Source organism: Fistularia commersonii, chromosome 7 (genome assembly GCF_037954325.1).
Source record: "Fistularia commersonii isolate RoL2024-O1a breed Wild chromosome 7, RoL_Fcom_v1.0, whole genome shotgun sequence".
Taxonomy (NCBI): domain Eukaryota; kingdom Metazoa; phylum Chordata; class Actinopteri; order Syngnathiformes; family Fistulariidae; genus Fistularia; species Fistularia commersonii.
Genome location: NC_141290.1, coordinates 10232501 through 10490583, shown reverse-complemented (window position 1 = coordinate 10490583; position 258083 = coordinate 10232501). Strand labels below are relative to the sequence as shown.

General features: G+C 45.2%; 5 protein-coding genes across 11 annotated transcripts; 3 read left to right on the top strand and 2 right to left on the bottom strand.

Moving 5' to 3' along the window:
* Positions 1 to 38221: 38221 nt before the first annotated feature.
* On the top strand, positions 38222 to 55818 carry LOC147232737 (suppressor of tumorigenicity 7 protein-like). Of its 3 annotated transcripts, none has more exons than XM_086149766.1 (15): positions 38222 to 38400; positions 38818 to 38900; positions 40290 to 40449; positions 40523 to 40577; positions 40663 to 40778; positions 40877 to 40955; positions 42281 to 42369; positions 42482 to 42579; positions 42661 to 42775; positions 43266 to 43338; positions 43439 to 43541; positions 50970 to 51120; positions 51819 to 51911; positions 52036 to 52175; positions 54191 to 55818. In XM_086149766.1, exons 1-15 carry the CDS (start codon positions 38232 to 38234, stop codon positions 54284 to 54286), a joined length of 1620 nt encoding a protein of 539 aa, XP_086005892.1. In that variant the 5' UTR covers positions 38222 to 38231; the 3' UTR covers positions 54287 to 55818. The 3 variants fall into 3 exon arrangements, with proteins under 3 accessions (XP_086005892.1, XP_086005891.1, XP_086005893.1); XM_086149765.1 differs by having other exon boundaries at positions 42479 to 42579; XM_086149767.1 differs by lacking the exons at positions 50970 to 51120; positions 51819 to 51911; positions 52036 to 52175; positions 54191 to 55818 and adding an exon at positions 43637 to 43952 and having other exon boundaries at positions 42479 to 42579.
* Positions 55819 to 65706: 9888 nt separating this feature from the next.
* On the bottom strand, positions 65707 to 75856 carry LOC147232736 (protein Wnt-2b-A-like). Its single transcript, XM_086149764.1, has 5 exons — positions 75374 to 75856; positions 72613 to 72833; positions 71246 to 71523; positions 69615 to 69879; positions 65707 to 66381 (listed from the first exon to the last, which is right to left on the bottom strand). The coding sequence occupies exons 1-5, from the start codon at positions 75463 to 75465 to the stop codon at positions 66152 to 66154; spliced, it is 1086 nt and encodes a 361-aa protein (XP_086005890.1). The 5' UTR covers positions 75466 to 75856; the 3' UTR covers positions 65707 to 66151.
* A 2751-nt stretch (positions 75857 to 78607) lies between these two features.
* Positions 78608 to 92126, bottom strand: LOC147232735 (CTTNBP2 N-terminal-like protein). 2 transcript variants are annotated; one of them, XM_086149762.1, is made up of 7 exons: positions 91854 to 92126; positions 88727 to 88834; positions 82419 to 82652; positions 80671 to 80778; positions 80401 to 80589; positions 80158 to 80328; positions 78608 to 80078 (listed from the first exon to the last, which is right to left on the bottom strand). In XM_086149762.1, the coding sequence occupies exons 1-7, from the start codon at positions 91890 to 91892 to the stop codon at positions 79212 to 79214; spliced, it is 1716 nt and encodes a 571-aa protein (XP_086005888.1). In that variant the 5' UTR covers positions 91893 to 92126; the 3' UTR covers positions 78608 to 79211. The 2 variants fall into 2 exon arrangements, with proteins under 2 accessions (XP_086005888.1, XP_086005887.1); XM_086149761.1 differs by lacking the exon at positions 91854 to 92126 and having other exon boundaries at positions 88727 to 88937.
* A 32025-nt stretch (positions 92127 to 124151) lies between these two features.
* LOC147232734 (A-type voltage-gated potassium channel KCND3-like) lies at positions 124152 to 224654 on the top strand. 3 transcript variants are annotated; one of them, XM_086149759.1, is made up of 7 exons: positions 124152 to 124546; positions 125294 to 126466; positions 203237 to 203399; positions 212710 to 212811; positions 217976 to 218068; positions 219751 to 219986; positions 223248 to 224654. In XM_086149759.1, the coding sequence occupies exons 2-7, from the start codon at positions 125364 to 125366 to the stop codon at positions 223486 to 223488; spliced, it is 1938 nt and encodes a 645-aa protein (XP_086005885.1). In that variant the 5' UTR covers positions 124152 to 124546; positions 125294 to 125363; the 3' UTR covers positions 223489 to 224654. The 3 variants fall into 3 exon arrangements, with proteins under 3 accessions (XP_086005885.1, XP_086005884.1, XP_086005886.1); XM_086149758.1 differs by having other exon boundaries at positions 219727 to 219986; positions 223248 to 224653; XM_086149760.1 differs by having other exon boundaries at positions 219727 to 219956; positions 223248 to 223969.
* A 6571-nt stretch (positions 224655 to 231225) lies between these two features.
* inka2 (inka box actin regulator 2) lies at positions 231226 to 246763 on the top strand. Of its 2 annotated transcripts, none has more exons than XM_086149756.1 (2): positions 231226 to 231651; positions 244275 to 246763. In XM_086149756.1, the coding sequence occupies exons 1-2, from the start codon at positions 231583 to 231585 to the stop codon at positions 245355 to 245357; spliced, it is 1152 nt and encodes a 383-aa protein (XP_086005882.1). In that variant the 5' UTR covers positions 231226 to 231582; the 3' UTR covers positions 245358 to 246763. The 2 variants fall into 2 exon arrangements, with proteins under 2 accessions (XP_086005882.1, XP_086005883.1); XM_086149757.1 differs by lacking the exon at positions 231226 to 231651 and adding an exon at positions 243407 to 243536.
* Positions 246764 to 258083: the final 11320 nt, after the last annotated feature.

The window sequence follows — 258083 nt, the reverse complement described above, 5'->3', positions numbered from 1 at the left end:
TGCCTCGCAGCAAGAAGGTTCCTGGTTCGATCCCGAAAGGAGTCTCCATATCCATCCCATGTCTGCTTGGGTTTCCTCCTAACATGCAGGATGTTCGCTGAGACATGTGAGGGTGAATGGTTTTATATTTCTGCGTGATGTGTGAATATGAGTGAATTTTTGCACAACCGACCTCAATCGCCCTAATCTCCCTTTTTAATTTTTCACTTATTTAATGCCTGTTACATGTTGTCTGTTTAGCATCGTCAACCAAAGCAAATTCCTCGTGATTGCAAAATTACTTGGCAAAAAAAAGCAATTCTGATTCTGAATAGTTGTGTCTTTAAATAACCTATAAGTGAGTGATTGTGTATAAGATAATATAAGCCCACGGTGGGGAAATTCACTAAAAATATATTATGAATACGATATTTAGAGACAAAGTAATAGAAAGTGTCTTTAATCGTCCCACAATTGGAAAATTTCAATTCGCAGTTGTAGTTATAAATTAAAAACAGCAGCATGGAAGTATCTGAAAATATAGAAAATAAAAAGATAAGAATATAAACACCAGAAAAAACTAGCAGCAGCTGCTGACAGCAGCAACACAAGTAATTGTAGATGGACGAATGAATGAATGAATGAATGAATGAATGAATGCAGAGCTTGGTGTGAAACAGCCCAACAGCTGCTGGAAAGGCCAGCGATTACGCAGAAAACGAAAAGTATGAACGAATCAATCCGAAAAAACAGAGTTTTCGACCGACGTTTGAATCGACCTGCGATCACAAAAGCAAATAAATTCACAGGTTTACCGCATTTTGGCGTTGTAGCACAGCAGTTTTCGTGCGTGCTACTCCGCGTTGTTTACATCATTCATTGTTAGTGTTCTACTGTTTTTGGCTAAGTTAGGCCTCATTTTGGCTCCAAATAAAGTTAAAAGTGCGAGTGCAGGTGGTGTTAAGAAGAAGTTTTGAATGACAGTCGATCTGAAGAAGGTAAAAATAGCTAAAGTTGGGAGCGGCGTTGGTGTTACCGATCTCGCCGAGCACTATGACATGGGTAAGTCCACCGTTTGTACCATCCTGAAGAACAAAGATGTGCTAAAGACAGCTGATGTGGCTAAAGGAACGACTACATTAAGGAGGCAAAAGTCTCTATTTCTTAGAAAAAATTGAAAAGTGATTGTTGCATTCATCCATGAATGAAGGATGGCTAGCTGGAGATAGCGTTAGCATGGTTTTCCTATGCAAGAAGGCTTCACTTTTGCTGATTTAGTGAAGGAAACACCAAGTACAATTGCTGGCAAGTAGGAAAGAACACCAGAAACACAGAAATAATTTAGGTTTTCTTTAAATCCTTTCAACATTTTTGCCTCAAATAAACCCATAAAAATAGTACAGTATGTTTTTGGGGCTGGAGAACGCATCAGTGGGATTTACTTTAATTTCAATGGGAAAAATGGATTTGCTTTGCAAACATTTTGCTTCACAAATGGAGTCAAAGAAAGATGAAAATTCATGAGCAGAGGTTCTACAATAGCATTTTGTCTATATAATTTCTGAATGGTTGTCTGTCTCCATATGTGGCCCTGTGATTGACAGGTGACCATTTTTGGGTGAACCCCGATCCTCGTCCAATGACAGCGAGGATTGCCGGTCCGTCTGTGACCCTTAATGCAGGACAAGAGGTGTAGAAAATAAATGAACGAATAAATGTTTTCCCACCGTGCGTCACTGCACCAATCAAATGTAAAGCTCACATTTCTATTTCTTTTTAAATCTCATTTCCTTGGCAAGGCATCGCCTTGACGACGGCAAACAATAAAATCAGGGTAAACAGGAAACAGTTCAGCGGGTCAAAGCGAAGAGATGACTCATTAATGACCATCATTTACAAGGGAAACATGGTGTTCTCGTTGTGTAACAGACAAGAAAAGCACATTTGTGGCAAGGGAGGCGGGAGGGGGGAAGAACAAATAACAAAACCAGAGGCTGATTATGTTGAAAAGCCTTGCGTGCGCTTTGATTTGTTTTATATTCCAGCTCTGCGAATCACTTTGTACTAAAGCAGCTTGTGGAAATGCTTTGTAAATGCCCTTCTAAATGACTTTCGCTTTGACTTTGAATCTCCCGCAATGAACCCCCTCCCGCCCCCCTTTTGTGTCAATTTAAGTTCAATCACGCCGGTATTCAGGTGCTTCATTTTTTTCACTTCCGCTTTTCCGCTCCGCTCTGGCTGCCTGAATTTGCTATATGAAAAAAAAAAGACATTTAACTGTTTTTTTATTTGGTTTATCCCTAACCTTGAAAACAATTTTCCATTATTTCGCTCATAGTATTGCGATCGCAAACAGAGGAGGGATTAAAAATGGGACTGTCACAGGTAACATCCGCGTGTTCAAGAAAAAAACAAAACAAATATTTGTTGGGCAAGAGTCTCTTCTCGCGCTCCAGATGGTGACCAGCGACCGACCGGGGTCATAGCATGGACGTGTCCGTGCCAAATCCCCCCAAAAAAAGTGTGAATAAATAAAGCCAAAGGTTTTTTGACGTTTCCAGAATAGCAACAATTCCTGGCTCCCAAATGACGCTTTGCAGAAGTTGCACTTCTCTTTTGAAGCGTGGCGGCGGGTGGAGTTCTGTATCAAAAGCACACGTGGATAAATTCTGCTCACAAAAGGGGACCCCTGGTTCAATGGTGAACCTTTGCTAACCTTTTCTCGCCGCTGACCTTCAATAATGAGGCCGTGTTGTCTCTTGTTCCATCGGACAATCGGCTATTGAAACAAACTCACGGCGCGCGCTTCCATCCCGTGCACAATGACCCCCGGTGCAATATTTTGTGACGCTATTAACTGCTCGGCGAATTCCAAATTCATAATTACGCCATAGTTTTCGGATGCAAATCGGTGAAAAAAAAAAAAAAAAAAAAAAAAAATCAGTGGAAATGAAGAACGGAGCAGTTGTATTCACTGAAAAAAAATTGACTTTTTCAATCTTTAGCTACATTCTAGGAAATTATTTCCACCCGCGTCTCACCATTTCCCCCTCATTCCCCTTCACTCCGCTGCTGAATAAACCCTCCTCTTCATCATCCTCTCACCCCCCTCCCCACCTCCAACCCCCGACCTTCTACTTATGTTGCACATGAGAAATGAGAAGGGGGATGGGAGGCAAGATGAATGAAACACAGAGGGGGAAATGAAAGGGAGGGGAAGGGGGGGGGAGAAGAGAGCAAGATTGGGAAAAATGCCCTTTGACTGGATTTAAAAGTCTGTGGCATTTCATTTTCAGAGAGAGGGGAGCTTCATCTCCTTCAGATCCTTTAAGGGCCAACCTAATTGATTAATGTTTCCATCTCATTGGGAGGGAGGAGTGCAGGAGGGGTGGCGGGGGGGGGGAGGGTTTTGCAGCTCAACTGGAGCCTTTTTTTATCTCCAAGTCTTAAAACAGAACCACCACAAGAGATGATGACAGAGTGGAAGACAGCGTGATGAAATGTAAAATCTAAAAAACTCCGCTAGATGAGTTAAATATGTTGAAGGTCAATATCGTTCCTGGCGAATTCACTGCAGAGGAGGAGAGAGGGTAGCAATGAAATAGCCGAGGAGGTGCGGTTTTCCTTGTCTTATTCTCAATAAGGTAGTTATTTCTCAAAGAGGCTGTAGGAAAGGAGGGGAAGGAAGAAAGAATAAATGAAAGAACTGGAGAAATTCCTGCTAAACATCGCATTTATAGTAAAAAGGTCAAATGTTTATTTCGTGGGAATGACCAACGAATGTGGTGCACACATATGTATATACACAGATATAAATACATATGTATATATTTATACACACAATACATATGTGTGTATATGTGTACTCATATACATATATACATGTATATATTTTTCAATGTATTTATTCATTTTTACATATTTATTCTTAAATTGGCCCAGATGTGTGATGAAAGAGTGATTGGTTACATATCCAATATGTGAACTGAGAATAAGAGTGAATTTTTTTATGTCTCTATGATGCGTGAATGTATGTCTCGACATCGAGGATAGTGAATGAGACTCGATATGAGGCCGTCAACTGGCAACCGTTGAGATCTGTGTTCGAGGCCCAGAACGCCTTTTCCAAACTCGAGAATATTCGGACGGGCAAAGAATATTCAAATCGGAGCCGGGGTGAAGATCCACAATAGCAATGTCGGGACATTGTGGGTCTGATTATTGAGGGGCATTCAGAGAGTTGCCTCATTTCTCGATCCCGAGAAGGATCGGTCCAAAAGACCAAATGTAACTGCATCATCCCGAACATTGAGTGAAGAAGACGACTGCTACTTTGCACCGTCACGGAGAAAACAAACATGCGTATTTGTTCCTTAAACCATTATGGCATTACTCACTGACCTTTTGCACTAAACCGTACAAAATATAGACTGTTTATATTCAAATTACACTTATTTATGCACTTCAGTCTTCATGCCGTTAAATATCTGGGATCTTTTCACCTTACCAGCAGTTTGTATCTGCGTGCACGTTATACTTCATTGTTTTATGTTTAGTGTTTAATGTAATAGTGCACTTTACTGTTTAATTTGCATTCTTTTACTGTTATTTTGTTAATTTCATGTCACCGTGGGATTGTGAGAAAGGGTTCTGACCTATTCCGAGTTTTGATTGTCTTGTATATCGTGTCTAATGCAGAGGTAAGCGGTTGCAGTGATGTGGTTTAAACAAATGCAAGGAGATTCCTATAATATCACGGCCCCTACATATTCTCAGGCGGCAGCCGATCAGGACCGACAGGCGCTCTGGGAAAAATCTAAAATCACGCTACTGCGTCGTGGGAGACTGTTTTTTTTTTTTTTGTTTCTTAATGACAAAGCAAAAAGCCAAAACATGGGTGACCTTTAAACCGACACGGTATATTAAATATGAAAGGTCATCTTCGTGGTGGAGGTGGGAGGGTGGAGGACACTGACTTCTTCTAGCACATATCAGATACCACAAAACCACAGTGTCTGCAGATCCCTTCACTGCAAGCGGAGGTCATTTCTATGTAAAGGATGCAGATGGAAGAAAAGATACATGATTCAATCTCCCTGGTGTCCTTCTGTTGCACCGCAACACTGTTTGCACCGCTTTACTGGTAAAGCCAGTGTTGTTCATTGTCTGTACTGCTTATCAATCAGATGGGGTCACGGGGGGAGCCCTGATCCCCCTAAACCGATCACCAGCCAATCACAAAGCCTCATAAAGAGTTCACTATTCACTCGCTCAGAGATATATGACCATTCGCCCTCTCATTCACACATCATTTTGGGACACACAGTCATTCATTCACTCACACTCCTATAGAGAGATACAACCATTCCCTCTCATTCAAAAATTCAACGATACACTCACTCATTCACATGTCATTTAGAGACGTACACTCTCTCATTGATGAGAAATTAAGAAAGAGTCATTCACTCTCTCACTGATGCATAATCCAGAGATATATGGCCATTCACCCTCTCATTTACACATCATACCTATGAATACAACCATTCACCCTCTCATTCACGTGTCATATGGAGACATGCAACCATGCTGTCATTTACACTTTATACAGACACAACTATGGTAGAACCTCTGCTATTGAATTGAATACTTCTTTAATTTATCCACTCATTCACACATAGAAAAAAATCATCCATTCAGTCATTCATTCACATGTCTTTTAAAGATGTACAATTATTCACTCTCTCGTCCACGAGATATAAAAACACGCAAAGCCATTTACCCTGTCTTTCACACGTCATAAATAGAAATATGACTATTCACTCTGTCATTCACATGTCCTATAGAGCCATACAGCCATTCAACTACTCATTCACACATCTTATTGAGAGATACAACCATTCACCCTCTCGTTCACGTTTCATATTCAAGATTCAAAGTTTTCTTCTCCTTTAAGCTGTTGCCTTCAGTGGTCGCCAAAGAAATCAACCTTCTCCGTCTAACCCTATTCTTTGTATCCTCCTCTCTCACACCGACTACATTCATATCCTCTCTAACTATGTCCATAAATCTTCTCTTTGGTCTTCTTCTGGACCTCCTGTCTCGCAGCTTCAATTCCAGCATCCGTCTACCAATATATTCACTCTCCCTCCTTTGTACGTGGCCGAACCATCTCAGTCTGGCTTCTCTGACCTTCTCTCCAAAATATCTAACATGTGCTGTCCCTCTGATAAACTCATTCCTGATCCTATCCATCTTCGTCACCCCTATAGAGAACCTTATCATCTTAATCTCTGCAACCTCTAGCTCTGTCTACCGTCTTTTCGTCATTGTTACTGTTTCTAGGCCATACAGCATCGCTGGTCTCACCACTGTCTCGTACAACCTTTCTTTGATTCTGGCTGATAGTCTACTATCGCATAGCACACCTGACACATTTCTCCACCCATTCTAACCTGTTCGAACCCATCTCTTCACCTCTTTTCTACACTCTTCGCTGCTCTGGACTGCTGACCCAAAGTACCTGAAATCCTCCAACTTCTTGATCTCCACTCCCCATAGCCTCACCGTTCCGACCAGGTTCCTCTCATTCACAAACATATACTCTGTCTTGCTGCGATTATCCTTCTTTCCTCTCCTTTCCAGTGCCTCGACCTCTCTAGATTTTCCTCAAGCTGTTCTCTGCTCTCACCACAGAATGTCATCATCAATGTCATATATAAATGTCACAATGTCGTCTGCAAACATCATGGTCCATGGAGATTCCTGTCTAACCTCATCTGTCAGCCTGTCCATCACCACTGAAAACAAGAAGGGGCTCAGAGCTGATCCCCGATGGAGTCCCACCTCCACCTTGAACTTCTCTGTTACCCCTACAGCACACCGCACCATTGTCTCACAGCTAGCATACATGTCTTGCACCATACAAACACACTTCTGGGCCACCCCAGATTTCCTCACACATAACCAGTCCCTCTATTGGCACCCTGTCATATGCTTTTTCTAGGTCTACAAAAACACGATACAGCTCCCTCTGGCCTTCTCTGTACTTCTCTATTAGCATTCTCAAAGCAAATACTGCATCTGTAGTACTCTTTCTAGGCATGAAGCCATACTGCTGTTCACAAATGCTGACTTCTGCTCTCAGTCTAGTTTCCACTACACTTCCCCATAACTTCATTGTATGGCTCATCAACTTTATCCCTCTATAGTTGCCGCAATTCTGCACATCCCCCTTATTCTTAAAAATGGGCTCCATCACTCTTTGTTTCCTTTCCTCAAGCATTTTCTCACTTTCTAAGATCCTGTTGAATAATCTAGCCAGACACTCTACTTCTGCCTTACTTAGACACTTCCACACCTCCACAAGTATATCATCAGGACCAACTGCCTTTCCACTCTTCATCCTCTTCAATGCCTTCCTCACCTCACTTTTACTAATCTCTGCTACTTTGTGGTCTGAACTTCTGAATTCATCCGGCTGTCTTTTATCACATCATCAATAAACACAAGTGACCCAGTGCTTATGTATGCTCTCTCATTCACGTGTCATATGGAAAATACAGCCATTCACCCTCTCATTCACAAGTCCTATGGAGACATACAACCATTCATACTGTATGTTTTGGTCTGTTCGAGGAAACAGAACATGCAAACAGAGAGGCAACAGTTTGGAGTCAAACCAGCAACCAGGAAGTGCTAAACACAGTGTTGCCATTTTGTTCTATGATCTAATTTTATATTTAAAAAGATACTATATATTCATCAATAACAGCAGGAAAAATTACTTTGGCAAACAAATAGTATGTCTGCAGCCATACAGCCACAAAAATCCCTCACAAAAGCACAGGAAAACAAGTACACTAGCCCGGCACTTAGAAGGAAGCTCAGCCAAATCATGAAATTTGGCCATTACTGAGAGAAGGCCGCGTGAAGACTCTGGAGAAAAAAGCGTTTCACTGAGATGAGCACGAAATAAGACAATTAACAGACAAAAGTGTAAATACCTCCATACTGCTCAGCTAGAATAATCCTAGTTTCTGAAAGCCTTGGACGGCAGCCGATATTTACCATGTTATTCCGTGTATCTGTTGGTGGAAGCAGCCTAGCTAAAGCCGCCTGTTTAATAAATACAGCAAATTTTTAATGAAAGTGCAAAGTTAGCTTGCTGCAATAATTTAGCAAATCCTGATCCCACAAACTATCATTTTGCATTGTTTTTGTTGCTGTACCCTTGTGACCAGACAAACTGGCCAAGCTAAAATTCAGAACTTTGCACAGCATGTGTCTAGCACCTCTCAACAAAGTACGTGCTAGCAAGCATAGCAATTCACGCTACCCTTCCTTTGCGTGCAATGGGAATTCATAGTAATCACCTGCCAGTCCAATCCGCCGACAAGCTAACATCAAGCTAACCTGAATCAAAGAACCGCCTACATCCTTCTGATTATCACAGAAAAAGTAGCTTAACAAGCTAGTACAGTGGTTTTTGCTTCCATCTCATGGCAAAAAGGGCTCTGGTTCAATCTTGCCTGGACCACACACCCTTGATGTAAATAGATGTCTCTATTTGTGGCCTCGTGATTGACCGGTCCACATCTTGCCAAATCACACCATAGATAAAGTCAATAAATGAATCCTTGTCAAACCCTTCTGATGTCTCATCTTTTTCTCTCTCTCCCTTTTGATATAAGCTCTTCGGCGACATTTTTAGTAAGGGTTACCTTGACGACTTGTTTGCCCTTTGACTGAGTCAAGTGCACAAGTGAGGTATGGGTGATAGCGCCAATTTTTCAAAATAAAAGAACTGGCAGGCTAATGAAAATTTTTCATTAGCCACATTTATTTTGAATAACTTTATTCTTCTACCAGAATGACCTGATGGTTGGTGGTCTTCCAGTCTAGTTAATGGATGAACTTCTCTGTCTGTGGAGGTTCTCAGTCATCCAGGTCATGGTGAATTCTTGTGAAAATCTTCTCCTTGCTGGCAACTGGACTTGAAGTTCTTCACTAGAAGACATTTCACCTCTCATCTGAGAGGCTTCTTCGGTCCATGAGAGCTGAAGAAGAAATTCAAGTCCAGCTGCCACGACGTCAAGATTTTGACAGGAATTCACCATGACCTGGATAACTGAGAACCTCCACAGACAATGAATGAATACATTTATGATATTTGCATATTCGGCTAAAACACTCAAAGAGAAATAACCGAATTACTCATATATCCACAAATTATCCCTCAAGTAGGACAGTCTGTACAAATGATACCTTTTCCACCTCCTCCATCGCCCTGCATCAGCCGAGGCTGCGGTGCACTGCATTATTAGCAACACAGAAAGAGCACAGATGTCCTTCAAGAGAAAATAATCTCAAGCACGACAATCAAGGACACTTTCCCAGAGAGATAACTCAGAGAGCAATCCCATCAGCACAATGGCTGCACGTTGGGTTTTAAAATGAGCTCGAAAGAAACGAAGAAGATCTACTTATTATCGCTGTCTTGTAAAGTTGCATAAGCTACTGCGGGCGGCCCTGTGACATACTTAAACCGGCAAGGTTACGCAACAGCTGCGCGACTGTGCTTTAGCATTTAGCGCCACATCAAAATGGAAGGGGCGGCGCAGAGGAATTTACAAGTCGAGCAAAACACGCAGCCGCCAGATTCCTGTCTTTGTTCGCCGTGTGCATTGAGCTGTTTGTTTCTTCTCGCAATAAAATAAAAAGGTACGGGTGTAAAGAATTTCCTCGGTGGCTCGCAGGAAGTTGAAGGGAAAGGTAAAAAAAACAAGCGCACAGGTGCATGTTTCTTTTCTTTAAAGAGAAAGAGGCTGCAGATTAAGTTATTTATTACTGTTAAGCATAACCATACCCCCCCCCCCCCAATCTTTAATAAATTCAGAATAGCCGCTGTTATGAGTAAGGCCTTTTAAGGGATCATGAATATTTCACACGGAAACACAGCTTTTTTTTTATATAAATATATATCAGAAGGACATTTTTATCATTTCCCCTCTCAGCCCTGGATGTAAGTCTCGTGTCCCGGTGTACGACAGGGTTTTGCTTTTATCTCGCTTGGGTCCCCGATGCCGCCGGCAGCGCGTCTCCCCGCCCCGCATTGTCTCCCTCTCAAATCATAATTCAGGACTTCTGATCGGCAAAAGCATTTAGTCCCTACTTTCATCTCCGGCTCATCCTCCTCTTCAGCCACAGTTTCTTTTCTGTCATTGAGGCATTTTTTACCTGCTGCAATCATCTCAAAAAAATGCCTGCGTCGTCACTGTTAATTCGCCACGACCGAGTCCATGAATCTGCAGGATTAGTCTGAAAATAACGCTATATTTTTGGCATGGGTTAGCATAGCAGTTAGCGAGAAGGTCCCCAGTTGGATTCTGACAGGGGGAACCTTTCTGCATAGAGTCTCCTTGTTCCCCCTGTGCCTGTGTGAAGAACCTTCCAGTTTTCCTCACTTCTCCCACAGCCCTAAAAACATGCAGGAGGTTCATTGACCAGCATGTGAACGAGATGGTGAGCAGTTATTTGTCTCTAGATGACATGACATTCACTCATCCACACATTTGGAGTGGAGCTGCCCTGCAAGAGGCTAACGTTGACACTAGAACTTACTTGGGCTTCTGTGTCTTATCCAAGGATGCTTTGTCATGGAGACAGGAGGAGCCCACCAACCTCCTGAATGGAGGGACGGCAGCCACAGCTGCCCACTATGTCCAGTAAAGGATGGTTTGTCTCTATAAGTGTGAAAGAGTGAGTCTCTACACAGTATGACTTGGGAATGAAAGGGTAAATGGTTGCAGGTTTCTATATGACTTGTGAATGAGTGAGTCTATATATGTTTCTAATGAGAGAGTGAACAATCAACTATATATGACTTTTGAATGAGAAGATGAATGTTTGCATGTCTCTACATGACGTGTAAAATGAAAGAATGAATGGGTTGCATGTCGGGACATGACATGTGAATGAGTGATTGTTTGTAAGCCTCGAGATCAGGGGTCAGGAACGTTTTTGACTGGGAGAGCCATAAAAGCCAAATATTCTTAAATATATTTATTGAGAGCCATAAAGTATTTTTAAGGTATAATAAATTAATCATGTCTTACTTTTTAAGCAACCTCTTGTGCTGCATGGATTTGTTTGAAGCGCCGCTTTTACGTTTTGACCGTTTCATCGATCAAATATCATCATTGCATATTAGACATATCGCAGATCCAAATTTAAATTCCTCTGTCCACGCAGCCTGGAATGCATGGTCATCATCGTCTTTTTTTCTTTTCTCCAACTTTCCGTTACAAGGGTTGAAGCGGATTAACTAGCTATCTGATAAAATTGATTTCTTTACCTTTACAATGACCCGGACGTACACAGAAGCCATTGGTTCCAGACCCGACCAACACGTGACCCGTGAAATTTATCTTCAAAACTAATTTCTATTTACTTTAAAATGACACAGTATTATGAAGGAACATCACAAGTATTTAAAATTAGTTCCAAACTGATTTTTTTTAACTCAGAATTGTTTGGGAGCCATTTACCATCACCAGATCACTATATGGCTTGCGAGCCATAGGTTTCCCACCGCTGCTGCAGATCATGTATGAATGAGTGAATGGTTGCATGTCTCACTCTGAAGTTTGAATGACAGGGTGAATGGTTGCATGTCCTTGCATGAACTTGAATGAGAGGGTGAATGGATGCATGTCTCTACTGTACATGACTTGTGAATGATTGCATGTCATTATATGACGTTGAATCAGGAATCAATGGGGTTGCGTGTTGCGACATGACGTGGGAATGAGAGAGTGAATTTTGCATGTCTCTGTATGATGTTTGAATGATTGCATGTCTGTAGATGATGTGTAAAATGAGAGAATGAGTGGGGTTCTGTGTCACGACATGAGAGGGTGAATGGATGCATGCCTCCATATGATGTGTTAATGAGAGGGTTGATTTTCTATATGACCGGTGACTAAGTGAGTCTATATATGTCTCCATAAGACCTCTGAAAGAAGGAGTGAATCATTGCATGTCTCCATATGATGTGTGAATGAGTTAGTGCATGGCTGTTTCTATGACATGCTATTGAATGAGTCTATATATATCTCTTTGAGACGTGAATGATTGTATCCTTTTTGACTTGTGAATAAGAAAGTGAATGGTTGCATGTCTCGATATGATGCATGTCTATGTGATGTGAATAAGAGAGTCTACAGCTTTATATCTGTCTGTAAAGCATGTGAATGAGGTAGAAAATGGCTGCATCACTTTATAAAGCATGTAGTGAGTGAGTGAATGGCTGTTTGTTGTTATATGTCATGTGAATGAATTAATCTATATACATCTCTATAAAAAAATGTGAATGATCATATCATCATATTACATGTCAATAAGAGGGTGAATAGTTGCATGTCTTTTTTAGCATGTCAATGAAAGGGTGAATGGTTGCATGCCTCTACACGGGGCCCTATGACGGACAGGTGACCACTCCAGGGTGGAACCCCTTCTCTCACCCAATAACTGCAATGCGACCTTTAGTATAGCACAAGTGGTTTAGATAAAATAGATGAATTAATTCATTTTAGCAGTAAATTTAAAACCTGATTATACAAATGGGGGAATGGATGTGATGACACCCCAGCCTTGAAACAGAGATTCTGTAACGATGGTCAAAACGATTGCCCCGCCACCTGGGAAATGTATTTAATTTGCTGATTAAATACTTTTTCTGCAGGAATTTGATGAAAAAATTCAGTGTGATTGGCAGGGAAAGAGCCAATGGTATCCTGAGGGCTTGGAGCCACAGAACACAGCGGCCGCTCAACGCAAACACACAACGCCGGTGTATCCGAGGCCCGTCTCCTCCCGCACGTCAAGTTTTAACATGTCGGTGCGTCTTTTCACGCGTCGCCCGCCATGTCAACACGTTGGCGGAGTATTCGCCTCGTTTGTTGGCTAAGAGAGAGAAAGAAAAAAAAAAAATTGATCCAGAGCAGAAGGGTGTCATATGTCACACATCTGAGAGATACATCAACCTCTATTCCCGCGATAAGTCTTTACTTTCTTTTCTTCGTAGTTACATGTCATAGTGAAACACACGAGTCAACCGTCGCATTAATTTCCAACTGCATCAACACACACGCTTTCCTTCGCCACGCAGCTCAAATGTGTTCAGCTGGTGCGAAAAGGGCAACGAGAGCCGAACGTTACCAGGCTCATAAGCTACACGTCAGGGGGATTTTGATTATTATTACTTTTTGATTAATTACTGGCTCCTTTGCCCTCAGTGGGCAGGAAAACGCCATGGGCTGAACTCCCGTAATGAGGCTCATCTCTCCTGTCAGTGTGAACATGGGGGGGGGTTAATTCAAACACGCGTCTGATAACTTCCATACTCTAACTGTGACGTTCTGTACTTTTATTTTTTTCTGCCCTGTTTTTCTATGCCATATTCTGTTTCAGTTGGTGCACTGTTGCTAATGGCAACTGCCCCTGGCGCTGATCCAAAATAATCACAGTTTAACATTTCTCCCTCCAGGCTTTTTCTGATTGTTGACCAAGCAAATATTGACAGGCATCTTTCTCTGTACTCTCTGAAACATCCCTTTACCATAATTTTGAGAAGCTGTTTTTATTGAATTTCTTTTATTTTATTTATATCTTTTATTCATTTATTTAGATGTCATTCATTTACAATCACAGGGCCACATATAGAGACGCTCACTAGTCACTCCATTCCCTCTTATTTACATGATATAACGAAATATCATGCCCAAACATACCACGGAGCGCCAATAGAAGGAGTCGGGAATCAAACTGCCAACCGTGCCGACTCGCCCGCCAGCTGAGCTGAACTACATCGCACCTTACACACACCTATTGTGTGATGCAGTGGTATAAACATATTGTCTGTAAACCGGGGGGGGGGGGGGGGGGGGGGGGAGTGCTCTGGTGTTGCCATGGTTACTGCTGTAACATCTGTGATATAACGCGAACCTTGTCTGTAATCGTTCACCGTTCATTCGCTTTCAGAGATAAAACACATGTTTCTGTCCATGAAGTTTCCCCAGTGTGCTCTTGGCAGTATATTCTTTTCTTTTTTAATGCTTATTTCCTATTTCCTCTCTGCACAGTTGCAGAGTTGCTTTTCCTTCAAAACGTCTTTGTTCAGCTCACGCCCTTGGTCGTGCGGGCCAACCTTCATGCACAGAAAATAATACTGCATTACATTCACACATGTTGCACGACAATCCGAATCCAAAAAACAATTTGAAATCATGAACCGACGGTCCATCTGGCGTAACGCTCGCGTGCAGACTTCGAAAACAAAGGCCCGGCATCATGAACGCAACGGGCGTCTCTTTATCTTTGGAAGCCGGTCCATAGATCGAGCCCGGTGAGTAAAACAGCATGAAATATTCAATAGAAATAGCGGCGTTAATCATAAATATTCAATGGCACGGGACCGCTCCTCTGAGAAAATGTATTTACAGCGCCGGCATGAAATTCTCCAATTACGCAGCTGGTGTGTGAGAGAGAAGTCTATCTTTACCATGTTACCCTCGTTGCTAATTTGATGTTCCTTCCCATACGAATTGCAGTTTCGGTTCCATTCCCACACCTCCGGGCTTTAATTCATATCCCGGTATTGAACTGTTTTAGGGAAGCGTTTAACGATCAAGCGCATTTCTTATCATTAGCATCGCGGCGCATCGGCTCCTGCATTTTATTTCGACGTCTCCTCTGAAAACAACCTTGTGAGGTGATGCAATTAGGCGGTGGAAAGGTGCACGAGCTCAGTGCCACTTTCCAGCAGCGCATTAGCACGGAGCATCAGATGTAACGCATGTTCTCCTCTGACAATTTATTTGCGTTACTCCTCGTGTTTTTGAACGTGCACCCCCCGGCAAAAATTGGTAGCGTGTTTGAACCGTCTCCTCGGGACGCACTAAATATGATTAAACTATAAGGAGACATGGGGCGTTCAGAGAGTGTAGGAGTTTCGAGGTGGGGGAGTCAGTAGAAGGCAAAATCGTCTGTCACCTCCTGCCTGAGCTTCGTCCTTTATGAAGCTTGATTTGAGGAACCCCTTCAGACACACACAAATACAAAAATGATTTTTTTATCCAGCACATATGTGATAAATATACTATTTATTTACACTGATCAGTGCATTCATTCATTCTTTCATTTATTCATTCATTATCAATACCACGTACATTGTTCTCGGAGGGTATACATACAACCATTCATTCTCTCGTTCACATATCTTAAAGAAGCCTACAGTGATTCACAACATTTTCCCTTAGCGTCAACTACCGACAAACACCGGTTTCTCATCATTTTTCGACGGACCATGGAGCTACATCATCAGTATCTGTATCTAAATGTGTTATTTCCACATCTTTCTGTTCGAAATGAAAAGTCGCTGCGGCAAGAAAAAAAAAACATACATAGAAGCGAGAACGTGTAGAATATTCGAATACATTCGGACATTTGTCGGAAAGCAGCCCTCCTTCCGTTGGAATAGAACCGCAGACTTTCTCGCCACAAGTGAGAAGCGCTGGCCTTTGCGCCGTCCAGTTCTATTTCCATCTCAGAAAATATACGCATGCATTTCTACACACTCCCACGCGCAAATCAGGATCAATGCGGATCGACGTGTTGCATTCCCGCAGTCGCTTAATGAATCCACTATCTCATTGTGCAGCAGCTCTTTACCTCTTTAACATGTAATTAAATAGTGAATCAACAAAGGGACGGCGCGGAAATAAACAAATGGAGTTCAAGGCTTTCTTTTAATTGCAAGCACACTGGTTTACAGACATCTTTTTCATAACACCTGCAACACGCGTGTTTCTAAAGGCATATATTGACTGTCATCTCTCATGTTATCTGCTAATTAATCTTCTGCACGTATGCAGGGATGAGTCATTTCCGTCCTCCGAGGGAAAAGAGAAGAGAAAAAAAAAAAGAAGAAATGAACCCTGAGATGTGAATAACAACACAAAATCACAACGCCACAATAGCACGTTACGGCCATCCGGTGGCGGCCGCAGGTGGGCCTTCAATAAAACGACCACGCTGTGAAATGCAAAACCCTTACATAACTACTTTGGGGGGGGGGGGGGCGAAAAAAAAAAACACGGTCGTCACCCCTTTGCCTCTAATCCGGCGTTCTCTTTTTTTCTCGGTTCGAAGACGCGCAAACCGCCTGACCGTCTGGTGTCATTAGAAGACAAAGGGCAAATTCTTGCCTCTCAGTCAACTATGCTCGACTGATGGGAAAAGTCAGGGGTTATCGTTCACCTCGCCTTTCACGTCCCACCAAACCTGTCCCGGCTTTTAGCGCTGGATTAAAACGGCTATTGACAGAGGGGTTGACATGATTGACAAGTTAAGGTTTCTCTTCTTGTCGCGAAGGAACTTGCATTTTACATTCCTGTGTCACTGAGGACTCCTTTGAGCTTTTTATTTTAGTTATTTATTTTTCACATCGCGGGGCTAAAAGGGCTAAAAGGAAGAGGGGGGGTAAAAAAAAAACTCTTTGACCGGGGTTAAAAGAAATAAAAAAACGTGCACGCACCCTCAGTCCGCCACCGATACTTGACAAAAATCGGGGGATTTTCGGCGTTAGCGGAACACGTGGGAGATGATAGTTATTCTCGCGGACCATCACTCGGCACCTTGAAAAATATCTTCTTTATGTATTTGTGTCAAGATGAAGGTAAAAAAAAAAATAGAGCGTTAGTGGTGAATAATCATAACCGTCCACGGGGCCAATTTTTTACTTTTCTGTTACTGGTTAGAGTTTGAGTGATGCACCTGTCTCTGTTTCCCCTGTTCAAATATTAAATTTAAGCAGGTATTATCTTGCATACTGAGGGGAGATTATTATTAACACTGGGAATGTGATGCTGGCTAACACCTAGTTAGAGCTAGTGTGTAGAATTTGTGTAGTGCCGGGGACACACTGCACACCAGTCGCCGTGGTTACTGACAGGCTGTTCATGTTTGACGCCCGGTGACAAGGCATGATTGGTCAAACCAAATTATGACGCCTGAACACATTGCAAAACGGTAAACAAACATGGAGGATAAAGACGTTGTCGGCTCCTCCATTATTGTCGTCCAGTTCGGCCTTGTGGGTTTTCCTCTGCTCACCATTGTTGTTTTGCTATTCTCACCAACGCCCATCGTCTTCTGACCCTACTACCCGCGTTCTCCTCTAAAATTCAAAAAGATGTTTGACTGACAGCCACTGAAATCGAGGTCGATATCAGCTGCCACCTTGGAAAATATATGGATTTTTTTCTGTTTTAAAATGGGGTCAGAAATCTGGTCAGCTCAATGGGCATCCATTTCTTGTTTTTTTTCCCCCTACTCTGTTGGAATTGGGCTTGTCAGACGTAATTATAATTATCATGTGGCTCTTATTACTTCCTCATCAGCTCATTGCAACCTCGGCAATGGGGGGGGGGGACTGACAAAAAAACTTGTCTTCTCAATAAACGAAACTTTAGCAGACCGGGTCTATTATTCTGCGCCAGATGAGTAATTTGTGTGGGTGACTTCAAAGTTCAAACCCACATCATTAATTCTTCAACGGTCTGCAAAGACTCCGGCTGCAGCTCTTCGCTCTTGATTCAAAAAACTCCTGTTTGCTCTGGCAGCCCGGGCGGAGGTACAATCCCGTGACGGCAAAATATTTGTGCAGGTAATGAGAGATCACGCCGACCCTGAAGAAGAGCAATTTAAAAAAAAACTCTGGGAAAGAGGTAATATCACGAAACATTTTGCCCCCAACCCCAAAACAAAATTTCTTTTTTTTTTTTTTGCACAGGAGTTTCCAAACGGGCTGATTCGGTCCGTTTTACCAACCGATAAATTGATAAATTGACATTAGTAAGGTGGAGGTAGTGGGCAATGCTAACTCAGCTCCCACATTGCTAAGCCACAGTATAAGACTAGGAACGACCAAAAACGATATTTTTTCTATTATATCCAAAACAAATCACCATGGAAAATCAGAATATAGAGGAGTTCATATAGAGATACACAACCATTTACAATCTCATTCACACTTCTGGGTGATTTTTGGGTCTCCAATGAGCCTTGAAAGGAAAGGTGTACAAGACAGTGGTGAGACCAGCGATGCCGTATGGTTTGGAGATCATAAATCTTCTATTCACCCATCATGAATCATTCTTCTGCTGCTTATGTGGTGTCAAGTTGTGGGGTTGTGGAGATGAAGATGTTGAGGTTCTTTTTGGGGAGTGACAAGGATGGATAGGATCAGGAATGAGTCCATCAGAGGGACAGCACAGGGTAGGTTTTTGGAGAGGCCAGACTGAAATGGTTGGGTCATGTACAGAGGAGGGATAGTGGATACCTTAGTATAAGGGATTGGAGCTGCAAGGCAGGAGGCCTAAAGGAAGACCAAAGAGAAGATTTATTGATGGAGTAAAAGAAGACACGAAGTTAGTAGGTGTGAGGTTGATAAGCTGTGACGACCCTTGAAGGGAGCAACTGAAAGGAAAAGAAGAAGAATGAACCTCCTGCTTGTTTTTGGACTGTGGGAGGAAACAGAGAACCTGCAGCAAACCCAAGGAGAACATGGAGACAACCATGTTTCTGTGAGACAGAAGCGCTAACCTCTGCGCCACCCGAAACTACATCAGCTCTGGTTCAAATTTGACTTGTTGGCAGAGCGAACGTCTAGTCAATGAAAGGTTGGAGCATCGATTTAGCAAAGTGTCCTTGGACCGTTTAGCACCTTGCCCGGCGGCTCTGCCACCATCTTTGGACAAATGTGAAATCGAGCATAAAGTGCTTCGAACTGGCAAAGGTGATGAAAGCTCTATATAAGTAGAGTCCATTTATTTGGTTTGCCGCTTGTTGTGTTTACTTAGCTCATAAATCCCTGGCTCCTATTTGACCCGACCGTGCCTGTAGTTCGTCCCCGGACCCCTTCGAGCTGCAGCGACTCCTCCTTTCCCAGCGAAACTTAACCGCATTTGCGTTGACAGATAACCAATTTTTGGTCCGAAACCAGGCCTGGGCCTCTTCGGCCCACGTCCTCCGATTCATCTGGGATAAACCGATCCACCTCTTCGGGGCATCACTTCCAACACGGAATACCTGCTTTTCGCCATCATTACCGCAAAGTAAAATAACAACCGGCATTGACTTCCGTTAATTGAATTTCATTCGGGTCACCTGACCTCGCAATGGTCCAGACAGTTGCATCACCCGGAGGAGCACATTTCGCCGCGCAATTAGCCGCGTAATGTAACCCCCGGTGACAGCATCGCGCAAATGGTCAAGACGGTTGGCCTCGTCACACTTCCTATCATCTCGGCTCATCGTGAAACATTACCGAAATGAGAGATTGGGAGAATGACTCCGTCTGTCTGTCTCTCTGTGTGTGTGTGTGTGTGTGTGTGTGTGTGTGTGTGTGTGTGTGTGTGTGTGTGAACTAGACAGAGATAGAGGAAGAGAAAGAAAGCAAACAGGACAGCGTTCCACAACCCTCAGATAAACTCAATGTGACAAGATGGTTACTCTCTCCCTCTGCTGTGACAGTTAATTCTGGACCAGGAAAGATGTCAAAAATGTTTAGCTGCGCTTGAGCGGAGTTAATTACAGAGGCCAAAGGCAGCTCAGACTTGGATTGCTAATGGTCTTGACTTACAGATAAAGCTCTATTTACCAGCGCTATTTTTTTTTTTTTAAGACACTCATCTAATTCACCAAATGAGTAAATAAATAAATGAAATATTCTGGCAGCAGCAATTACACCTGTTTACATCTATTGACCCGAGCGGTATTTATAATTCGTGACTCTGCAGATGGAAGTGCAGAGCCATTTTAAGGGTTAGATGATGAAAACATGACGGCGTTTGAGCAGAAATATCCTCAACAGCAGTTTAACGGTTCTTCTCCGAACCTGAAATTAGCTGTTTTTGCACCGTAGCGCCGTAGTTTTTGCGCCTTTTTCAGGAACTGAGCCCTTTCTTAATGCATTGGGACGGCAGAGGAACCAGGGATAGTGGACCTTAGTTCCTTGAACCATTTCAGCTCCTACTCCGAGGCAGGGTCTACTTGCTTGGTGATTGGTAGAACTCAAAAACCACAGCTATTAACAGGAACTCCTTACAGACTGTGGAGCACCATTTTTAAAAATGATGGTGTACTTATGACAAATTGGACAGAAGCAGTGAGAAACGGACCGACAAAAAGGTCCAAGTTCTTCTAGCCTGCTACGCTAGGAGGGGTTTTCAGGACTCGCAGAGGAACATGAACGTTTGGACCAAAATAAGTACGGAGTTAGCTAGCATCCGTTAGGAGTTCTCACTGCAAAGCAATGCAGAAAGAAGATAAAAACACTTCAACCCTTTTTCCATGAACGTTGTGGCAGCTTCCACCTCCATGTTGTCCATGTTTTCATCTTCTTCTTCACAGCGGTGCTGGTTTTTGAGTGTGGAGTTTATAATTGAACCAAAGACAACTGGTCTACCTCCTGGACCACGCCGCCCCAAAAGGTGCACTTCACAGATGCTACACCGGTTGCTACCGTTGTCTCTTACTGTCTGTGGGGAAACTAAATGGTTCCCCCGGAGGAGGCTAATTCCTGGAATAAAATTCGTCAATTCTTAGAACCGAGCTCTTGGAACTATTCTGTCTGAAAGCAGAGACCCGTTAACCACCAAAACATTTCTCTCTTCTTGTTTTCTATTGTTGTCACAGCTCCCGTATGCCTTTCACGGCCGCGTTTCTTCTTCGCCGGATCGACATGAGAAAGTCAACGGCGCGGTGATTGAGACATCGGTACACTCGTAGGCCCCGGCGAAGAGCGTGAGCTGTAGTTGGAAAACCGTCTGGAGGATATTACATGATCTGCTGCCAATTTTCGCTATCATAATCAAGCTCGGGTTGCAGAAGGATATTAGCTGACATTCGAGCCGTGCAAAAACTGTTTGAGGTGCAGAAATATGAGAGCAGTGTTATTTAGAGGCTGCATTTTGTACAACGGCTAAATTCAGCTTCATGTTAATAGAATATTTTCATCTGGGGAAACTCTTAGTCAAAATAATAACTGGAGTGGGACACATGCCAGGGTCACATGAGGAATACTGACCCATTTGCTATGCAAAAATGGGCCCTTCACTAAAATTCTGAGAAAAAAAAAAAATCGCCATTCTTCTTTACCACTTCTTCCATACATCAATCCCGTTTATCCGGTGTCAAGTTGAGAGGGCAGCAGCCTGAGCAGAGGGACCACTTGGTCCAGTCCTTCTGGGGGATTCCTGAGGTATTCCCAGGCTACCTGAGAGATGTCGTCCCTCTTGTAGCCCCTGGGTCTACCTTGGGGCCACTTCCGGGTGAGACTTCCAAGGAACATCTCACCAGGAGTTTTCCTGACCAGGTGCCCCCTCATTTGGCTCTTCTTAATGCAGAGGAGCAGAGGCTCTACTCTGATCCCTCCCCAAACAGCCAACCTTCTGACCCTACCTCCAAGGGACACTATGCAGAGGAAGCTCATTCCGGCAACTTGTATCCCTGATTTGTTCTTTCGGCCACTACCCATAACTTGTGACCATACATGAATGTCATAACATATATTGACCGATAAATTCGAGAGCTCCGTCTTCTCGGCTCTGTGTCGTCATGCAGTGTGCAGATCCACCCCCCAATCATTCTCCCCTCACTCTTGAACAAAACCCTGAGGTACTTGTGGCAGGACTTCTCCCTTTGGCCATAGAGGGCTCTCCATCTTTAGCTAGCCCAGGACCACGGCCTGAGATTAGGAGGTGCTGATTTTCACCCCAGACCAACTTCCGTTCAGCCGCAATGCGCTCCAGTGAGAACTGGAGCCAACAGAACCACATCAACACCAAAGAAATAGAAACCCAATCCTGAGGTCACCAAAACAGATCCCCTCAACACCTTAAAATTCTTAAAAAGCCATAAAGGTAATGGGTTGCAGCCGTGGCAAAGTCCAAACCCCAACCGGAATCAATCCGACTTACTTGGACTGCTCCCAAATAATCCACAGATTAATCATGAGTGGGAACCACTATGGTTCAAATAAACATCATTTAATATCTTTCAACATTCAACTGATGTAAAATCAGCATAGAAATAAAAATAAAGATAACGACAGTTTATCTGCCAAAGTTAATAGAGCAATGTGGTTAAATACAGAGCATAAAGCGTTATCTGTGGTTTTGTGTGTTCTCCCTTGGCAGCTCGGCAGCTGGCTGAGCACCTCGGTTCTCAATTCAAGGGGGCTTCCATTAGAAAAAAAAAAAAAAAGATCAAAAAATAAAAAATAAAAAAAAAATCGCAGATGGCACCATCGAATCAAAAGTGTTGTCCAATCAAAAGTGATTTAATCGGGTGACACACTATATTTCAAAGGCAAGAAGCTTTTAAAAGTCTTCTGTTGTTCTAACTTTGACATGAAGACGAAAAGCGAGCGTTTCTCCTAAACGTCTAAAAATGGATCCGAGGGGTGAAGAAAGAGTGTGAACTCTTGGCTTGACACCCCACACTCAGGTCCTGCCCTGCAACGTCAACCACAAGTTAAAAAAAAAAAAAAAAAAAAAGTCATGTAGCATATTTAGCTTTTCACACACTTCAACTTTTGTCATGGTGTTGATACAAACAACTGCCACAGCTGCGGGCCAGTAAATATGAAACCCAGGTTTCCTATTTGTCTTGTTTATCTTCACCACAAAGCCACCCATTCTTCTGGCTCTGGTTTAAGAAAAAAAAAAGAAAATATCAGCCATGGAGTTGCAGAGCCAGAACCTGTGGTCTGTTCATTAGTGTTCTGGATTGTGTTTCACACACATCTCTTGTCCCGTCAGTGTGTGAATGAGTGAATCTGGTTCCTCCGAATCAGATTCAGACTACAAGGAAACTTTGGATTTTTTTTTTTTGCAATCTCAATTTTTAGTGTTAGCACTTTAATCTTCATACCCCATTCATGTCACAGTGCACTTTACTGCAAATTTTCATTCTATTATTATCATTATTATTATTAATTTAATTTCACCATTGGATTGAGAGAAACGTCTTCTCCATTCCTCTGCATATGCAGAGAAATTGACAATAAAACTGACTTTTAACTTTGGCTTGGACCTCAGGCGTGCAGCATGCAAAGGTGAATGTGTGAATAAATGACTGAAAATTAATATTTCCATTACTGCCCAGTTTCATGGTTCATCCATGATGGGTTGAATGCAGAGAGGCATTTCCTACATGGGGTTAATAAAGTAAAATAAAAATAATTAACATTGTTAAATCCTTTTTTATTGTTTGTTTGGTTCATAAGGGTTATCTGCGTGACGCACAATCAGGCATGGAAAAGGAGACAATTTTTAAAATCACATTACACCGCTGTTACAGCAGTTCTGACCATTGTAGCCCCATCTGAATGTAACGTCCAATTGGTGTGCCGCTCCCTTTTTGGAAATACATTATTTTTTGGAAATGATTTTTTCATTTTTTTTTTTTAAAAACAGGCACTTCAATGCATTCCTATAGGTTCTGCACATAACCTCCATGAACCTCCTCAGACTTGTGAATATATGCTTTTGTCATACAGGTCACGGTCAAACAGGCTTCTCTCTTTATATTCAGAGATAGATAGGAGGCACATTGACTATTCTATGAATAAATGGTCGGTGTAGATAATTTCACTTCAATCTATGTGTCTAGAGGGAGCATCTTTGTGTTTATCTGTTAGTTATCTATCTTTGTGCTACCTATTGGTCACAAGTTGTATTGCAATGTAATTATGACAAGACATATAAATTGTGACATTTGTCACCTGACGAGCTCCACGGCAGCAAATATTTAGCCTTGTTACATCAGACTGATTAAATTACACATTGACACGGCAGAGCACGCGTGTGTTTTATACGAGTGACAAAGAGAGAACGGAGGAAGTGTGTGACGAAGGAATTCTGAGGCTGTTTGATTCCAACACTGAAGAAAACGACTTTAGGTGAAGATAGCGATCAATCCTGGTGGGCTACTAGATTTTTTTTAAACCAGATGTATCCCGGGCATTGTTCGGAAAAAAAAATACCCACACCTCATTACCATAATTGAGGATGGGAACGTAGATTGATCGGTAAATTGAGATCCCTTTTCACCAAGACAGACCGGTACAGATTCCGCATCCCTGCAGACGCCCCACCGATCCACCTGTCGATCTCCCGCTTCACCCTTCCCTCACTCGGGAAGAAGACCCCGAGATACTTGACGTCCTCCACTTGGAGCAGGACCTCTTCCCAGACCCGCAGTGGGCATTTCTGGTTGAGCCCCATGATCTCGGATTTGGAGGTGCCGATCCTCATCCCGGCCACTTCACATTTGGCTTCCGATACCCAGCACCAACACCGATTATACAGGGACCGAACAGCCCGTATGATGGGGTTCGGTACCCCATACTCCCGGAGCACCCCCTACAGGATTACCCACAGGACATGGTTGAATGCCTTCTCCAGGCCCACAAAACAGACTGGTTGGGGAAACTCCCATTCCCCCTGGAGGACCCTGCCAAGGGTATAGAGCTGGTCCATTTTTCCACGACCAGGACGAAAACCACACTGCTCCTCCTGGATCCAACGTTCAACGATCCGGCGGACCTTCTTCTCCAGCACCGCTGAATAGACCTCAACCGGGGAGGCTGAGGAGTGCAATCCCCCTGTAGTTGGAGCACACCCTCCGGGTGGACCAGAATCTCCTCATTCTCCATGGTCTCCCTGAACTCTTCCCATGCCGGAGTTTTTGCCTAGGCAACCACTGAAGCCACATGCCGCTTGGCCTGCCGGTACCTAGGCCCGATACGACACCTTCTTCAGTTTGACGGCATCCCTCATCGCTGGAGTCCACCTGCGGGTTCGAGGGTTGCCACCCGACTCCTTCGGGACAAGGTTGTAGCTCTGCCAGAGTTGGGAGTTGAAACTCCTTCCGACAGGGGACTCTGCTAGACGTTCCCAGCAGACCCTTACATTATGTTTGGGTCTGCCAGGTCTGACCGGCATCCTCCCCCACCATCGGACCCACCTCACCACCAGGTGGTGATCAGTTGACAGATCCGCCCTTCTTTTCACAGTGTCCAGGACAAGTCCGATGATACGACCACAAGGTTGATCAAAGAACTGTGGCCTAAGGTGTGTTGGTGCCAAGTGCACATATGGACACCTTTATGCCTTAACATGGTGTTTGTTATGGACAATCCCTGATGAGCACAGAAGTCCAATAACAAAACATCGCTCCTTCCAGTCGCGCCATTCCAAGTCGCACTGTCGTTGCCCACGTGAGTGTTGAAGTCTCCCAGTAGAACGAGTAAATCTCCCGGATGTTATCGAGATCTCCCCGGCAGCAGGAGCCAGACGTTTACATCCACCTCCGCCACGCATCTGCCTTGATTGTGAATGTGGCTGTCAGGCCCACAAACACCCTCACAATAGTACAGTCTCATTACCATTGTGTTGTTCTCGGCTTCGGCATGGAGCCTCCGCCACCCTTGACTAATTTTCTGTTTATATCGAGAAACAAAAGCTCTCCAAATCCCCCCATGGGCTCCGGAGTGGCTTTACCGCACATCAAACTATGCTAATTACCTTTTGCATGATTAATTGGACCAATTAGAATTAGTGGGAGGGCGGTGGGGTTCTTGGCAAGGTGCAAAACACGAATTACACTGCACACACACAGACACAAAAAATTATTAGTGTTCAAATTTAATCTCACGGAGCACAATGGGATTAAGAGCAAAAGACAGTTAATGTGTGTCATGTTCAATCACTCGTGGCCACAGGTGGAATAATGAGTCGCCGCGCTCAGAGTGCTCCGTCCCACGCACAGCGAGTCTGATGTTTCCGTAGAAGGGGAGCGGTTCTTTTTCTTTTCTTTTCTTTTCTTTTCTTTTCTTTTCTTTTCTTTTCTTTTCTTTTCTTTTCTTTTCTTTTTCTTTCTGTTCTTTACAAAACAACACTGTCTGACTTTGTCTAACGAGATGAACTCAAAAACCTGACCGCCGCTCGCATTATAATCCAAAATCTTTACCTGAAAACCATCCGGCCCCTAAAAAGTAATCAAAAATTGGTTCTAAAATGTGACGTTATAAACCAATTTTTAAAAAACTGAAACGTTACACATAGACACACACACACACACATACAGACTCCAGGACCTGTCACTGTACAGTTAGCAAGCGCCATCTCCATCCATCTTTTAAAATGACGGTCCAAACACAAACATTCTGGCTCTGATTGATGAGTCGGGGGAACATATGAATGACTCGCGCGCAGTAATCTTGCACGTGATTTATGGCGGTCTGTGCGATGCATCGCGAAGGGTGAGGCGACCAAATCAGCAGCGACAGCGAGCCAGCAGAGGCCACGACGGCACCGGGTGGCATCAGTAATAAGGGTGCCGGGGCTCATTCAGGGTTGCGGGAAAATAAGTCGCTTGGATTTGTGCTTGTGTACATAAAATAAAAAATATGCACGGACAGATTTTCCCGTAGGCCGCAATTCAAACGGCATGCGTCTTTGCTGAAGATCGTTTTGCAATGTAGTCCACTCGCGTTGACGCTTTCCGGATGATGTGAGGAGCGATGCGAGGTGACAGAGGAAACCCTCGTGCATGCAGGCGAGAACCCAACATGGTCATATTTCTTTTGTTGCTTTAAACTCGAGTTTTTATCAGCAGAATTAAACTATTATCATTGCTGAAAATCATCCATTAGCCTGGCTTTTGCATTTCAATCTGAAAAAAATGTAATTCACTTAAAAAAAAAATGGTTTGAGTTGAATGTATTAAGACGAAAGTTTGTGTTTTGGATGTTTCTCTTGTTGGATTAATTAATATCTTTAATGACACTCGCTAGGAATAACACAGTCTGACACACGCACACCAGAGTTAGCAATGAGCCACACGGCCTGTCACACACACACACACACATATACACACGCACGTGCACATAGGAGCAACAAGCAGCTGTTGAACACATGGCCCCTGATTGTTTATGGTGTCATAGTAATAAGTGAAACTCCACTACTGTACATGTTTCTGAAAAACTGGCAGTGCACGGCGGTTAGTTACAGCAACAAGGTTGGCGTTTCAGTTCCGACAAGTGGCCTTTCTGCATTGAGTCTCCACCTTCTTACAGGTTCTCTGATTTACTCCCCAAAACATACAAGAGGTTCATTGGAGAACGTAAATTGTGACACATGAATGAAACCATGAATGGCTGTATAATTCTTTATGATGTGTAAATGAAAGAGTGAATGGCTGCACGTCTGATTTGTAAAGAGGATGAATGGTCGTCTCTATAAATGAATGAATGCATTTAAAAAGAATTGTATGTATTTATTAATTATTTTTATCTATTCATTATTTATTAATTATTTTTATTTATTTATTATTCAAAATGTATTATTTGTTTTTACTTGATTTAATTCACCTATCAGAAGCAAGTGACACAACTTTTTGGGAAAATATGAATAATAATTCTATTTATGTGAAGTGATGCGTAGAGCCGAGCAGCTCGTGTATTGGATTTATTACATCCCAACGGGTCCAATGGCTTCTAGATGTCAGCTGAAAAGAGACCGTAACAATCCGCAATTTCGCCGTTGTGATTCTGCCACGTAATTGCGTAATTCGGCAAATGGCACACAGCCATTTACCGCCGTGTTTCGCTCAACACCATTCAGAAAAAAACATTTTTTTAGCGGACCAACACAACCCGAGCTGACGGCAGCGTGACCAAAAAACAGATTTGACATCAACAGAGACGATCTAAGCGGTCAATTGTTATTTAAATAAGCGAACGACAGGTAACAGTACGGCCGACTGACAAATCTGCCTCTGAAATCTCATTCCCTTTTCTGTTTTATGTGACTTATATGAAAATCTTTTGAGCGGGAGTGATATAGAAGAGCAATAATGTCCAGCACTAATTTAATACCTTATTACCATAAGCCTGGTGCAATGCATGCATAATAAATTGTTGTATCTTTTACACGGCTCAGGCATATGGTTGGGAGAACGGATTCTCTTCAAACTGCACAGAAATTTGCATGATAGGATGTGAGAGTTGGACGGATTTGGGGATTATGTGAAACACAGCTTCCATTTCCAGTTCATTGTGCTAAGGAGAGGTATCACATTTACACAGATGGCAAAGAATTTGGAAATGCACAGCTTCTGTGAATCACAAAATGTTCACGGGAGATGGAGGAGGAGGGGAAAAAAATGACAGATTCCCAAAGAAGAGATGGAAAGTGTGTTTTATAGCATTCTGTGTTTTTTTTTTCTTTTTTTCTTTTTTTTTTTTTAATGGCCCGCAGCTTTCAGGAGGCTCATATGGAGATAATCAATGTTGTTAAGCCGTATGGTCGCGGTCTCGAAATGTGCTCCATGGGAGGTTCTAGAGAACCTGCCTGGACTATCATGATTCCCATTATGGTTAGATCATTCTGAGAGGTTGGCCCAGGGAAGCTTTTATCTGACCGGAATCTCCATCTCCACGTACGACTGTTTAACCGACCCCTCGCACTCGGCGAATTGTAAATCTAAGACAGCCAAGAATAATCTGCGGTCTATAATGGGCTTAATTCATCCCTTCAAGGGTTCTAGTCCAAAAGCCGTCAAGAAAATATGGAAAGGACCGTGTTAGTAGTTATTCATTCATTCATTCATTATCTATTCCACTAATCCTGCGGGGGGGGGGGGGGGGGGGGGGGGGGTCGCTGGAGATGGTCATTGGGCGAGAGGCCAGGTTAACCCTGGATCGATCATAGGACCAGAGGTGGAAAGGACAAAGTATACAAATATAATTATTGTTTTTTCATGATATAAAGCCAGGTGTTTCTTAGTTACATCTCCCATGAATTAATTAAAAAGTCTTTTTCCATCATTCCGACATACGCCATTTGCGATAAAACAAATATGTCATCACGCGGCGCCGTACGAGGAAGACAGCTTTGTTTACATTGGTTGGTTGGGTGCCATATTGGATTGTGTTACATTCACTTTCTTTTTTTGTGTGTTTTTTTTTTTGGTAACTTTATGGCTCCCAAGCGACAATCTGTTTTAAATTCTTTTTTTTATTTTAATGTATAGCATTTTTATGTTCCAGATTCTGAATTTACCTCTTTGCTAGCGTGGGTGACAAACCTACTTATGTACAGTATGTGAGTTCACACGAAAATTGGCGAAAATTGTGTTACGTCGTAGGATTCTGATTTAACTCGAGGCCCCCCATACTATAGAAATTAATTAATTCAACCACAAATTCATGTTGTATAATGCTCATACTGCACTCAGGGTTGTTGAGGATTTAAAAAAAAAAAAAAAAAAACAATCTTTTTTTTTTTTTTTTTTTTAAATACTTTAATTAAGAAAAAAAAATTGTGCTATGATTATTTAAAAGCTATTTTTTTGGGAGTTAGCAATAACAGGCCTGAACTTGAGCCTCAAAATTATACTGGATTTTTCAAAAGTCATGACTCAAAACGTAGATGAAGGTACTTAGTTTGGATCACAAGTAAACAACAGTCATCATCGGAAAACGGCGCTTGAATCCACTCGCAACTAGCATTTGCTGCAAATGCCCGCACCTTGGTAGGACTTTTCCGAAGCAGCGCTGCAAAGTCTTTGCAAAAAGGCACTGCTCGGCAGTGGAACAGGCTGCTCCGTCACCGGGTTCCTCATTTCCACCGACACCTCGTAAAAAGTCGGCGAGACTGGTGTTTCGACTCGACCGCGGTGACGTACCCTGATACATAGGGGGTGGCTTTTTCCTTTTTTTTTTTTACCCGTACCAATGGAGTGCGGTCCTAACCCGGGCCACACTCGGGCCTCATTTTCATGCAACTTTTTTTTTTTTTGCAAGTGAAAACCATTAGTTGCGTTTTGAGCCGTCAACAGCAGCGTTAGAAATGGAACAGTGACGGAAACGGGCTCCGGAGTGGAAAGATTTGAAAACACCTCCAACTCTGTTTCCATGGAGATGGGGAAAATGCAACACCCTGACAGGTTGCTTGCCATGCATGGCGGGACAGCAATGGCTGACTCCAGACTAGTATGACTGCAGGTCTTTATCCTCGTGGACAAGCCTTGTATTTTTGGGTGACTCCAAGCGGTACAACCAGATTGCTTGGTATTATTGATGTTTACCCTCACTGAAGTATTGATATTTTTGGCTAGGAAAGGAAGTGTCTCTCCACACGTTCATCACCTTCCCACCGATACCTAGTGGTCTAGAGTGTCTACAGTGCCTCTGCGGTTGCCTTCGGTCGGGTGTGCGTAGAGATCGTTTTCAAAACGTTATTGACGCGACATGGAACAAAACGTGGCCAAATAAACGGCACCTTGAACTCGACCAGAACTCTTTTTCGCCTTTTAACCCTTTCACCTTTCCTCACGGGTTCAATTGGGTCCGTGACCGAGCTTGAAACCCAACTTGCTCGTATATCAAATTAAATTTCCCCATTGAAATGGATTGAAACGCTAGGAGTCCATTCTGTTCCTTTCCAATTTTGTCACATGTTTTTAAATCAAAAAAATGTAAATTATAAATATCAAATAATGTATGAAGAAACAATAACAGATAATAAAACAGAACATAAAGACTGGTTTCATATTTGGTACTCTACAGTAGTACATACAGTACATATTTAGCAGTCTATAGCTAAGTGTATCGCTATATGCATCAGCAGAAATGCTTTTTCATTTTCAGAAGGTGGCAGCATATTTTTGACTCATAATTAAAGTGACAAAGGAGTAATCCAAACTGCTCTTTCTGTGACTTAATCCAAATTTAAAAAGCAAAATGTATTTTCAGAACATCGAAACTGTCATCAAATTTCCATTACAAATGTCAAATCTAAAAAATGAAATGCATTAGCAGAAATGCTTTTTCATTTTCAGAATATGGCAGCATATTTTGACTCGTAACTAAAATGAGTAATATGTACTCCACACTGCATTTTCATTTTCATGTCTCATCACTCAAAAAAGTATCACAATTAAATTTGGATTTGCAGTCCTAAGCGACACAGGAGAGGGACATCAGTGGCCGACTTTCTTCTTCTCAGCTTGTCTGGGCTCTGGGAAATGACACACTTCTTCTTTTCCTTTGGGCTTTTCCCTTCAGGGGTCGCCACAGCGAATCAACTTTCTCCATCTAACCCTATTCTCTGTATCCTCCTCTCTCACACCAACTACCTTCATATCCTCTCTCACTACTTATACAAATCTTCCCTTTCGTCTTTCTCTAGACCTCCTGCCTGGCAGCTCCAATTCCAGCATCTGTCTACCAATATATTCACTATCCCTCCTCTGTACATGACCCAGCCATCGCAGTCTGGCTTCTCTGACCTTCTCTCCAAAACATCTAACATGTGCTTACCCTCTGATACTCATTTCTGATTGTGTCCATCCTGGTCACTCTCAAAGAGAACCTCAACATCTGCATCTCTGCAACCGCTAGCTCTGTCTCCTGTCATTTCATCATTGTTACTGCTTCTAGTCCATACAGCATTGCTGGTCTCACCACTGTCTTATCCACCTTTCCTTTCATTCTAGCTGATAGTCTTCTATCGCATAGTAACCTGACACTTTTCTCCACCCATTCCAACCTGCTTGAAGCCGTCTCTTCACCTCTTTTCCACACTCTCCGCTGCTCTTGACAGTTGACCCCAAGTACCTGAAATCCTCCAACTTCTTGATCTCCACTCCCTGTTGCCTCAATGTTCCACCCGGGTTCCTCTTATTCACACACACATGTTCTGTCTTGCTGCGACTAACATTCATTCCTCTCCTTTCCAGTACATACCTCCACCTCTCTGGATTTTCCTCAAACTGTTTCTACTCTCACTACAGATCACAATGTCATCTGCAAAAAACATGGTCCATGGAGATTCCGGTCTAACCTCATCTGTCAGCTTGTCCATTATCACTGCAAACAAGAAAGGGCTCAGAGCTGATCAATGATGAAGTCCCACCTCCACCTTGAACTTCTCTGTTACACCTACCGCACACTTCACCACTGTCTCATAGCTAGCATACATGTCCTGCACCAGTCTAACATACTTCTCTGCCACTCTGGACTTCCTTATACAATACCAGAGTTGCTCTCTTGGCACCCTATCATATGCTTTTTCTAGGTCTACCCAAAGCACAATGCAGCTCCCTATGTCCTTCTCTGCATTTCTCTATTCGCATTCTCAAAGCAAATACTGCAACTGTAGTACTCTTTCTAGGCATTAAGCCATACTGCTGCTCACAAATACTGACTTCTGCTCTCAGTCAAATTTCCACTACTCTCTAGAATACAAAACATACTCAGCTGTTTACTTGCTAGCTGATCGCAGAGACTAGTTAGCATGGCACTCTCTAACACTGTTAGCAAAACCTGTAATTATGAAACCAGATAGAGTTGCAGACAACTTCTGAACATGGTGCCAGTGACAGACCTGAATAGATTATAGAAAGTTGGGCTTTCAAATTTAACATTTCTAATTGAAAATTGATAACAAATTGCCCTGCATGTTTTGAAAACTGTATTTTGCTTAATTTGGATTTCCAGATGTCTGGAACAAGAAAATGAAAATGCAGATTGGATGACTACATTTTAGAAATGAGTCAAAAAGTGCTATTATTCAGAAAAACATTTCTGCTGATGTATTTTAATGTGAACTGTGATACCTTTATGCATCAAAATGAAGGTAACTTGCACACTTTGCTACAATGAATGACTTTTCCGATGCTGCATCCATTGACATTCCCACTGTCCGCCGCACCAAATCCCCATAAATGTTTCCTGCCTTCTCACAGATGATGCTGGCAACTTGATGTCAAACGCTCATCTCACTTGCCTCAGATCGCAAAGCCCCGAAAAAAAAAAAAAAAAAAAAAAAAAACAGTGTTGGCTCGTATCTTGGAAAACTCCTAAGATTACACACTTATAAGTCAAGGTTCCACTGTATACCCTGGTTGGCTTAGGAGTTTCAATCTTTGTGTGATGCAAAGCACATTCTGAATGATAAAAACAATTTCAGATTGTTCCACCAAATCCAAAGAAAAGTGAGCGGCTAATTAACTTTTTACGGTTTCCGTCCTAAGATCTCACGAAATATCCCACCTGATATAAGCTTAGCTATGAAGCCCCTCCCCATATTGCGTCCAATATGGTAGGAAAAGATATTACCTTGAAACTGAAGCCGTATTGGCGAAAAGCACGTGAATCCTCATCTGCCGCAACAAAAAAGGAAAAGAAAAAAAAAAAAAGTGGTCGAGAAGGGGTGGGGTGTTTTTACATCTGTCTTGAATTACCGTCATAATATGGCATCCGAGCCCACTTAAATAATCAGAGAAAATTTGGCGGCCATTAGAATCTCTGGGCATTAAAAGGACGATGCTATTCTGGGGATTTTTCTGAATTCTCTAAATATCCAAAACCCCAGCTCTTCTTTCTGTGGGTGTTGCATTTTTATCTTTTTTTTTTTTTTTTTTACTTGAAGGCAACCCTACTCAAGGCACGCACCTGAGTCATCTTTCTGAGACGTCCCTGTAAAGGTTACACGTTTCTCAGGGACTGAAGGCGGTGTGGAACCCGCGGTGAACATCCGCGTGCACACACGCGTGCTCTTTCGCACGCCCTCAGTTTAGCCTCATCGTGGTCTAGGTCGTCTAGGATGAATCGCCTGATGTTAATGGGAAGGTGACGGTTTTGACTCAAGGCCTTTCATATTTTCGCCATGTCGCAGGTTTTCGTTGCCCGTAACCATCAGCTGTCGTTCGGAAAATGCATGACTTTTTCCGTCTTACGTTTCCTGTCCTTCTCAAACCAAACCGATGACTTTGCGCATGCGGGTTTACGGCGAGCAGGACGCGGATCTGACAGAGATGAAGTTAAAGAGATCAGGTCCTGAGTCAGGCTTATCTTTAAGCCTCAGTATAATTTAAATAAGCAAGTCACCGGGAAATTAAAGTATCAGAGGACAAAGCTGACTCAGCCCGATCCTACAAATATGATTTATATTTCTGTCGCGAAGTAATTCAACCGCTTTTTGTTCCACATTTTTTTGGTTAAAAATGTCATTTTGGCAGTGCGGCGGTACAACGCTTAGAGCGCCACCCTCACAGCAAGAGGGTCCTCGAGACAGGAGGCCTTTTTGTGTGGGGTTTACATGTTCTCCCCATATTTGGTTGGGACAGTGCATGTTAATGAACACACATGAGACATGCATGTAAACACACCGCTCCGGGTTGTAGCCATGGGCTATTTTGCATCCCTTGTCCGACAGTTGCGCTTACAAACACACTCTCATTCATCCTGACCTATTGTACATGTTTTTACTGGTAGGGGAAACCGGAGTACCCGGAGGTAACCTACGCAGACACGGGGAGAACAAGGGGATATTGCAAAACTCCACGCAGAAAGGCCCAATCAGGCCCGGGAAATCAAACCCGGGACCTTCTAGCTGTGAAGCACGAGCACTAACCGCTGCGCTACCCGTCAATCTGCATGGAGTTCCTCCAGATTCTTCAGCTTCCTCCAAAAGACCAAAGTCATGCAAAAACCCTAAATGACCTGGACAACTGAACAAGAGAGTGAGCAAGGGAGTAAATGGTTGTTTTTCTCTGTTTCACTTTGGAATGAGAGAACAGTGTTTCTCCATGTCCAGGGTGAACCTGGCCTCTCGCCCATTGACAGCGAGGATAGGCTCCGGTCTCTGCACTACCCTGATTGCAGTACAAGAAGTATAGAAAATAAATGAATGACAACAAATAATAAAAAACAACAAAAAGAGCAATTAAATGCCCCCCAAGCTCAGTAAACAGCCAAAAACTAGACTCTTAATTCTATTAAATTTGCAGCACATGAGGAGGACAGGGTGGTCTACCCTCACAGGGGGGTAGACTCCCTTTTAGAGCCTGAAAAACTTTTTCAGGCCTGGAGAGAGAACCCTGAAGCATCTGCATGTCTCTAGCATGCTGTTAGCATTCGTCTCACAGCCGCTCCGTCGCATCAGCCCATACAAGCTCAGTGAAAAGGGTAAAAGGAACAACAACAGGATCCAAATATTTATTCTAAGGCTAATAAGCTAAGCTAAGCTAAGCTAAGTCTATTTGTTTAAAGTTGGGGTTTTAAAGGGAAACGGTCACTCCTGGCGTCCCTGCAGACGCAATTGTTTGTCATCAGTGACGAGAATGTCTGTTTATCTTCTTCAGAAATTCACTTTACTCTGGATATGATTTTGTTTATACCAGGGCAGGGTGGAGGTGGTGGTGTTGGGGGAGGTGAGGTCAAGGAATGCATTTTTTTTTCCCTGTGAGTTTAGAGAAATCACTGTTTGGCATAAACCCTTTAAAAGGAATTTAAACAGAAAGCGAAGGAAATATTTCATGGGTGTCTCAAAGAACCACCTTGTTTTCTTGCAAACGCTTTCATTACCCTCATTGTTTTTTGGCTTTTTTTTTTTTGCAGCTAACACACAATCTAACACCTCTGCTGTCACACCTTTTTTCGAGAAGCCGCGACTATCGGGCTCCGACAATGACTGGCTGTATATTTACTTTCTTCCTCTTCTTCTTCTTTGCCTTTCATTATTTTGTTACTAAAAACTGTTTGGCTTGGAGGAAGGCGGGTGTGAGAGAAAAGATCCCGACTGTGTGAAAGTAATTCGTATATATTATTCATTCCTGCCTCTGCCATTTACACTTAAAGTTGGGTGCACGAAGGCTTTGTTTTTCTGCTGCAAGCTCACGTTGTTTTCTGTATTTCGCGTCCTTGCTCGCCGGCCGAAGGCGCCAATTTTCGTCGATGATGGCGCCTGACTATCCGGGGCCTCGCGGCTCACAGTTGTTGCCTAGCGCCCGGTGGCACCATGCTCTTTGTGTAAAAGTGGTCACATCCCGACGGGCAGACGTGAAGCTGAATGAACGTAACGCCGGGGTAAATTACACACCACTGAGCTCATGAAACAGCGGCATAAGGCTTTATTCTATTGTTTAATTTTTTTAAACAGGTTTAATGGCATGGCAAGTAACTGCAACCTTTCAGGTTGTTGCACTTTCCCCAAGAACAGACCAAGAAAAATCGCTGCATGTTCTCCTGGGCCTGTCACAGAGGAAGTCATTTTTCTGTGGCACCGCTTGTTTTTAGATGTGGTCAAAAGACACAGGCTGCCAGGTCCAAAAAAAGAAAACACTTCTCCCTCTCTCTCTGTCTTTTATTTTTTCTCCGGAAAATGAAGTGTTTCGAGAGAAATGACTTGTGGCAGTGGAGGGGAGGGGAGTCCCCTTCATGGAGACAAGTAATATAAACTTGCCGATAGAAAATACCGCGGGAAACGAGAGCCAGTTTCGTGAAGTTTGAAGTCTTCCATCGGCCGAGGCTCCGGGGCCAGATGACCGCTAAAACGGCAACAGCGACTCGGAAAAGGCGCTGTTAACTTTTTCGCCGTTGCCAATCACAGGTGAAACGGTGAACGTACGTAATCGGCCGGGAACGTTTCAGCGCACGTGTTTCAGGTCTGAATCACCGCTGATTAAAACGTCCGGCTTTGCTGAGAACATGGTCAGCTGAACATTTGGTGTTTTTCAAGTCTTATAAAGAGCAACTTCTTAAGTAATAATGAGAGCGAGAAATGCGGTGCATCTGAGTGAAAGGCCTTATTAATAATGTATGATTAGAGGACCCTTAAAAGCTTTGAGTAGACAAAAAAAAAAGAAAGAAAGAAACTTCATAAACAGGACCAGAAGTCCGAACGGCCCGATAGATACCAGACACGAAATCATAAATGAACCCGAAGTATACAGGTGACTGCGGAATGATGATGGGGGTGAGGTGGGGATTGCTTCTGCGTGGCCGCACGCCAGCCGACTGTTTGTGCACAGTTCACGTCACGCTTCGTGCCCGGACACTGGGCTCTGTTTACACTTTCATACCTGCTTTGGGTTTTTGCACATGCAGATCACTGAGTGCACGATTTTCCTCCGCCGGAGTACAATTTGCAGAGGATGAGTGATATCTGCAGATGTCTAACATTTCCCCTTTTTATTTGACTTTTATTATTATCGTTTTTAATCGAGGGGAGATGCGACTATTTGCCCTGCTCGGCTCTTGCACACCTCATGTATGTTTTATCAGAAACTAAATAGCGGGACATGCTTGAAAATATCATTCCGGTCGGAAATAAATTCAGGTAGACAGGTTGTGTTATGGACTCCTGATAACTTCCACCGATGCGCCTTGCGCTCCAACTCCTTCCGTTTCACTCCGCCTCGGTGGCATCATGCACGTTTTCACCCTTAAAGTGATTGTGCCTGATTTATATGACAGGTCTTTAACCCCGCGTGTGCTTGTCCATCAGCATCAGGCAGAAAACACCCAAGGGCATGTGTGAGCGGGACCGAATCTGCCTCTCTGTCATTCAACGGGTGCAACCTCTGACTACAACGCTCTCCGACAAATCGCATTTACTCCTGCCCTGTTAGGAGATGCACGTCAATCACAGAGGGAAGGAGCTTGGCAGGTTACTCGCGTCAAAAATATATATTCTACCAAAGTATATACTTCTTTTGTTACGTAAACAGGGAGAGAGAGGACTCTGACGACGCGTGCAAAATGGATTGCTCATAGCAACGCGTGTGAGCTGTATGCCCAGAAAGACAGCACTCCGGAGTTAAGGATAACACATTCATGTGTGTCTAAATAGCTTTAAATATTGCAAGAGTTAACCAGTGTCTCCACCTGCAGCTTAGAAAGAGCATGAAAAGGACTGGTATCAATAGCACAATTGCCCCACTTATTGACCATACACAGTACTACATTCACGTTTGCACAGCAGAGCTACAGGGTAGATGATATAGAACTGAATTATCTATGTTATTAGAAATTAATAATAACATCCATGAGGATCATAAATAATTAAAATGGAAAGAATGTAAAAGCCAAAGGAAACACGGCAATGAAATTGAAAAAAGTCAGAGCGCTGAATTAGTGAGGTCTTGGCTTCACTCCGATTTGGAAATGAACTGAAAGATGTTTAAATAAAACAAGTAGCTAAAAATGACAAATAGATAATAAAAATAATAATAATTACAGACCACGGCTGATGTGTGACGTCAGCGGATTGTAAATCCGGGTCCTCTGGATTTCTGGTCACGTGACCCCACTGTTTACAGACATCCGGGGAAATATGGAGGACTCCACAGGCAGTAATCCCCAGTCGCACGGATTCACAGAGAAATTAAAGTCGTGGCTCTCCTGGTCGTGGACCTACGTGTGCTTCATTTGGTTCGGCATGGTCCTGATCATGATCTACGTCCTGTGGAGCCCGCTCAAACTGCAGGAATCTCTTACCTCAGGTGAAAGACCGCCGCGGCCAGCTAGCTATTGCTAGCCATCCGGGAGTTCGCTCTCGCCGGCGGGAGATGCCGGCTTGACAGCCGGAGTGGGGTGGGGCGGGTGGGTGTACGGCGCTCTCCGCTTATTTTCCAGCACCGAACAAACAAGCCCTTTTTTGACGAAAAGCCCGAGTGCCTTACTTCCCCAAGAGCGGCGCGCACGGTGCGCTGTCAAGTCCCTGGGGACTGGTTTGCCGACGTGCTGCTAAGTTTACAACTCCTGTCAGAATCATTGCTTCGAGACTCCCGTCCGTTCACGCTTCTCCACGAGTGACCTTTCTTGCTGTGTGTATCACGTGACCTCACCTGGCTCTTCCGGGTTGTTCCGGTTGAGAATTCACGCGTGTTCAGGTGTCATTGTCTCCCCCTTCCCCACAGCATCCGTGTTTCTGAACACCTTGACCCCCAAGTTCTACGTGGCTCTAACTGGAACCTCTTCCCTCATCTCTGGACTCATCCTTGTGAGTACATAAATTAAGATTTATTGTATGTGCACATTCACAAACAGCGCTCACGGCCTCAACTGATCAGTGACATACAAAAGCATATGACAGGGAGCGGAGAGAGGAACTGTGCTCCTGTATGAGGAAATTCAGAGTGGTATGTTTCACTGCAGAACGCTTATACTAGCTTTGAGACAGTGGTGAAGTTCAAGGTGGTGGTAGGAGTGCATCGGAGGTCAATGGGGCTCTGAGTCCCTTCTTGTTTGCAGTGGCGATGGACAGGCTGAGAGGTGAGGTTAGACAGGAATCTCCATGTTTGCTGATGACATTGTGATCTGCAGTGAGAGCAGGGACAGGTGGAGGAAATCCAGAGTGGCGGAGATGAATGAAGGTTTGTCACGGTAGGACAGAAAGCGTGTGTGTGAGAGGGACGAAAGTGGAACGGTGAGGCCACAAGGGAGAAGGAGGAGGATTTTAAGTACTTTGGGTCAACAGTCCAGAGCAATGGCAATGGTGGAAGAGATGTGAGAAACATGTGCAGGCTGTTTGGAACGAGTGGAGGGAAGTCTCAAGGCCTGAAAGCCATGTTGTCTGGTTTGGAGACACTGGAGAGAAGACAGGAGGCAGAGTTGAAGGCAGCAGTGTAGAAGATGGGGAAATTCTCTTCAAGGATCAGGATTGAATCCATCAGAGGGACAGCACATGTTTCATGTTTAGGAGACGAAGTCAGACTGAGATGGTTCGGACATGTACAGAGGAGGAATGGGAAAGATCTGGGTAGAAAGCTAGTGGGGTCTGAGCTGACAGGTAGGAGGTCTAGAGGAAGACCACAGAGGAGGTTTATGGGTGGAGTGAGAGCAGAGGATGCAGAGGAGAGTGTTCGATGGAAGCAGGTGATTGGCTGTGGCGACCCCTAAAGGGAGAAAGTGAAAGGAGAAGAAGCAGGGGGACAGCTTGCTCTGGTGTCTGCTAACTCTGCTAGCACTGCTATACAGTGATCTGTAGGTTGTGACGTGTCAGCGTTGATGATCCCCATCAGGTTCATGGCTCTGGAAGCACACAGGCCCTGAATATGTGATATGGAAATGAGAGGGTGAATGTTCACGGATAATGAATGAATAAATGAATGAATGCTCAATTACATAAAGTACTTACAAAAAAAAAAGATGCAGCCCTAATCCAAAAATGCGTTTCACTTTAAATGTCACTCTTCACACATGCGCGTAAACATCCAAATCTTTCGGAGTTGTGGGTTGGACAGCAAGGTGGCTGGAAAACAGCACAACCCTTGCAACTGGTATCAGTATTCCCAGAATAAGAGATGGCTAATTTTGAAATTGGTTTAGTAGATTACAGTTACAACCGTCTTTTGACCAAACTTGACCGCATATTTCTCCACCGCCGCAGATATTCGAGTGGTGGTACTTCCGTAAGTACGGCACGTCGTTCATCGAGCAAGTTTCAGTGAGCCACCTGCGGCCCCTCCTGGGCGGAGTGGAGAGCAGCACCGCCACGGGCCTCTTCTCATCGGTCAATGGCGAGGCGGAGCCTCGACCCAGCGTTTCAGGTAAACAACGCGGGTGAGACTCAAACACCCATTGGCGCCGCTCAAAACGCTGATAAAATGTTTGTCATCACAGAGTGCAAGGTGTGGAGGAATCCTTTAAATCTGTTCAGAGGAGCCGAATACAACAGGTGAGCGCTGCCGTTCCCGCAGCGGGGTGATTTTCGGCAGATCTCCGCCCACGGCCCTAAAGCGAGGCTTCTCTGTGGGCTTTAGGTACACCTGGGTGACGGGGAAGGAGCCCCTCACGTACTACGATATGAACCTGTCCGCTCAGGACCACCAGACCTTCTTCACCGGAGACGCGCAACAGCTACGACCAGAAGACGCGGGTGAGCACCGCCGCATCAAGTCCTCTTTCGCCGCATACTATCGCATATCAGCCCCCCCCCCCCCCTCGGTAAGCCCAAATTCTTCGCCGTCTCCCCAGTGATGCAGAAAGCCTGGCGGGAGAGGAATCCTCAGGCCAGAATCAGAGCAGCTTACCAGGCCATCGAGATCAACCACGAGTGAGTTCGCGTCCTCTGTGCATTATTCTGTGTTCTGGTGAAGTCAAATCTGAAGAAAAATGGTTTACACTCTCCCAATGATGATTCTACATTCATGCCTGTCTTTATCATTTTTGCATCATGAAGTAGGCAAGTGTAACACTTTAGATTCATAATCACTGACACAAGGGGCTATTAAAAAGCTCATCGAGTAGCATAAGTAGTATAAACAAACAAAGAATCACATTTGTATGAATAATCATTACATTTATATAAACAGTGCGTCTAAAAAGTAGTATACATCTGTCCCAGGGCTCGGCAGCCTTCAATGACCAGAGCCACTCTGACCCGTTTCGCACAGAAAAGAAAACACGGGGAGCCACAACAACCTTCTGACATTTAAAATGAAGATGATACTGCATGTACATTTAAATATAAAAAACAAAAAAAGAATTCCGTTGCTGTTATAAAGTCAGTGAATTGCAATGGAGCAAACGAAATTCTGTTTTGGCATGCAACAAAAGCAATTTGGAAAAAAAATACTCTGGATTGAAGGTTATGTTCAGAGGAAATACTAAATAATAACAATAAATAGAAATTAGAAAGGTCAGTTCATTGTGTTGCTGGGTGACTGTCGTACATCAACATTTATAGAAAGAAAGAAATCAAACGTATTTTATTTTAATGTCCCAAGACTACCATAATCTACTAATCTAGAATTCCTTAAAAAAAAATCACTAAACTAAAATTAATTAGAATTATATCCAAAGCCAAAGGGAGCAAAGGGATGAAAGAGCCAGGTTGCTGACCCCTCATCGATACAGTTAGCTCTACGTCTACAAATATAAAATGAAAAATAATTTCTAAATAATTTAGCACAGATAAAGCAGATATTCACTCTGAATCTGCTGTTTTTTCATACGTTGCATTATATCTGGCAGGTGAATACAGGAATCTGTGATCATAGCTAAATAAATTCTTCACATTTAGAATTAAATAAAAAAGACTAACAAAATAAAATAAAATGAGTGCAAATTATTATTTATTCTTATTTATTTTCCAAAGCCACAGGGAGCAGAGGGATGAAAGAGCTAACCCCTCATCTATACAATGAACCCTACATCTATGAATATAAAATAAATAACAATTTTGAAATGATTTGGCGCAAATAAGTTAGCTCTACACTGCTGTTTTTCATATGTTGCATTATATCTGGCAGGTGAACACAGGAATTCATGATAATAGCGTTGGCACCCGCCCGTATTGAAACGTGCGATTTCCCCACCGAGCCAAACACAGGACTCGCCGCTCCCGTTCATTCCCTCCCGCCTCGTGTTTTTGTGCAGATGCGCTGCAGCCTACGTCCTGCTCGCAGAGGAAGAAGCAACAACCATCACAGAAGCTGAGCGCCTCTTCAAAAAAGCACTGAGCATCGGTAACATTCCGATATCAATAAACATATTATACATTACGTATTTATTTGCTTTACGCCCGACTGAACGCCTCTTCTTTTTTTCCTTTTGCTTTTTCCAATACGCCCGCAGCAGGAAAGGACATAAACCTGCTGGTTTACATTAAACGCAGGCTGGCCATGTGCGCACGGAAGCTGGGGCGCATCAAGGAGGCCGTGAAAATGATGCGAGATGTGAGTTTTTGCTCGGGGGAAAAAAAAAACTGCAGCCCTAAATGCTACATATTGCACTCTTAAAGGCCCGTCTCTTTGCAGCTAATGAAAGAGTTCCCATTGTTGGGGATGTTGAATATACATGAAAACCTCTTGGAGGCCCTTTTGGAGCTCCAGGCGTACGCTGACGTCCAGGCGGTTCTCGCTAAATATGACGGTATGGCTGAAATCCATCATTTTTACTTTTATTACAGTTACACCTTGACTTATGAGTTTAAGTTATTCTGTGAGCTCAACTCAGTTAGCTCGTATATCTGATTACATTTACTCATTAACAGGAACTGAAACACTATTAATCTATTCCAGCCCATGTTTTGTTACTTGTTTTTAAAATAAAAAAAATGTACTTTTGAAAGAAGAAATAGCGACAGCTCGTAGTACATTAAACTCGTAAGTTGATGCACTCATAAGTCAAGGTTCCGCTGTATCATTATTATTATTATTATTATTATTATTATTATTATTATTATTATTATTATTATTATTATTAATTCTTATTATTATTTTTTTTATTATTATAATTATTATTATTATTTATTCTTATTTATTATAATAATAATAATAATTATTATTATTATCATTATCATTGATTTTATTATGAGTCAGTTTGGACACAAACCCTGCTTTAACTTGTGCTCTCATCGCAGACATCAGCTTGCCCAAATCAGCCACTATATGCTACACGTCTGCACTGCTGAAAGCAAGGGCTGTTTCCGATAAGTATATGTCCCTTTTGTTCACATTTACATTTAAATAAAACAATTTTTTAAGTCAGTGATTCCGCGGCGAGTTGACCGTTTGGCCCGCATTCTCCTCGCAGGTTCTCCCCGGAAGCGGCATCCAGGCGGGGGCTGAGCACCGCCGAGATGAACGCTGTGGAGGCCATACACAGAGCCGTAGAGTTCAACCCGCACGTGCCAAAGGTCAGTCACAAAAGCGGCACAAATTGAACACTGTGAAATACCTTTTTGCAAATATTTATCTTTTATTTTTATTTTTCACCTTTGGGGACTCGTAGCTCTCCGTTTGCTGCAGGAGCGCGTGTTTTTTAAGAGCAGCGGCACCGAAACGCATCCAACGCCATTGGATTTTCAGATTCTGCGCTGGCCATTTACGACTCCCAACGATTGCATTTGACCCGTTTTGTGACCAAAGAGTGACCAATTTTTTGTCAGCGAAAGCAAAAAAGTGGGATCTAACCCTTTAAATTCATCCCAACTTTCAAAGCATCCATCTTGGCCAGGACTATATATGATTTAAGAGACGGCTCTTAACACTCGATTTAAAACAATAACTCTTATCGCTCCATTTTAGTTAGTCTGTTTGTTATTTTGCCGCCCGTCTGTATCCACAGTGCCCCGGGCGATAAAACCTCCGTAATCTGTCTTTCCCATGGCGAACCGTCCAGGCTGCGTTCAAAATGTCCGCTTGGATCACTGTGTTTCACACACTGGGAAACCCAGAGAGCCACACATCATACAGGCTGTGGCCTCGTTCGTCGCAAAATTTAACCTTTATTCAACATTTCTCCAGCGCCACCGTCAAAGCACCCACACCAGACCTTGGCATTTTACCGCCCGCGGGCCACATCCTTCCCGTTTTGTTTTTTTTGGAATATTTTAATAAGTATTTTCAATCAATATTGAATTTAGAAACTCCTTATTTTTTCCTTTTCTTTAATTTTGTATGGATGATTACATACAAAACAATGTCAGTACATTTATATGATCATGAATGATTTTAAAATTCAAATAAAATGCCGAAAAATTAAATAATTAAATTGCAATTTTCATTTTGTTCAATTTACATGATACCATAAAAATTCAATAAGAACTTTTGGCCCGCCAAAATAATTAACCCACCCTTGACCTACACCGTAAGCATGCTTTCCTGCAACTCACGGTCACATAACAGTTTCCCTTTGCACCCGAGTCCTAAACAACTTTGAACACTATCAGAGCGTGAAGCCCAGACGCGTCGCTGCCTCTCCTCACCAGCAGATGTCAGTGTAGGGCTTCATGTAGATACTTCCTCTCTCACCCCCCCAATCCTGACTCCTTTGGATGTCTTCCTAATTCCTCCTCCCTCGTCAGTTTCTTTTCTGTTTTTTCCGGAAAGGCGCTTACTGATTTCAGGTGTGTGTGCCATCCCCAGGTGCTTCCCCCTCCGTACCCGGCACCCTCTGTCACCCATTTTCCCACAGGGTTGGACGTTCACGTGCACGCGCGCACACACACACACACACACACACACACACACACACACACACACACACACATTGCTCCTGCAGAGTTTAGTCTCGATTCAGTCTTTGTAGTCCGGTGCTGTTTCATCCCTGGGGACTCTCTTTTTCCGCAACTAAGGGAATCAGTGATTTTTTTTTTTTTTTTTTTGTGAGCATGCCTCTGTGTGTGCATGTGTGTGTGTGTGTGTATGTGCATGTGATCCAGCCTTTGATTTTAAAGCGAGGGCCCTCATCTTTACCTTACCCCCATCCTCTCATCAGATACCCTCATTCTGTTTCTTATCCTCTCATGTTCCCTCATCCCCTTCCCCTCCTCACCTCCCTGCCGAGGGAGATAAAAAAAACTCAACGAAAAATTAAAGTTCGACTCCCGTGTGTTTGAAGGCGAGCAGCTTCTTAACCCCCTCCAACCCCCCCATCCCGTCTGTCGGCGCTTCTACCTGCTCAGGCCGGGCGACTTTGTGTCGTGTGCAACGTCCTGAGTGATGGGCGCACCTGTGACACCCCAACCCCCATCCCGCCGCCTCGGCTCCTGAGGTGGCCCCGAACACTGGCCACGGCCGTGTTTATACCGCCAGCAGATAAATCAGTGCCGAAAACCAACTCCGGAGAATTTGACTGTTTTAAAACTTTTTTTTTTTTTTTTTATCGTCATTGGAAAGGAATTCGCCTCAAAAGTGCAATACACGGGGGTTAATTTTCCTTCGTCCACAAGTGACTTATTAAATTAATCCAAACACTGATGATACAAGGCGGCACGACTGTCTATATTTGACCTGCGAATGACATGGCTGGAAAGTGAATGTATGTTTGTATTTATATGTTGCATGTCTCTGTATGACGCGTGAATGAGAGGGAAAATTATCATATGTCACTATGTGACATGTGAATGAGAGGGTGAATTGTTGCATGACTCTATATACCTCGTGAATGTGAGGGTGAATGGTTTGACATGTGAATGCTTGTATTTCTCAATATATGACACTTGAATGACAGTGTGAATGGTTGTATGTCATCATTTCTTGTGTACTGTAAATGCAAAAGTGAATGGTTGTATTTCAATGACGTGTGAATTAGTTTGTGTCTACTTCATAACTCATAATTTGTCTCTATATGTGTCATTTACATATATATATCCTTTATGTGATTGCCCCCAGCAGCCTGAGTGCAGAACAATTGGTTTATATAATGAATGAATGAAACCAAAATTAGCCTCAGACACCCAGAATTGATCTCCAGGGCTCGTGAGTATATTTTACTTTCCTGTGTTTCAATTCCATGTTAAGGGGGAATGATTAATTATCTTTTGCTGGTCTTCGAAGCCTTAAATACATCACTCCTTTGGCGCTTGGAAACAACAGGGAAATTGTGATTATACTAAGAACTTCAAAAAACTTAAATAAATCTAAGGCAGAGAAAGAGCAACCGGAAACCTGCGTAAACTATCTCTTTTTTTGAGGTGAGCTTATTGATAGACTGGAATTACCAATACCGACGGCACGCCGTTAGCAATGCTAAGAAAAACAACACTGACCGGCGAGGGGGCGCTAGAGAGGGCAGCGGCTGCAACATTGTCAAAGGGGGAGATTATACGTGAAAGCCTTTCTAGTCTATATCACATGAGCTCGCGAGAACCCACTCACAAGGCTGCACACACACAAACACACAGGTTAAGTCTGCATTCAAACCCTCCTCAGCCCCACAGCGGTTTCACTCAACTGTTCACCTCCCCTTTTTCTCCTCCGTCTTGTTCCCCCTCCTCATCCCTTTCGCTCCTTCCTTCCCGTTAACATCCCCGCTCTCTTCCTCCCCTTTTTTTTCCTCACACAAACACCCATTTCTCCATCACTCTGTCCAATCCCGTCACCCCCCCCCCCCCCCCGGGGACGGCGGGCCGAGCGATCCTTGAGCTGCCCTGCACTTCCGTCCATGCCACAAGTCCGCTTCTGTGTTTTCGGGTTGAAAGCGCGTGGCTCCAGACGGGTTTGGGATTTGCGTCGGCCTCGCTCGCTCCGGTGGTTTTGTTTTGTTTTACTTAGCCACTTCCCGCTCCCTCTCGCAGAGCCGGCGAGTAAGAAGCGAAGGGCGATTTCTAAAATCTCAGTTTGTGTTCCTAAACCCCGACACCTGTCCGTCCTCCGAGCAATTACAAGGACGACGTCACGGCCGCCCCCGCGGGTTTCCATCGCAGGGGAGACGAAGGGGCGCAGATTAGAATCAGGCGGCGGCTTATGAGTTATGCTCCGGGCTTACGGCTGCCGCGGCGGATAAAAGGAGAGCGCATGAAACTCAATCCCTTCATCAAAGAGGCAACAGGGAGTGGAGGAGCAGACCGAAGAATGGAAGGGAGGGTCGGACAAGAGTGCAGAGGACCGAGGTGTCACCAGGTCTGATGCCGCGGCATGCAAGGGAGAACAGCTGAGCGTCCGGCCCCGTGAAATGGTTAATCTTAAACAGGTTGCCATTCAGCGGGGTGGAAAAGAGCCCCTCGGCGACGATAGCGGGTGTAAAAAGAAGCCCTGCTTCCAGCGATAACGTTATTTTAATTTAATCTTTTTTTTTTTATTTTGGGAACAAAGGTGTTTCCAGCAGATTTGGAACAATAGGGTTTTAGTTGGTTTTTTTTTATGTGTTTGTGTTGTTTGGATGTCAGAGAAGGTGAAGGGCCTTGAAACTGCGTGACCGGTGAAGTCGGAATGCCGCGTTGCTTTTTCGGACGCGCCGTAGCCCGGCGATGCGGGGGAGCCCCGGAAAGTGCGGCGTTTTGTCCCGAAAACAGATGAAGGCCGTCTGTGTTTTCCAGTTCTAGTTTGTGATCCGCGCCGTCGGACCCGTTTGCAGTTCCTAGAACCTTCTCAGGCACATTTCTTCACAACACCAGGCATTATGGATCTCAGCTCCTCAAACCTTAGCTTCTATTCCGAGGCAGGGTCTCTTTACGGTTCCATAGGAACTCATGTGACATTAGGTGCTTGGTGATTGGTGGAACTCATAAGCCATGCCCATTGCTAGATGCTTCTCTCAGAATGCCTTTTACAACCCCAAAGCTATACCTGCTATACCACAGAGGAGTTTCCAGGGCTCACAGAGGAACATCAACATTTTAAGTCCAGAGTTAATGGACAGGGTTCTTCAGCCCATCTGATACTCTTGATGGAGTAGCGCTGTGGCAACTTCACCCTCCATGTTGTCGTCATCGTGGCAGTTTATTTTTGAGTGTGGCGCTTAAGGTGCTCGTCATGCCATACCGTGGTCCCCTTACTGCCAGTGGGAATGCAAAACTAAAAGCCCCCCCCCCCCCAGAGGAGGGCAGTTCCTTGAAATAAATTTTAACTGGATAGTTCTGAAAAGAACTTTTCTTCCCAAAAGCGGGCACATGCAACCCTTGATTCAAAACATCATTAAGACATCCTCAGCCTCAAACCGTTGACCTGCGTGAATATGCGTCTTTTAAATAATGCTGTTATTCTTAGTGGAGGATGCTTCATAGCTGCCCAGGATGCCGAGCGACGACGGGTGGGCAGATTATCGGCGTGGGTGGTTCCGGGGCTCCTGTTCATAAATATCAAGCCAGAGGACCGTGACTCGGAGTCGACACGCGGGGGATTGCCGGGGTTAAAGAGGCGGGAGGGTGGGCTTTGGGAGGAGACGAGCAACACAGCGTGGTCCGGGCTGGAGAGATAGATGGATGGCTGAGCCTGTGACCATGAGGGGATTAGACAGGATTAGCTGCGGGGTAACCTTCCCAAAGTGTCGGCCCGAGATCCACAGCGTAGCCGGCTGCCTGGGAATCCAGCCCACGGGTTGGGGGTGGGGGTGAGGGGGGTCCGGGCGCACTCGTGGGGTTTTTAAACACAAACCTCTGCAGCAGCGGGGAGCCGATATTGCCCTAATTAAAGTTACCAGTCGTCCTAACTGGACCCACTGGTGCGAGTACCTCTTAACGTTGTACCGCATTTGTGTGCGCTCGCTCTGCATTCTTGGGTAGCCCAATTGTGCCGCTCCAGGAGGGCAGGCGTTTGTTGGCACCATGAACCTACTGACTCTTTAGGACAAACTTATACAGTAGGGGGAAGAGGGGGGTTACACATTCATGGAATGAGCGTACTGTACTGCTTTGGAAAGGTCCCCCACCCCCTCCCAATTTCAACAATTGCAAAATAAGGCCCTCGACCTCACTTTTTCTTTTTTTTTTTTTTGGTCTGCAGGGAGTTTGCAGGGAGAGTTGCATAATTGTAAGTTAAGTACTGATAAAGAAAGTAAAAAAATGTGAATGAAATGGTGAAAGCGGGTTTCATCGCATCGGCTCGCCTGCCTGCCACCTGCTATGTAAGAAAACACAAATGTAAATAAACAATGTAAATGTTCTCTTCTTAAATTTGTGTAGGCGCAGTAGTCTGGTGTCTCGCCTCTCGGCAAGAATGTTCCATTTTTTTTTTTCTCCCATTGTCCGTTGCTTGGAAAGTGAATGTATTTATATTTTTTTTTCCCTCTATGTATGATTGGATTGTAAAGGGAGTGCACCAAGTGCATCTTTGCTAGCTTAGCCAAAACTAGGAAACAGCATATTTTGTGTCACAGTCAAGCGCGATGGTTATTTGGCTCTGTCTCCACTCTGACCGGTTTGGCAATTAGTTTACACCGGGATCCACTGTCGGGCCCCTCAAAGTGTGTCTAGACGGAGATCCTCTTTTGTCCGGACTCAGATTTGCGCTCCTATGTGCTCGCGATGTACTTGAGTACTCGTGGCGAAAACAAACCCAGGTGTTCGTGCGCTGAAATCGCCCCAAGCTTTCCCGCACCATCCTATCTCACCCAGTTTCCCACCTGTATTTATTCTTTATTTGGATTCTGCAAAATCAAAGGCAGACTCGGGCAGGACTCCGTTGGTCTGGGGAAAAAAGAATTACGTGCGTCGTAATTAGACGGGCCTCAGTTAGACATGCATTTCCCAGAACCGGACGATTTCAGAAAAACTGTGCTAATGTCGGCCATTAAGAGCCAGTAAAAAAAATCTGCATTCTGAAGGGACTTAAAAGTATGTTATGTCTCTGAACCTGTACTTGCTAAAATGGTCTAAGCCAGTGTTTCCCAACCTTTTTTGATCAATGGCACATATTAGTTGGTATATATTAAAAAAATCAAACGGCACAACGCCAAATATACACAGGTTAATTCACTACCTCTTGCCATCTAGTGGAAGAGCAGCTGCTTGTTCTGCCTGTCATTGCATGCTGCTCACATAGATAGACATACAAAGACACATTATTTGCATTGAATAAATCATTTTTGGACTAATCAGATGAAAGTGGGCACGGCACACTAATGTGCCTCGGCACAGTGGTTGGGAAACACTGGTGTAAGCTGAAACTCACCCTTCATTAATGTCTGGAAATATATTTCTATAAGTCGTACGTACATTTTTTCAACCACTTATCCTGCATTCAGGATCAGGATGGTGTTGGACCGTCGAAATCAAACCTGGGACCTTCTTGCCGAGAGGCAGCGGCGCCTTTCTAACAAGCGTTTGTTATCCAAACGACACGCTGACCGGGAATTTTCCAGCTTCTTAGGGACTTTGTTTCAGATCAAAAGATGAAAAGCCAAATTTGATTCTCGCAAAGACGCCTTTTTCCCATGACTTCCACAATCCTCATCACCTTTTTGGAGCGAATCAAAATCAAACCCCCGACGAATCCTACAAATCTCTGCAGACGTTGGCGATCCCGCAGTTGCACCTGCTGATGATTTTCTGAACTCCATCCGTCATGGAGAGATCTCTCCTAAGATCTAACCGCCAACATGGCAGGTCAACCTCACAGCAAATTTATACCTTTGAAGAATTCAGCTGTCTGGATTCTCTAAGCATCGATCTGCTTTTTTAAAGATCTGTCTCTTAGCATTGAAGATCCTTTGAAGGTGATGAAGTGGTGTTTTTTTTCAGAGCCCGCTGAATCATACCTGTGTTCAGCGTCGGTGAAGTTTCAACGCGAGCAGAAAACGTACTCGCATTCCGCGGTTGTCCACTAGCAGATCTTCATTTCTGTGCTGTCGTACCGTGTTGTGTACCGCTCCAGTCTCATACCCTTCATCTTCCTGTGCTCAGTACTTATTAGAGATGAAGAGCCTCATCCTGCCACCAGAGCACATCCTGAAGAGGGGTGACAGCGAGGCGGTGGCGTACGCTTTCTTCCACCTGCAGCACTGGAAGAGGGCGGAGGGAGCCTTAAACCTACTACACTGCACGTGGGAAGGCAGTATGTATCGCCTCTCATCCCTTCCTTGTGTACTCGTGCATGATGGTAAGGCCAGCAGGACTATTTCTGGCTGCTTTGTGTTTACTTCCAGTTTCTTTGGCTCTAGTCAGAATAAACGAAATGTTCAGTCGGAAACAAGTGGCCTTTCCTGCTGTACTTCCGTTATTGCGCTCCCGCCCAAAGGAGTACTCCATGGCCCAGTACTCGATCCCTTCCTGTTTAGCCTCTACATTACTTTATTGCCTATCCGTATATTTTATATATATTGCCTGTTTTATACAGTTTCATATTTGTATTGTACAGGACTACAGATGGAAATTAGCTATGAGCTATAATCTGGTACAAACATCTCTGCCTCTGTGCTTAATGTGTTTGTACACTGTCCTAATAAACTTCTAAACAAACAAGAAATACCATTCGATGGAATCCGACTACCTGCATTACTGAAATGCATATTAGCGGTAAAAGAAAACTTCCATGTGTTCTCAGTCATCCAGGTCATGGAGGGATCTTGTCAAAATGTTCTTGTCATGGCAACCAGACTGGAATTCAAGTCCAGTTCCCACAACAAGAAGACTTCAAAAAAAAAAAAAATTCCATGTGCTTTCACCTTCCTGTACACTTTTACCGTACATTTAAACATCTGGTGAAGTAGTATATTATGCATGTTAATTCACTCTAATTTTCTTTTCTTCAAGCCTTCCGGATAATTCCTTACCCGCTGGAGAAGGGTCACCTGTTTTACCCCTACCCAGGCTGCACAGAAACTGCAGACAGAGAACTACTGCCCTGTAAGCAGAACAAAACAAACGCCGCAGGCCTCGCCGTCTGCCATGATCGTCTCCTGCCACTGCACGGTTAATGATCCGTTTTGTTCAGGCCGTTCTCTCCTTTTTTCCCCCTCCGACTCGCCAGCGTTCCATGAGGTGTCGGTGTATCCAAAGAAAGAGCTTCCTTTCTTCATCCTGTTCACGGCAGGCCTTTGCTCCTTCACCGCCATGCTGGCCATGCTCACACATCAGTTCCCCGAGCTCATGGGTGTCTTCGCCAAAGCAGTAAGTACCGGAAAGCATTTCCCAAAAGGGTCTCCATCTGACTCCAATCACTCAGCAATCAACTGAAATCTGGGCTCAATTGGGTCATTCAAACTGAGCGGCGATTGTAGAAATACAAACAACCGATAGCGGGTCGTCATTGTAGAGGACGATGGGAAATCTCGCCAGTGGACTTTCGTGTCACAATCAAGATCGCACCTGGGTTAGCTTCACGTGAGCGGGGCGTGTTCAGCACTGCTGTCAAAACTTGCTTTCCACAAAATCGGGGGAGTGCTTTTGGACTCTGAACTTGATAGTACCGCAAGTTGAAGAGTTTGAAATCGTCGCACAGCAAATCGGCGACGTCCATTCGACTATCTTTGGGACCCGGCACTCCACTCCCTGGCAAGTCACCTTGCGATTTTTGCGATCGCCCGGACAGAAGTCTATGGTGAAACCCAAAAGCTTCGCGTTCTCCGCTCGGGGTTTTTACAATCTGACTCAGTTCGACCTCCCTCATGCAGCGATTACCTGCCTTGCATCACTGTCAGTAACTCTGAGGCTCTGGGGGGGTTTGGGTGATTCTCAATCCCATAAAACTAGTATTTCCCTACAAAACAAGCTGTTGGCGTCTGCAGCTGAAGGTCTCGCCGCCGCGGCAGCGTCGCCCCGAGGACGTGCGGAGCCGCACGAATTCACAACTCCGTTTATTTATCAGTGAAGTGTTGTGTTATCTGTTCCGGCCAGTTTGGCAAGGCCCGTTCCCCGGCTTGTTTATAGCCACCCCGTTCGTCCGGGTCTGAGATGCTCGGGGAAAACAAGGCCACGGGGGAACATCTAGTCCTGTTCCTTTTATTTTGAGAAAGATCGGGCGCCGGTAGGTTTTTAAAAAAAAAAAAAAAATTCTCTTTTTACGACAAGATCTCTGTTTGCGTAACGTGAGACATGTCCCTTCATGGGGAACATGGAGTTCACAACTAAACTATGAGGAAAAACAATCTTTTTCTTTTTTCAATTATTTCCAAATGTCTTATCGAGAAATTCAGGCAATCCGGTAAATGGGCGATGACGTTCGCCATTATCCAACCATTTCATGATGATGTGTTTATCCAAGAGATGGTTTCGGAGGAGACCTCCATGCCGACCAGGACTTACTGGGGTTTTAAGTGTTCAGTTTTATAAACATGACAAAGAAGTCCCAGAAAAGAAACCTCCTTCTAATGTCTAAGGTCTTCTCGCCGCCAGCTCAATTCATTTTGAAGCTAATCAGCTTTTTCCATAATGCTAAAGTCCTCAGTTTGGTTCCAACATCTATTGCAGCACTTTCACACCTTGCGGTTTCAAAGTGCTTCATGCTAGATAGCATTCACCCATTCACACACACACCGAAGCCCACAGCCACCCACGTCTAGATTTTAACGAACAACCACCCCGTAATTGTAAAAAATTTGATCGTTTAGGGTGACTCTCTTCATTAAATACACCCGTCCGGAGAGTTTGATTAAGCAACGGAGCCCAAGTGCAAAAACAGCCGCTCCCGCAGATATCCTTTGTTCGCGCGAATAACCAGATACAAAAAATCCACGCCTGCAACCCGGCATCCAAGACGGCTCCTCGTGCACGTCCTCCCGGTGCTTGGGGTTGAAGTTTTTTTAAATTCTCCGTAGGCGCATTTCATTTTACACCTCTTGAGGTTATAAAGTAAATATAGTACGGGTGATCGTTTGCATATAAGTAATGAATTTTCCCTAGATAGCTTGTAGTGACGTGTAAAGGTTGGTATTTCTGAAACGAAATCCTGATTAATTATCTTTATCATTCAGGAAATGCGACATCTGCTGTGTATCAAGTGTGTTAACGGGGGATTCCGTTTATGATTCAGTTTACCGGCACAGACACAGCGTAGCTAACAGCGTCACCTCAGCCATCTCAGTCCCCGATCCTGCGTTTTGTCCCGAACCCGAGACGCCGGCTCAGGTGAAGTCGAAACGCGACAAACCCTCCCGTTCTTGATTCCGGTCTTTTCTCTCTTCCAGTTCTTCAGCACGCTCTTTGCACCCCTGGGGTTTTTCGCCGACAAGATGGAAAGCTTCATGCCGTCCACTTTTTGGCACCAGCTGACTCGGATCTGACCCCCCAACCCCTTTCCAACCTCCCATTCCTTCTCGGGCCCACGCATGCACACACACACACACACACACACACACACACACACACACACACGCACACACAATCTGCTGTAAACCCCACAGACCAAAATGTTTGCTCTCCTGTCTTCAGCATCGCTGTCTTCTTTCTGCATTGTTACTGATTATATTGGCCGAGGTTGTATCAACACACCATTACCACTCTTAAGCTGCACCCCCCCCCCCCAAATACGCGCACACACACACACGCACACACACGGTTCCAGCAGCCGGCGGCATTTCCAAGAACAGCCAGGGAATTTCGCAGCAATCCCACGAGGGCCGTTTTATTTGTCACAGGGTTTGAAGCATTGCAAGACACCGCCGTGCTGCAAGTCCAACCCCGACTTCTGAGAGAAAACAAGTCATTCCGTCATAAATGGCCGTCTAAATTTGGCAATAATGACCCGCATATGAGGAATATGTTCCTCTCAAGTATTGTAACGGCACGGATTTTGTTTTCACGCAACAAGATGTTGTCATGACGCCCCACGAACGTGAAGGCGGTTAGCCTCGCCGGCTAATCGTCGGTATCTGAGATGTGTCCCCTCAGTGAATCTGCAACCTCATCCCTCAAAAATAGGCAGAATTGTGATTTATAGCCAGGTCAAGTGCAAGTTTATACAAGGTCTCACGGCATGACACCGCCACACGATATCACCGCCACGCGCCGACGTCAAAAACCGAGGTGATAGATGGCGTCGCTCGTGTGGGCCCCGGCAGCACATAGCGCTTATGACGGGATTAATGCGTTCACTCGAACTCCGCGCAGGGCTCGTGTGGAGTCTCCATGTTCTCTGGAGCTCCTCCCACATTCCAAAAACATACGGAGGTTCATCGGAGACCCCGAATTGTCCAGATGTGTGAATGGCAGGGCAAACGGTTGTATGTCTACATGCCGTGTGAATGGTGACGGACTGGCGACCGGTCTGGTCGAAAACAGCCCTATTGAGCGCAGTAGATCAGCTCCAGCCACCCCGAGATAACACTTCTAGATAGCAAATAAATGAATGTTAATTTGAAAACCGCTGATACCCCTCGGTCCTCCAACCAACCACGCGGTTCAACGTAAAACAAAGCAAAAGCTGATATCCAGCTGCGACCCGGACATCGTGTTTCTCCTGAGAGTTCCACTGCACTGGGTTAGAAACAATGTATTGACAAAGTGCCTTTTTTTTTTTTGGTTCGTTTTTCTTCTCAGCCCAAAAGTGAAAAACCTATTACATAAAGTCCTGCGGATGCACCAACGTCTCCTAACCGATTAGCAAATACGCAAGGTGAACACAATTCCCCTTGTATTTTTCACAGGGTCGTCTCACCGTACACATGTAAACGTTTTCGGCCAAAGCAGCTATGGTGTGAGAGAAGGTGCTGAAGACAGGAGGGTATCTGAACTCTGAAATAAACTCCCCTCTCCCTCCCCCTTCCCCCCCGAAAGAGTTTGAGAGATAAACTTACAATAAAAGACCTCTGTGAAATTTTTGGTTTGTTTCGTGGCTGTTTTTTTTTTTTTTTTTTCAAAACTCCTCCGCCAACAACACCCTCCCCCAACCCGTCACTTAAAATCCCCTCTGAGAGTCCATGTCTCTCGCTCGATGGACCAGACACGGACCTCCGCCGGCCTCTTGATTACGATTTTACGGAGCTAGCAAGCGGATGTCACGGGAAGGGGGCAGTGTTGAGAGGAAGAAGACAACATAGTGTCAGGAAAACCAGGGGGGGGGGAAGAATTCTCCACCATCCTCAACACTTTTCATAAATGATCTAAAGCTCCACCACTGCCGCCATGTTTGTTCTCGTCTGAACTTGGAAGTGAAATCTGCACCGCCCTCTTGTGGATGTGTTGCTTGACAACCTTGGCGTCGTGATGCACACGCAGGAAGCACGTCGGGAGCGACCTTTGCTAACTTTGGAAATAGATCGGCCTGTTTACATACGTGCCATGAGAACGCTATGGATGAGTCCCCTCCGGCGGAGGCTTTCACCAACGTCATTTTCCTACTCGCGATTGTTTGGTCCTCAAGCGTTGCCTCCTGGGTCAGCGCGAGAACCTGTGGTGCAGTAGAGTGCCTGTAAACTAATGGTTCAGGACGGGGATGGGGAAAAATAGAAATCAAGGGATATAAGGAACTAGTTTTCATCTGGAAGTCCTGAGACTCTGTTTATTAAATCTTCCCCGACCTGTCTCCTCTGCATGAAACACTTCATTTTGATAGACCCCTGTTTTCAAGTACAAAAAGATGCCGCCCCCTTGCCAGCCGGCTCCCTGTAATTGGGAGTATTTGTGTGCCGGTATGCTGTTGCCGGCCCAGTAAGCATGGGACGGTGAATTAGGAACTCTCGTGATCCAGGGTCCTGAGCCAAGTGTTTCCTTGAAGAATGAATCTCCTGCAAATGTGCCTCTTGGAGCACCTAATGATCTGCCTTTCTGAAGGCCTGCTCCTGTACCCAAACACAGAGCCTTCTGAAAAAAGATATATATATACTGCTCAAAAAAAATAAAGGGAACACTTAAACAACACAGTTTAATTCCAAGTCAATCACACTTCTGTGAAATCAAACTGTCCACTTAGGAAGCAACATTTTGACTTGTTTTTAGGGCATTACATCAAAGTTGGATCAGCCTGTAGTGTGTTTTCCACTTTATTTGAGTGTGACTCCAAATCCAGACCTTTATGGTTTAATAAATTTGATTTCCGTTGATAATTTTTTGTGTGAATTTGTTGTCGGCTCATTCAACTATATAAAGAACGAAGTATTTAATAAGAATATCTCATTGATTCAAATCTAGGATGTGTTATTTTAGTGTTCACTTTATTTTTTTGAGCGGTGTATATCTATATGTATAAAGATATATACTGCTCAAAAAAATAAAGGGAACACTTGAACAACACAATGTAACTCCAAGTCAATCACACTTCTGTGAAATCATAGTGTTCACTCAGGAAGCAACACAGATTCATTTTGACTTGTTTTAAGGACATTACATCAAAGTTGGATCAGCCTGGAGTTTGTTTTTACACTTTAATTTTGAGTGTGATTCTTATCCAGACCTCCATGGGTTGATACAATTGATTTCCATTGATCATTTTTGTGTGATTTTGTTGTCAGCACATTCAACTGTGTAAAGAGCAAAGTATTTCATAAGAATATTTCATTCATTTAGATCTAGGATGTGTTTTTTAAGTGTTCCCTTTATTTTTTTGAGCAGTGTATATATATCTATAGATAGATAGAGAGATAGATAGGTATACTTTTTTAGATTTTTTTTTCTATATTTTATATTATTTTAGATTATTTACTTATATAGGCTTCCTGTCATACGGAATAAATAATAAAAATACTTGGGTCTGTAGAAAACGACGTGTAAACCTTTAAGAATATTCCTAAAATACCTAGATGTACTATTCTAAGTTCACAGGATGGTCTGATCCCTTGGAGGTCCGAGGCAGGGGTGCATGAACGTTCCTGCAGCAGAAAGACCTGGCACCTCCACAGCTGGTTAAAACACAAGCTAAAGACTTAAGGTGCCTAAAATTCATGATGGAACGGTGGCAAGTTCATGTTTGCCTGCCTGGTTTCTCTCCAGGTTTTCCATCTTCCTCTCAAAGTGGGCTTCACTGAGGACTTCGAATTGTCTGTTGGTGTGAAAGACATGGCGAACGATTGGATGTTGCCCCACCTCTCCCCCAGTTGTCAGCATGAGAAGCGTTTTAAGAAATAAATGAATGAATTAATAACTTTCTCCTAACCGGGGATCACGGACAGCTTCTTGCAAGCTCTGTTCTCACCTTCAGAAACGATTATCCATTGATTGGACGAGCCCAAGGAATAGCAGGGTGTCGTCTGCATAGCAGCGGAACACAGTACCGTAATTTCTATACAATTAGGCGCTACTTTTTATTCACATGCTGTGAACACTGCGGCTTTAACACTGATGCGACTAATTTATGGATATTTTACGGGTTAACAAGCTTCTCACCGCCAAAATATTTAGCTTCTTCACAACAAACCAGTGAAATTACATCGACACCACAGAACGCACAGCGACAACGTAAGAGAAACCGGGGAAGTGTGTGATGGGGGAATACTAAGGCTTTAATTGATGGTTTTAGTGTGCGGGATGAAGATGAAGATAGCCAACGATTACTTTTCCTGGTAGGCTACTGTATTTTTTTTCTTGTAATCGGGAAAAAGCATATACGGTGCTTTAAAAGTGAAATAAATCTTTCTGTGTAAAATATCTCATTTTACAAGTGGACACTCGTGGCTTGTAGACAAGTGCGGTCATTATATGTGCAATTTTTTTTTTTCTTTGCAAATGTCGTGGCTGCAGCTCACATTCAGGTCTGAAAATGGTCTGAAAATGACAGTAAACACGATGAGAAACCCTCGCAGGTTTAGCTGTCGAGTCAGCTCACACGGTAAACCTAGATCATTCTTTATCTACGGACATCCCTGCCGAGGGAAGGGGCGATTGAGAGCCTCCATGTAACTCTGGTTGGAAGTTCAGCACTAGGGTAAACACCAACCTCACCCGGAAGGCCAACAACTAAACCAAGACGGCACCGCTAACCGTGCCCTCGTCCCTTTTTTGCAAAATGCGTCGTTCGGTACGATCAATATATGCGCCACGTGGAGAATGGAGTCCACATTCCTCACCGCGCAGATAGGGTAATTGGCCCTCCACGCTGTCCAAGAACAACTGAAACGAGCGAGATGTGCCAAAGATTTTCAACACTTTTCGTGAGCGTTCCCGAGATTTCACAACATATAGACGTTGACCCGCTCTCTCCGTAGCAAACGTCATAGATATTTATCATATGATTGAGGACCAGATGATTTTTGTGAACCAGCGGAGTGTTACACGAGAACATTGAGAATGTTAGGCTTCGAGCCGACGTAAGATCGACCCATTTTGGACTCATTAACCCCCCTGCTGAGATGTCCGATGTGAGATTCTGTTTAAGATAGAACAGGACATCTGTGCACCGCACTGCTTCAGTTTGCAGATTTTAAGCATATCACATACAGCAAAGGGAAATTACATTACTCCGAATGCATTATTTTGGTAATCCATCCACCTTTCTATCCAGAATCTATGCTGCTTATCCTGCATTCAATCAATGTTGCGCACGTATAGAGACAAACATTCACTCCCTCAACCAACCCTTTTGAAAAGCCATCAACTCTTATTGGAATAAGGATGTGCACTAGCCAAAATACGTGTAATAGTTTTCTCCTCTCTCTCTATATATATATATGTATATTTTATCTTTTTTGCTTCATATTTATTCTCCCTTCCATCTTTTACACTTTTTTTATAGTCGATTGTCAACTTTGATCGTTGTGAACTATACTATGCTAGGCTACCAGAACCACAATTTCCCTTTGGGAGTCTCCCAAAGCATCAATGAAGTTCTATCCTATCCCTATCCTATCCATTTGCACGTCATGTAGACATACAACTATTTACTCTTTCATTCACATTTTTTTTAATTCATCATCTCCACCGCTTATCCTGCACTCATGGTCATTGGAGGGACTATCCCAACTGTCATTGGGCGAGCGGCAGGGTTCACCCCGGATAGGAGGCCAATCTATCACAGGGCTACATCTGGAGGCAACCGACCATTAAGCCTCTGATTTAGACATCATAGAGACATACAAGTATTCACTCACTCATCATACAAAGCCAGACAAACAACACCCCCTCATTCAGACGCCTGGACAATTGGCCTTCCGAAGAACCATACAAGTTCTGGGACTGTAGAAGGAAACCAGAGAACCCGGTGAAAACCCATGCAGACACACAGAGACTCTGTGCAGGCAGGTGTTCAGAATTGAATTGGGACCTTCTTGTTTTGAGACAAAAAGTGCTAACACACCACTGGCTGCCCTTGTATTTTTGTTTGATGAGCAATACCATCAGAACACAAAGGTACAATTGGTGAATCATAAAAAGTACCTTCACCCTGTTCCAGGATCCAGGATGGACCAATCGAACAAGTTGGGACTATCAGCAGATTACGTGTCACCTCCTTCCAAAAAATGACTACTATGTAAATCAAAACATCTCCACTCAATTTCTCTTTTTTTTGTGGGGGGGGGGGGGGGGGGGGGTAAACGCTTCCTGTGGAACGCCGGTATTTCAGTCGCTTTGACGTACCTGCGCTGGTTTTTCCTCATTACTAATTTCCTTGGGGGGGTAACAGACTGAGCATACCGGTATCACTCCCTTCAGCTGAGATCTTGCTCACCTGTTCTCGAAGCTGTCGGACTCTTCAGCCCCTCCGCTCAGAGCGAGCGAGCATCTTCCTGCAAACACAACGGTGGCGGATGAACGCAGTTTCTCAAGTAGTCAAACCCACTCCCGTGCATACACAGATACAAATACCGCCTTTATGTGTGAAGTCTCCATGTTCTTGCCGTGTCTGTGTGGGGTTCATCCAGGTTCTTCCAGCAACTGTCCAAACACATGGCGTACTTTTATCAGCCGGACATGGAAATGGTTTTCAATCTCTGTAATTGATGTGAATAATAGAGTGGTTGTATGTCTATATAACGCATGAATGAAAGGGTGAATGGTTGTACATCTGGAAATGATGTGCCGTGAGTGAAAGAGTGAATTATTGAAATTCTTTTGCCCGACGGCTCCAGCATTACCCATTCACTTGAAACACGATATTGATTTTATTGCTTTCCCTCTTGCAGAAAGGGGAGGAGTTATTGAAGTTTGAAGTTTGATGGCCACAGGTAAGAAAGGCCTTCTATGGGGTTTTGTGGTGCTCCTTGTGGTCTCAGTCTACGGCTGATCAGTGTTTCCCAACCTTTTTTGAGCCACGAAACATATTTTACATTAGAAAAATCACACGGCACACCACCAAATAAATATGTCAAAAACATTTTTTAACGAATTAGAATGAAACAGTCGTCTCAATTTACTTAGTGTGAAATCTAATATATCTAATATCTGTAGATTCGTCAAGTTGCAATGCAAATTTCCCACTGATGTGCAACTTTTCCGGAACACTTTTTTCGATGTCTTAAGACATGTCATCAATATGTTTGGAAATGGTATTATTTGAGAGAACTTGGGCTATTTCTTTATCAACGCCAGAGCCGAGCATTTCTTCTACAACGATTTTGCCAGCAGGTAGTATTAATGTTTTGCTACGGTGTGTGGCTATTTGGATTTAGAGATGACTTCAGCAACTTTGTAGCAAGCATTCACTGCTTTCTCACTCATCTTGGTAGTTTTCAACAATGCTGCCTGTTTGTTTACGCAGATACAAGTACTTATTATTTTAAAATTGTATCACGCAGAGCGTCACTATTCACTCTGATACACAGATGCACAGGTTCATTCACTACCCGTTGCCATCGAGTGGAAGAGCATTTATTTGCTCTGCCTGTCACTGCACGCTGCCCACAAAGACATAGCAAGACACATTATTTGCGTTGGATAAATAATTTTCAGACTAATCAGGTAAAAGTGGGCATTTTTCCACGGCACACCTGATGATCTCTCACGGCACACGAATGTGCCGCGGCACAGTGGCTGGGAAACACTGGACACAACCGTCTGATAGAACATCTGCAACGAGGCTCTGCAGACTTGAGTCTCCTGAGAAAGAACAGGCAGCTCTGACCTTTCTTGTATATGCCATCTGTGTTTTTAGCCCAATCTAGTTTATCGTTTATCTGGACGCCCAGGTATTTGTACTCATCCAGAATGTCCACTTCTGTTTCATTGAAGGAGATGGGGTTTGGACCGGTTCTCAGTTTCCTAAAGTCCACTGCCAACTCTTCCGTCTTTGTTACGTTGAACCACTATTTGCTGCGCTGATGCTTGAGCTGCACCAGATCAGGTTAGGCACCAAGTTTGGCTATGCAGTGTGTGTGTGTGTGTGTGTGTGTGTGTGTGTGTGTGTGTGTGTACGTTAGTGTATGTCGTTGTCAAAAAAAAAAAAAAAAAAAAAAACTAACCCCAGCTTACTGCTCTGTATATTTCCTGTGTATCTTGTATTTGCATGTGTTATTTGCAGTGCTTATGTCCTCTATTGTAAGTCGCTTTAGATAAAAGCGTCTGCCAAATGTAATGTAATGAACCAATGAGAGGATGAATGGTTGTATGTCACTACCCAAGTACGGATAAGCAGTATGGCTAACATCTGTGGAGGTTCTCAGTCATCCAGGTCATGGTTAACTCTTCCAGACATCTTCTTTTTATCGCACCTGGACATGAATTTCTTCCCCTGAAGACGTTTTGAAGGCTTCTTCACTTCTGGTGTGGTTATTGCTCTATGGCTCTTTCAGTCACTAAAGACCTGAAGAAGCCTCTGGGATGAGGGCTGAAGTCCAGTTGCCACGACAAGAAGATTTTTGACTAGAATCCGATATAGAGAATTAATAATTAGTGGGATTATCTTCTTTATCTTTTCCGCGGCACCAAATGGAGCTCAGGAGACCTTACGTGAACAGGAAAGCAACGGCAGGATGGATCCATGGTGTTTAATATAGAACCGCCGTAGTATTTTTGGGACCTGTATTTCCAAGGTGAAAATACCTCCCAAGACAGAAACACACACACACACACACACACACACACACTGGGTGCTGATCAACTCGGACATGCGAAAAAAAAAAAAAAAGAAAAATGTTCTTTGTGTATCGATACAGAAGCTTCTTTTATTAGCTGGAGAGCCTTTGGAAAAAGGGGAGTAGCTGAATCTGACGAGGGTCGTCAAAACTCCAGCGAACAAGCAGGCCCTGGTGGCCGAGGACTAAACTTTTTTTTTTTTCCCCATCCTTTCTTTTCCAGGCCGTAGCGTGAAGAGCCATCACCTCTGTAATCTCTAAAAAAAATCACCCCTCGCCCCTTTTGTTTGCAATTAACTTTTGACTCCATCTGACGTGGCCTTTTTCAAAGCCCTTTAGTTTGGCTCCCCCTCATCATTACATGGACTTGAAAAAATTCGGCGGCTCTCTGGGTTTCGCGGCCCGTTGTCAGTTTCGTTTAGATCGCCCGAGCCCCTCGGAGGGTTGGGTCTCCGAAGGCCCGGACGTGATGTCTGGCCGTGCTACCAGATGTTTAAAATTCAAATTCGTGAACTGTGGCTAGTTGGCCGCTTTTCTTTTTTCTTTTTTTTTTTTTTTGTCTCAATGCCGCGACCCGGCTCCGTTAAGAATTTCACCTCCATCCGCTTTTGTCTTTTTAAAATGCAGAATCCCGAAGATTTTTATGCCCCATCCAGCTGAGGTATCAACGTTGGTCATCGCATCCATCTCGCAGCAAGAAAGTTGGATTCCAGCAGGGAGCCTTTTTGGTCGGAGTCTCCGTGTTTTCTCCATGTCTGCACGGGGTTTCTCCAAGTTCTCAAGGTTCCTCCAAAGACATGGAGGCGGGTCACTGGAGATCCTACATTTTCCAGATGTGTGGATGGTAGGATGAATGCTTATTTGTCTCTGCTTGACATTTGAATGAAGAGTAGAGTATTGTTTGTCAGTGAATGATGAGGGAATGACAGGGTGAATGGTAGCATGTCTCTATCTTCTTCTTTCCCTTTGGGCTTTTCCCTTCAGGGGTCACCACAGCGAATCCACCTTCTCCATCCAACCACATGTATTCTCCTCTCTCACACCAACTAACTTTATATCCTCTCTCACTACGTCCATAAATCTTCTCTTCGGTTTCCTCGAGACCTCCAATTCCAGCATCCGTCAACCAATATATTCACTATCCCTCTCCTCTGTACATGACCCAACCATCTCAGTCTGGCTTCTTCAAAACACTTACCATGTGCTGTCCCTGGACTCATTCCTGATCCCTATCCGTCTTTGTCACTCCAAAGAAACACACCAAAGAAAACCTCAGCATCTTCATCTTTGGGTAGTAACTCTCTATATGATATGTGAATGAAAGGGTGGACGGCTGTGTGTGTCTAAAAGTGAATTCTTGTTGTGGCAACTGGACTTGTATTTCTTCAAGTTAAGCCGTTTCGCCGCTCATCCGAGAGGTATCTTCAGTTTTCATCTCTCGGATGAGGGAGCGAACGTCTTCAAGTGAAGAAATTCAAGTCCAGTTGCTATAAGAAGAAGATTTTGACGAGGATTCACCATGATCTGGAGGACTGAGAACCTCCACAGACACGTCACTATAAGTGGTCTTGTCATTGGTAGGCGACTGCTCCAGGGTGAACTGATAGGCTCCAGGTCCCGCCTCGAATGAATGAATTAATAAAACAAGCTGGTGAATAAGCTCAAAAGATGGTTTTTGCACTGATTAATCCTCTTCTTCCTGACTGTTATCACCAAACAGTAAAGTGGAGCAGCTTTACTTCGCAGATATGACCGCCGCCTCCATCTCAAAACAGATCCGATGAGTCCCGCGTCGTCCTACAATAATCAAAGTGAGGCGCTAATCTGTATCTTTCAATTTTTGATCGCCAAATTTAAATAAAAGCTTTGTCGTTATGTGCAAAATAACTTTTTTCTCGTAGGGAGGAGCCACTGAAACGTTGACAGCAGTACCTCTCTGCTTTTTCTGTCAGCGGCTCATTGGCCAGCCGGGAAAAAGAAATATTATAAGAGCAAACGTTTCCCGTGGATCTCTGGAGTTTTCCGCTGCCAAGGTGAATGGAAACTAAACGGAGATCGCCGTAGCAACAACAGCTGCAGCCCCCGCGGCCGCCTCCCTTGGAGACGGTCATGTGACGGTCTCTCCGCACCCTGGCTTGGTTCCCTTCTGGACAAGCCCTCTGACAGGAGCCGACGTCACGGAGCTCCACACCTTGACAACTCGTCGGAATCTCCGGTTCCGACGGCCGAGAATCGCGTCTCCAGCGCCACCTCGATCTTCCGCCAATGGACGAACACAAAGTCGGATGAGCTGAAAAGCTAAAGGTGGCACAGCGGTTAGCACTTCCGTCTCACCGTGAGAAGATCTGTTGTTGGATTCAGACAGGGAGGCCTTTCTGTGTGGAGTCTCCACGTTCTCCCCGTGTCTGCGTTTGGTTCCTCAAGGTTCCTCCCACATTCCCAAACAGGAGGTTCATAGGAGACCCCCAAATTGAATTAGTGGTTGTAGGTCTCTGAATGACGTGTGAATGAGAGTCAGTTGTTGTTTGTCTAAAGTTGTGTGAATGAGAACGTGAATAGTTGTGTCTATATTTGGCCTGTGATTGGCTGGTGACCCAGTCCAATGTGAACCCTGCGTCTTTCTCACCCAATGACAGCTGGGATTTGCTCCAGCTTGTGGAAGATGGATATACAAGCGGTAGAAGATGGATGGAAAACAAAAGGTGCTGCTGCGCGGAACGACTTGGCGGCGACGGGGAAATAAAAGCGGAGGTGGAAAAAGAAAAAAAAGTTTTGTTTTTTTTTACTAAAGCAAATAATCCCAGGACACGTGAGATCAATTCCTTTTCAAATACAATACAGAGCGTTCACTTTTCCCACCTCTGTCCAGACGGCGCGCCGGCCGAACCTCCCGGCGCGCCGTCTCGGGAATCTTCAAACTCGTAGCGTGAATTATTCGAGACAATACATTGGTGCCGTCAACCGGAAAGATGTCGCCATCTTACCCTATGGGCGTGCCGCAACAACATATTGAGTGGCTTTAAAGAAGTTTGTCGTTTCAGTGGTCTTGGAGAATATAAAGCAGCACAAGATCTGGTTTATTTTCCAGTTTGCCATCCGTCGATGAACACGTGAGAAGTCTGTAGTTTGGGGGAAACCACTGGAGACGGATATCCTATCGGCGCATCCAATAATACAACATGGTCGTCCAAGGCGGAGCAGACGGGGTCGCTAGGTGAGGTCCAGCCAGTCGGGTCGCTTGTGGGGTTTGCAGGTGTGGACGTCCACCACGTCCTCGCAGTCGTTGCACTCCACCGTGCAGCACCACTTGAACTTGCACTCGCACTTCGTGACGCGCTTGACGCGCATGGTGTCGTAGCCGCGGCCGCAGCACATCACCTCGCAGCCGTCGCTGCCCCGTGACGACTTGCTGCACACGCGGCCCGCCGTGCCCAGGGACCCTGAAAGGGAGCGGGTGTGACATTAAATCCCAATATTTCTCTAACACAGCGGAATCAAGACTCACGAGTGCATCAAGTTTTTCCGAGATCCGAGCCATCACTCCATTGCTTCGCGGTACGTATGAGCCGAGATGTGAGTTAGGAGTGAGCGGGATAAGCGTTTGACAGCGACGGCCACGTCCGTGAAGAGATAGAGACGTTGTTGTCGGGGAGATATCGTGAGCGAGAGCATCATCTGTGTGACGGAACGAGACATTTACGGGGATTTGGTGCAGCAGACGCCAGGAAAGTCAACAAATGAGGCGTAGGGGCATTCAAAGTCGATCCGGGACAGTTAGAGTATTTTAAAAAGAGGAGCGGCATAAATTAAGTTTAGCATTAAAGTGCAGAGAAGCATGCGATTTACATTTAGCAACACATTTTAGCATGAAGTTTGTAGCTGGTAAGTTGAGTTAAGCAATAGATCACCAAAGTGTGAAAGTACTTTTTTTTTTTATTTAGAAACATGTAACAAAACCAGGTGGCTGGAACGAATAAATAACATTTCAGTTAATTTTAATGGGGAAATTTGATTTAATATCAGAGCAAATTGAGTTTCGAGCTCACAGAAACAATAAACTCCTAGTCAAGGTGTCACTGTATAATAATGAAGCACCGCGTTTACCATGGACTTCAACCTCACAGTAAATGTCACTAAACAAAACACACACACACTCCCCAACGCTGCACCCCCACCCAGCTTGGAAGCGATACAAACCTTGGACCGACACAAAATTGGAGTCTAGTTCCAACTTTTGATCGGCAGTTTGATCAATCAATCGCCTACCTCTTAAGATACAAGCTTAACCCTCCTATTATGTTAAGGGTCAATTTCACCCATTGGGTCAATGGGTGAAATGGGTCAAATTGACCCTTAACATAATATGAGGGTTAATTGAGAATATAACCTAACCACGACCACGTGGTTGCGATGGGATGCTAGAACCCCCCCCCCCAAGTTCCGGAGGACCTCATGCGACAAGGATGCAGGAAATGCCTCTCCAGTGTCTCATTTGTAAACTGTCTCTGGTTTCTGTCTCACAAGAGGAGCTTTTAGGCAAAATATGGGAAATGCTCATCCTTAAAACCCCCCCAACCCCAAATCTGAAGTCAAGGGGATTAGCAGTTTGGCTCAGGAAAGCGAGCCGAGATTCGACGTATTAGAACGAAAACCAGCCAACCATTTTAAACAAAACCTTGGCAATAACACGGAGACAATGAGCTAAACTCCTGTTTATAACAATAGTCAGTTTCCCACCCTAGGAACTTTTTGCAGTCGCCGTGACTTGGTGTTTTCGTGCATCCTGGGGACTGGAGCCACGTTCGGAAACAAACGCTCTAAGAACTGTGCGGCTCAAATTTTGTCCCTTCCTGCAGGACGTAAGGGACCGCGGTAGTAACCGCTACAGGCATCTGCGATGTGCACCTTCAGTGCCACGCTCAAAAACAAACCGCCGAGAAAGAGAAGAAGACAACATGAAGAGCGAAGTTGCAACCTTCGCATTGCTAAGAAGACAGTTCGCCAGTGATCGCAATAGTTTTTGGTGCTCTGCAGTTCCCAAGAAGCATCTGGCAATGGTTGTAGCTTATGAGTGCCACCAATCACCAAGTACCTAAGTTGCATTATTTCCAATGAAACTGTAAAAAGACCCTAGAATGGTTCTAGGAACTGAAGTCCATGGTCAGTGGTTCCTGTGCCGTCCCAGTGCACCAAGAAAAAATCCATTTTCTGAAAAGGTTCTAGCTAAAAAGTTCCTACAGCGCGAAAGCGGCTAATGAGCTAAACACGAGCGGCTAATGTGATCGTATTCGGACTCTCGCTGGCAGATCGGAGAGTCGATAAAGCTTTCTGCCTCAAAATCTCTCAGGGCGTAAATTTCCTCGTGACACATGTTTATTGCGAATTTCCGTTTTTCCAACGGCTCATGAGTCTGCGTCTGATATCCCTTTGTGCCACTTGGGTGTAACATTATAAACGTCAAACATATCAAGCGCGGTGAGGCAACGCGATGGAAAAAGCACCGCCCGTCTACTGGACGTCCTGTTTTTCTGTTGATATTTTGCCGTGTGACAAATGTCAGTTGAGTTTTTAAGCTATTTTTTTTGACTTTTTTTTGCTCGTCATGTTGGAAAAAAACCCAGCGTGGCTGACATTGATTAAAAACAGCGCTGAGAAACCACTTCTTGACTGAAATACCGATTTGTGAAGATAAATGCATGTCCTGTGGTGAGGGCTATTTTCTCACAGCGATTGGCCGCCGGCCTTTGGAAAAACAAAAGCTAGCGCTAGCGGCGCCACAGACCTGCAAACGTGGAGAATCATCTTGGAATCGAGTATGTTCACGCGCTCAGGTGAAAAAGCTTGGAGATCAGACGCACTGAAAATGACAGCGCATCTCCGAGGTAAAGACAAAGGGTAAGGAGAGACGTTCGCCTCGGGCCGCGGGGAGCAGAGCTTAGCACTGACCAAAGGAGGAATCTGAAAAATAAGCCTGCATGTATCCTTGGGCCGTGAATTCCTATACAATGGAGATTAGCGCCGAGGCGGCTCCTAAGCTGCTTTTAAGATTAACAAGAAAAGACAACCTTTCCTTTGACCCAACACACCTTCATTATCTGGGAAAACCAACCGGCCGCCAAAGAACACCGCAGTCCGTTAGCGCCACAGCGACATTAGCTAACCTATTAACGGTTAGGGAGCGTCTTAACGCTTCATTAAAAAAATAAAAGGGGAGGAGGGCGGGGATCGGAGGAGCGGGACGGAGCTTAACAAGGCAAAGCAAACACCGGGAATTAAAGGGGATGTTAAAGGTCAAACCACTGAACTTTCAGCTGTGAAGGAATGCAAACCTTTGCCTGACGGGTCTCCAAGTTCCTTGGAGCTTATAAAGGGGAAACCGGCCACCTTCTACTTTGTCTCATCCCGGCTAATCGCTCTTCGTTTTACAGGAAAATGCCCAGAAATTGCAAATCGCAACGCACTTCCCAGAGACAGAGGCTAAAATGATCCCGATTGTCGTGTCATTCCACATTTACAGCTAATACGGTTAAGTGTTTGGCTTCATTATTCATTGCCGTTCCCCGATCTTTCACCGCATTAGATACCAAGAGGCGTGGCACTGAAATGTAAATAATAACGTTAACCTTATGTGCCTTTAAGGTCCTTTGCTGGAGGACTTTTACCCTCGGCTCACCTGCTGCGCGGTCCATGAGACAGTAATCGGGGGAGTTCTCCACGTACACCAGCTCGTTCTTGGTGCTCCCCTTGAAGTCCTTGTCGGCCACCATGAAACCCGTCCCGTCCTGGTTCATGGTCACCTCTACGGCGGCATTGTACTTCTTGCGCAGGTAGTCGCCCGTCCGCCTGAAGTCGGACATGGCGAGCCAGCAGGTTCTCAGGGAACAGGAGCCGCTGACCCCGTGACACTTGCACTCCAGCTTCATAAAGCGCTTCACCGCCTGGAGGGGAGGCCAAAGGTGACAGGGTGTTAAAGCTATCATGTTGCTAGCGGCACGGCAGAGGTGTGATCAGACCTGCTAGCGTAGCTGTTAATTAGCCGGTAATCTCTTTCTCAAAACCCCGCCTTGCGAATCAAGTGTTAAAAGCGACAGTAAACGATACCAGTTCGTTGGTCACGACGTCCCTGGCTGTGTTTGTGTGTGCACGTGCATGCATGCTTGTGTGCATAAGACAGGGAACGTGGTCCGGCTTTTAAAAAGAAGTAAGAAGAAAACATTTGCTTTATCATTTCTTCGGCGCAGTGGTTCGCACTTCCGGCTCACAACGTGAAGGTCCCTGGTTCTATTCCAACAAAAGAGGGGAGGTTCCATGTTCTCCAAGTGATGCCTGAGTTTCCTCTGGGGTTCTCCGTGTTCCTCCACCAGTACAGGTACATTGGAGAACCTATATTGCCCAGATTTGTGTATAAGAGGTTGAATGGTTGGATGAATCTATATGTGGCCCCCTGATGGATCCAGGGTGAATCAATGACAGCCGGGATAGTATTCAGAAGCCCCCTGACCCTCAGTGCAGGATAAGCGGGTAAATATGATGAATGGATGTATTTTGAAAAGAGTTCTGTTCAATTCATCAGTTCATCCTTCTTTGGCAATCAGGAGGTCGTTGGTTCGATACCCATCTTATCCAATCTGCATGCCCAATTGCCAAATGAACTGCCAAGTTGCCCCCGATGGCCTAGTTAGCGCCTTGCTTGGCAGCTCCGATGTTTGTTTGTGTATGAACGGGCGAATGCTAGCTAGCGTAAAGCGCTTTGAAACCACTGAGTGCCAAAGCGCTACATAAGTGGAGACCATTTACCATTTTAACAAGCTAAACCTTGTTGATAAATGAGGTTTGGAGATGCTACATACCAATCTAACATGTTCACAAAACACTTATTGACATCATAAGTAACCAATAGAGCATTCAGCAATTTAACAAGATACTCTGTGCTTAGCACTTGATATATGACGTTTGGAGATGCTACATGCTAATCTTCTTCTTGTTCTTCTGCTCCTTTTGGCTTTTCCCTTCAGTGGTCGCCACAGCGAATGAACCTTCTCCATCTAACCCTATTCTCTGTATCCTCCTCTCTGACACCAACTACCTTCATATCCTCTCTCACTATGTCCATAACATGCTAATCTAACATATTCACAAATCACTGATTGGAATAATTACTAACCAATAGAGCATATAGTCATCTATCCATCACCTTATTGATATTGGCATCTGATTAACAGCTGATTTTAACCATTGATTTAAAATAGATGAGGTGGAAAGCGCAAGCTAGTGTTTAGCTTCAGCCTGCCAGATGACGCTCACCATTCGTCCGCAGCGGTTGTTGTGCAGGTTCATCAGCGCGCGGGCGTCCTTCCCCATCCTCTCCCGGGCGTCCACGAAGTTCTTGGCAAACTTGATCCCGTAGTTGACGTTGTCGCTGCAGCCGCCCCAGTCGAAGCGTCCGCGCTCGTCGGTGGCCTGGCCGCGCTTATTGCCGTCGCAACTGCAGATCTTAATCTCCCCCTGGCTGCAGGCCCGGGTTATGGCGTAGACAACGCCGGCCGAGGAGATGGCGTACACGAAGGCCGCCTCTCTGCTGCCTGGGCCAAACATGGAGGACGGGGCGCAGATATATTAGAATTTAAGTTATTAACGTTATCGACCTTTGGAGTCGAGTGGGTTTCGCCGTATTAAACTTCTCACCTCAGTTATTTACATCGCCTGTCAGCGTGACTTAAACCGTCTTTCTGGTGAAACCCCAAATCCGTCACCCGCTTATTTATTCCAATTTATAAAATTGAGCAATTGGACTCCCGCCGTCCCCGCGGCTCCGCTCGCTTCAGCGGAACGCCGCCCCGCGTCGTTCTCGCTCCGACGAGACGGTACGCGTGTTTAAGTCGGCGGGACTCGATAATTGAAATGACACCGCTCCGGGTCTGCTCAACCGCCTCCGAACATTCCAGTTTCCAGCGAGTATCCGTGCCCGCCGAGGATTTATTTGCTTTTTATTCTCTGCATATTGGACTTCGCCGCCGCACCGCTTTCGTGGCTTTCTCTGTTATAATTGGAGCGGGTTATTATGGTTTAGTCATTTCGTGATATTCCGGTCCGGTAATCAAGGGTTTTCTGGAGTGTGTTCCACACAGCGGGGCGGAGGAGGCGGGGGCGCAGATATCAGTCCGTTCACGGCGGGTGATCGAGCACGTCAGCTGTAACGCTGCGGCCCCCGGCCCGGCTTTTTAATTTTGCGCATGTGGCGGCTCTCTCAGCCACCGGGCTCTGTTTTCATTTCGGAGACGAGGAGATTTCGGGCTCGAGGGTGGGGGTTATTTGGTCTGGCTTTCCACCTCCGCCACCCACCTCCCACCCCCTCTCCTGTCCTCATTCCTGCTCACGCAACGAAGCAGAACACAGGCAATGTGTCAGGGAGTGAAGCTTTGTCTGGCTGCCAGAAACATCTACCCAAATATTTACATCTCCTATTACTGTTTATACATCGCCAGTGCAGATCCCTCAATCTGCTACTTGTTTTTGAAGAACGCTCACTTTCCCAATCTCCTGGAATTACGAAGAAGAAGACAGCAGAAAACTCATGCGTAAGTGGAACGAATAAACCGCCTCGGAGGGAGTAGCCGAGACGTTCTCGAGGATGATTAACTCGAGTGTCACGGGCATAAACGGCGACTCACTTCTCAGCATCACCCTGCCAAACACGGTGTGGTCCCGGTCCAGGGTGCTGCAGTTCCACCGCTGGTGTCTGAACTGGTGCTGGCACTCCCGGATCCACTCTTTGGCCCCCTCCCCGATGGACTGCATCAGGTCCGGGTGGCGCTGGCAGAGCTGGCGCTGCTTGTTCACCAGCCCAGGAATGTTGTTGCAAATCACGCGGGCACCCAGGGCTCCGATGTACCTGCGGGGGAACAGGAGGGGCGCCATCGGTCAACTGGTTCTTCACGATTCCCTAACATGGTTGGATACACCCTCACACAAGAAGAGATAAACCCTTAGCGCAAGACCTTTTGAATGTTTCCCTGAATGCCATTGTAGCGCGGAAACCCTAACTTTAGATGTCGAAATCTTCTTGTTTTGGACTTAAATTTCTTCACTTGAAGAAGAACCAAAGAAGCTTCTCGAATGAGCGGCTCTCACCTTCCTCTCAGATAAGGGGTGAAACATCCTAAGTGAAGAAATTCAAGTCTAGTCGCCACAACGAGAAGATTTTGACAAGAATTCCCCATGACCTGGATGACTGAACCGCCACAGACATGATATTTTCCCTTTTTCCATGCTAATAAGCCCATGTAGTCCCTGGGCTTTCCCATTCTCAGCTTCTCAGGGAGGGACCGTTTCTACCCAGCCAATCGAGGCGGAAGGCTGCCGACATTTAGCTGGGATCCGTCCCGGGTTTCTCCAAGCTCTATCACACTCTTGCTTGACCTTGTCCAATGCTCCCTCTTTTTCTACCAAGACAGTCGAGACAGAAGGTCGCTCGGATCCTTCCGGGTTTCCGCGCTGGTGAAAAGCGGTTGTTTCCTCGCCTCTGTCGCTGCTCACTTTGGATTTCTACCTCGGGCTCACAGGGGGTTAATATTCCGACAGGCGGGATGAGGCTACTTCCTGGGGAAGTTCGCTCTGTTCTCTGTATCCAGATGGAAGCCAGGCGCGTCTGTCCCGGCGGTGCTCGTATCCTAGCACTGGAGAGGATTCTTCCTTTGTCATCTTGCGCGCAGACATCACCCTACATGCTTTGAGAACATCATCATCGCAGCGGAGTTGTTACCCCGCGATGGTTTTGATCCATTAATTACCCACAGATGTTAAATGAACGCATTTGACCAGTTTTCTTTGGTGTACGCTTAAGATACCATAAGCTGCCATGCCCTGCGCTAAGCTAGCTAGCTAACTTGGCTTCCGCCGGGTGGAGATGCTCGGCCGTGACCCTCGCCAGCCTTGCAAATCCCCGGGCCGAGCCACGTTCACCCATTCACCCCAGATGTTCCTCTCGCCCTCCCATCTTGGGACGGTCGGGGTGAGGAAGAAAATCTGGGATTTCTCGCGTTCTGCAAAAAAAGCAAGGGAATTTTCGCTTTCAAAGCCCGAGGGAGGTGATTGTTCGAATCCGTAGTTCTGTCCGCAACACCCTTAACCCTGATTACACCGTTCTACTCTGAATCCGGATATCGTTATAGTTCCTTATTCATGGCCGCGCTCGTGTCGCCTGGCCCGCCGAAACAGACGCGGAGGTGGCGGTGGGTGTTGGTGGTGGGAGTTAGGGGTAGGGGGGGCAGTTTCCACTCCCGTTATGGGCTGTCCCAGCCCCGTTCTCACCGCGACGACCGTCAGAAGCACCATACTTCTACTTATTGAGTGGTACATTTTGTGTCGCATACCAGCTGTGCCAGAGGACCCCCCTGGCTGTCTCAGGGAGGACACACACACACACACACACACACGCGTAGAGTGGAGGGGGGGTCCTCTGCAGTAAGACACATGGTGCTCATCCAAATTATTGGAAAGGTTAAAAATAGGTTCTTACAAAACAAACTGGGATTAAATAGGAATTAATCATCTGGGCACAAGCCCTGTAAAACCCTTTCGCTCTTTTGTTGGCTTTCTGGACTTTCTGTCTGACTTCAGTTACAGCAGTGTGTGTGTGTGTGTGTGTGTGTGTGTGTGTGTGTGTGTGTGTGCACGCGCAAGCCCACACGTCTTGCCCCTCTTGGGAAATCACCCCTTCATTACGTGTTTTTTTTTTGCTTTTAAATCCTGGGACACCCTCAAAACTAGAAAATACTCCAGTTGTCGCAGTAATCCGAATACTTCTGACATACAAGGATAACTATTTCAGGTGTGTGTGTGTGCATGTGTGTGTGTGTGTGTGTGTGTGTGAGGGGGTCCCCTCACATTCTTACCTCCTGAGAAACCTCCTGAGAAATCATAAGGAGCATTTATTCACGCACCGGCGCCTGCACCTGCCACATACTCTGGATAAGATGGATGGATGGTGTGTGTGTGTGCGTGTGTGTGTGTGTGTGTGTGTGTGTGCGTGTGTGTTTGTGTGTGTGTGTCTGTGTGTGTGCGTGTGTTGGGAGGAAGGTGGGGGGGTCCTCCAAACACCATTCATCTTCATAAACACATGACACACCTAAACTTCTCAATTTGAACTGATTTATTAGAATAATGAGAACCACCACACACACACACACACACACACACACACACACACACACACACACACACACACACACACACACACACGCAAACTGGTCTTTCTGTTAATTTAAATCCTTTTCTTAAGCGTTTTGTTTTTGTTTCTTTAACGGACTTAAGGTTGAGTAAAATGTTTACCTTTAGAAAACCGGAAGTTGAATGGTGTTTATCTTTAAGCGACCGGAAGTGGAATGAGGCGTTTATCACGCAGAAGAAGAAGAAGTAGAGGATGTCACTCACCACCACGACGAGTCCACGCGCGGCGTGAGGACGAGCAGGAGCAGGAGGAGAACCAGGTGGGTCCTGGACGCGGGTCCGGGTCGGGGCCCCATGGCGTGCGTGGACTGGGCGTGGGTTCTCGCTCTCCCGTGGGTGTGTGTGTGTGTGTGTGTGGGGGGGGGGGGGGGGTCTCACTCGCCGGTGAAGGTTCCACGGTCAGGTGCGCGAGACCTCGGCGGTCGTCCGCCGCCCATCCTTGGCGTGATCAACGTCAGCGCGTGCATGTCCTTTGCGGGACTCCTCCCGGTTGCGGGTCCGAATTCGGCGGGGCGCGCGGTCTCCAAATCCAACGGGTACGTCCGGGCGTGTGCGCGCGTCGTGTGGGGTGCGGGTGGGAGCGTGCGGGAAACCGCGTGCGCGCACTGTCGCTCGCACGGACGGGAATGAAGATGCTGCGGCGGCGGCGCTCCGGTGCGTCAGCTGTCCGCGCACCCACCCCCCTGCACACACACACACACACACACACACACACACACACACACACACACACACACACACACACACACACACACACACCTCCACCCCCTCTCCTTGGAATTGAATGGAAAGTTATGATTTTTTATTTTTTTTAATAAGCGTGCTATTACATACTTGATAGTGTGTGTGTGTGTGTGTGTGTTCACTGAATTCATCAAGCTCGCACACGATAATTTTTCGCACGTTTCACTTCTGCTGCCGACAGTGTGATAAAGAGGGAAAATATTTCCTTTAAAAACTAAAAAATATGTGTGTAATCTTTTTTTTTTCTTGTTTATTTGTTGTTTTTTCAAACCGGAAGGTTTGGAATTTGAATACACAGGAGACAGAATAAGGGAGGGAGCTGGAGGAAAATAAAATCTAAAAACAGTGATGTTGTCATTGAAATAATATTTATATGTCATATTTATTATATTGTTTGTTTATTTTATACATATATATATATATATAAGTTCCTTGATATTTATATGCAGTGAAATTTTATTGATGAACTACATTGAACATGTTATGATAATAATAGTCTAGGAAATGTAATAAATATATATTGAATAATAGGCATAAAATGTACTTCTTCTAGAAATGATGATAATAATACGGTAATAAAAAAAATATTATTATTGCAATATGTTATAAATGTAATTAACATTCTATCACTTAGAATAATTCATTATTATTCCTGCAATCCTGGACTCCGTGTTTGTAGTAAAGTATGCAAAGCCTCTGTAGTCCAGGTGATGTGGAAACCTACTGAAAGGTCATTCAATATTTCATGTTCGTTTTTTTTCCGTAGTCAATCAGTGCATCTATGTGCCAGCGTGTGTGTGTGTGTGTGTGAGTGTGTGTGTATTGAACTCATTGTGTAACATTATCAAGAAATGTGTACATGGCGGAAACGTTCATGATCTAAGTTTACCTTACAGTAATTCCTTCTAACTTTTTTAACCTGTGTGCTCACAACACACACACACACACACACACACACACACACACACACACACACACACACACACACACAGGGTTTGTCCTTCCTTTATGTCATATCTGGATTTGGAGCACCGCTCGGATCCCCGTAACATGTGACCCCCCGTCTTTCTTTACAGCGGGACAAGCTATGAATTTTATAGTGACAACTCTATAACGAATTGCTTTACAGGGAGCAGGTGATGGTGGAGAAAACACCCGTCATCCCTCTCCTCCTCCTCCTCCTCCTCCTCGTGCAGCTCCAGCTGTGGTGGGGGGCTCAGAACAGGGGTGGGGAGCTCCTATTCCAGCCTCATCCCGTTGCCACGGCTGATTTTTGGCTAAGAAGGTGACGGCTAGAATAAGAAATCCCGCCGTTTGGTGCCAAGTGATTTCTGAAAACAACGGGGTTGGGAAAAGGCAGCGGGGGCAGGTTAATTCCTGGAGGACGGGAGCCGGGGGTGGGGGTCGGGGTGTATATTCCTGGTCGTATTCCAGCTATGCGGCCCCTTTCTTGACTGCGGCCTCGCCACGAGGCCATTTGTCTGCCGTTGTGCGCCGAGAGGTCGTAAAGTGGAGCGCCCGGAGGGAAGGGCGGGCGACACGTGGCCCCGCGGCAGTCTGGGCTTTTTTCGGGGGTTCAAGTTCATTTATTTATACACTGCCCTATCGCGGGCGCGGGCCGAAAGGCCCGAGTTCCCAAGCAGAAAACGGAGAATACTCCTCGCGAGTTTGGGTTTTCTAGAGATGAAATATAATCCGCGGCACCGGGGTTTTATTTAATTATCACCCCGCTTTGTCTCGTAGAATCCTCGCCAAGACCCATTTAAGGTCACAGCCCTTAGCCGGAGCGGAGTAGGAATGCGTCCGAGTTATGCAGCCTGCAGCCCCGGACTCGAAGGCAGGATTATGAAGTCAGTGTTTGAATATTAATACACACAAAGACGTTGTGGTTTATGGCGTTGTTACGCAAGAGGGCCAGTCTCCACGATGCCGCGGCAGCATCGCAGCTACAATCCTGCTGATTAAAAGAAACTAGATTTTGGACATGGAGACATGATTATCCCTGTAGTGAGAATTATGTCCTGTGTGGTATTCAGAAAGACAGAACGAAAGAAAGTAAGAAAGAAAGAAGGGTGAGGCACCTGGATACCTGCACAGCAAACAGCGACACCTAGTGGACAACCTGTGAAATTAATGTTAAATAGATAAAGCTCACACTGGCAATTTGTTTTCTTATTAACCTTAAATATTTAATATACAAAATTAAAAATCAAATATTTTAAAAAATATTTATGGTTTGAAAACACAATCAAAATGATAACCGCATCCATGGAAGGTTGTATACTTATTTCATTTTTAGGTTTCCTTTGCTTCCGTCTCACAGCAAGAAGGTCCCAGGTTGGACAGCATGTGGAGTCTCAACGGTTCCTCTGGGTTCTCCAGGTTCCTACCACAGTCACAAAACACGCAGAAGGTTCACTACAGACCCTAAATTGTGGGAATGACAGTGAATTTTGTTTCTCAAAATGACATGAAAGAGGGTGAAAGATTGCACGTGTAACGTTTGAATGTTTCCATTATCTTGCCATATCTCCTCGGCGACCGGTGCAAGGTGAACCCCGCCTCTGGCCCAGTCACGGCTCATACAGGCTCCGGCGGCCACCTGACATCCTGATCAGAGAATGAGCTGTAGAGATTATGAATTAATCAATCGTTCTTCTTAAGACGCTGCTGAAAAATCACAAGAGACGAGGAGGCTTGTGATCTGTTTATTCGGTCCGCAACTTTCCGGCGTTTACAGGACGGGAATGCAAATGGACGTGATGGGACAAACTGCGTGGTGCCAATAATAATAATAATCATAATAATCATCCTCATAAAAAAGGACATTTCATAAGAATCTCGTAAAACGACAACAGCTCACAGGTGACTGCATTATAATCCGCTCCCATGTGATATTAGTCGCGGCTTAACAAAACGAAAACAAAATGAAAGGTGATAGAAGGAGTGCATTTTGTCTTCAGGCCTATAAAAACTACTTAAACAGCCGAGGAACATTTATAAAATAAAACTATGGATCATACGTACATGGCAGCAGGGGGCATGCCGGACTGAAAGTAGCATAGACGGTCACTATAAGGGAGGCAGACTCTCCCCTCTTTGATTGACAGCTTCAACCGTTGCCCTTGGCGACGCGCCGGGCGAAAGGTTGTGAAGCTGAAGTAGCATCTGTGAGTACCTGTTAGCTACATCCGTATAAAAATAATCTAATAAATATAAAAAGAAAGGAGCGTAACAGTGTTTAAGGGGTTTGCTTGTTGCGTCGGCGAGGTACGGGCGAAACCGGCGAGGAAGCGGGTCAGTTGGAGGAAACGACCACGTCCAGTTCTTTGACGGCGTCCTGGCTGGAGGTGAGGCCGCAGCTGCCGGAGCGGGGCGAGGCAGCGGGCGAGGCAGCGGGCGAGGCAGCGGGCGAGGTAGGGGCCTGGGCCAGGCCGGGCTTCTTGGGTGGAATGGGCGGCGGGTTGCCCCTGTCGGCTCGGGAAATGGTGGGCGAACGGATGCCCGCCGGTGGCGGTGCAGCGCCGACGGCGGCGGCGGCGGCGGCCCTCCCGATGACCGGAGACAACGGGGTCGCCAGGCTGCGGTAGTCTGTGCCAAAGGGGGAGTTGTTGGGCGTCGCCAGCTTGGCCGCAGGGCCCTGCTGGGCGGTGGTGAAGCGAGACAAGACTTGGGTGACCGTGCTCCGGGCCATCTGCTTCACTGGACTGGTGGCGTCCACGGCGGCGGCGGTGATGCCGGCAACGGGCGAGGAGTCCCTCTGCGAAAGTGGAGGCGTGGCGGCGGGGACCAGGGGCTGGAGCTCCGGCTCGGCGGCGCCCTGGAACTTGTGACGGGCGGCGTGGAATCGCTGGTTGATTCCGGCCTGGTAGGGAGACGGGTGTTTGGCCTGGACGGGGGACGGAGATGCAGAGGGGCTCACCGGCGCGGGGGTTTGGATCTGGCGAGGAGGAGAACCGTCGCCGCCATTCTGCTGGCACATCTTCTCGGACGCCGTCCCGTCCGGACTCTGTTGCCCCTCCGCCGAGCAGAGGTGCCCGTTGACTCTCGGCACGCCGTCCCTGTTCCCGCCCTCCTCGGCGGCGTCAGCGGGCCCCTTCCCCTCCGCCGCCCGGGCATCCCTCGCCATGTTAGCCTCCCTCAGTTGCTGCTCCAGCTCCTCCACCTGGACACAAGGAAGCGTCACAAACTGACGCGCGAAGCTGATTTCCCTGGATCTGAACGGCGGGGACGGCGCGTCTGACCTGCCGCTGCAGCTGGCCGCAGTGCGCCTCCTCCTTCTTCAGCCGGGAGCGGAGCTGCTCGCGCTCGGTGTCGAACTCCGCCAGCTGCTCCTCCACCCGCGCCTCCATCCTCAAGGCGCGCCTGCGCTCGTCCTCCAGCTCCGTCCTCAAGGCGTGGCAGCCGTCCCTCTCCTTCCGAGCGAAAGCAAAGCTCCGTCAGGCGCCCGAAGGGGGCGGACTTTAGAAGAGGGAGGTTCACCGCACCTTTTCGAGTTTGCGGTTGAGCTCGGTCATCCGGTGGCTCTCTTCCAGCACCCGGGCGCTCGCCCACTTGCACTCCTTGGCCAGGGCGCAGGAGAGCTGCTTGTGCTGGGCTCGCTCCTCCTCCAGTTGTTCCACCATCCGCCGCTGCTCCTTCTCCAGCCGCCGCACCTGGCTGCGCTCGAAGTCCAGCTGCGGAGTCGGAGGCCGGTGAGGCAAATACAGGACTCCTGATTTTTTTTTTTTTTTCAAAAAAGAAGGGGAGGGGGTTACCTGTTGCTGGAGGCGTTCCCGCTCCTTCTCCAGGATGTACGTGACGTCGTCGCCCTCCGCCGTGTCTTCGGCGTGCCTCCTCTTCTCCTCCTCCAGGTCTGCGATGACCTGAAACGACCACCGCGTGGAGACAGAGGGTCGGGAATGAAAACCCAGCGGACGTGTCAGAGGGACACGTCGGGAAAATTCCACCGCATCCGGCAAAAACGGTAGAAATAAAAAAAATCCTCTGCGTTGCATTGACCTTCCAGCAATGATCGATCCTTCACTATTTATTGATTAATTTGAGAAATAAACATTTCAGTAGAAATTGTTCACTTGAGGATCACCTGCCGGGTGTTTGGATATTTAAGAAAAACTAAATCTTCATTAAACAAATCATTTTAGACCGGGGACACGCCCGTCACCGTGGTTACCAATGCCGAAGGTGGGATAAGATCACTCGCTACGTGATTGGTCGAAAAAAACGACACCTGAACGCATCGTGAAGGACGAGAGCAGGGGTGTCGAACTCATTTTGGTACAGGGGCCACATACAGAGATGTCAAATCTTTATACTTAAGACCTTAAAACACTTGACAGCCTTAACCTTGACAATTTATATTTCATTGTATTTCTTATTCTCCCTCCTTCCTACTATTATCTATTATTGTTATGTTTTTGCTTGAAACTCTGGCACAACAATTTCCTTCGGGATAAATAGTCGTTCTTATCTTATCTTATCTTATCTTATCTTATCTTATGTCAAGGGGGCCAAACCAGTAAAATCATAGTGTAATTACCTAGAAGGAACACTAGCACCAAATTTTTCCTTTATTTTGGTGTAAAGGAGAACAGGTAAATTATAAAAATCTTTACATGTAATGAATTGTTCCTTCAAACAATATAATTGACTAACAACCTGAGATTCATTTAGAAAAGTAAATGCAATTTCAACAACACGATGCCTCACTTCTGTCTTCTCAGTTCTCTGTGCATTTTGTTGTATTTTTCCCCATGGTGAGTCTCATAGTGGCACTGAAACTTGCTGCATCCAAACCAAGCATACAGGTTTTCTAATGAACCTCAATGAACAAATAAGGGGTGGTTAACCACATCTTTCTGATGAGGGTCTTGTGGCCAACGGAAAAGCAATAAGTAACAATAACTTACTTATCGCCTTTTTGTAAATAACAATTTACAGACCCAGAAGCCGCATTGCTGCCATCTGCTAAGTAGTGTTGTGCCATGATGCTAACTGACAAAAACAATGCACCTCTAACAGACAATATAGGAACTGCATTTTTATTTTTAAAAAGTAGTTCAAGATTTGTACGTATATTTTCAAATTGAAGATTTAAGCAAACACGGCCGACAAACATGGCTCTATTACTGTCTATTACTCTCCATTACTGTAGTCTGGCTGGGCTTCGTCGGCCATCTCCCTCTTTCGCCCGCTCGCCATCGTTTTGACCGCTAATTCCTGTCCTTCTCTAATGCTACTCCCTCTTTCTCATCGGCTATTGGGCGACATGCGTTTGACAGCAAACACATCAGCTCAGAATTGGATGTAACACTCAAAACGTGTTTGATTGACAGCGCCTGAGGTGGTCTGCCCAACTGATTGTTTGGTATGTCTTTCAAAAACATTTAACATTGGAATTTCAAGGCATCGCCTCTGGGCAGACGGCGACTTCCACTTTTCCTACATTTGACCAGTTCAGTCCTCATGACGAGAAACCGTCTATTATAACAGTGTTTTCAATCACCCGTCTGTGCCGGCTCTCGGCAGCGGCCAGCTGGGCCAGCATCTTCTCCTGCATCCGCCTGCAGTGGCTCACCACCAGCTTCAGGACCACCAGCGGGTTGGAGGCGGAGGCGTCGCAGCCCTGCTCCTTGGCCGGGCCGCCCATGGCCTCGCGGTCCCTCTGCAGGGCCAGGAAGGGGTCGCTGAGGCTGTAGCATCCGTAGCGCTCCTGGATGAAGAGCTCCCGCCGCTGCGCCTGCGAAGGACAGGAGACGGCGTTTCAAGCTTTGCTAAAGAGCGATACAGGAGTGCCTCGTACATCCCGACTACATTATTTATACATATTTTAAAGCTTTATGGCCCTCCCCACACTTTTATTAACCTTTCTGACTCTCTTCCTATACCCTTATATGAATAGCAATTGCTTATGGATGTGAAATGGACGAGGCAAGATGCTGAACGCATGCTGTGCGCAGGAGATGCAGAAAATGATGCTACGGTGGCTGAGCCAATCAGAGCCAGGGATACAATCCGTGCTGTGTTTGGTCGCCATCCAAAAGAATGCTTATTTTACTATAAAAATAATTTCAATAATGATGCATAAAAATACATTTATATTTCAAAAACCCATGGCAGAGTGAAAAATACATTAAATAAATTTGTAACAAGGATTAAAAATCTGGATATTTAAACCTAATACAATTTTATATCACAGATTTTTGACTATACCACAGGATTTAGCAATTTTGTATATGTATATACAAGTCTTGTGTATGTATAAATGAATAAATTATACATATATATATATACTTATACATACATATACTTATCTATCTATCAATATATATATATAACACACATAGATAGATAGACAGATAGATAGATAGATAGATAGATAGATAGATAGATAGATAGATAGATAGATAGATAGATAGATAGATAGATAGATAGATAGATAGATAGATAGATAGATAGATAGATAGATAGATAGACGGACAGACGGACAGATGGATGATAGATAGATAGATAGATAGATAGATAGATAGATAGATAGATAGATAGATAGATAGATAGATAGATAGATAGATAGATAGATAGATAGATAGATAGATAGATAGATAGATAGATAGATAGATAGATAGATAGATAGATAGATAGATAGATAGATAGATAGATAGATAGATAGATAGATAGATAGATAGATAGATAGATAGATAGATAGATAGATAGATAGATAGATAGATAGATGGATGCATTTAGTAAAAGGCAAACTGCGATACGGCAAACAGTCGGCCAACGGCGAACAGTTGAACGAGCAACCCGCCACAAGGTAGCCCTGAGAAAATTGTGGAAATACGACGTGTGTGTGTTGTGGACTCGTCCATGAAGAGATGGAGAAGTTGTTGTTAAGATACCATGAGCGAGAGCGTCGTTTGTGAGGATTTGGTGCAGCAGAAGGTGGGTACATCGACGAAAAAGGCATTGTAAGAGTCATTCAAAGCTGGTTGGAGACGGTTTGGTTGTTTTAAAAAGAAGGAGTGGTGTGCAAACTGTCACAAAATGAAGTTTACCCATAAAGTGTAGCAAATTTACATTCAGCATATTTTACCATTAAGTGTATCGCCACTAAGTTAAGCGATAGAGCACCAAATGAAATTTCACCCCAAACGTCCTCCTTCCACCTCCGCCTTCGTTTGCTCTCCAAGGTAAATACACTTAATAAATCCAGTTTATTTCTGTATACTCTCATAATTTTTTAAACATTTTTTGTTATTTATACGAGCAAATTGAGCCACAAGCTCATTCATGAAACCTAGTCCGTGTATTTACTGTTTCACAAGAATCAACGTTTACACAAAACACCTGAGGATCGACTTCCCGGGAAATCGGGATGAGCCATGTGACCCCTATCCCGAGGTCGACCCCCTTCCACTCCTGACGGAGAAGGGAAACCAGCTGCGAGATGGTCTGAGAGCGGCAAGCGCCTTTGGAAAAAAAAAAAAATTAAAAATGACTGAGAGCAAGGATGGCTGTGTTAAAGCTTGACAGAGGTTTCAACAAAAGCGTTTTGGGCAGTGTCCTCTTTTAGCTTGAGCAGGACTGATACCCAGATTACTCGGAGAAGTGAACTGTCAGCAGGGTAGTGGGCACAACAATCCAATCATCACAGTGTGTGTGTGTGTGTGTGTGTGTGTCAGTGCAAGATACAGGTGGTTCACGGGCCGCTGCCTGTTGCATGGCGGTTACATAATCATCCCTATAATTATCTGATCATCTCCTTTTTGTGTTTTTTTTTTTTTGCTACGCCTGACTTTTTGGTCCAACATGCAAATGAGAGTTCTGCCGGTGGCGGAGTGCGTTACCAGGCAACGGCATCAATAAAGCAGCGGCAGTGATGACATATCCCGCTGTATTTCTCATCCCCTAAAAAAAAAAAAAAAAGCTGAAATAAAAGGTGCTGGGCAGAGCTGACAAAACGCCCCCTCATTTTTATCACTGGCTCATTATGAGGAACGACAGAACATTGATGTGGTGTGTGCACTGGTGTACACACACACACACACACACACACACACACACACAACACGGTGCTGCAGCAAAACAAAGTTTGGCCAGTTTTGGCACAGAAACAGCAACTGCCTTTTTTAGTGTGGCATCTGGTATAACAGATATATTTATAGAGTATGCCTTTATGCGTGAGAACGAATGTCTGAATGTCTGTAAATAGTGTGTAAATGAGGTGCTGTGATTGACAGGTCCCCCCACCAGCAAGTGTAAACACAGACACACACACACACACAAAAGGATGAATTGCATTATTAATGAATGGCAAATTGAATGGAACGAAAGAATAAATACACATTATATGTGTATTGATCGCAGCGATAGCCGACAGATGAGACCCGGGGTTATAAGTGTGCATTCTCACGCGCACGCACGCACGCACGCACACACCCACACACACACACACACAAACACACAAAAAGAGCATGACTAATTTAGGCAAACTTCTTGGTCTCTCTGGAGTCTGCTTCTCTTCCGGTCTGCTCTGAGGTGTCACCACAGCTGAGAGCAGTTTTCCGATCTCTGTCGCAGAATTACTCAATGACATTCACTCATGTGACCTTTTTTTTGTGTGTGTGTGTGTGTGTGGGGGGGGGGGGGGGGGGGTCCATTAAAAACAAGCAGCTAAACTCGTACTAAATCGTTTAATGAGCTTAATATGCTTCTGGCCTCCGAGAAACCCTTGTTCCTTTTTCATCCGTCAAAAATAAGCCTTATTGTCATGGCACAAACACACGCTTGGTCTGTTTTTTGGCGCTCCCTCTCACTGGCGCACTCTCCCGAACACAAAGGCCGGCTGTTTTCCGTCGCATCGGCCCTCCACGACTGCAAGGGGGGGGGGGGGGGGGGGGGGAGGCGAGAGGAGGAACCAAACAGGAAGCGCTTCCAACGCTGCTTGAAACCAAACACTGTGGTCGTGGCACTGTGATGCATGGCGCGCACTTCGGCCCTGGCCGCCGTTATTTCCTTGCCCCTGACCGCAGCCCGGGAATCGTCTGCCGACCCCCAGCAGTTACTCTTCTGGGGAACGCTCGATGGGTAACCATGACAACAGAGCCTCCGCTGCAGGAGGAGGGAGAACCTGAAAGATCCAGAGAGAGGACCAAGTCCAAGTCCTGCTGTGAGGCAGGAGCGCTAATCACTGCTAGCCGCTAATGGCTGCAAACCACGTGCCTTATGAATCAGTGTATGGGCGGTAAAATGACGCAGGTTCCTCTCTTCCCTTCGGATCCTTCTATTCCACAGCTAAACCGTGATTGAAAAAAAAAAACAACCGACGTCGTTCCTGTTTATGGGTGCGCATCGTAAAAATAAAACGCTAAAAATGAGGGAGAGCCGAACGTAACATTTAAAGAGAGGAAACTCTACTTTCTCCAAACCAAAAGCTGCCAAGTGACTTCTGTCCATTATACATCCATCCACTGAAGTCCTGCCCGTGTGAAACCACAAGAAAAACGAGGTGGCGGTTTGTGTGTGTGTGTGTGTGTGTGTGTGTGTGTGCGCACATAAGTGGAGGTGGACGTGGAGTAGCGCTGGACATCGTGAGTGACGAACTTCCCCCTGAAAAAACCACAGCCGAGAGAAGTGAGCAGCTGCAGATATGACTCGTGTGTGTGTGTGTGTGTGTGTATGTGTGTGTGTGTGAGTGTGTGTGTTTGCGGTTGGAAAGAGCCTGCAGTGGATCCATCAATGGAGCCGCGTACTTCGCTCACAACAGCAACGGCTGGTCGACTTGAAAAACTTTGAAAGTTCTTACAGATGGGGAGGTTGGGGGTGTTGCCGGGATGAACCCGCGGCTTGTGGCGTCGTTACCACGGCGATTTGCGGTGAGGAAAAAACACACGGCGCTCGCCCGACCGTTGCGCAAAACAACCCTCCGCTTTCTGATAACCATCTATTTTTCATGTGAGAACACAGTCCGGGATTCCTCCATGGCGGGACTCCAAAGAGCCATGGAGCTGCGTTAACCTCGGCGCCAAAATGCGAATCCTTCCAATGAAGACGGATCGGATGGACGCTAAACAAAAAGATGAATATACATCTCCTCCTCCTCCTCCTCATCCTCTTGTGATAGATCCGCAGGCGGTGACGGCGTGTCGGCCCGGAGCCGTGTTTCCTCCCCGACTCCAATTAAGGCCAGTGTTTATTTGTTCGCCCCCGGCTGGCGTAGAGTCGTCGGGGGCGTCGTGCACGCCGAAGCTCCTGCTTGCCTTAGATGGCCTGATCCCGGGAGAGATGGGAGGAATGCACTCTAGACACAACACAGAGAGGAGAGCGCCGCTCGCAGGGTCGCCCGGCTCCTCCTCGGATTGCGCGTCGCTGCTCTGCCTCTCGTGTCAGGAATGTGAGGCAGAGTAGCTATGGAACGCTCTTGACGATGCTTAAAGAAAAAAAGATCACGGTTCGCTGCCTGCGGTTCAACACTACGAAGGTGACTCGGGGACACCGAGGCGTAGCTTCGGCGCGAAAAATAAAATCGTCCTCCGTGAGATGCTCCTGGATCGTGACCTTGATCCGCGATGAGATGTGGCTAAGACTGACCTTAACACCCAAAAACTACAACAAGGGCTCGTATATCAAACTAAAGTTAACTTCGTGGTAACACACTTAATGCTACAATGTACTGCTAAATCTATCTATCATGCTTTGCTGCACTTTAGGGCGAAAAGTCTTTTAGCGACGGAGTGAAAGCCTCCCGTCTCTACCCGACTGGCTTTGTATGACTCTTCCCACGCCCCGTCTCTTGACGTTCCCACCATCTCCTGCAAATCCCCGTAAATGACTCCTCCCTTCTCACAGATGATGCTCTCGCTCACGGTACCTCACTGCCAATAACTTCTCCATCTCTACACAGATAAGTCGACAACACACACACACACTCGTGTTTTTCTATGATTTTCTCAGGGTTTTCTAGTGGTGGACGACTGTTTTTTAAACGTCATTTCACAGGCAACGGTCATCCACTTGCTCATAACTTAGATATCAACTCATATTGCAAAGTACAAAAAAATAACTGACTGCCTAACTTTGTTCTCATGAGATGCCTGACTGTGGAAGCTCAATCTAGTGCTGGAATTGTCCACACGGGGTCGAACAAGGCAAAACGCGCCACTTCCAAGTCCAAGCATGACCGTGCTTGTTATTGTGTGGACTCATGGAGAAGCACAGGACTGAGAAGAAGAAACACAGGACTGAGTTGCGCGCTTGCGGCAAATCTGTGCAGTGCATCAAATAAAATCCAACCTCAACTGCAAATCCATTGTTGGATGACCAGAACCACCTCCTACTCAACATCTTCAAGGCCGAGGAGGTGGTTGTGGACTTCGGGAAGAATCGGGGGAGACGTGTACCAATCACCATCCGGGTTGAGGAGGTGGAGCTAGTGGACTCCTACAAGTACCTTGGGGTCCACATTAACAATAAACTGGACTGAACACACAACACTCTACCGATGCACTCAACAGGAAGGGTCAGAACAGGATGTTCTTCCGGAGGTTGTTTTGTGTCTGTAGGGAGCTCCTCAAGACCTTCTACCAGTCCATGGTTGCCAGCGCACTCTTCTTCGCTATAGTGTGCTGGTGGGGCGGCGCCAGGACTGGTGGGGTCAACAGGCTCAACAAGCTAGTAAGGAAAGTCCACTCGGCGGTGGGAATGCTAGAAAAAATGTGCAGCCTGGCGTCATTTTAAATAACCGGACCTTCTCAAGCAAACCCAGAACGCCACTAAACTACGAGTGCGAGCATGACGACGTCTATTCGGTGGTACCTTCAGAGCATCGATGACCAGGTCCCGCGCCTCCAGCTCCCCCTCCAGGACACTGAAGAGCATCAGCAGCTCCGGTTTGGTCAAACTGTCCATGTTCAGCTGGGACTGCTGGGAGAAGGGAAAAAAAAAACAAACAAAAAAAAAAAACATGTGATGAAATTACCCTTCATTGACCAAAGCACCCAATTCTCCAAACAGTTCCACCTGATTCTTTCCTTAAATCACCACTCCTCAGGATAACAAAGCCAGATGTGAAGTGGTTTTCAAGGACCAGCGCCGATGTAGTTCTCCTTTCGTAACTAACAACAACCAACACAGAAAAATATTGACGTGTTTTTATTTAGCATGTGCGTTGCCTGCCGGCACTGCAGCTATTGCTCAGTTCGAAGTCAGATATTTAAAAAAATATGCATATATAACTGATTATCTCCAGACAGAGGAGTCCTCCACTCGGATGTTTATGGATGGAGGAAAAGAGGACATAAAGTTTTAGTTGGTGTGAGAGAGGAGGGTAGAATGGAGGCAGATGATAAAGTGCGGTGGCCCCAGGAGTGTGCAGCCCAAAGGAGAAGAAGAAGATACTGTATATATTTATATTAAATATCCAACCCCACTTCTTGTTTTCAATTTTACATTTTTGCCCCGGAACTGTTACTCAATGCTGCCTCCACCGGCTCCGACCTCTTGACTGATTCATGAGGCTCGCGTGGAAATGGAGAACCCGGCTCTCCGGCAGAACCGAGTCCGACTTTAAGCTTCAAATTCGTTTCTTCGGTTTTCCCATGCCACGTTCCAAGGACAGTTGTGTGTGTGTGTGTGTGTCGGGGTGGGAGGGGGACCCGGGGCGGTTTCTTTGTTGTCATCTCGATCTTGCAGCTGTGCTGGATCTCGCCGTGCCTCAAACGTTCAAACCACGCTCGCAACCCAAACAGAGGCCCGCGAGGGCTCTCCTTTTTGAAACCGGATCAAAGCTTTTAGTTTTTTGTTTTTTTTCCTGTTTTGTTTCGTTTTGGTCGCCGCTGCCTTCTAACCCCCAGCGCACGTTTCTGACGCGGAATCCAGTGGGACGGGCCGCTGCAATATGTCCTGCAAGGCTGCTGGCCCTGCACCTGAGGGACAGGTGGGGGGACTTCTCTCAGGAGGCCCACGCTCCGCTCAGGAGCACGCGGCGGTCGTGACTTTCCACATCATGAAGCCATCAGGCGGACAGTTGGCGAGGGCCGGCTGCTGTCGTGGAGCGCCGGTTGCATAATGAGAGACAGCAGCCACCGGCTTTTATATCAGGGCTGCAGGTTTTTTTTTTCCCCCTTCTTCCTCTTCTTCTCCTTCCTATGAATCTTTCATAACGCTGGCGCCACGGCAGCCGGAATATGAGCTACGGCTCCCTCTGCTTTGGTTTTATGGTTCTATGACGGCGAACAAGTCCGGGACAAAAGAGGCCTGTGCTGGAAATGGGCCTAATTATGGTGATTAAGTGGAGCTTCTGTGCACGTCTGGGCCAAGATGGAATAAAACTAATTTCGTGATGCGCCGAGCCCTCTTGGATATTAATACACATCATCATGAGGCGAGGGGAGGAAAAAGACTTTTCCAGGAAATGAAACGTGATTCAGTAAGACATTACCGCAAAGAGAGGAAATAAATCAGGGGGAGAGTTGCCTGGAAGTGAAGAGAAAATGAGCGGCGCTGGAAAAAAAATGGGAAAAATGTCGGTTTTTGTGTGCTTGGAGGTTCAGGTCAGCGACGCCGGGTCTGATTCAGACGTTTCACTAGAAGGTCGCCTGTGCCGCTGGGGCCTTTCCTGAAACACGTGGGAGCCGTCGTCTGAGGGGCGGATAAAAATCGCCCAGTCTTGCCTCCCTCCCTCCTCTGGTGTTGCAGCAACAGCCGCCGACCTCTCGCAAAGAAGGCGCTCAGTGTTCGGAGGCCCCGCCTCGGCAGCGCTCCTGGTTTGCGGCTCAACCGCAGGGATGAAATGCTAATTAAAACTACAGCATGCACGTCTCCTTCGCCTTGCGCTTTACGGGCACGCTGGCTAATTTCACAGGCCTCGGTAATCTCTGTGAGAAGAGGCGCGATGGTGAGAAACCACCCCCCCCCCTGCACTTTCCGCTTCCGGTCAGCGTAATCCCTTCATCCTTTTTTCCCCTCTTTAATCCATGTTTGTTTTAAGCCCAGGTCAGCCATGTGCTTGGCCTGCAACGCTTATAAACTCAAACACACACACACACACACGGAGGGGGGGGTGGGTGGGCTGGATCTAACAGCATTAGAACTGTGCAGATATCAAGACATTAAACATCATGTGATCTGAACTTCCTCTGCAGATCAACATCTCGGCACTACCACCCTCTATGAAATTCGATGCACGGCAGCGAGAGGAAGACGACCCAAGATGATAATCCACATTCAGAGAAAATCTGAACAGAGGTTAGATCCAAAACCAAGGATAGGCAGTGCAGAAGTGTGTGTTTGTGGGTGGGGGGGGGGGGGGGGTTACAAATGAACTTACCGCAAACAGACTCCTGTTTCCACAGATCCTACTGGTAATTATTATTTTGATATGATAGCAACTTTTAATATTAAGAAACTTTGCACACACTCACTGTTAGCCTGCTTTGCAAACTTTGGCTCAGCTTTGTGGGTCAAACAAGGAGAAGCTGGATGTCTCAGGTCCCGGTTATCGTCCGATTATCCCCCGAAGGCCAATTACTTGTTCCCTCGACTTAAGGGGTGGAGGTTAAGTTGCTGTGATTTCCAAAGTTTGGTGTTTCGGCTCTATTTCTTTGGCGGAACCAACGGCCGAAGTACCGCTCGACGACCGACTCACCACACCAGAACCATAGGATGCGCGTCCGGGCCAGATGTCCGTCCGACTTCGTCGCATTTTTGCGCGTAGACGATTAGAAAGCGGTGCAACAGCGATCCGTGACATCTGGATTTGGGACGGAACCGAGTCCGAAGGATTCGGGGTACATCGGCTTTCACATTCTTTTCTCATTTTTTTTCTTTTGCTAGAAAAAGAAGTTGCAACGGCGCAGAGAAACACTTGAAAAAGAACGGCGCCTGTCCGAGTCGCCTCGCCGGCGGCGGCCGGACTCGGAGCTCCTCCGCCGGGTCGCCTTACCTTCATGTGGCCCTCCGAGATGTTTGAAAACTCCAGCATGAAACTTTTGTTTTCTTTTTCCCCCTCTTTCAACAACGAAAAAAAATCCTTCCAAGAGATTAGTTTCACTTGAGTCGGGTCCTGTGATTCCAACAGAGTGGAACGCTGAACAGCCGAGGCACTTCCGGAGTGGCGTCCGAGCGGGCCAATGGGCGAGTCGGACTGCCACACGCTAAACCAATGAGAGGCGAGAATTGGTATATGGGCGGAGCTAGTAGAGTCCCGCCCCCTGGATTTGGTCGGGTTTTCTTTGTTTCTGGAGCTCCTGCCTCTTAAAGAATCTCCCACACTTTTAATTTTAATAGTTTTAAATTCACATTATCAACACATGAATGCGGATTTTTTTGCATTTTCTACAAAAAACTCACTCGCTTTTGGTTTTTCTTCTGCTCTCTGACATGATGTGTACACGGTCAATCACACTTGGGGGTTTTGGCGTCAAATTACCCTTAAAACGCAATTAAAGTTAGTTTCACCGGAAAACACCAAATTGTTCCACGCATGAAAGTAATTTCCTCCCTGAAAAAACATTTCTTTTAACTTTCTAAAGTGGCGGAGCCACAATCAAGGTCACAAACTGGGGATTCTCACGAGGGACGGCTTGTGCTCAAAAGAAAGATAATTAAACCAAAATTAATTAAGGAAAAAAAAGAGACAAAAATTAGAAAATCAAAATGTATTTAAGAATTCAAATTATAATTTTGTTTTAAAAGATGCGGAAAATAAAGTGAGGGTGTACTTTGTTTTTGCGTGTCGGAATTAAACAAATATAAAAATTTAATAAATATGAAATGTTGTTACCCTTTATCATTTAATTAATGACATTTATAGTCAATATTATTCATGTGTCGTATTTGATGAAAAGTCAATAAATGCCGTTCACTGAGAAGTTGATTTAATGGGATGCAATGTGTGTATTCATCGAGCGACTAAATACATTTTTTGGATAATTTTGCAATTTTTAATTTTGGATCTATTTCTATTTTTCAACAGTTCCCTTCCTCCGGCAGTTCCGTTTTGGGAAGTAAAAGTACTGGCGTACTCCTATTTCGGTCCCAGGAAGTAGGAGGTATTGCGACATGGTTGTCTATTTACATTGAAATGTTTTCGCTTGCAAAAAACGTCAAATGTCAAGCAAAATGAATATCCCTAATCTTAACATCACCAGTTTACAAAGGGCTCATTGGAACTCATCAGCGTTGGGGTGGATCATCGTGTAATGATGCATTTGACTTGCGTTGTAACTTAATTTAGCGGATAATTGGTTAATAATTTGATATTGGGAGGAAAAGGGTGGTAACAATAAAGCATCCTGGCATGACAATAAGAAAAATTAAAAGTTTCCATCACCACTGACGTCCCTGGTTTGTATCTCACGGGTGGGGGGGGTTTTAGGTGTGGTCTCTGCACGTTCTCCCCGTGTCTGTGTTGGAGTCCAAAAACATTCAGGAGGTTCATTGAAGACTCTACATCGCCCAAACATGTGAAGAATACTCTGAATGACATCAATCGTTCCATGTCTCTACATAGAATATTCTTTATCATCGCACATTCGGGAAATTTCAATTCACACACGGCAGGCAGTGCACGAGATAGTTACTAACGTGCAGTCGTAAGATATATAAATATACAGAATTTATGGTAGCCAGTGCTATCTTCTATGCTGGGGCAGCAGGCTAAGGATAGCAGATACCGACAGATCCCAAAAGGCCAGTGACGTTATAGGAGTGAAGCCGGACCCTCCGACAGTGGTCAGATAGGATGCTTCACAAGGTGAAGGTCATCTTGGACGCTGTGACCAACCCACTCCCCCAACATGCTGTCAGTTACAGGAATTCTTTCAGCACCAGACTGATCCCAGCACAGAGCGTCATAGGAAGTCATTGCTGCCTCCAGCCATCAGACTGTATAATTCCTCGCTGAGCGTCAGACGCTTTGAGTCAGTCGTCTGTCGGTGGAGTCATCATGAGCAATAATTCACCCTATGTGGAGTAATTCCATTGTCTTTTTGCTGTTCTTTATATAGAGGTCAATTTGGATTCTTAACGTTATTCTGTGAGCAGGAGCTGCTTTCAACAAAAAGCAATTTCTGCAAGTACCTGACCCAAATGCAAAAACACTGGGAGGAGGTAAAGAGTTTTAAAGGGTTTATTTACAAGAGACACAAACGGAGGACTGTGCTGGGTCTGGGTTGTTCCCGGAGTCGTGGGAGTTTCCTAGCGAGGAAAGGTGAGACATGAAAATCTGGACTCGAGAACAAAACAGAGATAATGGATCTTACCGTGGAGCTGAAGATCCGGGAGAATTACCCCATTTGGAGGTAGCCCACTCTAGAGCACAAGAAGCCACGTGGCGGTTAGGTTAGGCCTAGGCCACTGGTTGGGAGGAAAATGAAATAATGAACAAAAAGACATCCATTGAGAGGAGAGCTGGGTGTTAAACAGCCGAACAGCCGCTGCCAGGAAGAACCTGCGAAATCTCTCAGTGGAAATGAAAGATTTCACAGATTCACATGATATGTGAATGAGTGCATGAATGGTTGCACGTCTCCGTTCCATTTGATGCAACAATGAAGGGTTGTTTGTGGGAGGTTTCTGGTCACCCGTGTTAATTCTTGTCAAAAACTTCTTCTCGTAGCAACCGGACAGTATGTTCTTCCTTTGAGAATCCGAGAGTCTACTACAGTTCGAATGGACTTAAGAAGCCTATAATGGTGCAGTTTGTTGTCAGAGCCCCAAAACACTGGACTCTGACAACTTACTATACTATTTTGCACTTTGCACTATTGCCATTTTTCAAGGTTACGGTAAAATCCATCATGCTGTTACTGTATTAAATACAACATACTGACTTTTTTATGCCTTTAAATCCGCTTCATTTTCTCACCTGCTATTATATGTTATTACTTAATGGCTGCTTTTTGCACTAATCTGTACAGATAACTCTGCTACTGCTCTCTATTTTCAAATTACATATATTTAGTTAAATCTCAATCATCCTTTAACCTCAATAACAGTAGATTGTATCTGCGTGCACTTTATACTCTCTAGTCAAAGTCAGCTTTCATTGTCAGTGTGTCCGCATGTGCTGGACACACAGAGGAATCAAGAAGATGTTTTTCACAATCCCACAGTGACATGAAATTAACAAAATAATAATAACAGAGTGCAAATTAGCAGTAGAGTGCGCTGTTACATTAAACAGTAAACATTAAACTATGAGGTATGAATGTATGCAGGTGCAAATTGCTGGTAAAATGAAAATATGACGAAAGTTTGTCGGCTACTTTGTTTATTGTGCACTTTACCATTAATGTGCACTCGATTATTGTTCTGTTAATCTCATATCACCGTGGGAAAGTAACAATCATCTTCTCGATTCCTCTGTATGCCTGGCTCGTGTGGAGAAATTGACAAAAAGGTGACTTTGACTCCCGGGAGTTTCCGAATACAAGCACCAGGGTTGGGGGCTGGTTTACATTGCAATCGCTTGTGATGCAAATGTGAGTTGTTTTGCAGAAACCAGGTCGAAGGGGGTCGTTGAGTTAATCCGGGTGTCATGGGGGGGGGGATACTCCCCAATTTCTGGGGATTTACCTGGATTAAAATATGTCTCTACGGACTCTACACGCAACCTTGGGATTGACCACTGACTGGTCCAGGGTGAACCCGGCTTCTTGCGTGAGGCTCCGTCACCCCCGTGACCCCAGGTGAAGGCTAATGCCAATGAATGCGTGACAGTTGCCATGACGATACAAAAAGTTGAACAGATTGGCGGATAGCTTGCGGAATAAAAGAGCATCGGATCTCTCAGCTATTAGTAACTTTTATTGAAAAGCGAGAATGAAGGTTGTCTCCGACGGCGCTGATGACACCACGGAAACCATCTGCAGAGCATTTATATCCTTATGTGAGATTTTTTCCCGGGATAACCGATCATTCCTCCGTATCGATTCCTGGATCTGAGGGATTAGAGTATTACCGACTGCCATCTGGTGGCATTTTCAGAGTAGCAAAGCATACGGGGCCAAAACCCAAAATAAAAGCTTGACTTTTCAGTGTCTGAGCTTGGCTGGAAAAATTGAAGAGATAGAATTCATAGGGAAAAATAAATGCATTGCGGTAACGAACCGGTTTATTTTGCCTTTGCCGCCGTGTTTATTGGAGCTGACTCCTCCGAGCCCTGCATGCTGCAGTGCGTATCTCATACACAGACCAAATCAGGGTGTTTTACTCTACAGGGAGCGGGATGCAGCTGTTTCGATGTTTTTGAATCGCTCAGCTGCAAAGCGCCGAGCTCCAGATGTCATGTGGCAAAAGTCAGATGAGGTTTTCTTCTTCCCCCCCATCACCCTGTCTCAAGGTGCATCTGTCACGCAATACACACGGACTGCCAGCAGAGGGCGACACTCACACAAAGTCTCTTAAGACATGGAGAATTCTTTAAAATGGAAAAACCTGCAGTTAGATTGAAGACAGAGATGCAAGAGCACGATCAGACAATGACTTCTGTGATAACACTTTCGATTCACCCACACCCACAGACATGCAGGTGCTATGTTTTGTCCCCCTCGCTTAACGTACATGTCCGCTTTTGCGTGACCTTCCTGACAGGAGGTCAGATAGCCGTCCCTCCCCGGTCGACTGACAACAACGCAGCGAGTCCTAATTGAGAGTCTCTATTTAAGGCTCTTCAATTAAGCCGCTGCATCCGGCCCGCTATGGAGATTCGCGCATTCTCAAAGAGGAGGAATGAAATCTTTCAGTTTAGATCTCTTTGGTGCTGAGAATAGCGGCAGCAGTTGAAGAGTGGTTTCAAATTGCGTCGTCACGGGAGAAAATCCACCGAGTGAGTCTGAAAAGTAAAGTGGCGGAAAATGTTGCGCAGATGTGTTTTTCTGAGAAAAATCACAAACCTCGTGGCGTTTTTCGGCGGCCTTTTTCCGATTTATGCCTTTCTTCCTTGGAAAACCCTCTCCGTTCTCAATAATAAACAGTTATTTCTCGTTTTTTTCATTGATATCAAATGTAAATGGCTTTTATTTATTTAGGGATTGTTATTCGTCATGACACAAGTTGTCTAATAAGTATCTATGCATTGTTGACCTTCCCAAAGCTGAAAAGGGCTTCAGGGCAATTGCCAAACAGTTTGATGAAAAAAACAGTTGGAGCCATTACATTTTTACATTACATTGGCAGACGCTTTTATCCAAAGCGACTTACAAAGAGTGCAATTCAGTCGCCGAAGAGCCGAAGTACCAGTAGTCGGAAGTCAGAAGTGACCACTCTACCAAATAGCCATCTCAAAACAATATGCATACATACATTCATTTCATCCTTTTTTTAATCATTTTTTGGGGGGGGTTGTTGTGGGCTAAGTGCAATTAGCTAGTGCGATTAGACAATGGCTAAGAGCCAGTGTCAGAAAATGGAAGAGGCTAATGCCGACTGTCACTGTCCCTTGAACTGGGGCCTCACGGAAGTATCAGTGATGCTAAGAAAGGTGTAGAATCAGCCCCAAACTACACGGCAGGAGCCGGTCAATGACCTGAAGACAGCAGGGATCACCGCTTCCAAGGAGACGTAATGGTTTAAAATCATACATCACACGGAAGGCCCGTCTTAAGTTCGCCAGGGACCATCTGGATGATCCGGAGGAGTCACGGGAGAAAGTTTTGTGGCCAGATGAGACCAAAATAGAACTTTTTGGAACTTTTAACACCATTCACCGTGTTTGGAGGAGGAAGAAGGATGAGTATCATCACAACAATATCATACCTACAGTGAAGCATGGGGGGGGGGGAGCAGGACGACTGCCCTGTGTTTAGGAGAGGATGAGGATTGGGTAAAAACTTCTTTCTCTCAGTCAGAGCATTGAATATGGGTCGTGGCTGGGTCTTCCAACATGGCAATGACCCGAAGCACATGGCCAGGAAAACCAAGGAGTGGCTCTATGAGAAGCATGTCAAGGTTCTGGAGCCACTCTCCAGACCTAAATCAAATACAAAATCTTAGGTGGGAGCTGAGACTCCATGTTGGTTAGATAATGAATGAATATATATGTACAGTATATACTGTATGTATATACTGTACGGGCTGTTTTTGCAGAAGCTCTTCCATTTATTTCGGACTGTGAGAAAACGGGATTCGAGGTCGACGACGACAACCTCTCCGACTCCTGCACCGCCACCACCCTTTTTATTTGCCTCGCCCTGTTCCCCGCTTTGGGCGAAAAGTACTTCAGAACCCCGCATGAATATTTCATCTCGATTTCACACCTGGCGCCCCAATCACGGATGCCAGACATAATGTGGAGATGACACACGGCCGATCGGAGGGGGAGATGGAGAGAGGGAGCTGTAAATATAGCATCAGAGTCTTGGCGAGAGCTGACAACAATCTAGGACCTAATCTGAGGCAGTTATCAGCATCTGTTGCCTGGCACCCGGTTCTGTGGGGGTTTTAGTTATTCATCTATTGCTCCATATCTGTCACTTTTGTTCATCCGATTCCCCCGTACAGATGATGCATTCAAGAGCGTGGGAGGATGCAAACCTCTCGGCTCGCCCCCAGTGAGTCAGTCTGTCAATAACAAGTTTGGGGTTATTATTTATATTAATTTCCTTTTTTTTTTTTTACGCTACGACTCACCCGATCGCGCGTGAGGTGGCGATCGGGTTCACGGCTGGCGAAATTGATTTGTTTTCATCGGCGGCCATGTTGAATGTGAATTACCTCGACCGCCTGACCTTGAAGCAGCCGTGATTAATCATTTGCATAACTTAGGCTCCGTTGAGCGTCTTGAGGTGGCAGCATCTGTTTTCGTTTGTTGCACGTGCACCGGGAAGTACATTACTTTTCTTGAGCACAGACAAAGAAGTACTTTCTCATTGCGGCTCCGCGTTGCACTGAAAATCACTGCAATGACGGCAACCTGGAGAATTTACCATGTTTAATAATCAGCATAATGTATAATAAAACAGAATTTTTACATAAATAATACATAATCTATCTATCTATCCTTCCATTTGTCTATCTATCACACACATATATATAGATATATATAATGTATATACACAATGTGGCCAAAAGTATTGCCTCGTCCATCCAAATCATCGGAATCGGGTGTTCCGATCACTTCCATGGCCACAGGTGCGTAAATCAAGCACTTATGCATGCAGACTATTTTTACAAATATTTGTGAAAGAATGGGTCGCTCTAAGAATCGCAGTGAATTCCACTGTGGAACTATGATAGGATGCCACCTGTGCAACTGTTTTTTTTTGACGTTTTTCTCTGCGGGACTTCCATTCCCGCTGATGCCTGAACGCCCAGACGTCCCAACACCGACCTCAAGAGTTTATTTTAACTGGAGGTATCAAAAGCGAAAAAAATAAACCCTGAAAACACATAATCGCCATAATTAAAAGTGAACACAACGGGAGCCCTCAGAGCCGGACCCTCGGGGGGAAGACGAATCCAAACCAGAGGACATTTGAAAGGTTGTTTTGCGCGTTACATCTTGAGAATGGTGTTTTCTACCAAACAGAAGGGAAAATAAAATAAAAAAGAAAAGCATCAGCATTTATTTAGATATTCAGCGCGGGGGGGGGGGCTTTGAAAGTTATGACCCCTGTCTGAGACGAATACACCTCATCTCATTTCCTGAAGGTGAGCTGTTTTTTTTTTTTTTTTTTTTTTTTTTTTTTTGGTTATTTATGTAAATCACCGGAGGAAAAACACGGCGGCGGTGCATGACGGCCGAGGTACGACGGGCGAAGCGGAGTCTGATTTAATATGTCATTATCATATTAAATGATGGCAGACGCTAATCTGGGCTCAGATTAAAGAGTAAGACCTTGAGATGAGACGGAATGGGCGCGTCGAGGTAGACAACAAGACGGAGACGGCGGCTGCGGCCCCATAACACCAGAGGGGAAGGAAATATTGATATGTCTCTATATGATGAGTGAATGACAGAGTGAATAGTTGTTTGTCCGAAGATGAATGAGAGAGTTGATTGTTGTTTGTCTCTTTATGATGATGTGAGTGAGAGTGATTTTCTTCTACTTCTTCTTTAGGCTTTTCCCTTCAAGGGTCGCCACAGTGAATCAACCTTCTCCATCAAACCCTTCATATCCTTCATATCCTCTCTCACTACATCCATAAATCATCTCTTTGGTCTTCCTCTAGACTTCCTGCCAGGCAGCTCCAATTCCAGCAACCGTCTACCAATATATTGACTATCCCTCCTCCGTACATGACCCAGCCATCTCATTCTGGCTTCTCTGACCTTCTGTCTAAAACATCTAATGTGCTGTCCCTCTGATAGACTCATTCCTGATCCTATCCATCCCGGTCACTCCCAAAGAGAACCTTAGCATCTTCTCTGCGACCTCTAGCTCTGCTTCCTGTCTTCCTGTAATTGTAAATGTTTCTAGGCCATACAGCATCACATCTCATCTTTCCTTTCATTCTGGCTGATAGTCTTCTATCACATAGCACCCCTGACACTTTTCTCCACTCATTCCAACCTGCTTGAAGCCGTCTCTTTACCTCTTTTCCACACTCTGTTCCTTTGGACTGCTGACCCCAAGAACCTGAAATTCTCCAACTTCTTGATCTCCACTCCCTGTAGCCTCAAAGTCCCACACGGGTTCCACTTAGTCACACACACATGTATTCTGTCTTGCTGCGACTGACTTTCATTGCTCTCCTTTCCAGCGCATACCTCCACTCTCTCGATTTTTCGCAACCTGTTGTCTGCTCTCACTACAGATCACAATGTCATCTGCAAACATCATGGTCCATGGAGATTCCTGTCTGACCTCATCTGTCAGCCTGTCCAACATCACTGCAAACAAGAAGGGGCTAAGAGATGATCCTTGATTGAGTCCCACTTCCACCATGAACTTCCCTACAGCACACCTCACCACTGTCTCACAGCTAGTATACATGTCCTGCACCAGGCTAACATACCTGTCTGCCACAACAGACTTCCTCATACAATGCCTTGGCACCCTGTCATATGCTTTTTTTAGGTTTACAAGAACACAATGCAGCTCCGTCTGGCCTTCTCTGTATTTCTCTATTAGCATTCTCATAGCAAATACTGCAACTGTAGTACTCCTTCTAGGCATGAAGCCATACTGCTGTTCACAAATGCTGACTTCTGCTCTCAGTCTAGTTTCCACTTCTCTTTCCCATAACTTCATTGCATGGCTCATTAACTTTATCTCTCTGTAGCTGCCGCAATTCTGTACATCCCCCTTATTCTAAAAAATGGGCACCATCACACTTCGTGTCTTTTCTTCAGAAATTTTTTCACTCTCTAAGATCCTGTTGAATAATCTAGTCAGAAACTCTACCGCTGCCTCTCCTAGACATTTCCATACCTCCACAGATATATCATCAGGACCAACTGCCTTTCCACTCGTCATCCTCTTCAATATCTTCCTCACTTCACTTTTCCTAATCTCTGCTACTTAGTGGTCTACAATAGTCACCTCTTCTACTCTTGCCTCTCTTTCATTTTCCTCATTCATCAACTCTTTCCATCTTCCTATCACTCTTCTAGCATCTGTAAATACATTTCCCTCGCTATTCATGATCACCCGGACCTGTTGTAGCTCAGATTGGCTCCTGCATCCCTGTGACCCTGACTTCAGGATAAGCAGTATATAGTTTGGCCCAGAAATATTTTGACACAAGTTTTGTTATTTTAGCTGTTTACTAACAAATATTCAGGATACAATTATGTAATCAATGTAGGATTAAAGTTCAGACTCTCAGCTGTAATTTGAGAGAATTCACATCTAAATTGGAGCTAGGGTTTAGGAATTACGGCTCTTTAATACATAGCCTCCTCTTTTTCAAGGGACTAAAAGTAATTAGACAATTGACTCAGAAGGCTGCAAAAAAATAACAAGGCTGCATGGGCTCTTCCCTTGGTAACCTCACATCAATTAAGCTGTTAAAAGATCTGGAGTTGATTCCAGCTGTGGCGTTTGCATTTAGAGGCTGTTGCTGTGAACACACAACATGCGGTCAAAGGAACTCTCAACGAAGGTGAAACAGACCATCCTGAGGATGAAAAAAGGAGAAATCCATCAGAGCGATGGCAGAATCCTTTCCACGGTGAAGAAAAACCCCTTCACAACATTCACTCAAGTAAAGAACGCTCTCCAGGAAGTAGGTATATCAGTATCTGAGTCCACCATAAAGAGGAGCCTTCATGAGAGTGAATAAAGGATTCACCACAAGGTGCAAACCATTCATCAGCCTCAAAAATGGAAAGTCCAGAATTGACTTTGCTAAAAAACACCTGATGAAGCCAGCCAAGCTCTGGAACAGCATTCTTTGGACAGATGAGACTAAGATCAACCTGTACCAGAATGATGGGAAGAAGAAGGTCTGGAGAAGAATTGGAACAGCTAATGATCCAAAGCACACCAGATCATGTGATGGCACGGGCATGCATGGCTTCCAGTGGCACTGGCTCACTTGTGTTTATTGATGATGCGACAAAAGACAGCAGCCGGATGAATTGTGAAGTGTATAGGGAGATACTTTCTGCTCAGATTCAGCCAAATACAGCAACGTTGATTGGCCGGCGCTTCACGGTACAGATGAACAATGATCCAAAACATACTGCAAAAGCAACCCAGGAGTTTTTTTAAAGCAAAGAAGTGGAATATTCTGCGATGGGCGAGTCAATCACCAGACCTCAACCCAATCGAGCATGCATTTCACTTGCTCAAGACAAAACTTAAGGCAGAAAGACCCACAAACAAGCAACAACTGAAGACAGCTGCAGTAAAGGCCTGGCAAAGCATCGCAAAGGAGGAAACACAGCATTTGGTGACGTCCATGGGTTCCAGACTTCAGGCAGTCGATACCTGCAAAGGATTCTCAACAAAATATTGAAAAGTTACATTTTACTTGTTTGTCCAATCACCTTTGAGCCCCTGAAACGAGGAGCGTTTGTTAAAAAAATAGCTACAATTCCTACATGTGCGATCATATATTTTTGTTCAACCCCTCGAATTAAACCTTAAAGTCTGCACTTCAGTTCCATTGTTGTTGTTTCATTTCAAAGCCAGGGTGGTGGCATGCAGAGCCCAAATAATGAAGATTGTGTCACTGTCCAAATATTTCTTGGCCTTACTGTACATGAATGACTGAATCCATGACAAGGGTGCTCTGGGACGTCCTTGCTGCCGTTCGGTCTTTCGGCTCTTGTCGCGCCTTTCAAATGTGGCAAATTTAGCTAAACAAACCCAAATCACAGTGAACAAGGATAAAGAACGACATATCAGCTCTTGTGCCATGTGAGATGATCCTTAACTGAAATATTTGGTGGGGGACCAAAGTATGAAAAGCGTATGTTTGTGTGTGTGTGTGTGTTTCTTTTCAAAAGAAAAGTGGTTTCCAGCTGGTAGTTAGCGAAGCGTAATCAATTCAAACACATTGCCTTTTGTTTCATGTTTTGTTGACTCATAAACACAAGGACGATGTGACATTCTGAAGACGCCGTTACGTCGTTCCTTCCCCGCCCCTCCACACCCCCGCAGAAGTGTCGTTTGAAACTGCCGTTGCAATAAAAAAAAAAAAAAAAACGGAGGCAGTACGGGCCGTGCACCTCTTATTTGCGGGATGCGCTCTGTTTATGCAGGCAGGCGTCCAAGCTACGAGGCAAATTATGAACGGTAATTTAATCACATAATGGCTCCTATACTCTCCGGCAAGTATAACTCCTTGTGTCTGCTCCTATGTTGTGACTACGCGGTGTGAATTTCAATGCCGGTTAATGGGGACAATTGTTTTACCCGGTTTTTAGACAACTCTTCCTCGCCTTCAGGCAGGAGATTATCCTCCACTGATTCGATACAATAACTCAGAGGGGAGTGTGTGGATATCTCTGTCTGATACTGAAACGCCTTCTACATAATTAGGAACATCTTAGATATATGGCCCTATGAAAGGTTTTTTATCGAGTCCTCGGCTCTGCCGTCTACATTCGTCTCACAACATTTGTGACCTTTAGCTGAATTGTTTTCAAGGCCATTCGAAAAGCAAACGCTTGCGGCCAAGTGGCTTTTTTTTCTGAAAACATGTTTCACACGTCTGCTCTGTATTTGTTATCGATTCTGAACTTAATGGGAACTCGGTCCGTCGGCGAGTCCGCGGATTCGGCCTTCACCGAGGAAATATGCTACGTTCAAACAGTGGCACGAATGCAACGTTAATGAGAAGACAGCAATTTCATCTTCTTCTCTTTTGGGCTGCTCCTCTCAGGGATCACCACAGTCAATCATCTGCCTGCATCTAACCGTCTTCTCTTACAGCAACTTTTCTCTACCCGTTCCACTTGTTGTCCACCAAAGTCCTCCACTTTCTTTATCACTGCTCCCTGGAGCCCCACCGTTCCACCTGGGTCCCTTTCATGCACACATAAGTGCTGTCTTGCTGCTGCTAACCTTCATTCCTCACCTTTCCAGGTCATACCTGCACCTCTATAATTTTCTCCACCTGCTCCCCGGCTTCACTCAAGATCACAATGCCATCTCCCTATTTTATATACAACTCGAGTTGTGTGTCTATATATACACACATATGTACTGTATGTAAACACAAACACACATATATATACTGCTCAAAAAAATAAAGGGAACACTTGAACAACCCAATGTAACTCCAAGTCAATCACACTTCTGTGAAATCATAGTGTCCACTCAGGAGGCAACACAGATTCATTTTGACTTGTTTTAAGGACGTTACATCAAAGTTGGATCAGCCTGGAGTTTGTTTTTACACTTTAATTTTGAGTGTGATTCTTATCCAGACCTCCATGGGTTGATACAATTGATTTCTATTGATCATTTTTGTGTGATTTTGTTGTCAGCACATTCAACTGTGTAAAGAGCAAAGTATTACATAAGAATATTTCATTCATTTAGATCTAGGATGTGTTTTTTAAGTGTTCCCTTTATTTTTTTGAGCAGTGTATATATAAATGTACTTTTTTCATCTCTTGCGGAAAATTCCTCTACATTTAACCCATCATGGATGAACCATGAGCAGTTGGCAGCCATCTAGCAGTGCCAGAGGGGCAGTTAGGCATTCAGTGTTTTGCTCAAGAACACTAGCACATGGGTGCCCATACTTATAAAATAAAAATAAAATATATTTGAAATATGTTTCCCTTGCATAACAGAACGAACATGTATCGCACAATACAAATCTGCACATTTTTGACCATTGCCTTACTCCAATGACAATTTGCGCCGGATGGACTCAGTCAACTAACAGGTAGCTTAGCCTAAAACACACTTCCAGATGTCCATCAGTCATGGTGGAACGGTCTTCGGATCGAGATCTCGGATTGGCTGTATTGTATGTCAATCAAGCGTGTGGGCAATGCCGCAGTGGGAATGACTTATGAGCAAACAGCTATTTTTTAATGACTTTTTAATGATCTCCCCACGCTACCTATACTGTGGTGTATTCTGCGGCTCGCATTTGAGTCGTTTTTTTACGTTGCACGGTAGACTTTATTTTGAAAGACATGGCTCAGGATCAACCTTGTTGGGCACCGCTGCACGAGAATATTCAGCTCCAGTGACATTTGCTTATATACGCATATGTACAGATCGGGCATTTTGGGCTTTTCTGTACGGTCCGATAATGTTATACTCGCGTGTTGCTTTAATTTAGAACACAGTGCCTTTTTTACATTATGAAGCATGTACATACATCTATGACGTGGGTGAGTGAACTGAGACGATGATGCTAACCAGTTAACCTCTGGCCAGTTAACAAGAACGCTGATATTCATTTACAGAAGTCAAAGTGGTGTAAAAGGATTACAATTTGAATCGTCACGACGTGAACGAACATACAGAAACTTGTCTCGCGAAAAGCTTGCAAGGTAGTCAGATACTTTGCCCGCTAAAGTACAGAACCAACAAGGATTTCATTTTTTTTTTTTTACCCAAAAATGCAGCTTTCAAGGCAAGTTATGCTATACTTTACAAAATCGCCAGAAAATGCAAAAAAGTTTTCAGGCGGAGATTTTATTAAGGAGGGAGCAGATTGTTTGAATCTGCGGCCTGGAGAAAAAGCAGGTGTTTTAGAGCGCACCTCTCGCACAGTGCACTGTGATGCCGAGGCTTGAGGAGCTTGAAAACTGGAGTTTCACCTGAAGGACAGACTTTGAATATTTTTCTCTGGCTTTGGTCGAGAGCTGCGGTGTTTCTGAAGCCAGGCTGTATTTCTTTCACTGAACAAGTAAAGAGAACTGAAAAGAAAGCGAAGCACTTTTTGTGCACTTTTTTGTGATATAAAGTTGATCAGTTGCATATGTTTAACATTCTTCTTGTAATGATTGTTAATGTTTTTTCTGTTGATTACTTAATAAAGATTATTTGCCTGTTTAATGGACACCTTTTACATGTAAATGTACAATTTTATATGTTTATATGAATATTTACAGAATATGCTGATTATTTATTACTTTCATTATTATTGCTATTTCTTTGGATGTGTAGTAGTTCCACTGGCCTCCTTATTTTTTAATCATTCATTTTTAAAAGTTCTTTTTTGATTCTTCAGCACTTTACCTTGTGAGCAGGACCTGCTTTTAACAATAAAAACAATTTCCCCCTTTGGGATCAGTGGGATCAGGAAAGCGTTCTGATTCTTCTTCTTTTTCTCCTTTTGGCTTTTCCCTTCAGTGGTCGCCAAAGAATATCAACCTTCTCCATCTAACCCTATTCTCTGTATCCTCCTCTCTCACACCAGCTACTTTCATATCCTCTCTCACTACATCCATAAATCTTCTCCTTGGTCTTCCTTGAGACCTCCTGCCAGGCAGCTCCGATTCCAGCATCCATCTACTAATATATTCACTATCCCTCCTCTGTATGTGACCAAACCATCTAAGTCTGGCTTCTCCGACCTTCTCTCTAAAACATCTAACATGTGCTGTTCCTCTGATAGACTCATTCCTGCTGCCATCCATCTTCATCACTCCCAAAGAGAACCTTATCATCTTCATCTCTGCAACCTCTAGTTCTGCCTGCTGTCTTTTGGTCATTGTATCAGTTTCTAGTCCATACAGCACAGCTGGTCTCACCACTGTCTTGTTCACCTTTCCTTTCATTCTGGCTGATATCTTCTATCACATAGCACCCCTGACACTTTTCTCCACCCATTCCAACCTGCTTGAACCCGTCTCTTCACCTCTTTTCTACACTCTCCGCTGCACTGGACCTTTGACCTCAAGTACCTGAAATCCTCAAACTTCTTGATCTCCACTCCCTGTAGCCTCACCGTTCCACCCGAGTTCCTCTCATTCACACATATACTCTATCTTGCTGCGGCTAACTTTTTTTCCTCTCCTTTCCAGTGCATACCTCCACCTCTCTAGATTTTCCTCAACCTGTTCTCTGCTCTCACTACAGATCATAATGTCATCTGCAAACATCATGGTCCATGGAGATTCCTGTCTAACCTCATCTGTCAGCCTGTCCATCACTACTGCAAACAAGAAGGGGCTCAGAGATGATCATTGTTGGAGTCCCACCTCCTCCTTGAACTTCTCTATTACCCCTACAGCACACCGGACCACTGTCTCACAGCTAGCATACATGTCCTACAGCGAGTATACATGTCCTTCTGATTCGGATTAATTTGATAACCAGTAGTAGCTCATCAAAATATATCATTTACTGCCTTTTAAAATGGGAAAGAATTAAGACATGAGCAGAATTATGTTATCATTGGTTTGGCCCTCCAACACCATTCAGGTTTCTCATATGGCCCCTTGTAAAAGTGATCTCCCCACCATAACATATGTACAGAGAACTTGAGTCTGAGATGGTTACTTCTTCTTTTGGATGAGAGGTGAACATTTCTTCAAGAAGAAACACCTTCAAAATCCAGCTGTAATCTGGATGACTGAGAGCCGTTCATGGTCTTCACATGTATTTATAAACCTTTTGACACAAAGCTCACGCATCACGAACAACCGGGCCACGATTGATGAGGTCAGCACTCAGGAATGACACTGAAAGGGGGATGACATGTACCAACAAATGGTGCCGATGTCTCGCGCCAGCTGGGAGAGTCGCGGATGTGCACGCGGCAATCCTTTGACGGATCGTCAAAAAAAACATCAGAATCGGCGGGTGAGTCACCCGGCGTGAGTGATTGCGCGTCGCAGAAAAACACAGGCTGCCAACATGACCAACGCACAAGACTGACTCAAATAACCGATCTGGTTTGTATTCAGGTTCTGCCTTGATCCGTCAGGGGTGTTAGCTGGGTTGCTAAGCTCGTTAGCCAGACATGCTAAATATAAGAGCGTTCATTCAGCCATTCACTCACGGCTGACACCGCTAATCCGTTGCACAGGATTGAGTGGGAGTGACACGCTCAACTAGTCAATCTCTTCTACTAACCAACCGGGAGTTTTTCGGACAGCAGGTGGAAGAAGGAGAACCCAGGCAGGTGAATGCGGAGAGAAACTTAGCCTGAGACAGATGCTCTTGCTGCGAGGCGGGGGGACGCTAATGTCGATAAATCCATTCCTCAGCGGTATCCCGATTTTTTTTTATTTACATTTGGATAAGAAGTCTTGAAAACTTTCTCTTTCTCTTATTGTTTTGAAAGAAACCTTGACTCTAAACAAAAAAGACCATTTCGTGTGCGGCAGACGAGCTCTCTCTGACTCATTCCTCTCTGATCCGTGTTTATTGTGATGACGAACATGAAATAAATGCATTCACCGATCCTTCAGTTCCTTGTCGGGGAGATGTTTTTTTTTTTTTTTTTTTTGGGGCAGAAACTAATCAATAGTCAAAGGACAGATTGCTTTTTGAGCAGGTAGAAGTAGGACAAAGCGTGGGAGGGTGTCATTCAGCAGGTGTGGATCTGAAAGCCAGGCACTTTCAGCTTTTGTGTCGAAATGGCGTTTCTATCGATTCCCAGACGGAATGGTTGAGGGCTTTAGAAGTGTCTCTCTGCCCCATTTTGAATCAAAGAGCTATTTGATGCGATCCCCCCCCCCCCGCTTCCCCCATATGAAAATCCCCAAATCTGGGTAAGTTGTCGGTCGATGCTGCTTATCACTTTTTGTTTTTTTTTGGGGGGGGGGTTTGCACAAAAGCACTGGAGAAACAACATCAACATCGGCCGTCTCTTTCAAGTTTGCGCGAAATCGAACCGATCTGTTGACGAACGCAATTTGACATAACGGGCGGGCATTCTCTCGGAGAAATGGCAGCTCATACAGTCGAGTGTTTACCCCGAGATTTGTCATTATCGTCGGCGGGGCGTGGGTTGCCGGGTGAGGGAGGGGGGGTTGATTCAAAGGCCCAATCAGACAGGTGTGAAGTGGGTTGTTTTGTTTGGGGCATCTCTCGCCGCCCCGGCCCATTTTCTCTCCATCCAAACAGACAGCAATTCCTCACCGAGGGCGGAGATGTCTTCGAAAATCGACGCCGCGTCTTCCTCATTTTCATCAACGGATCGACATCCGTGTGGGTTGGGGTGGGGGGTGGGGGGGGGCTGAGACGACCGGCGGATTCCTAATGCCCAATCTAAAAAAACAGCTCTGAGAAAAAGAAACGCGACAGATTTCAACCGAGTTAACGGAGTCTGTGCATCACCACGGAAGAGGGAGGAGAGAGGAAGTTTTAAAAAGTAATGGTCTTAACCAAAAATACTGAACGAATGTGGGTATTTGAATAAGGTATTTCCCCGTATCGCACGTCGCACACAAGGGAGGAAATTGGACACGGCCAGGAATGTGCAAATCTGGGCGCCTAAAAAATTTCAAGCGCTCAGTCACGCTTCACTCTAATCTAATTGAGCTGGAAATTAAAGCCCCGGAATAAAGTTAGTGACAGAACTTTTACAAATGAGGTGTAATAATAGCCGGGGAAAATTGGACGTAGTGATAGCATCGTGTCAGTTTTGGGACCGACGCAGGATGTGGAGACCCCAACCTGAACGTGCACTCTGGTCTTCATCTTCATCGGAACGCGCATGAAATGGGTGCTTTGCCCTCGCTGGTACTCGTAGGCCACGCCACTTCTTGCAAACTAACGATCACCGGTCGGCGACAAAATGGACAGAAGCGACGAGAAATTGAGCAACAAAGAGGTTCAAGCACTTCCGGGCAGCTGCGCCTCAGATGACGCAGAAGAACATCAACATTTTGGGCCAAAATAAGCCCGGAGTTAGCTAACGGCTAATGAGGTTCTTCAGTCGGAACCACCGCGGGGAGAAGATAAAAACACTTCGACCCATCTGATAGTCCACGTTATTGATCGCGCCGTGCAGAACACGAAAGCTGCGGCAGCTTCGTTCTCCATGCTGTCCATGTCTTCTTCTAAAAAGCTAAAAGGTCCAACTGGAGGTGTGGAGTTTCTGGAACCAAAGTCAAGCTGGACGATTCTTAGAACTTCTCTGTTCAAAAGTGACGGATGCGGTTTCCTCCAAAGGCTGCGTTTACATCAAAACTGCATCGATTGGCAGGGATTCTAAATCCTAAATCCTCAAAACACAAGCACAAGTTGGTGGAGATGATTTACTTATCTTTTTAAAACCGGGGTGGAACTTTGGAGGAAATATCACCATGCCATTGTATTATCACATCTTACAACACGGTCCCTAAGGTGGCACCGCCCGCGGACCCGAGGCTGACGCCAAACCGGATTCACTCGCAAAAGCCTCTTCTGATGCTTCGGGTTATTTTTTTGTCTCCGACACACACACACACACACACACACACACATTTTTCATCTCCTGGTCCCCCACAATAGATTTCAGATAAGGATTGTCTTGCGAGTCACGTAAGAGATGACATGTTGATGTGTATCCTTGTACCCCCTTATTTGTCTTTGTTTAGCTAAACTAGCCCCATTTGAAAGGCTACATGCTAGGAGTTCAAACATTAGCCCTGCCATTCATTCATCCATTCATTAATTATAACGATTATCCTGGTTGTGTGTGTCTAGAATAGAATGTTCCCCTAAGAAACATTAGTGAAGTGATATATATTATAAATAAAAACAGGAGCATACAAAAGTATCAGAAAATATAAAAATAAACAAACACTCTTGCAAAAAAAAGGAAACTATCAGCATACAGTAGCAACACGAGTGGATGAATTAATGATATATATGAGATCTGAATGAGAGGGTGAATGGTTGTATGTTTCTATCCATACGGCCTTGTTATTGATTGGCTCCTGGTCGCAGACTCTCGACCAATGGGATTGGTCCAAACCCTTCTCCCCAACCTCCTGCAACCCCAATCGAACGAATGAGACATAAATCCATTCACCCTCTCATTCAGACACCGTATGGCGACATGAATGAATGAATCAATGAAATGTGTGTTGTGAGAGTTCCCTGCTGCTGCAACTGATCTCAACACGTAGTCCTTCGACATTAGCTGAATTAACAAACAAACAAAAATAAACGATGTGCAGAAATAGGTAACAAAACGTACATAATAATAATAATTAATACTATTAATAATCGCACTCAGCCTGCCTCCGTTTGAAGGAAAAAAACACGTCTCTCTCTCCCTTCACACACTTTGATGTCTCTGATAAGTGAGCTGCGGATAATAATGCAAAAACCATACCGCAGTAAGTAGGCCATGACAGGAGAGACCCAACCAGGTGTTTGCGTTCTCCCGCCGCTGAATTTGCGCAGCACTTAGCGCTCACGCGTTCGGTTTGTCATCGATTTCCTTGATTAAGCATAAAGAAAAACAAAAAGACGAGACGTCCCGTCCCTCTCATCGGATCCCGTCCTTTTTTTTTTTTTTCAAATCCGCCGATGCCGACGCGGGCCAGGACTAATTGAAAATATTCATTACGCTGCGAAATTTATTACTTTGCCATAAATCAGCCCGCGCTGTCTCGGGCCACTCAAAGCCCTCATTACGGTTTTAATTAAAACGCAGAGCGCTGACGTGACCGCCTCTTCACGGGCGACGGGCGATGATGGGAGATGTAACGCCGTCTCCGGAGTTTGTGTATTTCGGACTTGGCCGAGCTGCCGGGGAAGAGCCCGCCGCATACATTAAATTCACACATTTAGCTATTAGATTCCTAAAAAGCCAAATGGGAAATTTAATGGGAGCGGAGAATGTAATAAGTTATGTTTCGTGTTATGGCGCCGGTGGGGCCGTTGTTGTAATGTATAATTGGCAAATAAGCCATAACGTTAACACACCTGTGTTTTCCCGGAGCCATTAGCCGTTGACAAATGAGTTTTTAAAACTCGGCTTTGAGTCCGAAAACTACGTCGAAACCTGAGCTAATTATCCTTCCCTCTTCTTGTTTCCGATCTGCGCTTCAGCTTCTACATCGGAATCGGACACAGACGCCCCAGATCAGCGTTTGTAGGGGTCTGCAAGTTTGAAGTTGTTGTTGTTTTTTTTTGTTTTTGCAAGCGATGTGGGGCCCCGGGTTTCGGATCTCCCGCGATGACTCTCGAGAGGAATACAACTCCAACGCCGCTTTTTATCCACGCTCGTATGTCAGCGCCCACTCCCTCCTCCCTTTTTTTTTACTCCGCAGCCTCAGCCAGCTCGCCCGCTTCCTCCAGAAGACACAAAATTGAGATTTTCCCATTTCACGTCAGATGATTCTGACTATTTTCCGGGTCTCCTGGGCCCTCGCTGCTTACACAGCTGTTGGCGTTCTGTAATTGTTCAGCGGGCACCTGTGGCCCATGTCCACCTCATTACCTTCACTTCCTGTCCTTGGCTGACATGTGCTCTCCAAGGGTTTAAATCTGATCCCCGGTACATCCCTCAATTTATAGCTCGTCGTCTCGAACAGAAGTGGCGTATCCCCCGGTGGCGCGAGGGTTATCCACGCTATCTACTTGCGGCTTTAAATCACGTTTCGCAGATGAATGGGTGAGGGATCAGTGTTAGCAGATAAAGACCGGGACGTCGGAAAGCCCTATATTTACAGCAGCGCTCTGCTGACTGATAAATATACAAAAGACTGCAGCTTGGCAGATATATTATAAGGCTACTAAATCACAGGGAGGTTTTTTTAGAAATATGTATCACTTATGAGACTCAGAGGAGTGAATTGTGACGCCTATTTTTTTTTTTTTAACACCCCATCACTTTGACGTTTTGCAAAATAAAAAAGCATTCGATCATCCGGAGCAAATCAGTCATCTGGACTTGGTCGAGAAGAGCATCGGTTACTTTCCTCCAGAGGTTGCCGCAATGCTCCGCTGGGCCTCCATGATGACGTGATGAGTGTGTTGGTGGAGCAGTTTATTTTCTTATTGCAAATATATATATATATGTATATAAAAAATATCTCACAGTGAGAATGTCCCTGGTTCAATTCCCACAAGGGGGCCTTTCTGAATTTCACCATTCATTGTGTCATTCATATAGACAAATAATTCACTCTCTCATTAACATGTCGGATGGAGAACAATTTTTTTTCCGAAATAAACAAGAAACTTTGAAGATTTTTTTATTTTGCAAAAAATTGCTTAAAATAGAGATGTAAAAAGCATAAAAATAATGTTTGTTTTTTTTTAGTATTTTTTTTAGTTCCACTCACGTCCAGAAAGCTACACAAATATACAAAATTCCCTGTCAACCATAGTGAGACAAACAACCATTCACTCTCTCATTCACATCATAGAGAGATAGTTTGTTTGTTTGTTTGTTTGTTTTGAAGTTTATTGGGACAGTGTACAAATACATTAAGCACAGAGGCAGAGATGTTTGTACCAGATTATAGCTCATAGCTAATTTCCATCTGTAGTCCCGGACAATACAAACATAAAACTGTATAAAATAAACAATATATTTAAAATATACAGATAGGCAATAAAATAACTATACAATATATAAACAGGCGATAGAATATGTATTTTGCAAGTTGAAAGTGCTATTGTTGTCATTCCTGCTTCCTGCTCCAACCCTGCATATCCAATTTTCTCTTTGTTGTTTTTTTACATTTTGTCATCTATTTTTTTATCCTTGCTGTTGTTGTTGTTGTCACTTTTTTTTTTTGTCTATTCCATTTTATAGTTATATTCATATTTATGTCTCCTCTGTTTTATATTTATATTCATATTATCGATATGGTTATGTTATGGTACCTATGGATATGGTTATTGATATGGTTATGGTTATGAACTTCCCAGAGGGGCCCCATCTCTCCTCTAGCTCTCAGCATCATCCCCTCGGCAGTGCCGGTGCTCCTCTACTCACTCAACACCCATGACTGCATGCCCCATCACTCCAACAATGTAATCATCAAATTTGCAGACAACAACACCACCATAGCAGGGCTCATCTCAGGAGGGGATGAGACAGCTTACAGAGATGTGTTGGGAAAATTGTCAGCATGGTGCTCCAAGAATAACATTATCCTCGGTGTGACATGACAAGGGAACCGATAGTCGATTTCTGGAGGATGAAATCAGACATCCAGTCTATGTTCGACAAATGAAAAATAGTGGCGAGGGTCCCAGACGTCAGATCCCGGGCACTCATATTGAGAGGGACCTGACCTGGACGATCAACATGACGGCACTGCTGAAAAAGACGCACCAGAAGCTGCATTTCCTGAGGATTCTTAGGAGGAACAACCTCTCCGAGAAGCCGCTAATGTCCTTTTATGGCTGCACTGTGGAGTCTGTCCTGAGCTGCAGAATCTCACCGTGGTTCGCCAGCTGCGCAGAAGCGGAAAGGAAGGCACCGCAGAGGACCATAAACACCGCCCCAAAAAAATGATCGGTCATCCCGTCCCATCACTTGAGGACATCTATAACACGCGCACAGCATCCTCAGAGATCCATCCCATCCCGGCCAACACCTATTCCAACCGTGGCTATCAAGAAGGCAGTTTATGACAATTAAGGCAAAAACAAACAGAGCGAAAAACAGTTTTTACCCAAGAACAGTCATCGCACTAAATTCAGTAGAACCCCTGAACACTTGAACATCACATATAGTACAATGCGACCCCCACTTTTTTTACACTTTTCACTTTTTCACGTCTTTACTTTTTTCTTTCTACATATTTATCTATTTATTCTTCTAGTTGTTATTTATATACATATTTTTTTATATTGTTCTTTTTTTTTGCTGGTCTTATATCTCTAACCCAGAGATGCTGTTATCGTTGTATTGTTGTGCTTTTTCAGGCTGTTTTTTTATCTCTTTTGATTCCACTGAACCTCTACTTTCGTCGCACACTGTGTAATGACCGTAAGGAGGCTTGGATCCTTATTGTTGCGCTACTGTGGCAACGAATTTCCCCTATGGAGATCAATAAAGTATCTTATTCATATCGACATGCAATCCTTCAGTCCCTCGTTCACATGGAAACAAACATCTGTCTCTTCATGACGATATGAGTGAGTGAATGGATGTTTTTCTTCAAACGAATAACATTGTGAATTTTACATATTTCTTTATGTCAATGAGTGAGTGAATGGATGGTTTTCTCGATAAGAATGCGGGAATCAAGGAGTAAAAGGATTGCATGTGTATATGAATGACGGTGAATGGTTGTATGTCTCTTTCTGATGATATGAGACTGTGAATTGATGTTTTTCTCTATATGAATGACAGAGTGAATTTTTCATAAATTCACTCTGTTACTCTCTATATGTCAGTGAGAAAGTGAATTTTGTGTGTCTTTATATGGATGAGGGAGTGATGGATTGTATGTCTATATAACTTTATGTCACCATAGAACATGTAAATGAGAGAATGTTTGATCGTGATTTGTCTCAGTATGAATGACGCAGTGAATTTTCTCTGTTCAATGTGTGAATGAGGGAGTGAATGATCATTTTTCTAAATATAAATGAGGGAGTAAATGGTTGTATGTCTCTTTATGACGTGAGTGAGAGTGAGAGCCAATATATGTTTTTCTCTATGTGAATGAAGGGGTGAAGGATTGTATGTCTACACGAATGACAGAGTGAATGACATGTCAATGAGAGAGTAGATAGTTTATCTAAATATGAATAAGGGAATCAACAGTTGTTTGTCTCTTGATGACGTATGAGTGAGGGTGAATGGATGATTCTCTTTATATGAATGACAGAGTGAATTTTTCATATATGACATGTCAGTGAGAAAGTGAATGTTTCTTTATGAATGAAACAGTGGATTTTCATGTATCGCTACATGACGTGTGAAATGAGGGATTGGAGGTTCTCAGTATGATGTCAGTGAGCGACTGAGTGTTTGTTTGTCTCTTGATGACAATGAAAGTGAGAGTGAATGGATGTTTTTTTTTTTTTCCCATGCATTCATACTTGTGTGTTTTAAAAACCTGCAAGATGTCAAAGTTAAAACCCACTCAAAGTTTTCCAACTCCCTGCGTTTGTCTTTGTCTGCCTCTCGCCTTCCGCCGCCGGCTGACACAACTGTCAAGACTGTAAGTTCAAACGTCAACCTTTTCTCTTTTCCGTGAATTCATCTCTCAACGCAGCACGTCGCGGAATTTTTGACACCATAAGAGGAAAGTGCCGGGGGGGGAGGGGGCAGATCGGCGAAGTCGTGAGAAATGATTGTCCAATAAACTCAAGAGTCAAGCAGGGGAACAGCTGAAGTACTTCAGTAAATTGAAAAACAAGTGAACTCCTGGTACTGGGTGTTTATGTAAATTGGTTATTATGTGCACATGTAAAAAATTTGGGCATTGCATGAGAATGGGTGAGTTAGTGAGACTGCGGTGTTCTGGACCGGCATGGGTTGAACTGTTAGCTGAAGGACCTGCACATCGGCCACAGCTCATCGTGCAGGGGGAATAATGTGAATGATGTTGAAATGAAGACAAGAATTATGGTGATTTTATTCATTCATTCACTATCTATACTGATTATCCTGCGCTCAGGGTCAAAGGGAAGTGCTAGACCATATTCTAGCTGTCTTTGGCCAGGAGTCAAACAACCATTCACCCTCTCACTCAGACACCTATTATTCTGTTGGACTCTCCAACACCACAAGCACATAAACACTTTTTTCTGCACGTCGCAGAGTTCCGGTGCAGATCACAATCATCCCAAAATCTTCTTTTCTTTTTGCACTACGCAAATACCACCATCCCTATTTTTCCACTACCTCCAATCACAAGCTACTTCCTTTTGTTTCTTTCATACTTTATAGTTTGTTTTTTTTGTGGTTGTTTATGCAAACACACACATATATACATATACATATGCATATGCATATACATATACATATACATATACATATACATATACATATACATATACATATACGTATTTCACCCATTCACACTGGTCCCAGCCCCCACACATCCTGCCTATTTCTTTTTATTTATTTTATTCTTGTCATTGCTATTGTATTTATATTTGCTACTCTAACAAATTGCTACTCTATTTATATTGTCGTTTAGTTGTTGTATTGCGTTGTGTATTTTTCATGCTTCCTGTTCCTTTATGTTGTCCAGTATTATACCTGATGTTGTTGCTGTCTATTTATTTGTGGATGTCTACCGTCCCTATTATTTATTATTCATACTTATTTTACTTTTTTATTTTTTGACATTATAACTGTCATGCTGCTGTGACAAAGGAATTTCCCCTATGGGGATCAATAAAGTTTATCTTATCTTATCTTATCTTATCTTATCTTTTCTTATCTTATCTTATCTTACAAAAACCATTCCCTTCCCCTCATTCACACATCATATGGAGACATACAAGTATTGGTTCCCTCATTCACACAGCTGGACAATGTAGGACCTCCAAACTCCTGCATGTTTTTGGCCCCGGAGGTTTCTCTGAAAGCAGAGCGACTTGGTGGTCAGATGTCTGGAGATCGACCGCCGTCACCATCCCAGCCTTGTTAGCGTCTGCACCTGTGTCCCTTCTCGCTGTTCTCCACCGACCCAAATCATAAAATCGCATTGTGGAGTCTGTTAAGAGAAATGCGCTCGCACTGCTTCCCCTCCCTGCCTGCAGGGGGCGCTGTTCACCCTCTTTTCTTCGGTTCTTTTCTTCGGTTGCAGCTCGCCGCTGGTGACCGGACCAGTTCGAGGAATATTTTGGAAATGATTGATTGATTTGCTGGTTGTCCAATTAACCTCTTTTATTAGACCATGAGTCTTGTCAGCTCTGCACCTCTACATTTTGGATATATTTCCTCACCAGGCACCACATGATGGACGGACGTCTGGAAAGAGAGACTCTGTCTCTGACACAGTGTCACCCCAATCATCCGCACGCAGTCGGATGTCAGATCCGGTCGCCACTTGACACAAATGCCTCAATCGAGTTGAGGAATGAATTGGATAAACAGCGGAAACAGTTGACCACGGCAACGGATTGGGTTTGGTAATGGAAATGCTTTGTGCACTGGTGCACAGTCATGTTGGAAAAGGAAGGGGCCAGCTCCAAATTGCTCAGCCAAATTTGGGAGCATGGAGTTGTCCAAAGTGTCATGTTATGCTGAAGCTTCCAGAGTTCCTTTCACTGGATCTAAGGGACCAAGCCCAGCGCCTGAAAAACAACCCCCCCCCACCAAACTGTGCCTTTCAGACAGGTGCGGCCTATACATGTTTACATATATTTATTTAGTTATTTTTGCGACTTATATTCAGGTGCGCTCAATTGTCCAGAAAATATGCTTTATCATGTGGCAAAACTTGACCAAGGCTTTGAAAATGTACCGAAACTCCCCAGATCCTTGGGATCCCCTGATCCTCTCTGCCGCCACCTATCTCCTTTCTTTGCATCTCCCACCGTGCCATGCTGAAGGCCATCTATTTCCGAGTCCGGGCGCGGTCGTCCCCTGGGTAGGCCACACAGAAAAAAAAAAAACGCTCCCCGGGATTGAAGTGACTGATGGGTCGGCTTTCCTTTGACACCCACTCTGCGCTTTGCTAAACGTTTTATGATGAAAGCCTGTTTGAGGGGAAAAACGAAAAAAAAAGATGGCGGATGAAGGGGGTTTAGCGGCGGTTTAATACTTTATTTTGACAGGGGAGTACAGAAGTGCTTTGAGCGCCTTCCGCAGACCTTTTATTGACCAGTATTTTCTTGCTCCGCCACACAGTTGACATGTAACTCCTGTGAAAATGTGGCCGCAGAATTCCTTTTAAATTTTCCTTCCCATTTATGACGGTTAGTTATCGCCCCGCTTGCCTCACAGCTTGTCGCCTTGAGCGGGATTCTGGGCTCGTCTGGCAAGAGGGGGGGGTCTCTTTTCAGATTTCAGGAGTTAATAAAGCCGGCGACGCAGGACACCCTTTTTCCCGCTCCCGTGCACCGGAACAGCTTTTCAGACGGCAGGCTCCTCATTTTCCTCTCTTAACGGCTGAGTTTGAGAACCGGCGGATGGTCAGGCAAGGTAGCGGTAATACCAAGGATGATGTTAAACTTTGGTGCTACACCGCCGCTGTAATTTCAGGCATTAGCCCATTGGAGCATTGGAGGGGAGCCGTCCCTCCGCCGCTCAGGCAAACAGGAAATGGAGTGTGATTCGGCGCCGCGGTAATACTCCGGTTCCGGTTCAAACACAAGGTTCATTTTCCTGTTTCATCATTCACCAAACATGTACGTACTCCCGATATCAAAAATGTATTTTTTCATTCATTATCTTAAATCAGTAGCAACGGGGAGGGTGACGGACAAACCAACCAACTCTGACCGTCTGGAGGTGCATCTGTGCTACCACTACCTCACAACTTCACTCATTCACACACATCATGTCCTAATTCTGTTATCTATTTTTTCCCTGTTGTTGTCGTCATCCTTTTAATCGTCTCTTTTATTTATATCTTTATTCATATTAAAGAATAAAGAATTTCCCCTATGTGGATCAATAAAGTATTATTACCTTATCCTATCTATCTACCTGCACTCAGGGTCGCTACGTGGGCTGGAGCCGATCCCTGCTGTCATTGGACGAAAAACGGGACCCGTCGTCGCTCTGTCGCCGGACTGCGGGCCTTCTTTCTGACCATTCCAGGTTATGACTGGCCTGTCCGGTGCAGGCCCTCTTTCAGACCTTCTCCAGGGCCATCGTGAAATAATGTTTATGCGGGCGTTTTATTCCAGAGTCCACCCGCGTCCCAATTTAATCATTACGAGACCCTACCGCCCCCTCATCTGCTCGCTCCGAATGCGCCAGAGGACGGAGGCAGCATATAGGACAGGGGTGCTTAAGTTGTCGATCCTGATCTACCGGTCGATCGCAAAGGTAGAGTGGTTAGATCGCAAGTTTGTAAAAATATAGATGTCAGCTGGTGAGTTACCTAGTCATCCTGCAATTTATTTCTTTTACACGTAAGAAGGGGTATTAAAATGAGTGGGGGTGCCGGACTGAGTAAGAAGCCGATACCTTACTATTTCCATAGGGAGTGGGAGAAGGACTTTTTTTCACTGTCATTTTCGAAGTGCATTTCCCTTATCTGCCAGTCTACCATTGCTATATCAAAGAAGGGAAATGTGGAGTACCATTTTCGGATCGTTCATAAAAACTTTGATATTCATTTGGAAGTGTGCTTGAGGCTGGCTATCAGTAGTTACTTTCCGGACAATACGTTCGTGGCTGATTCCATTCTGTGCAAGTCACCAGTTAGGTAATGATAAAAAATGTCCAGAGTTGTATTGTGCAATACGGGTTCATGCAGTTACGCAAGGTACACCAACATACATTGCACAAAAACAAATATATGTTTTGCATTTTTATTTATATGGATTATTTTGACTTGGACATTTTAGAAGTAGCTCACATGCTGAAAAAGTGTGTGCACCCCTGGTATAGGGAAGATCACCCTGTATACGTGCTCAGAGGACCTGAAACAACTAAAACAGACTCTAACTGACAGTCATGGCACCGCCTATGATGCCCAAGTGCCACTTCTGCCGTTTACACGAGACAGGTTTGCCATTTCACCACTGGCACCATCTCCAGCCAGCAGGAGTGACGGATTCGCCATGCCCATCAAGGAGGGTGGTCCTGGCCAGGGGTCCACATTGAATTTGGCCTTAGTTTTTGACCTGGCTAATGAGCCGGTCGGTCAAACCAGCCCATGGGCTTGTCCTCTCGGCCGTGCAACAAGGGGGCAACAGGAATCACGTGGAGGTGAGGACTCGTCATGACCCCTGCCCCAGGAACCTTGCCCAAGGATTCCAAGAGTCATAGTTACTCCCGCTATATAGAAACATACAACCATTCGCCCTCCCATTTTGTGTTGTATATGTCGCACTTCTGTGGGCCAATACTGGGAAAACCACCAAACATCTGTCTAGGTTCAAGGGAGTGCTAAGCTTCACAAGGCGAGAAGTAGTTGAACAAATGACTGGTTCATTGCTGTGCAATTTGTAATATAACAAAGTGAAAATAACAACAGAAGAACTTGCAAGAAGGAGTCGTATAACGGTGAGAATAGGAGAATAACTTGAAATTGAAAAATTCTTGGACAATAATTGTCGGTTTGTAAATATGCATACGTATGTTTACGCACAAGGTCCATGATAAAATCAGTAAACGTATCAGTTCGTCATAGCACTACCTGTCTAACTGTTCGGAAGTGTTTTGGGTCTGATGTCCTGTCAATCTTTTGGCTCACCATCTCTGCATGGAGACTCACAAGGTTCAGATTCTTGAGTTGGCAAAGGAAAAAAACGATCCACACATAGTAATGAATCTTCTTTTTCTTCTCCTTTGGGCTTTTCCCTAGAGGGGTCACCACAGTGAATCAACCCTCTCCATCTAACCCAATCCTCTGTATCCTCCTCTCTCACACCAGCTACCTTCACACCCTCTCTCACTACGTCCATGAATCTTCTCTTTGGTCTTCCTCAAGACCTCTTGCCAGGAGGCTCCGATTCCAGCATCCGTCCACCAATATATTCACTCTCCCTCCTCTGTACATGACTTAACCATCTCAGTTCGGCTTCTCTGACCTTCTCTCCAAAACATTTAACATGTGCTGTCCCTCTGATGGACTCATTCCTGATCCTATCCATCCTGGTCACTGCCAAAGAGAACCTTAGCACACAAAGTATTGAATAAGTAATACTTTTTCTCAAATTCTTTCTTACATCATATCAATAAACTTAACCTAACATGAGCTGCATGGCTGAACTTTAATAGTTTAGCACCGTGCAGCTTTTAATATTATAAATAACCACATTGACGAGATTTAGCTAAAGCTTGCTGTCTCTCATCACTATAGCAACGGTCAGCACTAGAAAGGGGGGTTAACATCCATTTCTTCTGTCTAAGATGGAGTTAACTAGCAAGACACCGGAATTCAGAAACTTTGAGCATTGCTATTGTTATTAGCCGACTGGTTTTTGAGTTAATCCTTCACGTGTCAACTTATAAGTCATTACCAAGGGCACTAGCTTAACGATAGGGGTGGCTAGCCAAAATATGCTCACTCACCGGAGTTTCCAATATTGAAAGACTCTATGGAGTCACGTCAGTTGACACTCCGGATGCATGTCTAGTTGTAAAATCATCTAATTAGTATAATTGTATATGAACAATTATATTTTTTCTGGTGCTTATGTTGCTTCCTACATAATCTGGGGCTTCTTTCTATGGACAATTTCCAGACAGTTCTTGGAGGGGAAAAAAAAAGGATTTTTCTTTGGGAGCTCTGATGAAAATGAATACCCTCTATAGGAAATATTTTTTTGGGCATTTAGTAGCCCTAAATTCATTGGGTTACATATAGAAACATAAAGCAATTCACATGTAATATTGAGACATACAACCATTCACTCAGTCATTCTTACATCATATAGAAACATACAACTATTGCCCCCTCATTCACATGCCATCTACAGTGACAAAGAAAAAAGAAAATAATGTCAAATGAAAAAAAGAATTAAACTGTTATATCTATCAGGGATTTTCCCTATAAAAGTACTTGTCATTTAACTTCACCAGATTATTTTTTATTCAAAATTGCGGGATTTTCACATTTACTCTTCAAATACTGAGAAGAGGCGTGCAGTGAAGCAGCGGGCTGGTTCGCCTCAACGTAGGTTGCGCAATGACGGCTGACTGCTGGCCTGCTTTGCACTAATACCGTATTGCTGTCTCTCTGTATGTCGCTATTAAAATTTGAACTACTATTTGTTGTTTTTGTCACCAACTGTAGATAGTTACGAGTGTTTTTCCTGTGCTGAGCGATCATAAAACGGCTACGAAGAGCCACTGAGGGAGGCGCCTCACCAGCCATAAACCTCATCGCACGTCACTGCACACAACCATTCACCCCCTCATGCAGTGGCGACTTTGAGACATCCAATTATTCACCCTTTCATTCATATTATCACTTAGAAACATACAATTCGCTCATTGTCTCATTCACACGTCACATAGAGACATTGACTCTGCACTGCTCTCCACTGGTTATATTGCTTAGCAACCATGGCAAAGTACACGGGGAAGTACGTTGGCAGTGGTGTCTAACCAAGTGTGAACAGGAGATACCTGTTTAAAAAAGTTAAAGTGAGCTTAAATGTGGGAAAGCTGCGTCTAGGATGGTGGGTTGATCGCCCTAGCGTTTGAAAGATCGGGGGTTCGATTCCCAGCATGTCCTCGGGCAAAACTCCGAACCCTGACAGCGCCCGATAGTTGTTTATGAAACGCAACGTGAGCATGAATGAGGTGTTGGATGCAAATAAACGTTAATAAACAAAATCGCACATTGACGATCTCATCGAGCTTGCTAATGGCTAATAATTAGCAACAGGCTAGCCGGTGCGTCGGACGAAGGCGCGGAGACCGTTGGTTGACACCAACCGAGGAGAACGGATGCATTTTATGTCCTTTTCCCTGCTTTTATCACTAAAATAAAAAAAATAAAATGTATTCCTTCGTTCCAGAATGTTATTTTTGTCGAGGCTCCTTGTAAGGGGACCGCAGTCGCCGTCTGACACATTTTACGAATCAAGTTGCCGAGATCAGATTATCCAATCGAATATTCAGCTCAGGCAGGAAAAATGATTTCTCTTTTGAAAGCAAGATGGCAATTTTACACTTTTGCCATTTGAGTTTATTGGTATTTTTCTCCATCACTGTAATTCAAGTGTATTACACTTTTTTTTTTTTTTTAACTATTCGCCTGTGGAAAAAAGAAAAACAAAAAGGAGAATATTGAATTTAACAGGAGCCACCGGCTGAGTGTGTCACGTAGGACGGGGGTGTAAGTGTGTGTGTGTGTGTGTGTGTGGAGGGGAGCTGGTGACACGGAGCTGGCACGATGAGAGTACATTGTACTTTTAAGCTGGAGGAGGGAGGAGGTGAAGAGGGAGGGATGGAGGGAGGAGACGCGCCGCTGCCCGCCGTCACATTTCACTTTCCAAACGCGCCAAGAGAAGAAGTCAGGATGTAGGATCCGCCGGAGGGTCTCGGCGCTTCTTCCCGCAAAAGAGACGTCCTGGACGGCGGCTGCGCCCGCATCCTCCCGGCCGTCAGTTCCCGGAGGCTACGCTTCATCTTCATCATCATCCCTCCTCCATCAGCAGTGGCTCCGTGTGTGTGTGTTTGTGTGTGTGTGTGTGTGTGTGGGAGGGGGTTCTTCTCGCTGCCCAACATCTCCCCTCTCCTCCTGACTGGATGGATCCTTCTATTCCGGTGAGTTTGAACCCCAACACGCCTTTTTTTGTTGTTGTTTTTTTTTTTTCTTTCTTCCTTTGCGTGAACTATCCCGCAGCGGCGCCGCAAACGCCGAGCGATTCGTACCTTGACTTCACTCGAGTAGATTTGCGGATATGGAGCGTCTTGCGGGATCTTCTCAAAGCCGCTGAGACACATCTAGAGGTAGTACTCGAAATTCTTTTAAATTCAATTTAAATGTAAATAAAGAAAAAAGAAATTAGACAATATTTAAGAAAAAAAAAACAAAACGCACAATCCAGGGAAGCCTCAATCCGACTCAACAGGTTGAACACCCGCTTCCCGCATCCCCCCGCCGTGCAGCTCGGGGAGGGATGGAGTGAAATGAGTTAAAAATCGATGGAGATGCCGAAGAGCCTCAACCACAAGTGGAGAGTCAGGCAATAAAAGAAAGAGATTTTGCTTTAACTCCTGCTTCTAGTGCTGTTAAAACTTTCTGCATCCCCCTGAATATATCACACACACACACTAACACACACAGCGTTGCAGGTAGTGTGAGGGTAGTGCATCGGAAATGCAACCCTGAGAATATCGCGGTCCTCTCCTGCGCAATTACAGCCCCTGGTTCGCTTTGCCCTTGAAATTGTTTTTCGCCGGTCTGCGCTCGGGTTCTCGGCCGTTCCTGAGGGCTTCACTTCGCCTCACTTCTGATTCTGATCTTTGCACGTTCTTATCGCTAAACTCATCGACCCTCCCCGTCCGCAGATGTTAGCTCATTCCCAAAGGGGTCGGGCCTGAAGGTGCGGAGGAGCTCTTCCCGAGGCTTGGCTTCGCAATGGCGACAGGAGTGGCGGCGTGGCTCCCTTTCGCCAGGGCGGCGGCGATCGGCTGGATGCCGGTCGCCAACTGCCCCATGCCCGTCTCGCCGAGAGACAACAGCAAGAGGCAGGACGAGCTGATCATCCTCAACGTCAGCGGGCGCCGCTTTCAAACCTGGAGGACCACCCTGGACCGGTACCCGGACACCCTGCTGGGCAGCTCCGAAAAGGACTTCTTTTACAACGAGGAGACCAAGGAGTATTTCTTCGATCGCGACCCCGACGCCTTCAGGAGCATCCTCAACTTCTACAGAACGGGGAAACTTCACTACCCCCGTCACGAGTGCATCTCGGCGTACGACGAGGAGCTGACCTTCTTCGGCATCATCCCCGAGATCATCGGCGACTGCTGCTACGAAGAGTACAAGGACAGAAAGCGGGAAAACCTGGAGCGGCTTCAGGACGACCAGGAAGAGAACAAGGACCTGAAGCTACCCAACATGAACTTCCGGGAGACCATGTGGCGGGCCTTCGAGAACCCCCACACCTCCACCATGGCCCTGGTCTTCTACTACGTCACCGGCTTCTTCATCGCCATCTCGGTCATCACCAACGTGGTGGAGACAGTTCCCTGCGGCTCCACTGCCAACCACAAGGACATGCCGTGCGGCGAGCGCTACACGGTGGCCTTCTTCTGCATGGACACCGCCTGCGTCATGATCTTCACAGTGGAGTACCTGATGCGCTTGTTCGCCGCGCCCAGCCGCTACCGCTTCATGCGCTCGGTGATGAGCATCATCGACGTGGTGGCCATCCTGCCGTACTACATCGGCCTCGTGATGACCAACAACGAGGACGTTAGCGGCGCCTTCGTGACGCTGCGGGTGTTCCGGGTTTTCCGCATCTTCAAGTTCTCCCGTCACTCGCAGGGTCTGCGGATCCTGGGTTACACGCTCAAGAGCTGCGCCTCGGAGCTGGGCTTCTTGCTTTTCTCGCTCACCATGGCTATCATCATCTTCGCCACGGTCATGTTCTACGCAGAGAAGGGCTCCAGCTCCAGCAAGTTCACCAGCATCCCGGCCTCCTTCTGGTACACCATCGTCACCATGACGACTTTGGGGTGAGTGAGCTTCCCGCCAAAATCCGTCGCGTCATGCCGATGATGCCTTTTGGTTTTAAAATATAAATCCATTGAGTATCGAGCGAGCGGCCGTACGAAGGCTGTCATTCTGCTCGGCGGTGAGGATTTGTTGCGTCAACCCTTTGGCGCCGACAGTAGCAGCTTTCAGTTAGCCTCACAAAGAGCTCGGGAGCTGGGAACCGAAACCGTAACCGAGACGGAAACAGTACCGATATGCGGCGCGGATTTACGCGTCTTAAAAGAAACGAGCGGAATCCCCTATTTTTCATGAAAAACGAGCATCGTGTTTGCGTCGGTCTCCGGCCGGCGAATCGGAACTGAACAGTGGGAATAAAAAAACGATCAAGGATTCGCTCAAACCTTCGCAACGCTGATGGGGCTCGACTCTTTAATGACTCGAAACTAAGCTCTGTTTCGAGAGAACAAATTGGCGGACTAGAAGGGCTGTGCTGGTTGAATAAAAAGTAAAAAAAAAAAAAAAAGAGCAAAAGATTTTTGATTAATAGGGTCTCAGCGCTTTGTGCCTGGAGGCAGAGGCCAATGTCTCACGCTGGCTCATCCAGATTTACTTCAATAACAGTGCAGAACTGAAAGTGAGGTACTCCATTATGAACGCCGAACTGAAAAAAAAAGGGGCTCTTGCGACACCCGTTGTTGATTATTTATTTTTATATGCTAAACTGTTTTTTATGCTGCGGCAGCTCACTGGCTCCTGATGATTAATTAAACGAGGGGGCAAAGATCAGGTGCCTATATTTATATGAGATGGAGAATTTCTTTTTAAACTTTAATTCTACCTCCAGTCAAGAAAAGCCTCGAAGCCAACCATCTTCTAATAACGTCTGTTTCAAAGTGTGAGAGAGAACAATTTCGTGCCCTCATTTTGAAAAAAAATTCTAAACGTAGCTTCATTTTTTTTTCTTAATTGTAACTGTAGAAGGTGGTGGAAAGACTGGTTGAGGCAGGATTAGCACTAACGTTGCGCGCGGACCTCCTTTAAGTCTAATCTGCTCACGTCGGCCATGTAAATATGTATGTCCGCTTCACAAATACTTCCCGTTGTTGTTAAGCAATACAGCCACTAGAGGACAGAGCAGAGTTCAGAGTTCACCTCCAAGTTGAGCTCAAAACCTGGTGATAATGTACTTTCTAAGAAAGAGGAAAAGCAGGAGACGGTGGCGGTACGTGGACGGAGAATTCTTGTTTCTGGTTACACCAGTGCCATGTTGTCTTCTTCCGCTCTTTTCCATTTGCTAGTCGCTCTTGAGCATACCGTGCCTCTACAACTTCTGGCAGTACCGCTCCATTTGCTGCTTTTGGGTACGTGCCTGAGAGCCCCACGAAAGTGTACAGAATTTAGTCAGGGATGAACACAGAGATAGGGGGATACGGCACTTTGAAACGGGGCGTGCTAACTAAACTTGCAATTGTCATGTGCTGGTGGTTAGCCTATAACAACGTTGGCCGACTCCAGAGTACTCAGACCACACATGGAACCCTGAAGGTTTGAAAGACAGAGGAGCGAGAACTGTGCCCATATTCCAAGACATTGAAGCGCTCCTGAACACACCTCTGACCGAATCGGCCCGCGGGAAACTGCTGGTCCCTTTGCTAAAGAGAGCAGGTCATCCTTTCCCATATTCGGTTAGGCCTGGTGGTTCTAGTTAGCACCTTGCTTGGAAGATCTACCGCTATCGGGTGTGAAAATTGGTGAATGTGAGATCCAGAGTTTGAAACTGCGACATGGAGAACATCGCCTTGCAATGAATGAACCAGTCCGGAATGGTCTACTTTCATCCCGGGCAGGAAAAGCAATCTAGTTGACGACCAGCTCTTCCAGGTGAGTCCAGAAGCCTCGCAGGCAAATGGATATTTAAATTTTTCCTCTTATTCTTTCTTGGAGTTGGTTACTCTGGTGTTTGTACTTGGAGGAGTTTTTCGGCATCACCTCCTGGTTGCCTTTAGCTGCCCTCTGAGTGTTCTGGGCCAGAGCCAGAGGTGCGACACATGGCCAAATAATGGATACTTTACAAACACTCTCCACTCCCTCCAAGCCCCTGCATCTCCTGTTAAGCTCGTCAACATGTTTTAGCGTTTTTTCTAAATGATGCAGTGTGTGTTTTTTTTTTTTGGAAGTCGGGGGGTGCACTTTTAATTGCCCAGAATTACCAGAATGCACTGTGGAGGATGAACACCGTGCTTGCATCATCCCGCTGATGGGGGTTGCAGCAGCGAGGAATCGCAAGCTTAAATTCTTCCCCTACTAATCGTTGAAGTCGTATGTCGATGGCGGCGGCAGTTCCTTTGGTAACGTTTCTCGGAACCAAACTGAAGCTGGGAATCGCCTTTTAATTAAGCGGGAGTCTGTGATAGTACACCGCTTTTTTGCTTGTGCAAATCAACACACGTAATTAATAATAATAATTTGTCCTTTATTAATCTCCATGGGGAAATTAGTTCTCTGCAATTAACCCATCATAGATGGAGCAGTTAGGGGTTCGGTGTCTTGCTCAACAACACATTTCAACACACCAGGAGGAGCCCGGAATTGAACCTCCTGCGCCACACCACCCCAAATTACACTTTTGAGGTATCATCGTATCTCTGTAGAGGAGGCCGTTCCAGGCCTGTTTATAATTACACCTTCTCATTTCTGGTCCATTGGCTTATTCTGCACAAACAGAAATGGAAGCCAAATTAAAAGTCAACCATTAGCTGGGAGCAGTTGCTCTCCGCTGAGATTTCTGACCTTACCTGTGCTGCGAACTATTTACTTTGTTGCGTATCTGTGTGCGCATGTGTGTTCGTGCGTGTGCGTTAAGAGTCATTAGAGGGTCCTTTTGTATCACACATACAAAGGGGCAGAAATGCCAGGGTGAAAGCATTATGCAAATGGTGAGCCCCGAACCACGCGTTTGGAGTGCAGCGCCATTATGTCCGACAACACAATGGGCAACTGCGTAGAGAGTCTACGGCTCCGACGATAATGATCGCCATCGTCATCCAAGGACATTCATCCGCAATCAGAAAAGTAACTGGGAATTGATGCATTTTCAGTACCGGTGCAATACTTTGTCGAGCAGTGACGGTACTTGTGAATCGTCTCCACAGCCATAAAGGTCTAGATTTCTTGTCAACGGGAGGAAATTTGAAATGTCGATGCGACAGATATTTATGTTCTCCCAAATTCAAAAATCTATGCGCTATGAGTTGCTGCATCAATGTCGATTTTGTGCAACATCGGTGGTTAGATCATTAGGAGTAAAAAGCACAATCGCGGCAAGAAGGTCCATGGTTGGATTCCCCATGTTCTCCACCGTGTCTGTATGGGGTTCCTTCGGGTTCCTCCGCTGTCCAAAAACATGCAGGAGGTTCATTGGAGATCTTGAATTGGTCAGATACGTGAATATCAGGGTGAATAGTTGAATGTCTGTGTGATGGGTGAATAAGAGTGAATTCTTGTATGTTTATGTATGATGCATTAATGAATGAGTGAATGTTTGTTTGCTTCTATATGATGCATGAATGTAAGATTCGATTGCTGTATGTCTCTATATTTTGGTGATTAGAGGATGAATGGTTGAATTTCATCATGTAATGTGTCAATAACAAGGTTCTACGTTTCTATATGATCCATGAATGAGAGTGAAGGGTTGCGTAACACTATACTAAAGGGCGAGTAATGTTTCCGTCTATGTGACATGTGAATGAGAGGGTGAATGGTCGTATGTTTCTATGTGATGTGTTTTTGAGAGTGAATGGTTCTGTCTCCATGTGATGTGCGAATGAGTGAATCAGTCTTTATATGATGTGTAATGGTTGGATGTTTCTATATGATGCATTAATGAGGGAGTGAATGGCTGTATATATAATTTCTATATAATGAGCATGCACTGCTGTATTTCTTGATGTAACACTGCGATCCTGAGTGTATAAGATGTATAGATAATCAATGAATGTTATGGAAAACATGATGCATAACCCCCTCAACCCCTTCACTCACACACATACACACACACACAACCATGTTCCTGCTTGGCACGCTCCTGAAGAGAAGCTAATCTCTTTGTAATTACTACCGCAAGTGAACACCCAGCATAGCCCCCCCCCCCGGCGGCCCGGGGGCCGGTCCCAGCGCGGTGCCTGTCAATCTGCTCACCTGCTGACGCAGCGTTTGCTCAGGTGATGAAGTCACGGACAAACCCGTCCGTCAGCGCACATCAGGAGCTGTAGCGGCGGGGACACGGTTACCTCTTATCTCTCCCATTTGATTTGCGATTTAGCCCCTGCGATGCTATCATTTTGTCAGGTTCAGGCCAGTTCGTTGAGTCAGCGTCGAACCCCTGCCTTTCTCTCAATCAAATGTAAACACCGTTTGCATTTCGGACCTATTAAAACCATTCATTATCGTTGTAGTTTATCCTGCGCTCGTGCTAGCGGGGATGTTTGAGCCGATATGCGGGGTTCACCCTGGACGGGTCGCTAAACAAGCATTCACACGCCATTAAGATATATGCAGCCATGCAAACTCTTATTCGCACGTCAGGACAATTAGGGGTCTCTAGTGAACCAGAGAACCGAAGGAACCCCATGTAGACAACATCGGAATCGAATCAGGAACCGTCTTGCTGTGAGGCGGCAGCGCTAACCCCTTAACCCCAAGTGGTAAGACCAAATGTTTAAAAATATTACATTGTTTCATCAGTTTAGATTCCGATGAAGGTTTATCGTCCATGATGGTGACCCGTGAGCAAATCGTCGAGGGGCCATACGGTCTGGTCTAATTTCTGGGTGTTGACAATGGCTAAAAACCAAACCAATCAAATGAAGTCAAGGGTCATTGATGGGAAAAATAATGTGACCAGGGCAAGCGTGTCCTGGCTGTGATGCCCATTGGTTGCCTTGACAACAGAAGCTTTATCTTCTTTTTTTTTTTCAATATTTTGACGGCAATCATATGATTGCAAAAAAAAAAAAAAAAAAAACCCTTGTGAGTGGGATGCCCGATTCCGCTCCAGGCATTTCTGGAGGCGATCCTGTTCCCCGGTAGCGCCACGTCCTCGAACTGAACCCGGTGTCCTGTGAAATAAAGTGGCAGTGATTGGCTGAGCTGCCGCACATCAGACGGAGCGGCGAGTGGAGGCCACGCAGATCTGCAGATTTAAATGGAACCCAGATGGGCAGATTTCCTCGGTTTGCCACTCCGCCTTCCCTTGAGTGACGGCCAGTCATTTGCTGCTCGGCCATTTCGAGATGTAGCGAAAATATAATCATGTTTAAGCAGTTTCACCATGTTGTACTAATGTTTGGTGAAGTCCCCGAACATTTTTATGAATTATTATTATTTTTTAAAAATATATATTTTAGTTAATAAGTTGATAAATATATAGTTGATAAATCAAATTAATTTAAAACTATTAAATTAATGATAAAACTATATATACATATATATAAAACGATATATATATAAAACTATATATATATATATATAGTTTTATAGTTATAGTTATATGGTTATATATATACATATAGTTTTATATATATGTATATATAGTTTTATCATTAATTTAATATATAAAACTATATATATAAATATATATATCGTTTTATATATGTATATAGTTATATAAATTAGTATTTATATAGTATATATAAATGAATTATAAAACTATATGTATAGTTTTATAATTTATTTAATATTGTTTATGTTAATTAAATTAACATGAATTGATTTAATAATTGAATTATTTGTTAATAAGTCAAATTAATTTAAAATTATTAAATTAATTATAAATTAATTATAAAACTATATATATATATAAGTATATATATAGTTTTATATATGTATATAGTTATATAAATTAGTATTTATATAGTATATATAAATGAATTATAAAACTATATATATAGTTTTATAATTTATTTAATAATTGTTATGTTAATTAAATTAACATTAATTGATTTAATAATTGATTTATTTGTTAATAAGTCAAATTAATTTAAAATTATTAAATTAATTATGAATTAATTATAAAACTATATATACATATATATATATATATATAAAACTATACATATATTTATAGTTTTATGATTCATTTTTATAATTTTAAATTAATTTGATTTATTAACTATATATTTATTAACTTATTAACTAAAATGAATGCATACAACCATTCACTCACTCACAGTTCTCATACCGTGGCTGCTCTGAATGTAACGTCCAATCAGCGCCTTTGGGGCCTTTTTGTGGATAGTTTGAAATCACCCTGAGTTCTCTCATAGACTCTAATTTAAAAAAACATTTTTTATAATATATCTTTTTTACTAGAATTATCATTATTGTTGATAATTAATCAATTAATTTATTTTTGAAAAACAGTCTCTTCAGAAGGCCTGGCTCTTAGTCGCTGCTCTAATTCATCCCAAAGGTATTCTATGGGGTTGAGGTCGGGACCGTGCTGGCCAATCAAGTTCGTCCACACCAGACTCTGTCTTCCATGTCTGTATGGACCTTGCTTTGTGCACTGGTGCACAGTCATGTTGGAAAAGGAAGGGGCCAGCTCCAAACTGTTCCCCCAAAATTAGGAGCATGGAAATGTGCAGAACTAAGGGACCAAGCCCAGCTCCTGAAATCCAACCCCACAGCTAATCTGAAGGCCATATGAAGTTTGGAGGTCTGTAGCGATGGACTCTGCAGAAAGTTGGCGATCTCTTCGCACTATGTGCCTCAACGTCCGCTGAACCCACTCTGCCAGTTTACATGGCCTAACACTTTGTGGCTGAGTTGCTGTCATTCCCAAACACTTCAGTTTTCTTATAATACAGCTGAAAATTCATCTGTGGAATATTAGGAGCGAGGAAATACCATGACTGGATCTGTCGCGCAGGTAGCACCCTATCACAGTTCCGCGGTGGAATTCACTGAGTTCCTGAGAGTAACCAATTCTTTCACAAATGCTTGTAAAAACTAGGTGCTTGATTTCATATTCCTGTGGCCATGGAAGTGATTGTAACACCTGATTCAGATTATTTGATTGGTAAGCGGATACTTTTGACCATATAGTGTATCTTGAAGTACAGTGGCAATTCTTCTATGAATGAATGGTCAATGTAGATAATTTCACTCGTGAATAATCTTGGATGCACCTTCCTTTAGCCTATGTAGCTTCCTATTGGTCTCAACTTGTATTGCTATGAAATTTTTGAATCACCTGTTAATTTCACCTAAGTCATCGTTGCAAAAGTTGCCAACCCTTGATAATTTTGTCCGCCGCCACTGCATGCAACCGTTCACAGGTCAGAGAAAGAGACAACCATTCACTCAGTCATTCATATTCACTCTATATCATATTATATATAGACATAAACCAATTCACCCTCTGATTCACACATTTGGACAATATAGGGTGTCCAGTGAACCTCCCGCATGTATTACACTGTGAGAGGAACCCCAAGCAGTGACAGTGAGAATGTGGAAACTCCCAGAAAGAGAAAGAACCCCCAGTGGGAATCTAACCGTGGACCTTTTTTGCAGTCTCTCCATGTGAAAGTATTTCTGCAGAAATAAAAAACCTGACACGTCTGTGCTGACAGCGCTCAGATTCTCAGAAACAACCAATTTTGCCGAGATTTTCTCGCAAAGCATCGAGACTATCAACCTTTATTTTTATGCTGGTTCATTCACACACACACACACACACGATCATTGCCTTTGATTTTGTCCCGTTTTTATGACCTGCCTTTCCGGCGTCCGTGCCTGCGTACAAGCCCAGACAGCACAACGTTTCTCCGTAATGCTTTGGAGATCCGGGTGGGGGGGCCGAGGGATGTTTGGGGGGGAGGGAGGGAAGGGGGGGGGGGGGGGTTACTGAGGGTGTTAAATCAACCTCAGGCGGCTGATAAAAGGCACTGGATTGGATCTCGCCGCTGCCTGCCGACGCAGCGGGAAGCGGCCGGATACCCGGTCACCGGCATCACCGGAACTGGACCTGAATGATTGATGAGGAGGGAGAAAACCCTCTTTACCCCAGCCTCGTGCACGCCTCTCCTCGGGGAGCGGCTATTTTGAGAAAGCGGTGTGAACAGCGGATGGAGGAGGTTATCTATTTCAACCGTAATCTTATACCTGTTTTTTTTTTTTTTTTTTTTTTTTTTTTTTTACCTGCACGACAGGTGCGCTGGAAAAAAAAAAAAACAAAGGTTTCGCCAGCGCGCCCGGCAGCCCTCTGCCCGCCCTCCTCCCTCCGTCTCCGAAAACCCGATTAACCCAATAATGAGAGAAATATTAATGAGGTGTGCATTGAAATCTGACTCGGGTGTTATAATTAGAGTGATTCTCCCAGTTGTGGAGTCCTGGTCCTGGACAGAGGCGTGTTCCGCAGCGCAAAACCAGAGGAAGTGTTGTTATGCATGTAGGTCATGTTCCCGTCGCTGCTTTAATCAGCGGCTATATATAAAATCTGCTTCTTTCTTCGGAGAGACTTCTAGCTTTCCCCCCCTCCTCACCCTCGGTTCAGCATTTCTATTAGACAAAGTGGACCGGGCCCAGGGGCCGGGGGGGGTCGGACGGGTCGTCCCTTCAGGTTCACAGTGTTCCAAATTGAGCAAAAACGACCGGGAAGAGGATCCGGCGGAGTGAAAGGCGAAGGAAACACACACACACACACTGACACGCATGTGGAAAAACACTGGAAGAGAGGGAAAAGTGAAACACTAACCTGAGCTAATTTCACGGGTACAGGTGTAGCTGATTGGATGGGGTAAAACTCGGGAATGGGGCCAGCCTGACAAAGACTGATTGCCTGACACAGGAAGGGCAGGACAGCCAATCACGCGGGGGGAAACCGAACGCAGGCAGGAAGTGAGAGGCGGAATAGCAGCAGAAGGGAATACAAATGGACGCAGCTCACAAGCGAAATTCAGGAAACGTCCAAAGCCTAATGCAATACAAGAGTGACGAAAACTCACTTTTGTGAATTGTTTTAAACCGTTCATGCATTCATGAATGTGTTTCTTGTTTTATGGACGTTCTTGGAACTGGTTTCCCTTGACAATGAATTCTTATTTTGTAATTAATCCAGATAGGTCGCAATAAATGAATAATAAGCATACTGTTGCAGCCAGATTTGAATAGTGCACAGAAATGTAGACATTATCAAGATGGAGAACAAATTAAAATTTGCTCATTCGTTCATTCGTTATCTATACCGCTTATCGTGCGCTCACATGCCTCGCTATATCATATTGAGACATACAAACATTCGTGGAGGTTCTTAGTCGTCCAGGTCATGGTGGTTTCTTGTCAAAATCTTCTTGTCGTGTCAACTGGACTTGAATTTCTTCACTGGAAAATGTTTCACCCTCATCCCAGAGGCCTCTTCACCTCTAATGATCTATGGGGAGTTTCTGAATATAACTGAAGAAGCCTCTGGAATGAGGGGTGAAACATCTTCCGATGAAGAAATTTAAGTCCTGTTGCCACGACAAGAAGATTTCGACAAGCTTTCACTTATTTATTCCTGTGTCACATACAGGACTGTCTCAGAAAATTAGAATATTGTGATAAAGTTCTTTATCTTCTGTAATGCAATTACAAAAAACAAAAATGTCATACATTCTGGATTCATTGCAAATCAAGTAAAATATTGCAAGCCTTTTGTTATTTTAATATTGCTGATTATGGCTTACATCTTAAGAAAACTCAAAAATCCTATCTCAAAATATTAGAATACCATGAAAAAGTAATTTTTGTTTTTTTAACTGCATTACAGAAGAACTTTATCATAATATTCTAATTTTCTGAGAAAGTCCTGTATATACACACAACCGCTCACGCTGTCATTCACAACTCATAGACATACAACGCATTTACTTTCATTCACATGTCATATACAATGTACAACCATTCACCCGTTCATTTACACGTCATATAGAGGCATATAACCATTCATCCATTCATATCTGCAAAATTTAGGGTCTCCAATGAAGTTCCTGCATGCTTCTGGACTGTGGGAGGAAAGCAAAGAACGCTGGGAAAACATGGAGACTCTGCCCAGAGAGGCCTACTGTTGGAAGTGAATGGGAGACCTTCTTGCTAACCACTGCGCCATCGTGCTGCCTTTGCTTAGAGCTACGCTTAAGAAAATAAAATGAATAGAATCCCACAATGCTATGTTGATGCTAGCCAGAGTGTAAACAAGTCCAGCCTGACGGCGCCGGCTAGACTTGTCGACACGTATCGTTGAAACCAAAGAGAAATCCATCAGAAGAAGAAGTGAAGAACAAAAGACGGAACATAAACAAAGCCAACATTGTTTTCTAAATGTCCCGTCTCCTCTTCGCGTCTGCCTGACAAGCTGCTGCTGCAGGAGCAGACGCTGATTTGTTAACATCTCTAAATGTGGGCCACGGACAAAGAAGAAGAAGAAAAAAAAAAAAAACTGCATCAGCGGTTTCAGCACTCGCTAAGAAACAATACGGGTTCCTTCCGACCGATTAAGCTTTCAAGTGCCAGCAGGAATTGTGACTCTTGTCCGTCTGGAGCGAAGGTGGGAACAGCGTGATGGATTACAGATCCATTAAGTCTGCAGAGGTAGGCGCCGGTGGTGGACGTCTGGATTTAGGATCAGGTTTAAGCGCCTTTCTTCGCCGCCTCCTGACGGCAGCGTTCGGCCTTCCTAATGAACTCAAATCAGTCCATCAAGAACCCATTGTTTGGGTTCCTTGTACTTCAGTTCCTCGACGAAAACAAGATTAGTGGAAGTGTCTGGTGGTTTCTTTCTTTCAGCTGTTCACACCAACTAACTTCATGTCCTTTCTCACTCCATCCATAAACCTCCTCTCAAAGACCTCATAGACCTCCTGCATTTCACCATCCCATGACTTTTTCAATCGGACCTTATCTCCAAAACATCTAAAACATGCTCCCTCCCAAAGACAACCTCCAATCTCTTCATCCCTGCTGCCTCCAGCTCAGCCTCCTGTCTTCTCCTCAGTGTCTCTAAACCAGACAACATGGCTGGTCTCACCTCCATCTTCTACATCTTTGGGATATTCTTCCATCACCACTGAAACTTTTCTCCACCTGTTACAACCTCCTTGCACATATTTCTCCAAACTCTCCATTACTCTGGACTGTTGACCCTAAGTGCTTCATATCCTCCACATGGGCACCTCTCCTCTCCAGGTCAGACCTCCACCTCTCTAAATTCCCCTCCACCTGTTCCCCATTTTGAGTACAACTCCAAATGTCATCCGCAAACATTGTCCAAGGAGATTCCTGTGGGCATCATCTGCCATCACCAGGGCAAGAGCATGGGGTTCAGAGTAGATCCCTGATGCACGCCTACCTACATCTTGAACTCCTCAAAGCTGTCTCACAGCTTTCATAAACATCCTTCACCACTATCATACTTCCCCACCACTGCAGACTTCCTTACAGATTAAGTACCAAGGTTCCCTTCTTGCTGCAAACTTGTATGCTTTGTCGATCTGTGGAGGTGAATGGTGTGTCTGTTCCTGGACGGCCGAATAAAAATGGCAAATTTTTCTATTTTATCTGAAGGCCTCCATGTTGGAACTTCGGTAAATGGTTCACCTGGAGTTTTTATGATTAAGCTAGTACCTTTGCGCATCGCACACAAATCGATTATTTTCCATTTTTAATTTGCATTTTTCCATGTCAGACGGAACTGCCGGCGCGAGCCGTGAAAATTGGTTAACTCTGGAAAGTCTGGTTCGCCAACCTCCGTGAAGCAGGATTGCCACCGTAACGAAACACGGGCCGAGCAGGTGATGAGTTCCACTGAGAAATCAGATTTCCTGACGACACGGGCGAAGCTCGGGTGCACTCAGACTGAAATGACCCATCTGTAGTTTCTCCTGTATCCATAAAATGTCAAAATTACTCAATTCAGAGTGTTGAATGTGACAAAAGTTCCCCTTGAAAGATGAGTCTGCAGGGAAAACGTTCGCTGTCGATGCAATGAATGGATTATGACGCCTCCGTGAGTCCGCATGCAGGGTAAGCCCGTGGGTCAAGAGGTCTCAGGAACCAATCCCAGCTGAGATTGGGGTGAGAGGCGGGCTTAACCCAGTCAACTGTCAATCAGAGGGCCACATACAGAAACATCGCACTATTCACGCCGGACGGTTCAGGATCTTCAATCCTGAACCGGAATATGGAGAACATGGAGAGAAACCAGGAAGGAGAACATGAGGAGATCCTAGGATTACAAACCTGGAGAGAACCCAGGCAGGAGAACATGGAAGGAACCCAAGAAGGAGAACATGGAATGAATCAAGGTAGGACAGTTTGTAAAGCAGCCAGACGAGCAGGAGAACATGGAGAGAATCCATGTTGGAAAATCTGGAGAGAAACCCGGACAAATCCAGGAGAGGACCCAGGATTTGATAATTTCATGGTGTTTGCCTCCTCACCTCTGAACAACCATCACGCCTCACGCTCTGCACACAAACGGCCGCGATGGGAACTCCTTTCGGGGGAGGGTGTTAACCGCCTGAACCCGACCAGCGACCTGATGATGCAGAAAAAAAAACAACCATCCAGAGCTACACGGGGATTGAGGGACCACCGAGTCGGGATCGAGGAAATCCAACCGTAAATAATTCCCTGTGTTCGTGGATTAATTCACTTTATTTGAATAAAACCTTTGTGTACCGTCAAAAATCTGTCATATAAATAAACCCCAGGTTGCAGCATGAAGAAAAAAGTCCTGGTATTTATGGATATTTATGGATATTTATGAATATGAGCCACGGTCATTGATAATTCTGTAGTGTTTTTTTTTTTTTTTTGGATGCAGGTCATTTGAAGAAGCGGTGAGTGCCGTTTAATTACGGGTTTGTTTTGTTAATAATTTAGGAACTCTAATAAATTCAGCAGCAGCGAGCGCTTGGTTTTCGGAGCAGGAATGTTGTTTTGTGGCATTTTTTTTTTTTTTTTTGTTTCTTTCGTCGCCGTTCTGCCTTCACTGTTGAATTAATGGCCTGTTTTCGTCGCCCGTCGGACCCCCCCTGGGTCAAGGCAAGTGCAGCCGGTAGAAAATTAGAAATATTCCCGCCGTGGTCGAGCCAAGGCCTGAACCAATTTCTCAGCACAGGCCTCCTAGAGAAGTCGCAAAGGTTGTCTGGGAAAGCTCGACACCGCCACTCTCTCAATCCCTCTTTCCTCTATTGCGGAGTTAAAAAAGAAAACAAAACAAAAAAACAACCAACCCGGGTTCAGGCCGTCGTGCATGGTTGCCATACCATAATGGCTACTTTCATTAACAATCAGCCCATAATGCCCCAGTGGTGTTTGTTTCATCAGCCCTCCATCAGTTCTCTTGTTCCAGAGGAGGCAGCTGCACAGTGTGTGTGTGTGTGTGTGTGTGTGTGCAAACAACCCCCTTGTATAAAAAACAACTGCTTATCAAATCATCATGTCATGTGCTTGTTAATATGTCACGTCCAAGTACAGAGGCCATTTTTAGCCCCCCACCTTGTTTGGCGAATAGGCATTGACTAAATCACGAGGCCTCCAAGCAATTTACCAAAGAAACAAGTCAAAATCCTACGCAGTTCTCTCTGTAACGCCGAGGACTCTTAATTTAAACGGCAGCACCAAATTTTATTGCCCCATCCAGTGACGGCAGCCCCTCGGGTTTGAGCCATGAACTTTCTCATTCCCCAAAATGTACGGTACTTTGGTCTCCGACTGCATGGTACTTCCTTTGCAATGTACAGTAGAACCTTGGCTTACGAAATGAATTTGTTCTTTGACTCAGTTCGCAAACATTTCGGTTCAATGTTCAACGTTGAAATAGATGTAAACCGCAATGACCTGTTCTCTAGCTCCAAAAAAACATACTTTTTTATGGGTTTATTTATGGCAAAAATACAGAAAGAATTTGAAGAGTAATTATTACTGTGTTTCTGGTGTTCTTTCTCTTCTTGGCAGCACTTGTACTCTATTTTTCCTTAACTAAATCAGCAAAAGTAAAGTAATTCTCACATTTGAGACCCTCGCGAACACTATCTATAGATATATATATATTTACAACCACTAAATAGTGGTGCAATGCCAGGGGGGTGCATGTGACTCCAGGGAACATGCATGAGTATTAGTTTTTTTGCACTAAGCATGCACACACACAGCACAGAGCATGAAATGTGAAGTACAGTGAACAATCTCTCAAGAGACACCATGGAAAAATATTTAACAGGGATGACAAGGATGGCGGTGAGAGATGGGGATAATGAGACAAACGAAAGTCACCCGAAAGCGAAGACGGGGAAATATGACGAAGCATATGTGGCGCTTAGCTTCAGGAAGAAAGACCAGTGTGTTTACCAAAATAATAAATAAATTAAGGCATCACCTAAAGACATTACATTCCTATTACACTGATAAGCCGATAACAGTTTTTTTTTTCAGAGAAAACGTGCTGAATATTGCCAACGATCATCCGGCTTTGTGAAAGCTATTTCAGTAAACCAGCGAGCACTGTCATGTTAATAAATCTTTATTGCAAGTTGATCTTTTCTTTTCTTTAAAGTTAATAAGGATGCAGTGTTGTGCAGGGGTGTACATGTAACAATTTTATAGACAAATGATACCGATTTATAGTTGCAGCGGAGAATGAGAGAGGGCGTGAAATGTTTTCCTCTTCTTTGGGGGGCGGCATAACAGAAAAGAATGGAGAAGCATTGATCCAAACTAACAATAAATTTGCTTTATTGGTATAGTTGCCCCTTTAACCACATCAACCATCCTTAGCCCATCTTTATTTTTCAGGATGGTACAGATGGTTGACTGGATGGTGTCCCTAATGTTTAGCGATCATTTTCTTCCTCAGATCAAGTGTAATTCTTAACTTCTTCTTAAGACCAATATCACCAACACTTTTAGCCTTTTTGGGAGCCATAACGAGGGCTACTGAAAAAAAGTACAAAAACAGTAGAACACAATGATGAAATAACATGGAGTAGCACGCACAACTGTCCCTATGCTACAATGCCACAGCAGGGAAAGCCCATGAGTATGTTTATTTGAACCGAGCCTTATCCACGGCTTGATTAAAAATTTTATCGAAAACTCAATTCGTAAGCCAATTTGTTCGTGATTAGGGTTGTTCATTCATGATATATAACACTTATCCTGCACTCAGGAGGTGCTGGAGCCATTTTATACCTTATGTTATGGTATGATAAATAGTGTAGGGCAGCATGGTAGCACAGGAGTTAGCGCTTCTGCCTCACGACAACAAAGTCCCTCGTTGGATTCTGATTTGGAGGCTTTTCTGTGTGGAGTCTCCTATTTCTCCCTGTGTCTGCGTGGGTTTAATAATAGCCTATGTCGCATGTCTGTCGGCCAGAGTTTTCCCGCTTTGGTTTTAACAGCAGGGACGCTTTATTTCCATGCATCTTCTTTTTGGGTCTTTTCTGACTCAAGTGAACCCAGCCACTGAGGTCCAGCAGCAGGTGGGAAACGTTGCATCAGCCTGGTAATGTAGGACTTTGCAAACCGCTAGCAACAATAGCACCACAGAGTCCATAATGGCGTGCAAAATGCTAAATTCGGCTGTTGTAAAGGATGGAGATGACTCGCCTTCACGCTGCTGCAGCCCCCAGGCCGTGGGAAGGGACGGTACTTCCTGGTCCATCAGAATATGGGGACACCGACACGCTAAAATCAGCGGAGGGCGTCTTGTTTTTCCGCTCGAACGCGCTTGCCGACTACATCAGTTTATTCATTTTAATTAAAAAGGCAGCATGAGGCTTAAGTTGGTGGAGTTTCTGCAGCCCTTAAGATATGAGACGCCCCCGGTGGTTAATCTAAGCCTACATCTGCTATGTCCTCTTGCTTCTGTAACATTTCCTCCCCCCCCCGTGCCAAATCGCTGACGTTATTTTGACCGTATCTTGGCTGCGATGTTCTCTGCGCCATGTGTTCCAACACCTCTGATACACATGACCAGCCTTCCTTCTTCACGTTGTCTCCGCAAAAAGTTGCCGTTGGCTCATGGGCACGACAGCGTCTGCCCATGCATTTGTCAGATCGGGGGATATGCAAAGTCAAAGGCAAATTAAACTTAAACTATTTTTTTTTTTTTTGGTAAATGCTACTTGCCAAGAAAAGGAGATCAGTTTTTGCGACTAACACACAACACACAAATCTGGAAAATACATTTTATCATGTTAAAGGGACATGATGAAAGTTTTGAACGGATGTATTTATCTGCACATCACTAACACTCATCCTACGACATTTCCAGCATTTATTCATTCATTTATTATCTATACTGGTACTCCTGCTCCAAGGGTTGTGGTGGAGTGCCGTAGCCTCTCCCAGATGTCACTTGGTGAGAAGTGGGGTTCACCCTGGACCAATGGTCTATCCATAAATAGAGACGTACAACCATTTCCACATCTGGGCAAATCTATCGACTCCAATCAACCTCCTTCTTGATTTTGGACCATGGGGGTAAACCCAACTAGACATGGTGGGGAAGATGAAGACTCCACGCCTTAGCTGTTCGCTGTTCCTCAGCTGCCTTCTGCTCGTGCTTCATCCGTGATGGGTTAAATCCAGAGGTCAAATTTTGCTGATGTTGTGCTCTATGTATAACTATATGTGACAGTATAAGCCTTTCTTTTCTTCTTGCTGTGAAGCAAGTGTAAAGATTTTAAATCAATTTGAGCATAATAGCTAAAATAGATGAATTCTTTCCACGTTCAAACTGCATAATTGCTTCTTATTTGTCTTTATCACTTTCAAAACACGCATCCCCAACAACGCACTCCTTTTGTCAGCTCTGCTGTACATCTGATGTTATCTATGTGGGATAAAAGCAAGAGAACATGAACTGTACTGTGACCGTCAAACAGCTGCAAGTCTCATGCGCTTTTCAATCAATCGATCAATCAACTTTATTCATTTTAAAAGCAACAGCTGTGAGAACTGGACACCGGGGTGATATAAACTAAGGACATAAAACAAGCAACAAAAAAAATACTGCTAAAAGTGCTGAAATGTACAAAGAACAACCACAATCAGGGAAACAGGGGGAAAAAAAAACAAATTAAGAAAATAAAATCAATGACTCATACTGGGTTTAAGGCCAGGGAGTAAAAGCAGGTTTTTAGACGGTCATTAAGGTGCAGCTGCTCAGTGCATTTGCTGAAAACGCATCCCTCCATGCTGAAGACATATATCGGACAGTCATCGGCATACAAACGCCTTCCAAAGACGGACCCCAGTGGGGGAACGTATAACGAAAAAAGCCAGGGCTTCTAAAATCGACCCCTGTGGATCTCCACTACCTGACAGAGCTGAACCGGTCTGGAGGAGTGTCGGAATGGTGACTGCCGGTGGGAAATTAAAGCGTGGCGGTCCACAGTCTCAAAGGCTGCAGTCAAGTAATGGATCGGCGGGATCACATGGGCACGACAGGATGAACATATTTAATTAAAGTTTTCATAAAACAATGAAATGAACGCCTTGGAATTCAGAATATTGTCTATTCCAACCAGGAGGGGCCGGCGATTGGCGTCCCGTCCGACTCCGACACTGTGCGGTGAGTTTTCTGGCAAATGAATGACTGAGCGGCGTTTGGCCTTGGACTGCCGCCATGGAGAATCTGACGAACGTGTGTGTGTGTGTGTGTGTGTGTGTGTGTGTGTGTGTGTGCGCGCACGCGACCGCGCAAATATGTCTCACTGAGGTCGGCAAAGAGAAGGAAGGGGCTGCGCAAAAGACAGCGGTAACTCAAGGTTACGGGAACGTGGAGACCACAGAGGAAGAACAAGGAGAAACACTGATTTAAAAATTATGGCGTTAATTAGCGCCGTGACAGCGGAAGCAGACAGATGACGGAAGGTGAGAACAAAAGGGACGTTCTGTCCGGAAGACGGAAACGTGGAACGAATGACCGAATGAGAAATCCAAGGCACAAAGGGGGAGGAAGACAGAATCGGCGGTATTATCGGTACACTTCCCTAGCATGCTATCTCCAGATGTTTGTAAACAGAACCTTGAATGACACGACACGCTGTACGCCCTGAATGAAGGGGTTATTTTTAGCCGCTCGGCCACTTATCTCACGTCGCAGCTGGCGAGAGTTTCGGCTCGGAGAGAGGGAGGCAGAGGTAAAGGAAATAAAGCGATGGCCGTGAATGTGGGTGTAGGGGATGGGAAGTGGCCGCAATACATATACGGGGCCTGAAAGCGAGGAGCCGAGGTTTATTGAGCATTTAATATATAAACTAAAAAAAAAGATTGTCAATGCGTGAAACACGGGGAGAAACAAAAGGACGTCCGATTGTTTGGTTTTGCGTTTCCCCGTCTCTGCCCCGCTTGTTGCCTTCCTTAGCCCCCGAGCACATACGCCTTCCTGATATTCTGAATAATATTAGCATGTTTATTTATTTTTCCCATGATGGACTCAAAGCAGCTCAGGGATATGGACGGTTCTCATGACTATCTTTTCACCTAATCTATGAATATCAATGCAAGCTGAGGGAATTGAAAAAAAAAAAACCAACAAAACAATGTATGGTGTTCTTAAATGCATTTGTATGAAAAAGATAAAAAAAACTTATCATGGTGTCTTACCCAGATGATCTGTCACTTTAATTGCATGTTGCTTGTTTTCCTTACACACCCCCGGAGTGTCTGGGTAGACTTGAATTATGATATTAAAATAGAATAGAGCAGAATAAAATAAAGGCGGCACGGTTGCTCCGATGTTCTCTGCTGTGTCTGTACGGGCTTCCCTCTGGTTCTCCGGCTTCCTCCCACACTCCAAAAACATGAGATTCACCCAAAATCACCCAGACTTGTGAATGAGACAGTGAATGGCTGTCTATCCAACTGAGGTGTGAATGAAAGAGCGAATGGCTGCATGTGTCCAGCATCCCCCTGCGAGTGCAGGATAAGTGGAAGAAGATTGATGGATGGATGTATTATTATATTTGTTATTAATAGGATTAGGCGGCACAGTGGTTCAGTGGTTAGCGCTTGGGCCTCACAGCACGAAGAACCTGGTTTGATTCTGACAAGGAGACCTTTGTATGTTCTGCGTGGGCTCTCCACAGTCCCAAAAAATGCAGTTTAATTGGAAAAAATTCCAAAAATTGCCCCGAACGAGTGAGTGAATGATTGTTTATATATGTGGCCCCGGGTCCAGGGTGTACCCCGCCTCTCACCCGATGATAGCTGGGATAGACTCCAGCATCCGCCGCGACCCTGAACGCAGGATAAATGGCAGAAGATAGCTGGATTAATAATATTAAAATAGACTTTTCTACCTTAAAAGCAGACTGACTTAATTGGAAACGTGCAGGGAAAATGAATAATCATGAATGAAATCCTGAAGTTTAAATCAAGATATTTTTGATTCAGAAAATTAGCTTTAGCTTTAGCCTCTCAGGCATCCGTTGTCCTGTGTTTATCGGCGATGCCGCGGCAGAGGGGGTCACTGCTATCCTCATATGTAATCGGTCGATGTAATGACCTGTAACCGGTAAACGTTGCTGATTTAACCGAAGGCGCCTTCGTGTACATTCGCTTCCTGAATTTGTTTATTTGTTTCTTGATTTTGCTGCAGCCTTGTGCAGCCAATTAGCTGCCGAGTACTCAGCACAGCCCTCCCGGCCCGTACGCACACACACACCTGCAATTACGATTTCCATTTCACCCCCTCCATCGATTCCCAATTATTGTAATCACACATATTGTATAATAGCCCAAAAAAGCCGCTGTTGTTTTGAAATTAATTCATGTATTTATTTCGACCGGTCTCGTTCAGGGGGAGGGATCCTGTCCCCGTTTATTGATAATGGCGTCCCGCTGTGTCATCTTCTATTGATTGTTGAGATGTTTAGCGAATAGTCGGGGGGCACGCTTCGAAAAATATCCAGCTGAAAGAAAAATCGAAAAACAGAAAGAACTTAATGCTCTCACCTAGCTTACGGGGAACAAGAAGTCCTTGTTTTTGTAATAATTGTTTTATAATGCAATCACCGAACGAGCAGGCAGGCAGCTTCCTAAAAAGGTGAAATTCAATTTATTTTGGGGGGAAAAAATGAAACGCCTTGTCATTTTTGGCAAATAGACACCCTCTCCGCAGGGGGAGGGGCTGCTTTGGGACCTGCTGCGATCACCAACTGGTTTATGGGAGGAAAATTGTACTTTATGCATATTTATGACCAGTAATACTGCGAGAAAGCTGACTCCACTGTTGCACGTCGTTACATAATCCACTTGGTTTTCAGCGGCGAGAACATTTCTCATCAGCCCCTTTGGCACAGCAGGATCTCTTTGCGGTTCCTCGAACCTTTTTAGCGCATTTCGATAGCAGAGGGATCAGGGATCCTGGACCTCAGCTCCAGGAACCATCTCAGCTCCCACTCCAAGACAGGGTCATTTTTTCACTCCCATAGGAACTCACATGTAAGGATGCTTGGTGATTGGTGGAACTCATAAGCCACACCCATCAACAGATACTACCTGTGGACTGCGCTTTGTCATTTTCAAGAGCCCCACTGTTCAGCTGTTTTCTGTACACAACTGGCAATAAATGGAGCGACAAATGCTCTTCTGGCTTCGTCAAAATTCGTCGTTATGCTGATGACACCCCGCTCTACATCTCCTCCAAACTTCCACTTTCCTCCCTTCCTGAAAACCTGCTGGACATCAAATCATGGGTCTCCATCACCTTTCCCAAACTCTACACAGCCTCCGCCATTCACAAATCTCATAGCTCCTCCATCCTTCCCTTCCCCCGAGTCAAGAGTCTGAGTGTCTACATCGGACATTGTCTCTCCCGTCCAATACTTAAATTATCACTCACTATTTATGCAATATCTATCAACTCTGCCCCTTCTTTGCTCCGCATGCTGCGGCCAGTCTCCTCCATAGCCTTGTCACCTCTCACATAGCTCACTGCAACTCCGTTCTTCTCGGCCTCCCCAGCAAACCCCTCCACAAAACCCCAGTCCTTCAGCAGCTCAGCTGGTTGCCTAACAAAATCTGTGATAAACTTAAAAATATTGCTCCTCAGCTATAAATGCATCCACGACCTGGACCCTCTGTTCCTCTGATGCCTTTCCCTTCTGCTCTCTCGAGCAGTCATCCTTGACCAGACTTGTTTTTTCTACCCACCATACAAATATGAAATTGCCGACTCTCTGCTGTCTCGGTTCCAACTGCTGTAAATCTCTAATCTTTTAAACTCTTTGTAAGGTGACCTTGGGTTTACACCAAGAAAATGCATTATTATTATTGTTATTATTACAAAACTGGAAGCTTTGGACCCGGTTCCACGCGTCAACTCGTGCGCATCCAAACTACTCGCTGGCGGAGTACAACACAAAATATGTTTCATTTAAATCCGTGTGTTGGAGTACTTTGGGCGGTACAATTGCCAGCAGTTGTGTTTCTCGAGCGTGCTTTGTCTCGTACGAATAAAGCCGGGGTAAGCGAAGCAACAAAGTTATAATGACTCCGTCACCACGCTGCTGCTCAAGGCGATTGTAAATGCGAAAAGCAAAATAAACAACTGCCAGTGTCTCAGGGATTACCGCTCTGGAAGACCCCAGGCGTTCGTGAAAGACTTCTCCCGGGATCATTATGCTCCCATCAAAAAGGCGCACGGCTCTAGTCGGCGCTAACATGCCACGTCTCCTCCGAAGTGAATCAACAGCCCGCGCTGCCAATTATATCGACCCCCCCCCCCTCCACCTCCACCCCACTTTCCCCGAGAACAAGAACCCCTGCGCCGCTTTGTAACCCCCTCTGTGTTAGGAGTTCACGCAGGTGCTTCAGTGGCGGCGGATGTGGAAGCGACATCGCAGCTTTGACGACTAAGACTCTCAGGGAACGGCGTGGAAACGGACCGGAGTTTCCCGCTCGGCCTTAATTGAATCCCTGCGCTTTCTCTCTTTTTATTTTTCCTCACTTTGAATTTCATTGTCGAACGAGATGCCGACTTGATGAGGGCATGCGAATGAGTATGCAAATAAAGAGGAAGCGTAAACTGCGGCTCTCTCATTTTTTTTTTTTTATCTCCGGTGGGTCGGAACGCCGTGCAAATGACAGTTTGTGAAGGTTGACTTTTGATGCGCCATTTCATTTCTTTGAGTCGGAGTTTGGCTTTTCATCCCCCGAGGAGGAGACTTCACTTTTCTCCTCGAGAATATTTTACTGTTTTATTGTTTACTTAATGGCAGTCTGCAGAAGACGGGCCTCTACCAAAGCCATCTATTTACAAATAAATATATATATTTATCATATATTTATATACAGGAAATGGATGAATCTCAGACGTGTCTTGTGTGATGTAGCCGCCACAGCTCGAGATCGTACAATGAGCCGTTTGGGGTCCCAAAGTCCAAAAACATGCAGGAGATTCACGGGAGACGTTAAACTGATGTCAATGAGGAAGTGAATGGTTGTACGTCTCTATATCATTTGTGAATGAGTGAATGAGTTGTACGTCTGTGGAGGTTCTCGGTCATCCGGGTCATGGTGAAATATTTCTAGTTAAAACCTAAAAAAAAATAAATAAAATAAAATTTGAAAAACAAATACAATCATAAAAACTAGAATTATTAGAAATCTCAGAATATATCTGCCAGGGGTTTCTATTGTCATGCTTTTGTTTTTGTTTGTTTTTTGGCAGTTCTAATATCCCCAAAGGATATTAGAACTGAAGAAGCTTCTGCGATGAAGGCTGAAGTGTCTTCAAGTGAAGAAGTACAAGTCCAGTTGCCACAAAAATAAGATTTTGACAAGAAATGACAGAGTGAATGGTTGTGTGTCTTTATGACAAGTGAATGAGGGACTGAGTGCCTGTGGAGGTTCTCGGTCGTCCAGGTCATGGTGAATTCTTGTCAAAATCTCGTTGTCGTGGCAACTGGACTTGAGTTTCTTCACTTGAAGTCGTTTCATCCCTCATCCCTCAACCCCTCAGGCGTCTTCAGTTCTAATGACCTATCGGGAGTTTCCGAATATAACTACCGGGGTTTTGGGTAGGTCTAGGTTATGGTGGCTTGTTTTTTGACTCCTCTCCTCTTCTCTCCTCTTAGTGGAGTCAAAGAAGTCATCTTTGTCAAAACAGAAAAATCCTCTCTTAACAGACAAGAGGCCCTCAGACACGACATTTCACAAATGTATAACATCATACTGGGATCAATACCAAGACAGATTTGCAAACACAGACCAGAATACAGACCATCTGCACCCTTCAAACAACCAAGAAAGACCCACCACCAGAACAAGCCCTCGCTAACGTCCACATGAGCTTCAGTTTATGTGATCCAACTGTTTGTTTTGCTCCTTTGTTTAACTTTACCATTTCACATTCCAGTCCAGGTAATCCCACGAAATTGCTCTTTTGTTCCAACGAACGAACCCTCATTAGCATAACACCCTCACACGTAGTTTCTGCAGATCATCTTTTTCATTTACACACCAAACCACCATAACCTAGACCTTCCCAAAACCCTGGGGGTTTATTTGGAAACTCCCCACAGGAAATTTGAACGGAAGAAGCCGCTGAGATGAGGGGCGAAACATCTTCAAGTGAATAAGTCCAGTTGCCAAGACAAGAAGATTTCGACAAGAAATCGCCCAATTTTGGCTCACACACAACGAGAGTGACTGCTAAATAACCAATGAATGAATGAATGGATTCAGCAATAAGATGGGTGGTTGAACCCTCGTCATCCGTCATTTATCTTATCAAAGTCTCCGCTGATGCTTCACTTCTGTCGCTCCCTCCATCTATCTCGTCCCATCTTTGACTACAAACATTGGGTTCTTTCCCAATTTTGATATTTCCCTTATTCCCAAACATAAAATGGGTCCATTTTACAAACTAAAAAGTCAGGACCTATCCTGGGTTTTGAAGGACACGCGCACCTGACATGCACAACGACGCCCCCCCCCCTTCCTTGACGCAGCGGAGGTGCGTTCCTCTCCGCTCTGCGGGAGCGCAGAAAATTGAGTCGTCCTTTCACAAGTAGGTCATGTGGATGTATGAAAAATTCACGCAGCCGCAGCTTATCATCGTTAATGGATGTGTGTGTGTGTTTACATCACCCTGAAAGTGTGTTTAAGCGTGGATGGGTTCAGACGATTGCTTTCGCTTAGATGTACTCATTGCCAATAGAAGTGGGGTGTCATAGCCATGCAGGTACGCGCCCTTTCAGACATTCATGCGCCCATCCGTGGGAGGGGTAAAGGTGCAGTAACTGCCACTAAACCGTTGTTGAAATGCTTCGAGTCCGGGGTAACACCAGGCCCTGTCTCACCAACGGTTCACAAACAAACGTCCATCTCTGGGAAAGAATTCTCTGAGAATGGACCGATACTGAGGAAGACTTGTATGCTTCCTAAAATATGGTCACTTGTGTCGAACAGTTAGCGAGCGTGCATGATTTAGACCAGCTAAGAGGCTGACGACACACATTCCCTGGCACTCGATGCCAGGAAGACCCTTTTATGAAACTGTGTCCGGCTCATTTATAATCATTTTGTCATAATCTTATTGGATTTACGTGGCAGATAATGCAGTTTCATTAGGCGCCGACCCGATAAGAATGTTTTAATTTTTTCCCTGCTCATCGCGTGGTGAGCGCCATTCCTTTTAAGATAAACCAGAGGCAGGGATGACGCAAAAGCCGAAAGTAAACGGGGTAAAGTGGACGAACGGGATGTTCAGTTAAATATGAGCATTTTAATCACCTTCAAGAAGTTAAGAGTAGTTTCCAGTGTTGCTAGGAGACTGTTTTACGTGACACACTTTCCGACAGAGATCTTCCAAACCAGCTCATGACCCGTGCACTGCCCAGAATGGTAAATATTCTCCACTTACAATTCTCCTCCACAGCTACACTGGAGAGCATTCACCCATTCACACACACTCACACACCTATGGCGGCGCAGTTGCCACCGAGTAGCTAAACAGACCAATCGGGAGCAACTTTGGGGTTCAGTGTCAGCATGCTGACCCAGTCGCTCGGTTGTCATCTCCCATGACAGCGCTGCCACCATACGAGTGCGCGTGTGTGTGTATGTGTGTGTGTGTGTGTGGATGGGTGAACCTAATCCAATGATAAGCCCCGTTCTTCATAAACGGGGACGAGGGTATGGCGTTTTGAATATTCATTACTCATTCACTCGTTCTCTATTCCACTTGTCCTGCAGTCAGGTCAAGAGGGGCCGGAGCCTCCCCCGGCCCCCTTCGTCTTTTGGCAAGAATTGGGATTCACCATCAGGAGCATCTTGCCACACAATGAGGCATACAACTGTTCACCCACTTACTCATAAACCGTCACTCACACATCATTTGGGAACCTACAACCATTCACTGTCTAATACGTACCTCAAAAAGAGGCATACAAGTCTTGGTCCATCACACAGACATACAAGCACGCACTTCACTGTGGATAAAGCCGCTCTTCAGATCACAGAGTAAATCTCTTCCTGGTGATTGAAGTAACAATCAAAGGTTTATCTCCCTCATTAAGCAATTATTCACCAGCGCGTTTGCCTTCATCTGAGCTGATGTCCTTCACTACTCATACATTCCCTCACTTCTCAGCCTCATGCATGCATCCGCCTACTTAACTGACTAATCCTGCCATACATCAGAAGACTGCGAAAAGATCTGGAAAAAAAATACCACACCTGCTCACATCTAAGAGACAGGTTTGTAGGTGTAGCCTAAGATTTTACAAAGTAAATCTTACAAGGTCAGTATTTACAAAACAACGAGTATGTTCTTTCAGCAGATTTCTAACCATGCATTTTTTATGTCACTCCTCCGCTTTTCCTTCTCCACTCGGTGGTGATACGTAGAGTTGATATGATCCAAGCCGGGCTGTTCTGCCTGCAGCTCTGCTGCCCGCTCCTCTTTCCAAACGCTCCACACTGATCTGGACGTACTTCGGCGTTCCCATTTATCCTCACTGCCAACAAAGACCGTCTCTGCCACCGATACCGCTCTGGGGATTGTTTGTCTTCCAGGTTTCCAGTTTTGTTAGAGCTCATCTATTGGTTGTTGGTTTGCGCTACGTCACCGTAACTAGCGAGTTGCAAGATAACGGGAGCCACCTGAACTCATAAAATTTCCTTTCCACTTTCAGTTTTTAGTCTGCAACTATGAAAATCTATTGATGTAAGCTCAGCATTCGACAGAATTGCAAAATCCCAACCCTGATGGTCAAACCTCCAGCAGTCATCAAATCCCTATGAGCAAATTCATCCAGGGCCGGCATGCAGCGTCAAATTATTTCGTTCTGAAATCTCGGCGGACGGGCCGGGAATCACGGCCCCCCCCCGGTGTGGACGGCAGATGGTATCAGTCGGCTTGTCTTCAAAACAGGGCAGAGATCATCGGCTTCATCCGCCATGAAAAGGGGTTTGATTTACTGTTCGCCAGGAGAAGCGGCAGCGTCTCCAATCGTCGTTTTGTGCCGTGGATACAACACAAAGAGAAAATTTCGACGGGTGGATTCGGGGTACGGCGTTGATTGACGGCGTCCGAAATGTCAGAACGGGCACGGTGCTTTGTGTTTGCATAAGTTAAAACAGTGAAATACATGTTTGTGTTTACAATTTAGCAGCTTAGTTACAGCAGATTTTGAACAAAATGTTCATTTTTGCATTCTCACATAATCTGCAGGTTCTCACAAGAACCACAGATTGGCTATTCCAAATTTCTTCCTGACGCACCTGTTACAAAGCAGAAGCCAACAGGCTTTCTCTGGGTTATTATTTTCCCCCACAAAATCAGTTACAGGGGAGAATATCCCACAAAAGATCTTTTTATGAGACAGGATTTCATTTCAAGACACCATCCATTAGTCGCCGGTTGGACATTAGTCTCCGTGTTCTCCCCATCTCTGCGTGTTTCCTCTGGGTTCTCGGTTTTATTGCACAGTCTAGAAGCACACAGGAGGTTCATCGGCGACTCTGATTTGCTCAGAAGTGCAGATGAGAGAGTGAATAGTTTTCTTTCTTGACACGAGCGAGTGAATCAATGCTGTATGTATTTGACGTGTGAATGGATGAGTTGGTTGAATGTATGCCTCCAGCTGGGATGGGCCCCAGCCCTCCTGCTACCCTTAGCGCAGAATAAGCGCTAAAGATAATGAATGAATGGGTGAATTAATGACAGCATCCATTATTTCGGCAGATTTATTCTCACATGCTTCAAAGTGTTGAAATTAGACCTTAAATAAACCATTCTTAAAGAAAGGTTTTCATTAAATACAATTTGGATGTGACTAACAGCACTGTGTGACTCCCCGTGTTTATCGATCAGAGGGGTAATGCTAATTTATAGCATTGCATATGGTCTATTAACATAACAGGGTGAAAATAAAGACGCAGCAGGCGGAGACCGATTAAATCTTGCCAGAGAACTTATAAAACTTTATTTCCAATAACTTTCCTTTCTAATTCAAGCCTTTGTGCAACATACATATTTTGTTAGCTGTAAACAGAAATATTGCAGGTTTTAAAGTCAAGGTTCCGATAAATGACGATGCCCCTCAAAGAACAACGTTGCTGTTTCCAGGCTTCTGCCAGGTGGTCCATGATGAGGAACTGGTATCGATCGCACTTCATATCTTGCCTTAGGATTGTCATCGGAGACCCAAGATTTCTTAGATGTGTGAATGAGAGGGAATGATGACATAATGACAGAATGAATGGTTGTATGACTTTGCGCACTGGTGCGAAGCCTCCTGCCTGAAGCTGATTGTGAGCAAGACTAAGGACATGGTCATCACGTTCTCCAACAGGCAGAGGAAAGCTCCACCTTCATACAGGGGAGCCAGTAGATAAAACAGAGAAGGAGCACAGACATCTGGGCACTGTCCTTGTTCTTGATCTCCACTTCCTGTAGCCTCACCGCTCCACCCGGGTTTCTCTCATTCACACATATCCTCTATCTTGCTGCATCTAACCTTCATTCCTCTCCATTCCAGAGCATACCCCCACCTCCCAAACTTTCCTCAACCTATTTTCTGCTCTCACTACAGATCACAATGTCATCTGCAAACATCAAGGCCAATGGAGATTCCTGTCTAACCTCATCTGTCAGCCTGTCCATCACCACTGCAAACAAGAGGGGGCTCAGAGCTGATCCCTGATGAAGCCCACCTCCACCTTGAACTTCTCTGTTACCCCTACAGCACATCTCACCACTGTCTCACACCTAGCATACATGTCTTGCACCAGTCTAACAAACTTCTCTGCCACTCCACACTTCCTCATACAATACCAGAGTTCCTCTCTTGGCACCCTGTCATACGCTTTTTCTCTATCTACAAAAACACAATGCAGCACCCTCTGGCCTTCTCTGTATTTCCCTATCAGTTTTCTCAAAGCAAATGCTGCATCTGTAGCACTCTTTCAAGGCATGAAGACATACTGCTGTTCACAAATGCTGACTTCTGCTCTCAGTCTAGTTTCCACTATTCTTTGCCATAACTTCATCGTATGGCTTATCAATTTTATCCCTCTATAGTTGCCGCAATTCTGCACATCACCCTTGATCTTAAAAATGGGCACCATCACACTTTGTCCCCATTCTTCAGGCATATTCTCAGTCTCTAAGATCCTGTTGAATAATCGAGTCAGAAACTCTACCGCTGCCTCTCCTAGACACTTCATCCTCTTCGATGCCTTCCTCACTTGACATTTACTACCCTCTGCTACTTTACGGTCTACAATAGTCACCTCTTCATCCCTTGCCTCTCTTTCATTTTCCTCATTCATCAGCTCTTCAAAGTACTCTTTCCATCTTCCTATCACTCTTCTAGCATCTGTCAATACATTTCCCTCTCTATCCTTAATCACCCAGACCTGTAGTACATCCTGCCCATCTTTATCTCTCTGTTTCACCAACCTGTATAGATCATCCTCTCCCTCCTTACTGTCCAACCGAGCATACAAGTCATCGTACCCCCTTTGTTTTGCCTTTGCTTCCTCTATCTTTACCTTACGCTGTATCTCCCTGAAATCCTGTCTGTTCTCTTCAGTCCCCTCAGTGTCCCACTTCTTCTTCACGAACTGCTTTTTCTGTATATATCCTGCACTCTCTTATTCCACCACTAGGTCTCCTTATCTTCTTTCCTTCCTGACGACACAGGAAGTACTCTCCTACCTGTCTCCCTGATAACGTTTGCTGTAGTTGTCTCGTCATCTGGAAGCTCTCCCTGACCACAAAGCCCCTTTCTCAATTCCTCCCTGAATGAAAACCATACAACTCTCTTCCCTTTTCAGCCTCAACCACTTTGTCCTCTGTTCTGCATTTGTCCTCTTCAGCTTTCTTGACACTAGAGTCATCCTACAAACCTTCATCCTATTTTGTCTGGCTACACTCTCACCTACAATCACTTATCTCTATCAGGTTACCTCGTTTATACAAGATGTAGTCTACCAGCGTGCTCCTACCTCTGCTCTTATAAGTTACCCTATGTTCCTATCTTTTCTGGAAAAAGTGTTTACTACAACTATTATTAGGTGTGATTCACATGTTTGGTTTTTGCAAAAGTTTTACTCGGATGCCCACTGCATTTATCCAGGCTTTGGACCAGCTCAGGGAGACTCTGGCCTGTGCCACCCTGAGGCTGCATTGGTGGCATGTATTTATGAAACCTATGAATTAAAAAGTAAATGTTTGTATGTCTATACCAGTGTTTCCCAACCACTGTGCTGCGGCACATGAGTGTATTGTGAGAGATCATCAGAGGTGCCGTGGAAAAATGCCCACTTTCACATATTTACACTACCTATTTATTGCCAATACAAATCCAAATGCACTGTGAACAGAAAAGTAAGAATTTCATTGTACAGGGAAATAAGTTTCCAAACTGTGCATATGAGAATGATCACTTTGAATCTTGAATTGAATCTCAATTTTTCCAAACATTGTTTATTCAATACAAATAATGTTTCTTCGTACATCTATCTATGTGGGCCGCCTGCAGTGACAGGCAGAACAATGAAATGCTCATCCACTAGATGGCAACAGGTAATGAATTAACCTTTATATATTTGGTAGTGTGCTGTGTCCAATGTAAAATAGGTGCTGTGGCTCCAAAAAGGTTGGGAAACACTGGTCTATACTATGTGTGAATGAGAGGGTGAATATTTGTAGAGTGAATTCCGGCATATAAGCTGCTACTTTTTTCAAAGTCTTTGAAAACTGCGGCTTTCACAACGAACCACTTTGTGGATTTTTATAGGGTATTTACAATAACTTCCTTCTGCCAATACCGTCACAGTGGACAAATGAAACTGTTTTGGCAAACCCGCTCACATTTACGATAATCAGCCATTTTGTGCTTTTTGCACACACCCACCCTCCCCATTATCAAAAAGACGCACAGAAATGCATTTGATGCGGCTATCAAGTTGAAAGCGGTCAATCTGGCTGTTGAAGAAAAAAATTGGGCTGCTGCATGTAAGTTTAGCATCTGTTCTGAAAAAAAGCATTTACATTATGTACCAGTAGTTGTAGATGTTGCCATAATTTATTTGATAAAGTTTTCTAAACAATCTTTCCTGTGACATCTTGCTGTGTTAATATCTCATGGTATCTCATAGTCCAGAATTTATGGTATGTCTCTTTGGTTGCATAGCTCCATATGACTAATGAATGAATGAATAGCCCTGTGACTGAATGTGTGAACCCTGCCTTTCGCCCAGTGCCAGCTGGGATCGGCCCACCCGCAACCCCGAATGCTGCATGAATGCATGATTAAACGTGCCTAAAGCTTCAAACATGCATGCAGCGCCCCCTTTTGCCATTGATGTGCTTCGTCGGCGACTCCTAAATTGGTTTAATCCCACTCTGCTAAGCTTTGGCCCCAGACGCAGCCTCCTTACCGGAACCCTGCAGGTTTTATCTTCTCCATTTTGTTTAGATTTAATCGCCCAAGACGGGACTTTGAAAGTGGAGTCGAGGTTCCCTCCACGGAGGGATAAGCGGGGTTTTTCCCGGCAGATGTTGCCCAGCCGGACGATCGGAGATCAGATAAATTGGATCTTTGCGGACGCCTCGCTATTTTTTGAGGTCTAATCCTCAAAACGTTCCTTCCGAACTGTGTCAAGGCCTCCTTGTGATTAAACACACGAAAGGAAGCAGCGGGATGGCGGGGTGAATTTGATTGATGCATAATTCTTCTAAATCTCCTTGGAAACAAAGGGGACTTTCAATCAATACAATGGCAACAAACAGCTTAGAGATACCTGGGTGAATATCCAATGACAGACGCACTCTTAATGGCTGAAACTTTTTGACAGATCGGATGTTGCCGGTAATAACCGCACATTCAGAATGGAGGCGGAAGCCATTGACCTACAGCCATTAATGTAACAGCACATTTGTAAAAAACGACTGAGACGTTTTCTGAGTAATTCCGTAATCCAACCAACAAATGGATGCAAAGCAAACAACCCGGACTTCTACCCGTTTCACCGTATGTGTGAGATGCCTTGCCGGAAAGTCTTTGGGGGGAAAGTGTGCTAAAGTTACCTTGAGCGAAAAAAAAACCTACTTGTGCTTCATACTTGTCTGAATCTTCTTGTGGTGGCAACTGGACTTGAATTTTTTCACTTGAAGACATTTCAGCCCTCATCCCAGAGGCTTCATCAGTTCTAATGACCCGTGGGGAGTTTCCGAATATAACTGCCTGGGTTTTGAATGGGTCTAGGTTATGGTGACTTGTTATGTAAATGGAAAAGTTGAATTCCTGTCAATCAATTCTTCCATCATCAAGTGAAGAAACTCAAGTCCAGTTGCCAAGACAAGAAGATTTCAACAAGGATGACTGGACAAGAACCACCACATGGTATGCATGCTTGTAACACGTCCTCTTGCCGGTCTATTAGGTACATGTTTGCATCGAGTAAGGTGTCTTCAAGGTGTATTTGTTTGTCCGTCTAAGTCTTGATGGTTTGGAGGGCTTTCCCCCCAAAAACCTCCATGTGCAGGCAAATGAATGAGGAGGATCTGCCAGCGCCAATGGTGGACACGGAAGGAGCAACTCAGAAAAGGGTTCGCCTAAAGTAGAGCAAAAATGAGATGGGCTACTCCTATAACTGCTGAGACTAATCAGGGAAATCTCTCCAAAAGAGGATATTTAATTATTGAACAATAACTCAGACGGGCAGCTACGACGGTCTGAGATGATAATCAATCCTCAGCGAGAATATTTCGGCTAAACACTAATAAAGCGGCGGATTTGAAACGTCCACAGAAAGGATCGATTGCCTAGCGTGCCGTCTGAGAAACCGTCTCAATCAAGGCCCAACAATAAAAAAAAAAAAAAAACGAGATTAACGGTAACACCGGCAGCTTAGTTATCCAGCGCTCACTAAACGATAACTTGGGGGGGGGCGGAGGGGGGAGGTGAAAAAATAAAAAATATAACAATGGGCTGCTCAGTGAAACCCTGCCTCTTGTGGAGAGAAGACTGTCCGCCAAACGAGAATCATCAAATGTCAAAGAATAAGCTTGAAACCTTTCCTTCATATGAAAACTTACAGTTAGCGTTAGCCTAGCTTCTAGCTATGCTGCAATGGGCTCATTTTTCAGAGTCCTTGGGCTCTATCGTCTCTATCAAGTGACCAGAAAGGACCGGGTAGGTAGATTGTTGTGTGTCGATTGGGAGTTATGCCAGTCAAAGTACTCCCGGATACTCTGGAGTACTCTGAAGTACCTTCGAGTACTTTGAAGTATATTGTTGTTGTCATGGTCAACCCACTTGGCCTGGCAAGTGATTGCAACCTTAGTGCATATGCTCATTGCGTCTTCTAACCCGTCTTCATAGAGACGTAGGTGCTTTCAAATCCCGTATTGTTCCATTAGTCGGGCACCGCAAATGGCATGTTAAATTGGGGCCTCATTTGGTGAAATGGGTTGGTGCTGGTGGGCCGACCTTAGGTTCATTGGTGTGAGATAGCGGCGGTTTTTCCCGCAGGGAAACGCCGAGTGCGCCGCCGCCTCTGAGGCTGCTTCGAAAAAGCAAAGTGAAAGTTCAGCACTTTCATCTTCTTCTAAAAGGTTTTTGTCATTCCTGGTTGCCAAGGAGCCGCATCCCGACAGCAAATAAACAAGGAGCGGCGGCGCGGCAGAGCTCGCCAGAACTGCCAGCGCCAGGAACTAAATATATATATATTTATTCCAAACCCAGAAAGAATGCAATTATGGCATACTTTTCCCGCTGTCTCTCACATGAAAGAAGCGCATCGCATTGCTATGCAGCCCACCGTCTTCTTCATCACTGTCATACTTCTGCCATATTCTCCTTTGAATTTAGCTCCCGCGACAACCATTTCAGCTCCGGGAACAAACACGGCTTCCGTGATTTGATTTGTTTTCACTTTTTTGTGTGTGTCAGTGTGTGTGTCGAAGATACTCATCGTCCCCCATCTCCAGCATCCTCATTATTTGCAATAGAAATGATCCGCTAGACTTGTGATCAATTCACTTTGCATTGTGATGTAAGCTAATGCAATTTTCCGATCGCTTTAATGTGCGTTTGGAACTTGTACTTTGAGAGAACACACACACACACATGCACATACAAATACGCACCAAACTTTTTTTGTGCAATGCAAAAGGATTACGATTGACTTTTATCGACACAATGCAAGTGCGTCTGACTACTCATGTTACACTGCAGGTGAAAGTTTTGTACCGTAATAGCGCGAGACAAGCTAGCCGTGCTTATACCCAGAATGCTTTGTGCTGATGATTACAGGAGATTTACTCCTTTTTAACTTCAACAATTCGCAAGTCCCTGTGATACACTTAACAAGGTACCTGGTGCAGCTGAAAAGCAGCTAGAAAACAAAAAGGATAGCTGCGGCGATTGCACGCGCTGTACTTTTGTTGTAGCTCCGCGGTGACGCACACACACACACACACATACACACAAGGCCAAACAACACATTTCTCTGCTCTGAATATCTATTCCTGTTTGTCTGAGAGGTGTTTGGTCCTTCCTCTTACCCCGAACGCCCTGAACAGAAAGTGATTGACATGTGCAAAGATGAGCACTGCACTGGATTTGTTGTTTGTAAAATGACTGTGACAGAAAATAAACAGTTTGAATAGTCATAAATTTACAATATACATTTTATCCTGGGGTCAGGATAGCAGTGCAGCTGCAGACCATTCCTGCTGACATTAGGTAAGAGGTAGGGTTGAACCTAAACCGATTGGCAGACGGCCACGGCGTGGCACATTGGGCCATACAACCATTCACAGGGTTCACCATGAACTGGTCGCCATACATAGACACACATACATGGACAAACAGCCATTCACTCACTCACTCATTCAGGGCATTTTCCCAATATTTTCCCAACTAACCCATGTTTTTGGACTGTTGGGCGGAAATCGGAGAACCTGGAGGAAACCCATGCAGCCTGGCAGTCCGAGGAAACCCAAGTAAATCGAGCCAGGGGCCTTCTTGCAGGGCCTCTGTGCCACCTGACAATTTAAGTAAATCATTTTTTTTAAAAGTTCCTGAATCATCAGCACAGAATGGATACTCGTACATAGCAAAGGTTTTGCGGCACGGAGTAGGTTTGTCGATGGATGAGAACGACATTTGCTGCGTTAATGCTCGACGCGTTAGTCACAAAAGGCCAACAAGATGAGCACTCCAGCACAACAAGCGCTCCACAGCTTTCAAATAAACCTTGCACGCCTTCTGCAATTTGCACCCAAATTGCTCTTGGACGTTGCATAGACGGATTAGCCGGCGCAACCGGCTGCAGCTAACAACTGTAGGACAGACGCAGGCCAGCACTCAGAAACACAATGAATCTCGCATGGAATTATTTACGTGAAAGGATATAATGGAAGAAAGACTGAAATTTAGCCCAGCAGAGTTCCTATGTCGGCAGCAATAATCAGCACCCTGACAAACACCAACAAACCTAAAGAAGGAGGGGTCAAACTTCACGTCAGTGGACTGGTAATGGAGTCCTCACACAGATAAACGGTTATTCAGACAAAATGGGGACGGAGAATGAAAGAGCGGTGCCAGAAAACGGCAGCTATGCTGTTTACAAATCCCCAGCGCTGAAAGAAACGCGGCTGTAAAGACTCCCCCGCAGGTCCATTTAGCATCACGAGGGGGCGGCGTCGCGTGTCACGGCGTCGCTCCGCTGACAGACGGACGCAGACGAGCAGACGCTTTGATAAACAAAAACACCAGTGTAAGATGGAGCAACATCGCAGCTGATATCCTCAAGGGTACCACACTCCTGAGTAAATAACTCTTATTTTTAATTTATGCTATTTACATCATTCATTAATCAGAGCGTATGGTAGCACCTCTGGCCCTTGGTCCCATTTAAATTACTTTAATGCTATAATTTTCTGCTTTTTCCCCCCAAAAGAAGGCAGGAATAAACACTGCCATCAGAGTTTTTATTTCTAATGACGGGAAATAAGACACAGCCGGAAGGACGTAAACAGCAGGCAAGTGAGTGCGCCGCCATCCTAATCTGATTATTTCGGGCTCGTCGACGGGTCTGGATCGGAGGGACCTTCTGCTGCCCTCCCCCAAATCAAAGTTTTGCAACAACCAATTAATGCTGTCACTTTTTTCCCTTTTCATGTCCTTTGCGCTCGAAATCTGCAAGTTCAATGACGCCAAAGAGGCGCTCGGTGGGTTTATCGGGAAGTTCAACCGCTCTCCTCGGACGCTCCTCAGCCTTTCTAATGAATAGTAAGGGTCCCTTTCATCACTTATTTCTGTTAGTCCGTTCAAACGAAGGGATCATTTCTCCGTCTTGTTGTTGCGGGGGAAGCAGCATTCTGGAAGAAATCTTTGCTGTGGCTACCGCCCCTTCTTGTTTTACATCCACCGCAGGACTCGGCCCGCAGGTTTTGGGGTTTAAAGTCCAATCGGAAGGTTGGCGGTTCGAACCCCAAGCCGCTCCCAGAAGCCTGGCTAGCGCCTTGCACTGCTGCTTTGCCACCATTGGCGTGTGCATAAATGGGTCAATTCAATCTCATATAATAATACATTTTATTTGCAAGTGCTCCATATGCCATGATACCGGATGCAATATTTTGAAGTCCATCCCAGATTTCATGGGCAACCAGCAGAGCTGCTTAAGGACAGGGATGATGTGTTCTCTGCAGGGGGTCAGAGTTTGAGCCGCAGAATTCTGGAGGAGCTGGAGTAAATGGAGGGATTTGAAGGGACCAAAAGGAACAGAGTTGCGGTGATCTATCCGGGAGGTGGCGGGGCTTTCGAGGAGAAGGGCTGCAACATTTGGTGTAAGGAAGGGGCGCAGTCTATTTCGTAGATAGAAAAAGGCTACCGGGTGGTATTGTTAAAATGGGACTGGAAAGATAATGCCAAAGTTGTTGATGGAGAAACTACAAGATTTGGAAATGGAGGAACTTGTGTTCACAAGAAGAACTTGGAAAGGGAGGAACATGGAAGAGTGGTATTGGGTTTGGAGGAAATATAGAGCGGGGTGTCATCAGCGTAACACCGAAAGTTGAAGTAGCATTTACAGACTCTGCTGTCAGCAGGAAGCATGCAGACGGGCCCCAAAACTGAGCTCTGGGAGACCCCAGCAGAGACAGGAAAGTGATGGAAAGAGTGGGGTTTCAGCTGGACAAATCCAGTGTCCACGTACCTAGAGAAGATGGAATGCATATGGCAGAATAAATGAACCATAGTGATACATTCAACACTGACAAGGTTTCTATGGGGCCTGTGACATCATCACCTGACCAGAGGAGGTCACCAGATCACCAGATTAGCATCCAAAGCCTTCCAATTCTGAAGTTTTGCGTGAGTTCGTCGCAAGAGGTAAAAACAGACCAATATTGAATGGTTGGCGAGAGCAGCGCAAAATGACAGAGTATAAATGACTGCGGATATCAGTGACAATGAAGAACTTTTAAAGGGCAACATTGGCGCTGATGGCAACAAAAACATAAAATGGAAGAGAGGGGGAAAACTAGGTGAAGGCAAAAGACTGGGGACACTTCAAATAACACCTGAAGCCGCACAAGCGAAGGCAAGAAAAGTTGCGATTTTAAGCAATTAGTTTCCTGTAGAATGGGCATGCGGTGTATTTTCAGCAGTCCTTTTCCAGCATCCACTGGAATGGAGTTATGACTGCCATAATGTGAAGTTCCGAGCGCTATCAGCAGCCCCGCTCTCCGTTTTACCACCGCAGTTGTTAGCGATATCTATCACGTATCAGCTGTCGATAGCGTCCCTCGCAAAGCCACTGGATACTTTCTCCTCCTGACTTAGCTCAATAAGATTGGCGCCCAGGAAACAGAAGCACCACAGACAACTTCCTTTCAATGTGATTATAGATATGGTTTGAATTGTGATGTATGTGAACATACTTACATACACTATAGCCTTGTTTTTCGCGGGGGCTACGTTCCAAAAAGAACCTGTGTTAGGCAAAATCCGTGAAGTAGAAACCTTTATTTTTTTTTTACAATTGTTATACGATTAAATACTCTATTATACATTGCTGCTGTCATCCTTATGTTTTTTTCTTCCTTCTTTATGGAACGAACGGAAGATTCATTAATTCCGTAATGCCGACCTACAGCCGTATAGCTTTTACCTTCCCTTAGCATGTCCAGAAGTTTAACTTTATCTGCGATAGATAGCATCTTCCGCTGCCTTTTGGGCCCTGCCGCAGGTGCTTTTGTCGGTCCAGAGCGTTTTGTCAACATTATGGGTTTTAGAGAAACTCCAAATTGAAGGAGAATTTGCACGTACGTAATGTAAATTTGGCAAGCTGTTTTACGTAGGTGTACATATTAAACTGCAACGTTATTGACGCACAGGTAGAGAAGACGCGGAGTGACTTTTTAGCCAATCAGAATGCAGAACACAATGCACGATGCAAATCCGTGAAGTAGCGAAACCGTGAAAAGTAAACCGCGTTATAGCGAGGGATCACTGTGTACAGCTAGCTTCGACTCAAATTTCCAAGTATTTTTGAAGTGCATTTCCTTTTCTATATCTCATTATACATCGACCTTTCGGTTTTTCAGAGGGCTCGCTCCCTCACCCAGGCCCTCCGGGTCTAGCTGAAACCGCGGCACCACCCGCAGACTATTACTCGCAGGCACTTTATGGCGAGTAGCAGCTCCTCGCAGCCTCAGCTGAGCCTGCCGTTACAAGCTCGCTCTCCTGAACCCAGAAATAAGATTACACCCCAAAATTGACGTTGGCAATACGTGTCGTCCCCCGGAGTTTAATTAAAGCGCTGCGGCCAAATAGGCCATCTGTTAATGTGGGCTGTTGAGCATCGAGGCGCCGAGGTCCCCCGGGTGCGCGCACGGAGGCTGAGCCAGATGAGGACCTGATCCGATGGCGCCGCTCGCCTGACCTCCAGGGACCCCCCCCCCCTTCCAATGAACACCGGGCTCGCAAAGTTTCCAAATGACTCCTCACATGCACTCTCAGATTCCTCCTCCTTCTTCTTCTAAGCCAATCACATGCCTCCATCCAATTCTGGATCATCCTCGCTCACACCATCAAACTTCAAGTCCTCTTTGCCTCCATCCATTCGTCACCATCCGAAATAATGTTCTCTCTAATTTTTCAACTTGGCATATAAGCAACCCCTCTGAACACATTGAAGACCACTGTGAGCAACATTAGACGTGCACGCTGTGGCCACACACCAGTACGTACATATAGTCTCATTCTGCACTATCTCACTGATTACAAATTCGAAGGCATAGTATTTGCTTTGCCGGCTTTCTGGTTTACTCACATACTTTGCCATGTAATCGTGGATTTGTTGAACTGACAGCATTGATGCATTCATTTTGATGGCAAGTAAAATAGTGTCAATGAGAACTTTAACTTGCACTTGTGTGACGGCTCGTTCTTTTTCTCCCGGTGGTTTGCGCTCTCCCGCAATAACGCACCAACCCCTTTTTCCCCTCTTGAGTCTTCGAATAATTCCAACAGCATTCATTTGACTTTTCTGCTGAATGTGCCGCTTCAGGTAGTCCAGCTTCCATTTAGTCCGTATTTTTTGCCATCAGAAAACCCACTTACTACTTTAGCTTCGCTGCATGTTTTTCAGAGCAGACCTTTCTCACTGGAAAAAGAAAAAATCTCACCCAGTTTCAGCACTTGTTTTTCTATTTGCACATACTCCGACAGCCATTCCTACTTAAAAGAACCGCATTTCTTTTTTACTTTGGTTCGGTGAGTGGACGTATCATATTCCCTGCCTGATCGTTTCGCCATGATAAGGGGTTAGCATTAGCGTCACTTAACTCCACCACGTTGTTAATTTTGTTATATAGCGTGTATGGGCACAGCACGTGCGCAAGTACTGTCAATGCCGTGATTGGTTGCGTAGCGTAATTGCATCATATCGTATGATTGGCTGGACACCTGTCACTCACTGAGTTACACAGCAAGATGATAAAGAAAAAAAAGTTATATATCTAATTCACCGACTGAGCTGGATAGGTTTTCTTGTGCGCAGAGAGTGTGCGAGCAGTGCATAATTGTGCAGTTACGCAGCTTAGAACATTGATCCTAATACCAGAACATCTAAGATGTGCAGTCCCTCTGATGGACTCACTCCTGATCCTCTTGATGCTCCTCACTCCCAAAGAGGAACATCTACGTCTTAATCTCTAACCTCCGTCTTCTCCATACCTTCTCCATTCATGCTGGCTAACAACCTTTTTTCCACCCATTCCAACCTGCTTGCACCTGCTGACCTAGCACTTGGATAAGATAAGATAAGATAAGATAAGATAAGATAAGATAAGATAAGATAAGATAAGATAAGTCACAGCAGCGTAACAATTACAGCATCACTGAATATGGCTATAAATATAAATAGAGACAATTAGAAGAGAATTAAGAGATAGCAAAAGACACCGACAAATAAATAGACAGCAGAGTGAAAAACAACAAGGATAAGAATAGACAACATAAAAGGAAAAAAAAAAAGACAGAAAGGGTGAGAACAGACAACCAAAACGACAACAACAAGGATAAGAACATAAACAGAGTGACAACAGCAATGACAAAAATAAGCAGGATGCGAATGGATTGAGACCAACAAGCGCATAATGTGTGTATGGGTGAGGTAGTGAGCTTGTGGTAGCACAGATGCACCTCTGGCCGGTCAGAGTTGTGTGCTGTCCATACCGCTGTAATAAAGTCTGATGGCAGTGGGCATAAAGGAGCATCTAAAGCGTCCAGGACTGTCCAGGATAGCTCCCGGTTTCTCCTTCACCCTCCCACCGCCAGTGATCGGAGATGGTCCAGTCCCACCACAGAGCAGGCTTTCCTCACTAGCTTGTTGAGCCTGTTGACGTCACCAGTCCTGGCACCGCTCCACCAGCACACTATAGCGAAAGAGAGTGTGCTGGCTACCATAGACTAGTAGAAGATCCTGAGGAGCCCGCTACAACCTCCAAACAACCAAGCAACCTCCAGAAGAACATCCTGCTCTGACCCTTCCAGCAGAGTGTTAATGTGGACCCCAAGGTACTTGTAGGAGTCCACTATCTCCAGCTCCTCACCCTGGATGCGTGGGCGCGGCTTTATCAATGCTGTTGTTGGTATTCAAGCAGAAACGTAACATCCGCGATGCACTCTTTAGCACAGATCAGGAACCTGGTGGAATTAACCTGATGTGACCTTTAGACAGCGAGGACACAGTCCTGATATATATGGTTATATCTGGTTGGAGGGTGGCAGGGTTGCGCCGAAGGTCCTTGGTTCAATACCGACAGGAGGACCTCTGTGCGTGTGTTTGTGTGTGTGTGTGTGTATTTGAATGGGATCTCCAGATTCCTCCCTCATTCCAAAAACATGTTCTTGGAGACCTTAACCCTAGAGCACTAACAATTCTTGTCATGTGATTTTTATTGTGTTGCCATTGTGTTTTATGGGTCCTTGGGTAGCTTCAGACTGCTCACTGATGTTATTAATTGTATGTTTGTTTATGGTACTGTATTTTATCCAGGATATTGTATTGGTAAAATATACCCAACATTAGTGATGGTGTTACTTACTTTAACATTAGTGCTCCAGGGTTAAATGTCCAAACCTGTGAATGAGAAGATGAACGATCTCACATGTGCAAGTCGAGTACTGTTGTAATGTCTTTTTATCATGTTGCTTATGTGCTGAGGCTTTTTGTACTGATCCCACACTGTGCTTTACTACAGGAGCTCATCTTGTTCTCCCTTTTCACCTAAATTTTCACCCAATCCTCTTGTTCTCCCCGTTATGTCACTGTTTTTACATGCGTCTTCTGTCTATTGTCGTTGCTTTGTACCCGATCACTTGTTAATCACGTCTCTGTGACCCAGTGAGGAAGCATCATGGACGGACTCCATCCTGTCCCACCTGTCACCTCGGCCCGTTCTGCCCGGCAGAAAAGGGGCGACCCTCGGAGGCCGGCGTCCCAATCGAAAGAGGCAGCCTGAGTCTTTCGGGGGGCGGAATTTTTAGAAAGAAACCAGAAAAGCCTCGAGTAGCAGCTGCGGCCTGTGTACGACCGCCATCCATGTGATTTGAATCGAAGCTGCGGAGTGTTGAGTGACAACTTCCCCATGACCCAATCCAATACACTGCAGCAAAGACCGATGGGAATTTCATTAGCTGATGTTTTCTGGTTTTTCAATCAACGCGTCTGCAAAACTCGTTGCCACTTTCCTCATTGCTACGATTTTTTTTTTTTTTTTTTTTTTTTTCATTTTCTTCCATAACGGCCCCAGTTCGTCAGCGGCACCTGATCAGGCCATTGACCCACCAGCAGGTCAACATCGCGTCCGAGGCTCTCCGGTGTTCTTTCCCCACCCGAGTCCTTCGGATTGATTCAACAAAGACTGATTTGATTTTCGCTTTATGAGAGCAAACACAGCTGCATCTCAAGAAAACACAAACCACAAGACAAGGCAGGTTTGAGAGCGACGTCTGCGTGCATGACGGAGACCCCCCACTGATTTCATAGCGAGCCTGGCGGCTTTAATTTTGAAAAATTGAATAAATAAAATAAAGTTTTTAATGTCTACCGGTGCCGGCGTGTCAGTTTGACGGCAAAACGTTACACTTGATCTTCACACTCCCTTCCCATCGTCTCTGTTGTCTCTCGCTCCCACGCTGTTCTGTTATTTCCCCGTGTCACCGTCCCACCGCTGGTGATGAAGAAACTTTCCCAGTGACGGCTGGCGACTTAAAAAAGTTTGTTTTCCTACCGAGTACTCACTTTGTCGGTCATTCATTCATTCACTCTCTCTTCATTCATATCACAGGGCCACATACAGACGTCCAACTCTTCACCCTCATTTACACGTTCTACTGAGACATACAACCATCCAACATTCAGAGGGTGAATAGTTTTATGTCTCGTATGAATGAGTGAGTTAATTTTTTGTCTTTACATGTCGTGAGAATGAGCGAGTGAATTGCTGTATGTCTGATTATGGCATTAGAATGATATCTGGGTATGATGTGTGAATGGGTGAGTGAATGTTTTTACGTTTATATATGTTGTGTGAATGAGAGGGTGAATTGTTGTTTGTCTGTATGACCTGAGTGAGAGACTGAATGGATGAATGAATGATTCATTATAATGGTTGTACGTCTATATACGATGTATGAATGAGAGAATGAATGTTTATATGTCTCTATATGGGATATTAATGAGTGGGTGAATGTTTTTATGTTTCTATATGTTGTCTGAATGAGAGAGACGATCGAAAGATAAAGCCACAAATAAATAGGCAGCAGAGTGAACAACAACAAGGCTAAAATTGCATAACAGACAACAAACAACAGAATGAAAGAAAAAAATATATAGAGAGACGTATATGTCTATATATGTTGTGTGAATGAGAGGGTGAATCGTTGTAGGTCTCTATATGACCTGAGTGAGAGAGTGAAAGGCTGAATACTGTTTCATTTGTCTCTCACTTGTAAAGTATCTTTGAGTATCATGAAAAGCGCTATAGAAAACCTATGTATGATTATTATTATTATCAATATATCTTTATGATGTATGAAGGAGTGAATGAACAGTTTTATTTCTCTATATCGTGTGTTAATGAGAGAGTGGATGTTTATATGTCCATATGTGTAGTTTGAATGACGGGGTGAATTGTTGTTTATCCCTATATGGTGTATTAGCGAGTGACTGACTGGTTATATGTCTATATGATGTATTAATGAGTGAGTTAATGTCTTTATGCCTATATATGGTGTATGAATGTGAGGATGAATGGTTATTTGTCCTGTGACCTGTGAGTGAGATGGTGAATGGCTGTATGTCTCTTTATGACTTATGAATGATGTCTACATATCATGCATGAACGTGACAAAATGGTAGATTGATGTCTATATGATGCATGAATGAGTGAGGGAATGTTTTTATGCCTCTATATCCCACGCGAATGAGAGGGTGAATGGTTGTATGTCTCAATATGATGTATGAATGAAAGAGTGAATTGTTGTATGTCTCTACATACAATCACAGCTGATATAGGTTCCACTCCTCTACAACCTTGACTGCAGCATAATTATATAGAGAATGAATGAATGAATGAATGAATGAATGAATGAATGAATGAATGGATGAATGAATGGATGAATGAATGAATGAAAAAAAAGATTTTTACGTTTTTTTTCCTCATGTCTACATCACTTGTTCAGGCTCGCACAAATTACGCTCCAAAGCCAAAGGCGACGTTTTTCACCACGGATGTCAGTCAACGTGACAACAACACACACTGAGGGGGGTCGCGACCCCCTCCTGTTCCTTCAGGCAGAATGGAGGTCAAGTCATGAAGCCGCCTCTTTCACGGCGCACAGCCTGTTCTTGGAATAAAGCCAATAGAAAAAGAAAAAAAAAAAGAAAAGAATAATAGAAACGTCTTTCACGTTGTAGCGTCTGTGACAACAGGGCCTTGAACTCGCCGTGAGGCGCCGTCAGACGTGTGGTCGGCGCCTTGCTGCCGGGTCATCAGGTTGTCATCTTATGTATTCCACAGTTTGTTTTCCACTCACAGTCTGATACACACTCTCTCGGCCAATAACGTCGCCGGGCCCAAACACGCATGCCGAAGGTCCCTTTCGAATCAAATTCAGTTGAAGCGTCTTTTGACTTGTGGTATGTTTTTGAGGAAAAATACATATAATTAAAGTACATTCTGTCACTGAAACGCTGTATTCAAAAGCTTAATTTGCCAATTTTTCTTGAACTATGTGAATGGAGACATTTCTTTTAGAGATCCTGAATTCTTACCTATGGGCAAATGAATTTAATCTGCGTACATTATTCTAGTAAATACTTGATTCGAGTTTTTTTGCAGGCTGGGGAGCCGTCGCTGTAGTAGCTATGCCAATACGCAGGAAGCCGAAGATCAACGACAGGTTTCACCATTTGACTGTGGAAAACACAAACATGAATAATGGAATAATTCAAAATGCTGGGTGATAATCCTGGATAATCTCAGAGAAATGATTCCAGGCAGGGGGTCAAATTTCTTTTTATGGAACTCAAGAGCCATGGATTAGCTAATGCTAACTGTAGCCCTGAGCTAATGCCCCCCCCCCCGCCGCCGCCAACCCGTGATGCAGGTAATCTGTTCAACCCGTGATCGGAACCAGTTAAGACACAATCTTCTCAGCTCCCAGGTGGGCCTGCCATATGCTGCAAGCTACAAAAAAAAGACAAGATTAGTGTGGCGAATCTGAAGAATAAATTAAAGCTGGAAGAGAATTGACCAGATTTAGAAAATAAAAAATCAGGATTATAATGAACCCCCCCCCCCGCCTCCCGAGATAAAAATTTGAAGCAAAGCGCCCGGACCTTTCACCTGGGTAAACCGATCAGAATGTGGAATATCACGAACCCTGTTCTACTCTCTCCCACCAGCGCCGGCCTCTGCGAGATGAAAAGCAGGGGGATTATGGGAGAGACATGCTGTGAGGGGGTGTCTGGAGATTCAGGAGAATTGATTCACTGCGTGCATTTCTGTGTGTGTGTTTGTGTACGTGCATGCATGTGTGTACGCGCGTGATTTCCGCAACCTTTTGTTCTACTTTTGGCTGTTGGACGGGGCAGTGCAAAAGCACAATCTTTTTCTGTATCACATTGAATTTCTATGTTTCAGTTATGACTGCGCAGTATCGCAATAACACCTGGAATGTTACTGCGTTTATTATGACAATTATGGTAATTATAATCAAAACTAACGATATGATTCAATTTGTCGAGTTTGTTTTTGGAATAGGACAGAATAGATGTAAAGAAAATAATTATGCTGGCAGAAATGTTCCTCCAATCTCAAAATATTGGAAATAAAAAAAGGGTTATTTTTTTTTTGCCATAATGTTTTCTGCCCCCTTCGGTGCCGCAGATCTGATTCAGCAAACATTAAAAAAAAAAAAAAAGCCGTGGCTGCAAAAGAGAACAGCATTTTCCAATGATAGCCTTGTTGAATAAAAAATGACGAAACCAAAAATTCACGTGAAACTTTCAAAAGCAATGTGCACCGCACTGAAATATTAAAACCCCAGCAATATTAATAAACATGTAATAACATCATAAGTACCATAATTATTTCATTACAGAGTTCCTTTGCAGCTTGTGAAGGTTTGTTTTTTAGTCGGATTTTACTTTTGCCTGAGTCACCAAGGTTTGAGTATTTGATATTGATAAATAAAAACATAGATAAAGATAGGAGATTATGTCCAAGTAACAACAGTTCCTGAAGTCAAACTACAATATATAGCTTAAGGGGTTTGAGTATTTACAGTAACTCAGAAATAACACACACACACACACAAACACACAGGGACATAGACATAGCTACTTCAGTGCTGTATGAAGTAGTATGGTGGCAGAGAGGTATGTTTGGATGGCGCAGGACATGTATGCACGCTGCGAGACAGCAACGACGTGACTTAAGTGTGATGGAGGACTTCAAGGTGGAAGTGAGAATGTATTAGCGATGGAGAGTATGAGTTGTGAGGTTAGTTAAGATTCTCTGTGTTTGCAAATGACATTGTGATCTATAGTGAAAGTGGGGGAATATCTAGAGAGGTGGAGATGTGACCTGGAAAGGAGAGGGATGAAGGTTTGGCACAACACGACAGAATACATGAGCGTGAATGAGAGGAAGCAAAGTCGAACGGTGAGGCTACAAGGAGTGGAGATAAAGAAGGTAGATGATTTTAAGTACCAGAGGTCAAGAGTCGAGAGCAATGGAGGTTGTGGAGAAGAGGGGAAGAAACACATTCAAGGAGGTTGGAACGGGTGGAGAAAGGTTTAAGGTGTGATATAACAGTATCAGAAAGGTGTGGAAGACTGAAGTGAGATAAGTCATGCTCTCTGGTTTGGAGACACCAAGGAGAAGACAGGAGGCAGAGCTGGAGGCAGCAGAGATGAAGATGAGGAGATTCTCTTCAAGGCTCAGGAGTGAGTCCATCAGAGAGATGGCATATTTTAGATGTTCAGGAGATAAAGTCAGTCTGAGATGGTTTGTGCATGGACAGAGGAGGGATGGGGAAGAGCTTGATCGAAGGCTGCTGAGGTTGGAACTGCTAGAAAGGACGTCCAGAGGAAGACTGGAGATGGATGGGGCGAAAGAGCACATGGAGATCGTTGGTGTCAGAGAAGACAATGCAGAGAAGGGGATGAGGTAGAGGCAGATGATTGGCTGTGGTGACACCAGGGAGCAGCTCAGTGGACAAGAAGATTTGCTAATTTGTACACGACAGCACACATTTTGCACACACCGAGTCAAAACAACATTCATTTCTGGGAAAAAGGCATGTGCTGGATCTCGTGGGATGATAGCAGAGGAGAAGATGGTGGGGAGTAAATTTTGTGCTGGATTAACTTTTGACGGAGAGAGACAGAGAGAGGGCAGTGAAAGTTGTCAATTCAGATGTAAAAACAAAAAAAAAAAAATAGGAATACTGCATTGCAGTTGTACTTCTCTGCCAAGAATACTGGAGATGGAACAAGAAATGTAGCCTTATTTTAACCGTAGATATATAGAGGACCTCAGCTTGCAAGCACCCCGAATTACGAACTAATCAGCCTGAAAACTGTTTTTGATCAAATATTGAATCAAGTTGTGAACAAGCCTCGGTGCACTAACACACAAACAAAGTCAAAGGCTTTCTGTGTTGTAGCGTTGTAGCGTAGCGGCAGTGATACGTGCTACTCCCCCCGTTGTTTACACCGTTTACCATTGTATTTTCCTGTTACAACGCTTTTTGGCTTTTTTTTTCAGTAAACTAGCGCTCATGACGGCTCCCGAAAAGTTAAAAGTGCGAGTGATAGTGGTGTTGAGGAAAAGTTAAGAATCACAGTGGATCTGAAGAAGGAAATAATAGCTGAAGGTGAGAGCGGCGTTGGTGTTACAGAACTCGAGGAGCACTAACACGTCTAAGCCAACCGTCTGTTAAGATAGCTGATGTTGCTGAAGGGGCGACTGCACGAATGAAGCAAAGGTCTCAAGTCTTAGAAGAAGTAGGAAAGTTATTAGTTGTCAGTTGTTAGTTTGGTTGACGGCTTGCTGGAGATAGCGTTAGCGGTCTCATGTGAGAAGGCTTTGCTTTGCTCGGAATTTCCGAGTACAAGCGCTGGCAAGAAGAGAAAGAACACCATAAACCCATTAAAAAGTTTCAAAAGAGTTCTGTAAGTTTCTTGAGACTGGAGAACAGATCAATGGGATATACACTGATTTCAATGGGAGACATTGATTCGGTTTGGGTACATATTGGTTTGCGAACAGAGTCAAAGAACAAGTTAAATTCATATGCCGAGGTTCCACTGTATATATGTTTTTTTTTAAATATATATTCTCGCTTCTCAGCGCTGACATTTTGCTCCTCGGGTATGAAATCTTACTTTACGCCACCGGACATTTTTGCCCAGGATTACGTTGCCATTACAAACGACTTTTACGGAGTCGCAGCTTGGTTTTTTCAGTGACCTTTTGAGGGCCAGGCGAAGGAAAACCCATATCTAATTTTTTTTTCTTTTTTTATGTTCTTGAGCGTGTATGTGTGTGTGTGTGCGTGCATTCATCCATTTTGAAGGGATGAATGAAAAGATAATGAATAATAAACTATAAATCAAAAACAGATAAAAACAAGTTGTCCCCCAGCGCGTCCAATTTATTGATTTCCAATGACGACGCAGACTCCAAATATGGCGGTCATCGTTTTGGAGCTTCTGAAAGACGTCAATTCGATGCCCCAGAATGAACACGGTAAAGTGCAGGAAGTGGCGGTGCTAATCCCATCGACGCTTATCGTCTCAGGCAGATTTAGCCAAACTGAAAGATCGATCACAGGTATCAGACAGGAGTTCTCCGAAACCAAGAGGAGGAGGTGAAACTAAGAGGTGTGATAATGATGCGAGCTCCCGAAAGCGGGGAGGCGGTTCACCTCGGCACCGGTCGAGGCTGAGGAAATGGCGCCGAGACAGGATTGGAAAGAGGAGAACGAGTGACTTGGTGATTATGAAACATTCACTGCGGATTCCAACAGCTGCAGCAAAGCAGAGGAAAGTTCTATTTCCTCAAGGTTCAGCACAGATACTGCAAAAAAACAAACAAAAGATGCCGTACTTTCCAGACTGCATAGCAATACTCCCATGTTATACTGCTTGGTTTTTATTAAGAATCAATGAAAATATCAGATATTTGATAAATCGCCGTCTAAAAGAGAGGTGAACCGGCAAGGTTGGAATCAAAACAAAGTTGTGCGGAATGACAAAAGGTAGCGTCTGGGAACGCGCAATCAAAGAAGTACTCGAGGTAATTTAAACGCCGTACACAGCGTCGCGGAGAATCGGCGGCATGATATGAATGTAGCACTCGCGTATGTGCCTTGTTCTGTGCGCACTCACTGAGGCGAAATGTTCTGTTTAAGGCGCCGTCTGAGTCACGCAAACAGTCACACACACACACACACACACACACACACAGATTGGGGAGCCTGCTCAGCAATTAAGCGCTCTGTGTCTGGCTGGAGAACACTTAAACATGCTAATTGGAGTACCTGTGCTGCCAGCTGAGGGATCAACCAGTACCTTCCAATTACTTGGGGTAGCGGGTAGTGAGGTGGGTTGGAGCTAATTAGCATTAGCATGACTAATGTTTGCAGGTATGGCGCATTCTGCATTTATTAAAATGTATGAATCAATATTACATTTATGAATGGGTTTTCATGAATGTGTGTGTGCGTGTGTGTGTGAAAATGAATGAATGGACAAACAGGAAAAAAAGAGACTAAATACTATGCAATTTAATGTGATGTAAACTAGTGGCGAATAAATTCATTTATGCTGTTGATAAATAATACTTCTTTCTACACCAGGAAATACCCTCTTGTCTGTTTTTTGTTTACCTCCTATTCTTTTATTCCAAACCCCTTCCTCACTCAGTCTTCTCCACCAGCCGAGGAAACCGAGAGTCACCGAGTCGCACGTCTGCACAGCACATTTACAACGTTGCTATTTGTAATTTTAATATATCCAGACCCGACTTGAATTGAATTGACGCAGCCGCATGGATGGATTGTATATATAGTTATGCATAGTTTATGCAGAAAATGAACCCCCGGACGCCAGGAGCCGTCTTTATTCTACACATGCAGAAGATCAGTATCACTATGCTAATGCAGCCTTGAGCTGGGTGTAGGGGGGGGTCACAGGGAGAGAATCGATTGGGACGTACGAAGAATTAAATGAAACAGACCGGCGGAGGCAAGGTCTAGATGCGTGTTTATTTAAAAAAAATAAATGAATAAATAAATAATTGTGAAAAATAAAAAAAAATAATAATAAAAAAAAGAAAAACAGCAGGAAGAATGAGCTTGTATTTTGCAGTTTTCATTCGCCGCCCCGCTTTCCAAGGCACTCGCGTCACGTAGAGTTGAGGGGAAGAGGGGGAGAAAAAAAAAAGGGAAGCGGGGTGGGGGGGGGTAAACAATGTTCTCCACTGGTGTTGAATCACAGCATTATCGCCCCGTGTAAAATGTCAAATATAATTTATTCTGCAGCTGCCAGGTAGCTCAGGGAGGCTTTTGCCGCCTAATATTTAAAAACCTATCGCAGCCAAGCAGATGTTCGCCCAGGGAAACAGCAGAGTAAATATTGTTTGTTTAAAGGTCTAGTGTATGGACAGACAGGCACAAACAGACGATAATTGTCGCGGAATTACCCAAATGTTTCGGCTAAACTGACACAATAGCTAAATCCCTGTCTCGGGCGCCGTTGTTCCGCCTCGCCCGCAGCTGGCTAATGCCTCGCTAAATTGAAATGTCTGCCCACGCCGCTGCCAGCTGACCTCTTTTATCAGGTATTACATGGCTATATCTTGTCTCGTGATGCGCGCCGCCCTCCTTTTTGCTCTGATAAACACAAATAACTGCTTTTTTATCTCATTATTTACTTTCAAATTCGCTGTTAGCGACTGAGATAAGAGCGGCTAAATTATCCCCTGGCTTCGGGAGCGGAGATCGGGTTCTCCCTCCAGCTGAGTCCGGCGTACGTGACGCCTAAAAAGGCTTTTGGTTCCAATGAATAGTCGGATCAGGAACTCGCAAAACAGCGTCTCCAACGCTGGAACCGCCATCTTTCACCGCACGCCCAAAACCGCCACCTGGGTAAAATGTAACCACCATGAAGACGTGTTGACTTTCCAGGTAAACAGTTAGTTTATCTACCACCTGACCAGGTGAAGCACTAAGAGAGAGGACTAATCTATCAAAAACACAGTATTCTTAACCCTCATATTATGTTAAGGGTCAATTTGACCCATTGGGTCAATGGGTGAAATGGGTCAAATTGACCCTTAACATAATATGAGGGTTAAATTAGCTACAGCTCTGAAAGGAATGAAAGGATAAGTCTGTAAACATTTACCATCAGACGTTAGCTTGAAAGTTAGCAACGAGTCGTGTCCGCCTATCACGTTTAGTTGTGATAATCGCATTACTCAAGTGAAAGCAGGTCTGGGGCTGATCTGCCGGGGCCTGGATCTTCTTCGAACGATTCAGAGTCACGGCACAAGATCCCCCCGGCGCTCCGCCGCCGTCACGCCATCCCTCATTCACTGAATTAGCAAACATGACACCTCGCTCACGCGCTTGCATCCATTCATTCGTGTTGTTTATGACCTGCGGAGCAGCTCTACTACGGATGATAGTAGAAAAAAAATGTGTTGCCATAGCAATGCAAAATGTTTCGATACATAAGCGCATATGCTGTGAATGATACAGGGACACTTTATTCTCTGCGCGGGTTAATTTTACCCGCTGGTGCTTTTAGGTATGAATAGCGATGCTTGAAATCTGGCTTAATCTTGACAAATTCTGAACACCAGAATGTCTGTCTACCTGAATGTCTGTCTACCTGACCACTTAACCACTTGGCCGTCTAACTACCCGACTACCTAACCACTTTCCCACCTGACTACCTAAACTTTCGACAACTTGACCACCTGTGTACCTGCCAACCTGACCGTGCACCATTTCACACTTATCTTTATCTGTATATTGACCCAGGCGGGTCCTCTGGGTCTCGCATCGGCTCTACCATCAGGTCTTCCTGACACGGCAACCGGTAGAAAATGCAAGGTTTCGCCGTAGTGAGGTCAAACTATGTGTTGATAAAAACAAGTAGGGGTGGCAGGCGATTAAAAATAAATAAAAGGCTATTTCACCATTTATTCTTTCATTGCGCCCCAGTCAGATTATCATGTTCGTTTTCAAACGTATCATTTTACAGATGCAGTCACAATCGCCTTAATTACGCTCAGGGTCAGTAAATCAGTGTGTGTGTGTGTGTGTGTGTGTGTGTGTGTCAGAGAATGTGTGAGTGTTAAATAAGCCCACTTACACTCTTTCCTCCCAGGATCTCAAACACTACAAAAATCTCCCATCGCATGGTCATTAAAGTGGAGGGGTCATTAAAGATGGCTGCTGGGTTGATCAGAATCCCCTTAACACACACACACACACACACACACACACACACACACACACACACACACACCTCCTGCAAAGCATGCAGCCGATGTTACTTTTAAACACATCATGGACGTCAAGGCCAGGGTGAAAAATTGAATGAAAAGAAGAAAATAAGAATAAGATAGATTGTTGTAAAAATTATTTTTTGCATTGCTATAGCGATCCTGTTTTCACATTCCCATTACGCCATGACTGTGTTTTGGTGGAAAAAGTTTTAGTGGTTACAGATGATGAGCTACAAAGAAATAAAATGATATTGCGCTTTTGCTTTCTTTCTACACATAAGAAAGTATCCACTTGAACTTGGGTCCTTCACAGCAGCAGGAATACCATACATTGTACTCTGTACAGCATAGATAGATAGATAGATAGATAGGTAGGTAGGTAGGTAGGTAGGTAGGTAGGTAGGTAGGTAGGTAGGTAGGTAGGTAGGTAGGTAGGTAGGTAGGTAGATAGGTAGATAGATAGATAGATAGATAGATAGATAGATAGATAGATAGATAGATAGATAGATAGATAGATAGATAGATAGATAGATAGATAGATAGATAGATAGATCTGTCACTCACAGCGAACATAGAAAAACAGGCATTGACAACACAGTGTTGACGATACGGGTTTCTATACACCAGAGTCATGAGGGGTGGGGGAAAATTCATCTTGCCATAGATTAAATGAACATGGGAGGGATGGAGGGATGGAGGGATGGTGGGTGGGACGTGAACCGACAAGGGAACAACAGTGTGCCTGCAGCTCGGAGGGCCTCATTAGGAACATCAGAGGTTGCTGTGAATGAGCCGTGGGCGGAGCGTGCGTATTCATTAAGCCCAAATGACAGAGGATACGTAAGAAAAAAAAAAAAAATACGCAAATACTCCGACGCGATCGCGTTGATAATCATCCACAGTGTGTGCACACACACAAACACGCAAACACACACAGAGCGATGTGCCCCTTTTGACGCCTTTTCCCGCCGTCGTCACTACGACGGTGACATCCTGCCGGGTTTGAAGTCGGCCAATTTGGGAATATATAGAATTGAAAAGAAATAAATCACTGAAGCAATACTTAGCTTTGCAGTTCGCTCAAGGCTTATTTTATGATGAAATTCCCGTGAAATTCAATTTATCCATCTGTTGACAAATTGATTTATTTGTTTGTTTCTTTATCTTAGTTTATTTGTCTGTTCAGTTTGTATTTTTTCATTTTCTATTTATCAATTTATTCATATTGATTACTTTAAATGTGTTTTTTTTTGTTGTTGTTTTGTTTATCTTTTTTTTAATGCTGTTTATGCGGGAGGAGTACGTTTCCGAATTTGTATTTTTTACACCTCAAAAAAAAAAAAATAAAAAAAACACTGTTCAACACTAGTTTCCATTGCTTTCCTCTTTGTGTTAATGGAAGTGAAGGCCGGGTAAGTTGAAACAGGTCTCCTGCACAGGCTTGTTGCCTTCCAGTCGAATTAAATCTCAGCGGAACATCGTCTGAATAACAATGTTGTGAAGTAGGAACGGGTCCCCTTTTTTTTTCTTTTTATAACGCCGTTGTTGTTTTCTGTTGTTCCAAACCCAAGGTTTCCGTTCTGATGTGTACCCTCATTAGTATTCCCCCTCTAAATAAAAAATAATCTCCCGACGTTATCGTTTAATTAAATTCTTCCTCCATCTCGGGACGTTAATTAGGATGTCCCGTCAGAAGGCACGCCGTTTGTTTTGTCGTGTCCCGTTCAGACGGTTTCGTGAAGGGGCCCCGAAACTATCCCGCCGATAACCGAGGGGCCCAACGTGGATTAATGGGTTTGTAATAGTGATGGGAAACTCAATTCCTTTTAGTGACTCGAGTGTGAAGGCGGATTGGTACTTTTAGTGTGTCGCTTTTTTTGTGAGCTACTTTTTTTCAGAAGGGGAAGGGTTACGCTGGGTATTTATATGAGTCACTCTTCTTGTATGATGCAATTTTAATGAATCATTTGATTTTTTTGAGTTGTTCTTTTCCCGAGTCATGAATCCTTTCTTGTGAGCCATTCTTTTCATAAGTCGTTCTTTTCATGAGTCGTTCTTTTCGCTAGTTGCTCTTTTCAAAAGTTGGTCTTTTTTCGTTTTTTTTTTTTGAGTGGTTCTTTTCCTGAATCTTTGTTTTGGATGGTTGTTCTTTTTACAAAATTGAGGACGGCGGGCTCTGAGTATGTCATTATGTGAGTCGTTCTTCTTTGAAGATGCTACTTTCGTCAATCATTCTTTCCTTGAATTGTTCTTTTACCGAGTCATTTTTTTCCATGTATCGTATTTTGAGTCATTCGTTTCGTGAGTCGATCTATTCGCGAATCATTCTTTTTGGGAGTCGTTCATTTTCGTGAGTCGTCTTTTTGGGAGTCGTTCACTTCGTTGGTCGTTCTTTTCATAACTTGTACTTTTTGGGAGTCGTTCATTTTCGTGAGTCGTCTTTTTGGGAGTCGTTCACTTCGTTGGTCGTTCTTTTCATAACTTGTTCTTTTTGGGAGTCGTTTGTTTTCGAGCATCTTTTTTTTGTCAGCGGTTCTTTTTCCGAGTCATTGTTTTTTTTCATGAATCCTTTTGTTGTGAGCCATTCTTTTCTTAAGTCGTTCTTTTCAAACGTTTTTCGTGAGTCGTTCACTTTGTGATTGGCTCTTTTCAGCCGTTGTCCTTCTTGTGAGTTGTCTTGTGAATCGTTCTTTTTGAATGTCGTTCCTTTCCTCAATCTTTCTTTTTGCGAGTTATTATTTTTTATGAATGAAGAGTTTTTCTCTCTGGGTGTTCTTTTTTTGTAAGAAACTCTTTTCATGAGTCAGTCTTTTCTTATATTATTCTTTTCATGAGTCGTTCAATTTGTGAATCCTCTTTTTTGTGAATTGTTTTTTATAGAAAGGGAGAAGGTTACACTTTGATTTGTTCTTCCTGTGAGTAATTCTTTTCGTAAATCTTTCTTTTCGAAAGGGGAAGGTGAATCGTCGAGTATGTCTTTTTGTTTGTCACTCTTTCTGCATGACACTCTTTTCATGAATCATTCTTTTTGTGAGTCATTCGTCTCGCGAGTCAGTCTTTTAATTAATCCAAATTTGTGAGTCGCTCCTTTTGCGAGTCATTCTTTTCTTGAGTCATTCTTTTCGACTCTATGAGTTGTTCGTTTCCCAAGCCGTTCATCTCGTGAGTCCCTTATTTTTTTTTACAAGTTCTTTTTATGTGTTGTGAATTTCATCAATTTTTCTTTTTGCAAGTTTTTCTATTCCTGAATATTTCTTTTTGAGAGTTACTCTTGTTACAAAAGGGGGGGTTACTCTGAGTGTTTCTTTCTGTCATGATCTATGACCATCAGATGCACAAATCTTTTTTTCTTGCATCATTCTTTTCACAAGTCATTCATTTTGTGAATCCTTTTTTTTCAAGATTTGTTCTTTTTGCAAAAAAAGAAGGCTGCTCTCTGAGCTGGTCTTTCAGGAAGTCACTCTCTTTTTGAATCTTTCTCTTTATGAGTTATTGTTTGAATAAAAGGGGAGGGGTAATCCCTGAATATGTCTTTATGTGAGTCGTTCGTCATTCTTTTAATAAATCGTAATTTTCTCGAGTCGTTCTTTTCACGAGTGGTTCAATTTGCAAAGGTTGAGGGCCACTCTGAGTCATTGCTCTCTTGAGTCCTTCTTATCACGTGTCATTCTTTTCACGAATCGTTCCCTTCGTGAGTCGCTCTTTCGGTGAACGGCTCTTTCGAAAGAGCCATTTGGTGAATGGCTCTTCCCCTTTTGCAAAAATTGTCATTTTTGCAAAAGGGGAAGGGCTTCTCTCGGAGTCCTTCATTTTGTTCCTTGTTCTTTCACTGTAAGCATCCCCTTTCAGACGGAGCGTCCTCCGATCGAATCATTATTCCGCTTCGCCATACGGTTATTTATCCTCCGTCTCCGAGCAGAAAGAATGATTCGTCATACCTTCCTCCCTTGCCCCTCTCGGGGGGAGCGGCGATGAAACGGTGATACCGAGCGTAACCCTTCCCCGCCGCGACGCTCCTGGCGAGACTCCACTTTCTTTTTCCTCGTGGTTGAGCACAAAGAGCGCAGTGTTTTAAATGCTTTTATCAGCACTGGCTGGGAGGCACCCGCCGCTGCCTCGCAATAAAAATTCAGGTTGGCGCGGTTCAAACGTTTCCGACGATGCCCCGAAACGCGAACGTAAGCGAAAAGGTGTAGCGCGGCGCCGTTCAGCCCAGACGCCTCCTCCGATGAGCTTTGTGAATCCAGTTCCGTTTAACATCACACCGCACCTTTAACCAGGTTATTTTATTTTTTTGAGGAGGTTTGCATTGCCTCTTCGCTGAGTCACCATTCTGTATAGCTTTTACCTGAACGGTTCACTGAATTCTACAAGCATTGCTCTTCTTGACTTCTGTTCTGACTCCAACTTTTATGGCGTTTGAAGTCTCTGGAGTGAGAGGTGGGGCTTAACATGGGCCAGTGACCTGTCAATCACAGAGGACGCATAAGGAAACATCCAACCATTCATTCTCTCATTCACATCTACTTAGCTCCGTCAATTCAGCTGTTTTTGGACTTCGGGGGGCGGGAAACATTGAGGCGGGAGAACGTGAAAAAAACGACCCAGAGAGAACCCACTCAGATAGAACCGGGAGGGAGTGCACGGACATTACCGAGTAGGAGAACATGGAAAATTGACCCAGGAAGTTGAAAGAACACAACGGCAGGAGAGAACAGATAATGCAGGTGATTGGAAAGGAACAAGGAACCCCACTGTCACCCCACTGTCACTCAAGACTCAGATCGTATTGAAATGCTGGACAGAAGAAAGACGAGGAGACGAGGAAGGGAACGTTTTCGGTTGATAAGACTCACTTTAATTACACCGGATCTCCGCGAAAAAAGAAAAAGTGCTTTATTTCTACTCTTGGAATTACCTGGAAGCTTCTCGCAAATCCCCCGTCTCCAGCGGAGGCGTCTGCCACCACAAGTGCGGAAATAGAATATTATTTTCCCCGGTAAATCCTTCCCCTTAAAACAGGACGATATAATTGAAGTTGTCAAATGAGATGAAAATCTGCGCCATCGAATGGAACGCTCAGCCGAGACGCAACGTGAATGTTGACGTGCGACATTTTTTAAAACACCTTTTAAACGTTTTCTTGTCTTTCCCTTAAAAAAAAAAGTTCCACTTTTAAACGGAAGCGATAACGTGAACGCCCGTCGGCTGCGACGCAACATGCTAATGCGCTAACACACGCACACGGATCGGAGGGTTCCCGCTGAGATTCCAGGCCAGCTATCCTCAGCCACCTTCATAAGAAATATCCAAATCTCTAATTTCCCCGTCCTCTCTCTCGCTCTGTCTTGGCGTGGACCGGCGAAGCGGTACGCCACGCCCCTCGAGTCGCGCAACAGGAGCTCCTGGGGTCTCCCGAGCCCTCCCCCGGCAGCCTACTTTCTCCTCTAACCTACTTAGGAGGCTTTTTAAAAGATCCCAAAGAAAGACCTTTTCATTTCTGGACCTCATCTCATTTCCGCATTAGATTGAGAAAGAGAGAGAGTGAAAAAAAAAAGAGAGAGGTGGTTGAATCCGAGGCGGGTGAGGGAAGACGCGGCGGACGAGGATTGGTTGGTCAGTTGGTTTGGTTGGTGGTTGAGGAGGGAAAAAAGAAAACACTTAAAAGCAAACTTATTAGTTCCCCGGCGAGAATGGTTCATCGGCGGGCAGTAAAATGGGCTGTGACGGCTGCTTTGTTGGTTTCGGCGGGTGATGAATGGCGGCGGCGCTCGTTTGCAGGTCTGCCGGAGGCCTTCGTCGTCGAGGGCAATCTCGCTCAAAGCCCTGATTTTCACACCAGCTGTTCCCCCCCCCCCACGTCCCAGCACTTAAGTTCTCCCTTTGCGGCACTAAGGGTTTTTTTTTAGCACTCACTCCCTTAGTTGCCTCTCCAATTTATTACCATATGTGAAGAATTTCATCCTTCACTAAGTCCCGCCCCCTGCTTAGTTACTGTTGCTAAGTCTGGCAAGCAGGGTCAGCACATCTGCCCGGACAAACATTGTGTAATTTTTTAGACAAAACACAAAAAGTTATACAGTGCGTTCAAGGACATTTAACATTAGATTATAATCTAACATTCTTTCACTGTGTAAGTGACACATACGCAGACATACGACAATTCACCCTTTCATTTTCCTGCCATATAAGGACGTCCAGCATCTTGTTCACACACCATCCAACTGTTCACTAACCCATTCACTTTCAGTCAACCTCTTGGACTGCGGGAGACAGGTATCATTACCCCGGCCACGTTAGCATAGCTGGCTAGACATCGGCAAAATTTGACTTCTGCATTTAGCCCATCATGGATGCACCACGAGCAGAGGTTAGGAGAGCAGTTCGGGGCACGGCGTCTTGTTCAACAACACTTTGACAGGCTAGGAGGAACCAGGAATGTTCGGTTCCAAGGATGACCGCTCTAATGTCACTGATATTCATGGAAACCGGAATTAAACGCTAATATATTTTTTTTTTTTTCTTCAAAAAGAGGCAAAGAATCTTATTTGGATATTATCTCCAAGTCGTCTTCAGGTTGGAAAAGTCGCTGCCTGACGATGTAAATCGACCCCATCCTTCCCCTGTGGCATCGGCTAGAGCATCCGAGATGAAAGCTCCGGCTCCCTGCTGACACGTTTAGGGACGGAGCAACGTTGCTTTTGTTACCCCCCGATTCCGCTGGCAGATCCATGCCCGATCGATTTGTCCCGCCTAAAATCCAAAACGAGCAAAGTTCCTCGGCACCGGCGCTCGGAAGCTTCCGCCGCGACGGGAAACCATTTACCCTTCGGCTCACTTTGCAGCCAGGATTCGCAGACGACTTCGGCTGAACCTTCTCCCGACCGCTCACAGCTTGCTGCCGCGCAACGCTTGATTTACAACACCACATCTACACGGCAGCGCTGTATCCACAGCAACGACTTTTCGTACTACCAATTGTAATTTTTGTGTCTCCTTCGAGCCGGTTGGCCGGAGAAATGAGAAAAAAAAGAGTAGCCGGCGGAGGGACTTGAGGAGTCAAGGTTTGCAATGCTTGCATCGCCCAACCTTCATTGGAAAAACTCTGACAAGGGACACAGGAGCCTCGTAGCCGCGGATCGATAGCTTAGATTCGGGGTCTGGAATCGTCAGTCAAGTTGTATCGCAGTTATTAATGTGTAACTTCTCGCCTTGCCAAGAAGTCGCCTAAACGTTGCAAGTTTTCTGACCAATGAGATTGAAGGAACGGCTTTTCACGATGCCTGTCTCCGCTGACTTAATCAGGCCAAGGGTTTCCGTCGGCGCCCCGTCGGTGCATTACGACCAGCCTCTTCAGAACTCTTGAGAAATCATCTCAGATTAAACTTATTAGGCTCAGTGAAATCAAAACGGCACCGGTGGAATACAAAAACACAAATCCTGCACGAATCCGGTCCCAAATGAGCAGTCAAAAATAGCCCGAATGTTAGAAAAAAAAAAAAAAAAAAAAACACTGGCAGCGGTCTGCGAAAAGCATCTTTGAAATTGAATTAAAAAAAAAAAAAAAACAGGATCATTTCTAAATTAAAAATAATTTTCATCATAGCGGCCCATCTCTTTGGGGAGTGCAAGGTTGCTGGCCGGAATCACAAACAGCCTCTGAGAGGTAATGAGCCGTCCTCTTCGTCGGAGAGGTCCTGAATGGAGCCCTTAATGGGGGGAACCAAGGCAACCGGCGGAGCGTCCCAAAATATCTCACAATGCCCGTAAAGGTCACCTGTCCCTGCCCGGTGTTTCCAACATCCATCCATCACAGCGATCCTCGGTGCTTTGTTCGCCCTGAGCGGTGATGTGGTCGGCGGTGAAACGACGCTGCGAAGCCCGTCTCGTGCTTCGGGAAAGACAAATATTTCTTCTTCACTTTCAAAACTTAATGCTTCTTGTTTGCCGCTCGGCCGGGAGGCAGGGCTTAAAGCGGAAGGATTGCCTGTCAATCACAAGCACCGCATTTGGAAACATCTAACGGTTCACTTTCTCATTCACTCCTGTGGACTATTTTGAATCTTTGGTGAACCTTCTGTTTTTGGATAGAGGCAAGAAGATAGAGAGCCCAGATAGAAGAACATGATGAGAACACACGAAGGAGAACGTGGAGAACCACACAGTGGAAACCCCGGCGGGAGAACATGGAGAGGACGCTGGCAGAAGATCAGGGAGGGAACCCTTGCAAGAGAACCTGGAGAATCACAAACAGGGAACCCGCGCTGGAGAGAACGCAGGCCGGAAAACCCTGGATAGGAGAACCCAGAGTAACCAGGTGGAGAACATTAAGAGAACACAATTAGGAGAACCTAGGTAAGAGACCATGGAGAACCTGGAGAACCACACAGAGAAAAACCAGGCAGAATAAAATAACACAAACAGGCAAGAGATCATGGAAAGAACCTCACAGAGCGAACCTTGTCAGCAGCTGGAAGCAAACCAGCGCCTGCAGAGCAGATATCTGGGCTGAGGAACATCAAGGAACCAAAACAGAGTTTTCTACATTTCCCTTCCAAAGGGAGTTAGCTTCACAGGATGCGCTTTTCCCTCTCCGGCCCTCAGATATGGAAATATCTTGTTCTAGGTAAACCAGTCCGAGCGTCCCGCGGGGAAAGGGACGGAGGGCCGCCATTTTCATATGGACATCAGACGAGTCACTCAAGGCCTCAGGTTAGCCTGCGTGCACATCAGCTTCTTCTTGCAACATCTACTACGCAACGGTCTTGCGACTGGTCGTAAATGTGAAGTGGGTGTGGTGAATGGCGGGAAAGCAGAAGTGCACAAAGGTGTAGGAAGATGCTAAATGGCTAGTGATTCAGATTCCCAGGATTTAAGCTAAGTGTGATGGAGTGACTGCACAGGACTTCATCCCTGAGCAAGCAAGGTTGGTGCTTCGATTCCTAGCTCCTCCTGTCTACTACAAGTGTCTTTGCAACTAGAAGGTGTTTGAAGCACAACACCATACAGCATAGGTAGTAGAAAATGAATAAATGGACGGACGGATGGATGGATGGATGGATGTCCTTGAAGCACTGTCGTGAAAGCAGTTGTTTCCGGCGATGAACCTAAACCCGGCGTCCTGTAATTAATGTCATGCCATTCTTTTACACGAAAAAACACTTTTTCTGCGTCTCGTAAAGGTCAACTGTTTGGATGCACAGAAAAAGTAATTACCAAAACAAATTATTTTCATTGATTAAAAATGGCCAGAGTTTTGTGTTCCGGTTGTTGTTTTTTCCTTTTTTTTTTTTTTTTTTTTTGTGCAATCCCATAAAATTTGCTTCCGCTCGATAAACCCGGTCAGGCCTCACCTGTCCGCCGAACCCCCCGCTCTGCCGTGGAAAATACCGTATCACATAAATGAATCCGGGGATTAATGCATCGGGAAGTAATTGAAAAAGGACGACAACGGAAAGGTGTGTGTGGGTGTGTGTGGCTCGGGTAGGCAACGCTAAACAGGAACGATCAAATGGGTCACACGAATAACAAAATAAAGTTGAAATTAGTATTCAGTAATGATAATAATAATCCTTGATGGTGCGATAAAAGCACGACGAGTAGTTTGTACGACAGAGAATTTTCAGATCTGGTGCCTCGGAGGTTAAATGCTTACCATACATACATGGGCGCAAAGTTACAGTCGAGTATTTTTTTCTTCTTTTTTTTTTTTTTAAAAAAGGCCTTTGAATGGAGTGTCAGGACTTGGAGTGGGGCGGGGCGGCAACCGCACTCCAACCAAGGGAATGCGGAGAGAAAAAGAAGTGCTTAATGAGACCTTGCAAACAACGCTCAGCATCTCGCCACCATCTTGACTTCTGTAAACCCGCGGAATAGAAAACAGAGACGCGAATTACACAAGCCTGACGAACACCGGGAAATAAGAGAGAGGGAAAGAGAGACGAGGGCGTTCAATTAGCGAATGACCTTTACGATTAAGATTTGATGGAAAAACAGTGTTCCGACGATAGGCCTTCAGCGCTTCCGTCTCACAGCGAGAAGGTCCCTGGTTTCCCCCTACAGTCCAAAAACAGGCAGGAGACTAAACTGCCAAATTATGCGCATGGGAGGGTGAATAGTTGTATGTCTCTGAAGTACGTCCAGTCAACAGCCCAGAGCAATGGAGAGAGTGGAGAAAAGGTGAAGAAATGTGTCAGTAGTGATAGAAGAAAGAATGAAAGGAAAGGGGGAGAAGACAGTGGTGAGAACAGCCATGTGATTTAGAGACACTGGAGAAAAGACAGGAGGTAGCAGAGATGAAGATGTTGAGGGTATCTTTGGGAGTGAAGAGGATGGAGAGGAGATAAAGTCAGACTGAGATAGCTCGGACGTGGACGGAGGGGGTTGGTGAAGATCCGGGTAAAAGGGATGCTGAGGTTGGAACTGACAGGAAAGAGGGCTACAGGAAGGCCAAAGAGGAGATGTATGGATAGAGGCAAGGAGGACATGAAGTTAGCTGGTGTGAGACAAAAGGATGCAGAGGAGAGGGTTAGATGGAGGCAGATGATTCACTGTGGTGGTCCTGAAGGGAGCAGCAAGTGCTGCTACACTGACAAATGAATCCAATAAGTAGATACACCCCTAATATCTTGGGGCATTAAGGACAAGTTGCAAACCCCAAACATGTACTACATTTAAAGATGCAAAAGAAGGGTAGTTTATAATCAACTTTATTAACCTTGAACTTCACACAAAACCAAAATAAAAAGCAAGTACCAGCCTCAGAGGGGCCTCCAGGAGGTCACCGGAGTGTCATCAGCCAAACCCGCAACCTCCCTGAAAGACATTTCAGGCTCCGCAGAGCGCAAGTCCTTATTAAAGACTCCATGTGCCTCCTCCTCCCTTGACATTCCCTTGCCCAATATGAGCCGCCGGACCATCGCTTTAAATCTTTGGACCATAAGATCTTCTGACAGTTAACATCTCACGGCTCCGACCACATCAATAACAACTTATCATATCTTTCCATCTTTCATTAGTGTATTGAGCATTCAGTTGGTTAAATCGCCCCTTATTGCTCCACTGTCATGACTTTTCCTTCGGTATCAATGAATTATTTTCTATTTCAACTTCATATTTCCGCACCCTGCGTGTGATGTGTGATTGTTACTATGGTGACAGTCCAGATTTTATACATTCATCTTGTAATGAGTTTTGGCTCTTTAGCAACGACAAGACCTTTCGATTGAAAACGCAGACCACGCCATGCAACAAGGAAAGCGCCATTCCACAGGCTGTCAACTTCAAATCCAGTTTAAATTCAGTATCACTCCTGCTTTCCCACTGCAGGAACTTTTTGCTGTTCTTTGAACCTATAGAGGAAGGAAACTGTTTCTTCGTGCGTTCAGACAGCATAGGAACTTGGAACCGTGCACTTCCATTTCTAGAACACTTCAAGCTTCTATTACAAGGCAGGGTTTTTTTACGATTCCATGGGAACTCATATGACGTAGGTGTTTGGTGGCGCTCAAAAGCCAGATACACCACCTGTGCAAACTTTTTTGGCCACTGATCAACTGTTTTCTTGCGACAAAATAGAAAGAACCAGTGAGAAAGGGAGTGACAAAGAGGTCCAAGCCTGCAACCCACGGCGGAATTTCCTGGGCTCACAGAGGAGCGTCAACATTTTGGCCAAAACAAGTTTAAAGATAATCATAGTGGTTATGATTCCCATGATACAGAATATGATGCTGTGGCATCCTCGATCTCCATGTCGTCCGTGTCGTCCTTCCCTCCTTTGCAGGGGTTTGTTCACGAGTGTGGCACTTGAGGTGCACGTTGCAGCGTCACACAGGTCCCTTCCGTGGTCGCTTACTGCCCGGGGCGAATGCAAAACTTAAAGGCTTCTCGGTAGCAGGAGTTCCAAGAGCCAAATTTGGGTTGGGTAGTTTTTTGTTTACTATATTTAATGCACATGTACATCTGTATAAAACATTTATAGTGCCTTACTTGTGCAAAAATTGTTGACATAATATACCGTGTCCAAAGTGTTAAATTATTTATCATAGCTGCACCTGCTACTTTTTGCACCTCTGGTAAGATGCTAAACTACATTTCGTTGCCCAGTTCTTATACATGCATCTATCAACCCAATGGGAATGCAGTATAGTTTTTGATTTGTTCATTTAAATCGATCAAGACTACAGCAAGACTGAGAGAATAATGGTGCCTTTTTTAGGAGATTGAAATCCAGAAAAGAGCCAGCAGAGACCGACCTCTTGCAGCATCTTTGGACAAAAAGGACTACAAGAGGCCAACTCTTCATTTAACATCAATTCAGATAGAGCTAGCGCGTTTAAAAGACTTGTGAACTGCAGCCGTTTGTTAGGTTTGCCGACAAAGAGTGCGCTTGAATCCCAAGCGCCCGTTATCTAACGCGGGGTTCAAGCAAAGGCCCCCTTTGCTTTTTTTTATGGGGCAGGATTATGTAAACATGGCGCAAAAGGGAGATCTCTGATTAACCTTCGGTGTCACAAGGCAGATGTGTGTTCTTGACAGAAAAACCATCAGGATTAAGGAGCTCGGGGGGGAAAATGAGCAGGAGATTAAATTCGAAACAGGGTTTTTGTTCAAATATATTCAAAAGTGCGGAAGGTTTGAGTGCCATTTTAAAGGATGGCCACTTTTTTCAAATAGCATTCTTCCCTCTCTCCCTCGCTCTCTCGCCAAACAAAGCATGTCACTTTCGTTGGCCCTCGACTCCAATGATGTACTTTGATGAATAAGAGTAGAGAAGAAGAAGGTCGGGTATCAAAGCTGATGAAATAAATCTAAGGTAAAATTCCCTTTGTCCTGTTGGAGTTGAGGGAATCTAGCTGTCGGCCTCTTTATCCATCAGATCCACCCCCTTCCATCCCACTTCCGCATGATTCTGTCTGATCTTTACGCCGGCTCCTGAGTTGGGCGCTCTTTAGTATTCTCTACATTTTGTCCAGACTCCTGCATTAGGACTTTTCGGTTTTCCGGTAAAGTCTCCTGTTGCGGCCACTTCCTCCGTCCATCTGTCTTTGTTTGCCGCGCCGTCACATTCTAATTGTTCTAAAGGCCTCTACAGACCCTGCAAGACGCGAGAACTTCATTATCGTCATTCTGTTCTCGTGTCACGTTCTCAACACATCATCTGAGTAGAACTTGCCTCTCCTGTGGTGTCTGAGAACTATCGTGTGATTGGTCAGAAATTCCTACTTTGGTTTGCAGGATGATTATTTTGAGGATAAACGTAGGTGTGAAAATTTATGCAGCACATTTAGTAAGGCGTATGAAGATACATTATTAGCTATCAGTTCTTGGAAGGAGATGGCCAAACTTTGTGCCCAGAGGAGAGCGTCTTTCGCAAAAGTTGGCAGTACCTTCGACAAATTGGCAAAGGCCAAACGGCGTTTACAGACGAGAAGTAGTCGGTCGAAGGTAATCCCACGCTGGTAATCGCTGTCCACCTTGCTGCGACAGCTCAACCCTCATATGGGCCACCAAGGAACAAACACCAACCAGGCCGTCTTCACACTTCGTCACTGTTCTATCGCCGCATTGTCTGCATTGTCCACATGCGCTGCAGTGGACGGCGCGTTTAAGGACTTCCCAGGAATTGTGCGCCTGAGTTTAACATGAAGTATGAAATGTTTAGTCCAGAGGGAAATTCAAGTTCTTGCCACCTCCAGTGGAGTATGTTCAGGGTAGCTCTATTGCACTCCGCCTATCGGAAAGTTGGCAGTTCCATCCCCTACTCCTTCTGCATGCCGAAGCGTCAATGGGCACAACACAGTGGCTCCCGTTGGTTTGGTTGGCCTCATTGGAGCTATTTCCTCAATTTCACTGCATCTGATGTGCTCTGCAGTGGGCCGGGTCAGGGAGGGCTTTCAAGAGAAGTTCTGCGTCTGAGTTTTTTCGCAAAAGTACGAAATGTGTCGCAGCCAGAAAGAACTTTCATCCTTGTTCTAGCAGCCACGGGAGCAAGGGCAAATTCCCCAGAAGGATGTAGAACAATTGATAAGTCCCTGTCAAGCTACCTGTTTTCGGTCCAGTACTCTTTACCTACTTCCACAGTCGCTCCCAAATTCATCCTCTAAGGCTGGTATTTCTGTTTTTTTTTCTTTGTTTGACTATTTGCCTTGTTGCCCCTCCCGCCTCCCATTTTCGTTTACCAGCAAAGCTTCACAAGCTTCCAGTTCCAGCGCAGTCGGGGCCCTCGAACAAGTTCTTCATAGCTCCGGATGACAAAGCACATAATTCCCCCAAGAGAGTGCAATCGCGTTTCCGGAACGTTCCAGTGATTTGGTTTCTCTAAAAAAAAAAACAAGAAACAGACGAATCACAGCGCAAACCGGTCACGTCCTCGTCGACACTCCTGTGCCGGCGTTTTCAACATTTCTGCAGTTTTTATGACACGGTGCGACTTTGCCGTCTTTCCACTCTGCCTCCCATCAGCGGAAACCGGTCGTCCAGATTGATTGCTTTGGGTTCACGTCGCCTTTCTGATGCGGCACGTCCGATGCCCATCAGAGATCCATCAAGACCACGCTGCTCCGGCAGATGTTCTTTTAATGAACCGCATAAACACTAACAGCAAGATATTGCAAAGGGATGAAGAGCGGCGATTGATTTTTTTTTTTTTCTTCTTTTTTTTACACTTTCCTCTGCTGAAAAGATCCGGTGTGTAGAGTTTAGGATGGATCTTTATCAACGATTAAAATCACACCCATATTCACACTTTCAAGTCTTCACCTTGGAATTTAAGCCCTTTTGCAGCGAGCTCATGAAAGCTTTGAAACAATATTTACTTAATTATTAATTTCTCATTAAATAGTAGCTTAATACCAGCTGCTGTGCCAACATCTGTCATATTTTAAGCCACAGTTGCGAGTGCCTCGTGGCCGGGCCTTCACCCATGGGGCTCAGCAGGGAATGGCCCGAAGGAACAGCATGGGTCCCTCTTCTCCTCAGCTCACAGACCACAGGAGGGGCCAAAGGTGTCAGGTGCAGTGTGAGTCAGGTGGTGGCCAGAGCGGGGAACCTTGACGGCCCAGTCCTCAGCTGCAAAAGCTGGGTTTTGGAACATGGAATGTCACCTCTCTGGCAGGGAAGGAGCCGAGCTGGTACATGAGGCTGAGAGACTCCCACTAGATATAGTCAGATTCAACTCGACGCACAGCATGGGGTCTGGCTACAGGCCTCTAAAGAGGGTCTGGACTCTTTTTGTATTCTGGAGTTGCCCCCGGTGAGAGGCACCAGGCAGGTGTTGGCATATTGATACACCCCCGTCTCAGCATTGGGGCTCAACCCGGTGGACGAGTGGGTAGCCTATCTCTGCATTCATGTGGGGGGACAGGTTCTGACTGTTGTTTGCGGCTATCGACCCAACAACAGTTCACCCACCCTTATTGGGGTCCCCAGAGGGGCTGCTAGAGATCGCTTCTACCAGGGACCCCCTTGTTCTACTGGGAGATTTCAATACTCACGTGGGCAACAATAGTGTGACTTGGAAGGTGATTGGGAGGAACGGCCGTCCTGATCTGAACCCGAGCTGTGTTTTGTTTTTGGACTTCTGTGCTCGTCACTCGGGAGAAGAAAGGGAAGGAGCTGCCGACTGATCACTACCCGGTGGTAACCTGGCTCCGATGCTGGGGGAGGATGCCAGTCAGACCTGGCAGGCCATACATAACGTAAGGGTCTACTGGGAACGTCTGGCAGAGTCCCCTGTCAGAAGGAGTTTCAACTCCCACCTCCGGCAGAACTACAAGGAATACTTTCGAATACTTCTGAGACCCCTTCTGAGACCTCTTCAACCCCAGTGAAAGGCCCTCCAATGAGGAAGCAGAGCTGGGGGACTCCGGAGCAGACATGCCTATTTCTGGCACTGAAGTTGCTGAAGCTCACAAAAAGCTCTTCAGCAGCATTGCCTCAAGGATGGATGAGGTCCGCTCTGGGTCCCTCAAGGGCTGACCTTGCTGACACGCCTCTGCCGCATTGCGTGGATGTCGGGGACAGTGCCGCTGGACTGGCAGACCGGGAACTACCGGGGGATCACACTCCTCAGCCCCCTTGGTAAGGTCTATTCAGCTGTACCGGAGAACAGGCTCCACCAGGTTGTTGAACCTTGGATCCAAGAGGACTACTGTGGTTTTCACACTGGCCGTGGAACAGTCGACAAGCGCTATACCCTCGGCAGGGTCCTCCAGGGTGCATGGGAGTTTGCCCAACCAGTCTACATGTGTTTTGTGGACCTGGAGAAGGCTTTTGACCGTGTCCTGCTGGCAATCCTGTGGAGGGTGCTCCAGTTGTATGGGGTACCGAACCCCATCATACGGACTGTTGGGTCCCTGTATGATCGGTATCAGAGCTTATTCCACATTTCTGGTTGTAAGTTGGACCCGCTTCCAGTGAGAGTTGGACTGCCCTTTGTCACCGATTCTGTTCATAACTTTTATGGGCAGAATTTCTAAGTGCTGCAAGGGGATCCGGTATGGTGGCCTTGGAATCGAGTCTCTACTTTTTACAGATGATGTGGTTCTATTAGCTTCATCAGGCCATGATCTCCAGCACTCACTGGAACAGGTCACAGGAGAGTGTTAAGCAGCCGGGATGAGGATCAGCACCTCCAAATCTGAGACAATGTGGAAGTGGGTGGAATAGCCACTCCGGGTCGGGAAAGAGGTCCTGCCCCCAAGAGGAGGAGTTCAAGTATCTCAGGGTCTTGTTCGCGAGTGAGCGAAGGATGGAAAAGGCGATTGAAAAGGATCGCTTCGGTGGCTGCAGCGATGATCCAACTCCGGGATGATCTTGGTGTGATGTGGAATTGCTGAATGCTGAATTGTTAACCCCGAAGCCACTGGCAGGCTCATACAGTCAATCTACTCGTGGAGTCATAATTGTAGAAGAGGAAATACAATAGAGACATATAACCTCTCAATCACATGTCTGGACAATTTAGGGTCTCCGGTGAACCTCCTGTATGTTTTGTGAGGACAAGGGCGAACCTAGGGAACTTTATCAAACTACCATAATTTCCGGACTACAAGCAACTACTTTTTTCACGCGCTTTGAACGCTGCACCTTAAACAATGATGCGGCTGAATTACGGATTTTTTGGGGCTAATGAGCTTCATGACACCAAAACATTTAGCTTCGTCACATTGGACCAATGAAATCACAATGAAATTCCGAGGCTGCTCAATTCCGACACTGAAGACAACTTTAATGGTTTTATTGCGCGGGAGGAAGACGAAGATAGCGATCAGCTGGAGTAGGATAAAGCGGGGAGAGAAAACGGATGAACCTTTCCTTTTGTTATTTATTACTAATCTTTTTCATCGGCCATGTTACAGGCACTGTTCAGAAAAAAAAAAAGCATTTCCAATACCTATTTGTGGATGTTATCGGTATGTATTTAATTAAAAGTAAAAAAAAAAAGTTTCTGTGTAAATTCATGTCACAACAAAAACACTTGCAGCTTATAGACAAGTGCGACCTTTATATGTACACATATATTTATTTCGTTATTTTTAGCCAATGCGGCTTATATTCAGGTGCGCTCAATATTCCAGAAAATCCCGTACCTTTATCGAAAGCTAAGTTGTCATGCAAACGAATCTCCAGCAGATATAAAACATTCAGTGAAAGAGTCACTCCGGTTCCTCTGGGCTTATATACATGAAATACAGCGTGATAGTTATCTTCTTTTTCCCCTCCCCTATCAGGCGCTTCCTCCCCGTCCTTTGCCGAGATGTGCTGGGAACCATCGATCAGCGGGCTCATGTATATGCATCTACCGTGTCGCTTCGAGTTTGCACACTCTGCCAGAAACGGGGAGGCCGGTTCCTCCTCGGCATACTCGCAGCCAGGCGGCGATGAATAAAGGAGAAATTGTATGCGGGTGATTGCTACACGACTTCCGTGCACGCTCTTTTGCCGGAGCGTCTCTTTCACGGCTTGTTGCTGTGTGTGTGTGTATGTGTGTGCGCGTGACAAGGGTTTGTCACACACACACACACACACACACGAACAAAGGTGATGAGTAACTTGCTGAACCTTTTAAAAATTCTTCCCAAGCGTTCCCTCATTGTATATTTTACATATAGCACTGACCCTGTTGCACATTAGCATTTGTGCAGATGTTGCATTTATTTAAGAAGAGGAAAAAAAAGGGTGAGGAGCTCCGCGTCAAGGTTAAACACATCCTTCACGCAACCTCCAAACTTACACAGTTCAGAGCACAAATACCTGGATTAAATTAGAAGCGGCCGGACCGCTGGCTAATGATGAGCTAAAAGGTCAGAGGCGCAAGGCCGGTATTTATCAACTGCCCTTTCGCCTTGACGTCGGCTCCATTAATTAAAAAAAATATATCATTTTTGTGAAGCAGAAACCAGTTTGAATTTCATTTACATTAGTATTATTCTACAATTTATCTTCACAACATATACATACATAAATGCATATATTTTTATTCATTCATTACCAATATATCACTTATTCTGCACTCTGGCTTGTTGGGGGTGCAGCAGCGAATCCCAGCTCCCACTGGACGAGAGGCAGGTTTCACCCGTTCGCGTGAAAGCAAGAAAGATAATATCACTCACCTTCTCATTCACATGTCATATAGGGACAAACAACCCTTCACCATATTGTATCAGAACTGCAGTACTGTTGTGAGGAGTGTTCAGAATTCTGCTATTTCCAATTGGCTGTGAATGTGTTTTCGTATGTCATGCCGTCAAATACCAATCTGAATCTGCGTGCACTTTAGATTTCATACCTCATAGTTTAACGTTTCCTATTTCATGTAACAGTGAACTTTACTGTTAATTTGCACTCTACTATTTTGATTATTTTGTTAATTTCACGTGACTGTGGGATTGTGAGGAACGCCTTCTCCATTCCTCTGTATGTCCAGTATATTGAACTTTGAATTTTGAAAGCAAGGGATGCAAGCCAGAGTGTTCAAGAGGCATGACGGTAACGGATTTTTAATAAAAGAAGGGTTTGTTTACCAACCAATCGTAATTGTTGAACACGTCCGATCGGATGCAATATAAATATATATTGTAAAGATTATTGTATTGAATCCTAAGGTGGACTCCAGTGTGAGGAGTCTGAACACAAGATGCCGAAACCACAACCAGATTTTGAAAACAAAGGCTGACCAGCGACACTTTTTCCCTCCAATGGCTGGGGGATTTTTATTTATGAGTGCTAAATATATATTATATAGGTTACATATATTTTTACATACCTTTAACTTTATTTTTATTTATTTATTTTGACTTTTTTAAATGCTATTTTCATATTAATTTTATTTTTTATTATTCTCATCTGTAGATTGAAGAAGAAGAGATCGTGAGAGTTGCAGTAACGAGCCGCGCAAAATATTACGATTCTGACTTCGACTCTTTTCGAGAAAGAGGGAAAAAAGAGGGGGTTGACAGTTGTTAAGTAATAAGAGAAAGCAGTGTTTTGAATATTCCACTTTGTCACCGCCGTAATGATGCGTAGAACGTCTGAGCGGGCGCCAAACGTCAAACTCGATCACGGCCGTCACATTTCGTCGGCTGTCATGCGGAAAAGGAATGAAGTGTGAAATCGCTTTGTCTGATTGTCTGGCAGCCCAGAGTGACGCTGGAACTGGCGTTGCCGCCGCCGCCGCCACAACAGCAGTAACAACAACAACACCCACCGACAACAACAACAAACCCTGAATGGAATCCCACTAATAACTCGGCGGGCTTCCGACTTTGCCTTCGACGCGCATCAGCCTCGCCGTCACTCCTTCAACAATGCAAGGCTCTTCGAGGAAGGAGGAGAATTTCTCATTAGCGCCTAAAACAGAAAGCCGAGCCACTAGAACTTATTATAATTGATCACATGCACCACAGCTTAACGAGGAACGGGCGAAAAATGATTGACAGCCAATCAACTAGCCAAACAGTTAAGTGATTTCTCCACGGCTAACCGGCTCTTTAGTGTTGTTAAGATCTAAATTAGCCTTACCTGGCGAAATGTGACCGAAATGTTTTCCTTTCCCAGCGCCGAGAACTGGTTTGGCTATTACCGAGAAGACGGGACGAGCCCGCCGCTGACATCGGGGTTAGCGATTCTCCAATTTAGCGGTTAGCAATTCCACATCATACCAAGAACGTCCTTGGTTGGATTCCAGCATGTCCCGGGTTGGATTCCAGCAGGGAGACATGTGAATGAGAGTTGTTTGTATCTATAGGACGTGTGAACGAAAGAGTGAAAATCAAGTCCAGTTGCCATGACGCGAAAATTTTGAGAAGAATTCACCGTGACCTGGATGACTGAAAGCCCGGTTGGAAGTATCTTTATGTGGTCCTTCTTGTCAAACTGTTCTTGTTGTGGCAACTGGACATGAATTTCCTCACTTGAAGACGTTACAATCCCTTTTTAGAGAGGCGTCTTCTTTTCTGAAGAACTGAAGAAGTCCAGTGGCTGAGACAAGAAGTTTTCCACGAGAATTAACCATGACCTGGATGACTGAGAACCCCGACTAGTAGACTGACAACCAGTCCAGGATGAACGCCGACTCTCGCCCAATGACAGCTGGGATAGGCTTCAGCAACGCTGAGTGCAGGATAAGTGGTGCAAATAATGAATGAATAGTAATAATTGAAAACATTTCTCCAAAAGAATTGAAGTGTTCACGATCTATTGTTGGAGATCTGACCGTCCGAGGTGAAAATACAACCGAAACCTCCAAATTCAAAGTCTGAAAACCAAAACCAGCCTATTTTTTAATATTGAGACACCATGATCACCCATGATCTGCTGACGGAGCAGATCCAAGTTGAAGAACTGTGGCTTAAAATATGATGGTTGTTGGTGGAGCAGCTGATCTTAAGCTACTATTTAATAAGAAATGAATCATTAATTAAATATTGTTTCAAAGCTTTCATGAACTTGCTGCAAAAGGGCTTCAAAGACTTTTGAAGACTTCAAATTATGGATATGGGTTTGATTTTAATCATTGGTAAATGATCCATCCTAAACTCTACACACCAGATCTTTTCTAGCAGAACAAAGCGTGTATCAGCGAAAGAAGAGAAAAAAATCAATTGCTGTTCTTCATCCCTTTGCAATATCTCGCTGTATGTTGCCGTCTGACGTAGAAACGAGAGGGCCAGTGTTCGTACGTCTCGACATGAGGTGTGAATGAATGGGGGAACGATTGTCAATCCGTATAAGTCGCCCTGCAGTTGACTGGCGACCGGTTGAGGGTGAACCTTGCCTCTTGCCTGATGGCAGCTGGGATCGACTCCAGCGACCGTGCAACCCTGAGTTCGGGATAAGCGGGAAAGATACTGAACAAATGAATGAGTTCCCTCAGATTCCTTAATGCGGTTTGCCTCAGGAGAAGGTTGGTGTTGTTCCAATCCCACAGAAAGCAGCTCTGGATTAGCGCATTCGGCCCGTAGGGCGACGGCGTCCAGGCTGGGACGGAGGCGGTGAAACGGGGAAATTCAGCGGACAAAAGACGGCGAAGCAGCCAGAAATTTGTCAAATGAGGAACCGGAGTCGGTGTCGAGACGGAGGTGCTTAATCCGTCCTAAAGTTGAAGAAATCATTAAGTTAGAGGAGCGGACCTTCAAAGGGAACCCGATTCTGATGAATCTTTCCGTTTGTCATTGCTGTCTTTCTCCAATTTATCTGCTTTTATGGTCTCTTGCATTTTTTCTCAAATGTCGTGTCTCATTATTTTTTCAATGCTCTGTTGAAACCCCGCATCGGCAGCCGCCGAGAACGACACTCGACAGTTTTTCCTCCGAGATGGTGTTTTGCAATTTTATTCTACTAGTCAATTTGATTCTACTAACACGCACTTCCCTGGCCTGGAGGTGACCAAGCCCTAGCCTTGCTGTCTGCGTCATCCTGGCAGTTTGTGTCGCTTTGCCACCGGCTACTGCAGCTGCGCCATGTCGTATTCAGATTATCGCAATCCCAACATCCGATAAAGGAACGAAAAATGAGACCTAAACCTGAAAGACAACTTCGGTAGTTAAGGTGAAATATGCGATAGAAGAGTATCTGCTGGAGTGAAAGGAAAGGGGTAGAAGACACGAGTGAGGGCAGGTATGTCGTCTGGTTTGAAGACACCGAGGAGAAGAAAGGAAGCAGAGTTCGAGGCAGCAGAGATAAAGATGTGGAGGCTCTTTTTGGGCAAAGATGGTTGAGATCAGGAATGAATCCATAAGAGGGACGGCTCATGTTCGATGTTCTGGAGGCACACTGAGATCTGTCCACTGGAAGTGGACAGAAGAGGGACAGTAAGATCCAGGTAGAAGGATGCTGAAGAGGGAAGAGGAAAGACGACAGGAAATTAGTTGATTTGAGAGAAGAAGCTGAAGAGTTAGATGGAGTTATATGATTCATTGTGGCAACGCCCAATGGGAGAGGCCCAAAGGAAAAGAAAAAGAAGTAGATAGTAGAGTAGATAGTGGTGCAAAAACCCTCATGTGCTCAAATTCGCAATTCAGACTCATGGAGTTCATTGTTTTGGTCCCCTAACCTTTGGTTTTGGCTGCACTTCGCTAGCATCTCATCAGCAATGTTCAAAAAAATTTGTAGAAAGCAAACGCCTAGTCGCTTGTTTCTCGGGCAGTTTATAGTCAAAATGAAGTAGCTGACAAGAACATGAAAACAAAGGGCAAGAAGAAGCGACTCGAAGAAACACGGAAAAATTTCAGAACCAGCAGCTACAAGTAAAAATAGAGGACCCAAACCCAAAGTGGGTAGAGATTCATGGATCAATGTCCCAAGATTAGAGATCCACGACATGGGCCAAAACCACTGTCAGAGCAAAGGGTGGGCGGGGGCGTTCCAAGCATCGAAGGTGGGAGAGACGGACTGGAGTTTTACAGTAAGACATAAATGGAAGTGTATTCTGGTGAAAGATCCATTTGCCGCATCTTCACTTACAAACAAGGAGTTTGGAGCCCCGGGGGCCATATGAAATTCAGTTAATTAAACCGAGTGTTCTGGCAATGACAGCCGTGGCCAAGGGGCTAAAAGGGAACTTCAAGAAAAAAAAAAGGGTAAAATCTTTCATTGGCCAATGTCGGTACACAGGATTTAAAAATAGACGCAAGCAGACAAATCTAAAAGGGCCGGCAAGAGACCGGTGGAATCTAGTACACAAGGAAAATCTCTCTAGGAATAAAGGATGGAATACTTGCCAAAAGTGACTAAGACAAACTGGCACAGAGGGAAGAGAGGGGGAAAAAAAGAGGAGATAACACGGGGAAAGAGGAGACAATAGCCGCTTTTGGAAAGAAAAGTTTTAAATGCTCTGTTTTGAGAACTGTCCAGCACAAATTTTGCTCTAGAAACCCACCACCAGGGGAACCTTTTACTTTTTGCTTTCCCACAGGCAATGAGGGACCATGGTAGGTAGCGGTGTGATGCAAGTGTCTGCAACGTGCACCTTAGGCAACACGTTCAAAAAACAAAACCACCGAAGGAGAAGAGAAGGACGACAGGGGCGACATGTGGAGTGAAGCTTCTCCGGTATTCTGCATGGCAGGAATAATAACCCCGGACTATCAGATGAATTGAAGTGTTTTCATCTTCTTTCTGCAATGCTTCGCCATGTGAAGAACCCCGTCATTAGTGAACCCCCTACTTATTTCTACCAAAATGCTCCTCAAGAGAGCCCTGGAATCCCTTCTGTGCATAGCAGGCCAGAAGTCATTCTTTTTTCTGTCCATTTTTGTCACAATAAAACAGTTGACAGGTGACCACAATAGTGTTTAAAAATGCCGCTACAGGCTGCAAGAAGCATCTGGTAAGTGGCTTAACAATCACCAAGCACTTACGTCATATGAGTTTCTACGGAGCCGGAAGCAAACCCCGCCACGTAATAGGATGAAAGCATGAAAAAATAGCGTTCCTCAGTTCCTGAAAAAGTTCTAGGAACTTCAAAAGGTTCCTACTGTGCAAAAGCAGCTAATGAGACATGTGTGCACTGAAGCACAGAAGTCCAAACAGCCCGGCTTGCATTTCCCAGGTCCCACACATGAGTTTGAGCAGAATATATATATTTAACACGGTGTTTCAGCAGAAAACACTCACCACGTTTGTCTCCACGTTTGCACAATAGCTGCAAGAACGTTAATTTTCTAACTTCTTGTCGTGGCAACTGGACTTGGATTTCTTCTCTTGAAGACACTTCGGCCCTCATCCCAGAGGCTTCTTCAGTTCTAATGACCTTTCCGTCTTTGGGGCGTTTGTTATGCTAATGAGGGTGTCGTTCATTGAGGACAAAGGAGACACTTTTGGGGATTACCTAGATTGAATTTGTGAAAAGGTAAAGCCAGACAAAGGAGTGAAACCTGTTGTATCCCATGGATTGAGGCTCATGCGGAAGTTGCATGGGGCTGCTTCTGGTGCCAGATCTTTCCTAGTAGTTTAAAGGGTACAGATGGGTCTGGTCCGTGTTTACAAATCCATCAATTCCAGTACGGCGTTATACATTTGTGAACGTTTGTGCCTGAGGCCCCTCTCCTTTGGGCAGAGACAGTTTTGTTTTGATAAAGATGGCTTCTTTGACTCCTTTCTTGAACCATCTGTCTTCTCTGGCCTTAATTTTCTAACATTTCATGTATCTGATCCATAGGTATGGAGACATGGTGCCAAAAACCATCGCTGGCAAGATCTTCGGTTCTATCTGTTCCTTGAGCGGGGTGCTGGTCATCGCCCTGCCGGTGCCCGTCATCGTCTCCAACTTCAGCCGCATCTACCACCAGAACCAGCGAGCGGACAAACGCCGTGCTCAGAAGGTAAAAGTACCGCTTAGAGGAAAGCTGGATACGTCAGTTGAATCATTTAAATACATGTTGGAACGTCTACATGCTAGTATCCCCAGAGTGGTTGCTGTCTTTAAGAGGATGAAACACCACCGAATCATTGTATGTTATTCTATTAGCGACAGTGAAATCGGTGAATAAATTGAAATGTAAGCGTCCCAAGGTTACCTCCTTGAGGAACACCACAAGAAATTTGCATCAATATTGCTCCAGAGAGTACCATAGTTCATAGTAGCTCACTTCTCCAAGCTACGTGTTCCATAAGCTGTGTAGGAGGCAGCGAGAACTGAAATAAATCCCACCAATATTTGTTTTCAGCTCGTGAAACAGGTCAGCCTCATTTTGAAAACACAGAAGCATATCCAGCCCGAGGGAATAAGATAACGCTGGAATATGTCCGCTGTCCGTTGCCCCTCCGACCCTTGACCTTGCACCAACACGCGTCAACTTTAAGCTCTCTGGGAAAGCAAACGTCCCAGAATGCGGTTCGTAAGAGACCTTTAGCCGCACCGGACCTCGGACCAAATAAGCAAGTTTGATGAGATGGTGCTTCAAGTCGGGCACCACACCTCTCGCCACCTTTTCACCCATCCTCAACACTACAAGTACTGAGGTACTGGCCATTATCCGCTTGCACTTCTTGGTAAGAGCACTCTCTACCATTGCTATGGAGTGTGAGAGCTCCCTTCAGTGAGCGATGAGATCAACTCCCCCCCAGGTGACTATTTCTACATTAACACCCTGGTTTCCTTTTTCCAACCAAAGTCAAGTCCTATTATAACAAGTGAATTCGCTCACACCTTCACATGGCTCCAGCTCCATTATTGTCAAGTTCAATTTTAAATGTGTTTGGCTGCCGGCTGAGCGGACACAGGGGCATAGTGGGTCATTTAGCCGGCTTTTGGAGATCAAATCAGTTATTTTACGGTAAAATTGTCGCAATTTATTCCTATTTAATTAGATACTCCCCACAGGCTCAAAGCCCCCCAAAATAAAACAAAGGGAGCTTAAAAGTGTCAATTGCACTCCAAAAAGTCAGAATAATGAATATTTTATGACCACACCTATAACTTGGTGAAGCCACGCGGTTGGCGATATCGCCACAAGATATTATTTGACATATAACTTTTATGCCGCATCTCAAAGCAATTTGGAAAGAGTGATCAATTTGCCTGCATGGCAATGAATTGACCGTTACCTGGCAACAGCTACGCGCTATCAAAATCAGAATGAAGGGGGTGGTACCGGGTAGTGAGGGGGTTTACCGTTGAAGCCACTCATATTTCCGGTACAAAGCAGCTATTGCCAGTTGGACTCCGACTCAAGGCATCAAGCCGCACCTCAAGGAGGTCTCCAAACAAGGAGTTAGTTGACTACACAGGGTTTTAGCTGCAGGGCGTAACCAGCGCTGGTAGTTCCGTTCTTCAACATATGCTGCCTCCAAAGCTCTTGTTTGAGATCTAGGTTGGTTGTTGATAGACCCAGAAGCAACTTCAGGAGCAGCGTGGCGCAGGAAGTAGAGCAATCATCTTTGGAACCAAACATGAGGCCTTTCCCTGTGTTCTCTCCATGGTCTCCCGGTTTCTACCTAAGTTCTCTCCAAGTTCTGCTGCCTGGGTTTTCTCCAGGTTCACAGTTTTCCACACACAGTCCAAAAATGGTCTTACTTGAAGATGCTAAGTTGCCCGTAGGTGGGAATGATAGAGTGAAAGGTTGGATCTCTCTGAATGTGGCCCTTTTGGACTGACAGGTGGATAAAATGAGGCTTGTGATCAATTTGGCTACACGGCAATGAATTTACTGTTGCCTGGCAACAGCTATGCGCCATCCGCAGGCCAGATCAAAATGAAGGGGGCGGTAAGGGTTGGGGAGCGGGTTAACCATCGAGGTCACCGTTATGTTCAGCACAAAGCAGCAAAGGTTAAAGGAGTTGGTTGATAATGGACCCAGAAGCAACTCTAGTTGTTCCTTTCCAAGTTCGCAACAATGACATGGAGCATCTTTCGGCTACAGCCTATGTTGTCTCCAGGTTCTCCCAGTTCCTCCCTGGGTTCCCTCGGTGTTCTCAGCTCAAACACAGTCTTACTTGGAGAGGCTAAGTTGCCCGTGGGTGCAAATGAGAGAGTGAATGGTTGGATGTTTATGTGGTCTCTGTGATTGACAGGTGACCAGTTCAGGATAAACCCCGCCTCTAGTCCCAATGAGAGCTGCGATTTCTCATCAATAATATCACTGAATATCTAAATTCTTGATCAGTGTGTTTGGAATACATGCTTTTTGTCCATGTTTCTCCAGAACCACTTAGTTTATATACGCTAGCAGCTGCTCTCGACGATTGGGAAATGTTTGTGAGAGCGAAGTGACGTCTCCGCACAAATATCATCTGGCAGCGGAAAAACTGTTTTTCTTTTTACCACAAAACAGACTGGAAGTAAATCACATTTCACAGGAAGGGGGGGGTTTACTCGTTCTGGATGTTTTTTTCTTCTCAGACAAGGAAGGAATAACTTTTTTTTTTCTCAGCAGAAAAAGATTAGCGTCTTAAGTTTGTGCGGCTTGTCAATTATTACGCAGCAAGATACAGGAAACGTTCCCCTCACTCCATCGGATTCATGATAATTTTTGAATTTTATTGAACCATTTTATTGAATAATGTTTAAATGTTAATATTAATTTGCCAATTTCCAGAACTCTAGTCAAAACAATGTTAGCTCTTGAATGGGAGGCACGGCTAACCAAAGCCTCACAATCTGAAGACTGGATATTTGTTGGCAAGATGCTAACCCCCCCTAGTTGCTCCCGACGGTAAGCTTACCACCTTGCTTGTGTGTGCGAAAGGGTAACTATGGAAAGCACATTGAAAACACAAGGTGTTTCAGGTGTTCCATAAGTGGAGACCATTTACAGGAAGAAGATTCCCTGTTCAACTGGATTCTTCTAGTATAGGCTCTCGATGTTCTCCCCCTGTCCGCCCAGGTCTTCCTTCCACAGTCTGAAAACATACAGTCCTCTCCAAGTTCTCTTCACATTTTCCTAGCTTCAGCCTTGGTTCTGCCCAGTTCCTGCCATGTATCTCTTCATGTTCTCCATCTTCCCGAAGGACACAAAGGACACAAAACCTCGCCCAGTCGCCTCTGATTGTCTTGTTAGCGCCTTGTATGGTAGCTCTGCTACGGCAATGGTGAGTGGATGAGTACAGTATTTGAATGGGTGAAGAAGGCAAGGAGATTCCTGGCATGGATTCTCCATGTTCTCCCGCTAACCTGTTCTCTCTGGGTTCTGAAAACATGCAGTTTTGACAATAACTGTGTGCAGATTTGTGGGATTTCCCGTACATGTGATTGACAGGGAAGAGGCTCGGGCTCAGCAACAGCCATGATTAGCCTCTGGTGGCTCTTAGTTTGCAAGATTAGCAGTTAGCATAACTAATGAATGACTGGTTCATTTATTATGGATTAATTACGGAAGAGCTTGGGTTGTAATTGAGAAAGCCACACATATTTGGGAGCAAAGGTGGAGCCAGCTTATAATATTTCTCTGGAGAACGTCTTACTATCCCAAGGAAATGATCGCTTTACATGGATCCTGACGCAGAACTTAGTATTTTAATGGCTTTTACGGCCGGGGATTTTCCCTGAGTCGTCACTAGCTTGTAAAAACATTTTTGAACAGGCTGATAAGACTCCTCGGCAAAAAAAAAACAAAAACAGCTAATTAAGTTATTTCTCCTCAGACACTGCTAAGCCATAAAATCAGTGAGTGTAGAGATTCTGATAGGGATTTAATCGTTTTTTGTAGGTCTTTTTTTTCGACTAAAAGTAATATCCAAGTATGGGAAGTTCCACCACCTGTTCTGCGTTGGCGATTCACTTCAGAGATGCACGACTCAGAAAAGAGAGGACCAAATTCAGCTGTGTTAGCTTTATAGACCGAGACGCGCGGGAAACGTTAAAAGACAACATTTGCACATCACGATTCCTCCCACGTCCAGCGGAGACCGACATCACAGAGCTCACTTAAACTGCAGCCTGTCTGATTCGTAGAGTAATTTCCCCGCCTTTTTTTCCCAAAGATGCTGAGCGAAAACATGTAGAATGGCGTATTTGCGCCACGGATAAAATCCAGCAACCTTCCCGTTATCACTGCACTTCAACCACAAACTTTTCTGAAATGCTGCAGCAAGGATGACAATGCTAGCCACTATTAGCCACAATCGGACAGAAATGTTCTAAGAGTGTACTTTTACGAACTGTCCAGTTCGAAACTTTGTTTCCAGGAAATAGTCTCCTCCAAGGGAACCTGTAGGTTTTGCATTCCAACACGCTGAATTTATTTCAGCCAAAAATGTTGATGTTCCTCTGTGAGCTCTTGAAACCCCTCTTTGGTGTAGCTGGCAAGAAGGGCTTGGACCTCCTTGTTGCTCAATTTCTCGCCCCCATTTTGTCACAAGCTGACCAGTGAACTCAATAGTTTTTGAAAATCACACCCCACAGTCCGCCGAGTATCTGGTGCCGGGCATGGCTTATGAGTTCCACCAAACAGCTGCATCATACAAGTTCCTATGGAACCGTAAAAAGAGTAGGAGACGAGGTCCAGGGTCCTTGTTCCCCCAAATTATGAATACATGAAGACATGGCCTAGTTCCTGAAAAAGTCCTCGGAACTGTAAAAGGGTTCTTCAGTGCAAAAGGGGCTATTGAGACATTTCCTTCACTCATTATTAAAACCTGTTACGTTTAATACCAGCGTCAGTTTGCGCATTTGGGTTCTACCCCTCTTGCCAAGTCACCCTTTCATAAAGTCAAGATAGACCAGTCCTGTGTAGGTGGGGCAAAGAAAGTCATTGCACTATATAATATATCGACCCTGCTAGAATGGTTCTAGGAACTGCGGTCCACTGGCCCTGGTTCCTCTGCAGCTCAAACATACGAAAAAAGGCCTAGTTCCTGAAAAGGCTCCACTAACTACTGTAATTCCCTACAATTCAAATGGCTAGCATGAGTGGAAGGGACCCCACGTGTACGGCTTATTACGCTTAAAAAACCCGCTCCCGAGCTGTTGCCTTGAATTAGGCCTCTCACTATTAATACTCCCCTATCAACGGCAGAAGTCTGTGAAATTCTCTGTCAGATTTGGAAGCAGCTGGTGACGGGGGGGGGGGGGGGGGGGGGGGAGACCCGCAGAATCAGAAGGGGGGTGAAAAAGTGAACGAGTGTATTCGTCGGCGCCCGTTCATTTGTCCTCCCCGCTCCTATGACTCCGTTCCTCCCGGGTTCTCTCCTTCCCACCCAGGCCTCATTCGTCTTCTCTAACAACAGGCGGCTCTCGGCTCCCATTACAATTAAGAAGTCGTCTGCGGGGATTCGACTTCACAAAAGGTCCTCCCATGAACCCTCTGCGGCTCCAGTCAGAAAATAGAAAGCGGAGAATCTAAATTGGATGTAATGATAGTCGTTCTAACTACTGTGGCGTTCAGGCGCTTTTGTGTGTGTCAGAAGGTGTAGGAAGGAGTTCCGACTCCACTTCAACTTTTCATCGGCCCTGATTTTAATGTCCTTAATTCCTCTTGATGATGTGCAAAGTTGAAATACTACCCTCCGCTTTCACCCTAACGTACACGCATGCAGACAGGTTTCTTTTTTATTCCTGCACACATCAGCGCCGCGGCAAATCCACCGCCGCCGGTGAGTGTCGAGGCAGTAAATGGACTGAGGTCATACTGGTAATGGGACAGCAAAGTCAAGTGGAGCCACACTGAGAGGTGGTAGGTTGTCAAGGAGGCAAGACAGAAAAAGAGAGAAGACAAAGGAAGCACTGGGAGGAAAGAGAGAAAGTTTGGGGGAGGAGGGCTGTTTATTCGGGAAAAAAAATGAGAAAAATCCGCGCAAAAGATCAGAGTCTGCTGGTCTTGTGACAATGCCCATCCTGCGCCATCGGCTCTCTGGAGGGGAGGATCGTGTTCCTTCTTTTGTGCTAAAGCTGTCTTGTTTTCTGACAGCTTTTTGCAGCGGGGCAATTACAGCCAGCCAACTCTCAATCTCCCAACAGACCCCGGACCGTTTTTCGGCACCGTCGGTTCAGAACCGGGGATTAACCTGGAGGTCTGGCTCCACAGCGGGAGCAGGGAGGTATCACTCAGAGCCGATCCCGGGGCACGTGAGATTGTGGAATCCCTTCGCATTAATCCGGGTCTGCCAGCCGACCTTCAGCCAGCCAGACATGATCAGAATATCTGGGAACGTGTGTTGGCCCGGAGGCATCTCAATCAGATCCCTCAATGGCTGCCTGTAGCCGGTAAGGCTTGACCACCTTGTCCCCATGCTAAATTGTTTAATGCATTCGCTAACACCCTGTGCTACTTCAGAGAGGCGCTTCAACCAGGACAGAGTCTCCAGTTTCAAATCACATACACACCTGGCACCTCTGAGAAGCTTATTAACCGCCACGGTTGACCCCCTGACGGGCACACCGACAAGGTGACCTAGAAAAGATCTGCCAAGGGACACGTCCAAAGATTATTTCCCCGGTCAAGGTCACCGGTTCCCATCCCCGCATCCCTTCCTCGGGTCCCAGGACAGTTGGTTGGAGTCTCCAAGAGGCCAAGCCACTGTTCTTCTCAAGGGCTCATATGAACCCCCGAATATGTGACAGCAACCTCTGGCCCCACAACCCGAACCATAACCCCAACCTCAAGACCAACCCTACATCAAACCCCAACCATAACCCTGACTCCAACCGCAACCCTAACCCCAACCTCAACTGTAACCCCAACCCCGACCCCAACTGAAACAACGAACCCTTAACCTAGAGGCTACCCTAACCCCAACCTCAACCCTAACCCAAACACAAACACAAACCCCAAACCTATCCTTCCCAGGTTCATTCAAAAAGTTAAGCTCCAAATGTGACACGACAATGTCTCCTCAGCCCTCACGAAGACTGCCTCACTTTGACTATCTACACACAACATGGTCTCTACATGGTCTTGCTGGCCTAATGACAGACACTGCTGCAGAGAGGGGGAAGGGGCAGGAGGGAGAGGGGGTTAAATTCAACAGTTAGCAAACAAGACAGGCCATCAAGCTAGAGAGATAGGGAATAATTGTAAAATAGCAATGTGGGAACTTGGACCTGTTCATTATTGCACACCTGGTTGTACTGCAAATGTCACCACGTTAGACCTCCCTGGCATCCATCCCTGCTTTTAAAAATTCCAGTCTTGTTTTTGACCACAGTATGTCTAGACATGTAGTTCCTTTGTGATATTGGAGATTAAGGCAGAGAGGGAAATCCCAAATGTAGTCGTCTGATGACACTCTCCAAGTAGAGCAGATCTGGACCATACTCTTTAAGATGATCTACCAAACCCAACATATTCCCTGAAGCAAGCACTTGGCAACAGCTGCTAGGAATCAACTGCCTTTTCCTGTTGCAGACCCGAGCTTGGTGTGGGCGGCCTTCTGCCTCGACAACCACATGGCATGTCAATAGCTGTAATATCTTTAAAAGAATAACGATGCATGTTTTACATTGCCATGGCTGTTAAGCAATGCATCCACTAGAGGACAGTGCAGAGTTCAGAGTTCACTTCCGCGACCCCCCCCCCCCCCACACACACACACACACATACACACAAACACACACACACACACACAACTTCCGGTGATACTGCACTGTTTGCTGGGTTTGGCTACACATTCGCAAGCTCCCCGAAAACATACATTATTATGAGGATACGGGAATTTAACATCAAGCGTACGTGAGCCCTGAGATGTTTTGGACAGAAGAGGGACAGTGAAGATCTAGGTTGAAGGATGTTGAGGATGCAGGAGGCCGAGTGTAAGACCAGAGAGGTTTATGAATAGAGGAAAAGAGGACAGGAAGTTTGTTGGTGGCGGAGAGGGTGCAGAGGAGAGGGTAAGATGGAGGCGGATGATTGGCCCCTGAAGGGAGTTGAGACAATGATAGCATGTGATCACCAAGAAGTCCAGTCGGAAAAGCGAGCTATTAAATTTCTGTATCCGTTACAACAAAGTCGACCTCGCTGCTAAACTCTAAAGAATCAAACTGGCTCAGGATCATCTCGAAGTAGAGTTTTCACAGGACTCTGTCGGCGGGATGCCCGTCAGCCGACCCCGCAAAACACTCAAATCGCTGTTTGCCATTATCTCATATTTGGCCCCCCTTGTTTCAATGCGTCCCTTTAATCGGCGAGATGAGCCAATCCATGTCACTTTGGCCGTCAGAAGCAATGAAGTTGCAGAGGGAGGCGCGCAGATTCTCTTCTCGTCCCCAACACATATATATATAAAACAGGGGTGGGCAAATTTTTTGGCTCAGGGGCCGCATTGACTTTTAAAATTTGACAGACGGGCAAGCACAAGATATGATGCATATTTTAAAAAAAAAAAAGACGCATTTGTTAAAAGTACATGTCAGACTCGTCCGACATTTGTCCGAGCATTGTCTGACATTTGCTTTGTAAATAAAACCAGCGTGGTTTTTAAGGTTCTGACGTTTGCTCGCATGTCATGCACAAACCGGTTTTTCCCTTGTAGCTTCAAGTCCAGCTCATTCATGTGTGTTGGTGTGTCCACAGTAAAGGCTAAATCACAAAGCCAATCTGTGTCATTCAGCTCAGAAAAATTCTCAATCTCCATTCATTGATCCAATCATTCACATCAAGTATGAATTCTGTACCAATCTTCGGCGAGCCGGGTTAAAAAGCCCAAGGGTCCGGATGTGGCCCGCGGGCCGTAGTTTGCTAACCCCTGATATAAAACCTCATCATTACATCTCACCATCCAGTGTTCCTCACATGTTTAACAATCTAGAGTCTGGCAGAAGTGATCCCACTGCGGCACATCACGCCTGGGAAGATGGGTATCGGGGCTTTCTACCCCCTGAAAAGAAACAAATCAAGGAGAAAAAAAACGGAGCTCGACCTCTGCGTGAGACGGCTTTCCGAGGATGTTCCCCGATCCCTTTAAACCACCGTGAGGCCTCGCTAACGCACCTGTAGCTTAACGTTAATTCTTTTAACCAGGTAACGCATTCTTATCAGGTACTACCAGCATCTGTGCAATCACACCAGAGAGCGCCATCGCTGCGGTGTCATGATGTTACGACAACTGGCACGTTTTGCGCGGGAGGAAACCTCGCCCCTGCCAGTTCCCGTCATAGCATCATGTCGGCCAGCTGGCAGATTCCCATCATTAGTCATCCTCCGTGACCTCCCGCCCACCCTGTCTGACGCTGTGACCTCTTCCTCTTCTCACGAGCAGAAAGCCAGACTGGCCAGGATAAGAATAGCCAAGTCGGGCAGCGCCAACGCCTTCCTCCTGAGCAAACGCAACGGATTGCTGAGCGACCTGCTGGAGCTGACGGTGAGAAAACACCTCTGGTCTCTTTAAAAAAAAAAAAAAAAAAAAAAAAAAAGTAGGTGGGATCTTTTTTTTTTTTTTTTTCCGAGGCGGCCTCCTCGATGGCCTTCATTAGAAACAGCGTTGAAAAAGTAGGCAGGCTGTAATTTGGTTTCCGAAAGTATACTGTCCCCCCTCCCTTCAAACGCCGATTGGTAATTATTTCGGTTCGCTGCCGCTCAATAACTAAGCGGCTGTAATTTCACCTCCGCAGCATGGCGGCACAAACACTTACACGCCCACAAAATGACAATTACCGCCGTCATTAAACAAGGGACAACTTATCTAAAGGCTCTAAAAGAGCAGACGGGGTAGAATGGTTATGTTCTTGTTCGGGGGCGGGGGGTTACTACGCCAGCCATGCCAATAATCCTCCATCAGGGCGGCAGCGTCGCCGCGGCGCTGACATGTCCTTCAGTCCGAGATGTAATTCAATCCACTTCGGCGGGCTCTGGAAACACTTTTTTTTTTTTTGTTTATTTTTTTCAATAGTTCCTTCCTTCATTTTGTTCCTCCCCGCCATGATTAAATGGCAAGACTTGTAATGGAGGGTTTAAGGGAAATAAACACCGTTTCACAGACGCACCCCTCCAAAATTTATTATCGTTGAAATCTTCTTGTCTCGGTAACTGGACTTGAATTTCTTCGTTCCGAGAGGCTTCTTCAACGTGAAACGTCTTCAAGTGAAGAAATTCAAGTCCGGTTGCCGGGACAAGAAGAGTTCAACAAGAATTCAACACGACCTGGATGACCGAGAACCTCCACAGAACTCCAAAATGTACACTTTCAAGAATGTATTGTTAACTCCTGAGGAGTTAGACGAGGCGGATTCCACCAGATGTTTCCTTTATGTCAATCACAGCTCCGGCGATTCACTATAAAATGTTAGAATTGCTCCCCATAATGAAAATAACACACACACTCGGGTGTAATATCGCAAATATATACGAGATTTATGTACTTTGGGAAAATCTACGTGAATGTTTACAGTGAGACGAAAAGTGGTGTGTGTGTGTGTGTGTGTGTGTGTCCTCTTGGATCAAAATGACTAGCTGAGGGACTTTTTGTCCTGCACTTCCTGGTCTGGATCCGGGTCCTTTGTCCAATGTCATCGTTGCAGCTGGACTTTTTTTCCCATATCCATTTGTCATCTTAAAGTTTCCTCAGCGGACTCTGTCAAAACAGGCAAACCGTATCTGAACAGAGGACACAACCTTTCACAAATGTATAAGGGATCAAAAGCAAGATGGATTTGTGCACATGGACCAGATCCATCTGCACCCTCCAAACTACCAGGAAAGATCCACCACCAGAAGAAGCTCCCAGCAACTTCCACATGAGCCTCAGTCCATGATATCCAACAGGTTTCACGTCTTTTGTCTGGATTTGCCTTTTCACAAGTTGCTTCTTTTCCCGACGAACAACAACCCCATTAGCATAACAACCCACTTAAACCTAGTTTCCGCCGATCAACTCTTCTATTTACTTAGCAAGCTACAATAACCTAGACCCGCCCAAAACCCTGATAGTTATATTCAGAAACTCCCCACAGGTCATTAGAAGTGAGGAAGCCTCTGGGATGAGGGATAAAATGTCTTCAAACGAAGAAATTCAAGTCCAGTTGCCACTACAAGATTATCTCGACAAGAATGTCTGTATAATTTGTGAACGACAGAGTGAATGGTTCTGTGTCTTTATATGAATGAGGGATTGAATGTTTGTCTCAATAATCCAGGTCAAGGTGAATTCTTGTCGAAATATTCTTGTCGTGACAACTGGACTTCTGAACTCTTCTCAATTGAAGACGCCTCTCAGATGAGGGGTGAAACGTCTTCCAGTGAAGAAATTCAAGTTCAGTTGCCACGACAAGAAGATTTCAACAAGAATTCACCATGACCTGGATGACTGAGAACTTCCACAGACACAAGGGCTTCTCCTTTTGAGAGATCGATGTTCACATTCTGTCCGGAGAAGACAAAATATTCAAGAGAGAGGAGTCAAAGATCTGTCTTTGTCAAATTGGTGTCAACACAGGTCAACAAAGACATACAACATCTGTACCCTGGAGGAACATCCTGAAGAGGAACCAAGTCCAGAGACCATGAAAAGATTTTACAACAACTAACTATTATCTTAGAAACCGGACATGAGATTCACATTTGTTTTTTTTTCTTTCTTTCTTGAAACCATCGTCCAATCTCCATCCAGTCTCTTTGTTTAAGAATAGGCAGTTAGCGCTAGCCTAGCCCCTAGTTCACATGATATCCCATGATGCACTTCTTTTACTTCTGCCAGTATTCTGTAGAATACTGCACCCCAATGTACCTTTCTCCTCTCCAACGAGTGCAAAGCATATAATATCTGGCGTTATTCATCCAGCAGCACTTCATTTCCCCCGCACTGAGATCCAAGCATTTGGTCCAATCACAGCGTACGTTCCCAGTTTATTCTCCTAAAGGCTTCTCCTAAAGCCTTCCATTTCAGCCTATCTACCTCAAGATGTTATCATTCAATTTTATTCATCTTTTCTAAAAAAAAAAAAAAAAAAAAAAACTTGTCACCGTCACAGAAAAAAAAAGGGGTTTGCTGATGCCCGTGCAAATTGCCAATATCCCTCCAGTTCTGCCTGTCGCTCCTGCTCTCAATGACACACTTCCCTCCTTGCAGATGGTAACTGAAATCCATTTGGATCTAATCAAGTCCTGCGCCAAAGCTCATGGGTGTCTGGAGGTGGTTAGCATTATCATATAAATGCCATCTGTGAGTGGACTGAGCGATAGCCATCCACTCCCGCCGCCCCGCCGCGAGGGTCTGTGGCGCATCGAATTACGGCGGTGTCACTGCTGTCCATCAGGCAGTGGAGCTGCGCGGGTCCGAGGCCGGGCGTGAGCGCAGATATGACAAAATGACGGGTTTTCTCATACCTGTAGTTAGATTAAATGTTCTCCGCTGGTCTCTCTCACTTTTCCCCGGAGCCCTTTATTTTATTTTATTTATGTGAGGCCATTTATTTGCGACCCGCATCACGGCCTTGTTTTCACAAACGGTGATTTATTGATAAACCTGTCAAGGTTTATGACGTCATCGCCGGGGGATATATCCCCCGGGTCAGTTTATTTGTTTTTACTTTTCAATATGTGGTGACAAGATTCCCTCCCATTTGACCTTAAGGAGAAAACAATAAAAAAATCCCCTCCCGGCTCCAGACTCTTAAACGTCTCTCTGCATGTTTTTTTTTTTTCTTCTTCTCTTTCTTTCTCCCACAAGTTTTAAAAGGTGGGTGGATGTTCTCTGCGGCTGCTATTTCCCTCCCGGTAGAGAAAAACAACTTCAACTAATCAGTTTTGGTGAGGAGGGGTTGACTTTTGGTGCCAAAAAGAGCTAGCCAGGTAGTGTTAGACAAGTTTAGTTGGAAAACATTTAGAACAACGTGAGGGGTCCACATTCTCTTTGGGTGAGTTTTAAAATACACCCGTGATTGCAAATAAAAGGATTTTTAAAGTGGATTCATCAACTTTCGTTTCTATGTAGACGACACCCTGTTGCTCGTCCAAAACGTCCAAAATCTGACTGCCTCCTGGAGTTCTTCAATAGTCGCCTATTTCTATCTATGCAACTGACTCTGTCCCTTTCTCACTCGACAGTCTGGTCCATAGCCTCGCCACCGCCCACATAGATCACTGCGATTCCGTTCTTTTTTTTGGTTTCCACGGTAATTTCCGCCAAATGCTTCAGCTCCTCCGGAAGCTCGGACCACAACCCGGACATCCCGGACCTTCAGCAGCTCCACCGGCTGTCCGTCAGAATCCAGGAGTATCTTGGATTATAAAAACCTCCACAACTTGGACCCTCAGCACCTATCAGACCCGCTTCCCTTATAATCTCTCAGCTTGTGGGCCCACAAATAAAATGTCGTATGATAAATATTATCATTATCATAGACCAGCAACATTTTCGCAGGATTCTAAGCAAAGAGCGGAGCCTTACAACTATCTATTTTTTAGAAGTACGACACAAACTGGGTTTCAATGCCCCCCTGGAGTCTTGTTTACTGAAAAGGGGCAGGAAGATTCATTGAACAAAAAAAGAAAATGACGTCAACACGTTGAATCTCACACCAACTTCTTTGCATTTGCTCTCCTTCAGCCACAGACAAGGAATACTGGGTTCAACATAAATTCATGTGCATGTATATCGATGAAAGAGCATTCAAGACTTAGCAGGGGTCTACTTAAGTCTGCTCATGAGATAAGCGTTTTCTTCCCGTTATTTATTCGGATATTTTCTTTGAAAACCCCCCACTCCACAGTAGAAGGTCTCTGAAAGGCAGATCAGACGCTGAAGTAGGGGAGGCAACAGCGCTTCCCTGCCCACATCATCGCCGTCGCGTTCACGCGTCTGGAATCTGAATGAGCGTCCTTGGGCTGCGTTGCCTCCCAGTCCAAACTCCCCCACCCCCGAGCCACGGAGTTCTCGGCGAGCGGGGGAGGACAATTAAATTGTTTTGATCTTATTTGGGCGACCGCCATCACTTTTGCCCACCCTGCCATGCTGCGAATTATCACAAAGAACACAGCAGATCCACAACGCAGACAGAGTTGTGAGAGAAAAGTTGCAGAAGAGGAAAATATGTCGGAGAAAGCGCCCCCCAACTTCGCTCATCCTGCTCTAAAATACCCCCGAAGCAGTTCGCTGATATCTAAGCGCAGCGATTGGTCGGTGTCTGCTACTGTGTGTGTGCGAGCCAGCAGCCGACGGGTCAAACGCGTGGCTCTAATTTCCTCTCAGGATTAATAAAGCGTCTAAATTAAAACAATAACAATCCCTGCGCCGCCGGCGCAGTAAATAACCCGCTTGACACGCAACTCCGAACTTGAGGAATCGTTCGACGCTGAATATAAACCCGGCTCCATTACGTCTCTAATTGGCTTGGAAATTATACGAGAGCTAATAGCAAGAGCTGCCGGCTAGCTGTGCGAGACAAATTAAATTAACAAAGGGGAGGGGGGGGGGCGCATCACGTGACCCACCAGCTTGTTCACAGAGATACTCAGATCTCACGTGTTTTGTGTTAACTGTTAACACCTCTCGACTACTTGTTTGTGTGTGTGTGTGTGGGTGTTAACAGGGTACAGAAGAGGCCGAGCAGAAGCTGCCAAAGCCTGCGTCTCTTCTGGAGAGCCAACACCACCATCTGCTGCACTGTCTGGAGAAAACCACTGTGGGTACACATAAAACACAACGCTCTCCTCCTCCTCTGTTTACATTTACAGATACATTAATTATGTAAACCCCTCCCCCACTTATAGTCAAATAGTTGTTTTCCTTCTCGTCCGCGACAGTCAACCGTAGAGGTTCCAGCTGGGAACGATGTTTACATGGTTTGACGCTTTCTATTAGATTGACCGACTGAAATAAACAAACAAATAAATCCATTTTCTTGATCTCAACTGCTTATTTGGAGGCCAATCCAGACCCAACACCAATCTGACAGTGGACAAGTGTCCAGTAGAAGAGTTTCATTATATTGGCTAGATTTTATGAATGTCGATATGGTGATAATACTTTTAATTTTCTAGTTAAAATGTATTTATTACGGCATCGGTGTATTGATCTCAAAATCTGAAATGGTGGACGTCTCCTCAAATGGGTTCTGGGACGTTTCACGGTTTCCATATTTTGCCAGACTCCTGGGATTGAGAACGTGACGGACGAGCATCGACATTCTCTCGATGGAAACTATATTCAGAGATCAGTCCAAAAATTTGACTCCAAATCAAATTTTTCTACTTCGGGGTATTTTTGTCCTAACAATTTTATACAATTCTGTCTGTTCAATCCCCTGAGGCGCCCCTGAATCGGTTTGAAGCCCCCCTGCCTTCCACCCCTGCGAGTTCAATGGATCTTACGAAGCGTCAATATGTTTGAACTATCACCACGAAGATCTCAATCCAAAGTCGTGAATTGAGTGTTGACGTGTTTTTGTTATTCCGATTAGTGATTCCCCAGAGAGGTGGAAACAAGATAAGAACGGCCGTCGGAATCAGAGCCACCGCGCTATCGACTGCACAATTCATCAAAAGCATTGAGAATTAGTCGAGAGCGTCCAAGAGGGAGGAGGGAGGGACCTCGGGGAGCATGCACTTCCTTCCATTTGGATCCAATACAGGGAAATTTTACGGCACAACACTCGAGTGAAAGAAGACGGGTTTGGTAGACTGGAAGTTTGGGGTTAGTGAGGAGGGCAGATGTAGTTTGGGGGTGATTTTGGACGCCGGTCTGAATCCCGTAAGCTTAAATGGTAATAAGTAAAATTTGCATGCAGCTGAAAACATCCCGGTGGCAGGATGATGGAGGTCCTGCAGACAGAGGACGCAGGAAATATCACGCACTTCGTCTTCTCCAAGGCTCTGGAGCGTCGGCCAGGAATGATCAAGAGCAGGCTGAAGATGGGGGGGGGGGGCGTCTGAGAGCATCCATTAAAGAAAAAGGGCTGGTTACAGTCCAGATCAGGATGAATGATCTTATTAGCAGCAGAAGAGGTGAACCATGAGGTGACGGGGAAAGGAGGTTTGCGCCTGAACCTGCACAATCCCAATTTTGAACCATTGAAATACACTGTTTTTTGGGCGTGACCTGGGTTTTGAACCCCACCATGCTCCTCTCCAAAACTGAAAGCGTTTCAGTTGTCAACCTGAAAGTTGGCAGAGGAGAAGTTGCACTTGGAAAACCGTCCCTGTTAGCACGTTAGCATGTTAGCAAGAAACCTAGCATGAATCAGTATGTATGCACAAGTTGGTGCCATGTTAACAATGTCACAAGAGTTTGTCACTGACTTGCATCTTCTCTTCCCTGTCTTCTATCCTGCTCCCGTTTAAGCACTATCCCGTTTCTGCCCTCCAGGCTCACGAATTTGTGGACGAGCAGATGTTCGAGCAGAACTGTCTGGAGTCAGCGATGCAGAGCTACCCCTCACGGACTCCCTCCGTGTCCAGCCGCGACAGCACCGGAGGGACCTGTTGCGGATGCAGGCCGAAGAGGGGTGCCGCGGCGCACCCGGTCCCCTCGCCTCAGGCGCCCCTTCAGGAGCTCAGCGCCATCCACATACAGTGCGTGGACCCGCCATCACACGCCGCCAGGTGACACCCTCAGCAGCGACTCCGACTCCAGACCCGAGTTCTGCCGACTGCCGGCCCGACCCCACCTCCTGCTCGAGAACCAGAGGCTCCCAGAATCAGCGGCATCTGCAGCCATCTGGTTATTAGATAACGTGAAGAGACAAGATGCCGCCATCATTTTTCTTGTTTCTTATACAAGCGAATACTTCTAGCACTGCATTCTTTTACCGGCACAGGTGTACAAATACTTCTTTTAGCATCTTAAACTCTCTGGCAGGTACATCACACAGCCGAATGTGCGAGACAGGTGTCGCCTGTGAGATTTGAAATAGTCTCTTGTCTATTGTCTGACGAGTGAGTGAGTGAGTGAGTGAGTGACACCGGTCAATCACCATCCCTCTGCACTCTTGCCAGAAGTTAGCAAGTGAGCCGGAGTCGACATGTCTTCAACCTGTCTGTTCAATGCTGCGTCAACTTTGACCTCATTCTGCCATCATCATCACACGTCAGCACCAGTGAACGGGTGAACAATCCCAAATTTGTTTTGATATAATCCAAAAATGAACAATGCAATGGGGGTCTTGGATATTAGGTTAAGGGGGAACGAATTAATTAAAAAATTATAGGCATAGCTGACATCATAGATGGAGGTCACCTGGACCCATCAATCACAGGACCACATATAGAGACATGCAACCATTCACCTATGGTTTCATGCCTCGAATGAGTACTACAGATGCAGTATTTGCTCTGAGAATGCTGTTAGAGAAGTACAAGAGGGTTAGAGGGAGTTGCATTGTGCCTTTGTAGACCTAGAAAAGCATAAAACAAGGTGCAAGAGAGGAATCAAATGTATTTTATTGGGTAGTCTGGAGTGGCAGAGAAGTATGTTCTACTGGTGCAGGACATGTATGCTGCCCGGGAGACGGTGAGGTGTGTTGTAGGTGTGACAGTTCAAGGAGGAAGGGGGACTACATTAGGGATCAGCCCCGTCTTGTTTTCAGTGGTGATGGACAGGCTTACAGATTAGGGGAGACAAGAATCTCTATGGACCCTGATGTTTGCAGACGACAATGTGATCTGTAGAGGGAGCAATGAACAGGTGCAGGAAAATTTCAAGAGGTGGAGGTATGCTCTGGAGAGGAGACCAGCAAGAATATATGTGTGAATGAGAGGGACCAAATTGGAGCAGTGAGGCAACAAGGAGTGGGGATAAAGAAGGTGGAGGATTACAAGTATGTGGGGTCAACAGTCCAAAGTAATGGAGAGTGTCAAAAGGGGTGAAGAAACAGGTTCAAGCAGATTGGAACAGTCGGAGAAAAGTGCAAGGGGTTATGTGTGATAAAAGAATATCAGCCGGAATGAAGGTGTTCAAGAAAGTGGTTTGGCCAGCAGCACTGTAAGGTATGGTGACAGTGGCATTAGGGAAATAACAGGAGGCAGAGCTGGAGGTAGCAGAGGAGAAGATGTTGAAGTTCTCTTAGGGAGAGACCAGGATAAATAGGCTCAGGAATGAGTCCTTCAGAGGGACAGCATATGTTAGATGTTTTGGAGAGAAGGTCAGAGAAGCCAGACTGAGAAGCTTTGGTCATGTGAAGAGGAGAGATTGTGAATATATTGATAAAAGGATGCTGGGATGCTGGGGTTGCCAGGCAGGAGGTCTGGAGGAAGACCAAAGAGAAACTTTGTGGATGGATTGAAAGAAGAAGTTAGCTGGCGACCACTAAAGGGAAAAGCCGAAAGGCAAAGAAGAGAACTCTCATTCACAGGTCACATAGAGACATATAACCGTTAACTCTCTCATTCACATGTTATATGAAGGCTCTTAACTGAACACTTTCATAGACTATATTTGTGTTTTCTGTGTGTGTGTGTGTGTGTGTGTGTCTCTGCTCTAACCAGAATATGACCTGAAAAGCTCAAGGCCACTTCCCATTATGTTTGCGAGTGGCATGTCAGAATGCATGCTCTTTTTACGCCAAACTTCAAAACCTCCTGCCATTCAACCTCTCATGCAGCCGGACCACCGCCTCCTTCAGCGTGATAATCCTCCCCCCGCCAAACCCTCCCTGCTTATCTCTCCTTCAGTCTTCTAAGATTAAAATCTGTCCTTGAGAGCGCCACCACCCCCCGCACCCCAGTTCACAAAAGCGCATTTCCTTTCGATTGAAAGGCGGCTGTTTATTATTTCGGCGGTGGTGGGTTATTGAGTTTGACAACCCCCCCCCCCCTCTTTTTCAAACCGAACACCGTCTGGGATTAATCCACAGGCTTCAGTGCACAATTTTCACAGGGATTATTTCCCCATACAACTGTCTCAGAGAAGTTATGAAAGTTGTGAGGGCGGGTCTGTGTCATGGTGAGTTCATCCGCTGTCCGTCAGAGGCTCAGGGTTGCTGGGGGGGGGTGAATACTCATCAGCGGTATTATCCGCGCACGCTGCGCCGCAGATGGTATCGTTGCATCACGGCGAGAGGTTCATATCATCCCAGAGAACAAAATGTCTGAGTCGCAGCGTGAGAAAGAACGACTGCGGATTCTCTGCAGACACGGACAAAAGGCCTTTTTCCTTATTCGTTCATTTGTGAATGAGAAGGTGAATGGTTGCATGTTCTTGGATGATGTTGCAAGTTTTATTATTTTGAATCATCTCCGCGTTTTAGCACGGACCCCGGTTTGCGCCTCTCAGCTGCCATTGGCTGAGAGGCAAAGTTCACCGGTCAACCCTCACCCTCTCATTCACAAGTCATGTCACTACATGCAATCCCATTCATTCTCTCATTTTACTCGTCATATAGACATGCAACCATTCACGTCCATCAAACTTCATAAAGGGACAGACAACCATTCACTCATTCATTCACACATTATATAGAGACATTCACTCCCATTCACCCTCTCATTCAAAAGGCATATAAAGATGATCATTCATTCTCCCAATCACATGTCTCATATATAGACTAACTCTGTCACAAGTGTTGCGACATGCAACCATTCACCCTCTCATTCACACGTCATGTCACGCAGACCCATTCATTCTCTCATTTTACACGTCATATACAGACACACAACCATTCACTCTCTCATTTCTCACACATCATATACAGTCATGCAACCGTTCAGCCACTCATTCACAAGTCACATAGAGACATGCAACCCTTTCATTCACACATCATCCAAGGACATTCAACCACTCACCCTCTCATCCATCCCTTCTGTATGGAGATATGAAATAAGGCTGTTTGACGTTCTCTTCTTCCCACGTCTGGCATCTCTTCGCAGCCGCTCCAACCTCAACCTGAAAAGCGACGACGGCGGCAGGATCAACTGCAGAGGCGGACGCATCACCACCGCCATCATCAGCCTGCCGACACCCCCGGCTCTGACGCCCGACGGCGACGGCCTCCACGGGCCCCCGATCCGGAGGCCGCAGCCGCCGCCGTCGGCTCGCCCCGCAGACCCGAGCATCCAGACAACCGCCAGCTCATCCGCTGCCAACATCGTGAAAGTGTCGGCGCTGTGACCGACGTGTGAGCCAGACGGAGAGGAAGGAGCAGGTGACGTCACCTTGATGTAGGCGCCGTGTCCGATCTCACAAAGGTGACTATTTTACGAAGACGTACGTGAGACAGACGGCTGTAAATACCTGAACTGAGAATGTTGCACTTGTGATGTCGTGTACGTCCTGTAGATATGGACAGAACTACTGCGTTTCTCATAGCTTCAGAGAGCGGTTTGGGTGTTTTACGAACACTGTGGAAAGGACATTGAACGCACCGCGCACTTAGCATACCCATCGGCAGATGACGCTGTAGATGCACAATGACGTCACAGTAAGTTTCAAGTGAATCAATGTCGTGCCGAGGTCGCCGCCGAAGAAATGTGTCGACCGACTTGAATTTTGCCCGGTCTCTGTTGTTTGTGTGTGCGTGTGTGTTTGTGTGCGTGTGTGTTTTTTTGTCACGAAGATTTTGAAACCAAAAAACAAAAAAAAAAAATAGAAAAAATATTTCTTTAAAGAATCGTTTCAAACGCCGCGGCTGTTAGAACCAAATCTCCACGGAACCCCTCGGAAGGCAAGTGGGATTTTTTTTGTTTTTTTTGAAAGCTCTTGTTGTAATATAAATTTCAGTCACAGGAGGGCGTCAAAGAGAAGGGGGAAAATAAGATGATGCTATCGGCTTATTTATGCTCAGGTTATGGACGTAAACAGGTATGTCACCTCCCACATACTTCCCCGATATATCCGCTAGGGGACAGTGCAGAGATCCCTTTCAGACAATAACAAACGGAGGAAGCGCAGTAGGCGGGGTAAAATGAGCACACAGGAAAGACGGGAGGCTCCTACGTATTAAAAGCTGAGCATGAATGAGCCCATTTGACAGAAAACTTCTCACTTGCCTCTCAGGGCTGCGGTCAATGCACGTTCTTAGAGATGTATAACTACTCATCTTGTAAAAAAAAAAAAAAAAAAAAAAAGTGATCCAAATCGTGCTTTTTATCTAACCTGCCGTCTCCATTCGTTGTTTCATCCTTGAATCTGCCTCCTGACCGCTCCATATTGTTTTCCTACTGAAGTGACAAGGAGCAGTATTTTATAAATTCAGTCACCGTGGATATGTCTTTCAAAGACGGACTTTTCTTACTGTGAGAAAAAACCTTAAGAAAATTAAAAAAAGAGAGAAAAATGCTTTGAATAAAAATGAGGACTAGAAGGGGAATGGCATCTGCGCCTGTCATTACCCAGCGTGGCCACAAGGGGGCCAAGAAGGTTGTCATGGTTTCATGAGCCCCTTTTCCACTGAAATCCCAGGAACTTTTATCACCTAGTACCTTATTTTCGAAGAGTTCCTGCTAATTTCCATTATCTACGCTTTCTGTGCATCTTAAGGAATTTTCATGAAATCGGGTTGATGACGTACGGGAAAGCGGTGCATCCGGTGGGCGGACACCCTCTCTTTGTTTAAGAATAGGCTTTAAACCTTCCTTTTTTGGGAAAGTTCTTAAGTTAGCACAAGGCTAACGCCTAGTTGTCAGCACTCCTCGCCCTCCACCAATGCATGATGATAACCTCATATCTTCTTCCGAGTTCCTGGGTTCTCTCATATCGCAGGTTCCCGGTGGCTATGAATTTTTAAGCTATTATTGTATCATGCTAGCTTTTAGCATTTAACCATTAGCACTACTGTTATTAGTAATTGATCATTGTGCTTGTCCATCTCAACCCTCCCTCTGTTTTACTCACACTATTTCTATCTCCCTGTCCTCTCTTGCGCTCTCTCTTTCTACCCCCTACTGGTTGAAGCAGAAGGCTGCCCCACATTGAGCTGGGACTTATTTGAGGTTTTTGTAAACGGCGGTGATTCCTCACCGTTGTGTCAGGAACACTTGCTTATGGAAGGAATGTTGTGTTGTGATTTGGACGCCATATTGATAAAATCCGAACAGGCTTGCATTTCCCCGTCCCACTCAAAGAATTCTGGCTAATCTGAAAACACCTACATCCAAACCAGGTGTTTTTTCAAACCAGGTTTGTTTTTTTGCGGAAACCAGGGCTCTTTCTGAATTCGAGGTAATTAAAAAGTTCCATCAGTGGAAAAGGGGCGATGGTGACCTGTGTACCGTTCCGTTCAGCATTCTCCGAACAACGACATAAAGTCACGGTCATCTATCTCATCCATCCCAAAGGAGAAGGAGGAGCATGGAATATGCAAATCACGATCCATCTCTTTTCCATCCAGTTTGTTCCAATCGGCGCCAAAAAGCAAACTACTTTATCGCCATCCTGGAAGGGATCGGTCTAATCTCTGGCGGTTGGCCGTCCTAGTCATCGCATGTTATCGATCTCTGGCTTCCTTCGCCGGTTACACCGCTCCTGACGCCCGATGTCAGGAACACGTCGCAACTCTCCTGACGGTTGTGTACCGCTTTTATCCAATAAACTGATGGCGTTCCTCACCACTGCCCTTTTTTTCCTGCTTCCTAGTCGTGATGTCACTTTGGCTGCACTCGTACATTTTATGTTGCAATGTCGGAAAACTGTGACACCGGGGTGAAAAAAATGTCGTGCCAAAACTGTCACTTTTGTTTATTCACTTTTGTGAGAATAACAACGTAGTTCTTCTTTTGATGCTCCTTTATTAAAAAAAAAAAAAACAATAGTAATTATGATGTTTTCTTTAGATATGTTTTCTCCTTACTGACACGCCACTGAGGGTCACTCATGGAGTTTAATTCTCGGTTGCTATGATACCGTCCGTTCACCGGGGGTGTTTGCCGACATCATGGATGGCCTTCGCCAGCGTTCTGGCCAGTGCGAATGTTGCACCACCACCTTAGACTTGGCTTCAGGACGATACGGGGCCGTCATTTGTGTTGCTCTTTGCCTTTTTACGCGTTTGAATTGAGCCTTTTTCTGTCTGTTTGCCCGTGTTTAAAAAAAAAAAAAAAAAAAAAAAAGATCTGTTGTTTTGTTTGTTATGAAAACATCCACGTGTCAGATGAATTAAAACCTGCCACAGCCGTCCCAGGGTTGTCTTTTCTTTCTCCACCCCAACTGTCTTACACTAAAAAGACACCAAACGCGGACCTGAAGGACAAGGGCCACTCCTTTGGAGACATCAATGTCCACATTCTGGCCAGAGACAACAGATGGTTCAAGAAAGGAGTCAAAGAAGTCGTTTTCACTGAACAGAGGAGATCTTTAACACCAACTTTGGCCTATATATAACGCCAGGCTGAGATCCATCCCAAGGCAGGTCAACTCACACACACCCAAAACACACATATCTGATCCACCTGCACCCTGGAAATTACCTGGAGATGTCCACAATCTGCAAATTTGTTCCCCAAACGAAGCCCATTACCATAGCAACTCATTCAACCTAGTTGCTGCAAAGCAACACACCCATCGACATAGCAAACCTTCTAAACTTAGGCCAACAGCCAAAACCCATCTCAGCCTCTGCCCAAGATATTATATAGGGGGAACCCGTGGTAGCCTCTCGGATGAGAGGATGAACATCTTCCAGAAAATAGTCCAGTCACCATGACTAGATTTGCCAATGATTAGCTCTTGACTGGTCGGTCAGACAACAGGACAAATTTTAGGGACTCACCTCAATTAGAATCCGAATAGCTCAGATGACCTCCCAGAATTCATGCCTTCGTTCCACAGATGACACCCACGTGAAAACAACAATCCCCTTCAACAAAGCTTCTCCAAAACAACTCATTAATATAATGAGCCATCTCAGTGTCGACCGACGCCCAATGCCAACCCCAGCTGATATACACCCAAATTGTAGAACTGTGGAGGCCACAGGGAAGAAAAAAAAGTCAACTCCGGTTGCCAGAACAAGTTTTGACAACCTGTCATCGAACACACCATTGGATCAAGACAATGCTGAGCAAACCTCTGGTGTCTCGACCTCCTCATTGAGTAACTCTCGGCCAAAGCCAACGGGAAAAGGGTGAGCAACGTGATGAGCTTCTGGTATGCTTCAGAGTCAATGGAAGCAAGCGGGATTTATTGGTCACAAAAAGAAATGAACAAAGAAAAAAGTTCTTCTCAATCTGAAATAGGGCCGGTCCCCCTCATGGAAACTAAAACTACAATCAGAACGCCTCTAGAAAATACCAAATATGGAGTTTCTTGCCGAAAGGTATGTCGGATATGTTGGTTTGTTGTGTCCGTCTGGATGAGGACTAGGCACCCGCAGGACAATCCCAGAAACAGATGATACGTGGTCACCATCCGGCCGACTTCGTCTCACCAGTGACCCTCAGGTTTGACGCAAAGTACAGCACAGTCGGAGCAGGGGAGCGAAAACTGACAGCATAAAAAAAAGCACCCGGAGTCAAGAAGAGTCGGCAAACTGGGATGAGAACATCCCAACTTGCCCCGGGATTCGGCACTGGCTCGTTTTGAGACGTGTTAGCAAAGGTCAAAAGTCACGTTAACGTTTCTGGAAACTTCTCAAATTTGGGAATAAGTTGAGGATCTTCCCCTTTGCCCCTGCTGACACCGTCGGCTCCAACGGTCAGAACAGGAAGACCAACAAGAGGATGGGATGTCAGAGCCTTACACATGGGGTGTCAGCGCTCTCTTGTGGCAGATTTGACAATACTTACAATACCACCTGTGACACCAAGGGGGGAGATGTTAAAATCAACGTTAAAATGTCTCACACGCCTCTTGGAGGTACGGACAATGACAGACATCTACGGTTACTATGACGACTACTACCGCAGCGCATTGGGTGGCAAAACCTGACATGACTAGAAGATCATGTGACACGATCGCCGCAATGAATTCTGAAGGCCACGTCTTAGGCTGCAGATGCAGAGCTTTGCTGGTCTTTACTAACGGACACCTCAAATCCTGTGCAGGGGCCGCAGCCGGTGAGTCCTGCAGAGGAGCTCCACAGACAGCAGAGGGCACTGCTCTGACATCTTTGGAGAAGAACACTGAGCGCTAAGAGAAAAACAATCTTCTTTTCCTTTGGGCTTTACCTATCAGGAGTCCCCACAGCAAATCAACCTTCTCCATCTAACCCTATTCTCTGTCACACCAACTAACTTCATATTCTCTCTCACAACGTCCATAAATCTTCTTTTAGGTCTTCCAACTCCAGCATCCGTCCTCCTCTGTACATGACCCAACCATCTCCGTCTGGCTTCTCTGACCTTCTCTCCAAAACATCTAACATGTGCCGTCCTTCTGATTGAGTCATTCCTGATCCTATCCATCCTGGTTACTACCAAAGAGAACCTCAACATCTTCATCAACGCGACCTCCAGCTCTGCCTCCTGTCTTTTGGTCATTAGCATCGCTGGTCTTGCCACTATCTTGTCCACCTTTCCTTTCATTCTGGCTGATAATCTTCTATCTCATAGTGCCCCGGACACTTTTCTACACTCATTCCAACCAGCTTGAACCCATTTTACCTCTTCTCCACACTCTCCTACACTCTGGACTGTTGGTCGACCCTAAGAACTTGAAATCCTTCAATGTTTTGATTGCCACTCCCTGTAGCCTCGCCATTCCAGCCAGGTTCCTCTCATTCATACACATAGATTCTGTCTTGTTGTGACTAACCTTCACGTGACTAACCTCTCCTTTCCAAAGCATACCTCCACCTCTCGAGATTTTCCTCAACCTGTTCCCTGCTCTCACTACAGATAACAATTCATCTGTAAACACCTGCTCTAAACAATGGAGGAAGCAAACCAGCACAAAACTCTCCTACGGTTTTAAATCCGCCTTCGCTCTCCGTGGGTGAGTTATCTCAGTTCACGTGTACAGTTTTTTACATTTTAACTAGAAATGCAGCACAGGTGGAGATATCAGACCACCTGAAAACCAAAAGATAAAAGAGAGGAAGGGAAAAGGAGGGGAATCTCCACAGTGACTTCATCCCTGGGACATCATGTCATCCCCAGGTGACACAACAACCCCCCACACACACATTCACTATTACAGTGTGTGTGTGTGTGTGTGTAGCAGTGTGTTCAATCAGTCACCACACAATTGTTATTGTTGCCAGGTAACAAGACATTCTTAAAAACAGAAAGATTTACCGCGTTTGCAAATATAGTGTGTCTGTTCGTATGTGTGTGCGTGTGTACGAGGACGTCTTCCATGTTGCAAATACAGCACCAGTCACAACACACAGGGTGTGTGTGTGACGGCGGGATCCCATGCGCGCGCACAGACAGCTGACAGGAAGTGACCACGGGCGCACGCAAGCAGCTGCGGTAGATAATATGAAGAGTCTGAGCTCTGGATTTAAATACAGATAATAAAACACTGTAGATTCATTATGGGATGAGGAACACGGACATGTGCTCGCTGCCGGACATTTGTCTGGAGTAACATCTGCCAGTCCAGAAGCATGCAGGAGGTTCAGTGGAGACCCTAAATTGTCCCGATGTGTGAATGAAAGAGTGAATCAATGGGTTTTTCTACTTGATGTGAATGAGAGGGTGAATAGTTGTTTGTCTATATATGATGCAAGAATGAAAGGATTCATGTTTTCTGTCTCTATATGGCATGAATGACAGAGTAAATGGTTGCGTCTCTACATGATCCATGAACGAAAGAGTGAATGTTTTATGTCTCTCTATGACATGAATGAGAGGGTGAATAGTTGTGTATCTCTATATGACATGTGAATGAGAGGGTGATTAGATATATGTTGTATGTTGAGTATGACAATTCATACAAAGTATGAATTGTCAATGAGAGGGTGAATGGTTGTTTGTCTATACATAGTATGATGTGTAAATGAGAGGGTGAGTATATGCACGTCTAAATGAAATATGAATGACAAGTGTGAATGCTTGTATGTCTATATGATACATGAATGAAAGAGTGAATGTTCTACATCTCTATATGACATATGAACGAGAGGGTGAATGGTTGTATGTTTCCATATGTGGCCCAGTGGGGGACTCAATGTAGCGCAAGTGGTATCGAAATGAACAAATGAATAATTATGAAATGAACAAAGCACAGTGTGTTATCGGTAAATAAAAGATATACAGTGAGATAAATCCAATGTGGGCCGCGGCACAGACCGACAAAAACCTCCAGATTGCTGTACCTCTGGAAATCTTTAGAAATAGAGCATGAGGCTAGTATCTACAAGCTACAAATATATAATATTAGCTATTAGCATGTAACTGTTAGCGCTAATGTTACTACAAGTGAGAGTTCGTGGTCGAGGCAGAAAGCCGCCTGAGGTTTCTGCACCAGTAAAAGTCAATTGTTTCCTCCGCGCCGTTTAAATAAACTCTAACTTAACTCAACCGAAACGTCTGACGGGTCGGGAGGGAGATGAACAGCTTCCATTCCTACATCAGTGCAGAAGAACAATGCTAACCAGGTGAATCGCAGACGCCTGGAGCTCAGGCACTTCCGGTCCATCTGACCGGAAGTCGCGTTGTTTTCACGACACATATGGTTTTCTTTGACACACATCCTCCTACGACTTCCTCTCTCCGGCTGCAGGACTCTCTCCGGAGCCGTGTTGTGAGTGTTGTTTCCTAAAAGCCTCCCAAAAGATACGACCCCCCCAACACACACACACACACACACACACCGTGGGTTACGTTTACGGTGAATCCCCCGGCTGTGAATGAGTTGTCTGCTCTCATCGGAGGGGGTGGGACTGGCAGCGAAGCGCTGCTCTTGAATGAGGAAAGAGAGAGGAGCTGCTCACGGCCAAAACACACACCCACACACACACACACACACACACACACACACACACAAGCACACACAGATTCAAATAAACACTCTGGTGTGGAGCTGCAGCCAGACACACACGGACGGAGAGGGAGACGCTTCAACACGCTTGGATGTAACTGGACTCGTTTGTTGTTGTCATTATTATAATTCATATTTTCGTTATTATTATTAGAATAATTATTTTCACGTCACCCCCGTGAGCCGGTGCGAATTCCTCTGCAGGATCTGCGCATCTCCAGCCGCGGCATGTTTTCCGCCGTTTTAATCCCAGACCTCCGGTGATCATGCTTGACGGTGACCGGCGGGAAATGAGATAATAATAATAATAATAATAATAATAATACAAACAACAACAAGAAGAAGATGGAACTACAACAACAACAAGAAGGCAGGAACATGGACGCGTGTCTGAGGCGACTGAAGCAGGAGCTGGTAGGTTCCCCTTGAATCTCGTGCGTGTGCGCGTGTTCGTCACGAATTTCAAGTGCAAGGGGACGGGGACGTGCGCGATAAAAAAATAAAAATAAAAAAAAACTTGAAAAAAAACAGTTTTTTGAATTCACGTTTTTCCTGACTTTCATTAGGTTTTTGGTGTGAGCCCCAAGCGCGTGCGTGTGTGCATGTGTTTCAATGGCGTTAATCTGCGCATGCTCATCTGTGACAGATGTTTTAAGATTTGTGAGCCTCCCAGACCGTGTTGTCCTCCTCCTCCTCCCCTTTTGCCGGGTTTATTTTGGGGTACACTTTGGAAAATCTTAATAGGGGGGATCAGTTTGGTCACTTGAAGAGCGTCGAGTTATCTGATGTCACGCTAATGACGTAGGAGCGAACGTGATGACCATGAACGCGGCCATTGGTCGATCCCCTGACGGATAACCTGGGACTGGCTGACAGCCGTCAATCTGTTTTATTCAAACAGATTGACTTAAATCTTGCCGTGTCGCCATCGCCTGGCGCTTTTGCTCATTGGATCGAGTTTTGCTTGGAATCCCGCTCAAAGCGCACAGACTTCTCTGTATGTCCGGTGAAAAGCCTCCAACGTCTTTGCGTTGCATTCATTCATTTGAGGCGAAAGCGTTACCCCGAATTTCCCTCCATGGGGAATCACTAAAGTCTTATCTTATCTTATCTCCCCTGTGTTTCTGCGGTAAAACCATGACCCGAAGGGGACTTGTTACTGTGGATTATGTTTCGGGGCAGGGGGTTGGACCCGATGCCAGGAGTGCATGTTTGGCCATCGCAGGTTCGCTAGCATAATTGAAAATATTCCCGCCATAAAACTGGAGAGCAGATGACGCCCCCTTCCCCACCCTGTTTGCACAGGGACCATGTGGGGAGCAATCTGTCCAGAAAAACAAGAGGCGCCGTTGCCAAGGTTGTCACTTATCTTCCCGACGAAGCTGCACGTGCTACGTTGCGGCAGAGATAGCACGTAGGCTGTAGGTTTTAGCCTGCAGCTGCGCGCTTACCGCACGATCGCCGTGATTGCGCGGACGTCAAAGCCGACACAAAGGCTACTGCGTCTGTTCGGCAGTTTTACAAAACAACTGGCTGGATGTGGGGGACTAAAATATAGTGCATGTGTGCGTCATTTTTATCAAGCATTGTTTCCGCGTTGATGCAAAAATAATTGTAGCACACCGGATTGAGGCGTAAGGCTTGACACATCCCGATGCAGAAGATGTCCTTAGAAAGCGTGAACTGGTGAGGCGGTGGTGGGGGAGCGTGTGTGTGGTAGTGTCAGAACACATTTGAGCATTTGACCTTTGACCAGACGAACTCAGGGGGCCAAAGATCCTCGACAGAGGATTTGTCAACAAATCACTGCCGCTCTTCTACCTCCTTGACCCGAGGAGGTTGTGATGATCTCCTACATCAAATGTATCAAAGCCCAAATGTGGTGCGCCAAACCATTTTATGTAGCCTGCGAGAACATCTTAAAAGGTGTGATTGTCTTAAAATAAATAAGTCAAATGCGTGCATTGACCATACACTACATTTCCTGCAATTCATCCCAATCGTGTTACCCATGACGTGATGGCGTCCTACCATTAGATCGCAGTCATTATAGCAATTTTCAACAATTGGAATTGAGAAATACAAATGATCCCAAAGTGTCCAGGAAGAGAAATGTTGATGCAGATGGAAGGCAGTTTCAAGAAAGATGGGAAGGCAAATACATGTTTGTGCTTCAAGGAGAAAAAGCATTTGTGTTATGAGGCAGTGTCAGTTGTCAGAGTAAAATCTACATTTTGACACCAAACACGGAGCTAAGTATGCCAAAGTTAGCCTTCCAGAAAAAAAATTAATTGTCCAAGAATTAAAAGCCGGACTACAACAGCAGCAGAATGTGGTAACAAAAATTGCATTCAAAAACACTGCAGCAGTGAAAGCTAGCTTTGTAATACAACAAGTAAACATAATTTTTTTACAATTATGCAAATGCATATGTAACATTTTGGATTTGATTGAGTAATAACTTAAGAGTTATTTAACATTAAGGGGTAGTTACATTTATTTTACATTACATTTGGTTACATTTATACTGTTACCGTTGCATGCGGCCCTTTAGGGACAACAATTACGCTGATGTGGGCCTCGGTGAAGATGAGTTTGACACCCCCACCCGACATGATTCACCCTCAGACAGACGCGAGCCTTCTTGCACAAACGCTGACGTGCCTGTGATTCATCGCTTCTGAAACGTCAAAGCATCACGCCCCCTCCCAGTCAAAGCTTTGCGGTGATGCAGCTGACCCCCCCCCAAAATCCCCAACCCCCCTTCCCGAACCCCAGGTGAGCCTCAAACATGACCGCCGCCTTGGAATTCAACACCGAGGTCGGCGCGTATGAGGTCATGGTATCCACAGGCAGGTCGGGGTGGAGCACGGAGCCTCGCGTGTCATCTGGAGTGCTTGTTAAAAAAAATATATATATAAAAATAATAAGTAAAAGCCTCCCCTTGCCTCCAGCGTCTAAAAGGCTACGCGGTGTTGTATCTGAACTGAAAGCTGATTTGTTCCGTGCCTCCACCTGCCCTTCCTTCCCCTCGGCTAAAATTGGCCCGAGTCTTTGTAGCAGCTGCGGGATTTACGTCGTTGATCATTGTGTTTGGGAGGGAAACGCGAAGGTTTTCTCACTGCCGTCGCTTGTGTTTACGTGCCGTGGGGATAAAATGCGCAGGTGTGGCTTCAGGCTACTCTTCAAGGATTTGTGGATTTGTTTGTTCATGTGCGACATCTGTCTTTGGGTTCACCCCTCATAAAAACAATAAGTACATTTACAGAGCACTTTCAATCAAAGAAATAAAAAAAGATATCACACGTTAATTAATTTATGATGCCTATCCTGCAAGGAGGGATAAGATGGGGTTAGAGGCTTCCAGTTGACCTACTTTTGAACAAAAGTTCAAGCTATTCATTCATTCATTCAGGGTCGCGGGGAGGCTGGAGTCGATCCCAGCTGTCATTGGGCGAGAGGCAGGGTTCACCCTGGACGGGTCACCTGTCAATCAGAGAGCCACTAACCGAGAAATACAACCATTCATTCATTCATTCATTCATGTGTCATGTACGAACAACCACTCATATGCCATATCGAGTCATCCAACCTTTCACTGTATCATGTCATATGTAGACATAAAATAATCACTCTAATTGATGTATCATATAGAGGCATGCAAGCATTCACCCTCTCATTCACGTCATTTAGAAATGTATAACATTCACTCTTTCATTAATGCATCATATAGACGGAACCATTCACTCTGTCATTGTCATGTCATATAGCAGGGGTGGGCAAACTACGGTCCGCGGGCTACAACCGGCCCGTTGGTCTTTTTTTAACCTGGCCCGCCAAAGATTGGTACAGAATTCAAACTTGATGTGAATGATTGGATCAATGAATTCGGGAGCTCAAACAGGAGATTATTTCATTTTTGGAGCTACTTTTCCTGAGATTTAGCCTTTACTGTGTACATACTGACACACATGAATGAGCTGGACGTGAAGCACGTTTATGCATGAAATGCAAGCAAAAGTCAGAGCCTTCGAAACCAATCTGGTTTTATTTTCAAACAATTATTTACGTACTGTAAACAAATGTGTTTTTCTGTTTTTTTTTATATATATATGGTATCTTGTGGTGACCCGGCCCGTCTGTCAAATTTTAAAAGTCAATGCAGCCCCTGAGCCAAAAAAGTTTGCCCACCCCTGTCATATAGAGAAGTAACATTCACTCTTTCATTCAAGCATCATACTAGACAAACAACCATTCACCCTCTCATTCACAAGTCCTATAGAGACATCTAACTATTCACTCATTCATTCATATGTCATACAGAAACAGCAGTTCACCCTGTCATTTACAATGAGATTATTCAATGTTTTTGTTCTGAGAAAACCGGCGTAGGCAAGCTAACGCGCTAGCCAAAATCGTCGGGAGCCACCGGATAGGAGTCAGTGTCCTGAACAAGGATAGATGGGGATGCAAACAGCAGGGGTCCAGGATCAAACCGGCAACCCCGCCCTCGCCGCTGATCCTCCCATGTTTGCAGACGGCCTTAGCACCACAGGGAACGTTGGCTAGACACTTTCACTGCCCGCACGGGAGGCGCCGACATCAAACGGCGAGCTATCATGCATCCATCTGTGAGGGCCGCCGCTTCCAGCGAGGACCCGAAAGCCCCTGAGGACGACAGATTGTCTGCGGCGTCATCGGCCCGGGACGGGGATACACATCGTAATGATCCCGTGTCTCCCGACAGGGCTGTAATTTTCTGCTGCGCACTCAAATGAGTCCGAGCAGGAAAAACGCTATTAAAGCCGCATTAAATCCCGGCAGAGGTCACCGGGGAGCGTCGCCCGCCGCCACGGAAACGGTGATGGATGCCTTTTAAATAGACGGCGCGGACCGTACGACACGTACGAACACTTTGCAGTTTCGTGTATGCTCTTTTCTCTTTTCCTTCTGAAATTCCATCCGCCGTCCCGCAGGAGGCAGAGAATGTCCCCGATTGCACTCGCAACATGAAACGCCGACCTCAAAGGCTGATGTTTGATTTTCTGAGAGAAGCTTTCCATAGACTGGAGGTAGGGGAGGGGGGCAGAATCTGTTAAACCCAAGGATTCTTGAGGTTCAGCAAGAATCACAGCCCAGTCACTGGAACAGAGGATGCAGCCGGCGTCAGACAGTTTAACCAACCGGGGTTGGGTTTAATCCATCCCATAATATGTCAGATGTCGGTGTGTCTGACAAGAGACGAGGCAGTAATGGAGCACAACTTGTCATACGATGGTTTCCTCCTGAAAGAAAGGCACGTAGAAGGCAACCGAAGGCTCCAGGGGGGAGCAGTCGAGGAAAATGGCCGTTTCGGATGGAGGAAGATGGAGGTTACGGAGGTCGACTCCCCGCCGCTGGTGTTTTCCCATCTGAGGCTATCACCGTGATGTGTCTGGCAGATGGTTCGGGCGGTCACAGACTTTCCGCGGCAGGAGGCGGGTTCCTCCACAACTCCGCAGGTTTCCACCCAAGCCGACGTCGCTCACCACCAACACCAAACCTGACGACTCAGCTGCACGAAAGACGAAAAACAGGCGCTGGATACCAAAGGCGCTTCTTTTATTTCCATTGACAGGTCTGATTAGCAACCCCAAGCATCAGGGGACGGAGTTTGGATCCAGCCAAAGCGCGGCAGATACAGCATCTCCGTGGAAAATTGGATGGAAAAATGTCAACCCCGATGAATTGCATACATAGTTCATGCTAGCAAGGAGGCTACAGGGGAAATTGCAGTCAACTACATCAGTGGACCCACTTTGATGGGTCAACTTAACCCACAAATGTGCAGTTTGAGCGTAGAGCCAATCTGACCTGGCCTGGTTTGGGTGCAGTCCTCAATTCCGAGGTCTAGTTTTTTCTACGTCAGACTCAACAGCGGTGCTTGTTCTGTTGACTTAGCATATCACGAGAGGATAACCAGAAATATGTCATTAGCCTCTTTTCCATTGAGCCAGGGACCTTCTTGCTGTCAAGCAGAAGCGCTTACCACTGGGTAGCTGTGCCACCAACCCCATAATTTCCCTGGAAAAAGTATCTGCATGGATGAACCATGAGCAGTTGGCTGCCATCTAGCGGCGCCCGGGGGGCAGTTAGGGGTTCAGTGTTTGACATTTTGACAGGCTAGAACCATGAATATAACCAGAAATGTACGGTTCTTCGATGGTATGAGGAGTGGTCGGGCAACGAAGTCCCCAAAATCTGTTTTCTGGTATGATTTATGTGCCGCGTAGCCAAACGGGGAACAACAGAACAATTTGGCATAGCGTGTTGCACAAATGATGAATTTGGGCTTGTGGTCATCATTTGGCATTCGGTTCCTTCTTATCGCTGCCTATTGGACAAGAAGTGCGGTGCAGCTCTTTAACCAATACGCCCCTCAGGATAATATGAGCCTCTTCTTCTTCTTCCGTATCCTTTTTTCTCATCTTCTCTTTGGTCTTCCTCATGGAACTACCTGCCAGTTCCAACCCCAGCATTCTTTTCCGATATCTTCACTACCCCCCCCCCCCTGTACATGATCAAACCACCTCAGTCTGGCTCCTCTGACCTCCTGCCCCTCTGATGGACTCATTCTTGATCCTATCCATCCTCGTCACTCCCAAAGAGAACCGCAAGACTCCCAAAGAGTCTACCTCCAGCTTTGTTTCTTGTCTTGTCTCTAAACCCATTGGACGTCAGCCTAATTTGAACAAATTCCCCTGAACTTGAGGTGCAACGGGTATGCAGACCACGGAGATTACCAGGAATTCTTTTCTGACATTTCTGTGGTTCCCGAACCCCCAATCCAGCCCCCTGAAAGGAGTCCACCAGATTTGTGGCGCAAAGTCACGAGATAAAGAATCAGCCGCTCGGCAAACAAACAGAACAGAAAAAAAAAATCTTTAACTAAACAGTATGGCTGTAATGCCGTTAGCCCTCCTCCGCACTGTTGTTTATGGTTCCTCCTCCTTGCTTCCAGCAGCCCAAACAGAGTCAACACCGTCTTCCTTGTCAAAGATGGAGTCAGCCGCCTTGGGCACGGTGATTTATCGCTCTGAATGCCGTTAAGCTTTATCGCCGCCGTCGATGGCGACCTCGAGGGGCATCCAGTCGCCATGGCACAGAGGACCACTCTGTGTCCCACGGACAGAGACGCCATTGCCGCCCTTGACCCACACAGCCCACCATTCATGTTTAATTAGCGGCGGTGGGGAAGGGTGGAGGACGTTGCCCGCTGGCGGCCAGCTCCTTCTAAACAGGAAGACCTTTGGGGCCTGATAACCTTGGCCTCACTGTTTCCTTCCAAGCAACAACAAACAGTAAAAAGCAAAGAGTGACTGGTCAGTTGAGCCTGAAAAGGGGGAGCTCGTATTGAGTATTTTATCTTCGCGCAAAGAGCAAATGCACGCGTGCGGAGAAAATCACACTGGCTCAATTCATAAGCATCGCATTCAGACAAGCCGAGCGCCACGGACTCCCTTTCCCTGACGTAGATAATATCAGAGCTGAGTGATCTGAACAGACAGGCCGGGAGGAGGAACAGTGATTTATTTTTACTATGTGGTATTTAAGTCACTTTCAAGCATACCGAACGGCTGCTCCTTGCGTCGCGACTTCAGATGCCCAGGGGAGGGATATAAAATAATCACCAATCAAGCGCCCCGGGCTTTTTAATCAGCCTTCCATTCAACTTTCATTCAATGCCGGCGAGACTTTGAAGCGTTCATCCATTAATTAGCTATTATGGTCTGGCTCGCGCGGCCAGAAGATGAAAATTGGGTGGATGAAGGGGAGAATGGACAGTTTCAGACTTGTCGTTTCAGAAGGCTAAGTCTAGGAATCACCCTTTCAAAGAGATACATGCCGAACTGATTAAATGTTTGTAATAGTTTTGGGAGGGTAACTGGTGATGGTGCCAGTGTTTGCTGGCAGGAGAAAACGGATCCCCCCCGCCACTCTTCAGAGGGAGTCTGATCTATTGAATTTAGACGAGGTTGCAGGGATGTTCAGCTCCTCTTGCTCCTCGGTGGTTGAAGTGAGGCATGGTCTCAGAAGCAGGGTCGGGACTCGTAACACATTTAATTCGACTTAATTAAATACAATTAAAAATAGCATGTTGAGAAAATTAACATATTTTAATCGGACTTAAATATCTGTGCACAAGTCCCGGGGGGACAGATCACACCGAAGCACAGGGGAAATATAAATATTAGAAACTTCTGGATTGCTTTATGAACAAAAGTGTTTGAACTTTATGCACAGAATCTTCCATTAGCACCTCACCGCTAAAGATGTTGGAGTTAGCGCGCACGTCGGTGACAACAGTTTTTTATGAGGGCACCAGTCAGTAATGTTAGCTTTGTTCAAGCGTGCACTTTGATTATATTAGCTTTGTAAGAGTATGCAGGTTGGTAATGTTAGGTTTTTGAAAACACGCAACTCAGTCATGTTAGCTTTGTACAAGCACATAGTTTGGTAAACAAGCATGCAGGCTCGCGATGTTCACTTTGTACAAGTGTGCAGATCAGCATTTTAAGCTTTGTACGAGTACACCAATTGGAAATGTTGTATTTGTGTATTTATATTTGTATGAGTGTGCAGGCTGGTAAGGTTCGCTTTGAACTACCACACAGGTTGGAAATGTTCACTTTGAATGAACTTACAGGTTGGTAATGTTAGCTTCGTTCAAGCGAGCTGGTCGGTAATGTTTGCGTCTTACGAGCCTGCAGGTCAGTCATGTTAGCTCTGTATCCATACGCCGTTTGGTAATGTTAGCTTTGTACAAAGCACGCAGATCTGGGTTGTAACCTTTTATGAGCCCACAACTTGATATTGATAGGATTGTACAAGCGTGCAGATCAGTAATTTAAGCTTTGTACAAGCAGGCAGGTCAGTAACATTAGCTTTGCACCTGCAAGCAGGTCATCAATGTTAGCTTGGTGCGAGCATGTCAAAGCAGTCAAATATTTATATGCAATTAATATTCAATTAATGACTACTCATATTAATTAGACGCTGAGGCGTTCCAGATCCCTTGGTCCAATTGTCCATCCTTGTCAGGCTAACATCACCTCACAGCTCTGCTAATCAGCTATCCACGAGGCTAACAACCCACGCCCCCATGTCCCGTTTGTCTAAGGCACGCAACCCAATCGCAGGAGTGAAGAAAAAAGCAGCTGCAACGAGTGGATCTCCACGCTGATGCCAAAATCCATTTTGCATGAGGCGACTCAGCATGGCGAGCAGACGCCGGGATGAAGTTCTAGGATCCTGACAGATTCAGGCCACAAAGTTCAGCTTTGAAACGCCTGCGGTGAAAGTGCCTCTAGTTAGTTGACATGGTTAAGGTGGAATAATGGGTTTTTTGGTTTGCCTGCTGCCTTCCCACCCAAATTAATTATTAATGCTGTCTTAGAATAGAAACGACGGTAAACAACGGCACGCTTTAAATAACCGGGAGGGTGCAGCGTTGTATTTAGCTTTGATGGGAAAGTTGCATGTCTCTGCGTAGCAGAGATCAGCAGGGGGTCGGCTTTTTTTTTCCGACGGCACGCAGCCGCCTCCAAAAGGAGACAATCTCTGGAAAATAAACAACTTATCATCTACGTCCTCACCAACTCCCAGCGCAATCATCCTCTCTGCAAAGATTGTCGAAGTCACATGGCGTTTTAACTGCAGCGACAAATGTTGAAGCCACCAAGACGAAGGAATCGCGCTAATTGGGCATATATTCGCCGGCTAATTGAGGCGTTCATGTGCTTTTGTTCCCAGCATGTGCGCCGGCAGGCCCTGCGGACCTGCTCGGCCATATGCCCCCTCCGAATTAACCCGGAGTTAATGTTGCGTGACGTGAGTTCAGCGTCAAGGTACGGTGAAGCACATGTGCAGGTCTGGAAATTGAATCAAACGGTAATCTATAGCACTTGTGTTATATGATATTCATTGTCATTTGATCTGGTTTGATTGAACCCAGATGTCTGAATGAGAGCGAATAGTCGTGTCTCAATGTGACGCGTTAATGAGAAAGCGAACGCTCGTGTGTTGTGTCTATGAATGAGTGAGTGCACAGCTATATGCTCTATATCGTGTTAATGAGAGTGAATGGTTTTGCGTCTCTAGATGACGTGTAAAAGGTTCGTTGTTTATATCAGCCGTCCCCACCCTTTTTTGTTCCAGGAACCAGTTTTCTGCACAAATTGTTTTTGCAGACCAGTTAGAGGCGCAGGGATTCAAATAATAAAAGATTTGTCAATGCACAATATTCAATCTGAATTCCATCATTACATTGTATATTAGGCAATTACAGTAATTTTTGCACTATAATATCAATTCACCATAATGCAGCTTTCTTTGTGTTGGCAGTCTGCAACGCTTCTGTGGTCTCATCGTTTCCTCGTGCAAAAGCTCTCTGGTGACTTTTCTGGTTTGTTTTTTTTTTTAGCTAGTGGTAGCTGATGTGTGAAATGGCATGACAGAGTAATGTGCGGCAGTAAGGTGAAGGCGGAAACAATCGCTTTTCAAAATAAGGTCCGAAAGGTCTAATGACAAAACTATCATTTGTACCAAGAACATTTTCTTTGCGGACCGTCACCAAATGATATGTATAACGTATAAATGAGAAAATCAGTAAATGTTGGAAGTTTATCTGATGAGGTTTTTCCTTTCTTTATTCAAAGGATTAAAAAAAATGTATCTTAATGACACGTTAATGAGAGGGTGAATGGTTGTATGTCACTATATGAGCCATGAGAGTGAGTGAATGTTGTATGTCTCAAAATGATGAACCCTATCATGAGGAATGACAGGGTGAATGGTTGTATGTATGGATATAATTTGAATGACAGTTAATGATTGCATGTCTCTGTATGACGTGTAAAATGAGAGAACAAATGGAGTTGTGTGACCCTGCATAACATATGAATGTGTGAGTGAATGGTTACAAGTCTGTACAATTTCATTTAGAGGGTGAATAGTTGCATGTCTGTATATGATGTGTAAAATAAGGGAATGAATGGGGTTGCATGTCTCTACATGACTTTTGAATGAGAGAGTGAATGTTTGTATGTCTCTAGAGCAGGAATGAGCAATTAATTCTTACCAGTGGCCATGTGAGAAACCTGAACGCCGTTTGATAAGAGAAAAGCAACGCACTTGTGTAATATGAACGGAATGCATGTTTTGTTATTGTCTCTGGAGGTTCTCAGTCATCTAGGTCGTGGTGAAAAGAGCAACTTTTGGAGATTCCCTATATTAGATAATCCCAGAAAGATCTCGATATGACATTTGAATGAGTGAATGAATGGTTGTATGTCAGTCAATGGTTTTATTTCACTATATAATGTGTGAATGAGGGTGAATGAATGTTTAGCAGACATTATACATAATGAATGAATGAATGGATGGTTTGATTAACTACAGGTCTATTGATCCAATTGATTTGAGGTCATCACAAGTTCTTTTAGAGTGGCCTATGAGAAATGCTCATCGCCTTAAAGAATATAGATAATTATTATTGATATGGTATATGAGAAGGTTCCCAACACTCTAGACTTAGCCCATTTGTGCGTTTTCCCAGAAAACTCCTGCAACATGCGCATTTCCCATGGGGCTTTGTGACGCTGCACCGTCAGTTGTCCTGCAGGGCGATTTTTCCCACCCCGTGGGGGATTTGGGACACACACACACACACACACACACACGCAAATCAATGTTCCCCCCCGAGATCAAGTATCACGCCCCCTCCATCTTCCGTATATGTAATTCCCCTCCTGTTCTTATGGTGTCATCTATAATTGAAAACATCAACAGCTCAGTCTACGACATCTAAACATATGGCAAGGGATCCGTGCCCATCACACACACACACACACACACACACCCTACTCATCCAACTGACTCTCACCGCCCCTTAACTCCCTCTCACTCTCAGTCTCCCCTCTTTCCTCTTCTCATTGTCATTCCCTTTCCGCCTGAGTGACCCCCCCCCCCTTGCTCCTACACACACACACACACACACACACACATACACACACACCGCCACAACCATTCGTGGGATTATAGTCCAGCCTCGGCGTCTGATTGGCTGTCGTTCCTGTGGCGTCCCTCCATTGGACGGAGACGCATATAGGGGCAGTCAGACCGATGCATTTGAAAAGGTGAGACAGGAGACGGGGCTAGCAGGCAGAGGTGCAGGCGGACAATAACACACACACACACACACACACACACATAGACACATACACACACAAAGAGAGGGAGATCTGCAGGGGTCAGAGGAGGTAAGCTAAGTAAACATCTTTTTCAATTAATGGATTTCAATTTAAACACCTCGTTTGAGTTTTATGCGTCGCTTGCCTGTTTTTTTTCACGAACCCACGTCGCAGCAAAGTGCAGGAATCGGTTTCACCGATCAGGAATAACCCGTCGTCACAACCGATGACAGAATCTGTGTCAAACCGCTACGATGACTCGCCCCTGCGAGTCAGGACACGGAGCAGGATCCTGCCCGCGGGGCTCGATGCCTCCCTCTCCAGGAGGAGACGGCTCGTCCGGGTCACGTGACGCGAGGCTCCGAAAAAAAAAAACAAAAAAAAAAAACAGATGAGAGCGGAACACGTGCGAGGAAGGGGAAGGGCAGCGGGAGATGAAAGGGGAGCGTATCATTCCTGCTTCCAGAAGAGGAGGAGGAGGAGGAGAGGAGCTTGGAGAAATTGATGCGTGCAATAAAAGAAAGAGAAATTATAGCTGAGAGCGGAGGAAGGGGGAGGCGGGGGAGGCGGTTTGCGAGCTCGTCTGTTTTACAGCTGTCGCGGGTTGAATCCCTTCTAGTGTTCGGGGCCATATGGGGCCGTGCACCATCGCCCAAAAACTAGGTCACGTAGCGTTTAATTAAACAAGGTGCGGAGCTTCACGTGCACTGTTGTCTTTGCTGATGTTTGTCGTCACAGAGACACCCAATTCCACTGAAAGGAAAGCTTTCGCCGACCTTCACCTTCTCTCTCTTTCTGTGCCCATAGCTGTCGATGAAAGAGGCGGGCGATGGCCTCCACGCTCAGATGAACTCCATGATGGGAGCGCTCCAGGAACTCAAGCTCCTGCAGGTACAGACGGCGATCGAGAACCTCAATATCTCCGGCCGCGGCGCCAATCGAGCGGCGGAGGTTGCGAAGGAGAGCGACCGAGCCATGCCGGAGGACCAGAGCCAAGACGACGCGTCGCAGGAAAGGAGCAGCCTCAGGAACTCGTCCACTTCTTTGTCCAGCATGGAGAGCGAGAGGAGCGAGAGGAGGGACCAAGATGACGTCCAGGCCGTACCAAAAAGGTGGTCCGGGTACATGGCGCCGCAGGTGGACTTCTACGGACCGACGGTGGGGAACCCTCCGCCGGAGCCCTACTGTCAACCACAGGATCCTCAAGTTGTGGATCTGCCCGGCATCCTGTACAGCCTCTCCAGAGAGGGCCCGTCCCTGGACAGCGACTACTCCCAAGACAGTGCGGACGACGCCAGCGACTGGACGTCGTCGCTCATGAGCCGCAGCCGCAACCGCCAGCCGCTGGTGCTCGGCGACAACGTCTTCGCCGACCTCGTCGGCAACTGGCTGGACCTCCCCGAGGTGGAGAGGGAGGAAGCGGAGGAGGAGGAGAGGATGAGGAGGAGAGGGGAGGCGGCGGACGGCGGAGCGGAAAGGCCCAACACCCCGGCTCACCCTCTCCGCCTCAGCCGCTCGCAGGAGCTCTGCAGGAAGTTCGCGCTCACCACGAACATCTTCAAAAAGTTCCTGCGCAGCGTCCGGCCCGACAGGGACAAGCTGCTGAAGGAGCGGCCCGGCTGGGTGGCGCCCGAGCTGGCCGAAGGAAGCCTCTTCAAGAGGCCGAAGAAACTGCCGCCGAAAGCCTCGAAGGGAAGCTTCTACCTGCCGTTCTGGGCAAGCGGGCAGGGGGGAAAAGGCCGGCCCCCGCCGGGCGAGCTAGAGAGGAACTCCTTTCACCAGGCGCACCAGCAGTCCTTCGGGGGGATTTACTTAGACAGGAGGCAGGCGGAGGGACGATCGGAGAGAACACAACCCTTGTTTGACTACAACACAGCTGTGTGGGTCTGAGCAGGGACGACAGTTACGGCAAATTGGCAAATGCAGGGACAACTTCGATGCAGATTTCCAAATTTGGCCGAGAGTTTTTCCATGACAGAGATCATCAGGGCAAGCGTTTGTCTGACAATCCCAAACCTCTTTGTGTGTGCACGTGTGTGTGCATGTGTGTGTGTGTCAGAGTGCATGAGACAGCAGATAAGAGACATTTTTTTGAGGATTCATACTTTTGTACTACACTCTCTCATTTGTGTGTGTGTTTGTGTGTGTGTGTGTGTGTGTGTGTGCATGTGTATGTGTATGTGTGTGTCTGAATAGCAGACGGTACAATGAAACAGACTTTTCCACTCAAAATACACACACACACACACACACACACACACATACACAATTTCTTCCGTGGGAAGAAACAGCCATTTCCAAAACACCCGTCGCTGCCACTCCAACACACTCGTAGCCTCCCTCCCCGAAAGCTCCGGAAACTCAGGTGCGACCAGAACCAATGGGATTCATTGTTGCTCAGGTTTAAAAAAGAATGCTGGGGAGAACCAGGCCATGCCGATCCATTTCCAGGGGTTCACGGGTCGTCCGTTGGAGGAGTTCTCCCGTGCTGAGATGGCACATTTGAGTCGACTCTCTTTCCTCCTGGGCCGTTATGAAAAAAAAAAGGGGGGGGGGGACCGCCATCTGGTGCCCGGACATTACGTAAAGCTCGTACTGCAAAAAAAAAAAGGCGCGAAGAACATACGAAACTGACTGGATTATAATCCCAAAGCTCTGCAAGACAGTTATTATTGCACACACACACACACACACACACACTCATGCAGTTGGATTTTACATGTACAGCACATTGTACATAAGCGCCATCCACCCAAAACAGCAGCAATAACAAGGGATGGGGACGTCCCGTCGGCACGGTTCACAAACGTCCGCTGGAATTGTAATCGTCGAAAAACCCGCAGCTTCTGTTCTCGTCGTTTTTTCAGGTTTGTTTGTTTGTTTGTTTTGAGCAGCGTGGAAAATGACATTAATAATAAACAAACAGTAATAATCTCTCAGGATCACGGATAACACTGCCCTCCTCGGCGAAAAAAAAGAGAGAAAGGACAGACAGAAGCCCGCCGGTTATGCAAAGGACAATCCCAAGCCTCCAGGGAGGTGTTTATGTCGCTCATCTCGTCCAGGCGACCCCTGGACCGAACCATTGAAGGCAGCGGCGGGGGGGGTCGGGCCTTGGCTCTTTGGTGCATCTGAGACATCACTTCCAGCTCATGTATCGTGTTCTGCTTCCTATTTATGCTCTCTAAGTGTCTTTTTTTTTTTGCGCGCGTGGTTCTCAACAGCCACTCTGTTACCTGCGGCGAAAAAATGTCACTGACTGTTTGTACATTAAATCTGTTTTCAGAAGCAACGTGTGAACTTGGCTGGCTCCACTTTTTCAAATTTTCAGGTGGGGTTAAATTAAAGAGTGAACGGTTTCTATATGAAGTTTCTATATGAATGAGTGAATCAGCAGCCTCAGGCTTCTATATGACATGCAAATGACGGGGTGAATGGTTGTCTGTGATTGGATCGATCCAGAGCGAATCCCATGTCTCGGCCAATGACAACTAGGACAGGCCCCGCCCCCCGCAATGTAGTGTTCAGGATAAGCTGTATAGAGAATGAATGAATGAATAAATGAACATTTCAAATGCAATTATTTATCCCTTATTCGCCATTAAACGCTTTTTTCACATCTCTTGACCCAAATTAGCAGAGCTATCTGCACATTCCGACAAATCGCTGTCACGTTAAAAAAAAAAAAAAAACAGAAACAGGCATCCTGATGGAATTCATCTATTAATCCCAGATATGGGTGTCGGGTATTTCGGTGATTCGTTTCCGCAGCGAAGTTCCGTCGGCGTCTTTGAAAAATAAACAAACGGGGAAACAAACAGCGTGACCAACGCTCCCCCCATTTTCTTGGAGGAACTTCAAACTTTGTCCATCTGTTGGTATAATCCTGCAGGGGTCAGAGGGTTTGGAGGGCTGGAGGAGGGATCTCTTTGTCCATGTTGAAATACAGGATGAATCACAGCTGTGACTATTAATAAGTGAACGCAGGGGAAAAAAAAAAAAGACTGTCAGAAAAAAAAAAAAAAAAAAAAAACGTTTCCGAATCCAAGCAGCCCATCCTGCCGGTTCATGCGGGACAAAACACAGATTCGCCAAATATGCTGAATGAGTCGAATAACTGACAGGTTGCACACTTTCTCAGTCACAAAAGCAATCGATCTTCAATTATCTCGTGAGTGTGTATGTGTGTGTGTGTGTGTGTGTGTGTGTGTGTGTGTGTGTGAAAGCAACAGCTGCAAACGGAGGCCTTCTCCTCTCACTCAGCCCCCCCTCCCCTCGGGATCCCTGCAGCGAACGCTGACTGTCTAGCTTCCCCCTTCTCCCCCTTCCTGCCGTCCCAGCTCATCAGCTGTCGCTCTTCGCCTCCCGGCTCTTAATCCGGGACGTGGAGAATTTCCCCACAACTTTATTAACCATCGCATTCAACAACGGAGGGTCACCGACGTGATAAATCACGTTAGCTTGCGCTTAGGCGTCCACACAGTCCTCTGCGACCCCTCGGGATCTGACTGCGGTCTAATTTCCTGTCAAAAAAACGCTCTTTCAGTAATCCCTCAGCTGTGCAGCCCCCGAAGCTCTACCTTGACCCTCAGGAATGTGCTCAAGTTTCACTTTTACTTTTTTTTTTTAGAATCGTCAGCAATGAAAAGCGTCCGGAATCATCGCTCCTGCGAGACGTTCCCACAGGAAACATGAGACCTCGGACGTGGATGCACACATGAATGCTAAAGCTAGTAAAAGCAGTTTGCACAAGCGTTGAAAACACCTCCCCCTCCAAACAAATACACACACACACACTTGTCTTTTGGAAATGAAAGGCCGTCTTAAAACCGCGCAGCAGAGCCAGATTTGAAAGAGAGATAAAGAGTTAAAACCCGGGGCGAATTATTCGGGATTTAACATCTGGCCGTTTCGCAGCGCGCCCGCTGATCACACGAGATAAGTCTCACACCCGCCCGTCGCCACCGACGCGAAGCCGAACCTCGCGGCGGTTCGACGGCGATGCATGACAGCGTGTGACAAGGTGATGCATCCAATAATAACACTTGGTAAGAAGCCAACGGTCTGGACTTATGAAACCCGGTGGGTTTCAAAGTGTGTTGCACTCACCCATTCACACACACAACGTGGTGCACATGTGGAGGCGGAGCCGCCATGCAAGGCCTGATCCGGGAATTGAACCACCAACCTTCTGATTGGAGAGTCGCGGCGGCCGCTGCAGAATCCATCGTAAAGCCTGAGCCTGAGGTTCTTAAAGGGCCGGTACGTTCACCTTCTTATTGGTTTCTCAGTATCACTGAGGGGCGGCTCTCCAATCAGAAGGTCTCGGCTCTCCTATGTCCTTAAGCCCAGAATTGAACCTCCAACCTTCTGATAGGAGGACCAGCGCAGAATCCATTGTAACCTTCATTGCTGAGTCTCTTAAAAGCCCCATACATTCAGCTTCCAATTGGTTTATCAGTATTATTCAGACGCGGCGGCGGCAGTTCACCAATCAGAAGGTGGTTTGGTTCACTTTCCTGCTCACGGGCACCCAAGTAGCTGGGAATCGAACCGGAAAGTCGCCACGGAGTCCATCGTAAATCGGTAGCGCTCATTGCTAAAGTCCTTAAAGGGCCAGTTTACCGGTATCATTGGGGGGGAAGTTGTGGCAACTCTCCAATCAGAAGGTTGTCGGTTCAATTCCCAGCTCTCTGGGTGCGTGTATGTATGTGTGTGTGTGTGTGTGTGAATGGGAAAAGGTAATCCAGTGCAACGCTTCTCCTGCTTAGCCCCCGCGGGTCAGTTTTCCTCCTGCCCTCCACTAGTCAGATGAAATGTTCCCCGCCGCGCCAAACCCTTTTACCTGACTCGACACGGCTTCCGTATTTCAGCGGACCACCCTCCGCCTCCGCGGCCGTGGCCGATGCGCTGACAGGTGAAGCTAATCCGCCACAATGTTCCCCGCACTTTGATCCCCCCGCCGCTCGCACAGGAATCTACGGAATTTGCAGCGCTTTCGGACAAATGCGGTCTGACGTTGCGCAGACTGCACCGGGGCCTTGCAGAAATACCGTAAGCGCTGTTGTTTCAGGGCCATCAGCTGCCAGACCCCCACGAATGCGTCTGGCCTGCTCAACCTTCTTGGGAGGTAAAATGAGATATGATGTTGTCTCAGCCCTCCTATGTCTGCCAGTGGGGCTTTTACCAAAACGCTGAAATCAACACTTATTATACTTTAGTGGTGCTCACTTCCCTTCCCCTCCAAGTACTAGATATTTACTGGTGAATCAGACCTTTGGTCAGATCTTTGACTTAAAATCGGGCTGTCTCATGTCATCCGGTCTCAGGGGCCGTGATTTGATCTACTCCAAGGCGGTATTTAGATTAAGAATATTAAAGCTATCATTATAGGCATTGCAGCTGTTAGCATGCAACTGTTAGCGCTTGTTGTCCGTCCCTCCCAGGCCCCGTTACCCCCCCCTCTCTATCATGCTTTCTAATTTCCAGTTCTCCTGGTCTAACCAGAAGGACGTCCCACATTGAGCTCAGATCTGCCCGTGCTTTATGCACAGGTTCTGCGGTCGATTTGAAGTGAAACCCCAATTACGGCCCATTCGCAGCTAAGGCTAAGGCTAAAAGCTAAGGCTAAAAAAGCAAAACATGAACGAACAGCGTTTGACCAAAAACGGAAACACCTAAAGAGCATGCGAGTTATTGTTTGTTTTTCAACAAATGTATGTGATTGAACGTTGATGGGTGAAAACAAATAAATATAAATGTGAAACCTGAAACAAGCACATGCACAATTCAAAAACATCTCAGAAGTGCTGCAACTCATGCAGAATCTGCAATGCCCTGAATGACAATCAAACGAAATTCTGCTAAAAATAGGAATATAGGTTTTCCTTCCTCTTTGTCCGGTTCTGGGTAAAAAAAATAGTCACAGTCAGCTTTATTGTCAATGCATGTGCATGCATTGTCTCAGCATGTGCTGGACAAAATAGCAGTGGTGGTAATATTGTGATATATTATCAAAAGATGTGGTGTCTGTGTACTCTGTGTTTATTCAAATATAAAAAGAAATGCAAAAGAAATGCCTTGTGCACGGAATGGTTATAGAAATGACAGGGATAGAGCAGGATATGTGGATTGTAAAAATGAAATGATATATAAGAAGAATGTAAAATATAATATGAATAGAAATATTGCACGGATGATACTGGAAAGTAGAGATGGAGGTAGTAAGTCAGTGAAAACAGTATTTTTTTGAAGTAATACCATAATAATATATGGTACAAGTCAGCTTTACTGTTAATGTCTCTGCATGTTGACGTTTCCCACAATTCCACGGTGACGTAAATTAACAAAATAATAACAATAACAGTGCAAATTAGCAGTAAACTATGATGTATGAGGTATAAAGTGCATGCAGATGCATATTTGACAGCATGAGAGAGTAGCAGCAGAGGTTTTTCTTTTCTTTTTTATTTTTTTTTTGTATCCAGTTTAATGCAATAGGCAGTAGGTAGTACCATCATGATATATGGACAATAGCAGCATGATGGTTTTCTCAGTGCAAAGTAAAAATAATGCAAAAAAAAGAAAAAAAGGGGTAACATTTGGATATATTATCAAAGCCCAGGAGAGAGTGGCGGAGGGTTCAGCATTCAGGGAGCGTGAGGGGAATTCGGGGGGGCTTAAGAATGACGATCCTTCCCGGATCGGTAACCCTCGGAGTATTTCATCGTCACATTCGTCACCGGTGACCTTCCCGCCTGCGCTTATGATCGGAGGTGACCCCCCCACCCCCCACCCCCCGCCCAGCCTTCCGACAATAAAACGCATCAGTATTCCCCCCCTCCTCCTCTCGCCCTCTGGATCTCTTAAACCCTTCAAACACTGAATAATTGAGCCATGTACTCGGCCTTATCTCTGCAGGATGTCCCACTCAAATGACTACTTGTGCTCCCACTCCCTCAGAACATTAAAGGGCAGTGCACGCACACACACGCAAATGCACACTGACACTCCAGTTTCCTCCACCCCATGCTCAATTAATTTCTCCTATTTCTGTCATTCCTACACACACACACACACACACCACCCCGGGGGGTCTGCCTCCTCCTTGTTTCCATTAAATCATAAACTTCTGGCCAATGGGGGTTCTTCGTCATCATTAATCCAGATTAAACACAAATCTCCCGTCCTGACTCACACCCACGTACAGTTATTTAACGCCGCATCCCATTACTCGACTCCGCTTGGCGGGCGCTTTGTTTGTCATTTATTGGGACATCTTTTGAAAAGTCGTGGATGATCCTCCGCCAACCCCGCGAGCTGATAAGGATTTAAAAAGAGGGGGGGGGAAAAAAAACACGGATTTGATCTTAAAACCAGCCTGTCAGACATCAAACTTGAGTCCGAACATCTGACACTTGACACACATGTCCAAACCATCTCGGCCCTGACTGTACCTCCACAACATCTCATTCCCGATCCTCTCCGTCCTCCCAAAAAGAACCATAGCATCTTCATGCTCACCTCCGCTCATTGCACACATTTCTTCACTTCTTCTCACCATTGCTTTGGACTGTTGAGCCAAAACGCTCAAAATCCTCCACCTTCTTCATCTCCACACCGTATTGTCTCCTCATTCCACTGGGATCTCTCTCCGTATCCTCCCTTGGTGTCACCAACCTTCATTCCTCCTAGATTCCTCCCTGCTCTCACTACGAAAAATGTTGTCTGCAAACATAAGATAAGATAAGATAAGATAAGATAAGATAAGGGAAATTCTTTTGTCACGCAGTGTGACAGTTAGAGTATCAATAAATATGAATATAAATTACAATTAGACGACAATTAAAACGTGGCAAAAGACATCCGCAAATAAATAGACAGCAGAGAGAACGCCAACGATGACAAGGATAAGAATAGACAACAGATTGAAAAAGAAAAAGACAGCAAGGGTGAGAGCAGACAACCAAAACGACAATAAGGATAAGAATATAAACAGAGTGACAATAGCAATGACAAAAATAAGCAGGATGCGAATGGGAGCAACAAGGATAAAAATAGTCAATGGCGTTAGGGCATGATGTGTAATGGGTGAGGTTGTGGTAGCACAGATGCACCTCTGGACGGTCAGAGTTGTGTGCTGTCCATACCGCTGTTATAAAGTCTGATGGCAATGGGCATAAAGGAGCGTCTAAAACGTTCAGTTCTGCACCGGGGTGGGATGAGCCGTTGGCTGAACGAGCTGCCCGTCAGCAAAAGCGCGTCCTGCAGGGGGTGGGAAGGACTATCCAGGATAGCACCCGGTTTCTCCTTCGCCCTCCCACGGCCACCGATTGGAGATGGTCCAGTCCCACCGCAGAGCGGGCTTTCCTCACAAGCTTGTTGAGCCTGTTGACGTCACCAGTCCTGGCACTGTCCCACCAGCACACACAGCCAAGAAGAGTTCGCTGGCCACTATAGACTGGCAGAAGGTCTTGAGGAGCCCGCTACAAACACCAAACGACTCAGTCTCCTCCGGAAGAGCATCCTGCTCTGACCCTTCCAGTAAAGTCTTTATGTGGACCCCAAGGTACTTGTAGGAGTCCACTATCTCCACCTCCTCACCTTGGATGGTGATTGGTACATGTCTCCTCTGATTCTTCCTGAAGTCCACAACCACCCCCTTGGTCTTGGAGATGTTGAGTAGAAAGCGGTTCCGGTTGCCCCACTCAACAACATGAAGATTCTTGTCGAACCTCATTTGTCACCCCGTCCATCACCACCGTAAACAAGAAGGGGCTCAAAGCTGACCCCTGATGCACTCCCGCCTCCACCTTGAACTCTTCCGTCACACCGACTGCAAATCTCACCTCTGTCTCACAGCTCAATTTACTGTCTCCTCATATACAAGATTGATATTCCCCCTCCCACTACTTTATTTCTAAGAGCTCCACTCAAGGGCACTTTCCTTTTCTGGGAGCGAGGTCTCGGGCCTCGCTCGGCTTACATGCTACTAGAAATGATTTACGCTCCTGGATTTGTAACTCCTATGCTGATCAAATATTGATAAAGATAGAGAGGCAAGAAGATAATGCTCAAGCTAAACAGACCATGGGAGGAAATCAGCCGGTGCATGCTAAATATAAATACGAAGAGCCTCTCCAGTGCTTGAGAGGACAGAGGCGGTTGAGGACGCATTCATTTTCCATCCGGAAAAAAAAAGACTCGTGCAAACATGAAGATGTTTGCGTGTCCGGGGGAAATAATTGAGGATTAATAATTACAGCTTGTGGCATAAAGGTATCCTTAAAGCGGAGTTGGATGCAGGAGCATTTAGATGAATACGGGAGTGCTTCAGTGCTAATGTTCCAAGCACCTATCAAATTAAAACCGTAAAATACTAACTGGCAATGCGCTAGAATAAACATTATTAAAGATGCAAAACTCATTTGTGTACCATTTTTTTAAACATTTTCGCCAATGATACGTCAGGTATCCATGTGAAGTTAAGGATCCTCTGTAGGGACCGTACTCAAACCAACACAGCCTCTTGGCAATGGCAAAACGATAATAATGCAACGAAATGAAAGACATGCATGAAAGGGAAAGAAAAACACGTCCCGGTCATTGTGGTTGCTGACACTTGCACTCCTGCCCGCTCGTGTTCCGCCACAGGATCTTTACGAAAAGCCATGGAGTTTATGCAAGACGGGCGAAATGTGTTCGAGGGCAAATACTTTGGTCGCGGAAAGTCCGCAAATTGTACAGGACGAGATGTCGGGCAAAGGAAATATGTCCGTCTGCTTCCGCGCGCGCTGCACTGAGCATTACACCGCGCCAGCATTAACCGCGGCCCCCGAATGCAACATTATCGCCACGCTGCTCGGCTGCTTCCTCTTGTCTTCTCCTCCTGGTTCAAGCCTTGGGGAAGGGTCGCGGCACTCGCTAACGCACGGTCCCAATTCTGTCTGACGTTACAAGGCACAGAGGCTTTCGGCTCTACGTCGCTGCTTCTCCACCCAGAAGATACCAGGGGCGGACGTTGTGACTAAATGTGACTAATAATCCAGATCCCATGGCAGCGAGTCCATATCCTCCTGACCTCAACCTTTCGTTAAACTCCAACGCCATTACTCTGTGGAAGACGACAAAATGGGGCCTGAATGTCGGGTATACCAACCAGGAAAACGACATTTCTTCTCCACGCAGCACAGAAAAGCGGGCTTAAATGCTAACATTAGCTGCAGAATGCTATTAATTAGCATCTTCACCAAACCACTGCCACCACTGTTGACATGTCAAACCTGCCAGGAAACAGCGAACCAACAGGTCAATGTTTTCTCGTTTTAAGAGCCATCCAATAAAATAACCCTGCATTCCTGCACCTTGACGTTCTCCTTGACCCCAGCCCTCCCATTGGCCACCAGATTTCCTGACCTCCCGCCCCACCTCCTTTACCGCCATGGCAACATAGGCGCCCTCATGCGAAAAACACACACACTGGGCTTTATGGGCCCGCAGTAAAAAAAAAAAAAAAAAAAAAACGGAAATGTCACGGGCGCACACTGCTAGCTCGGAGCACATCTCTCACACACACACACACACACACCCACAAATTTTACACCAAACAGAAAATCAAACAGAGCTTCCGACTGCCTCAAGATGATGCCGTTCTGCATTAAGGCCATTAGATCCAGCTAACTTTCACGCTAACTCAGACAGAGTGAATTAGAGCAGCTTAGCAGAAACCTCAGAGTCCGATAAAATGTCTTCTGTTCTTTTTTACAATCAGGATGCTGCACGAGAACCATGATGAATTCACAGAATTCCCGCTATAGTTCCACACATCCGAGTATAAGGTTCTAAATACGTCCCCGTGACTCGGAGGTGATGAAACGTCTGACAAAGGATGTAAAAAGGCTAAAGACTCGCTCTTACTGGAATTGTAAAGTGACCACATTTTGGAAAAAAAACAAATAAAATGTCAACTGACAAAGATTCATTCATTCATAATCCATACCGCGGTCTATGGGTGATACACAGGGTTCACCCCGGCCCAGTCGCCGGTCGATCACAGGACCGCATACGGAGACAAACAACCATTCACCCTCTCATTCACACTTCATATAGAGCCATGCAAACATTCACCCTGTGAACATCCTCCTGGGGTGAACATGGAACAACAAAACAACAAAATCAGATATCATGTTAGCGGGCTGCGCTAATATTGCTAATCAGTCCAATGCATTTTCTGTTACATCCTCAATGTTACCATTCTATTATTCACAAGGCGGACGGGTGTCCTGCTCATGGCGCTCACGGTGATTTCCGTCCGCCACTATCGTGTTTCTATCTTTTTTTTTTTTTTTAGGTGAAAGGTAGGGAAGAGAGAGGCAGAGGGGGCGGGGACGGGGGGAGCATCCTTGCCCTTTATTTTGGTCTTAGCGGGAAGAGAGCGTCCGAGCAGGAAGATGACAGGATGTGATGAGACGTTCCCTCAAGGATGAACAGCAGCACCGGGGAGCCATCTTTGTGTTTTTGTGTGTGTGTGTGTGTGTGTGTGTGTGTGTGTGTGTGTGTGTGTGTGTGTGTGTGTGTGTGTGTCAGGGGGTAAAAAAAGGAAAGAAAAAAAAAAAAAAGAGCGAGCAGCCTAATGAATGGCCTGCAGTTCTTGCCCCGCCGTCTCCCCCGCTCTGTGATTAACTCGCGCACATACATCCAAAATTAAACAAGCGTTTCCACTTTCACCCCCGCTGAGCCGTTTGCTGCAGCTGCTGCGGCCTGGCGATTAAAGGGCACCGCCGAGACGATTCCAGAATTAGGCCGAGACAAAAGAAATATCAGCGACCGGAGCCACGTCCGCGTGCGGAGAGCGTGTGGTTTGGGGATCCTGCGGTTCGAGATGCTTGCTTTCTCAAAGACTTCCATGTGGCCGGAGACCCTTTTCCAGCATCTCCGGGGGGAAAGCGCTTGTTAATTGCAGTCTTGAGAATCCCCGCGTAACCGCTCCATGACATTATCCTGCAGGAAGCTGGTGAAAATACCTCTGAGAGCATTTCAAAGCAGCTTCGGGCAGGAAAACAAAAATACGCCTCCGCGTTCGATAGTATTTGTGGGAGGCATCTTTGTCGTCCCGCCCTCCGCTCAATGAACCTTCATCCTTAAACTCAAGCACAGTGGCGGCCATGAAATATTAAATGGTGAGCAAAATTCTTTTCCCTCTGCTCATGAATATGCAAAGAGACGCTTGCAGCTCTTGCAAAAAAAAAAAACGGCGGGCAGTCTGAAGGTCCGCCGCTGAGCAGCCCCGAGTCGTATCCAGTGGTGCAGAAAGACGGGCTGCTGGAATACTAACCCATTAGACAACAATCCACGCCGCCATTATTTTTATTTTTAACCTGTGTCGCAACTTCCCGGGGTTTGTCGGCGCAGCTGGGCACCATGTGGCCGCGCCCAGACGAGCTGAAAGCCGCAGTTGTTTCACTGCAACGACCTTCCGAACAAGATTTTTTTGGGTAAGCGGACGAACTGCGGTCCCGATCGGCGGCTATCAGGTGTGAAGCAAGAATAGTGTTTGCTGTCTATTGCTGCCCATATATAAGATAACGGGAAAAAATTTGGAAAAGACTTGTGGAAAACATCATCTCACACCTGCTCACATCCAACACAGGTTTTTAGTCTCTGCCTAGAGTTTACAAACACTGTGAATCTTACAGTATCACTATTTACAAGACTACAAGTAGATTCTTTCAGCTGTTTCCACTGTTTTCCCCAGGTATCTGCAGAGCCTCTGTTATTTCACTCCATCGTTTTTCTTTCTCCACCCGGTGGCGACACGTCGGAGAGTTTATTCTGCCCGAGTCGGGCTGTTCTGCCCACAGCTCTGCCGCCCGCTCCTCTTTCCGAATTTTCCACACTGATCGGGACGCCCTTCGCCGTTCCCGTTCGACATCGCCAACTTATACCATCTCTGCCGCCAATAACGCTCTGGGGATTGTTCATCTAACAGGTTTCCTGTTTCCGGTTTTGTTAGAGCTCATCTTTTGTTTGATTTTGTCACGCCATCATAAAGACTGATAATAATAAAATAAAACTGATATTGTCAAAAGACCAATCCAAAACGCTCATATTACTGGCTTATACTGAACAACAGAGATAACAGGAGCGGGCTACCACTTCAGCAAAACTAAAATTACCTTAACTTTTATTTTTCAGTCTGCGACCGCGAAAATCTTTGGGTATCAGCTTTAGAGATTGGACAAACACAAAATGGTGTTCCAAATATATATGATGTGTGAATGTGAGAATTTATTTTTGCATGTCAAAATATGATGACAGAGCTAATAGGAGAATCTTTTGATTCAAGAGAGTCAATGGTTTTAGTAAAGATAGAGAATGAATAAATGAATGACAAAACAATTGTCAAAATGATTGGAGATGATTTTGAGTAAACAAGCATCGTGTCATTGGTGACGCACTGCTCATTTCCTTAAACAACAGACAATCTTCCCGTCCTGAGGCCGGGTCTAAGGCTGCATGAAAACAATTTCGGACCTTCGCCTTTGCTCTCCAAAGACTGTCAACCAGGGGTCCCCAAAGTTATTTCTGCAAGGGCCAAATAACTTTTCCCCTCTCTGA

Bases quoted from the DNA above. Each gene is read 5' to 3' on its own strand.
- inka2 (XM_086149756.1), top strand. From the start codon at position 231,583: ATGGAACTACAACAACAACAAGAAGGCAGGAACATGGACGCGTGTCTG. The intron at 231,652-244,274 runs GTAGGTTCCCCT...CTGTGCCCATAG, and splicing joins GGCGACTGAAGCAGGAGCTG to CTGTCGATGAAAGAGGCGGG.
- LOC147232735 (XM_086149761.1), bottom strand. From the start codon at position 88,876: ATGTTTTTTTTTTTTGTTTGTTTTTTTTTTCCCTTCTCCCAGCAGTCC. The intron at 80,779-82,418 runs GTGATTGAAAAC...TGGTCGTTTCAG, and splicing joins CCGAGAGCCGGCACAGACGG to GTCATCGCAGACCTGGAGGA. The intron at 80,590-80,670 runs GTAACCCCCTCC...CCGACTCCGCAG, and splicing joins GGGAACGCCTCCAGCAACAG to CTGGACTTCGAGCGCAGCCA.
- LOC147232734 (XM_086149758.1), top strand. From the start codon at position 125,364: ATGGCGACAGGAGTGGCGGCGTGGCTCCCTTTCGCCAGGGCGGCGGCG. The intron at 218,069-219,726 runs GTGGGTACACAT...CTCCCGTTTAAG, and splicing joins ACTGTCTGGAGAAAACCACT to CACTATCCCGTTTCTGCCCT. The intron at 219,987-223,247 runs GTGACACCCTCA...ATCTCTTCGCAG, and splicing joins CCGCCATCACACGCCGCCAG to CCGCTCCAACCTCAACCTGA.
- LOC147232736 (XM_086149764.1), bottom strand. From the start codon at position 75,465: ATGGGGCCCCGACCCGGACCCGCGTCCAGGACCCACCTGGTTCTCCTC. The intron at 72,834-75,373 runs GTGAGTGACATC...GTTCCCCCGCAG, and splicing joins CGCGTGGACTCGTCGTGGTG to GTACATCGGAGCCCTGGGTG. The intron at 69,880-71,245 runs GTGAGCGTCATC...CCTCCCCTCCAG, and splicing joins ACAACCGCTGCGGACGAATG to GCGGTGAAGCGCTTTATGAA.
- LOC147232737 (XM_086149765.1), top strand. From the start codon at position 38,232: ATGGAGGACTCCACAGGCAGTAATCCCCAGTCGCACGGATTCACAGAG. The intron at 38,401-38,817 runs GTGAAAGACCGC...CCTTCCCCACAG, and splicing joins GCAGGAATCTCTTACCTCAG to CATCCGTGTTTCTGAACACC. The intron at 40,450-40,522 runs GTAAACAACGCG...TTGTCATCACAG, and splicing joins GCCTCGACCCAGCGTTTCAG to AGTGCAAGGTGTGGAGGAAT.